Here is a 243,857-nt window from a genome sequence, read left to right as displayed (position 1 = left end):
CCTGTCATACGAGTGGAGTTTAAGTAACATCAAGAAGGAGGAACTTGAGTGTAATTCAGAACTACAAGTACTTCAGATTAGCGCTAGAAAGGAGACGTTCAGAAAAGGCACATTTGGAAGGGAGTGCTGGAAGGGTTAATCCATCTGCCCGGGAGTTGGCTGAGCCCCTGACTTGGAGGCTGCAGCATTGAAGCGGGCACCTCTCTGTGCCAGAAACGTGAGTAAAAGACTTGGAACTGCTCTCTGCTGTGTCATTGCCTTTCTCGTGCACCAACCTACTCAGCACTGCTACATCTCTGTGCCTAACACTACACCATCTACCTCAACACCTATTCCTACTACTGCCCTGGGACTACAGCTCTACCTGTGGAGAGCTATCACATCTTTGCTGCGCCCCACCATCTGTCCCAGAGGATCTGCACCGCAGCGTCGGCTTAACACCTTCAATGCCGAGCACCACAGTTGGCGTCACGAACTACTACCTATAAACTTTACTCTATTCCCATTTCACCCATTTTACATTGGAAGCCCAGGGCCACAGAGTGGGTCACCTCATGGTGGAAGGGGTTGGAGGGTGGTGTACCCCGTGGTGAATTGCGGGGGTGTGAGTGTGGTGACACAGGGGGACGCCTCTGTTGTCAATCCCAGAAAGAGTTCACTGAATTGTGTCAAACGAAGAGACAGACACAAATATTCTAGGGGGTAGCTAGAGGCCGACACAAACATTCTAGGGAGAAGCTAGAGACAGATACAGACATTCTAGGGAGAAGCTAGAGACAGATACAGACATTCTAAGGAGGAGCTAGAGGCCGACACAAACATTCTAGGGAGGATCTAGAGGCCGACACAAACATTCTAGGGAGAAGCTAGAGACAGATACAGACATTCTAAGGAGGAGCTAGAGGCAGACACATACATTCTAGGGAGGAGCAAGAGACAGATACAGACATTCTAGGGAGGAGCTAGAGACAGATACAGACCTTCTAGGGAGGAGCTAGAGTCAGACACAGACATTCTAGGGAGGAGCTAGAGACAGACACAAACATTCTAGGGAGGAGCTAGAGGCAGTTACAGACATTCTAGGGAGAAGCTAGAGACAGGCACAAACATTCTAGGGAGGAGCTAGAGGCAGACACAGACATTCTAGGGAGGAGCTAGAGACAGACACAGGCATTCTAGGGGGTAGCTAGAGGCAGACACAGACATACTAGGGAGGAGCTAGAGGCGGACACAAACATTCTAGGGAGGAGTTAGAGGCAGTTACAGACATTCTAGGGAGAAGCTAGAGACAGGCACAAAACATTCTAGGGAGGAGCTAGAGGCAGACACAGACATTCTAGGGAGGAGCTAGAGACAGACACAGACATTCTAGGGAGGAGCTAGAGGCCGACACAGACATACTAGGGAGGAGCTAGAGGCAGACACAAACATTCTAGGGAGGAGCTAGAGGCAGACACAGACATTCTAGGGGGTAGCTAGAGGCAGACACAGACATTCTAGGGAGGAGCTAGTGGCAGACACAGACATTCTAGGGAGGAGCTAGAGGCAGACACAGACATTCTAGGGAGGAGCTAGAGGCAGACACAGACATTCTAGGGAGGAGCTAGAGGCAGATACAGACATTCTAGGGAGGAGCTAGAGGCAGACACAGACATTCTAGGGAGGAGCTAGAGGCAGACAGAGACATTCTAGGGAGGAGCTAGAGGCAGACACAGACATTCTAGGGAGGAGCTAGAGGCAGACACAGACATTCTAGGGAGGAGCTAGAGGCAGACACAGACATTCTAGGGAGGAGCTAGAGGCAGATACAGACATTCTGCTGCAAGTTCTTTTTAAATGTCAGCTGTTGACATCTTTCACCATTACACCTGTGTGATTGAGGCAGCAGACACGACAAAGTTACTACATCATGTCTGCTGTGTGGAGCCTCAGCGCAAACAGCAAAGACCAAAGCAGAGCCCTGGGGGAACGGGAACATGGTGAGTATTTTTTTTATATGTGTGGGATGTGTATCTGTATTTAGGAGGGCTATATGGGGGGCTCATACTGTATATAGGGGGACTTTTTGGGGTCTCATACTGTATATACAGTAGAAGCGTGTTGTGTGTGGGCTCATACTGTATATAAGAGGGCTCTGTGCGGGCTTATGCTGTATATAGGAAGGCTGTGTGGGGGCACACGCTGTATATAGGGGGCTACATGTGGGCTCACACAGTATATAGGAGGGTGTTGTGTGTGGGATGATACTGTATGTAGGGGCTGAGTGTGGGGGCTCGTATTGTACATAGGGGCAGTGTACTGGCTCATGCAGTGTAGGGGTTATGTGAGCTTACACTGTACAGTGGGGAAAAAAAGTATTTAGTCAGTCAGCAATAGTGCGAGTTCCACCACTTAAAAAGATGAGAGGCGTCTGTAATTTACATCATAGGTAGACCTCAACTATGGGAGACAAACTGAGAAAAAAAAATCCAGAAAATCACATTGTCTGTTTTTTTTTCATTTTATTTGCATATTATGGTGGAAAATAAGTATTTGGTCAGAAACAAAATTTCATCTCAATACTTTGTGATATATCCTTTGTTGGCAATGACAGAGGTCAAACGTTTTCTGTAAGTCTTCACAAGGTTGCCACACACTGTTGTTGGTATGTTGGCCCATTCCTCCATGCAGATCTCCTCTAGAGCAGTGATGTTTTTGGCTTTTCGCTTGGCAACACGGACTTTCAACTCCCTCCAAAGGTTTTCTATAGGGTTGAGATCTGGAGACTGGCTAGGCCACTCCAGGACCTTGAAATGCTTCTTACGAAGCCACTCCTTCGTTGCCCTGGCGGTGTGCTTTGGATCATTGTCATGTTGAAAGACCCAGCCACGTTTCATCTTCAATGCCCTTGCTGATGGAAGGAGGTTTGCACTCAAAATCTCACGATACATGGCCCCATTCATTCTTTCATGTACCCGGATCAGTCGTCCTGGCCCCTTTGCAGAGAAACAGCCCCAAAGCATGATGTTTCCACCACCATGCTTTACAGTAGGTATGGTGTTTGATGGATGCAACTCAGTATTCTTTTTCCTCCAAACACGACAAGTTGTGTTTCTACCAAACAGTTCCAGTTTGGTTTCATCAGACCATAGGACATTCTCCCAAAACTCCTCTGGATCATCCAAATGCTCTCTAGCAAACTTCAGACGGGCCCGGACATGTACAGGCTTAAGCTGTGGGACACGTCTGGCACTGCAGGATCTGAGTCCATGGTGGCGTAGTGTGTTACTTATGGTAGGCCTTGTTACATTGGTCCCAGCTCTCTGCAGTTCATTCACTAGGTCCCCCCGCGTGGTTCTGGGATTTTTGCTCACCGTTCTTGTGATCATTCTGACCCCACGGGGTGGGATTTTGCGTGGAGCACCAGATCGAGGGAGATTATCAGTGGTCTTGTATGTCTTCCATTTTCTAATTATTGCTCCCACAGTTGATTTCTTCACTCCAAGCTGGTTGGCTATTGCAGATTCAGTCTTCCCAGCCTGGTGCAGGGCTACAATTGTGTTTCTGGTGTCCTTTGACAGCTCTTTGGTCTTCACCATAGTGGAGTTTGGAGTCAGACTGTTTGAGGGTGTGCACAGGTGTCTTTTTATACTGATAACAAGTTTAAACAGGTGCCATTACTACAGGTAATGAGTGGAGGAAAGAGGAGACTCTTAAAGAAGAAGTTACAGGTCTGTGAGAGCCAGAAATCTTGATTGCTTGTTTCTGACCAAATACTTATTTTCCACCATAATATGCAAATAAAATGAAAAAAAAAACAGACAATGTGATTTTCTGGATTTTTTTTTCTCAGTTTGTCTCCCATAGTTGAGGTCTACCTATGATGTAAATTACAGACGCCTCTCATCTTTTTAAGTGGTGGAACTTGCACTATTGCTGACTGACTAAATACTTTTTTTCCCCACTGTATATAGGGGGCTGTGTGGAGACTCGTGCGGTATATAAGGGTGTCAGCTTAATTCTGCTCAATATTAAGTGATATCATAAATATTAATGGAACAAAAATAATTATTATGATTAATGTGTATTTTGAGCAGAATTAATTTCAGCCTATTAGTTCGTCCCTCCACAACAGTCACGGTTTCTCGTGTGGCCCCTCTGAAAAATAAATTATCAACCCCTTGTATAGATGGAAGGTACGCCTTGGATGTTTACACGTTCTGTATATACAGTGTAGAGGATGGAACCCTAAAAATATTTTGTTCCATGGGTATACACCTGATGAAGGGGACGGACCGTGCATGAAACGCGTAGCGCCATTGAAAGTCTCATCTTGTGAATAGGCTGGTGTCATCGCCCGGAACATATCCACCAGTGGGAACAGTAAGGAGTCCTCTTTGCCTGGTTCCTCGATATACCATTATGCAAATCCATCCGGTTACGCGCATCGAACAGAAGTAGAACATTTTGCTTCCAGCAATTGCGGAATGGTTGAATGAGTTTTTTCTGCGAGGCAGACGGCATTCCCCGGAATTTGATTTATTGCACTTTGATGAAGTTTCTTTGCTGTCAGCGGCTCAGTGGCGAAATTATTTTCTACAGTTTATAAAGGATCAAACATAGGTAAACAATGGGAGATGAGAGTGGCAGGGCCCCTCAGGGGGTATGGCGCTACGGCATTGCATTTTGGGATATATAATACTATTACTAGCTATGATCCAGACTACATTTCCCACAGTGCAATATGGCCCAGTGATAAGATACAGGACACAAGTATAAAAGTTGCAGTGGTTGCGGTAGCTGCAGTGGCACCTACCTACACCCCGCATGTCTCCTCGTCTTTCGTCCTACACATCACACTTAGGGACCCTGTTGCACAATTTTGCAATGGGGGCCCGTACCTTCAAGTCACCGCTTTGAGCCAAACTGCTATTACTGCTGAGCCAAGAAAATTTTGAATGCAGCTCTGAATGTGAATGGAATTTGAGATATCGTGTAACTCAGAATGAGCATAAGTCTTATTTCACTCATTTATGATATTTTTTTTGCCAAAAAGTTCTTTTTTTTTTTTTTTTTTTTTAATATTTCAACTTTTTGCTTATGATGTCTGTTGACCTGTATGGATTGTGCATTTAAAAAAAAAATGAAATCCTTTGTGGGTTTCGCCAGTGTGCTTCATCTGATGGTCTTGTGTGATACATAAAAAATACTGTATTTCAATTTTTTGCTTATGGTGACTGTTGACCTGTATGGATTGTGCATTTAAAAGAAATAAAATCCTATGTGGGTTTCGCCAGTGTGCTTCATCTGATGGTCTTGTGTGATACATAAAAAATACTGTATTTCAATTTTTTGCTTATGGTGACTGTTGACCTGTATGGATTGTGCATTTAAAAGAAATAAAATCCTATGTGGGTTTCGCCAGTGTGCTTCATCTGATGGTCTTGTGTGATACATAAAAAATACTGTATTTCAATTTTTTGCTTATGGTGTCTGTTGACCTGTATGGATTGTGCATTTAAAAGAAATAAAATCCTTTGTGGGTTTCGCCAGTGTGCTTCATCTGATGGTCTTGTGTGATACATAAAAAATACTGTATTTTGAAAATGACTTTTTTCAAAAGCCCCCAATACACATTAGTCAATACTGGACTGATAGCGTAAACGGTCATTTATTTATCAACAGGTAGAAAAAACATCTAAGGCCTTTTTAAGGACCGCAAATACGGACACATGCACACCCATTGTATTCAATGGTGGTGCGTACATGTCAAGTTTTTCACATGGACTGTGTGTCTGTGTGAAAAATCTGCAGACATGTCAGTTTTTTATCAGCAGCATGGACAAAATGCGTGCCGCACACGTACACACTGATGACGCACGGATAACATCCACGTGTCATCAGCGTTACACGTACCGGCACCTGGGAAGGTGCCTGCTTGTGACTCTTTATTTGTAATTCCATACCTCTGCTCAATCTCCATAAAATGTTTTACCTGGGTTTATCAGTTCTGGGATGGAGGATTTTAACCAATATTTAAGAATTATTTTTTTAGTTAATAATGTGAAGAAGATTTGATCGGCCTTTACAGTGGGGAAAAAAAGTATTTCGTCCGCCACCAATTGTGTAAGTTCTCCCACTTATAAAGGTGAGAGAGGCCTGTAATTGACATCATAGGTAGACCACAACTATGAGAGTCAAAATGAGAAAACAAATCCAGAAAATCATCTTGTCTGATTTATTTTGCAAATTATGGTGGAAAATAAGTATTTGGTCATCAACAAAAGTTCATCTCAGTATTTTGTTATATATCCTTTGTTGGCAATGACAGAGGTCAAACGTTTTCTGTCTTCACAAGGTTGGCACACACTGTTGGTGGTATGTTGGCCCATTCCTCCATGCAGATCTCCTCTAGAGCAGTGAGGTTTTGGGCCTGTCACTGGACAACACAGATTTTCAAATCCCTCCAAAGATTTTCTATGGGATTGAGATCTGGAGACTGGTTAGGTTGCTCCAGGACCTTCATATGCTTCTTACAAAGCCACTCCTTCGTTGCCCTGGTGGTGTGCTTGGAATCATTATCATGCTGAAAGACCCAACCATGTTTCATCTTCAATGACCTTGCTGATGGAAGAAGGTTTGCACTCAAAATCTCACGATACATGACCCCATTCATTCTTTCATGTACACGGATCAGTCATCCTGGTCCCTTTGCAGAGAAACAGCCCCAAAGCATGATGTTGCCACCCCCATGCTTCACAGTACGTATGGTGTTCTTTGGATGCAACTCAGCATTCTGTCTCCTCAAACACGACGAGTTTTGTTTCTACCAAACAGTTCTACTTTGGTTTCATCAAACCATATGACATTCTCCCAATACTCTTCTGGATAATCCAAATGCTCTCTAGCAAACTTCAGACAGGCCTGGACATGTACTGGCTTAAGCAAGGAGACACATCTGGCACTGCAGAATCTGAGTCCCTGGCGGCGTAGTGTGTTACTGATGGTAGTCTTTGTTATGGTGGTTTCAGCTCCATGCAGGTCATTCACTAGGTTCCCCCGTGTGGTTCTGGGATTTTTGCTCACCGTTCTGGTGATCATTTTGACCCCACGGGGTGAGATCTTGCGTGGAGCCCCAGATCGAGGGAGATTATCAGTGGTCTTGTATGTCTTCCATTTTCTTATTATTGCTCCCACAGTTGATTTCATCTTGTGGCGCCCCTGAGGGTTCAGTCGCCACAGAGGTACTGCACCTCCTCCTGAGGTGTGGTGCCCCACCATCCAGGTAAGGTGGAGACACCTGACCACACTCCAACACCTGCATCCCACACAACATAGTAGTGTAGCAAAGCACCCTTTGGTGGCTCCCTGCTTGGAACACGAAGCACGCTGGGAAGCGGGTGGAGTTAGTTGGCACCAAAAGAGCGGGAAGAGTTTAGGATTGAGTCAGTCTGACTCAGGGAGTCAGTGAGTGAAGATCCCCTGAGTGGGATGGATGAAGGAAGTGCTGCAGCTGACCTCAGTGACCTGGGTCTGCTGGCACAGGAAAGAGACATTGATGGAAATCCTGACTTTTTATAAGAAAGATAGATTTGAACAGAACGTAAGGAGAAAAGGAGGACTGAGGATTAGGGTTAGAGCAGAACCCTTCCCAAGTTCACAGCGCATGGCCGGGGTCCGGTCCCCGAGGTTGTATGGATACTAATGGTCCTGCAGCAGACACCGGAGGAATAGAAGTTGTCACCACTTTATTCCCACACAAGACTTGTGGCACAACAGCAACGTGAGTCAGCCGGGACTTAGTAGCAAGGAGTCCCCGAAGCAGGCTACAGCTGTCTGCCGTACAAGTAGAGATCATAGGAACATCTGACCGGAGGAACTCTAGTGTAACTCAGTACTGAGAGTACTTCACTATAGGCGCAAAAGGGAGACGTTCAGAAAAAGCACATATGTTGGCGGAGTGTTGGAACGGAGTACTTCATCTTGCCTGGAAGTTGGCTGAGCCCCTGACCCGGAGGACACGGCACGGATGCGGGCACCTGTATGCACAACAGACTGTGAGTAAAGCTTTGGAACTACATGCATTGGTGTCCTCCACTTATTCCTGCACCAACACCCTCAGCACTGCTACATCTCTGTGCCTGACACGGCACCATCTCGGTCTCTCTCCTATCTCTACACTTACACTGCCCTGGGACTGCTGCCCTACCTGTGGAGGGCCACAACATCATTGCTGCACCACACCATCTGGCGTCACGAATTATTCAATGAACATTTCCGCCATTCACAATGGGCGCCCAGGGCCACGGGCCGGGTCATAGCTGCCGTGACAACAGCAACTCCACTCGTGGAGATCTGCGGGCCCGGTACCGAGTACCCCACCAGTCCTGGGTGGGCGACCCAACTACACCAAGCTGCTTGCCTATTGCAGATTCAGTCTTCCCAGCCGAGTGCAGGGCTACAATTTTGTTCTGGTGTCCTTAGACAGCTCTTTGGTCTTCATCATAGTGGAGTTTGGAGTGTGACTGTTTGAGGTTGTGGACAGGTGTCTTTTATACTGATAACAAGTTCAAACAGGAGCCATTACTACAGGTAATGCGTGGAGGACAGAGGAGCCTCTTAAAGAAGAAGTAACAGGTCTGTGAGAGACAGAAATCTTGCATGTTTTAGGTGACCAAATACTTATTTTCCACCATAACTTTAAAATAAATCTTGCCGAATCAGACAAGGTGATTTTCTGGATTTGTTTTCTCATTTTGTCTCTCATAGTTGTGGTTTATCTATGATGTCAATTACAGGCCTCATCTTTTTAAGTGGGAGAACTTGCACAATTGGTGGCTGACTAAATACTTTTTTTCCCCACTATATATAGGTTGGTGTCTACAAGACAGTCACCCAAGTAGTGTAGGAGGGCTGCTCGAGGAGTCGAGGGACATATAGGGCCTCATAGGATGTCCAGTAGATCTCCCAACGCTTTCCCAAAGGAGGCAGTATCGGGACAGCACCATATAGCATGGATTTGGTCAGAATCGGAAAGATGACGTTTAGGACCTGCAGTTAACCTGTCAGACTATGGATCCAATTTAGGAATATTAAAGCCCAGTGCATAATTTTAAACTGTGTCTCTCTCTAAGATTCATTACTATTTTTTTTCCGAAATGTAGACCACCCCATTCTGATTTTCATCAACATCCTCTCCAGTTCCATCAGGTTGCATGGTGAATGTTGGTGGACAGCCATTTTCAGGTCTCTCCAGAGATGCTCAATTGTGTTTAGGTCAGGGCTCTGTCTGGGCCAGTCAAGAATGGTCACAGAGTTGTTCGCAGCCACTCCTTTGTTATTTTAGCTGTGTGCTTAGGGTCATTGTCTTGTTGGAAGGTGAACCTTTGGCCAAGTCTGAGGTTTTCATCCAGGATATCTCTGTACTTGGCCGCATTCATGCTTCCTTCAATGGCAGCCAGTCGTCCTGTCCCTGCAGCTGAAAAACGCCCCCTTAGCATGATGCTGCCACCATCATGTTTCACTGTTGGGATTGTATTGGGCAGGTGATGAGCAGTGCCTGGTTTTCTCCACACATACCACTTAGAATTATCACCAAAAAGGTCTATCTTCGTCTCATCAGACCAGAGAATCTTATTTCTTAGTCTTGGAGTCCTTCATGTGTTTTTTAGCAAACTCTATGCAAGCTTTCATATGTCTTGCACTGAGGAAAGGCTTCCGTCGGGCCACTCTGCCATAAAGGCCAGACTGGTGGAGGGCTACAGTGATAGTTGACTTTGTGGAACTATCTCCCATCTCCCTACTGCATCTCTGGAGCTCAGGCACAGTGATCTTGGGGTTCTTTACCTCTCTCACCAAGGCTCTTCTCCCACAATTGCTCAGTTTGGCTGGACGGCCAGGTCTAGGAAGACTTCTGATGGTCACAAGCTTCTTCCATTTAAGGATAATGGAGGCCACTGTGCTCTTGAGTACTGCAGAAATTCTTTTGTAACCTTGGCCAGATCTGTGCTTTGCCACAATTCTATCTCTGAGCTTCTTGGCCAGTTCCTTTGACCTCATGATTCCCATTTGGTCTGACATGCACTGTGAGCTGTGAGGTCTTATATAGACAGGTGTGCGTCTTTACAAATCAAGTCCTATCAGTTTAACTAAACACATCTGGACTCCAATGGAGGAGTAGAACCATCTCAAGGAGGATCACAAGAAAATGGACAGCATGAGACTTAAATATGAGTGTCTGAGCAAAGGGTCTGAATACTTATGACCATGTGATATTTCGTTTTTTCTTTTTTAATAAATTTGCAAAAATTTCTACATTTCTGTCTTTTTCCAGTCAAGATGGGGTGCAGAGTGTACATTAATGAGAAAAAAATGAACTTTTTTGAACTTACCAAATGGCTGCAATGACACAAAGATTGAAAAATTTAAAGGGGTCTGAATACTTTCCGTACCCACTGTATATACCAGGAAGGGGCACAAGATAAGGGACAGATATATCAAGATGGGCCCAGGATGGGGGACATATATACCTGGAAGGGGCCCAGGAAGGGGGACACTATTACATAATGAGGGAAGAGTGCAACACCACATATGTCCTTATAGGATTTAGACTGCTACAAGGGCTCATACATCTGACCATTATGTAGGTAGGTAGGTAGGTTTCTTGCTCTGGAGGATCCAAATGTGTTATATTTTATATCTCCTGTGGAGGAGCTGTAGAGAAACTGAAAGGGCTACCAGAAGCAGATGTCCTGTGATCAGCATATTGCCAAGCAAAATGCGTGTTTCCAGTTGATATAGATAATGACAGTTCCCCTCTAAGAGACTAAACAACATAAACACCATCAAGACCTCAAGTTCAAAGTAAAAAAAAGCTATATAAGTCCAACAATGTTAAATGAACTTTGAAATGAAATATTTTAACAGGAAGCTCTCGCATCATCTCGACTTAATCAAAAACTGGTTGAAGCATCTACAGAAAAAAGAATCACAGTATCTATCCCTATGTCCCCGAGGCAAAATGGACTCTTCATCCACCTCAAGCTGCCGGTGTCAGAGGCATTAAATATTAAATATAGACACTAAGTGAGATACAGGAGCATGAGCCGTGATACTTTCTTCTCTCGTGAGCCACTTAGATGATATCAACCTCTATAAAAATAGACTTGTGAAGCATCTGTCCGAGTGATGAACTGACCATATCGTCCGTAACCGAGTTGAGTCATTCCAGATAACGCTCCTGTGGTTTGTCACTTGCACCCTCAAAACATCTTGTAATGTCACCCTTGATGTTTTCTGTGACAGTAGTCATACTTTTAAGCAAATGGAAACAACCTTAAAGGGGTTGTCAACTTTATCTTTATTTTAACATATGTGTTGGAGGACATGATTTTGTGGAACTTACTAGTTTATAAGTATTACAGATTCTCCTCCCATAATTTTTCCTCGCAGACTAAACAGCTCTCGTGTTCTCAAAAATGGCCTCCCATGGAAGAGCATGTGATCAGAACTGCCCATCAACCTCCCCCAATTGAAAAACACTGCCCAAAGCAAAGCTGTTTTTCAATTGGAGGAGGCTAAGGGGCAGGTCAGGTCCCATGCTCCGGCATCACCTGCCATTTTTGGACAGGAGAGCTGTAGAGTCTTCGAGGAAGGCTGAGGACGGGTGGCGCAACACATAGAAGATGAATCTGTGATACTAATATATTAGTAAGCGTTGCAAAATCATATCTCCAACACATATGTTAAAATTAACGATAAAGTGAACAACCATTTTAAGGGGGTTTTCTGGAGTGAACGAAAAAGTCAGCAGTCTATGTGACTTCAGACTACCGAATTGTGATGCTGCCAGAATTTCCCTTTGTTCCCAGTGCAAAAGCGTGGTAATGTCACAGTGTGACTGGCCCTGCGTGATGACCCGCCGATTGGTCAGTCACAAGACCAACAAAGACAAACAAGGGGACACAATTACAACAGTGGGTCCTATGATAGGGAACGGGGAAGTGGACACCTCCTGCACTCCCCTAAGGAAGAGCCCTGACTCTCCTGATGTTCCCTATACAGGTTCTTTCAACCTGTCGCTGACCAGGATACCTCAGTCCCTCCCTTGCCCTGCACCTATCCCTTACTAGGGAACTGGCAAGTGCAGACACTGTTCCTCACCGCTGTACTATTAAACACCAGGGAAAACAACAGACAGGGAAAAATCAACAAATTTAGCTTGCTCTGCAGTCATACACCAGACCACAGAGAAAGGCACCCGAAGACAGCTTCCAGCAGGAAAACCACTTCTCCAGAAAAGCTGCAATCACCACTGCTCAAGATAGCTTCTCTCCTCTGAACGGTTGGCTTCCAAATGACCAGTATTACCAACAGGGAGCAGCAGCAACTGATGACCTTTTATAGGAAAGAGGGGGGAGGTCACCACCTGCTGACTAACTAAACATGTAGTAACACCAGCGGCCACCGGGGGCAAAAACCCAGCAGCCGACCAACTACAGTTGCAGTAACATCAGCGGCCACCGGGGACAAAACTCCATATTAACCCCCGAGGCCAGAAGGAAAAAGGTTCATATGAGAGAGTCCAGACTCTGCCACAGATCCGAAAATGGATCGTGACAGGTAACATGCAGACTAGATTCTTGTCTAAGTTCTATCAAGAGAAGCAAATGAGAGTCTAGTTGGCAGGTGACCACGTAATATGAACATGCTTGCGCTGGAGATAGAGATGAATCCTGACAGTATGCATAATGCCCGCACGCTATCTCGCTTTGACAATCTGCAGCCGTATAGCGTGACTGCAAACTTTTCACTTCATCCCTTTAAGTATAAATTACATTGTTTTCAAGCTAACGTTTTGTGACTTATTCCCTAGTAGGAGACAAAAAACCTCCTTAGAGGTGAATACCGTGCCTCCTCCTCATCAGCCATCACAGCTTTGCCTTCAAGAAATAAGGCTGACAAGGAGATTTTAGAAAAAAAATAGATTATTCCCTGAGTGTGAGCACCCAGTGTCAGGAAGCTGCTACAAAAGCAGATTACATTTTTGTCACATATTCAAGGCAAGTGAATTTTTATCCATTTTGTAAAAATATGAAAAAAAAAGGCTTATCAGAAATAATGGAGCCTTTTCTGGGGCATAGGAGTAACGTATTCTTTCTAAGTGCTCACATTATCATCTCAGTATTCCATGCACTTCCTGGCATTTACCTTCCTGTCTCTATTCATTTTCTTCTTTAATTGCTCCACTACCTCTTAGGACAATCCTTGTAAATCCTTCCTTTACAGGGAGAGCTTCTTTAAGACCGTAATGCTTTTCAATCGCCTATTTCTTAAACATATGCATCATTTCTTCCCGATTCTCGCTTTATGAGGCCACGGGAGGTCATTTACAGGGCAATCTGGAGATCTTCACTGTTGATGACATCATAGTAGTAAGATAATAATAGTGCTCTTATATGAGCCTAACATTACAAGGTTTGGTTTGGGAGGCAGAAGTTAAAGGGGACATGACACCAGTTAAAAAAGTGGTCAGATTTGTGCTTATTTTATTCACGTTGTTCCACTGAGAAATCCGCTGTTTGTTTTTTTAAAATCCGTCATACGGTTCCAGAGATATTGGCCTTTTTTAAAATTGTCATGGTCAGAGGGGCGTGTCTCACAGGATACTCTGGGGGCGTGTCGTTAGACTACTCTAGATAATAATCTGTGAGCATCGCCCCCTTTGGTAAATTTTTTTTAAAATTACCATTATTAAAATGTCCTGCATCTCTGGAACCGTACGGCGGATTTAAAAAAAAAAAAAAGCGGAAGACTCGGGGGAGCAGAGGGAATAAAATAAGAGCAAAAACTGCCTACTTTGACATTCGTGACAGATCCCCTTTAAGGGCTAAATATTCTCTGGAGGATCCAAATAATAAAGCCATACAGTGCAAAAAAATAGATTAATGTTACCCCAGTGTCCAAATAACAGCTTATGTTGTTCCTAAATATTAACGACATATTGTACCTTAATATTACCTCCATATACTGCTTATACAAAACACTGATAACAGTAGTCAGGTCTCAGATTTCCCAGCAGTTTTGTAGGTGTAAAAATCTCTACATTAATGAGCTTTACCCATACTGTAGTTGCCAACAGTCCCACATTTTCTGGAACTGTTCTGACTTTGCAGATACAAATCAGGCAACTTCAGGGCTTTCATGCTTTGGTAAACTCCATCTAAAGGTGGACAGTTTCGCACAGTTTTGGGACTTTCCTGGACAGCAATGTTAGAATATTTGGTTTACCAGTGTAGAAAACGAGAATAACGAGAGTGAAAAGGTGGCAGGAACATTTTAGGAGCCTGTTTAGGTTTCAGGAGCATGTTGCTTGCAATTTTGATGGCTTTTATAAAGTAGAAGTACAATCGTCAATGCTCCTTCACTAGTGCTGAATTCTCAGGTGTAACATTCATGGACAGGAGGGTTGGCATTTCGAGGATACTTCTTTTGTAGGCTTACTAAATTTCTACTTTGAATAATAATTTCGTAAATATCTTTTTCCACTTTGTGTCTATATCTCCTATGCAGACCCTTGTGTTTCCATGGTCACAGATTACAAACAAACCCTGTGTAGTCTGATCCTGCAGTCGTGTTATTCTACTCCATATGCCTCCGCTTCTTGCAAATTTAAAGATAATGGGGCAAGAAAGCGGAGAGTGAAAATATATACATAGGGTTTGTTTATAGTCTGGATCCATTGGTTACACCCTTGGGAGTGTAATAGACAATAGTCATATTTTGCCACTCTAAGGATGCACTTAGGGATGAATCAGGAGATCAAAACTGCACTTCCACTGCTTCCATTCCATCTAAACGACAACTTATCTCCTAAACTGCTTGCAAAATACTCCCAACACATGAAAGTACAGCTTATACGCGTAACTCTCTTCCTGCACCCTCTTCTACAAACTCATAGGATAGAATCTCTTCCCTGGATTCCTAATGAAAGCGCTGCTCACTTTCTTGTGCTCCAATGATAAAGCACCTTGATCATGATGGTTACGGAACATAACACAATGTGTTGCTGATGATCTGACAATGTGGTCCCTGAAGAAGCTGGGCGAAACCTATATAGAGGTGTTGAAAGCTGTGACCTTTACCACTAAGTAAACTAAATACCTGCTATGCTCCATGTGACAATCTTTTCATTTTGTCAGCTATATAATACTGCACTGGGCTCCATCTCAGCATATATACTGACAAAATGGCCCCTGAAGAAGCTGGGCGAAACCTATATAGAGGTGTTAAAAGCTGTGACTTTACCACTAAGTGAACTACATACCTATTATGCTCTATGTAATAATCTTTTCACTTATCGTGAGGTTTGTCAGCTATTTAATACTGCTCTGGGCTACATCGCAGCATACAGTTAGGTCCACATATATTTGGACAGAGACAACATTTTTCTAATTTTGGTTCTATACTTTACCACAATGAATTTTAAACAAAACAATTCAGATGCAGTTGAAGTTCAGACTTTCAGCTTTCATTTGAGGGTATCCACATTAAAATTGGATGAAGGGTTTAGGAGTGTCAGCTCCTTAACATGTGCCACCCTGTTTTTAAAGGGACCAAAATTAATTGGACAATTGACTCCAAGGCTATTTCATGGACAGGTGTGGGCAATCCCTTCATTATGTCATTCTCAATTAAGCAGATATAAGGCCTGGAGTTGATTTGAGGTGTGGTGCTTCCATTTGGAAGGTTTTTGTCACGCCGTTCTATCTGTATGCTTGTCGGCGTGACAATTCATGTGTTTGCTTTAACCCCTTACTCCTTTCCCCCTAATTGAGCTGGGATACTGCTGGCTTTTACCTGTGTGGAGCCTGCTCAGTTCCCTGCTCTGCTGCGTAGCTGCACATGTGGTGTTAGGTCTTTGCTCTGCTGCTTGACCATTCGCATGTGCGGTCCCTGGTCGCCGCTGTGGATGCTGTCTGCAGCTTGTGAGGTCATTTGCAGCTGGTGCATGACTTTCCACGTGTGTCTTGGCTTGCAGACGATGCCAGGTGCTCTAAGCTGCAGTTCCTGCACTGATTGTGCTGTAATGGTTTCTGTGTGTGCTTAGGGTGTGCGCGGCCACACCTCCCCTGCTTTTATCAGGGTTAGTGTGTGTACTTGAAATGCTGTCCCCAGCCAATTGCTGAGGGGCAGCTCCTTTATAAACTTGCCCTGCCCTATGGGCGGGGCCAGAGCTACTCACAAAGCACCTGGACTTTGCTATGTGTGTCTCGTGTTTGTGGACCTTGTCTGTCTCGGTTATGATATCAAATTCCCTGCCTTGATTCCTGCTTTGTCCTGTTCCCTCGCCCTGCCTCGGAGGCGGTATATCTGGGCCTGAATCCCTGATCCTATACCTGTCCTGTACCTGACCCCGTCTAAATTCGCCCTGGCCTGGAGGTGGTGTATCCAGGCTTGAATCCTTGATCCTGTACCTATCCCATACCTGACTATGTCTGAACTGTCTGCTGTGTTATGTTCATGGAATCCCTCTGTTTTTGGAGACCCGCACCCAGTGACTGAGACTCTTGTAACCGGTGTTCCTGCTGAGCATCTACTATGCTGTGCTCTGACTACCATGTGGTGCTAGCTCCATGCAGGCCCAGCAATCCTGCGGTGTTAGCACCATCACGCTTGAGTTCCTTCCTAGGTCCGATGCCTGGAGCCTGTCGACCGCAGTCTGGAACCTGATGACCGCAGCCTGGAGCTGGATGACGGCAGCGGTGCCTGTAGGTCGTGCTGGATGTCCGGAACCAAACGACTCCCGTCTGATGTCTGCCGGTGACTCTGATGTCCTGTGGGTGACCCTGATGTCCTGATGACCTCGTGTGTCCTGATGTCCTGATGACCTCATGTGTCCTGATGTCCTGATGACCTCATGTGTCCTGATCTCCTGATGTCCTCGTGTACCTTGATGTCCTGATGACCTCGTGAGTCCTGATGACCTTGTGTGTCCTGATGTCCTGCCTGTGTCCCGATGTCCCGCTTATGAGTGCCTCGGTGATCCGATGGTGCCTTGGGGTCCACTGGGTGGTACCCTTCTGGGAGGTGTGGAATCGGGAGCCTGGTTTAGCCCTGTTTTGTCTATGTACTGTGACTTTACTTTAAGTAAATTTTACTTTATTTAAACCTGAAGTTGTGCGGTGTTATCTAGTCCTACGTGTCTTCTTTGTCCACATGCTCAGCTGCCACAGAATCTCGGTCACTGCCCTTCCCTAGTTCGGGTAGGCCCTGGTCCCCCTCTGTAGTATAGAGGGTCCATATTGCGTCCCCGGGGGACACCTGCCCCTCGCCATCGGTGTGGAGGCGCCTGCTGGGCCGCGTCTGCGGCTGCATTTGTGATAGTTTTGCTGTGAAGGAAACATGCGGTCAAAGGAGCTCTCCATGCAGGTGAAACAAGCCATCCGTAAGCTGCAAAAACAGAAAAAACCCATCCAAGAAATTGCTACAACATTAGGAGTGGCAAAATCTACAGTTTGGTCCATCCTGAGAAAGAAAGAAAGCACTGGTGAACTCATCAATGCAAAAAGACCTGGGCGCCCACGGAAGACAACAGTGGTGGATGATCGCAGAATAATCTCCATGGTGAAGAGAAACCCCTTCACAACAGCCAACCAAGTGACCAACACTCTCCAGGAGGTAGGCGTATCAATATCCAAATCTACCATAAAGAGGAGACTGCATGAAAGTAAATACAGAGGGTTCACTGCACGGTGCAAGCCACTCATAAGCATCAAGAATCAAAAGGCTAGACTGGACTTTGCTAAAAAACATCTAAAAAAGCCAGCACAGTTCTGGAAGAACATTCTTTGGACAGATGAAACCAAGATCAACCTCTACCAGAATGATGGAAAGAGAAAAGTATGGTGAAGGCGTGGTACAGCTCATGATCCAAAGCATACCACATCATCTGTAAAACACGGCGGAGGCAGTGTGATGGCTTGGGCATGCATGGCTGCCAGTGGCACTGGGTCACTAGTGTTTATTGATGATGTGACACAGGACAGAAGCAGCCAAATGAATTCTGAGGTATTCAGAGCCATACTGTGTGCTCAGATCCAGCCAAATGCAGCCAAACTGATTGGTCGTCGTTTCATACTACAGATGGACAATGACCCAAAACATAAAGCCAAAGCAACCCAGGAGTTTATTAAAGCAAAGAAGTGGAATATTCTTGAATGGCCAAGTCAGTCACCTGATCCCAACCCAATTGCGCATGCATTTCACTTTTTAAAGACTAAACTTCAGACAGAAAGGCCCACAAACAAACCGCAACTGAAAACCACCGCAGTGAAGGCCTGGCAGAGCATCAAAAGGGAGGAAACACAGCGTCTGGTGACGTCCATGAGTTCAAGACTTCAGGCAGTCATTGCCAACAAAGTGTTTTCAACCAAGTACTAGAAATGAACATTTTATTTACAATTATTTAATCTGTCCAATTACTTTTGGTCCCTTTATAAACAGGGTGGCACATGTTAAGGAGCTGAAACTCCTAAACCCTTCATCCAATGTTAATGTTGATACCCTCAAATGAAAGCTGAAAGTCTGAACTTCAACTGCCTCTGAATTGTTTTGTTTAAAATTCATTGTGGTAATGTCTAGAACCAAAATTAGAAAAATGTTGTCTCTGCCCAAATATATATGGACCTAACTGTATATACTACTTTATATATGTTTTTTTAGGGCTAGCTTTTTCCTTGCAGTGGCTTTTCCTTTTTTTTAAATGTGACCTATTTTTTTCTTTTTATATTTGGCTTGTATGTGGGAAACAAATAAAGTGGGAATGAATTAAATACTACTTATCTATGACTCCTTTGTCTTTGGATTTGGAATATTGATCTGACCATATATTTAGGAATAAAAATATCAGTACTAGAAATTTTCAGAACCACTATTGATTCTATTATTAAATTTTTGCAAGCTAGTACAACTAATATAAGCAATTTAGTGAGAATAGCTATGGGCAAATCAACAATGAAGTCACTGGTCAAGGTCTTCAAATCGAGAAACGTTTCACTGGCGATGACGACAAGGTCCGTACATAGTCTGATCTTTTCTGTGGTAACATAAGGATGCGAAACGTCGACAATAAAAAAACAGGACAGAAGAAGAATCAACGCCTTTGAAATGTGGTGGTGAAGAAGGATGTTATCAATACCATGGATGGCAAGAAGAACAAACAAATCAATTTTTGAACAATTCAAGCCAGACATGTCACTCGAAGCAAAGATCACAGAGCTTTGACTTGTCTACTTTGGTCACATCATACAAAAGAGCAATCACTGGAGAAGGACATCATGGTAGGAAGAATAGAAGGAACAAGACGTAGCTGAAGACCAGCAACCTAATGGTTTCATGCCATCAAGATAACAGTGGAGAAGATCCTGGTGGACCAATCTAGAATTGCCCCTGATCAATCTTCCTTCAGAACGTTCATCCATCAACTTGCCATGGCTCCAGATTGAGGCCGCTAAATAATAATAATAACATCTATAGTCATCATCCTTGAGGCACGGTCTTCCTTCCGGGCAAAAGTTAAACAAAAGAAAGTAGGACAAAATGTGTCTATACCTCCAAATGGACCGTCTAGGTAACTATAATATCCAATTATCAGCAAGCGGGAACGGAAAAGTGATGACCTGGCTCTCACTACCCAACCTTCGTAATTGAGTTGATATAGGTAACGATGCTTTGTGGGAGACATCACACCTTTTCCGAGAAGTCATTTTCTCGACGCAAGTGACGTTCCGCCTGCTGTCAGCCTGTGGAGATCCTGCACCAGCTGCCTAGCAAGATTTAATAGAACAGAGACTACATTGAGATGAAACTGTGAATGTCCTCGATGTATTTTTAGTTCTCGACGAGGTAATTCTTCTGGCAGAAGCCTCCTGCTGCCCCCAGCACCGGTTCCTAATAACACCATGCATTACTCTTTCTCCGACTCGGCTGGTACAATGAATTCTCATTTCCAATTCCAAGGCTGGATGGAGGTGGTGATGGTGGGGGGGGGGGCTCGTTAGTAAAGTAGAACAATAGCAGTTAGGTGAGGTGTTCAGAGATCTTGGCTTCTTGGCTCAGTATATTTGCGACTCTATGAGGGAAATTCAGTGGCTATTTTTCATCACCAAAACATTTTAGTTTTTCAGTTTCTAACGACATCCAGTAGAGTTGAGCATAAAAGATTTGCAGACCCTTGTCTGGTTTTCACATCGGTCCGTCGCAAGAGGTGCTATAGATTTCGGCATTCCAAATCCGGGAGAAGAAGTTGGCACTGCCCTGGTCAAGTTGTTATGGAATTGGGTAGCGCAAATTTTTTTTTTTGCTCAACTCCGGTGTCCACATACCTTGGGGCAGGATTGATAAAAGAAGGTTTTTCATCTTTAAGTAAATTACCTTTCTAGAGTCGAGCTGCTCAGGAGAAGCGTCAAGGATGGCCATCCCCAGGGGCGGACGGACATGTCATCGGTAGAACCCGTGCAGCCACAGAAGGGTCCAAGAGAGGTAAGGGGGTCCATTTTCACCTTCAAAGCAGGTGGAATTGAGCTATATACTTCAAAGGTCCCATATTGGACTGCGACCCTCTTTAGTTTATATCTGCCAGTGGACATTCCCCCAAAACATCCCAGTCAATGTCTTGATTGACACCACCGAGGAACATCTGAAGCTCTTGGGACAACTTTGTGGAGTTGTCTTCCATGCCCCAACTTCATCGCTTCAGTGCGCATACCCTGGTACTAGATGAAAATGGCGCATGAGATGAGCTTGAGATGACATACCCCATCCTCCGAGACATCAATCAAGCCAGAATGGGCAAGTTTTAACAATAAGGGTAAATAAAAACAAATTTATTTATGCAGATCACAGCTTAGAAATCTCGAAACGTTAGTTCGCATCAGTTTATGAGTAGGGTGCGCGGACCACTTGTCGTACAGTGGTTCTAAGCGGAACCCAAATGGTAGAAGAAATCCCAGCTCCTGAACGCTAGAAGCATATTTTTATTTAGGTATTCCATTAAAACAGGGATGATATAAGCCACCGACACATTCGACCGGATGTGACTTTTACTCATAGCCCATAGCTCATAGGGACTATGACTAAGCCACATGGTCTCGAAACACTTAAAAGGAACCTGTCATATTGTACATACAGTTCAATGAATGGAAGAGAAGGAGAAGCTGAGCAGTATGATATGTAGGTTTGCTGGAAATGCTTCAGTATAACTAGTATTTTATGAATTGAAATCCCTGCTGTTTGAGTTCATGAGTCCAGTGGGCGGTCCTACGAGTGATTGACAGCTATACATTGCACAGCCATACAGAGAAGAATAAATAGGATCATATGCATAAAATACCAAATATTTAAATGATTAAAATGCAAGTTGTTCTAAATCTTTTCTTACTAAAAGTGTAGATCAATCTGATAAGCTCCTCCTGCTCCATAACATCCCACCCGCAGGTCATTTTCAACATGACAGTTTCCCTTTAAGTCTGGCAATGCTATTCCTGTTTTTAATGAAGTGACTAAATGAGATAATGTTTTAACTGCAGGAACTGGACCTCCCCTTAAAGTTGGTCATAGTCACCTTTGACTCTTGTCCTGAGTGTCCCCGCCTCCTTGACTTTCATAAATAATTGAAACAGACATACAGAATGTAAAAGTTTGTTTTGTTAATCTATCCTACTCCTGGTCATATGAGGACACTTTTAGTAAGCAAGTGGTCTTAATTACTGATTGACAGCCTTTCTCATACCAATGTGAATGCAGAGATTGATTAGGACCGCCTACTGGACTCTTTGGGTAACAGAAGATATTTAGATCAATTAACTTTAAGTTATTCTAACTCTTTTGATACCGTCCCTGCTTTTAATGGAGTAGCAAAATAAGATAAGCTTTTTACTCCAAAAGCTTGCATTAGGTTTTGGGCCTTGGCCATCCTTGACTCTTATCCTGAGTATCTTCACCTCCTCGATTCTCAAAAAGTTATTTCAATATGTAGGGTATGAGAATAATTTTTTTAAAATTAATTTTGCTTTTGCCGAAATAAAGAAACCTTTAGAATGATCAACTTTTGATTGACAGCCTTCTTAATATCACTGTAGATGCAGAAATTGCTGCCAATCACGGATTAGGACCACCTACTGGACTCTTTAGCCCACCCCAGGTTTCTAGATCATTAAACTCTAAGCTATACTAAATTTTTTTGATACGTTCCCTGTTATAAATGAAGTGACTAAATATGATAAGCTTTCATCGGCAGAAGCTGGATATTCTCTGAAGGTTTTGGACGTGGCATCTTTGACTCTTGCCCTGAGCATCTCCACCTCCTTGACTCTCAAAAAGCAACTTAAATATGTAGAGTACTAGGATAAGAACTGGGGATGAGCGAACCCAAACTGTAAAGTTCGGGATCTGTACTGGACACCTAGTGTCCAGATGCCTAATAAAGTTTGTTTAAAGGCTGCTGTGCAGCCAATCAAGAAGCTTAAAGTCTGCGGGAACTTCCGGAGCCATCACAGTTGTGCCAAGTATCACAGCCATGCCAAACCTCCACGGGTCCGCTTATCCCAATCTGGGACTCATTCTTACTCGCTTGAGAACACCTTTAGAACAAAACTATTAATTGACAGCAATTCCAGGATCAGTGTGCATGTGAGATGGCTGCCGATCTCTGACTAGTATCACCTACTGGACTCTTTACCAGCGTTTAGATAAGTGCACGTTTTAAGCAGATAGTCAACATTTCTTAACCCTTTTCCGACATGTGCCGTAATAATACTCACGTCGGATTCCCCTTGTTTGGTGCGGGCTCTGGCACTGAGCCCGCACCTTTCCGGACACGTAACAGCTGATCTATACAGTTGACATGTGCCTGCAACAGCCGTGGGTGGAATCGGGATCCACCCGCGGCTGTTAACTAGATAAATTCCACTGTGAATCTTGACCCTGGCATTTAACTCACTCTTACAGGAAGCGCGTCATTGGCTCCGCCCATCGGTGACTCATCACATGATCGTGGGTCATGGATGGGTCGACACGACAACCAAATTTCTGCAGCCGATCTCTGAGGTCTCTGTGGTCGGCGCTCATAGCAAGAGAGCAGTTCTGCTACACACAGGTGATCTGATCATCGCCGGTATGTAGCAGAGCCAATCAGAGAACTGCAGCTTCTAGTTTCCCATGGAGACTATTGAAGCATGCCAAAAGTATAAAAAAAAGTTTCAAAAAATATAAAATAAAACAATAAAAAAATCAAACATACACATATTTGGTATCGCCGCATTCAGAATCTATCAATATAAAAAAAGAATCAATCCGATCTCTAAACGGCGAGACAAGAAAAAAAAAACAAAATGCCAGAATTACGCTTTTTTTGGTCACTGCTACATTGCAATAAAATGTGATCAAAAGATCGAATCTGCACCAAAATGGTATCATTAAAAACGTCAGCCCTGCACGCAAAAACTAAGCCCTCACCCAACCCGAGATCACGAAAAATGAGAACTTTTTCAAGGTGCTGTGTACATACACATTAATATTACATAATAATGCAATACTCCTGAAAGAGAGAATACATTCCACTCTTTTTAATTGTCCAGTGGACATGTGCATTGTTGCGCACAGAAGATGGCGCCATTTTTTTTAACACATTTTGGATTCTTTTTTTCACCACTTAAATAAAAAAGAACCTAGACATGTTTGGTGTCTATGAACTCGTAATGACCTGGAGAATCATAATGGCAGGTCAGTTTTGGCATTTAGTGAACATGGTAGAAAAAAAAAAAGAGAAAAGAGAAAACAACTGTGGAATTGCACTTTTTTTTGCTATTTCACCCCACTTGAATTTTTTTTTTCCTGTACACAATATGATAAAACCAATGGTGTCTTTCAAAAGTACAACTTTTCCTGCAAAAAACAAGCCCTCACATGGCCATATTGACGGAAATCTCAAAAAAAAAAGTTATGGCTCTGGGAAGAAGGGGAGTGAAAAACGAAAATGCCAAAACGAGAAATGGCCCGGGGGTTAAAGTTTTCTAAAAATTCCTGCCAAATGTTTTTTTTTTTAAAGATAAACTTCAATATTGAATGCTCACAACCCTAAACAGTTATTCAACACCTTCAATTCTCTCCTCCGCCCCCCAGCACCTCCTCCCTCCCCACTCATCTCAGCTGAAGACTTTGCCTCATTTTTCAAGCAGAAAATTGATAACATCAGGGACAGTTTTGGTCAACAACCCCCAGAGCCCTTCCTCCTGACTTCCCAGCCCTCCACCTTCAAAACCAACTTCTCCACCATTACAGAAGATCGACTCTCCACTCTACTCTCAAGATCACATCTCACCACCTGTGCACTCGACCCAATCCCATCCCACTTCATACCAAACCTCACCACAGTCTTCATCTCAACCCTAACCCATCTCTTCAACCTATCACTAACAACTGGTGTTTTCCCCTCAAGCTTTAAACATGCCTCCATCACACCTATCCTCAAAAAGCCCTCTCTTGACCCATCCTCTGTATCTAGCTATCGCCCTATATCACTTCTCCCCTACGCCTCCAAGCTACTGGAACAACACGTCTACCTTGAACTGTCCTCCCATCTCTCTTCTTGCTCCCTCTTCGACCGCTTACAATCTGGCTTCCGGTCACACCACTCCACTGAAACTGCCCTTACTAAGGTCACCAATGACCTCTTAACCGCCAAGAGCAAGCGACACTACTCTGTCCTCCTCCTCCTGGACCAGTCGGCTGCCTTTGACACAGTGGACCATTCCCTATTATTACAGACCCTCTCATCCCTCGGCATCACAGACTTGGCCCTATCCTGGATCTTATCATACCTAACAGACCGGACATTCAGCGTCTCCCACTCACACACCACCTCCTCACCTCGCCCCCTATCTGTCGGAGTCCCACAAGGTTCAGTCCTTGGGCCCCTGCTGTTCTCTATTTACACCTTTGGCCTGGGACAGCTCATAGAATCTCATGGCTTTCAGTATCATCTTTACGCTGATGACACACAGATCTACATCTCTGGACCAGATATCACCTCCCTACTAAACAGAATCCCTCAATGTCTGTCCACTATTTCATCCTTCTTCTCCGCTAGACTTCTGAAACTCAACATGGACAAAACAGAATTCATCATCTTTCCCCCATCTCACGTGACCCCCCCTACGAACCTATCAATTACAGTAAATGACTGCCCACTCTCCCCAGTCCCACAAGCTCGCTGCCTCGGAGTAATCCTTGACGCTGATCTCTCCTTCAAACCACATATCCAAGCCCTTTCCACTTCCTGCCGACTTCAACTCAAAAATATTTCACGAATCCGTTCATCCCTCACCCAAGAATCTGCAAAAACCCTAGTCCATGCCCTCATCATCTCTCGCTTTGACTACTGCAACCTCATGCTCTGTGGCCTCCCCTCAAACACTCTCGCACCCCTCCAATCTATTCTAAACTCTGCTGCCCGACTAATCCACCTGTCCCCCCGCTATTCCCCAGCTTCTCCCCTCTGTCAATCCCTTCACTGGCTCCCAATTGCCCAGAGACTCCATTACAAAACCCTAACCATGACATACAAAGCCATCCACAACCTGTCTCCTCCATACATGTGTGACCTCGTCTCCCGGTACTTTCCCGCACGCAACCTCCGATCCTCAGAAGATCTCCTTCTCTACTCCCCTCTTATCTCCTCTTCCCACAATCGCATACAAGATTTCTCTCGCGCATCACCCCTACTCTGGAACTCTCTACCACAACATATCAGACTCTCACCTACCATCGAAACCTTCAAAAAGAGCCTGAAGACCCACCTCTTCCAACAAGCCTACAACCTGCAGTAACCACCGATCGACCAAACCGCTGCACGACCAGCTCTACCCTCGCCTACTGTATTATCACCCATCCCTTGAAGATTGTGAGCCCTCGCGGGCAGGGTCCTCTCTCCTCCTGTACTAGTTATGACTTGTATTGTTTAAGATTATTGTACTTGTTTTTATGTATACTCCTCCTTACATGTAAAGCGCCATGGAATAAATGGCGCTATAACAATAAATAATAATAATAATAATAATTATAATCCCTTTTATTGCCATCTAGCAGAACGCCGGTTCCCAGAGGAATGAATTAATGTTGAGAGTGTCGTCATTTCGTTCATTATGAGGCGGTCTTCTGACCGATGCTGCACGGTAATGGGCAAGCTGATTGCAACCTTAATCCACGGTAAACGGCATAGCGAGAGGCTTAGAACCGTTCATCTATCCATTTAATCCTGTGTGTAATCATGTCTACTCGGTAAGATTTAGGATGAAAGCTTATTATTTTGGGACCGCTCCAGGATCGGCTTTAAAGCATGCTTTTGAGGTAAAATAATAGTATACGATTAGTATGAATGGAGTTAAGCAATATTCAAAAATTGTAAATATTTTAGCCCTGTTATCAAGAAAGGAAATCACCCCAAATATCCACTTTCTGTCCAAAATTCTATGCCGAATTATTTTTTTAATATGTACAGAATTTTTGTAAAAAAAATCAATAAAAAATTCAATTAAAAAAACAGAAAAATCAATAAAATCAAAGAGACTTTATAAAAAAAATAAAATAATATATCCATATTTGGCATTGACATGAGCATAACAAAGTATAATAAATTGATAATGTTAAAAAATAAAATAAAATTGCTTTTATTTTACATGAATTCGAAAATAAAAAAAGATTACAAATTAAATGTTAATAAAAAAAAATGTACCCCCCAAAAATGGCAGCCACCTAAAGTGCAACACATCTCTTAGAACTCCCACACTGGGGGGGCATGTGTTTCCGGTTGAGGGCGTGTCCTCCTAATCTGACACTATCCAATCAGCGTTGATAGTTTCAGACTTGTGTCAGGACACACCCCTTTTACAAAAAGGATGAGAGCACCCAGTTTTATTCATCTACTTTCAAAAGGAATAACAGAGGAAAAGTATAACACAGACTTAGAAGAAAAGATGTTCCGGAATCGATATTTCATTGGAAATGCAGATATTAAGTAAAATTGACATTGCCTAAGTGGTGACAGGTCTCCCTCGAAACCTGTCATTTTTTTTTGGAGGGGGGAAACTGTTTGTGAGTTATGTCAAAGGACAAAATAATATGTACTACGTCATATCTGCTATGTCTGTGACTCTGTGCTACTCACACTGTACCAAGGAAACTTGGAAATGCTAAATGATTTCTTAGAATTCACCAGTCTCTCGAAAATCTCCCAGAGTCGTTTCGGCACATTGACTTATTACCATCTTTTTTGCCTGTTTAAAACCTTCAGCCGCCATATATCACGTTCTCCCTCGAGACAGGCAAGAGTCTTGTGAATCAATCACTTGAAAGGTTTCACAACAGGGTACAATATATCTACGAGCAAATGCTGGAAGATGACTCCTAACTTAGGGGATGATAAAAGATGGTACCCAAACGCTAAAGTTCAAAATTCCTGAAATCTATTTTTTCCTGGTTCTCATCCATAGGGAAATAACCCATAAAAGTTGGAAATACCTCAATGTGGGGTAAAGAAAATCAGCTCGTAGTATTGATTGTCCACTGCATCCATGACTTAAGATTTGTAGCCAAACAAGAGTCTTCTCCAAAAGGAAATGTCTTCAGGCTTATTAAAGGGTCGATCAGTCAGTTATGGGGACTAAAGAGACAGCTTTCTTCCACTTGGGTCAAAGCTAATTTGAATATCTTTGTACCAACGATGTTTGTACTAACATCGAAATAACCCTGGAGGGTTCAACCATAACTCCCAAGCAGCATGCCCACTGTCTTGGGGTCATATTCGACACTGAACTTTCCTTTACTCCGTACATCCGATCACTCAGTCGCTCTTGTCACCTGCATCTTAAAAACATCTCCAGAATCCGACCTTTTCTCACCTTTGAAACTGCTAAGACTCTTACTGTCGCTCTTATTCATTCTCGTCTGGACTACTGCAACTCTCTTCTGATCGGTCTCCCTCTTACCAAACTTTCTCCTCTCCAATCCATCTTGAATGCGGCAGCCAGGGTCATATTTCTGTCCAGCCGCTTCACCGATGCCTCCATCTTGTGCCAGTCATTACACTGGCTACCTATTCGCTACAGGGTCCAGTATAAACTCATCTCTCTCACCCACAAAGCTCTCCACTGTTCTGCACCGCCTTATATCTCCTCTCTCATCTCTGTCTATCGCCCTACACGTGCCCTCCGTTCTACAAATGACCTAAGACTGACATCCCCCGTAATCCGAACCTCGCACCTCCGTCTCCAAGACTTCTCTCGTGCTGCTCCAGCTCTCTGGAATGCACTTCCCCAGACGATCAGACTGATACCTAGCCCTGACCTATTCAAGCGTGCTTTGAAAACCCATCTCTTCAAACAAGCCTACCACATCAACTACCCAGCAAGCTAACTTTGCCCTGTTCCCTCCTTCCAAATATTATTCTGAATCTGCACCCTACTATTCATCTGTCTCCACACCCTTCATGCACATGATAACTGCACTTGATACTTGTCTGTTGCACTTAAACACACGGGCTGATGACCGGATCATGCAGCTTTATATGAAAATCCCTATTATAATTGCCAGACCTGAATTAACAAGCATTTCTCACCTACTGTGTCCCCCCATTTCCTTGTAGATTGTAAGCTTGCGAGCAGGGACCTCACTCCTAATGTCACTGTTTGAATTGTCTTAACTTGTATTGAATTTATTGTCTGTACATGTCCCCGCTTAATTGTAAAGTGCTGCGGAATATGTTGGCGCTATATAAATAAAAATTATTATTATTATTATTATTACCAGGGAGCCGAAAAATCTCCGACTCCCATCAACCACAGGTGATTTTAAGCAGTTAGCTGGCCCATTCCTGCCCTATAAATTGTAGGCTTTTTGCCCAGGAGAGTTGACATATCAGGACATGGACCCAACTTTGAAGGATGCCTTGACATGGCAATGGGGCTCACATATATTGGTCAATCTATGCGCTATGTACTTCCTTTTTTACTGTATTTTTCATAGCAATTTTTCAGATTAATATTTCATATATACACTATATACTGTAGCGTTTTTTGTCCTTTTTTCCCATTTTCAATGACAGTAATAGAGTTTCAATGTTTTAGAGTAATCATTCTTGGTAATTCATGGTGCAACCCCATAGTTTTTCAACGCATACGATTTTGGTTGGCACCTGTTCACACTAGCTTGGATGTGCTGGTACTTTTTCTCTATTTGCTTTTCATTAGTGTCATAATGGCTACCTGCACCCACCATTGGCTTAATTCGGTAGCCAAGTCAGCCATCTTCTCTATCTTGGTATATACAGTAGATAGAGAAGGGGGCTGGCTTGGTTATTAACAAGACCACTCAACCAGTCTCCTTCACATATGTGCCGACACATGAAACTCTACTATGTTGAACCCAAGCTGGAAGTTGAGCTAGTGAGGCCTGATATCTGGAGATCAAGGAACCTTTCTTAATTTAAATATACATTACCCAATTGTTTGTGAAAAGTCTAATTACTGATGTATCTATGGTGGGTGACATAAACACAATGCTAGATGTTCTCCACCCATATCAAACATCTCTGTAGGCTTCTGTGGTGGCTCTTTCTGCTAACAGTTCTTCTTCTCGTGGTTGATTAAGATGTGGAATGGTCAAAATATTTATTTGAATCTATAAATTATGAAATTCTACAATAATAAAATCCTTTTTTTCCTTGGAAATATGATGTACATGTTGCCAGGTTGAGACTATTGTCTTTGTGATACTGGAGTGCTGTGACAAGATGCACATGGGAGGATTGAATAGAACAAATATAAAGGTGGGTGATCCTTGACTGGATCTGGTGACCGGTAGACTTGGGTCCTGCCCATGGAGAAGAGTAAGTCAATTTGAGGGCAGAGAGGGTTGTCCATTGCAGAAGATGCCGTGGCTTGTGGCCACGCTTTTAGCTGTGGATTTTCACAGCTTACGGGACTTTGTCCAGACTGCTTTTGGGTGGTCAGTCATGGGAAATATGCTGGGTGTCACACACGTAGGTGGCACACGTGACTCGTGGACCAACTGTGCCACGGGGCTGGACTTAACTAGAATGGGAGTAGCTAAGCGTCTTACTGGTGTTTGCTAGAGCTCCTGATGGTGGAGTTAGACTTGAGCTGCAGGTAGCCGCCAGGTTCTACTCATGCAGTCCACAGTACTGTAGTTGATGACCCCAAGGGTCACACACACGAACTTGGACTCTGCTATGTTCAGACTACGCAGGTTCTGGGTCCTCAGGCAGAACAATACTGAAATGGAGTAACAGACAGGACTTGATTCGGAGACTGCTATTAGCAGTCCGGACATAGGGAGTACACGTTCAGGCACTAGCCACACATGGAGCAATAGAGCGGATTAATTCGTAACCACACACGGACCAAGGGAGCAGGCTCAGGCCCTGGCCACACATGAACCAGGGATTCGATTTCGGACACTGGCCACACATGGGACCAGGGATTTGGTTTCAGACACTGGCCCCACATGGACCAGGGATTCGAGTTTAGACACTGGTCACACAAGGACCAGGGGACCTAGCAACTTACTAGTAGCACACTTCACTTGCTAATGACTGAATGTTTCTTAGGCTTCTCCCTATTGAGTTGGGTGCCTTTTATACAGGATGACTCCCAGCTAATGGCTGGGGACATTTTTGAGTGTGCACATGCCCATTAAGAACAGGACAACGTGCGCGTACTAGGCACGCCGCCGGGACACAGATATAGGAAGCAGGGAGCATGCTGCACTCCCGGGATGGTGAGTATGTTGGTGTCCCTACAAGGAGGGTGAAGGGAAACCATGTAGGGGCACCGGCATATGTGTTACACTGGGGCTGTGGGAAATGTGAGCTTGTGAGGGAACCAGGATAGATTGAGTGGTGCTAGTGGGTCGCCCTCCCAGGGCCGTGGGGTACTCGGTACCGGGCCGGTGTCAGGGGGATGTGTCACAGCAGCGATGACCCGGTCCGTGGCCCTGGGCGCCCAAGTAATGGGGAGATGTAGTTATTGGTAGAATAGTTCGTGACGCCACCCGTGGTGTTTGGCAAATGTGGTGTTAGGCCAACGCTGCATACAGATCCGCTGGGACTGATGGTATGTGCAGCTTAGATGGTAAAGCTCTCCACAGGTGGAGCTGTAGTCCCAGGGCAGTGTAGATGTAGCTGGCAAGGGAATGTAGCAGTGCCGAAAGCATAGGGAACAGACAAGACACAGCGGTTGCAGTTTCTGTACCTTTACTGAGTATATGCAGTCCAGGGTCCTGATTACAGATGGTATTGGGGCAGGTTAGCCTGGAAGCAGATCAGGATTCTCTCTCAGCAGAAGGGCTGTGCAGTCTCCTTCCAAGCGCTTGTAGTGTGAAGCACTCCAGTACTTAGTTACTCTGAAATGCCTCACTTCAGATGTTCCTAGAACTATACTTGTATGACAGACAGCTGTAGCCTCTCTCGGGGACTCGTCTCCTGAGTCCTGGCTCTCTATCCAATTGCTGTTGTGTCCCAAGTCTTTGCTGGGAGCAGGGCATTTACAGCCTCCTACTCCTCTGGTATCTGTGGCAGGACCATTAGTATCCGTACCACCATGGAGACCAGGCTCCAGTCTTTGCGCTCTAGCGGTGAGGGAGCTCTCCTCCCGGAGCTCAACCTCCACCCCGCTCCACACGTCTGCACACGTGGACCTCCTCACACAATCTCCCTACTCCTTCCTCCTGACCCTCAGAGAGCACTCTGCTCCTCAATCCTGGTTCAGAGCTCCCCCTGCTGGCCCGGAGTGGAACTGTGTTGCATGCATTAGGTTAACTGCTGGAGAGACCCATCACTACTTCCAAGCCTGGTATTACCCTCCACTGGAGGAAGGCAAAGCCAGTGTGGCGACCATACCCCTTGGGGTGCCACACTAGAATCTCAGGGAGGGCTACAGCTGAAGTAGCATATACAGTGGTCTGGAAGGTACTAAGGATATCCGGTAGTGGTGGGTCGCCCTCCCTGGGCTGTGGGGTACTCGGTACCGGGCCGGTGTCAGGGGGAAAGGTGTCACAGCGGCGGTTACCCGGTCCGTGGCTCTTGGCGCCCAAATCAATGGTGTTTTGTGATATAGTTTATGTGATAGTTCGTGACGCCACCTGTGGTGTTTGGCAAGCAAGATGTTAAGCCAACGCAGCGTGCAGATCCTCTGGGGCTGATGGTGTGTTGCAGCATAGATGGTGTAGCTCCCCACAGGTGAAGCTGTAACCCCAGGGCAATGTAATGGCAATAGATGAGAATAGACGCAGGCGGTGTGAGGAATGCTGGTACCCAGATGTAGCGGTGCTGACGGTGTTAGCGCAAAAATGAATGGAAGATACCAGGGCTTGCGGTTCCCAAAGCTTTACTCACAGTCCATGGTACACACTGTTCCCTACCTCCGTGCCATGTCCTCCGGGGCAGAGACTCAATCAACCTCCCGGGCAAGTCAGGATTCTCCTCTCCAACACTCCGCCAACATGTACCTCTCCTGAACGACTCCTCTATTGTGCCTTAAGGTGTGAAGAGCTCCAGTACCGTGGTACTATGGAGTTCCTCCTGTCAGATGTTCCTAACAACTCTACTTGTATGGCAGACAGCTGTAGCCTCTCTCGGGGACTCCCTTCTCCAGAGTCCTGGCTCTCTATTCAGTTGCTGTTGTGTCCTAAGTCTTAGTTGGGAGTAGTGCATTTACAGCCAACTACTCCACCGGTGTCTGCTGCAGAACCACAAGTGTCCATACAACCTCGGGGACCGGGCCCCGGCCTTGCGCTGAGAACCTATAGGCAGGGTTCCTCTTCCAACCCACGTCTCCTCTCTGTTCTCCTACTCCTTCGTTCTGCACTGTTCTTTCTCTCTCTTATGGAAGCTTAGGTTGCAGTTCTACGTCTTTCTCCTTCTGTTCCTCTCCCGTGCCAGCTGGCTCAGATCACTGAGGCAGCTGCAGCACTCCTTCTCCTCGGACCCGTCCTCAGACTCTCCTGACTGAGTGTCCAGAGTCCCCTCAGACTGACCTCTCAGACTGATCTGTCTGACTGACCTGTAATTCTAAACCTTCCCCATCTTTTATATGGATCTCAACTCCACCCACCTCCCAGCACATCCAGTGTTCCATGCAGGGAACCACCAGAAGTGCTCTGCTACTCTCTAAGCACTGAGCCACAATGTGGTTTGTGCAGAACTACCCTGTTGTGTGGGATGCAGGTGTTGGACTGTGGAAAAGAGTTACCAACTTACCTAGTTGGTGGGGCACTACACCTTAGGAGAAGGTGCAGTACCTCTGTGGCAACTGAGCTTCAGGGGCGCCACAGTGGTAATTTGACTGTGTTGAAGTGCTTGGTTGTTTCAATCTGGAAGAATATTGGACTGAATGAAGGTGTTATTGTTAGAGTCTTTCATGGGAAGACATTTAGAAGTAAGAGTCATAATAACCCTTTAAATCTGTAATTCTGTAAATCGTGTTGCGGAGTTAAAGTTGAGTTACTGGTTTGCAAAAATGGCACTGTCCGTGGGTTGGTGTGAAAAAAATCTTATCCTCAGTGCTGCTACATCTGTTTTATTGAGTACTGGAACGTTCAAGCAGTTTCGCCACTGAGAGTGACTACAACCACCAAGTGTCCTCGCCTCAAGTGGTAAAAGTAACTATCTATTGTGAAGAATGAAAAAAAAAGTACATAAATTGCTCTAACCTCTTTCTATAGAGGGGAACCAGCTGACCTACATGACCCTGCTGTTGTGAACTCTCTTGATTTGACTTCTGAGTCGGGGCTCCCTCTGGTGGTTACTGTGGGTAGTGGAGCTGGCCGCGTTGACAGAAGTCTGCCACCTGACGACGATGATTGGAAGTCAGGGGTTACTGACTGGAAGCATTTAAGTGAGCAGGCTTCCCTCAGTTGCTGCTGGTGATTTGTTTCTTCCTGTGCATTTTGAGGTCTGCTGTCTCCTGCCTGATCCTGCATTTTTCAGTTAAGTTGTTCATTTGCTAATCCTTTGCATCTGATCTGGTTTTGCCTTTTTCTGCTTTCTGCTTTGCCGTGAGGGTTCAGCGTGCTCCCTGCTGGGGCTGTGCTGGACCCCACTCCATATGTTACAGCTTGTGTCAGTTTGTTCAGTCCCCTGTTATATTAGTCTCTTTTGCTTTGCTGCCAGTTCACACCAGAATGCTGATATAGTGGGGGAGAAGTCGTGAGAACTCAGTGTTTTTTGTACATCAGACTTGTTGGATTTTTTAGGGTTTTTGCGTGATTGCAGACAGTGTCTTTCCTGTCCTGTCCTGTCTAGACAGTTTGGGCCCCATCATTTGCTCAGTCTATTTTCTGCCTGTGTTTGTGCCTCATCTTGTCTCACCAACAATATATGTTTGGGGGCTATCTATTCCTTTGGGGTTCTACTCCGGGGCAGTTTAGATTTCACCTATCTTGCTTTAGGCTTAGTTAGCTCTCCGGCTGTGCCGAGGCGTCTAGGGCATTGTAGGTACGCCCCACGGCTACTGCTAGTTGCGTTGTTAGGATTAGGGGTCTGCAATCTGCTAAGTTACCAACTTTTCTGGTTTCCTGGTGGCCTAGCCTATTCCTGCCATCCTCCTCGGTGACCAGTTCATAACACCCTGCCCAAGTGCCATCGTAGTGCCTCCGTGCCATATGCATGAGGCCTTAATCTTAATAATCCCGTTTTGACTTTACTTTGCCTTTCCTATTCCATCAAGATCAGATACTGACCCCTGAGCTCAGCAAACTGCGGGTAGATGTGGTATTAACCTTGCCTCTGCCAACACCGCACTCTCCAGTGGAACATTCCCTCTCCCACCCTCCATTAACATCCTAACACTGGGAAAAATCTGCTCTGTTTTGTCTTCCAATAACCCAATCATTTGAGAAAACTGTAATCCTGCAATACTGGAAGGAAGAAATATTACTTTCCAAAAATGATGAAAAAAAAAAAAGTATGATTTTTACATGTGAACCAGATTCAGAATAAATAGCCAGACGCTCCCAAACGAATCAGTCATTTCGTGTTTATTTAAAAGGAACACGAAGAAGCCAGACGGGGCCCTTTGATCAGGCTTATGGCTCATCTACTTTTTTGGGCTGACATTTTCAATAGAATACCTCCATTGCCCTATCACGCGATCCATCTGAGGTACAGACCGGAGGAGTGAGGTCATTTAAAGAACAAGGAAGCGGTATGGTCCTTAACGAGAAAATGATTACAAAAAGGAAACCACAAACTGTGTATCATAAACTCAAAAAAGAAAATTTTTTTTTTTGTAAATTTCACATTTCACATTTTGTTTTGTTGCGAGAAAACATTTTATGATTCCGAAATGGATTTTGTTGAGATGAAACGTTTACGGAAATCAACATATATTGGAGAGTACAAAAATGTCTAAGACCGGCGCTGTATATATCTGCTCTTAGGCATAATTGACAACTCTCCCGGAACATTACGCAAGCTGCTGAAAAATGGGGAGATCTGAAGGACTCCGGGAACGGTTGGCAAATCTCAAAAATCTGTTCCAGATGTCATGTCAGGTTAGCAATGTCACACGATGTCCTCTCATTTATGGCATTGAAACCTTCTATCTGTAACTCAGCACAGAGAGAAGGAAGCAAAGCCCGGCACCTGAGCCGGGACAGATGAATTACAAAAATGCAAGCAAATTTTTGTAAAATTTAATTTTTTTTGCACCAAAAAATAAAAATTCATAAAAACCTTAACGTCTTCTAGAACATGTAATGAAACCCGAAGCCCAATTCTGTTTTTGGCTATTTGTCCTCCAAGGCATTGAAATAAGACGCTTTTTTCCTATCCTATCCTATCTATTTTTCTCTCTCGCTCTTTTTGTAACTATTGTGTTGGTTTTTAAAGTTAATTAATCTTGAGACAAACTTTTTTTTTTAATCTGAAGACATCTCTTAAATATGGAGATGATTTTGAGTTCCTCCTAATTTTAGACCAAACCTTTGAGTTGAAGAAGACTTTAGATAAATAGGGGGAGCACCTTATTTTGTTGTTGGTTCATCTGACCAGATACCGTCAGATACTGGCAATGAGAGAGCACTTTCCTGACCTTGTATTACTTACCCTTCCTGCCTCCAGCTCCAGTCTCTGCTTCTTTCTTTCTTCCCAGGCAGTTGGCTCCTCTAGTCTTGCGCGCAACAATGTGCCATTGCTAACCCAGTGTGCACCTCAATTTAATAAGCCTTTTTAGGATAGCTCAGGCAGTTCATCATTGCCTGAGTATTCAGGTCGGTTGGTTATCTATGCCCCTACCACACTGTTGGACTTCTGTACTCCTTGTACCATTTGATATACTCGGCCCTGCTATGCCAAGGTACTGTCTGCACACTCAAATCTGCTGTGTTATAGTGTCTTTCTGCATACTCAGCTCTGCTGTTCCAAGGTGCTGTCCGTATATTTGGCTCAGTTGTATCAAGGGATTTATCTGCATACTGGACTTTGCTGTTCCAATATTCTATCTGCACCCTTGCCTCCGATGTTTCAATGTGCCTGTCCGCATTCTCAGTTCTGCTGTTCCAAGGTGCTATTGCCACCCTTGTTTCTAATGTATCAAGCTGCCTGTCTGCATACTCAGCTTGGTTGTTTCAATGTGCTGTTTGCACATTTGCCTTTCCTGCATTAAAGTGCCTGTCTGCTTTCACTGCTCTGCTGTGTTAAGGTTCTATCTACACACTCGGCTATGCTGTATTAAGGTGCTTTTATGCATACTTCACACACTTGGTTCTTCTGTTAGAAAGTGGCTGTCTCCCTAATCAGTTTTTATGCATCCATGCCGCTCAAGGTGAACACCTGCCATCCAATTCTGATGTCAATCCTGCTCCACTATATGTCATGGCACCAACGTCTCTGCTCCGTACTGTTCATTCAGTCCTAAGGCTGAGTGAATCTGCTTCATAAGCGAGCCATTAATCATACCGATGGCAGAAATGTCTTTGGGCTCAATCAAGGACAAGGACCGGTTGCGACTACTAACTCTTCACCCCCAGACAGCTTTAACACGACTGTTTTTGGGATGTTTTATCTACAAGACAGACAAGGACCCCTGAAGGACCTTATTTTTATTTTTTTTTTGCTTAGGATGGAGATCATGCGACATATAAAATTACACGATGGCGATCCGACTAAGCTGCCATCATGGTGAGCGCCGGTATAATCAGATGATTGAGAACGTTGATTTATTTCCAGCTTTGCGTTAATGCCTATTGATGTGTTCGGCCTTTGGTTTCGTCAATTCCATTAAGACCTGACTGAGGGCCCAGAGGAGAATTGATAGGGCAGGACGGCGGAGTGATTAACTAGATTTAAGTGAAGTTTGGAAGTAAAACAGCTTTCTCTCCGCAGTACCAGATGAACTTGGCGCCTGCTTATTGATCTGACTGAGCCTTTCCAATCCCTCGTAGCGGCGCTGCCAGATGTACTGATCCTTGTCAGACTTCTCTGCAAAATTCAGTCTAGTGGAAAAGTTTTATCTAGAAACCAACGGAGGCAGCTGAAAATCAGTGTCTGGAGGCCAAAATTCATATCTAGAGAGGAACGTATCATGATTAAAATATTGGGGGCGTTGGACTTTGACATAAAATAGAGCAAGCGTCCTTTCAGATTAGAACCGCGGGGTCGGATTTACGCACCATTTCTTTTCTCTACCAGACCTGTCAATGTCAAATTTAATGAGGTTTTCCAGTACTTAATTATTGATAATGACTTATCCTAAGGATAGGTCATGAAAATCAGATCAGTGGGGCGATTTGTCTATGCACACTATAGGTAAATGAACAAATATTTAAATGTCTGAATTCATACGTGCTTAGCCAATATGGAATCAATAATAAATGGCAATGCACCAAATATTTAGTGAATCATATACAAAAAGGTGCAATTAAGACTAAAATAACAATAAATATAAAAGAAAAAATCCACTCTCCCCAGAAGAAGGCATTAGCGCAGAAACACCCACCGGGGACTGGGCAGTCACCTTCTATATCGGTAATAACTATTTAACATGTGTTTGTGGTGCCCCTGAGGCTTCAGCCGCCACAGAGGTACTGTACCTTCTCCTAAGGTGTAGTGCCCCACCATCCAGGTAAGGTGGGAACTCCTGACCACGCTCCACACCTGCATCCAACACACAGGATAGTTCAGTGGGGCCACCTAACAGCTTCAGGCTGGGGGTTAGCAGAGCACCCCTCGTGGAACCCTGCTTCGTAACACGAGATGTGCTGGGAGGCGGGTGGAGTGAGATGATATAAAAGAGTGGGGAGAGTGAGAGTTAGGGGTTGGTTAGTTGGACAGAGAAGAGAGAAGATGGGTGTCTGAAGGACGTGCTGCAGCAGGTCCCAATGATCTTGGCTGCTTGCACGAGAAAGACCAGAGAAAGAGACTGATAAGATTGATAACCTAACCTTCTGTTGTGAGTTCATTTTTCCCTTCACCAGTGAGGTCTGATGAACTCCCTCTTCTGGCGAAGGAAGGTAGTGAGGCTGATTACCAAACAGCTGAGCAGGTAGATGATGACTGGGTCACGGGAACTGATGACTGGATATAAGGCAGCCGACGCCCTGCTGCCTTGCCGGTGATTTTCCTGCTGGATTCTTGGAGACCAGTCTGATTTCTGCTTCTCAAAGCTAAGTTTTGCTCTGCCTTTTGTACACTTTAGTTCTGGTTTTGTTTGCCTTGTTTTTTGGAGTTCAGCCATCCCCGGCCGGGGGTGAGCTGAATTCCAGTTTTGTCTCTGATCTGCTGATCTCTGGCTCTGTCTTCAGAATATACCTGAGTGCTGATATAATCTTTTTGAAGCCTAGTGACTTCAGGGCCTGTTTTTCCTATCAGTCTGTTGGTTCATTTTTGGATAGGGTTTTTGCGGATTGCAGACAGCAGCTTTTCTATCCTGTCCTATTTAGTTAGCTTGGGCCCCATCATTTGCTCAACCTATCTTTCTATCTGTGTCAGTGTTTTTTCATCTTGCTTCACAGTCATTATATGTTGGGGGCTGCCTATTGCTTTGGGGTCTGCTCTGGGGCAGTTTAGATTTCCCCTTTCTGTCTTTAGGCTAATTTAGTTCTCTGGCTGTGATCGAGGGGTCTAGGGCACCGTAGGAACCCCCCACGGCTACTGCTAGTTGTTGTGGATAGGTTCAGGGGTCTGCAATCCGATAGCTTCCAACTTCTCTGGTTTTCTGGACTTAGCTATTATTTTTGTTTTTTCCTCCATCGGTGACTCATCCATAACAGAATCACCGGCCATACCGCAGATCCTAGGGTACTCAAAAGCAGGAAAGAATTGTAAAAAAAAAAGGTGTCAGAACTCCTTTGTGTATTTTTTTTCTCTATATCTCTGAAGCCGTAGGGGGAATTTTTTTTTTCTCTCAATGGAGATGAAGCAATTGTCTGATCGTGTGGAGCAGCTCGCTGCGGAAGTGCAGGGAATTTCCGCCTATCTTACTCATTCACATGCTGCGGAACCAAAGATCCCCACTCCTGATGTGTTTTTTGGGGATCGGTCTAAATTTTTGAATTTCAAGAATAATTGTAAATTATTTTTTGCCTTGAAGCCTAACTCGTCGGGGAGCTCCGCGCAGCGGGTTAAAATTGTCATCTCTTTGCTGCGCGGCGATCCCCAGGATTGGGCGTTTTCTTTGAAACCTGATGATCCTATTCTAAATAATGTGGATGCATTTTTTCAAACCTTGGGGTTGTTGTATGATGAACCTAATGCTATTGATCAGGCTGAAAAGGCCCTGTTGGCATTGAGCCAGGGTCGGGATTCTGCAGAGTTGCACTGTCAAAAATTCCGAAAGTGGGCGGTCCTTACTACCTGGAATGATGATGCCTTGGCAGCTCTCTTTCGGAAAGGTTTGTCAGAAACCGTAACAGATACTATGGTGGGATTTCCTGTTCCCTCTGGTCTGGACGATTCTATGTCATTAGCCATTCAGGTTGATCGGCGTTTGCGTGAACGCAAGACCGCACGAGAGGTGTTGCCACCTGTTGAACAAATGTCTGAATCTGTGCAATGTGATAGAGTTTTGTCCAGGGCGCAACGTCAGGAGTTCAGAAGGCGTAATAAGCTGTGTTTTTTTTGTGGAGATGCCTCGCATATTATTTCTGTCTGCCCTAAATGAGAGAAACGTTGTGCTCACACGTTTTCTGTGGGTGGTGTTCAACCTAAGTTTCTTCTGGCAATTACTCTGATCTGCTCCCTGTCCACATTTTCCGCCAAGGCTTTTGTGGATTCGGGAGCGGCTCTGAACCTGATGGACTTGGATTTTGCTAAACGTTGTGGATTTCCTATGACGCCTTTGCGGACGCCTATCCCTTTGAGGGGGATTGATGCGACTCCTTTGGCTAAAAATAAACCTCAGTTTTGGACCCAGGTGGTAATGCGGGTCGCCCCAGACCATCAAGAAAATTGCAGATTTTTGGTGTTGCATAATTTGCATGATACCATTGTTCTGGGGTTTCCCTGGTTGCAAATCCATAATCCAGTTTTGGATTGGAAATCTGTGTCTGTGGTAAGTTGGGGTTGTCGGTGTGCCCTTAGTGATGCTCCTGTTTTCTCCACCTCTCCCCAGTCGCATGATGTTCCTGACTATTTGGCTGACTTTTATGATGTATTTAGTGAGAATGAGTCTGCGTCTTTGCCTCCTCATAGGAGTTATGACTGTGCAATTGAGCTGAGCCCGGGGTGTAAATTTCCCAAGGGTCGACTTTTCAATTTATCTGTACCCGAGCACGAGGCTATGCGATCCTATATTAAGGAGTCGTTGGAGAAGGGTCATATTAGACCATCCTCTTCACCCTTAGGTGCCGGGTTTTTTTCGTGGCTAAAAAAGATGGTTCATTAAGGCCTTGTATTGATTATCGTGCCCTCAACAAAATTACTGTTAAATATCAGTATCCGTTACCCCTGATTTCGGATCTATTCTCCAGAGTTAAAGGTGCTTGCTGGTTTACCAAGCTTGACCTCAGAGGGCGTATAATCTTATTCGCATTAAGCATGGGGATGAATGGAAGACGGCGTTTAATACTCCGGAGGGACATTTTGAGTACCTGGTGATGCCTTTTGGGCTCACTAATGCCCCTTCTGTCTTCCAATCCTTCATGAATGATATTTTCCGAGACTTTGTGGATAAATTTTGATTATCTATCTGGATGATATTTTGATCTTTTCCAAGGATTGGGACTCTCATGTGGAACATGTTCGGACTGTGTTCTGGATTTTGAGGGAGAATTCCCTGTATGTCAAGGGATCGAAATGCCTTTTTGGGGTACAGAGGATTTCATTTTTGGGATTCATTTTGTCTCCGTCAACTATTGAAATAGACCCGGCCAAGGTACAGGCCATTTATGATTGGGTTCAGCCCACTTCTTTGAAGGCCCTCCAGAAGTTTTTGGGTTTTGCTAATTTTTATCGGAAATTTATAGCTAATTTTTCTAGTATTGCCAAGCCATTGACTGATTTGACTAAGAAGGGTGCTGATGTGCTGAATTGGTCTCCGGAGGCTGTTTCTTCCTTTCAGGAGCTGAAGCGAAGATTCACTTCTGCTCCGGTTCTGCGGCAACCTGATGTCTCACTCCCGTTTCAGGTAGAGGTGGACGCCTCTGAGATTGGTGCAGGAGCTGTTTTGTCCCAAAAAGATCCTGTGACATCTAAAATGAATCCCTGTGCTTTCTTTTCCCGAAAGTTCTCCCCATACGAACGTAACTATGATGTGGGGAATCGGGAACTGTTGGCCATGAAATGGGCATTTGAGGAATGGAGACATTGGTTGGAGGGAGCTAAACACCAGGTCGTGGTCCTTACTGACCACAAGAATTTGATTTAACTGGAGTCGGCCAAACGCTTGAATCCTAGACAGGCTAGGTGGGCCTTGTTTTTCACACGTTTTGATTTTGTGGTCTCTTTTCTTCCTGGCACTAAGAATGACAAGGCAGACTCCCTCTCTAGGAGTTTTTTTGCTGATTCTCCTGTTGTGACCAAGCCTGCTACCATCTTAGGCGAGGGGGTAGTTCTTTCTGCCATCTCGCCCGATTTGAGACGTGCTCTGGAAGAGTTTCAGGAGGACAAACCTGAGCGTTGTCCCAGTGGAAAGTTGTATGTTCCTGACCAGTGGAGGAAGAGAGTGATGTCTGAAGTTCATTGCTCTGCATTGGCTGGTCATCCAGGTATTTTTGGTACTAGAGATCTGGTGAGTCGGTCTTTTTGGTGGCCCGCCTTGTCTCGTGATGTCAGGAATTTTGTGCAGTCCTGTGGGCAGGGTCGGACTGGGACTAAAATTCAGCCCTGGCATTTGAAGTTACACAGGCCCACTAGTCACATGGTGACTATATAATATCTTTGTACACTTGTAGTTTACAAGAAGTGAGAGGAGATTAACACGACTATATAACATGTAGTCACAGCTGTGCCCAGTATTTCAGCTCAGTCCTATTTATTGCTTTTAGGTACAGTACTCCTCCCAAATCTCTATCCCTTTTGTATGCATGATTACAGAATTCCTGGCAGAACTGCTATCCATTGGGCAACCAGACCCCCTGGTCATAGCTGCCCCTATCATACCTCCCAACTTTTGAAGAAGGGAAAGATGGACAAAGACTGCGGCTCGCGCAGCGCGCCGCTGCAAATTTTGGCCACGCCCAGCCACACCCATTTCACAACTAGTCACACCCATGTCCACACCTAATCGCACCCATTTAGCACTGCTGATCACACTGACTGGTACTGAGGGCACAGTGGCTGGCATTATGGGCACTAAGGAAGAAAGAAAACAGAGAGAGAGAGAAAAAAGAAAACAGAGAGAACGAGAAAGAAAGGGGAAAGAAAGAAAGAACAGTGAGAGACAAAGAAAGAACAGAGAGAGACAGAGAAAGAACAGAGAGAAAGAAAGAAGTAAAGAAAAGAAAGAAAGAACAGAGAGAAAGAGAGGAAAGAAAAAGAAAGAAAGAGGGGAAGAAAGAACAGAGAGAGAAAAAAGAAAGAACAGAGAGAAAAAGAAAGAACAGAGAGAGAAAGAAAGAACAGAGAGAGAAAGAAAATGAGGGAAAGACAGAACAGAAAATGAAAGAACAGAGAAAGAAAGAAAAAGAGAGAAAGAAATAAAGAAAGATTCTACAAAGATACTATAGCAGCCCGGCTCCCATTGTAGTGCCCACCTGAGCCTCCCGATGCAGGACCTATCATGATCCGCTCACATGGCCGGCATCCCCGATTCCAACGCGATCCTGCTGTCTGCGCTGTCGGAGGAGGACACGGTGATGGATCTGAAGCATTCCTAGTTCCGTCACAATCTCCTCAAGAAATTATCTAATTTCCGGTCAGCTTCCAGCACATCACTCCTCGGGGCTCCGCCGTGTACTCCTGTGTCCGTGGGAAAAGCCCGCTTTGTAAGCTTTGTACACACTTGGCTCCGCTCCGTACATCCCGTACACATATGGCTCCACTCCGTACACACACGGCTCCGCTCCGTATACCCCATACACACGCGGCTCCGCTCCGTACACCTCGTACACACGGCTCCGCTCCGTACACCTCGTACACGCGCGGCTCCTCTCCGTACACCTCGTACACGCGTGGCTCCTTTACATACACCTCGTACACGCGCGGCTCCGCTCCGTACACCTCGTACACGCGCGGCTCCGCTCCGTACACCTCGTACACGCGCGGCTCCGCTCCGTACACCTCGTACACGCGCGGCTCCGCTCCGTACACCTCGTACACGCGCGGCTCCTCTCCGTACACCTCGTACACGCGCGGCTCCTCTCCGTACACCTCGTACACGCGCGGCTCCGCTCCGTACACCTCGTACACGCGCGGCTCCGCTCCGTACACCTCGTACACACTCGGCTCCGTTCCGTACACCTCGTACACACACGGCTCCGTTCCGTACACCTCGTACACACACGGCTCCGCTCCGTACACCTCGTACACACGGCTCCGCTCCGTACACCTCGTACACACTGCTCCGCTCCGTACACCTCGTACACACACGGCTCTGCTTTGTACACCTCGTACACACACAGCTCTGCTACATCCACACTGTAAATCCTGACCCCACACATACTTACCTCAACCAGCACCATGACAACAGCAAAGCAGAGTCTTGCAGACGGTAGAGGCAAGGCTGAGCGCACAGGACCTGTGATGAGGTCACAGGAGGGGCGGAGTCAGGGGTGACATGATCAGGGGTCTGGACAAAGGCTCCTGATCATGTGACCCCCCTGACTCCTCCCCTCCTGTGACCTCATCACAGGTCCTGCGAACAGAGCGAGCAGGCAAGCGAGTGCGACGCTGTGAGTGGCTGCGGGGGGGAGGGGGTCTCATCTCATGCTAAGGCGAGGATGGGGTGCGTGGGGGAGGGGATGGGATGCGTGGGGGAGGGGGGGCGTGGCGGCTTATCTCCCTGCAGTGCGGGAGGGACTTGAAACTATCACCGCCGTGCCGCAGAGGGCCGGCGGCAGGAGCAACAGTGGCCGCAGCAGCCCACGTGACAGCGGCCCAGCGGGAAATGCCCGGTTGGTTATATTGCCAATCCGGGCCTGCCTGTGGGACTTGCTCCCGGTCTAAACCTTGTTCTCGCTCTAGTGGGTTGTTGATGCCTTTGCCGGTGCCCAAGAGGCCATAGACCCATATTTCAATGGATTTTATCTCTGATATGCCTGTCTCTCAGAGAATGACCGTTATTTGGGTGATTTGTGATAGATTCTCTAAGATGGTCCATCTTGTACCACTCCCTAAGTTGCCATCTTCCTCTGAGTTGGTGCCCTTGTTTTTACAACAGGTAGTTCGCTTGCACGGAATTCCTGAGAACATTGTGTCTGACAGGAGTTCAGTTTGTGTCTAGATTTTGGAGGACTTTCTCTTCCAAGCTGGGAATTCAGTTGTCCTTCTCCTCTGCGTTTCACCCTCAGACCAACGGGCAGACGGAGAGAACAAACCAGACTTTGGAGTCGTATTTGAGATGTTTTATTTCGACTGATCAGCATGATTGGGTTTCATTTTTGCCCTTGGCCGAATTTGCTTTAAATAATAGAGCTAGTTCTGCCACTTTGATGTCACCTTTTTTTTGTAACTTTGGGTTTCATCCTCGATTTTCTTCAGGGCAGATGGAGCCTTCTGCCTGCCCAGGTGTTGACACTGTGGTGGAGAGAATGCACCAGATCTGGGACCAAGTGGTGGATATGTTGTCTCTCTCCCAGGAAAAGGCCCAGCGGTTTTCCAACTGGCATAGAACCATTGGTCCCCAGTTTAAGGTGGGTGATATGGTTTGGTTGTCATCAAAAAATATCGCTATGAAGGTGGCTTCTCCTAAGTTTAAGCCTAGATTTATTGGACCTTACAAGATTTTGGAGATTATTAATCCGGTCTCTTTTTGGTTGGCTCTTCCTGTCACGTTTAAGATTCATAATGTGTTCCATAAGTCCTTGTTGAAGAGGTTTGCTGAACCAGTAGTTCCTGGGGTGGCACCTCCTGACCCTGTATTGGTTGAAGGTAACATGGAGTATGAGGTAGAGAAGATACTGGATTCCCGTCTGGCTAGACGGAGACTCCAGTATTTGGTTAAGTGGAAGGGTTATGGTCAGGAGGATAATTCCTGGGTTTCTGCCTCTGATATTCATGCCGAAAGATTGGTGTGTGCCTTTCATTGGGCTCACCCTGATCGCCCTGGTGGCATGGATGAGGGTTCGGTGACCCCTCCTCAAGGGGGAGGTACTGTTGTGAGTTCATTTTTCCCTTCACCAGTGAGGTCTGATGAACTCCCTCTTCTGGCGAAGGAAGGTAGTGAGGCTGATTACCAAACAGCTGAGCAGGTAGATGATGACTGGGTCACAGGAACTGATGACTGGATATAAGGCAGCCGACGCCCTGCTGCCTTGCCGGTGATTTTCCTGCTGGATTCTTGGAGACCAGTCTGATTTCTGCTTCTCAAAGCTAAGTTTTGCTCTGCCTTTTGTACACTTTAGTTCTGGTTTTGTTTGCCTTGTTTTTTGGAGTTCAGCCATCCCCGGCCGGGGGTGAGCTGAATTCCATTTTTGTCTCTGATCTGCTGATCTCTGGCTCTGTCTTCAGAATATACCTGAGTGCTGATATAGTCTTTTTGAAGCCTAGCGACTTGAGGGCCTGTTTTTCCTATCAGTCTGTTGGTTCATTTTTGGATAGGGTTTTTGCGGATTGCAGACAGCAGCTTTTTCTATCCTGTCCTATTTAGTTAGCTTGGGCCCCATCATTTGCTCAACCTATCTTTCTATCTGTGTTAGTGTTTTTTCATCTTGCTTCACAGTCATTATATGTTGGGGGCTGCCTATTGCTTTGGGGTCAGCTCTGGGGCAGTTTAGATTTCCCCTTTCTGTCTTTAGGCTAATTTAGTTCTCTGGCTGTGATCGAGGGGTCTAGGGCACCGGAGGAACCCCCCACGGCTACTGCTAGATGTTGTGGATAGGTTCAGGGGTCTGCAATCCGATAGCTTCCAACTTCTCTGGTTTTCTGGACTTAGCTATTGTTCTTGTTTTTTCCTCCTTCGGTGACTCATCCATAACAACCTTCCATAGGAGAGATAGAACAGATCGGAATGAAGGAGAATAGAAGGACGGTGGGAAGCTGGTTGAAGAAAGATAGAGAACCCTTCCTGTCCAGAGAGCGCAAAGGCCGGGGCCCGGTCCCCGAGGTTGATTGGATCTTTATGTCCGGCATCAGACACCGGAGGAGTAGTGAGCCGCTAACGCCTTGCTCCCATCATAGTCTTGGGACACAACAGCAACTGAATAGAGAGCCGGGACGCAGTGAGGAGTCCCCGAAGCAGGCTACAGCTGTCTGTCATACAAGTAAAGACTAGGAACACCTAGAGAGAGGCATTCCAGGGTAACTAAGTACTGGAGTGCATCGCACCTAAAGGCGCATTGGAGGAGTCGTTCAGTAAGGTACATGTTGGCGGAGTATGGAAGGGAGATTCCTATCCTGCCTGGAGGTTGGCTGGAGCCCTGACCTGGAGAACACGGTACGGAGGCAGGCAGTTGAGTGAACTGCAAACAGCGAGTAAAGCTTTGGAACCACATACTCGGGTGTCCTCCAGTTATTCCCGCACCACCACACCTGGGTACCAGCCTCCATACCATTCTGCGCCTCTCCTCATCCATTGCACCTACACTGCCCTGGGACTACAGCTCCACCTGTGGGGAGCTACACCATCTTTGCTGCACCACACCATCAGTCACAGCGGATCTGCATGCAGCGTTGGCTCAACATCTTACTTGCCAAACACCACGGGTGGCGTCACAAACTATTCTAATAAACTTTAACACCATTAACATCACCGCCATTGATATTGGGCGCCCAGGGCCACGGACCGGGTCACCGCTGCTGTTACACATTCCCACCTTGACACCAGCCCGGTACTGAGTACCCCGCTGCCCTGGGTGTGCGAGGGCGTCCCATGTTACTCTATCTTATTAATATTACTTGTACTTCCTTATTTCCCTCTTTCAATTGTGCCCTCCGGAATCCACGGTCTGTGTGTAACAAGCTTCCTTTCCTGCGCAATTATTTTCCGAACAATTCTCTAAATCTGTTGGCTCTCACTGAAACCTGGATCCAGGACTCTGACACTGTCTCTCCTGCTGCTATTTCCCATGGTGGCTTACAATTCTCCCATTCCCCGAGACCCACAAACAGACTTGGTGGTGGAGTTGGCATACCCCTGTCCCCACAATGCACTTTCCAGGTCATCCCCCAAGTTCCATCACTCTCATTCCCTTCTTTTGAGGTCCACACCATTAGGTTCTTCCGTCCCCTCTCCCTCAGAGTAGCGGTCATATACCGCCCCCAGACTCACCCGCCCACTTCCTTGACCACTTATCAGCCTGGCTGCTGCACTTCATGTCCTCAGAACTCCCAACCCTTATCCTGGGAGACTTCAACATTCCCATTAACAGGCCCACTTTCACATCTGCATCCCAGCTTCTTTCACTAACCACTTCACTCGGCCTCTCACAGCTCTCAACCTCTGAGACACACAAAGGCGGTAACACCCTTGACCTGGTCTTTGTCCGGCTTTGTTCAATCACCTACCTAAATAACTCACCGCTTCCCCTCTCTGACCACAACATTCTCTCCTTCAAGCTCACAAACGCTCGCCCACCCCAGCATACTCCTACCTACCACACATTCAGAAATTTACAAGCCATTAACCATCATATACTTGCAGACTCCCTACACTCATCACTGTCCCCAATCTCCTCTTTTTCCTGTCCTGATCTGGCTGTACATCACTACAATGACACTCTCAGAAGCACCCTTGACCAAGAAGCGCTCCTCACCCTCAGAACCTCCAAACACAGAGTAAAACAGCCCTGGCTCACATCGCAAACTCAACTTCTCCAGCGATGCTCTTGGAGTGCTGGACGCCTATGGAGGAAAACCTGCACAGCAGGAGACTTCATCCACTTCAAATTTATGTTAAGAAACTATAACTCTGCCCTTCACCTCGCCAAACAGACCTACTTCACCACCCTGATCTCCTCACTATCCAACAACCCCAAGAAACTTTTTGACACCTTTCACTCCCTCCTCAGGCCAAAAGCACAAGCCCCTATCACAGACATTTTTGCTGATGACCTGGCCTCCCACTTTATAGAGAAAATAGATAACATCCGTCAGGAACTCCGCTCCCAACCACTAACTGTTGTAACTCCCATCCCTCCCTGCATTTCCCCTGTCTCACTCTCCACATTTGATTCCATCATAGAAGAAGACGTCTCCAGACTCCTCTCTTCTTCTCGTCCGACTACATGCACTACTGACCCCATTCCCTCACATCTCCTCCAGTCTCTCTCTCCAGTCATCACAACTCGCCTAACTACAATATTTAATCTCTCCCTCTAATCGGGCATTTTCCCATCCTACTTCAAGCACTCTATCGTTACTCCATTATTAAAGAAACCCACTCACGACCCATCCTGCACAAACAACTACAGACCAGTCATCAATCTCCCCTTCATCTCTAAACTCTTGGAGCGCCTAGTTTACTCGTGCCTTACCCATTAGCTCTTCACTCACTCCCTCCTAGACCCTTCACAGTCCGGCTTCCGCCCCCTACATTCGACTGAAACTGCACTCATCAAAGTAACCAATGACCTTCTGACAGCAAAACATAATGGTGACCACTCATTCTTCTTGACCTATCTGCAGCTTTCAACACTGTTGACCACCATCTCCTACTCTCTAGGCTCCAGTCACTAGGCATTAAGGACACTCTCTCTACACGGCCCCAAATAGACAGACCATCAGATTTGGCTTTCAGTACCATCTTTATGCTGATGACACACAACTATATACATCATCCCCTGACCTCTCCCCTGCTGTACTACAGAATGCCAGTGACTGTCTGTCCACAGTCTCCAACATCATGTCTGTCCTCTATCTGAAACTCAACCTCCCCAAAACTGAACTTCTTTTGCTCCCGCCATCCACCAACCTCCCAAAATCTGACATTTCTCTCTCCGTAGGTGGCACCATATTAACACCCCGGCAGCAGGCGCGCTGTCTAGGTATTATGTTTAACACCAATCTCTCCTTCACATCCCATATGCAATCTCTTGCTTGCTCTTGCCACTTACACCTAAAGAACATCTCTAGAATCTGCCCTTTTCTCACCATGGAAACAACAAAAACCCTTACTGTCGCCTTGATACACTCCCGCCTGGTTTACTGCAACGCTCTATTAACCCTCCGTCAGGAACAATGGATCTGACAGGCGCAGCTCTTCTACTTTCATTTCTCCCTTCTCACCAGATTTTCAGGAAACCCTCTCCCTCTAGATAGTCTCCTGGCTCTAGCTGCTGTGTGAAACCTGATACCACAGTTGGTCTGCAGAGTTTCAGGAAGGAAGATATAGCTGTGCTGGCTTCTCAGGCTCATTGGTCCCGAACACATCACACTTTATAAGGCTGGTATGTAATGTTTTTAATCATTACTATTGTTTATTTAGCTTGTTTTATGAATGGATAGAGAAAGGTTTGTGGATATTTCATATAAATAAGGCAGATTTTCTTACAAATGAAAGTGTACTTCTCAGGAGTTTTGAAATTTGTGTATATCAAAGTTATTACTTTTATGTTGATTAAATGGGTTTGTTTTGCACCTGATAATGTGTAGTCTCTTTTATTACATCCCTATGAAGGTCTCTGATCACTTTTAGATCACTGAAATTGAGAAAATTAGATATGCTAGGCATTTTTCTAGCCTGCACTTGACAGGCACATTGTTCCATTACGAGTTAGTGCGAATATTGTTCCTGACGGAGGGTTAATTGGCCTCCCCGTCACTTGACTTCCCCTCTCCAGTCCATACTTAATGCAGAAGCCAGGATCATCCATCTGGCTAATCGGTACTCGGAAAGGTCCGCTGTTCGCCAATCGTTAGATTGGCTGCCCATTCATTATAGGATCCAATCCAAAGTACTTGTTCTCACCCACAAAGCTCTCCACAGTGCGGCACCCCCCTACATCTCCTCCCTCATTTCTGTCTATCGGCCCAGCCGATCGCTGCGCTCTGCAAACGACGTTCGACTAACCTCCGCACTAATCTGTACCTCCCGACTCCAAGACTTCTCCCGCGCTGCACCAATCCTCTGGAATGCTCTACCCCAAGAAATTAGGACTATCAACAATTTGCATAGTTTTAGGCGCTCCCTCAAAACACATTTGTCCAGAGCGGCCTATCACATTCACTAATCAAAGTCATTTTATGTGTAAGTGTGTGTGTGTAGCTCATTCACTATCTCCATCCATCCTTCACTCCCTCAAGATGGCTGGACCTTCATTGCAAATACACACCTGTACTCTGTATCTCCCCCACCTCATTGTAGATTGTAAGCTCTCACGAGCAGGGGCGTCTTATTTCGTCTTATTTTGCTTTAATTATTATATTGTTAACGTTGTTACTTATGACTTGTGTTTTGAAACTGTTAAACTGTAAAGTGCTGCGGAATATGTTGGCGCTATATAAATAAAGATTCTTATTATCTATTTATGTGTACTCTTCTGTATCATGTTATTCAGGATTGTCAGACTCACTTTGTCTACAGTTTCGTTTTGATAATTACACTGTCTTTCTAATCTCTTATATTGTTATTCATCAAGGTTACTTTGTATATACGCATGTAATGTACTGTAAATTATCTACTCATTGGAGTGTTTTCATATGTTTAATATGGCTTAACTATATGTTTTATATCCATTTTACTATATCCCCAATGAAACCACAGAACTGAGTATGTCAGGATACAGGGTTAAGGAAGACCTAGTACTTTCCCTAAGAAATGACTTACCTGTCCACGGAGATTGACACCCTAAATAGAGCACGCAAGATGTGGCACCCCCCCTCAACATCGTCTGTTCCTAGAGGACCCAATGGAGATCATACGTAATTAAATGTAGATGCAACTCATGAACCACACATGTGCATAAACATACACACCAAAAGGGCCACAAGGAGATACCACATAATAAAGTGCCAGTGCAAACACTATATACATCACAGATCAACTGAATATAGCTATACGGGGTCCTTTATTTATAAGTGACTTATATTTCTATTCGGTCGTACGATTTGGGGTTTATTGCCTGTTGGAAATGCACCAGGTACTTTCACAATCTCAGCCCTGTTGGCACTTTATCTGTGATGTACATATTTGCACTAGCACTTTATTATGTGGTATCTCCTCATGGCTTTTTTGCTGTGTATGTATCAGAGTTTCATAAGTGACCATGGACTTGGGACGCTGTGAGTGACAGCTCAGCCGCCCGTTTGAATCTGGAGTGTGCTGGACTGTTGGTTGTGTGAGTGACAGTCAAGTCATCCAATCTGTTCCTGGGGCGTTTTGGGCTGTGTTTATTTATTTTATTACCGAGCCCTTCACCCTTATTTTATTATTACCCTTCACAGTTTTACTTACTCTACCAAATATTAATGATTGCAGAAGGTATCACTTTGCCCAACGTGTCTGCTATCACTATGCAATTAATCCTGTTTTTCAGCCTCTCACATCTGGAATATTTTAAATTGACTGCTCGTACATTTCCCTTGCCTTGAAATTTCTCCTTTGCAGTCCGTCCAGAAGCGATGGAGCCAAAAAATGTTCAATTTCTCAGACAGATGCCTGCTCTGCTGATCCGTCCCCTGGCTCCTCGTCAACTTATTGAACACCTACAGTGTTTTCCTCTTTCCTGGAAAGTTATACAAATGAGTGTACCACTGTGGAACATCATGGACTAAGATCCAAAATATTCCGCAACGTTGTGTATGGAGTTTGCCCATATCGGACTTTGACTTATTTTCCAGATACATGGAGAAAAATATCAGGGGCAACTCTAGATGCAAAGATTAAACTTTTTTTTGGTGCTAGTACAGTTCCCCCATTTACATATACTATTTAGTACATTGGTGCCTTCGAATGTGGTAGAGAAGCTTTTTAGACCTTCTAAGGTACCAGAACAAGAACCAGAGTATGACTGCTACCTCTGCACCCCTTAAGTTCCTGGTTAGTTCCATAAGAAACCATGAAACAAGAGAGTTTTTGTAGCACGTGGCCAAGCTCAAGTGAGTATGAGAAGAACATCAAAATGTCATAAATGGTTTTACTCAAGTTCTAGAAGACTCTTTTTGTCTGGAGAAACAGAGTTTGGCCAAATATTTGCCGTAGTTGCTTTACCGGCAATGGACTAAATGTTTCGTGGTAGCCCAACTTTTGCTCTTTGATATATGGGTCATCATTACAGGAGTTGATTCTTCTGCCATGTCCGTAATCAAAGCTACAGAGTCATGGTGGCAAATCAAGGTTCTAGACTGAATAAATGTAGGCATATTATTGATTTTCCATGTACAAATTTAGAGAGTCAAAATACTTGTCTGATAGGAAATTAAACCTTAAAAAATACCTGATTCTTGGTCTACACACATCATTTTCCATTGGCTCCAACTTTTTGTTCCTTTGAACATACAACATAGTGGTGGACATCCCATGGACCATCAGAAAGCCTATAAGTGGCAAGCCCTCATGGACAATACTGCTGACGTTTGTTTGTCTTCTTAACTTTTGGAATAAAAGTAAGGTAAGGAACAGAAGATGATGAAGAGGTGAGGACTGAGGACAAATGGCCTTCTCCTCAAGGTCAAGGTGTGTGTCCAACTCAAACGTGAAGGTCCTTTTCAGTAGACAATTCCTAGAGCAGGGCATGTTATTCTAATTTTGCTCAAAAATTCATACATTTTGAAGAATTTGGGGCGAAAATGTAAACGAAATGAATTCATACGTTAATGCATTTTTGGAACACTGTTTTTTATCAAATTTCGGAAAAGAGTCAACAGTTTTTACGACTCCTTCTTCGGGAACATCGCTAGATTAGCTATGTTGTGTTTTTAATGTCTGCACGCGTTGTGACTGGTATAAATAGCTATGAACATTGTATTAATGCGTCTTCTGAGGGAAACAAGCAGGCTTTCTGAACTTATATCTAAAGTGACAAACTATGAATATGGAACAGCAAATGCAAGAGACGTTATCAACTTGTCAGAGATAAAATAACCGTCTGCTCGTTAGTTCTGAAAAGAGACGAAAAAGAAGATTTGGATGAAACTAATTGAAGCTGAGGAGGATTGACAGATGGGGGAAGAAAGTTGATATTTAAGTGTTGCACTTTCCACAGAGAAAGAGCATTGGACTGGTACTCTTTCTTGCTATGACACTGCATTCGTCACTAGGGGGAGCTCACTGAAGACAACTTTCTGCCTCCACTGTTGATACCATGCCATAAATCCATATACAGTGAGCTCCCCCTAGTGGTGATTTCTTAAAACTGAAATCCATATACAGTAATCTCCCCCTAGTGGAGAGTACATGTAGCCAGAATCCATATACAGTGAGCTCCCCCTAGTGATGACTTCATGTAGCCAGAATCCATATACAGTGAGCTCCCCCTTGTGGTGGCTTCATGTAGCCAGAATCCATATACAGTGAGCTCCACCTAGTGCTGGCTTCATGCAGCTTTAATTCATGTACAGAGGGCTCTCCCTAGTGGTGGCTTCATGTAGCCACAACCCATTTACAGTGAGAATTCCCTGGTGTTAGCTTCATGTAGCCAGAATCCATATACAGTGAGCGCCCCCTAGTGGTGGCTTCATGTAGCCAGAATTCATATGCAGGGAGCGCTACCAAGTCATGGCATCATTTAGCCACAATCCATATATATTTGGCTCCCCCTTATGGTTACTTGCATTCAGAATCTGTATACTGTGATCATCCCCTAGTGGTGGCTTCATGTAGCCATAATCCATATACAGAGAGCACCCCTCAGTGGTGGCTTTGTTCAGCCTTTATTCATTTACAGTGAGGGTCCCCTAGCGGAGACTTCTTGTAGCCAGAATCCATATACAGAGGCCGCCCCCTAGTGGTGGCTTCATGTAGCCTTTATTCATATACAGAGGGCTCCCCTAGTGGTGGCTCCAGGTAGCATGGCGCTGTACTGAGTTGTGTGACCTGTGGCTCTTTCTTTCCAGGTTGAAATGCCTCTGTTCTCGTGAATCTGATGTTTTTATTTTCTTCCTGCACGGTGCACCTCACCATTCGTGGCCCCTGAGACCATCTATGTAAGTCTAGTCTTGTTAGCCAAGTGGGTGTGGTCAGACTCATCACCTTTTCTTCGAGGGAGTCTTCTTGAAGATGGCAGTCGTTTGGCTAAAAAGACTAGATTTCTATACAGGGAAGAGGAGGCCATATCTCAGGAATGGAGAGGCGCAGGAAGAAAAGAAAAGCATCGCCAGATTCAGGAGAACAGCGGCAAATACACCTAATATGCTGTATGTGATAGATGATATAGATAAGGGATAGATAATAGGTAGATATGTAGATATAGGAAAGATAAATAATATATTGATAATAGATAGATAACTTGCGTTTATTTGTGAAAAAAATGGAAATTTGGCAAAAATGTTGAAAATTTTGCAATTTTCAAACTTTTAATTTTTATGCCCTTAAATCAGAGAGAGTCATATCGCACAACATAGCTAATAAATAACATTTCCCACATGTCTGCTTTACATCAGCACAATTTTGGAACCCAAATTTTTTTTTGTTAGGATTTTTCCATAAAATTTACAAAACCATTTTTTTTTAGGGGACCACATCACATTTGAAGTCACTTTGAGGGGTCTATATGACAGAAAATACCCAAAAGTGACACCATTCTAAAAACTGCACCCCTCAAGGTGCTTAAAACCACATTCAGGAAGTTTATTAACCCTTCACGTGCTTCACAGGAATTTTTGGAATGTGGAAGGAAAAAATAAACATTTACTTTTTTTTCACAAAAATTTTCCTTTAGACTTTTTTTTTTTTTTTTACTTTCGCAAGGGTAACAGGAGAAAATGGACCATACATTTTCTCCTGAGCATGCCGATACCCCGTATCTGGGGGAAATCTACTGTCTGGGCTCAGGGCTCAGAAGGGAAGGAGCGCCGTTTGACTTTTTGAATGTAAAGTATGCTGGAATATTTAGTTGATACCATGACGCATTTGGAGAGCCCCTGATGTGCCTTAACAGTGGAATCCCCCACAAGTGATCCCATTTTGGAAACTAGACCCCTCAGGGAACTTATCTAGATTTGTATTGAGCACCTTGAACCCCCAAGTGCTTCACAGAAGTTTATAGCATATACTCCATATGTGGCTGTACAGTACTACTTTGCCATACGGTGTGACTCAGGAGGGACGAAGCACTATTTGCCTTGTGGAACGCAGATTTTCCAACACCAGTTTGTGGATTCCATATAAAGAGCCCCTAAGTTCTAGAAAAGCAGTCAAATGAACCCATTTAGGAAATTATAACCCTTTGGGAGTTTATCTACAGGTGTAGTGACAATTTTGACTCCATGGGTGTTTTCCAGAAACAGGCAGCAGTGGATGTTGTTGAGTGAAAATTGCAAACTGCCGTTATAGTGACCAGTATGTTGTAGTGACCAGTACATTGTATTGACCAGTACGTTATGCCCAGCTCATTCTTCTGGAGACACGCACCTGTTAATTATTGGGGCTCTCATCACTACAGAAATGCCAAACATGTGGGCGCTATATGTTGTTTAGGCACACAGGGGCTCAGAAGGGAGGGGGGCATTTGGATTTGGGAGTGGAGAATTTGCTGAATTTCTTATGGAGGGTGAGAAGCCATTTAACTTTTCCAGAGCCTTTGTGCTACCAGTAACGTGGAAGCAACCTATATTTCCGTTAACAGATGACAGATCTGAGTGAAGACTTGCTTTTTTGTGGATTGAGTGGAAGCTTTTACTGGGAACATTTTACATAACGTTTGGGATCACAGTTATCCAGCGCTCTACGCTGAGCACTTACTTTGGGTTTTCCATCTAAATCTCTGAATGACGTGATTTCGATGAAACCCCAGATAGATCCATTCACTATAGTGAGGCAGCAGAGTTACTCTTGACTCCCTCTGGCCTCTGTTCCACTGTGTCCTTCCTTTCAGAAGTGCACAAAACTATGGCCGATGGCACTTTTATGCAATCCTAAACAGACGGATGCCGCCGGATCGCAGGTGAGACGGCATCCACAGTGCCTCCATCTGCCTCATTATGGGGAATCTTAAGCCAGAGGTTCTGTCTGAATCACGTATTCCAGAGATTTACACAGAAACCCCAGTGTAAGCGCTCAGCGCAGAGCGCAGGATAAATGTGCGCCGATCCTTACTGCGATCTTTGGGAGGCAGAATGGAAAAAATCAACAGCATGTGAAGAAGTGGTTTTATTTATTTTTTTACGCCATTCCTCGTGCGGTATAAGTGATTAGGTGACTTTATTCTTCGGGTCGGGGCGATTACAGCGATATCAGATTTATATCGGGTTTTTATGTTTTTCTGCTGTCACACAATAAAAGACACTTTTTATTGCGAAAACTAGTTATTGCATCGCAATATTTTGAGAGCTATAATTTTTTCATATTTCGGCTGACAGAGTCATGTGAGGGCTTGTTTTTTGCAGGACGAGCTGACGTTTTTATTGGTACCATTTTCGGGCACATGACATTTTTTGATTGCTTTCAATTGCGATTTTTGGGAGACAGAATGAACAAAAACCAGTAATTCAGGAATTGCTTTCTGTTTTTGTTTTTTTATACCGTTCCGCGTGTGGTAAAATTGATAAGGCAGCTTTATTCTTCTGGTCAGTACGATGACAGCGATACCTCATTTATATCTGCACTGGTGTACCACACGGCCAATCCCTGATTGTAGGCTGGCTGTTTCATTTGGTATTTATGCACCTGTGCAGCTGCCATTTTACTTGGGTCCGCTGCACCCTGGATTAGTGCAGATGCATTTAGGTCTGTCTGGTTTGTATCTGAATTTTTTGGAGGATTTTTTCCTCTTTTTGAGGTTTTCATGTTAGAGTAGGACTGGCAAGTGTAAGGAACTTTGACGCAGTTTGTCAGCTTCCGTATTAAGGCCTTAATATCAACCAACACCTTACATATATTGATATGTTTTTTGTGCACTTTTTATATTTCTTTCAGGGTGCAGTTGGGCCCAAATGGTTCTGCAAACCTGTGGCCTCTGTTCACACGGGATTCATTCTAGTTGGCACTGGGCAGCCCCCCTATATGGTGTTACTAAGAGGCTGTGAAGCAGAAGCTCTGCATTCCCTGTGTGAACACTGCCACATGCGGATTATTTCTTCTGCACTGGTGTACCACACGGCCAATCCTTGATTGTAGGCTGGCTGTCTCATTTGGTATTATCGCACCTGTGCAGCTGCCATTTTACTTGGGTCCGCTGCACCCTGGATTAGTGCAGATGCATTTAGGCCTGTCTGGTTGGTATCTGAATTTTTTGGAGGATTTTTTCCTCTTTTTGAGGTTTTCATTCACCATATTTTTCGGACCATAAGATGCACTTTTTTCCCCCAAAATTTTTGGGGAAAGTGGGGGGTGTGTCTTATGGTCGCAATGTTCCTACCTCCGAGGCTGGTGCAGGTGCCGTGGGGCTCTGTAGTGCGGTGGTGGCAGCGGGCTGTGCTCCGGTGCAAGGGTAAGATAAGAGATAATCCTTTAATCGTCCCACCATGGGGAAATTCAGAGCATTACAGCAGCAAGGCAGGAACAAGTAGAGGGTAGCGGCTCTCTGTGCTCCGGTGCAGGGGCGGCGGCTCCGCCGGCATTTCCTCCAAGCCCGGAGGCCCCCGCACATCCCTTGCTGGCCGCCGTCATGTTGCGGTGGCCTCCGAGAGCATGGACGCCGGGAAGATGGCCGCCGGTCCGGGGACTGCACATGTGCAGGTTCAGATCTCGTCCCGAGAACTCGGGGGACGAGATTGAAATCTCGGCAACGAGATATCGGTATATCTTTTTTTATGTTTTGGAGCTTTTACACGATAAAAACTATTTTATAGAAAAAATAATTATTTTTGCATCACTGTATTCTGAGAGCTATAACTTTTTTATTTTTCCACTGATGGAGCTGTATGACAGCTCTTTTTTTAGCGGGACAAAATGACGTTTTCATTGATAGCATTTTTATTTACATCCGTCTTTTGATCGCGTTTTATTGCACTTTTTGTTCAGCGGTATGATGGTAAAGCATTGTTTTTTGCCTCTTTTTTTAATCTTTTTTACGGTGTTCACTGAAGGGGTTAACCGGTGGGACAGTTCTATAGAGCGGGTTGTTACGGATGCGGCAATACCAAATTGTACTTTTACTGTTTTTTTATTTACATAAATTAATGTATTTATTGGAAAAATATTTATTTCTTTTTTTTTCTTTATTTAGGGATTTAAAAAAATTTTTTTTTTTACACTTTATAATATACTAGCTGAAGAGCCCGGCGCTGCCCAGGCATAGTAACGAACTACGGTTAGTTATAACAAATTATAATGATTATATCTATATATATAAAGCTAAGTGTAGAGCCCCACCCACTCTGCATAGCCACATTCACTATAATATCCCACATCATCCCATCAGCCAGCGCCACCGTACTACTACCCCTAATATCCCACATCATCCCGTCACCCAGAGTCACCGGACTACTACCCCTAATATCCCACATCATCCCATCAGCCAGAGCCACCGGACTACTACCCCTAATATCCCACATCATCCCATCAGCCAGCGCCACCGGACTACTACCCCTAATATCCCACATCATCCCGTCAGCCAGAGCCACCGGACTACTACCCCTAATATCCCACATCCCACATCACCCCATCAGCCAGAGCCACCGGACTACTACCCCTAATATCCCACATCATCCCATCAGCCAGAGCCACCGGACTACTACCCCTAATATCCCACATCATCCCATCAGCCAGCGCCACCGGACTACTACCCCTAATATCCCACATCATCCCGTCAGCCAGAGCCACTGGACTACTACCCCTAATATCCCACATCATCCCATCAGCCAGAGCCACCGGACTACTACCTCTAATATCCCACATCATCCCATCAGCCAGAGCCACCAGACTACTACCACTAATATCCCACATCATCCCATCAGCCAGAGCTAACGGACTACTACCCCTAATATCCCACATCATCCCATCAGCCAGAGCCACCGGACTACTACCCCTAATATCCCACATCATCCCGTCAGCCAGAGCTAACGGACTACTACCCCTAATATCCCACATCATCCCATCAGCCAGAGCTAACGGACTACTACCCCCTATATCCCACATCATCCCATCAGCCAGAGCCACCGGACTACTACCCCTAATATTCCACATCATCCCATCAGCCAGAGCTAACGGACTACTACCCCTAATATCCCACATCATCCCATCAGCCAGAGCTAACGGACTACTACCCCCTATATCCCACATCATCCCGTCAGCCAGAGCCACCGGACTACTACCCCTAATATCCCACATCATCCCGTCAGCCAGAGCCACCGGACTACTACCCCTAATATCCCACATCATCCCGTCAGCCAGAGCCACCGGACTACTACCCCTAATATCCCACATCATCCCGTCAGCCAGAGCCACCGGACTACTACCCCTAATATCCCACATCATCCCGTCAGCCAGAGCCGCCGGACTACTACCCCTAATATCCCACATCATCCCGTCAGCCAGAGCCGCCGGACTACTACCCCTAATATCCCACATCATCCCGTCAGCCAGAGCCGCCGGACTACTACCCCTAATATCCCACATCATCCCGTCAGCCAGAGCCGCCGGACTACTACCCCTAATATCCCACATCATCCCGTCAGCCAGAGCCACCGGACTACTACCCCTAATATCCCACATCATCCCGTCAGCCAGAGCCACCGGACTACTACCCCTAATATCCCACATCATCCCGTCAGCCAGAGCCACCGGACTACTACCCCTAATATCCCACATCATCCCGTCAGCCAGAGCCACCGGACTACTACCCCTAATATCCCACATCATCCCATCAGCCAGAGCCACCGGACTACTACCCCTAATATCCCACATCATCCCGTCAGCTAGAGCCACCGGACTACTACCCCTAATATCCCACATCATCCCGTCAGCCAGAGCCACCGGACTACTACCCCTAATATCCCACATCATCCCATCAGCCAGAGCCACTGGACTACTACCCCTAATATCCCACATCATCCCGTCAGCCAGAGCTACCAGACTACTCCCCCTAATATCCCACATCATCCCGTCAGCCAGAGCCACCGGACTACTACCCCTAATATCCCACATCATCCCGTCAGCCAGAGCCACCGGACTACTACCCCTAATATCCCACATCATCCCGTCAGCCAGAGCCACCGGACTACTACCCCTAATATCCCACATCATCCCGTCAGCCAGAGCCACCGGACTACTACCCCTAATATCCCACATCATCCCGTCAGCCAGAGCCACCGGACTACTACCCCTAATATTCCACATCACCCCATCAGCCAGAGCCACCGGACTACTACCCCTAATATCCCACATCATCCCGTCAGCCAGAGCCACCGGACTACTACCCCTAATATCCCACATCATCCCGTCAGCCAGAACCACCGGACTACTACCCCTAATATCCCACATCATCCCGTCAGCCAGAGCCACCGGACTACTCCCCCCAGCCTGGGGTCAGAACCAGAGCTCTGAGTGGAACGGTCCTAACTTCCATACTGGGATCCCTTTAAGAGAGGCCTGGGGTCAGAACCAGAGCACTGACTGGATTTGTCCTGACTTCCTTACCAGTGATCCCTTTAATAGAAGCCTGGGGTGAGAATCAGAGCACTGAGGGATTTGCCCTAACTTCCATACCGGAGATCCCTTTAAGAGAAGCCTGGGGTCAGTACCAAAGCGTACAGTGATTTTTCCCTCACTTCCATACCGAGGTTCCCTTTAAGAGGGGACTTGGGTCAGAACCAGAGCACTTGGTCTTTCCCTTGTCATATCTGTAAACTCGTAAAGAGCTGGATATTGACTTAAAGGGCCACTTAATATGGTGGTAATGGTGGTTTCCGAAAGGAGCCACTCCTTGGCTGGTCCTTCCCTGGAGGAAGATCTGGCTAGTTCCATGTTTGAGACTCTAAAATGAGGCTCCACGGACTTTATTTGCATGACCATAGACATCGTAATATTCACTCCTATGATTATGAGGGTGGATATATATGGCTCCAAAGGTTTGCTGATTTGTGAAAGCATACTTTAAAAGGGACGATTGTATATTTGATAGACGCTCTCATATCATAAATGATACATGAGTAATAGTTCCTTTGGGTCCATATTTGACTATCTGGAAAGTGAATTTTGATAGTCTGTATACGTTTGTTTGTCTTTTATGTTATGTGCACTTTTACTAGGTTATCTCCTTTTTAATATTTGAAATAAAGTAGATTAGTTTTATCTTTATTTGCTATTTGATACTAGCCCGCTGCTTATCTATTGATACACACATACATACATTCATTTTTATATATAGAGATATATATTTTGTTTACTTTTTTACATTGTCCCAATATGGTACGTCACTACACAATGTCAGATCTATAACACACACAGATGTAGTGTGAAATGCGAAATAAAAACACGGACCAATTGTTTCCACTTTCTAAGATTCATTTGCTGATAGATAGTAATAATAATAATAATCCAAAAAAAAACATACATTTTGTTACAATACACATTTACAATAAAAAGCATAAAACTGCTCATATATAGCTCACTATTCCCAGCGGGAAAGATCCCTGACACACAGAGTACAGAACACAGCTCAGTACTGATTAACTTGTCTTCATAAGAATCACATTAGTTTAGAGTTACAGAGGACATAAGTTTAGGGTCGGCTTCAGGATGTAAAATTTTTCTCATTTTTTTTTTTTTTTTTACAATCTCAGTTCAATGGAAGACACAGAGTTATATGATAAAATTCTACTTTCCTGCGTTCACCACTAGAGGGAGTCCACCGCATACAGTTTTACTACTGAGTTCAATGTATTATCAGTATGCAGTGAGCTCCCTCTAGTGGTGGCTGAAATTGTATTATTTAACTCTATATCTATACAGGAGATTTGGAGCTCTGACCGCTATAAGGATAGATCAAGAAATGTATTAGCACAGAATGTTCGATTGTAAAACGACATGGCAGTAGAAGGTGAACATTGGCTGTAAATGGCTACTTTGTGAATTGGACTGAACTTCCACCTATGAACTCAAAGGGGGCATTTATTAAGCACATTAACAGAAAGAACATGATGGCCTAGCTATCCTCACTTGGATGAGGTACAGATACAGTCATATGCATTTTTCTTAGCGAGCCATGCTGCTTATAGAAGGGGGTCCTCGGGGTTAAACCCAAATAATTCATACATTGATGGCCTTGAAAATCCTTTTAAAGACTAGAAGCCCCTTAAAAATATGCAAATTATTTCCATTTTAGAAGTAAAAAAAGTCTCTAGTTCCATCTACTTTCCAATAGGTAGCACTAGAGAGACAGTTTTCTTCCTAGTAGAGAACTAATTTGCATACCTTTCCCATGGCACACTGCTTCACCTGGATCTCCTTAATCAGAACCAGCACCCACAGAGCTGCTTTAAAAAAAATATCCATAAATTCTTCATATAAAATTTAAGGAAATTACTTATCTAGCTATTCCCTGCCATAAATATGATTATCAGTATAGCTCCCTTAAAGGGTCTGTTCAATTTGGACAAACTCTTTTTTTTTATTAGAATCGATCCAAACAAATAGCTGATCATAGGATCTTCAATGATCAGGAAGATTGTCTGAGGAAGAACCAACAATAAGTGCTCAATTTGTCTGCAGTGCCCCCACAGGGGATCTTAGGTATTACAGGTCTTATTGAAATCAATGGGTCTGAAGGAAAACTGTAAATTCTGTCAATCGGACCAAGAGGAACCCTATTCCTAATCTCTCCGTATCCCACCATGAAGGAAACAACACATCTGAGCCGTCTGAAGCGGAATATACATAAATGTAATTGTTGAAATATTTATGCAAATCTGTAAAATCCTGATAGATAATCCCACAACCTGGCAGGAAGGATTGGACGAGTTTGCCGGTTTAATGAGACATTTATTGTATGATCGCTCTGTAAATAAGAAGATTTACTCCACAGAACAAGAAGATGGCACCCAGGAGCTTCCTTTCTCAATGTTATAAATTGAAACTTGTAGGCCCCGATAATTACGTTTTTTTTTATAATAATGGTCTAATATAGGGAAAAAGGACCTTTGGGGCTCCCTTAGGCTCCAGGTTCTCGGTGTCATTACAACCCTTGCAGCCAGTATAGTTACTTCACGGACCTTACCCATATGTCATTTTAACCCAAAATTTGGACCCCAAATGACAGTCCTACCAGAAAACGTCCCTTTAGATATTTTTAATGGTTTACTCCTTTTGTAAAAATGGGATTGTTTGAAAGAGATGGCACCATAACATTACGCTGCTGGATATTCCCTGATATGTCCCCCATCTTTCCATGCACTGGGGTCAACTTGGCAGAAGAGGAAAAAAGACGAACCTCTATTTGACTACCTTTCCTAACTATTTTTATTTTTTTTGCTGATTCAGTGGAATCTTCAGAGAGGGACATTCCTAGCCTCATATTACATACAGAGCAGTTGGGGAAGTACTTCTGCTTCAGTAAGTTGCTTTACAGCCAGTGGGGGGGGGACTCTGCTGCGACAAGTTGCCTTACAGCCAGTGCAGTGGGGGGGGAGCCTCTGCTGCACTTACAGCCTGTGCAGTGGGGGGAAGCCTCTGCTGCACTTACAGCCAGTGCAGTGGGGGGGGGGAACCTCTGCTGCGACAAGTTGCCTTACAGCCAGTGCAGTGGGGGGGGAAGCCTCTGCTGCACTTACAGCCAGTGCAGTGGGGGGGGGAACCTCTGCTGCGACAAGTTGTCTTACAGCCAGTGCAGTGGGGGGGGGAGCCTCTGCTGCACTTACAGCCTGTGCAGTGGAAGGGAAGCCTCTGCTGCACTTACAGCCAGTGCAGTGGGGGGGAACCTCTGCTGCGACAAGTTGCCTTACAGCCAGTGCAGTGGGGGGGGGAGCCTCTGCTGCGACAAGTTGCCTTACAGCCAGTGCAGTGGGGGGGGGGAAGCCTCTGCTGCACTTACAGCCTGTGCAGTGGGAGGGAAGCCTCTGCTGCACTTACAGCCAGTGCAGTGGGGGGGGGGGAAGCCTCTGCTGCACTTACAGCCTGTGCAGTGGGAGGGAAGCCTCTGCTGCACTTACAGCCAGTGCAGTGGGGGGGGGGAACCTCTGCTGCGACAAGTTGCCTTACAGCCAGTGCAGTGGGGGGGGGAGCCTCTGCTGCAACAAGTTGCCTTACAGCCAGTGCAGTGGGGGGGGGAGCCTCTGCTGCAACAAGTTGCCTTACAGCCAGTGCAGTGGGGGAGAGCTTCTGCTGCAGCAAGTTGTCTTACAGCCAGAGCACTAGGGGAGAGCTGCTGCAGCAAGTTGCCTTACATCCAGACCAGTGTGAGAGAGCTTCTGCTGCAGAAAGTTGTCTTACAGCCAGAGTCAGCATTGTTAGAAGTAAGAGGGATGAAATAGCTGATTTCTCTGGATACATATCAAGGAATTCTTTATACATTTTTTACAGTTTTGATTTCAATATAAAAAGGAGTATGCTGAAAGGAGAAGAAATAAAGGGAGGAGATTTCTGGTAATTATATTTCTTTTTTTACAATCTATGTGGGTTTTTTTTTGCATAAATGCTCTTAGAGGGCTATTCTCATCTTCAAGCAAATACAAGCAACATTTATTATCCGTAAGTTAGGTAATTAATGTGCAATTAATGGGGGGTCCGATTGAAACCCCGACCATCGCAATGTCCAATGTGAATGGAGTGGCAGTGCGCATGTGTGACCTGACCAGGATTTCATTCACTTCTAGGGGTCTACGGGAATGATTTGGGGCATGCTTGACCACCGCTCCTTTAGATGGATCATTGGTAACGTATAAGCACTACTGCTCCATTCACATAGGGACAGGGGACAGGAACGTAGACCCCATGCTTTATCTTTGGGGGGGCTGCTGTTTGTTTTTTCCCCTTCTAAGACCCTTGTCCTGTAGGATCAGGCACCATGTTCTGTATGCCCATACTGACAGCTACGTGTATCCTATTTCCTAACGAGCCATCTCCCCCGCTATGTGGCATTGACCTATTACTCACAGATCAACTTCTAACCAATAAAAATGTATAAATATTGCTAAAATCCCAAGTTTCTGGAAATTCATTTTCCTGGCTCTGGGTTCTGTCGTTGCTGAACACATGCTGTAATGCTGGATGTAGAATAAAAGAAATTCTCTCTCCTTTAAAGTGGCGCCTGTTAATCACACGTAGCAGGCAATGGTCGTGTTTCTTAAATCGTAGGTAAGCTGTTTTGAACTCCAATTTTTAGCCGAAAGGGGAAAAAAATGACATTGATAAATTCCTTCTTCTTAATTGTGTTCTTTCTTCATCAGTCATTTTTGGATGGAAGGACGTTTGCTATTCGGGTTTCAAGGACAACGAATGTCAACAGGGGAAACTTTAAAAACATAGGACTATGAATGGCTTAGAGGAAAAAGGGTCCTCATAGTAGAGAATGGCTAACCAAGGCAGAAGAACTAGATATTTTTACCCTTCCTTGACCCAGTTCCGAGAGAAGAGAGACTTGTAGAGGTTCTCATTACCCAACAACAAAACCAAGTTGGTTCCCTATCTGCTGCCTCCAAGGGCCCCATAGCAGCCGCATGGTCTGCCTCTAATATATGTACACCCATGCCAAGGAAGATGCTGCTATGTTATCATATTGGTCCAGTGCCAACTTTCCCGGAACCTCTAACCGGCTCCGAGACAAGGAGGAGACATCCCGGTCCTCCCATACTTCAAGAAGAATTGGCATAGCTCCACCAAAACTATGAATTTTCTAAAGAATGACACTCGGAGGGGCCCCGGCATCCTATTGAACTTTTAGGGGGTAGTGAAATGAGGCGTGAATAGGTTTAAACCACCACACTCTATTCCTGGAGGTGTGAGTTGGGCCCTCTATTTTTAAACAGATGTGGGTCCTATAGGTGACATTTATGGTTAATTCTAATTTATAGAAAAAAATACTCTTGTTATTCATTAATAATATATATATTCCAATTATTTTTTATTGCACACGTAGAGATTTTATTAAAATGTGTATAAAGATATTAATTTAATTAACTTGTAATGCTTCATTTCTCCTGCGGAGGCAGTGCAGGAAAACGGAATAGCTGTGGTTGACTTTCCCTGCAGATCACAGCTGTTCACTAGAGGTCTCAAAGCCAGAGACTTTTCGAAAAAAAACTCAAATTCTCCAAAATGGACAAACCCTTTAAAAAAAAACAAACAATAAAATAATATAACTATTACTGCTAATTGGAAGAATGTGCAACGGTTTTAACGTGTCATAAATATTCATTTGATCCTATTTTATGTCCATTCTCTGATATTTCACTTTTTGTCATCCACTTGTCAGCCCAATGTACTTCTCTGTTTATGAGAAATTTTGCTGAAGCCGATGGAGACTTGTTAAAATTATCCGGTATTTTCCGGCACCGAAACATAATAAAACATAAGGGTTATTTTCCAAGCATGTTTCGTGTTTGTAAGTGGTTACAAGAAGACTTGGAATAATGTCTTCACGGTTGTTTCCGAATTAAAATAACATCTGGAGATATTTTCAAAAAAAACTTGTGAAAACGGATAAAAGAGTGGGGATCCCGCTTTAACCAATTAGATCCTAAATCTCAATTTTAATACGATTTTTGAAACTTTTTTTTTAAAAATATTTTGCAGTATTTTGAGTTCTTATGATGAATGGTTTCCCCCTCTTCCCAATAATTGAACAGAAAGAAATGGCAAATTGGACAATCGTGAAAAATTTTCGTGAACAATTAAAACCAAATACATGTATTGACCAATGGCCACAGCCCTAGACGATTTGACCCTCAACCAAAGTGTCATCAACAGGGTCCCTATCTCCTATAGTTAACTAGTGGGAAGTTCCCACCAAATACCTCCCAGATGTTTTCGAGATCATCAATATACGTTTTTTCTCCTTTGAGGGGACTGTGTATTTCCTACCAATATCATCTGCATCTAATGACCCTGTCTAATTCATGAAAAACAGATGCACCTATAACTCTATCTAATAAAACATAAAAACTACCATGGGTTCCTCATTCCACTAACAGCTGTTGTTATAGCGCAGCTCAGCGATTCTATGCTAAGCCCCATAAACTACCTATGAAAAGCGAAGATTGTAAATGACAATGAATATTGGTCAAATAGTGGGTCACTGTCACTACATTCATTGCTCATGCTTCAGGAATCACAAAGGAGAGCTGAAGAAGGGGCCTGCAGCACTAAACTGAGGCAGGGTGCTGCTGGGAAATTTAGATTTTGCACATAAAAATAAGACCGCCTATTCAGAGGGGCAGAAGGAGATGAAAAAAAGTTACAAAGGCACTAGAAAGATACTTGTACTGTAGTTTGACAATAGTCATATGGATACTGTGCTTTGAAAAAACTATTGGCATTGTTGGACTAAACCCGAAATATCAACTTTAAAGGAAACATCTCTGGTGGCCTCAAAAACCTTCAAACTGCACCAATCACATGCAGCATTGGTATTTTTTCTAACAACTATTCAGATAGGACCGCTGTCATATTTAAAGCCCGAAAATGGCACGGTGCCGAAACACGCGTAGGGGTGGGTGGCACCACAAAGTATCAGGTAACATTTCAGGTCTTTAATATATTACTCTGGATTATCTCACGCTCCGCATTTTATATCCCTGTTTTGGTACACAGCCTTCTTGGACTCTTGCTGCATGTATTTACTTATATGGACCACATTGTTGGTTTTATGCATATTTGCACTAACATTTGCACTTTAGAGCGGTATATATTGTCTTCATTACTAGCCTGTATGTTTGCCTCACTGAAGGAGCCTGGGGTCAACCGGAAGCTCCTGGGTCCTAAAGCAAAGTGTGTAAAAGGGGAGGTTTCCTACTTCTAGGTACAATTTATAATAATGGTGGCTTCTTACGTGGTAGAGGAATCTATTGGCCCTTTCAAGCCCTGATTGTAGGTAAACAGCCCCAGAAGAACACAACAACCTGTTCACTCATTGTGCTCTAAACCATGTCCAGTAATTAGAAGTCAGACAGTCCATTAATATTCAGTCCTGATAGTATTTATTGTCATATGTAACGAAAGTGGAAAAAGAATTCCTCCTGCAGGAGTTCATCTAGAGTTAACGAGTCAAAATACACAACTGAGGTCAATCTACAAAGAACCACCCATAAATATTATTGGGTCTTCGCGGCTTGACGTGATGACTTTATGGGTGACCTGTGGTTTGGAACAGTAGATTATAAGGTTACGATAAGTGGTCTTATGTGCTTCGTAAAACCCTTATAATTTACTCCTGGTGGTTCTTCATGTTGCCTTACTCTTTTTGGTAGTGAACTGTGGCCAGCTCATACTTTTTAGCCTGACACTTAGACTAAGTACTTGACAACATATGAACACGTAAGGCAGACTAATCACCCGCCTGCCATTGCTTTATTGAATGGCGCCCCATCATTTGACCTTGAGGGCAAAGCTACATAGTCCATCTACTTCTCGTTGACAGTCCATTTAAAAAATAATTTTCTCACGCTAGAGATAAAAATATTGCTTACAAACAGTTAGAAAGAACATCCCGATGACTGTGAGAGTCTTTTCTGCCAACCCCTTTTTTTTTGTTGTAAAAATTCCGTAAGTGTCGTTCTCCTCCATTCCTCCTTCCATTTCGATTGGCATTTTAGACTCAGGCTTTCACCTGGGTGATAATCTTCTCCCATCTTTAGGCACTAGAGTTATTCTGGAAGAGAAATCAAAAAGTCATTAGAGGCTCGAAGATTACCGATTACGGTCTACCAACGTACAGTGTTAGGAGGAACAATTGACCGGTTAACCGACCAATTATGGAGAAAGAAAGCATGGAATTCCAAGAATGTCCAATACATTAAGACATGGATTTACAGATCATAAATGAACACACTTCCCAAAACTTAGTGACAAGAGACTCATTACACATCACAACCAGTTCAGGTCTACTGACGAACGAAACCAAAAAAATGTTGATGGACATTCTCATAATTCCAATATCCCCCATTACCAGCGAAAGCCTAGGAAGCTGAGATATATACGTGGTAGCTTGTTGTAGTCCAACTGTGGTAAAGTCTTTGGTCACCAGTAGTGTTTTCACAATAATGTAGGTCCATACAAAAAGATTTTGTGACCGCTTTATCCTGTATGCAGAACACGTATACTGCATGGAGGGCTGTGTATGGATCCATTATGCTGTTTGGAGGGCTATATGGGGACCATTATACTGTTTGGAGGGCTATCTCAAGTACATTATATTGTTTGGAGGGCTATGTGGGGGTCATTGTACTGTTTGAAGGGCTATCTGTGGGCCATTATACTGTTTGGAGGGCTATGTGGGGGGCATTATACTGTTTGGAGAGCTATGTGGGTGATCATTATACTGTTTGGAGGGCTATGTGGGGGTCATTGTACTGTTTTTACCGCCATTATGCTGTTTGGAGGGCTATGTGGGGGCCATTATACTGTTTGGAGGGCTATGTGGGTGGTCATTATACTATTTCGAGGGCTATGTGTGGGACATTTTACTGTTTGGAGGGCTATGTGGGGGGCATAATACTTTTTGGAGGGTTATATGGAGACCGTTATACTGGTTGGAGGGCTATCTGGAGTATATTATACTGTTTGGAGGGCTATGTGTGGGGCAATCTACTGTTTGGAGGGCTAGGTGGGGGGCCATTATACTGTTTGGATGGCCATTAAACTGTATGGAGGGCAATTATACTGTGTGGAGGGCCGTGTGTGGGCAATCATATTTTATGGGGTCCTCATATTGTGTGGGAGGACTGTGTTGGTGCCATGCTTCTGTGCAGGGGGGACTCTATTGGCCATCATACTTTGTCAGGGTCACTGTGGGGGCATGATACAGTGTTGGTGGCACGGTGGGGTATTATATTTTGTTGGGGGTTACTGTAGGGTCATCATACTGTGCTGGTGGAGAGGACTATTTAGAAATTCACTGTTTTGGGGGCAATTTTGTTGGCATCATACTTTATGGGTGCCATGAAAGGGGTGTCTTAGTGTGTGGGAACACTAAGGTGCACCAATAGGATCAAAATCACGTTATAAGGACTGATGAGTTGCGCTATATGCTGCTCTGTGACCCCGACAAATATTTTTTTCGTTGGGTGTTCAGAGCCCCATTAGGACTTGCGCTATAGGTCCCCATCATTTCTAGTATGCCCTTGCTACACCGTGTTGTATATAAAAAAAAGTTGAATATTTTTAATACTTCGTTATGTTTAGACGGTGAAGATATGTTTTTGTATTGCTTTTCAGGATGCATTGCCTTTGTTTGGTAATAAAACAATATCCAACAACCATGAAAACCTCTCGATCCCCCGGTCTCTTCTACATTAGCTTCCATTAGTTCTGTCGTGACCTAACTGAGCTACAAGTGAAGAGGATTTCTGTAAATGTTCTGTCCTCCGATGGTGAAATATTTTTCTATTGTTCTTTTTTTTTTATTATTTACATTTATGTGAGTTAAAAGCCGTTGCCTCTTCTCTCCGAAGGCATTTAGTATTCTGTTTTATGCCAAGCGGGTTCAGAATGTGGAACACATAAATATCAGAATTCCTACTAGTACTAAAAAAAAAAATATTCATAAATTCTTATATAATACCAAAAGGCATTAATGTTAATATTTATTTGTGGCCTCTTATCCCTATCAGATGTCACTGTTTTTACTTTGTGTAATGACTGAAACAGCGACTGATGTCGTTTATTTGGTTTAGTGGGGTGTTGTTACACATCTGTACCAGGAATCCTGGGTTCCGCTTCCTTCCCCTGGGTCCGTAACCCTCTGTTGTGCTCCACATCGGGTTTTGTATATTGCAATGACCGGATCAGTGCCATCATCTATTTATAGCCCATTTAGACACATACCTGTGTCTTGGGACTGAGACTCTAGTCCTATGTTTGTAGGCTTTTGTGTTTCGTGCTTGTATTCATCCCTGTTGGGTTCCACTTCATCCGTCCTGCTGCTGAGATTTCTGTGTTGCCAAGTCCTCGCTGCCCTCGTGCCTTCCTGCTTGCTGCATCAACGCCCGAGGTCTGTGTGCCCACCCAGACCTAAGCCGTAGACGATTCACCTCACCTGGTGAGCCTTAACAGGTGCTTTTACTTTTGGATGCCTTCTCCATTGGGGCTTGTACCGCTTTTTTTAAAAGAAAATTCTCTAAAATGTATATTAATGACTTACACTCAATAAGTTTGATCTGGGCCAGTCTATCTGAGATCGTAAACTCCTTAACTAATTGGTCCCAGGAACCCTCAATAATTGACAAAGATTATTCACTTGCAGTACCACTCCTAGCCACATGGAGTGCTGTTGGAAATATATAACAGTAGTTGGTTAACTTCTGACAGCACAAGCAAAAAAAAAGAAAAAGATAATATAAAAATGGATCAATTGCAAAGTCTCACATATTTTTGCACATGCCAAGCCTGTATGATACGGTACATTTTTTCACATTCTGGAGTCTGTTTTTTTTTGGTTTCCTCTTTTCTCCATATCTAGCACCCCAACTCAATAGATTGCAATACTATAGATATCCACAAGAGTGGCGCTGTGTCAGGGGGAAGGAGGGTCATTTTTAGTCGTATAGTCACATACAATCCGTACAAAATTGAAGCTAACCCTTTCTTCGGCATTTCTATAGTCTATATAAAAAAAAAAAATAAAAAAAAATTTGCTTAAAAAAAAAATAGAATAAAACATGCCCTAGATAATTCCTCCCTCGACTTCTGTGCCAGCTTAATTATTGCAGATCAAATAGGTTTCCTCCCTTGAAGATTTCTTTAGGCAGGTCCGTGCATATAATCCATTATTCACCAAAATCTATTAGCTCGCTCTTCATCTCCCAAGAACTTGCAAATGGCAGAGAGCCAGGGAATTTTACATACCCTCGGCAGCCACCCGCCAACCCAAAACATGCCCGTCCTATTATAAGCATTGTTGTGATATAGCCTATTAAGGATGTAGCTGAGGGCAGATAGGTGATTAATGGAGCTATTATTATTATTATTTTTTTTTTTTTGCTAAATACATGTATTTGGGGCTAAGAATTATTTTTGTAATTAGGTTTCCAAAAAATGTTTGCACTTTTTGACTTCTACAGACTCTTTCTTTCTGCGAAGTTAACTTGGATACAGTCAGCTAAGAGGAGCTAAAAAAAGACATTTTTTGTTATGTAAGTTAGGAGCAGCATGATATAGGGGCAGAGGCACTGATTCCAGCAATATGTCACTTACTAGGCTGTGTTTTGCTGTTTCAATAAAATCAGTGTTTTCACAGCAGGAAATTATCATTAGAGGACTAGGTGTCTTGTGCCTCCTAGTCCAACCACTCCCCCAAAACTGATTATCAGCTTTCTGTCAGTATGCAGTGTGCAAAGAAAAGTAAAAATCAGTGGTGTGGGCGGGGCTCAACATTCAGACTCAGTATTCTGAGGGCTCAACATTCTGAGTCAGCATTCTGAGGGTTCAACATGCCGAATAATATTCCGAGTCAGTCAGTATTCTGAGGGCTCAACATTCCAAGTCAGTATTCTGAGGGCTCAACATTCTGAGTCAGTATTCTGAGGGCTCAAGATTCCAAGTCAGTATTCTGAGGGCTCAACATTCCGAGTCAGTATTCTGAAGGCTCAACATTCTGAGTCAGCATTCTGAGGGCTCAAAATTCCAAACAATTTTCGGAGTCAGTCAGTATTCGGAGGGCTCAACATCCCGAGTCAGTATTCTGAGGGCTCAACATTTCGAGTCAGTATTCTGAGGGCTCAACATTCCGAGTCAGTATTCCGAGGGCTCAACATTCCGAGTCAGTATTCTGAGGGCTCAACATTCTGAGTCAGTATTCTGAGGGCTCAACATTCCGAGTCTGTATTCTGGGTGCTCAACATTCTGAGTCAGTATTCTGGGTGCTCAACATTCTGAGTCAGTATTCCGAGGGTTCAACATTCTGAATCAGCATTCTGAAAGCTCAATGTTCCGAGTCAGTATTCTGAGGGCTCGACATTCTGAGTCAGCATCCCGAGGGCTCAACATTCCAAAAATAAGATTAGAAAAATCTGTGATTCTGTCATAACTGTGGCACACAGTAAACTAAGTGATGTATCTCTGGAATCAAGATCTTTGTCCCTATATCATACAAAAAAAAGTCTGATCGGTGGGTATCTGACTGCAGGACTTGTTTTAAGTTGGTAAATCTTAAGTGGATTTAAAGGGATATCTGTCTGTTTCTTTACAAGCTACCATAATACTGCAGACTAATTTATTTCATTAGTCAAAAGCAACAAAAACCAGAAGGGAGTGAGCCTAACACAGACTGGTTACTAGTCACACATGGTACCTAACAACTCTGTTGTTTCTATTGCTGTAAGTGAATGTATTCTTAGCAACCAATCTGTCTCATATGACAGCAGAAGAATTCAATGGAACAAATACCCCATTTGGCCTTGGCCTTGGACACTTAGGGCTACGTTAAAAGGAACAGCACCGATGTTGGATATGGTTTCCATCTCTCCATGTAAAAAAAATATTTGACCATTCATTGACAGCAAGCAGAGTTCTGCTTGTGAAAAATGTAAGCACAAAGTATATTTAAAAACTGATGAAAATTATTCAAGTGAATTGCAAACCCAAGAAAACTATTTAAAGGAAACCTGTTGGGACAATTCTGTTACTAAAATTAGTGATACAGCTGTATAGGTCCTAGTGTAACAATAAAAATGATACCTGTCTTATAGTAATCGGATGTGCCAGTGCTGAGAAATCGAGCTTTGATGCCACATGAAAATTTGCCTTGAAGTACCTTGGGGGCGTGTCACTGACTCACTGGGGGCGTGTCACAGACTCACTGGGGGCGTGTCACTGACTCAGAGCACTCAAATGCACTCTCAGTCTAATTTGCATGTGGATTCAAAAGCTTGATTTCTCAGCGCTGGCACATACGATTACTACAAGACAGGTATCTTTTTTATTGTTGTGCTAAGACCTATACAGCTGTAACACTTGTTATAGTAGTAAAATGGTCCTTAAAGGCATCTTCTAGTCTGTGAACGGCTTCAGAATATAGCATGTAGCAGGGGTGTTCCCTTTTGAATGGTTCCTTTTTAAGAAGACCAATGAAATGTTAATGGTGCAACAGTTTTATCTCAGGATCCTGCTCACAGGTTCACACCTGGGACTGTGTTACCTCACATAGACCTCAACAGACAATTTCCTTTTCCTCAGGTTTCCAGGTAGTCACTTCTCCTAACCCTAGTTTTTTGAGCACTGTTCCTAATAAAACCATCCTCACTTTAAAGATCCTCATTTGTCGCTATCCACATCTTGATCTTAAAGGAGCTGTCTGATGAAAACAAGCTATCACCTATCCACAGGACCTGTTGATCTGTGAGGGTCCAACTACTGGGATCCGCATCAATCAACAGAACAGGGAACTTTGATCTCTGTTAGTATGCATGCTCAATCACCGCATCATTCATTCCCTATGGGGCTGTCAAGTGCTGTGCTCGGCTCTTTCTGGCAACCACAGACAGAATTAATGGGGCGGTGGTCGTGAATTTAGCCTACCACTCCATTTTGTAATGGCTGACCATTTGATGTGTATGTGGGCCTGCCAACTTTCCCCAAAAGATGAAGTGCCGGAAAGAAAGATCGGGACGTTGGAAGTTCAACATCTGATCCTTTTGTTTTCTGGGAGATAAGATGCTTTCTCCCCTCTCCCCATCATAAACACATGAGTGCTCTACTGAGCTGAGTGCTCCAGAGCATGGTGGTTTTGGGAGAGAAAGTCATCTGTCGACCAATGCTCTCATGGATATGGCCAACCGAAGGGTTTGTAATTTTGGATAGTTGATGCTTTTGGGTCGCCCTCCCAGGGCCGTGGGGTACTCGGTACCGGGCCGGTGTCAGTGGGATGTGTCACAGTGGCAGTGGCCCGGACCGTGACCCTGGGTGCCCAAATCAATGGGGGGGTTGGTAATGTAGTTTAGATGAATAGTTCGCGACGCCACCTGTGGTGTTCGGCAAGTAGGATGTTAGGCCGACGCTGCATACAGATCCTCTGGGGCTGGTGGTGTGGTGCAGCCAAGATGGTGAAGCTCCCCACAGGTGGAGCTGTAGCCCCAGAGCAGTGTAGGTGTAATGGATGAGGAGAGGCGCAGGCGGTGTGGAAGCTGGTACCCAGATGTAGCGGTGCTGAGTGTGTTGGCGCAATAATGAATGGAGGACACCGGGGCTTGTAGTTCCAAAGCTTTACTCACAGTCTGTAGTATACACAGGTGCCTGCCTCCGGGCCGTGTCCTCCGGGTCAGAGACTCAGTCAACCTCCAGGCAAGATGGAAGGCTCCCGTCCAACACTCCGCCATCATGTACCTTTCTGAACGTCTCCTCTATAGCGCCTTTAAGTGTGAAGTACCCCTAGTACTGAGTTACACTGGAGTTCCTCCTGACAGATGTTCGCAAGAACTCTACTTGTACGGCAGACAGCTGTAGCCTGCTTCGGGGACTCCCTTCTCATGAGTCCCAGCTCACTATCCAAGTTGCTGTTGTGCCCCCAAGTCTTAGATGGGAGTAGTGCATTTACAGCCCACTACTCCACCGGTGTCTGCTGCAGAACCATAAGTGTCCATACAACCTCGGGGACCGGGCCTCGGCCTTGCGCTTAGAACCCTTTAGGCTGGGTTCTTCCTCTAACCCACGTCCTCTCTGTTCTCTTTTACTCCTTCGTTCCGAACTAATCTCTCTTTCCTATGGATGCTTAGGTTACAGTTCAATGTCCTTCTTCCTCCTTTCCTTTCCTGTGCCAGCTGGCTCAGATCACTGAGGCAGCTGCAGCACTCCTTCCTCCATCCCTTCTTCCAGGGATCCCCATTCCTCTCCGAGTGGCTTCCTTCTCTCCAACCTCCTGTCAGACTCTCCTGACGGACTGACCTCTCGGACTGCCCTATCGGACTGCCCTGTTGGACTGACCTCTAATTCTAAACCTCCCTGCTCTTTTATGTATTCTAACTCCACCCACCTCCCAGCACGTTTAGTGTTCCAAGCAGGGAATCACCAAAGGTGCTCTGCTACACTCTATGCAAGAGCCGCAATGTGGCTTTGCTGAACTACTGTGTTGTGTGGGATGCGAGTGTTGGAGCGTGGAAAGGAGTTCCCACCTTACCCGGATGGTGGGGCAGTACACCTTAGGAGAAGGTGCAGTACCTCTGTGGCAACTGAGCCTCAGGGGCGCCACACTTTCCTATATGTTGCACATTATGGGGCCGATTCATCAATTTTGCCAGAATTCTGGTGTAAAAATTGCTTTGAAAAAGTCACACATTTGAGGCGCAACGTGGAGTAAAGCAAAATTTTTTCGCATTTTAAAGTCATTTTCTCCCAGTTCTGCCAAAATGGGTAAGGATATGGCGCGAGAGGCGTGACGAGATGTGGCATTCTCTATGCCAGAAATCTCACTCCAGATAGGGACTGGAATAAGATTTCTGGAGTGGTGCACGGAGGTGCACGCCAATCGTCAGATGCTCCTCTTAATGAATCATTAGCATCTGACTCCAACACATCCCCTCTTCAAGGCCGGAGTAAAAATCGCCGATCTTGATGAATCGGGGGCATTTCTGTCTAGGCTGTGAATTATGCTTTGTACATTAATATCAATATATTAATACTTTATTTTTATATAGCGCTAACATATTCCGCAGCGCTTTACAGTTTGCACATATTTTCATCACTGTCCCTGATGGGGCTCACAATCTAAATTCCCTATCAGTATGTTTTTTGGAGTGTGGGAGGAAACCGGAGTGCCCGGAGGAAACCCACGCAAACACAGGGAGAACATACAAACTCCTTGCAGATGTTGTCCTTGGTGGGACTCGAACCCAGGACTCAGCTAACCACTGAGCCACCGTGCTGCCCTTGTGCTCCATCATCTACTGAATAAACCTGAATATAGAACACTGTAAAAAACATTCTCAATTTAATTGACCATTCATTAATTTTTGATTGACAGCTGACCTAATTATTCATTTGGTTCATAAATAAGATGGATTTAGCAATTAACCACATTGATGAGATTGACACATGAAAACCTTTCGCTGTGGAGGATGGGGAGAGATAAGATAAATTTTACAGCACTTGGATTTCTCTCTCTGTTGCTAAGTTGTGACGTTATCTCACTATCCAGATTCACCCTAAAACATCTGCTGCATTCCCTGCCTCTGCTTTTATACTGGCTATGATAGTTCATCCTGACTGAATGTATTACACTAATGTGAAGAGATAACTCAGCCTCCCCCTGATGTCATGTGAGCAAAGGGCATTGGGGGGGTGCCACAGGTAAGAGGAGATCCATTGGAGATTCGTAAGACTCTGGTCCGTGCCTCTGGACAAGGATCCTGCAATTCTGTTTGCTCAGATTTCCTTTTTTTCTAATACAGAGTTCCAAATTCCCTTTATTAACCTAGAGCAAAAATGTTCAACTTCAGCACTCTGAGCCACCACTAGGGGAGCCAAGCGTATACTATTTTACCATACATTTCAATGTATCTTCAGTATGCATTAAGCTCATGAGCTCCCCCTAGTGTTGACTACTGGGTTCTTTAACATTATAATTTACCTCTATGTCAAAATATACATACACGATCCTTTAAGCTTCAGATTCCCTTTAAGCTCATCCAGCATCTCACATTAGTTATTTCCATTCCTTTCCTCCGATAATTTTTTTTAAAGGTCCATTAAAAGATTATTTTAGTGAAGGATTTAAATTATTGAATGCAAATATTGTAAACAGACGGATAAACAAGAGCAGATCTTGGCCCGCAATGGCAGCAATCTCATCATATTCCCCGAGTTGTACTTTGAGTGCCGCTATTATCCCTGCAAAATGCAGAATACAAGAAACACAAAAGCCCGTCATTGGTTTCCTCCGCACGCGGCCGCTCCGTATTCAAAATGTTCTTTTCAATTCAACTCAAGTTCAAAAGGCTTCATTATGTATAATCCGAATGTAGACATGAACAATCCCGCTTTCTTTTCTCCCTTGTCCTGGTGGTAGCCTGTTTGGCTCTTTCATGCCGAACTGAGCGCTGCGAAAATTGCTTGATGGGAAAGTCAATTTAGTGCGTCCAATTAATGTCTCTACGAATGTACTAAATTTACCAAAAGTCAGAAGCTTCACGAAAACTTGTCTGCTGGGTTCACGGGATGTCAAACCCACTCACCTACAGAAATCTGAGCGGAGCCGTCATTGCAACGCTTGGCCATGGAATTAGCATTGCTTAAAGGAAAACCTCTGTCCCCCGGCTGTAGCTTCTTCTAAAACTCTCCGAGTCCAGCACTGAGTCTCTGCTCATGCTCCTTTTATAAGGTATTGGCTGCAGCGGTGACTTCACGCCTACAGCGCTGCAGCCCATAACTGAGTTCAGTGGCTCTGAGCGACTCGTGCCGTCAACTTGGGAAGAACCGCTGAGCTAAAACGGCAGCTGCAAGACAAGGATTTTCTGAAACCGGACAACCCTTTTAACGGTCATGGGCCAATAAGGCATGAAGGTGTGGGGAAGGCTGGGTATAAGCATCGGACCCAAAGCCATTCACATATTGGGTCCCCTTCATAGTAAATCATAGTAGACAGATGAAAGCTTAACAGGATGGCTTCACTCTCTTAAAACAAGGCACCTCTTCATACGCCCAACCAAAGTAGACATATAAGTAGGCAGTGACCTTCAGCCACTTGCAACATCAATGCAGCTGCCAATATAAGCACCTGTCCAGAGCAGGTCCACGTAGTAGACAGAGGTCCGAAACCTCCTACTGGATCTCAGATCATGGTTGGAAGCCCAGTGGGAGAAGAAGTCAGGATACTCTTGGAGGAGAGGAGCAATGAGGATAGCCCTGGAGGTTGTAGAGGGACACTTTCAACTTAAGGTATTGCTTGGGCTTTATAGGGAGAAGATCTGACATTGGTGGGTGGAGAGGGAGATGTGAGGCTCACCACTTGACATGGATCCTCTAAGCCTCAGGTCCGGTCATTGATGCAGCAACCTGTAAGGCACGTGGACAGCGAAGACTTGGCACACTCAGAGACCTCAGGTACAGCAGTATGGATGAAGTGGGACCCAGCATGGATGGAAGCACATCAAAATACAGCTGGATGGAGCACACAAAGCATAGAGGTCTAGAGACTCAATCCCAAGACACAGGTGTATGTTCCAATGGGATTTAAATAGGTCTAGGGAGATGAGTTCACTGATCCATGCCACACTGGATGTGGAGCACAACAGAGGGCAGCGGACCCAGAAGAAGGAAGCGAAGCCTGGAATACCTGGGACAAATGTGTAACAGGAGACTTCCATCCACAGGTGAGCAGCTATGGAAGTAGCTTGTTTCCAGATACTTGATGTAAAGAGACTCTAAGCAGAAACTGTACAGGGAACTTTCCCCTGAATATAGTTGTGGGACTATATCCCACCTTTACCTTGTGACCATATGGCCAAGACAGATTTAACACTTTACAAAAGTGCCCTCATATTGAGAGACTTGGTTCAAGCTGCCATATATGTTAATGTCATGTGATATGTCTGATATATATACTGTATATATGCTGTTATGTATAATACAATGTACTTGTGACTATATGTAGGGAAAGTGTAGTGATGAAGCTAGCCCACTAGAGGGAGATACATTAGTACATTAGTACACATAGAATAGGATAGGAAATAGTTAACATAGGAAGGGGCAACTGTGGGTAAGTCAGTGAGTTTCCCGCACTTTTAGTTAGTAGGGCCTGGGAGCCCGGATAGGGAAGTTGGCAACGCAATGTTGAAGTGAGAAGCACAGCTGTCCAGGGCCTAAGAGTAACGGTTCACCAGGAAGGTGAAGGAATACAGGGCGGCGCCAGGATGGTGCCAGTCAGCTACATTGGAAGACGCCTGAATGTCTGGGGTGAAACGGACCAAGAACTCCTAAAGTTAGTCAGACGGGTCAGACAGAACGCTGCGGTACCGGAAAGGACGGTACGACCTTGCGATATTCGTAAAGAAGTGAGGGACAGCACAGGGACAGAAAATGCTATGCTTTGCAAAGAACTGTGTGCTGTACTTAAGTGTGGACTGGACGAGCTGAGAAAACTAAGTAAAGTCGTTTGTTTTGAGTTGAAAATTAACTCTGTCTCTCTTTATGTGGAACCTCAAGAAGAAAATCCTCAGCATACTAGAGAGGACCCTGATGGACAAGACAGCGAACAAAAAGGTATGCCACAGAAGGGACATTGTGTGCTTGTGGCAGGAGATCAAGGTGTGATGAATCAGCCATTGTCAGCCATGACTACGGCCCTGTCTCCCCTCAGAGACACAAAGCTTGGCGGTTGCACATCACAGCTGAGGCACAGAGCTTGGTGATTACAGGTCATAGATTGTGGTTACACATCATAATTGAGGCATAAAGCTTGTGTGTGGGTTACAGATCACTGCTTAGACTGAGATGGCTACACATCAGAGATAAGACACAGATATTGGTGGTTATACATCATAGTTCAGGCACAAAGCTTGGGGGTTATATATCTGAGATGAGGAACAGTTTTGTGGTTAAACATCAGCAATAAGGCACAGAGCTTGATGGTTATACATCACAGTTGAAACAGAACTTTGTGACTACAGATCAGCGATGAGACAGAAAGCTTGGTGCTTACACTTTACAGTTCGGATGAAGAACTTAGTGGCTATATATCAAAGATGAGGCACAGAGCTTTGTAGTTACACATCAGAGATGAGGCACAGAGCTTTGTAGTTACACATCAGAGATGAGGCACACAGCTTTGTAGTTACACATCATAGTTGAGGCAAAAATAGTTGAGGTTACACACTATTGTTGAGACACAGAGCTTAGGAGTCACACAACACAGCTGAGGCACAGAGCTTGGGTGTTAAGCATAGCTGAGACACTCAGCTTTGTGGTTACACATAATTGTTAAAACAGAGCTTGATGGTTATACATTAAGGTTGAGACACAAAGCTTGCTGACTGCACATAATAGCTAATCTTCAGAGCTTGTTAGTTATGCATCATAGTTGAGACACAACGCTTGGTGGTTACTTTTTGTAGATGAGGCACAGAGCTTGGTGGTTACATATCAAGACTAGAGACACAGAGCTTGGTGGTTGCACATTCTGACTGAGGCACAGAGCTTAATGATTACACATCAGAGATGAGGCTCGGAACATGGTGACTACACATCACAGTTGAGGCATAGAGTTTGAGGGTAACTTATCACATCTGAGATGCAGAACTTTATGGTTACACATTAATGATGAGACAAAGAACTTGGCGGTTACACATCATAACTGAGCCACAGAGCTTGATGGTTATACCTAAGAGATAAGGAATGGAGCTTTGCGGTTATATATCAGAGATAAGGCACAGAGTTTGGTGGTTACACATCATACATAAAGCACAGAGCTTGGTGGTTACACATCATACATAAAGCACAGAGCTTGGTGGTTACATATCAGTGATGAGACACAACACCAAAAATAACAGTCTCTTAGCATACTTTACCAAGTAAGTCACAGTAAGCGATGGCAGGTGCAGCAGGTTGGCTTGGTCAATGTCTAAGGTTACTATCTTACAACAGGCTGTGGTCTTCTTATGCCCACCCAAAGTAGACACTTTAGACTAGAAGTGATCTAAGCCACATGAAACATCCCAATAATAAGAGTTGTGTATGAAAAAGTTTGGAAAGTCCTAGCAAATTCAGGACTGGGAGCAGCTATGAACTATGTGCTGCAGTTTCATTGAAGTGAATGGTGCTGAGTTGCAATACCATAGACAACCTGAGGACAAATGTGGCGCTGTTTTTTTGAAGAAAGCATCCATTTTATTTTCCCTAAAAAAAAAAAAACATTTGGCAATAGGAAGGAATATCCGTCGTCTTACCAGGCAGTTGAAGTCTGAAAGGACATCAGTGTTGGACTAACAGTATCCCCTTTTAAAGTGTGTACGGCATGTGACATCTGATACTGAGTCTGTACTTGGGAAGGCTCCGGTGCTGCTTTATTACATTGCCGCTGTCCTTGCCTCATCCATTTCGCTTGGATCCCCCACCTTGCAAGGTACATTTTACAAATATCATAGTTCATTGCTGAGTAATATACCAGATCTAGAATAAGCAGGATGACCACGAAAAATCCGTAGACCCAAACTCCGACCAGTGCACTGTAGTTACTGTGAAAAAATAGATAAAAAAAAGTAAAAATTCATTACGTGACTAAGACTTTGAAAATGCTAAAAGAGAGATTATTATACTCCAATCACGGCCAGAATTCTTCCTGTTTGCACACTTTTACTAAAAATGGTCTTCTTCTAAAATGCTGCCCCTTAGTGTGTTTCTACAGGCATCTTCTGCTATAATGCATGGTGCTAGATGCAGAATTAAAGGGGTTGTCCTCATGAGAAAATCCCTTTAAGGAATTATAGCGAGCGGTCCCCTATACAATCAATTCCAATTATGGCATAGTTAAATTGCCCATTTATTCATTTATTACAAAGATAGGATGAATGAGAATTGTGTAATTCTTCATTTCTCCTCTGGGGGCGCTGCAGGATATTTGCTGGATTTCTTGTTAGACTAGAATTGATCGCCATCAGAAACACTGTAATCAGTTTATAAAAGAGGGAGGTGGTGTGGGGGGGAATTTACCAAAAAAGTGATTGATCAAACTGGACAACACCTTTAGCCCAATAACAATCCTATGATAGAAATAGGCACTACTACTATTATGATGATTGAGGGATTTTTATTATGACCCTACTACCCCCATCTACTCAACAATGTTAGGTTTTCCTTTGATGCAATTTTTTTTTTAGACATGTCAACTAAAAGTTAGTTGGCCAAAGGCCTTTCTGGAAGACCCATAGATATATCTGTCTATGATTGTAGTAAGTGCTAGAACCCATTTGTTCTATACATTAGTCCCCTGCACCCCAGAACCCAACCCCATACCAACAAGACCACCCCCCCAAAAAAAATAAAGAAACACCTCCAAATTGCCACTTTTGGCTAATTTTTTTTTATAAGTCCCACCCCTTTTGAGGTTCGGTTTGTGGAACCGTCCTGGCAAAATCAGAATTGCTGGCAAGTACTCAATCAGCTTTTGCTCCGTTGAGTATTCTGATTTATTTATTTTTTAAATCCCCCATACGGTTCCAGAGATATGAGGCTTTTTAGTTTTTATGATCTTTATGTGATTCCTCAGGGGCGTGTCTTTCTGTATTATTACCCTATAAGATTCTCCCACTTCGTAAAGACCATACAAATTAGAACTGAATAAAAATGTCCATATCTCTGGAACCGTAAGACGGATTTTAAAAAAATAAAAACTGAGTATTCCAGGGGAGCAGCAAAAATAAAATAGGAGTGAAAACTGGCCACTTCTGACCTGAACATAGGTCCTCTTTATGTAACCATGTCTTTAAGCAGACTCAGTTCTATTGTAATGGTCAACGTGTGACTGGACACAGCGCCTCCAGCAGGGCGAATTTATGACACACGTGACCCTGGATACAGCGCCTCCAGCGGGGCGAATTTAAATAATACCGGGACGTGCAGCCGGACACACCGCCTCCAGCTGGCGAATTTAAAAAGTACATGTAAAACTGGATACCCCGCCTCCAGCTGGCAAATTTAAATAATAAGGGGAAACACAGGAACAATTACAGTGGTGGGCCCTGTAATAGGAAATAGGGACGTGGAGACCTCCTGAGCTCCCCTGAGGCAGCGTCCCTACACTCCTTACGTTCCCTATACAGGCTCCTCACCTGTCGCCGCACGCGAACCTTATGCCCTGACTCGCCCTGAACCTAGTCCCTCGCTAGGGCATTGGCCGGTGCGGAAACTAATCCCACCACTGCACTAGATCACACATAAGGAAAGTCACAAACAGGGGAAATAGAAAACTTAGCTCTCTCTGTGCAAATGCTCCAGCACAGAGTCCAGCAACCGACTGCAGCCTTCCTCCTGAATAGCTGCCACCAAGTTCAGTCAGCGCTGCAAAGAACTCCCTTCTGTGACTCCTTCCACACCAGGACTCAGACTGAGCTGAGCAATCTCTCCAGCTCCTTCCACCACCAAGGTTGGTTGCAAATGAACAACTATCACCAACAGTGATTGCACCCCCCTAGCACACCTTTATAGGGTGTCACACCAGATACATGATTAAGTGCACAAAAACCTAAAGTGCAATATCAAAACCACCACCGGGGACAGTCAAGACACCTTGGAACTTTCCAAAGTAAAAAAAAGTTCACCAAGTGATTTTAATACCGCCAGATCCAACACTGGATCATGACAGTACCCCCTCCTTAATGAGGGGCCTCTGGACCCTCAAGACCAACCCTCATTAGGGAAACACCTACAGCAGGGACGCCCAGACCCTGAGTTCACCCCACCACTACCTGACACTTCAGGTTTATGACAAACGCACCGCTGGTATTGGCAATAACGTTCATTTTGGAGGCACCACTCATCTCCACAGCGCCGACCTGGGGAACGAGTTTATGTATGTGTATGTTTGTTTGTTATGAGCTGATCAGGCTCCACAACACACTTCCACAAGATGTTTTTTGGTGGCACACATACACGCTCGTTCACACACAGGTCCGGACCTGAACGTTTATTGCACACATTCGTTTGTCATAAAATAGGTGAACTAATTCTGGACCTGATAACAGAGGCGTCCCCCTGTGTCACCACACTCACACCCCCGCACTACACCATAGGGTACACCACCCTCCAACCCTTTCCACCACGAGGTCTGCCTCTCACAGGGTTTGTTAGCGGCGAGGGCTGAAACTTGCCCCTACTCTCCCGCCGCACAATCGCTGCTCTCACAGGAGAGGAAGGGGTCCCCTGAAGAGAGACGGCAGAGACAGTAGTCCCAAGGCAGCAGCCCTCACACGACTGCCCCCAGCTAACTACTTCCCTTGCTCGCCAATCTATCCCCGGGTTGTGTTTTTTTAGCCAAGGGAAGCCTAAAACGATAGGTACTGGCATTCCCTCCAAGACGTAGCATGACAAGGACTCCTCATGACGTCCTATACGCAGATGGATGTTTTCTACGACTTGGGTAAGGCTCCCCTGGCTCAGTGGAACAGAGTTAATGGCCTGGATGCTTATAGGTTGGGCCAGCGTCCTACACTTCAGGCCATGAGTCTGGACAAAACGAGCATCCACCAGACTGACTCCTGCTCCGCTGTCCACAAGCACCGGTATCACCTCCGGTACCCCGCCAGCCAACACTTCCGCTGACATAATACCTTGGGAGGGCAAAATGGAGGAAATGTACATTCCCTGGTTGTCTTCCTCCAAACGACCAGGGGTCTGCGGCTTCCGAGATGACACAGATATTTTGGCACGTAATGGGCACGCCTTAAGGAAATGACCAATCTGCCCACAGGAAAAACATGCCAACCCCACTCCCTGAACCGTAGGCAGGCCTGAACACAACCCAACACCTCCTACTTGCATAGGTTCGTCCGGAGACTTGGCACGCCCTGGGCAGGCTCCCATGAAATGGCTCGGCTTCCCACAGGAAAAGCATACCCCCCCACCACGGCGAACCCCAGGCAACCCCCTATTTGTACCAACAACCCCGGGCTGCCTGGGTTCCACAAACCGTACCGGGGGGTCCTCCCCCCCGGAGGGGACTACAGGGGGCACATTTTGTGTATGTCTTTCCCTAAGGCGTCTATCCACCCGGATGGCGAGGGACATGGCGGCCTCCAGCGACCTGGGGGCGGCGTACTGCACCAGAGTGTCCTGCAACTTTGGAGACAGACCCTGCACAAATTGACTCCTAAGTGCAGGGTCATTCCACTGAGTGTTAGTGGCCCATCTCCTAAACTCAGAGCAGTACTCCTCAGCAACCCGGGCTCCCTGTTTACACCTACGGAGTCGGAATTCCGCCAGAGAGACGCCATCAGGATCCCCATACACAAGCGCCAAAGCCGCAAAAAACTCGTCCACGGACTCTAAAGATGGTGAATCGTCCGGCAGGGAGAAGGCCCAGGATTGGGGATCCCCCTTCAAAAGGGACATAATGATTCCCACCCGTTGCTCTTCGCTCCCTGAAGAACGAGGGCGCAGCCTGAAATATAATTTACAGGCTTGCTGAAATACCAAGAATTGATCTCTCCCTCCAGAAAACCGGTCTGGGAGAGATATCTTGGGTTCTGGCTGAGCCTGTGCCTGAATCAAACCTCCAAAGCCCACCAACTGCTGCAGTTGCTGCACCAACTCACCGCGCAGCCCCCTAATCTCTTCAGTAAAGGTCTGCAGTAGGTCCATGGCTCAGCAGAAGAAAAAAAAAAACTTTATGGGTTGGTGATAATGTAATGGTCAACGTGTGACTGGACACAGCGCCTCCAGCAGGGCAAATTTATGACACACGTGACCATGGATACAGCGCCTCCAGCAGGGCGAATTTAAATAATACCGGGACGTGCAGCCGGACACACCGCCTCCAGCTGGCGAATTTAAAAAGTACACGTAAAACTGGATACCCCGCCTCCAGCTGGCGAATTTAAATAATAAGGGGAAACACAGGAACAATTACAGTGGTGGGCCCTGTAATAGGAAATAGGGACGTGGAGACCTCCTGAGCTCCCCTGAGGCAGCGTCCCTACACTCCTTACGTTCCCTATACAGGCTCCTCACCTGTCGCCGCACGCGAACCTTATGCCCTGACTCGCCCTGAACCTAGTCCCTCGCTAGGGCATTGGCCGGTGCGGAAACTAATCCCACCACTGCACTAGATCACACATAAGGAAAGTCACAAACAGGGGAAATAGAAAACTTAGCTCTCTCTGTGCAAATGCTCCAGCACAGAGTCCAGCAACCGACTGCAGCCTTCCTCCTGAATAGCTGCCACCAAGTTCAGCCAGCGCTGCAAAGAACTCCCTTCTGTGACTCCTTCCACACCAGGACTCAGACTGAGCTGAGCAATCTCTCCAGCTCCTTCCACCACCAAGGTTGGTTGCAAATGAACAACTATCACCAACAGTGATTGCACCCCCCTAGAACACCTTTATAGGGTGTCACACCAGATACATGATTAAGTGCACAAAAACCTAAAGTGCAATATCAAAACCACCACCGGGGACAGTCAAGACACCTTGGAACTTTCCAAAGTAAAAAAAAGTTCACCCAGTGATTTTAATACCGCCAGATCCAACACTGGATCATGACATCTATATTTGTCTCGTGAGTTTTCTGTGCCTTTAAGTCTTTGGCTCACAGATGTGGAAGGCATTCATAAACCATCTTAACTTCAGAAGACAGAAAATATTCCTTCTTAACAAACGTGACTGACGGAAAACTCCAAAGGGGTCATAACTGATGATCGCAGCTCAGGAACCGAAGATTTCACAAAGAGAGGAGAAATATTCAGAAGACCCCCCTGAGAAAATAATTTCACAGCAGAGCATGATGGAATTATCTGACTATGAGGAATGCCGCCTCTGACCGCACGCGAGGAGTTATACTGGGGATGGGGCAAGCAGCTATGGAGGGTGTAAAAATCTATGCAAATCTTTTTGCATGATATACTATACTATCTGTCGTGCAAACATTTGTTTTTCATGATTGCAACAGTTTTACGCCATTTTTCTTAATTAATTGGGGCCCAAGTTTATAGGGCCCGGTACACATTAGGTTGCCCATTTTGACAAGCATGGCCCACTATCTAATATTTACGATGGTCTCCTAATTCTTCTCCAACTGATGTTGAGAGGAAGGGAAAGATCAGGCATGTTGATTTACGGCTCCCCATTCCTTTGTTCCACAGGGCAATAAACAGAGTTGCCTGGCAAATGCATAGTAACCTTGTCCCATTTAACACATGCACACTCAGCCAAGCTGGGCTGGGCTTTACTCACCCTCTGTCACGGCTGTGTCAGGGCAGGGGGACTAACAGCCATCCTGGATCTGGCTGCAGAAGATCATTACGATTACCCAAACACCTTCTTGATTTTTGTTTTTCTGTTGTGGAGTGGTATCCCTCTCCCTTTAGGACCCAACGATTACCTCCACCTTCTGTTGCTAATTAGGCACCTTGCTGAAGGTTTAAAGTCATTCAGTGTCTGCAGCATGTTGCTGGTGTTAGCTCTTACTTGTCTCTGTCTAGTTAAAAGTACTAAGAGTCGGTTAGTGCCTTCTCAGAAGACTCTTTGAGTATTGCTGGTGTGATATCTCGGTTGTCTTCTCAAGCTAAATGTTCCCCTCGTTCATCTACCCTTTCTGTCTTTAGTTGTAGTGGGGACTGGCAAGTGCTGACCCCGTCCTCTCCCTAACCAGGACCTATCGTTAGGGTCAGTCAGGGATTGGGTTCCTGCTTGATGATAGGTTCAGAACCTATATAGGGACGTTTAGGACAGACAGGGTGATTTTAGATCTGCCTAGAGGTCTCCAATACCCACTTCCCTAGTGTTTGGGCTCCACTCTCCCTCTCCCCTTTGTTGTGCACTTACTCCTCCCTCACCCAGCGTGACTCCCTCCCTGGGTCCTGCACTGAGTCTTCTCCACGGTTCCTGATCTATTATTGTCATTACTACTAACGTTATATCGACAGCGCTGCAGCCAATCAGTGAACTCATCCGCTGTGAGTGCCGTCTACTCAGACTGAGCTCATTGGTTAAGCATAGACACAAGAAAAAACAGGCGATCAAAAAAAGTCCAAAAGACTAAATAAATTCAAAAGATAAAACATTGAATCTTTATTGTAATATGACCAAGGTATAAGGAAGATGAAAACAAGTCAAACATGACCATGGTAGCACGAGGGCGACCAAGTGGGGCATACACAGGGCTTATGGACAATGTAGGGGAGAGCAGGTTGCTTAAACATAATTATGCTAGTAACATTGGAAGTATAGCTCCCATCCCCAAATTATACATATTAAATACATAACCCAACAGGATATACAAGTATAAAGATAACACTATATCATGATGAAAACATCTTTACCTGTTGGAATGGTAAATGGAGGTCCTCCCAGGTATGACCCCCCCCAACGCACGTTTCGGCAAATGGCCTTTCTCAAGGGGTGATGGGAAAAGGGAAGTGAGGGATATTTAAGATAGAGTCCACCAATGAGAAGGTAGATCACACACATGTGACAGGTCAGGCCAATCATACATATAATAGGAATCACTCACAAAGATGGCGCTTGTAACCATGGTTACAGTACATAAGCCAAGCAGCTCCATATGACAACATCTCATATATCAGTGCCCAGCAGGGGAAAGCGGACAAGTACCTCATCCGAGATTTAATTATAATAAAAGCGCCATCACTAACCTATAGAAGATATCACAATGGATATCTAATATTGGGGCATAGAAAACCTAGGCCCCGTCCCATATTGATGACATCAACAGGCGCGATAGCGATACGCAGTAGTAACGTCAGAGCGGCCACTCCCCCTAGGTTGGACGCGCCGTCACATATGACTCATCAAGGGGAGGAGTTTGTGACGTGGTGTTTGGTCCTGTGATCGCGTCACTATGATTGGACGCGCTTGTGTCTGTGACTGAGTAGGGGGAGTGGCCGCTCTGACGTTACTACTGCGTATCGCTATCGCGCCTGTTGATGTCATCAATATGGGACGGGGCCTAGGTTTTCTATGCCTCAATTTTAGATATCTATTGTGATATCTTCTATAGGTTAGTGATGGCGCTTTTATTATAATTAAATCTCGGATGAGGTACTTGTCCGCTTTCCCCTGCTGGGCACTGATATATGAGATGTTGTCATATGGAGCTGCTTGGCTTATGTACTGTAACCATGGTTACAAGCGCCATCTTTGTGAGTGATTCCTATTATATGTATGATTGGCCTGACCTGTCACATGTGTGTGATCTACCTTCTCATTGGTGGACTCTATCTTAAATATCCCTCACTTCCCTTTTCCCATCACCCCTTGAGAAAGGCCATTTGCCGAAACGTGCGTTGGGGGGGTCATACCTGGGAGGACCTCCATTTACCATTCCAACAGGTAAAGATGTTTTCATCATGATATAGTGTTATCTTTATACTTGTATATCCTGTTGGGTTATGTATTTAATATGTATAATTTGGGGATGGGAGCTATACTTCCAATGTTATTAGCATAATTATGTTTAAGCAACCTGCTCTCCCCTACATTGTCCATAAGCCCTGTGTATGCCCCACTTGGTCGCCCTCGTGCTACCATGGTCATGTTTGACTTGTTTTCATCTTCCTTATACCTTGGTCATATTACAATAAAGATTCAATGTTTTATCTTTTGAATTTATTTAGTCTTTTGGTCTTTTTTTGATCGCCTGTTTTTTCTTGTGTCTATGCTTATGCTGTTTGCGATTGTCCATATTTTCCTTTTGCATATCAACCCTCTACTTAATAGTACATATTAGTGTACATGGGTTTCTTATCCTTAATTTTGTTATGCTGAGCTCACTGGTTGCAGAAGTATTAACGCGACTTCAGAAAATAACAGACACTGGGAGCAGTGGCGGAGACTCAGCACTGGACCCGGGAAGGATGAGTAAAGAACATAGCTGGGGAAAAGGTGTTCCGAAACTGTGTAACCCCTTTAAGGTTCCAGGGCAACTGAGGCACTCCTTTAAGCACTGATCGCTCATGTATCCCTTGTGATCACCAGCGTTGGCCATGTCAGGCCATTGTCTTGTGCAACACAATAAGAAGATCCAGGTCAACATACGTAAGCAAGTGACCATATAATAAATAATAATGCATATTACGCACTCAGTAATGACATGCTGACATTTTTCAGAAACCTTCTAGATATTCTATCCCTGGTCTGCGGCTTCAACGTGCAAGAAAAAAAATAACTAAAATTATTTTGTAATTTTATAACGCGCTGTTCAAATCCCCAGTCAGCTGCCTTATAAAATGTAAAAATGACTGGAGGGGATTGTGTATCCTCATATAATAAGATTTATGGAGCCAGTGAGAAGAATACATTGGTGCTCACAAAATTCATCTTCGCAAACACAGAGGAAAGTGATTTATTCAGAATAGTAATAAATACCAGACCTCATAAAGTAAGTACCCCTATCAAAATCGGGACAGGAGAATCCGGTGTTGTCCAAGGAAAAAGGAGAGGTTGACCAAACCTTAGAGGACATCCATGAAATTACACATTGTGCCTTCATCTACGGAAGTGTTCCCCAACTCCTGACCTCAAGAGCCACCAACAGGTCATGTTTTCAGGATTTCCTTAGTATTGCACAGGTGATAACTGCATCACCTGGACAGACAAGAATTCAAACACCTGAGGAACACTAAGGAAATCGTGAAAACATGACCTGTTGGTGGCTCTTGAGGACTAGAGTTGGGGAAAACTGATCTACGGTCTACACATCATGACACTACTCTCTCTGAGGAACACAGATACCCTAATTTTATGGGATTTTATGGGGTTTGGAGTAGAAACAGGAATTATTTATGATTAATAGATGACGTGACTTAAAGTCCTCATCTCCGTATTCTAGAAGGATCTAGTATGGTGGACCTCCATCGTTTTCTCACCTTAGTTAAAGTTCTTGATCTGATAACCAAACCCACTTACAGAATTACTCTTATGTCAGTGTGTACATTAGATGACTGTTGGTCGAACGATGCTTTGGCCAATCATTTGGCCATCTTTGCTTCTGGCTCAGTTGAGTACTACTGTGTTCTCTATGAGAAAGTTGCCGACTTACAAGTTGGCCAGTGGCTTATCTCAATGAGAACGGCAGTACGAAATTGGACATGTGCACTCGATGTCTCTCCTGGCCATCACCAGGTCAGCTCTCCCATACACATTGAACTGTTGGCTGAGCCCTATGATATCAGCGGGTTCAGCCGACATTAGCCTAATATGTATGGGGGCCTTTAGTCTTTGAAGAGGATATGCTTGAAAATCCCGCTCAAGAACCCCATCAAAAATGCTTGGAAATCTCTTCCTATGCACTGTTCATATGAGCAGTTATTTGCGTGTTATTTTTCTTGAAGAAGCTTTAGAAAAATTTCTGGCTGAAAAATTATCGTTCACGTCGCTTCTTTGAAGAAAATTGGGATGAAGTCTGTTCTAATCGAATGGCTGAAAAAAAAAAGGTTTTAGGAATATAAACCTTTTCGAAAAAAGAAAAACTCCTCCTGAAGAGGTTTCCGTTTGAAAAACCTCATCGTTTTTGAATGTCTAGAAATACTCCATGTGAACACTGCCTTAGACCCAATGAAAACTAAATTGGTTATAGTCAAAATTGTCTTTGATTATTTTTTGGAACGTGTATGATTGACATTTTGACCATCCAAACTCCAAAAACGACCTTTGTTTTAAAGTTCATGGTAATTCTAACATCTGGCCAGTTTTTCATGGCAACACTTATCACAATCGTGGTACAAATAGTCCAGTTCCTGAAAACCATATGAATGGCCGTTAGAAGGTCTTTTCTGTCTATCACAGTCTTCAGTCTCGCTCCTGATGTGCTCATGATTTTTTGGGGTTGTTTTCATTCATCTTGGTGTGCATAATTCTTGTTTTCTTGACTTCAGTATGTAATTGTATTTTCTGAAAATCTGGGTCCATTCCCTACATCCAGACAAAGGTTCAACACATTGGCATTCGTAGAGGAGATAAAAATTAAGCTCTTTTCACGAGATTCTTTATACCACCACACTCCTTCTTATTCACTCATTACAAGAGATCCTGGTGGTCCCACCACATTTTCACTACGTGAATGCATTTTACACTTTTAGGACTAACATTACAGTCCTGATGGGACTTCTTAGTTATCACCAAGTACCAAAAGGACAATGATCCTTTCTCTCTAGGAGCCCCGTACTAATAATTTTAGCTGCTTCCATGATATGTAGTTCTTTAATCAACCTTATTCTTTGTCCTCCAAGTGTAAGACATGGCTTTAAGTGGTCAAGGAGCCAACAGTCCTCCGTCATCGTCAATGCTGAAGTTTAATGTTGTCACCGGCACTCATCTTCCTACCAAATGGATTGTAATGTTGCTCTTCTGTCTATCCCTGCTCTGAAAGTTTGTCAGGAAAGCCAATCTACTGCATTATAGCTGGCAAACTTTAACCTCATATTGGTTCCTTAAGATGATCCCCAGATCATGTATAATCCAACAACGAGGCACAAATTTGTAATACTTGTAGGTGTTCTCTCTTCCTTTCCCCACACAGCCACGGAGTAATGAAGATCTCATAATTCTGAAAATTAATCTACTCTTTTCCAATTCTTAACTAAAAAAAAATCAAAATTGTTTTAATGTGATTGCTACAAATAAAACTAATTTCCTAAACTGCTTTTTAGGTGGTACACTATTACCCCATGGTGGATCCATAAGATGATCACCGATCTCCATGATACAATACAACAACGAGGCACAAATTTGTAATCCTTTTAGGTGCTCTCTCTTTCTTTCCCCACACAAACATGAAGGAGTAATGAAGGTCTCTTAATTTTGGGAGTGGATGTGTTCGTTTAGTATTCTTGACTCTCGGAAAATTTAGATTTTTTTGTTTTTTTATGTGATTGCTACAAATGAAGCTTATTTCCTAAACTACTTTGTAGGTGGTACACTTTAACCACATGGTAGTCCTTTAAGATCATCTCTGTAACTCCGTGATACAATCCAACGAGGCACAAATTTGTAATACGTTTGGGTGTTTTCTCTTCCTTTCCATGAACAGACATGAAGTAATAATAAAGATCTCTTAATCTTGGAGGTGGATCTGCTCTTTTAGAATTCTTGACTCATGGAATTGTTGTTTTCTTGACTCATGGAATTGTTGTTTTCTTTATGTGATTGCTACAAATGAAGCCTATTTTGTAAACTGCTTTGTAGGGGGTAAATGTTTACCCCATGGTGGTCCCTTAAGGTCATCTCCGGATCTCCATGAAACAATCCAACAACGAGGCACAAATTTGTAATACTTTTGGGTGTTCTCTCTTCCTTTCCCCACGCACTCATGAAGGAGTAATGAATATCTCTTAATTCTGGAGGTGGATCTGCTCTTTTCGATTTCCTGACGTTCACAGAATTTTTGTTTTTTTTTATGTGATTGCTACTAATTTCCTATACCGCATTGCTGCCAGTTGTGTTAATCATAACTGTAATATTGTCGCTTTACATCCAGCATTGATATTTCGATGGGAGTCATTTATTTTGTCGGTTACGGTCACATTGAATTTGAAAACCGCCAATTACATCTAGAGCTTAAACAAGCAGCCATTCTCAATGAATACAATCTTCAGCAATTTATTAATCTCCCAGCCTGTGGCCTCCCATCTGCTCCTTGTAAATAACATCTGTCTATGATACAAGAGGCTTTCTCAGCTGACGGCGGCACAGAAGCCCCATCGCTTCAAAACAAGAGAAAAGGAGGGGACACTTATCTCCCTTCCATTCACTTTTATGATTCCATGTTCATCCACTTCTATCCATTTTTTAAATTGTCGAGGGAACTATGTTGTGATTTTTTGCAAAGTGAATTTTTGATCTAGGACAACTTTGGGTTCATCTTTTTACTTAAATGCATGCATTTTGTGCTAAATATCATTTTTGCAGTTTGGTTTCATAAAATTTTTTTGCATCATTTGCCTTCTATAATGTTGCCTGTCGCTGGATGCAGAAAGAGTTAACTGAGAATCTTTTAGTGAGCTGTAACGCTTTTATCCAGTCTCTTTCAGTTGATTTATGACCATGTGAAAGTTGAGTAGAACTTGTTAAGTCATAAATCAGCAGATAAAAGAGTTACAAGCTCTCCATCAGAACAAGATCACTGATAGATTTCCTGTTAACTCATTCTGTAGCCAGCAAATATGCAAGGAAGCAAAAGAAACTGTAAAGTCCAAATGGTGCAAAATTTTTAATGAGACCCAATTGCAAAAATTACTTTTAGACGAAAATACATTCATATAAGTAAAAAAAAAGCCCCCAAACAGGTTTGATATCTTTTTAAGGGGTTCAGAAAACCCATTTTAAAGGATTCTGATTAGGAAATTCTGATGTACCAAGGTCAGGATCCTTAAAGAGCAAAACAGCTACCAATAGTGTCTCTGGAGGACCCAACATACTCATTTTTGGGTAATTCTTCATTTCCCCTGTGGGAGTGCTGCAGGGAAATTGATCAGGCTCCAGAAAAAAAAGTGGAGACAGTTCTCTCTCCCTGATGCTGTTGCAAAAAACCTCCTTCTTAGGTAGGATGTCAGTGATGTCGGTCAAAAGTGTGGGCAGCTGGCACAAGCATACGGAATTAAAGTGTTGTTTTCATCCCTTTTTCAGAAGTAATCAGAAGAAAGAGATCATTGTAAAATTTAAAAAGAAGTGTTATTTAGCACTCAAAACTCCCTTTGGTGGTCTCTGTTGGGACCAGAAGTGATGATGTCTCATTCATACTGTCATCTGAGGTCACTAATTGCAAGGTCAGGTGATTAATGGATGGAACCAGAAGTGATGACATCATGTCCATCAGTCCTGATCCTGTAGCCAATCAGTGGCCTCAGAGGTCAGGTGACTGTATGGAATGAAACTGAAACTGTCCATTGACATGGCTGTGTTTTGAAGAGGGGTAAGTAACATATATATATATATATATATATATATATACATGTATATTTTTAACAATGATCCCTTTCCTATGGCCTTCTTTGAAAGTAGGTAATCTGGTCAGGGGATCGTAGTCGAGTAAGGGGTCTAGTCAAAGATCTCGATTTGTTTAGAGAGTCTGGACTGGGGGGTTGGGGATATGATTTTTTTTCATGGGGTATGGTAGATTTTTTTTCACGTGTTCAGTTCTAGGGTTACATTTTTTACTTTTGGGGTCTGACCCGGGGTGGGTGGGGGAAGCTTTATAAATTAATGGCCCATATGCTAAAAATGGTACTTGGTCAGAAAAATAAAAAAAAACTAAAACTTTTTTTTATAAAATAAAATATAAAATGAAACTTTTTATCCGCAAAGTTTCCTTATAAAACTTTCTAGCGCTCGGTAGAAGCCGAGACAAGACTGGATGTGAGCAGTAAAGGGTTATTTTCTGCAGGCGGGGAGATGAAAGTGGAATCATAGCAGACAGCGAGCTCCGATCCCCATCTTGTGATTCCGCCTTTTTTTAATTTTTTTTTTATTTAGGATTCACATAGTTACCATGGCGATGGCCTAATGGATGGATTATGGATTTATTTATAAATATTATTAATTGGATTCCAGAATTGAAATGGAAATAAGCCTGTGCACGTTCAGGCGGTATGATTTTTTTATTTTTTTTAGTTCATCTGCATATGAAGAAGCCGGCGAAACTGTCTGTGAGAAGGATTGTCATGCAGAACAATGGACGAAAGGAGCCGTTTGATCCGTAACCTTTTCATCTTACTTTCATTCCCCTTTTATACAGTCTGTTGCCGTATTTCTAGAGCCTAAGAGCCGAGGAAAACCCTGTTTTTTGGAAGACTAGAACGTCTACATTATGCAATTTTCTGTGACTGATATCTGATTATCCAGCATCTCATTAATTCAACCTCTGAACCCACCACCTAAAAGCACTCTATTGAACGGGCTGGCTAGAATCAGAAAAAAAAAAAAACATGGCTGATTTCTTACCACCTACAGGTTGTAAGTGGTATTGCACTTTATCCTCATTCACGAGCTGCAGTACCAGACACAACCTGCACATAAGTGTGGCGCTGTTTTAGAAAGAATGCGTGTTATTCTAATTCTAGATAACCCCTTTCAGCCAAAGTCAGTTGCACACATAGACATGACTTTATCAGGTACCATAGTTAAAAGGCCATAAATATATATATTTTTTTGCCAGATATAAACGCCGCTGTTCTCCCGAATCCGGCGATGTTTTTTATTTGTTCCCTCCCCACTCCGTTCCTGAGATATGGCCCCTTTTTCATTGTATATGTTTTTTTCTTTTTTTAGCCAACTGGGTGGGGTCATAAGGAAAATTCATACACAGAAGACATGAGGACCACGCCTACTTGCTAAAAAATACTAGATTTGTATGCAGGGAAGAGGAGGCCATATCTCAGGAACGCAGAGGCGCAGGAACAAAAGAAAAACATTGCCGGATTCAGGAGTACAGCGGCATTTACACCAGGTAAAAAAAGGCACATATTTATGGAAAATGGCAAGTCCTTTTTAAGGCCTCGTTTTGCTAATCATTGATGGTCCTAGGTTGATGCCTGCACCGATCATATATCCATGGGATAAGTCATCAATCACAGAAAGTCCCTGATAAACAGGAATGTTTTGCTTGCAGTACCATGCCTAACCACATGGAGTGCTGTCCAATTTATTTAGTCCATGAGTAGATGATTAAAAACTTGACAACTAGTGGTGTATTTTTGTACTGCATTCATAGAAAAATTTCAACCTAATGAAACTGATTCCTTTAAAAGTAAAAAGGTAAGAAGGAGAGAGAGAAAAAAAAAGAGATAAATATAAATATATCCTTGAGGGAAATGCCGACAAAACACAGGAAATGAGATAACGGTTGTTTAGTCTGCCTTCGATGGCAGCATTTGCCTAGAAAACGTCAAATGCATAGAAAAAAAATATATTTTCGAGAGTGACGATGTCACTTACTTATGCATATAGCCATCGGAACCCAACGTGAGATTCATCTGCATGACGTTCTGGAATTCTGTCTCATTACAGCAGTACTTGAAGACGGTGTTGTTGTGGTGACAGCACAAGATGTAGGACTTGTTGTCTGAAAGGCGCGGACAGTGGAATCCAAAATGATATCGTCCTTTGTGGTCTGTGTACGGCTCGCAAACTCTGAAGTGTGCAGAAGAGGCTGTGGGGTACGAAAGGATGGTTACATATCCGTATGTAGTATACAGAGCCATCATATTTACGTGAATACCAGGATTTTTAAAAAAAAATTTACACTACATAACATTCAACATAAATTATATATAGAATTTATGGTAAATATTGTATAAATTGAAAACTATATATGTATATTTCAATTGTAATACCATGTCAAACCACACGGTGCGCTGTCAAGAGAAGTAGACGTAGTTTGATGGACCATACAGTGCTATCACTTTAAGGCTCTATTTGTTCACATGGCATTTGGAGATCGGCAGAAGACAACGAGGTGGAGGAAGCACTCTGGAAATTAAGTCAAGGTTTTTCATCTTTAATTCCTCAACATTGGCCCATACACAGTGGAAAATGCCCCTGAGGCCCAATAACACAAAATATATGGAACACTCACTCAGGTGAAGAAAGATCCCTCCATGGCCAATACTTTATGGACCAAATAGTCTATTTTTGCCTCACAAAAAACTGAAACAACCCTCGTCTGCTTGATACTAATTTACGGAAATATAGTGGCCACATCCATGACCATCATGATGCTATTTTATGGAAATAGATGTGCCCCCCATGACCATCATGATACTATTTTATGGAAATAGTTGTGCCCCCATGACCTCCATGATACTAATTTATGGATATACTTGTGCCCCCCCCATGACCTCCATGATACTAATTTATGGATATACTTGTGCCCCCCCCATGACCTCCATGATACTAATTTATGGATATAGTTGTGCCTCCCCATGACCACCATGATACTATTTAATGGAAATAGTTGTGCCCCCCCATGACCATCATGATACTATTTTATGGAAATAGTTGTGCCCCCATGACCTCCATGATACTAATTTATGGATATACTTGTGCCCCCCCCATGACCATCATGATACTAATTTATGGATATAGTTGTGCCCCCCATTACCACCATGATACTAATTTATGGATATAGTTGTGCCCCCCATGACCATCATGATACTAATTTATGGATATAGCTGTGCCCCCCATTACCACCATGATACTAATTTATGGATATAGTTGTGCCTCCCCATGACCACCATGATACTATTTTATGGATATAGTTGTGCCCCCCATGACCATCATGATACTAATTTATGGATAAAGTTGTGGCCCCCCATGACCACCATGATACTAATTTATGGACATAGTTGTGTCCCCCATGACCATCATGATACTATTTTATGGAAATAGTTGTGCCCCCCCATGACCATCATGATACTATTTTATGGAAATAGTTGTGCCTTCCCATGACCATCAATTGGTTAAAAATCCTGTTCTATTTAGATTTCTAAAAAAAAAAAAAAGTGGAGGCAGAAGTTCCGGTGGCCTGCACACAGCCGGCCGGCATGTGCTAGAGGACTGGCGTTAATCCAGGTTAGATATCTGGTCGAAAGTCAATCTTTAGTTCCCACATCCTATCTTCTGATGTTTGATGCGGTCACATGAAGGGAACTATTTAGAAACATCTCGGTCACTGACTGTAAAGTGGCAGGAAAGTCTAATCCGACACATATGTGAAAAACTAAAAAATAGTTTGGTAGGAACTCCATATGAACCCAACAGATCAGCTGGAACCAGAAGATCATGATGACCAGTTAAGGGCTCTATGGTCTCTGTGACATACCACCCAAATTTCATCCAGAAATATGGAGACAGGACAGCAGCCAATACATCATGGCTCCATCACGAGGGACAAAGATTTATTATTCTACATGATGCCAACCTAGGGAACTTTGGCCCCGGTTGGAAGAATACAGATCTGCTCCATTGACCATCGCTGAACCATACGTTTGGAGAAAGTCAGGATTGGGACCCGCCGGTCGTCTGTCTCCATGGAGAGGTTCGGAAAAGCCAGGTTGTGACCCTCGGGTCAACTGGCCTTGTACCTCAATGGACTGTCATCTTCCTCAGCTTGTCTTTACATCCTCTATGTGTGCGTACCACAGATGGGACCCTGGAAGATGAAGCCAGGTTGTGACCCTCCGGTCAACTGTTCATTGTATCTGAATGGACTGTCATCTTCCTATGCTTGTCATTACCTCCTCTCTGTGTGTGCCAGAGGTGGGGTAGTTGACCCTGGAAGCTCTGAAGTAACAGCTGCCATTATCCCAGCGAGTCAGTGGAAGGGTGAGACTTTGTAATGTGTACCATATTGGGGTATTTTGCTGGGACTGTTCTATGTGTTACCTGTCTGTTTTGTGGTTCAATAAAGCATTGGCACATTGTTTTATCCTCATCATGTGTTGTCTGAGTAGTGTTATGCACATCTTAAAAGGAGAGCGGGCATTCGGCAGGATGATCCCTGGTCCATGTGGTTTCGGCTAGCGGACTGGGGCGCCCGCCGTCCCCCCATGTCTCCACACCTTCTATTTCATCCACACCCCACTCTGTGTGTGTACTCAGACTTTTGCTGTGTTGTCCTATCGATTATTTCGAGTGATTAGTTGTGGTCACAGGAACAAGACCCCACCGATCTGCTTGAAATCAAAACAGCACTCAAGAATAGATAAAAGTTACTTAGTTTAATTACTCTTTAAATGAAAGGATCTTTGGCTAAAAAGCATTTTTTCATAAAGGTTTTACGAAACAATGTTGGACTGTTTAGCTTCTACAGCCTCTATGTATCAGAGTACATAGCAGACTGTTGAATGTGCTAACACTGACATGGAGCTGAATGGGCTGCTGAATTGGAACTCTTATGTCTGTTCTCCCCTGAACTCTTGTATGCTTTTATGAACACGTCCAAGCGATAAGAGTTACAAATAGCTATGTATCATGATAAATAGAGGCTGTAGAATCCAAATGGTTCAAAATTTATAATGAAAGCCAATTGTAAAAACATATAATGCAGTATAACTAAAATAATTCTTCCAAAGGAGCTCGTATCCTTTAAAAGCTGAAATGATCAGCCCGCCTACATCTGGTATTTACTCTTCCTATCAGCGCGCGCTCGGCTCCACGGCACTAATCGAATTTGAAGCGTACATTACCATCGTCTATTGTGTAACCTTTAGGTTGTCTTTCCACATAGCTGGGGCATCCATGACAATATAATGATAGGATGTCATTTTCTAAAGTAAACCTAGTCGAGTACCTCCCGTGAAAAAACGGTCCTTTTTGCCTTAGAGGATTAACCTTTACATTGAAAAAGCTTTTCACAGCCATTAAACTTGACATTAATGTCTTAAGTATGCAGCCTGGGAGAATTGTGGGTAAATAGTTATCTTAAAATCTAACAGAAAGAGAAATAAGAAAAAGTAATCTAAAACAAATTGTAAAAATAAAGGATTATATGAATGGAAGTGAAAGTTTGTAGAAAAATATGGATCAACTCTGGATGGATAAATATGGTAAGAACGGTTAACATGCCCCCATTACTAAAGACCCCAATATGCAAGTAAAACTCAACTTTGGGTAGGAATGGCTGCCAAACTAGGTGTATTGTTGGGAAATTTTAACTCTCCCCCAACAGATGATTAGGGAAGAAGGATAGGGCATGTTGAATTTCAACATGCCTGATCCTTTTCTTCTCCCAGAAGATAAACTGCCACCATAGGTGTCTGGTAGTGACTTGCTACCCTTTTGTCATTCAGGACACATAGTGTGTTAGAGCAAGCGAGTGTGTATGCATATTGGGGCGGTCAGGAGAAATACTGTAACTGTCAGAAAAATGTTCTTGTACTTTAGACCACTTACAGTTAAGGTTGGCCTTAAGGTGTCCATACACCTTAGATAACAGTTACGTTATTTCTCCTGACCTCCCTCATAACTGTCAGCCAGATGCTCTTGTATTTTAGACCAGTTACAGTCAAGGTTGGCCATAAGGTCTCCATACACCTTAGATAACAGTTACATTATTTCTACTGACCTCCCCCATAACTTTCAGCCAAATGCTATTGTATTTTAGACCAGTTACAGTCAAGGTTGGCCATAAGGTCTCCATACACCTTAGATAACAGTTAAATTATTTCTCCTGACCTCCCTCATAACTGTCAGCCAGATGCTCTTGTATTTTAGACCAGTTACAGTCAAGGTCGGCCATAAGGTCTCCATACACCTTAGATAACAGTTACATTATTTCTACTGACCTCCCCCATAACTTTCAGCCAAATGCTATTGTATTTTAGACCAGTTACAGTCAAGGTTGGCCATAAGGTCTCCATACACCTTAGATAACAGTTAAATTATTTCTCCTGACCTCCCTCATAACTGTCAGCCAGATGCTCTTGTATTTTAGACCAGATACAGTCAAGGTTGGCCATAATGTCTCCATACACCTTAGATAACAGTTAAATTATTTCTACTGACCTCCCCCCATAACTTTCAGCCAAATGCTATTGTATTTTAGACCTGTTACAGTCAAGGTTGGCCATAAGGTGTCCATACACCTTTAGATAACAGCTATACTATTTATCCTGACCTCCCCCATAGCTGTTAGTCAAATGCTATTGTATGTTGGAACAATTACTTACAAGGTTGGCCTTAAGGTGGCCTTATTACACCTTACATAACTAAGATGTATGGCCACTCTATGGACAACCTTAACTATAAATTGCTGAAAATACAAGAAAAATACACAGTATACTATAGAAATGGCAGCACACAACAGGTGTGAAAATAATCTTTGAGACATGGAAACCACCAGGGTGTAAGCCAAAGAAGCGTGACACTGTTAGAAGCAGTGCAGGCCCATTCTTTCTAATCAGTGGGGAGTCCGAGCTAAAAGATAACTCCTAATGCTATCATCTTCTTTGAGAAAGCTGTGATTGGGTTATGCTTTAAGGAAGATCAGTATTTTGGCTATAAATCCAGCACATATGTGTGTAATGTGCATATGTTTGTAAAGTGTATAAGTGTGTCATGTGCATATGTGTGTAATGTGTATGTATGTTCAATGTGTATATGTGTGCAAAGAACATGTGTGCAATGTTCATATGTGTGTGATGTACATACAGTATGCGTATATGTGTGCAATGTGTAAGTGTGTGTAATGTGCATATGTGGGTGATGTACAGTACATATGTGTGTAATGTGTATATGTGTGTAATGTGCATGTGTGCAATGTGTATACAGTGGGGCAAAAAAGTATTTAGTCAGTCAGCAATAGTGCAAGTTCCACCACTTTAAAAGATGAGAGGCGTCTGTAATTTACATCATAGGTAGACCTCAACTATGGGAGACAAACTGAGAAAAAAAAATCCAGAAAATCACATTGTCTGTTTTTTTTTCATTTTATTTGCATATTACGGTGGAAAATAAGTATTTGGTCAGAAACAAAATTTCATCTCAATACTTTGTGATATATCCTTTGTTGGCAATGACAGAGGTCAAACGTTTTCTGTAAGTCTTCACAAGGTTGCCACACACTGTTGTTGGTATGTTGGCCCATTCCTCCATGCAGATCTCCTCTAGAGCAGTGATGTTTTTGGCTTTTCGCTTGGCAACACAGACTTTCAACTCCCTCCAAAGGTTTTCTATAGGGTTGAGATCTGGAGACTGGCTAGGCCACTCCAGGACCTTGAAATGCTTCTTACGAAGCCACTCCTTCATTGCCCTGGCGGTGTGCTTTGGATCATTGCCATGTTGAAAGACCCAGCCACATTTCATCTTCAATGCCCTTGCTGATGGAAGGAGGTTTGCACTCAAAATCTCACGATACATGGCCCCATTCATTCTTTCATGTACCCTGATCAGTCGTCCTGGCCCCTTTGCGGAGAAACAGCCCCAAAGCATGATGTTTCCACCACCATGCTTTACAGTAGGTATGGTGTTTGATGGATGCAACTCAGTATTCTTTTTCCTCCAAACACGACAAGTTGTGTTTCTACCAAACAGTTCCAGTTTGGTTTCATCAGACCATAGGACATTCTCCCAAAACTCCTCTGGATCATCCAAATGCTCTCTAGCAAACTTCAGACGGGCCCGGACATGTACAGGCTTAAGCAGTGGGACACGTCTGGCACTGCAGGATCTGAGTCCATGGTGGTGTAGTGTGTTACTTATGGTAGGCCTTGTTACATTGGTCCCAGCTCTCTGCAGTTCATTCACTAGGTCCCCCTGCGTGGTTCTGGGATTCTTGCTCACCGTTCTTGTGATCATTCTGACCCCACGGGGTGGGATTTTGCGTGGAGCACCAGATCGAGGGAGATTATCAGTGGTCTTGTATGTCTTCCATTTTCTAATTATTGCTCCCACAGTTGATTTCTTCACTCCAAGCTGGTTGGCTATTGCAGATTCAGTCTTCCCAGCCTGGTGCAGGGCTACAATTTTGTTTCTGGTGTCCTTTGACAGCTCTTTGGTCTTCACCATAGTGGAGTTTGGAGTCAGACTGTTTGAGGGTGTGCACAGGTGTCTTTTTATACTGATAACAAGTTTAAACAGGTGCCATTACTACAGGTAATGAGTGGAGGAAAGAGGAGACTCTTAAAGAAGAAGTTACAGGTCTGTGAGAGCCAGAAATCTTGTTTGCTTGTTTCTGACCAAATACTTATTTTCCACCATAATATGCAAATAAAATGAAAAAAAAACAGACAATGTGATTTTCTGGATTTTTTTTTCTCAGTTTGTCTCCCATAGTTGAGGTCTACCTATGATGTAAATTACAGACGCCTCTCATCTTTTTAAGTGGTGGAACTTGCACTATTGCTGACTGACTAAATACTTTTTTGCCCCACTGTATATGTGTAGTGTGTATATATGTTTAATGTGTTTGTGTAGTATGTATTTGTGTGTAATGTGTATATGTATAATGTGCACACTACCATGTAAAAGTTTAGGGTCACTTAGAAATTTCCAATTTTTGAAAGAAAAACACAGTTTTTTCTAATGAAGCTAATATTAATTGATTCAGAAATGCACTCTATACATTGTTAATGTGGTAAATGTCTATTCTAGCTACAAACATCTGGTTTGTAATGCAATGTGTTCATAGGTGTATAGAGGCCCATTTCCAACAACCATCACTCCAGTGTTCCTATGGTACTTTGTGTTTGCTGCTGTGTAAGAAGGCTAATGGATGGTTAGAATACCCTTGAAAACCCTTGTGCAAGTATGTCAGCACAGCTGAAAACAGTTTGGCTGATTGGAGAAGCTATGAACCTGACCTTCCTTTGAGCTAGTTGAGAATCTGGAGCATTACATCTGTTGGTTCCATTAAACTCTCAAAATGGCCAGAAAAAAAGAACTTTGATGTGAAACTCGACAGTCTATTCTTGTTCTTATAGAAATGAAGACTATTACATGCGAGAAATTGCCAAGAAACTGAAGATTTCCTACAACGGTGTGTGGTAGGGGCCGGGGATGGGGGGTAGACCGCTGTTTACCACAACCAGATGACACGGACACCAGGCGATGGATGGACGAGGCGGAGACAGATCTCAGTTGTAACATTTCCAGCTTTATTCGTCATCCTCCTGACGACCACTGCCACGCACGGCAGCCACCTGCACAATTCTCTGTTTCTAGGCCCGGGTACCTTTTCACCTTTCCTTTAGTCGTGTTGGAGTCCCTCGCGGATCTTTCACTGGGGCTGTCCTAGACCCATCTAATGCCAGCGCTTCACCTGCCTGAGGTCGCCGTCCAGTTGGTACTCCCGGGGCCTCACCTGTCCTGCGGTACTTCACCTCGCCTGTCCTGCGGTAGGTCACCTCGCCTGTCCTGCGGTACGTCGTGTCAGGGCCACCCCCCTGACTGTCCTTTCCGGTTAGTCCCCTGGTCGAGCTTTCTCTGTTCCCCGTCTTCTGTCTTCCTCTGCTAAGCTCCTCCCGAGACTGAACACTCTGGAACCCCAACCACTCTTACTTATCCCCTCTCTCACCGGGAATTCCCCTCCTGGGTTCCTATCTCCCTGCCCCCATGACTGTGCGTTTCTCGAGCCATAAGCTGTTGTTGAGTCCAAAGCTACTCTCCCCTGCCATCTTGTGGCCATTTCTCGGTACTACACCCTCCTATCCTGCCTTTCCTAGCTGTCACCCTTCTATCCTGTCAATCTCCGTCTCTGGTGTACAAATCGTCCCTTCCTACTGCCAGTCACGTCTGTCCGTCAAGACACCTTCCCCATACTCCCCCTCCCTTTGTCCATTGTCGTCCCGACAATCATCCTACCTACGTCATTCTAAAGCTTATCCACAGTCTGTTGTCGGACTAGTCGTTGGCCGCACCCACCACCCGAGGGGGCTGAACTAAACCGGAAGCACCATGCTCCGGGCAGCCTACCGCTACTCGCCAGCGCGCACGCCACGTGACAACTTCTTTCGGGTTGGCGAGGTCCACCCAGACTACTCTACGGCGTGAACCTCCCACTACTCTCCCCTTACACTACCTTCAGTTGTCCGAAACGCCATGACTGAGGCCTTTCGCCTACCAGGTCATAGACACCCGCTTGTCCGTTTGGGGTGTCTGTGGTGTTGGGGACCTGACTGGCAGACCACTGTCTGGCTCAATGTTCCTCGTTTCTTCGTCTTCCAAGAGTCATGGTCGGCGTATTCGTCACCTCTACCTCGTACCCGGAACCTGTTACATATACATTTTTGCCAAACACATTACTCACTAAATCAACCCTTAACAGACTATTACTCTTACTTTAATAACATAAGGAGGTACTCAACTGGAGTAACCCCTTTTCCTCTTTTTTTTTTCCAAAACACGTTAACATATTTTTCCAAAAAATTTCCCGTACAGCATTCTTAAAATAAAGACTCCCTCTCCCTTTAACGTTAGTACTCCCTTTTACGCATCCCCGCTATGTCAGGAAAAACAAACTTAGCCATATAAAAAAAACATTTTCTTTCAACCTGGACGAACACTGTCCTCGTGGTCTGCACAACGGTGCAGCGAAATCCCGACAGTCCAAGCCATCTCCTGGTGGCCGGTAGCAAGGGGCCCCACAGCCGTGGAGCTCCCAGGATGCAGGGAGTGTCTTTAGGGGTCCTTTCAACGGGGGCTCGTGAGCTTCGGGTTCAGCGATTATGGACACCGCGTAGTAGCCGCGGGGAAAGTATTCCTTGTAGTATGACACCATGTCCCCCTCTCGCAACGCCCGGCCATGATGAATAGAGGTCACATTGATGTACACCTTCTGGCCGGTTCCGAGGTCTCAGATGAACCCGTAACCTTTCTGCAAGTTAGTATACACGAGCCGTCCCATAGATCGTGCGGCTGCCATGCCAGCCTCCCCTCTCTCGTGGAGCAGGTTCCAGACCTCCTGCTCCCTGGCCTTTTTCTTCCGGATGACCCCCGTGACCCAAATGGAGGGTCCGGTGTAGGCCCCGGAGTCCGATGGGTGGGACACCGCTGGGGTTGAGAGTGGGGCAGCGGTGGCCATAGATATCGGCGGCCCTGCAGCCGCTGGGGCCGGACGGCGGGTAGGGGCAGCCGTAGTTCCTGATAAATAGGCCGCAGAGCCCGACAAGCAGGCCGCGGCGGACTCTGGTGATGACACAGATGCGGCCGCGGGGCGGGCCGCAACCGGTGTTGCAGACGGGGCCAGAGTAGTGGCCGGCTTCAGGGATGGGGCCGCTGCTGCCAGGTGGAGCGCAGCAGCGTTGGCCGCGGGCTGGCTCCGCACCGGCGACACCGGACATGGCGTCGCCGGGCGAGGCGGCTCGGGGATGGGAGCAGGGGCTTCGCTCAGCCCGGCGGAGGTCACAGAGCCCTCCGCAGCCAGGCTTCCAGGAGCACAGGAGGCCGCACGCTGTGGCCGAGTGGCGGAGGCCGCTTGCGGAGCTGCTGGCGGAGCTGGGGGAACTCTCACCTTCCCCGGCACCGCGACCTCCAACACGTCATCCCGCGGCTCCTCCCATGGCCTACGTTCTTCACCCCGCCGTCCGGCAGGGCTAGCCTCCAGGCTCAGGGATCCCGCGGGGAGGCTCTCCGGTGGTGTCTTCGGCGGCCGCTCCCGTGGGGCCCGCCGTCGCTCCTCTTCTCCGCCCGAAGTCTGGAGGCCTGTCCGTGACTCCAAGAAGCTGGTCTCCCAGCGAGACTCGATCTCCCGACGCCATTGCCACTCCAGGCGTCCGAGGCCACGGCAGCTGCAGAGTCACATCCCGTCCGGTGGGCAACAATTGAATGGCGCCAAGCAGCCGCAGCTGGCCTTCTCTCCAGGGCCACTCCCTGGGTGGGGCGATGGCCGACTTCTCCACCCAGCTGCCCGGGTCCAGTATGAGGGGTTGGCGGTCTCCAGACACACACCGCTCCCCCAGGGGTGTGTTGGAGGGGGCCCCAGTCCATCCAGAACAATGGCAAACGCCCAGGCCTCTCCCTGGCGTGGGAGTACCACCGCCATCTTGGATGGAATCTGGTGCCACCCTGGATTCTCTGTTGGCAACACAGATCCGAAATAGCGTCCCCAATTTGTAATCCACAGGTCAGCGATTTGTAATCCACAGGTGTTTGTAATCCACAGGCACTTGTAATCCACAGAGGAACAGTCCACGTCCTTCTAGGTTCTTCAAACGCAGGCCTGCCGTGGAAGGTGTCGTATTAGCGGCGGCGATCCTGCCGACTACGCCAAATGTGGTAGGGGCCAGGGATGGGGGGTGGACCGCTGTTTACCACGACCAGATGACACGGACACCAGGCGATGGATGGACGAGGCGGAGACAGATCTCAGTTGTAACAGCTCCAGCTTTATTCGTCATCCTCCTGACGACCACTGCCACGCACCGCAGCCGCCTGCACAATTCTCTGTTTCTAGGCCCGGGTACCTTTTCACCTTTCCTTTAGTCGTGTTGGCGTCCCTCGCAGATCTTTCACTGGGGCTGTCCTAGACCCATCTACCGCCAGCGCTTCACCTGCCCGAGGTCGCCATCCAGTCGGAACTCCCGGGGCCTCACTTGTCCTGCGGTACGTCACCTCGCCTGTCCTGCGGTAGGTCACCTCGCCTGTCCTGCGGTACATCGTGTCAGGGCCACCCCCCTGACTGTCCTCTCCGGTTAGTCCCCTGGTCGAGCTTTCTCTGTTCCCCGTCTTTTGTCTTCCTCTGCTAAGCTCCTCCCGGGACTGAACACTCTGGAACCCCAACCACTCTTACTTATCCCCTCTCTCACCGGGAATTCCCCTCCTGGGTTCCTATCTCCCCGCCCCCCATGACTGTGCATTTCTCTAGCCATAAGCTGTTGTTGAGTCCAAAGCTACTCTCCCCTTCCATCTTGTGGTCATTTCTTGGTGCTACACCCACCTATCCTGCCTTTCCTAGCTGTCACCCTTCTATCCTGTTAATCTCCGTCTCTGGTGTACAAATCGTCCCCTCCTACTGCCAGTCACGTCTGTCCGTTAAGTCACATTCCCCACAGGTGTGTACTACTCCCTTCAGAGGAGAGCACAAACAGGCTCTAACCAGGGTAGAAAGAGAAGTGGGAGGCCCCGATGCACAACTGAGCAACAAGACAAGTACAATAGAGTCTGTAGTTTGAGAAATCGACACCTCACAGGTCCTCAACTGGCAGCTTCATTAAATAGTACACGCAAAACGTCAATGTCTACAGTGAAGAGGCGACTCCGGGATGCTGGCCTTCAGGGCAGAGTGGAAAAGAAAAAGTCATATCTGAGACTGGCTAATAAAAGGAAAAGATTAATATGGGCAAAAGAACACAGACATTGGACAGAGGAAGATTGGAAAAAAGTGTTATGACAGATGAATCCAAGTTTGAGGTGTTTGGATCACACAGAAGAACATTTGTGAGATGCAGAACAACTGAAAAGATGCCGGAAGAGTGCCTGACGCCATCTGTCAAGCATGGTGGAGGTAATGTGATGGTCTGGGGTTGCTTTGGTGCTGGTAAAGTGGGAGATTGGTGTAATGTGCATATGTGTGTAATGTGCATATGTGTGTAGTGTGTATATATGTGTGTTTTTATATGCATATGTTATATTCATGTCCGACTACCAGTAGAAAAGAATAGAAGTTGAGAACATGGAGCCTTTGGACTCTTTTTTAGAAAGAAAGGGCCACCATGTCAGGAAGTGTCAAAATACGGCAATCGGTTTGTGTTAGAACTGTTACAGATGCTCTTTTTAAAGAGAGAGGAACATCAACTCCAACGCTCCATGAGAACAAACTTGCTATGTTTCTAGCAATTTTCTTGACACGGCTCCTTTTTTCATCTATTTTACGCCAGCATTATCCTAATGGGAAATACATGAAATCTAGCAGACGGCGTTGCCTGAATTAATTCTTGCATTGAGAAAAAGGAAATGATATTTTATTGTAATTATGATCCAGACAATTAAATGGCTCACACAAGAGAATGGAGAAAGATGTGACTCGATGAGACAGTAACCTACACACGTCCCGCATCGGCTTGGTTTTCTTGGAAAGGCTAAGACAGTACGATGCTATTTCGGTTGTGAGGTCACCTCTCTCGTCTCACTTTCTCCTCGAAATCTCTTATGATGGATGGGATACAATACAACATGACTTCATCCTGCATTAACTTCCAATGTTTTATTCAGCAAATCCAGACGTCGCAATTTAGACATTTTGATGAGTTGGGACTCGTGAAAATAGTTTATGGCATCAGAGTTTTCCAAGTGACTGGGCAGCTCATCAAAAACTTCTCCGAACTTTAAAAGTACAATACAAAAAGTTCTCTTCATTTTCTGAAGGAGAAGCAACGACCTTTTAGGTAAGAGACTAACATGACGATGCAAGGGTAGCTTCATTTTTTATTTCCTAAAAAAGCAAATTACCCCCTATCTACAGAGAATGTGAGATCAAGGCCTTGGAACCCGAGAACTTGGATCTTCAGCTCCATCATGAATTAATCGGAGGTGCACATGCTTAGCACACCGCTTTTTTGGATGTCCCATAGACAATGAACAGAGTAAAGGACAAGCATCGGCATCTCCGGTTCATTCAAGACAGGAACAAAAAACCTCGAACATGGGATCAGAGAGGGTCCCAGTGGTTGGTCTCTTATGACCAACAAGTTATAGGGAAAACCCTTCCATCTGTAGGGATGTAAAATAAAAGACATTTGCCCACTTAGGCAACAAGGTCCAAGCAGCGGCGAAACATGGCACTTAAGCCCACTTAGGCCACAGAGCCTAGGGTGGGCCAAAAGGATCCTTTGGCCCACATGCAAAGACCATTGCTATTAGAAATCTATGATACTTGGAGGCCTTGTAAGTGATTTTGCACTTGGGCCCACGAGCTTCAAGCTACGCCACAGGCTACCACTTGGTACCAGATGACACCATGATAGTCGTAGCCAGTTAGGACAGTGGGATTTGTTTTTGTACAGGGCATATGTTTAAAAAGTGTATTAGCAAATAATTTTAATTGTGTCTTTATTATTTATAAAAATTTTATTATTGTTTCTTGTTATTTTTTTTATTAAATGTATAGGAACAAAATAATCTCTGACTTTAGTGGTACATAGTGATGTATCTTTATGTACCAATACAATAAGCATGTAAAGATGAAGAATACCATTTGAATCTTTAGGCAGAGAAAATTCTTATAACCTTAGCAGTTAAGCCTAGGGTTTACTGCTAAAGTTTCTGCCTGCCATGCTACAGGTTGTGAGTTTGAATCCTGGGAAAGAAGATTTCACAAAAAAACAAAAATTTAACTAACTATATTTAAGGGTATCTACTGAGCAGAGAGAGTTGTCGAGGACTTGATTGAGATACATGCTGTATGTGACCAGGCACCTGTGGAGCAGAATCGGCTGTACTTGTGGTATGTTTGCCTCATCTCCTTTTCATGATTGGTCATTTTCCCAATCCATAATCTTCAAGAACCAGTGGTGTATCTCCTTTATTCTTAGGATTGGTAGAGACCAAAAGGTTGGACCTCCACCAATCATAGATTGATGACTATCCTACACATATATCCAATATCACTTTAAAAGACGGGAATTGTCATCCAAAAGAGATGCCGAGAATGCTGGAAAGTAGGAGGAGGTTCAAAGGGCTCTGGTTTGGAGGCCATGGACTACCGACGTGGCTGCTAGACCAGGCTGATGCAAATTTTTGTATAACTCTTTGTTGAAATGACTGTAAAAGTGTTGTCTCGACTTTAGCATGTGACTGCTGAAGTCAATTACTTGTGACTGCTGAAGCCAATTACTAATTACTGGTCATGCCACACCGCTAAGCTCATTGATTCATTGACGTTGTGATATCAACTCTGCAGCCATGGTCAACAAAAGCCATCTGGGAGCAGCAAAGTAGGGCTGTGGAGGAGCAGCAGGAGGTAAGCAACAACGATTTGGTAATTTTTATAGCGGGCAAACCTTTGGACCATAAAAGTTTAAAAACTGAACATCCTATTTCAAGTTCCACTTGTATGACTTACCTTTTGAAGACATTACTAAGAGAAATAAGATGAGACCATTGAGAAAGCGGTGAGCCCAGCTAGTCATCCTTTTGATCTCATCTGTCCACTAGAGAATCACCTAGAGCGAAATAAGAGACATAATCAGTCAATATGGAGGAAGCTCCTCGTCTTGGCCACAGGAATTTACATTAATAGCGTTGACTGCATTCCACCACGGGACACAATGACTTTTTGGGTAGACCTTAGGTCAAATGGCAACATTTTACGATGGATAGTCAATATACAACCTAAGACAAGGATCTACTTACTATAGAGGCAGAAAACTGTTGACTCTATTGGGACCAAGGACAGAAAGGTTGTCTTGGTGGTCCAAGCTCAAACCCATGCAGGACTCCCATGTTTGCAAATAAGGGTCTACGGCTCATGAAAAGTGGAGCAAACCTTTGACCATGCACTACAGCCCTGGTTTTTCTGAGCCCCGATAGCTGTGACCCTGCATTCGACCAGTACCAAAGATTGGTAGTCGATGAGAATTCCGATAACTGGAGAAGCTCACATTATACCCTCAGATACGCTGCTGGGCAACGAGCCCGAGATTTGTCTTTTATTTCCAAAATCCGTGAGTTATACAACAGAATGAGTCACTGTTTAGTAACACTGGTTATATCCAGAAAATTCCCTTTGATTGCACATTGCAAAACAATCTGACGGCACCGTCGTGCTGTGTTTATTACCAAGAGAGGTTAGTGTATGCAGATTTAGATGCAAAAAACCCAGACGATGACCGCGTCTACCATTGGAGAAAACAAGGATCAGACCACCTGGATTTTAACCTGGAAAGATATGCAGTACTGGAAGTGTCTTATCAGACTTGGTATTTTTCATTTTTTTCCCCCAGTTTGGAAATAAATTGATTATATTTTTTGTCTGAATGCTATCCTAGTTGTATGGGTAATCTAAAGTGGCTTTGTCTATTCAAACTGAGGTCAACGAAAAGTAGAGGAGGACATATTGGACTATGGGACATATTGTTTTCGAAGAGTTGACCATTTTAATCTAAAGAGCTGTTTCATTGCTGCCAGATTATACAGAAAGCCTGTGAGTCCTTATTCCCATGGCCACTTATAGAAAAAAACCTGTTTTTACTGTCCAGTCGAGAAAGGTTTTAAATCGTGCTTCTCTTACTTACTCAGAATGAAAGCATGTGAGTCCTTATATGAATCCAGCTTCCTTCCACCCATACAAAGAGAAAGCATGAGTCATATTTCCTTCCCTCTAATCATAAAAAACCCTGTGAGTCCTACTTCCTTCCACTCAATCATAGAGACAGCCTGTGAGTCCTACTAAAGTCCACCCAATCATAAGAAAGATTGTGAGTCTTACTTTCTTCTACCCAATAATAGAGAGAGCCTGTGAGTCCTATTTCCTTCAGTCATTAATAAAGAAAGCCTGTGAGGCCTACTACCTTCCACTAGTCATAGATAGAGACCGTGAGTCCTATATCCTTCCACATAACCATAGAGAAAGTCTATTAGTCCTGCTTTCTTCCACCCAAACATAGAAAAAGACTGTGACTCATATGTGGCGCCCCTGAGACTCAGTCGCCACAGAGGTACTGCACCTTCTCCTAAGGTGTAGTGTCCCACCATCCAAGTAAGTTGGGGGCTCCTGACCACGCTCCAACACTCTCACCCCACACAATAGAGTAGTTCAGCACAACCACATTGCGGCTCCTTGCTTAGAGAGAAGCAGAGCACCTTTGGTGGTTCCCTGCTTGGAACACTAGACGTGCTGGGAGGTGGGTGGAGTTCAGAATATATATATGAGCGGGATGGTTTAGGATGACAGGTCAGTCTGACAGGAGGTCAGTGAGGAAGGAAGCCACTCGGGAGGAGTGGGGATCCCTGGAGGAAGGGATGGAGGAAAGAGTGCTGCAGCTGCCTCAGTGACCTGAGCCAGCTAGCATGGGAAAGGAAAGGAAAGAAGCAGAAGGACATTGACCTGAAGCCTGAGCTTCCATAGAAGGGAAAAGACAAGTACGGAACGTAGGAGTAAAAGGGAACACAGAGGACGTGGGTTAGAGGAAGAACCCTGCCTAGAAGTTCTAAGCGCAAGGCCGGGGCCCGGTCCCCGAGGTTGTACGAACACTAATGGTTCTGCAGCAGACACCGGTGGAGTAGTGGGCTGTAAATGCACTACTCCCATTTAAGACTTGAGGGCACAACAGCAACACGGATAGAGAGCCGGGACTTAGGAGTAGAGAGTCCCCGAAGCAGGCTACAGCTGTCTGCCGTGCAAGTAGAGTTCTTGGGAACATCTGTCAGGAGGAACTCCAGTGTAACACGGTACTGGAGATCTTCACACTTAAAGGTACTATAGAGGAGACGTTCAGGAAAGGCACATAAGTTGGCGGAGTGTGGAAGGGAGCTTTCCATCTTGCCTGGAGGTTGGCTGAGTCCCTGACCCGGAGGACATGGCACAGAAGCGGGCACTATAGACTGTGAGTAAAGCTTTGGAACTGCATGCCCTGGTGTCCTCCATTTCTTCCTGCGCCCGTCCGCCTGGCACTGCTACATCCCCTGCGCCGGACACTACACCATCTAAGTGTCTCCACATCTACACTGCCCTGGGACAACAGCCCTGCCTGTGGAGGGCTATAACATCATTGCTGCACCACACCATCTGTCCCGGAGGACCTGTCTGCAGCGTCGGCTTAACACCTCCCTTGCCGAACACCACAGGTGGCGTCACAAACTATTCATTTAACTACATTCCACCATTCACAACATCTTCCTATTACTTGGGTGCCCAGGGCCACGGTCCGGGTCACTGCTGCTGTGACACATCCCACTGATACCGGCCCGGTACGGAGTACCCCGCTGCCCTGGGAGGGAGACCCACATACTTCCTTCCACCTAATCATAAAAAAGCCCATGAGTCCTATTTCATTCCACTCAATAATAAAGAAAGCTTGTGAGCCCTATTTCATTCCAACCACTCATAAAGAAAGCCTGTGAGTCCTATTTCCTTCAACACAATAATAGAGAAAGTCTTTGAGTTCTACTTCAGTCCACCCAATTATAAAGAAAACTTGTTAGTCCTACTTCATTCCAATCACTCATAAAGAAAGCTTGTGAGTCCTACTTTATTTCAACCACTCATAAAGAAAGCCTGTGAGTCCTACTTCCTTCCACCTGTGATAAAGAAAGAATATGAGTTCGACTTTCTTCCACCCATCATAGAGAAATCCTGTGAGTCCTATTTCCATTCAACAATTCATAAAGAAAGACTGTGAGTCCTATTCCCTTCCACCCATCATAGGGGAAACCTGTGAGTCCTACTTCCCTCCACCCATCATAGAGAAAGCATGTGATTCCTATTTCCTTCCACCCCTCATAAAGAAAACCAGTGAGTCCTACTATCTTCCACCATTCATAAAAGAAGCATGTGAGTCCTTCTTCCTTTCAAACATTAAAAAAGAAAGCATGCGAGTTCTACTATCTTCCACCCCTCATAAATAAGGCATGAGTTTGACTTTCTTCCACCCATGATAGAGAAAGCCTGTGAGTCCTACTTCCTTCTACTAATCATAGAGAGAACCCATGAGTCCTATATCCTTCCACATAATCATAGAGAAAGACAATTAGACTTGCTTTTTTCCACCTAATCATAGAAAAAGACTGTGACTCATCCTTCCATCCTTCCACCTAATCATAAATAAGCCCATGAGTTCTATTTCCTTCCACTCAATAATAAAGTCTGTGAGTCCTACTTCAGTCCAGCTACTCAAAGAAAGCCTGTGAGTTGTACTTCAGTCCACTCAGTCATAAAGAAAGCTTGTGAGTCCTATTTCATTTCAAACATTCATAAAGAAAGCCTGTGAGTCCTAATTCCTTCCACCCATGATAAAGTAAGAGTATGAGTTTGACTTTCTTCTACCCTTCATAGAGAAAGCCTGTGAGACCTACTTCCTTCCACACATCATAGAGAAAGCCTGTAAGTCCTATTTCCTTCCACCCCTCATAGAGAAAACCTGTGAGTCCTGCTTCCTTCCACCATTCATAATGAAGCATGTGAGTCCTGCTTTCTTACACCCCTCACAAAAAAAGAATATGAGTTTGACTCTCTCCCACCCTTCATAGAGAAAGCCTGTGAGTCCTACTTCGTTCCACTTCTCATAAAGAAGGCATGTGAGTCCTACTTCATTCCACCTCTCATAAAGAAGGCATGTGAGTTCTACTTCATTCCACCTCTCATAAAGAAGGCCTGTGAGCCCTACTGCTTTGGGATAACTCTGGGATAACCACCTATGTTAAGTGTCACCTCTCCATCCATTCAACCAATGGCAACCTTACCGGGAGAAAACGGGCCGGGGACCTCTGTTTTTGACAATTGTGTGGGTCTGGAGTGAGCATGCAGAAAATGTTTTTTATTGAACATAATAACAAAATGAAAAAGAAAAAAAGTGCATTATGTTCCTGTGGTTCTACTTCTTGAGTCTTTTCGATGGGAGAGAAAATCCCGATGTCATCACTTAGTCTTAGTATGAAAAATAGGAACTCTTTTTAAGAGAACTTAAAAAAAAAATCTACCAAACGTTGGAGACATTGCTTTATATTCCCCTCCCTTCATCTGGACCAATCTTGATATTTTAGCTTAAATTTCTTATTTCACGCCTGAGAGTTTTTCTTTGTAAGAAGTCTATCTGGGTCACGGTGTGTAGTCGCAGAACAAATTATCTCCCATAACCATGACTTGTTCTTTTTTTTTTTATAGTAAATCTGACTTTCCGAATAAACCACAGTGATTTCTTCAAAACCCGGAATAAATATGTGAATATTAAGGTGGGTGTTAGGTGAGAACATGGGGAACGTCTGCTGCTCCATGAGGTACTACACAGGTAGTCAGGTCCATGATGGACACAGAAAAGCACAACCTGTTACGGTACAGTGTAGAAGAGTCGTCAGAGCTATGTACAACCCAAAGTATAAATGCTGTGGAGAAAGACTTTTCGGGGACCCATGGGCCCTTTATAATGGAGTCCGAGGCATGGGTGGCCCTTCTTTCTTATAATAGAGGCCCTGGCATGGGTGGTCCATCTTTCTTATAACAGAGGCCCAGGCATGGGTGGTCCATCTTTCTTATAACAGAGGCCCAGGCATGGGTGGTCCATCTTTCTTCAGCACTGGATAACTAGAACCTTCACCAGTCCCCTCCATAAAGTAAATGCGTTGTGAATGAGGAGGTGGGCTATTAGCCATGGAAGGAGACACAAACATCAGGCCCTCCTGACCTGGTGAGAAACCACCTAAACATGGGGGGCTTGGAATTAGGCAATAGGTTTTATTACTTTTCCCTAAAATACTGGCTATTACTTTAAAAAGGATTAAAAAATATTCTGAATAAGTCTCAAAAATCTCAAAAATTCCAAACTGATTTCCTAAGGATTTAGCAGCCACAACCGGGGTCTCACTAAGGAATGTGTTTATTCATCGAGGCGTCCAAAACTGTTGTTCTGAGTTGTTTATACGATACATAAAAATGACATTTTCTGTCAAGATATCAAGAATTTCGCGAAGGAACGGACCTGGGAGAACGAAGCGTGCTGGTCCAAGCTGAATTGAGTTTAGATTATTTTTTAATTAAATTTCTTGGCTTATTTATTCGACTTTTGACCTTATAGCAGACGCCTGGCGCCAAATCCTGAAAGATACAACACTTGCTGTAGGTCATGTACCCAGCCGGGGCATTAATATTACAGAAGGAAGTGAAAAACGATGAGTCAAAAGGTGGAGCTTTTCTCTTTTCCCAAGGTAGTTTTTTTTAAGGAATTTTGAAGAATTTCAGAACAGTTTTTTTTCCCTGCCTTGTTCTTTGCCATCTTTTGATTTGACTGTGCCTAATTTGGAGCGGTTTCCCTCAGGATCTGCTTCAAAGAAGTGATAGGCACTTCCTTTTTTCCCACCATGCGTTCTTCAAAATGCATGATGGAAAAAAATGCTAAAAAAACTTCTCATATGGATATCAAAGTGGATTTCCGATAGAACTGAATAAGGATATGTGTCAATAACATCATTTAGAAGTGGAGCTTTTCCTGATGAAGCCATTTCAGCAGGGGCATAACTGAAGTCTTATTGGACCTCATGACAAATTTGTACTTGGGCTCCCACTTGCATGATAGTCAGATGTATGGGATCTTGTAGCCTTCTAGATCCTCTAAAAGCATATGCGTCTTCCCCCTGTAATAATGTCCTCCATCCTGGCTCCATTCTGTAATAATGTCCTCCATCATGGGCCCCTTTCTATAAAAATGTTGTCATCCTGGGCCCCTTTCTGTAATAATATCCCCATCCTGTCCTGACTCCTTCCTGAAATAATCTTCCCATTCTGGTCTCTTCCTGTAATAATGCTCCCATCCTGGCCCCTTCATGTAATAATGTTCACATTTTGGTCTCATCCTGTTATAATATTACCATCCTAGGCCTTTCCAGTAATAATGTTTCCATCCTGGCCCCTTTCTGCAATAATGTCCCCCAACTGAACTCCTTCCTGAAAAAGTGTCCCCTACCCTGAGCCACTTCCAGTAAAAATGGCCCCATCCAGACTCTTCCTGGTATAATGTCCGCATCCTAGCCCCTTCCAGGTATAATGTCCTTTATCCTTGTCCCTTGGGCTCCTTCCTTAAAAAATGTCCCTCATCCTTGGCCCCTTCCTGGTATAATGTTCCCAACTTGGCACCTTCCTTGTATAATGTCCTCCATTCTGCTGCTCTTCTAGACTCCTAATCATTTAACAGGAAAATAAAAAAAAATCTTCTTATCTTCCTCTGCTTCCAAGACAAGCAGATTCCTCTTCTATAGCCGGAGCAGAGGACAGCAGCTGATGACAGACACAACATAACATTACTGCCATGCATCTCCTGTGACTGGCACGATGGCATCAGCTGCTGGCCTCTGATTGGTTGGCAGCGTGTGTCGCAGTGCAGGGAGCTGGCGGGTCTCTGCACTGCAGTACATTTCAGCTGATTTGTGTTATTGGACACACGTGTAGCTGAAATACGCAGTGGTGTTGGCGAGCCTCCCTCCCGCACGGGCCAGGTTGCGGTTGTACCCTCTGCGACCGCGATCGTTACATCCCTGGACTTCATAAAAATGCTGTCAGTTGTTAACCTGTGGCAGCGCTCTTGCGTTGACTCTTTCAAGAGTTTTTGAAGCAGTTTTTGAGCAGGACTTTGGAGGGCATCAGTTTGAAAGAAAACTCTGTGTGCACATAGTCTTCCAAACGAAGCCTCCCGAAGAATGAATACACTACTTCTTCTAACCGTTTCACAGTTTCCATCCTTTTTCACTTCTTTCAATGGCTTTAGGCTTCGAAAGCCTTGAAGCGGCTAAAAGAAGTGACCAGTCCATTCTTCTGGTGGCTTCCACTTGAAAACCACCAGTATTTTACATATAGAGTGTATAGAAAAGCCATCTCCTCAACACATCCCCACACTCATTTCTAACACCCTGCCACGATCCTCTATACGTTTTCGCAATGATGATAACCTCATACCCATTCATCCAGCCCCTACTCCCCCCGGTCCCCCTACCTGGAGCACTGTGGAACGCACGCTCTGTCTGTAATAAACTGTCTTTTATCCATGACCTCTTTATCACCAACAAACTCTCTTTCCTTGCCATCACTGAAACCTGGCTCACCCCCTCTGACTCAGCCTCTCCAGCTGCACTCTCTTACGGCGGATTCCATCTCTCTCACACCCCTCGCCCCAGCAACAAACGTGGTGGAGGAGTTGGCTTGCTCCTCTAAGATACCTGCTCCTTTACATCAATTCCGCTACCACCCTCTGCTGCTCATCCCTCGTTTGAAGTGCACTCCGTCCGCCTCTACTCCCCCTCCAACCTCCAGCTGGCTGTCATCTACCGCCCCCCAGAACTAGCCATCTCCATCTTTCTTGACCACTTTACCACCTGGCTACTTCATTTCCTCTCTGCTGACATCCCCACCATCATCTTGGGTGACTTCAACATCCCCACTGACACTTCCAACCCGGCTACCTCTAAACTTTTATTGCTTACTGCCTCCTTTGGCCTCACTCAATGGTCCTCTGCGGCCACTCACAAAGATGGCCACACGCTGGGCCTTATCTTCACCTGCCTCTGTTCCCTTACTAATCTCACTAACTCACCCCTCCCTCTGTCTGAACACAACCTACTGACATTCTCTTCCCTCTCCTCTCCTTGTGCGCAACCCCCACTCCACAAACTCACTCACCTTCGCAGAAATCTCAAACACCTCAATTTACAATCACTCTCTGAGTCCCTTCTCTCTCTTACAGACATAGTTTCCTTACAAGACACAGATGCTGCTGCCACTTTTTATAGCACTACAATAACAGCAACACTTGATTCGGCCGCCCCCCTCATGCATAGCAATACTCGTACAATCAACAGGCAGCCCTGGCTGACCAGCCTGACCAAAGAACTGAGACGAGCTTCCAGGGTCGCTGAGCGGAGATGGAAGAGATCCTGCTCTGCCGAGCACTTCATTGCATACAAGCAGTCCCTCACCAGCTTCAAGTCCACGCTCAGCGCAGCAAAACAGACTTACTTCTCATCTCTCATATCCTCCCTGTGTCACAAACCTAAACAGCTTTTCAACACTTTCAATTCTCTACTCCGTCCCCCACCACCACCTCCCTCTCCTCTTATTACTGCTAAAGACTTTGGCTCTTTCTTTAAGCAGAAGATCGATACGATCAGAGAAAGCTTGGGCCCGCAGCCCCCAAAGCCCCTTTAAGTTGCTCAGCCCTGTACCTCCAGAACCAGCTTCTCCACCATGATAGAAGATCAGCTCTCCACCCTCCTGTCAAGATCACATCTCACCACTTGCACGCTTGACCCGCTCCTGTCCCACCTCATCCCTTACCTCGCCACAGTCTTCATCCCAACCCTAACACACTTCTTCAACCTCTCACTTACAAATGGTGTCTTCCCTTCATCCTTCAAACATGCCTCGTTCACAGCCATCCTCAAAAAGTCCTCCTTCGACCCATCCTCTGTGTTTAGCTATCGCCCAATATCTCTTCTCCCTTATGCCTCAAAACTACTGGAACAGCATGTCCATCTTGAACTGTCCACCCACCTCTCCTCCTGCTCCCTCTTTGACCGCTAACAATCTGGCTTCCGACTGCATCACTCAACTGAAACTGCCCTAACTAATGTCACCAAAGACCTACTAACTGCCAAGAGCAAGCAACACTACTCTGTCCTCCATCTCCTGGACCTGTCTTCTGCCTTCGACACTTTGGGCCATTCCCTCCTGCTGCAGATTCTCTCATCTCTTGGCATCACAGACTTGGCCCTATCCTGGATCTCGTCATATCTAACAGACTGAACATTTAGTGTCTCCCTCTCCCACACACCTCCTCACCTCGCCCCCTGTCTCTCGGTGTTCTCCAAGGCTCAGTTCTAGGATCCCTACTGTTCTCCATCTACACCTTCGGCCTGGGACAGCTCATAGAATCCCACGGTTAGCAGTATCATCTCTATGCAGATGACACACAGATCTACCTATCTGGACCCAACCTCGCCTCCTAACTGACCAAAATCCCCCAATGTCTGTCTGCTATTTCAGCTTTTTTTTCTGCTCGCTTTCTAAACCAGACCTATCCATCAATGTGAATGGCTGCTAACTTTCCCCGGTCCCGCATACTCGGTGCCTCGGGGTGATCCTAAACTCTGCCCTCTCTTTCAAGCCACATATCCAAGCCCTTGCCTCCTCCTGCCGTCTCAAACTCAAAACTCAAAAATATTTCCCGTATCCGTACATTCCTTGACCATGAAACCGCAAAAACACTAGTGCACGCCCTTATCATCGCCCACCTCGACTACTGCAACCTCCTACTCTCTGGCCTCCCCTCTAGCACTCTGGCACCACTCCAATCCATCCTACACTCTGCTGCCTGACTAATCCACCTGTCTCCCCGTTATTCCCCAGCCTCTCCCCTATGCCAAGCCCTTCACTGGCTTCCTATCGTCCAGAGGCTCCAGATCAAAACCCTAACTATGACATACAAAGCCATCCACAACCTGTCTCCTCCATACATCTGTGACACGGTCTCTCGGTACCTACCTAAACGCAACTTTCAATCCTCTTAAGATCTCCTTCTCTACTCCCATCTTATCTCCTCTTCCCACAACCACATACAAGACTTCTCCCATGCTTTCCCCATACTCTGGAACTCTCTACCCCAACACATCAAACTCTCGCCTACCACGGAAACCTTCAAAAAGAACCTGAAGACACACATCTTCCGACAAGCCTACAACCTGCAGTCTACTGAACCGCCACAAAACCAGCTCTGCCCTCTCCCACTGTATCCTCACCCATCCCCTGTAGACTGAGAGCCCTCGCGGGCAGGGTCATCTCTTCTTTTTTACTTGTGTGTGTCTTGTTTTGCTCATGTTTATTGTACTTGTCTATATTTGCCCCTTTTTCACATGTAAAGCGCCATGGAATAAATGGCGCTATAAAAATGTACAATAATAATAATAATCTCTGCTTTCTTAAAGGGCTTTCAAGGCAGGCAGTCTATGTGACTGCAGACTTGTGAATCCTCATTGCGTGCGCAGTGCGAAGTCAGGATTTTCCAGCAGCAGGTGAGCGCGTTACTGCACATATGCCATTTGATTACATAGGGTCACATGCTTACTAGACGTACAATACAAGTGAACTGAGTGAGACTGGACATGTCTAGTTGGAATGTGACCAGAAATATTCAGATTGCAATATTTGATACTTAGATAGCATACTGTTTTATATAGGCATTGTTCCACATTTTTGTGATAGGTCAGGTTTTCTCTGCTTTTTTATGGCATATATTTTAATATAGTATCTAAATAAAATAAATGTTTTAATGCATTGATTGCATATGTCTCTTCTTAAAATATGTTAAATCAGACTCACAGGGACTGTGGAGGTATGTATATTTAGAAGTGATATGCACTAACTAGATATCAGGACAAATGTGTTAAATGGACTATGCATTATACTTTACGGGAGACTATGGGGTACAGTATACTATATGGAGGACTATGATGAATGCATTATACTGTAGAGACTATGGAGTGCATTGTACTATATGGACTATGGGTGCATTATACTGTATGGACTATGAGGAGTGCATTATACTATACGAAGGACTATGGGGTACATTATACTATATGGAGGATTATGGAAGTGCATTATGCTGTATGGACTATGTGGTGCATTATACTATATGGACTAAAGGGTACATTATGCTGTATGGACTATGTGGTGCATTATACTATATGGACTAAGGGAGAAACACAGAAAAAACAGTATAACAAACGTGCAAAAATGCTCTGTTGTAAAAAATATATATATAACAGTAAACAGCAAGTGCTAGTAAAAAGATGAGAACAAAATTTTAGTTGATACGTTTTTTGTAAAAAATGTATACTAAGCCACTCCACCAACGTCAAAGTATACCCATCTCAGAGCAGTCCGATCTAATGTATTTAAAACCCGATCATGTGAACAGTACCTATATGAGCAGGATTCAGAAAGGTAATGCTTGATTTGGATACGCTGTGCAAGACAGCTTTTTATGTGGATGGCTCACAAAAGAGGGGCGTGGATTTCCCAAAACTTGCATAAGCAAGAAACTAATAGATTAAAAACACAAGAGCCATGCACAAAAGTGAACGTGCACGTTTGTTATACTGTGTTTTTTCTGTGTTTCAGTCTTTGGGTGGTGTGAACACTGTCCTACCGACTTGTTCACTTCTGTGCATGGCTCATGTGCTTTTAATCTATATGGACTAAGGGGTTCATTATACTGTATGGACTATGGGATGCATTATACTATACGAAGGACTATGGGAGTGCATTATACTGTATGTACTATGTGGTGCATTATACTATATGGACTAAGGGGTACATTATATTGTATGGACTATGGAATGCATTTTAGTGTATGGACTATGAGGTGCATAATTCTGTATGGGCTATGTGGTGCATATACTATACAGAGGACTATGGGATGCAGTATACTGTATGGACTATGGGGTGCATTATACTGTACAGAGGATTATGGGGGTGCATTATACTGTATGGTCTATGGGATGTATTATACTATACTATACAGAGAACTATGGGATGCATTATACTGTCTGGGCTATGGAATGCTTTATACTACATGGACATGTGGAGGGTACTGTGGAGGAATTCACTATGGGGGTATCATACAGTGTTTGTGGCGCACTTTTGTTGACATCATACCTTATGAGTGCAATGAAAGGGTGATCTAGAGCTTCAGTAGGAGGAAAAGTAGGGGGCAGACAGTACCACACAGTAGGTATATGGTCACATGCGGCAGCAGTAGCTCAGTATTGGGGTATCAGCAGGATGAGGAGGTTGTGCAGGTTGGAAGTGTGTCTTTGTTGTATTCTCTGCAGATGAGTCCTGGCTGGAAGAAGTTGTCATGTCGGTCTGGACCAGATGGAAAAGACGGGAAAAGTGAACGACTCCATCAGAGAAAAACGTCCTCTGTAAGTTACTATATAGAACTGTACTGTAATTTCCTATATGTTCTGCAGGACTGTATCTACTAATATATGATCACCATATGGCGGTAATATCAGAGTTGGTCTTTGTATAGAGATTATTTTTAGTAACAGAGCGGTCATCTGCTGAGGTTCTCCTCCGCTATTAGGGCACGTCACCAAGTTGTTATCAGGGTTACCTGGTTAGGGGCCCACTCAGATGTTTTGCCCCCCTGACCCAAACTCCTAGCTACCCCTGAGTCACATCCTATGAGTCACATATACCTTTCCAGGAGGAATAACGGAGGGACAACATAATGCAAGTGCTAGCAACATACAACTCAGCTCATTCTATGGGGAATATAAAGATTTAATAATGTGGAGCGTGGAGCGCTTCTTTCTTGTACACCACGATTTTCATCTTTATTTTCCTGTGACCTTTATAGATTTAGAGCTTATTTTCTGTGACATTTGCTCTTATTTTTGCCTCTGATCCCCTCCAGGGGAATAAAGTTCCAGATGGTAAATGAAGGGACAAGTTCAGCCAGAACCTTCCAGTATGCCATAACAGCAGCAAGTACGATCAGAAGTTCATGCGACTAACAAGATCGGATGTTTTCAAGGCAAAACTTCCAAGGACAGTATAAAGAACAGTATAAAGGGCAATATAATCACAGTATAAAGGGCAGTATAAAGAACCGTATAAAGGGCAGTATAAGGGACAATATAATCACAGTATAAAGGGCAGTATAAAGAACCGTATAAAGGGCAGTATAAGGGACAATATAATCACAGTATAAAGGGCAGTATAAAGAACCGTATAAAGGGCAGTATAAGGGACAATATAATCACAGTATAAAGGGCAGTATAAAGGACAGTATAAAAGGCAATATAATCACAGTATAAAGGGCAGTATAAAGGACAATATAAAGGACAGTATAAAGGGCAGTATAAAGGACAGTATAAAGGGCAATATAATCACAGTATAAGGGACAGTATAAAGGACAATATAAAGGGCAATATAATCACAGTATAAAGGACAGTATAAAGAACCGTATAAAGGGCAGTATAAGGGACAATATAATCACAGTATAAAGGGCAGTATAAAGAACCGTATAAAGGGCAGTATAAGGGACAATATAATCACAGTATAAAGGGCAGTATAAAGAACCGTATAAAGGGCAGTATAAGGGACAATATAATCACAGTATAAAGGGCAGTATAAAGGACAGTATAAAAGGCAATATAATCACAGTATAAAGGGCAGTATAAAGGACAATATAAAGGACAGTATAAAGGGCAGTATAAAGGACAGTATAAAGGGCAATATAATCACAGTATAAGGGACAGTATAAAGGACAGTATAAAGGGCAATATAATCACAGTATAAAGGACAGTATAAAGAACCGTATAAAGGGCAGTATAAGGGACAATATAATCACAGTATAAAGGGCAGTATAAAGAACCGTATAAAGGGCAGTATAAGGGACAATATAATCACAGTATAAAGGGCAGTATAAAGGACAGTATAAAAGGCAATATAATCACAGTATAAAGGGCAGTATAAAGGACAATATAAAGGACAGTATAAAGGGCAGTATAAAGGACAGTATAAAGGGCAATATAATCACAGTATAAGGGACAGTATAAAGGACAATATAAAGGACAGTATAAAGGGCAATATAATCACAGTATAAAGGGCAGTATAAAGGACAATATAAAGGACAGTATAAAGGGCAGTATAAAGGACAGTATAAAGGGCAATATAATCACAGTATAAGGGACAGTATAAAGGACAATATAAAGGACAGTATAAAGGGCAGTATAAAGGACAGTATAAAGGGCAATATAATCACAGTATAAAGGGCAGTATAAAGGACAATATAAAGGACAGTATAAAGGGCAGTATAAAGGACAGTATAAAGGGCAATATAATCACAGTATAAGGGACAGTATAAAGGACAATATAAAGGACAGTATAAAGGGCAGTATAAAGGACAGTATAAAGGACAATATAAAGGACAATATAAAGGACAGTATAAAAGACAGTATAAAGGGCAGTATAAAGGACAATATAAAGGACAGTATAAAGAACAATATAAAGGGCAGTATAAAGGACAAAATAAATGACAATAAAGGACAGTATAAAGGGCAGTATAAAGGACAGTATAAAGGACAGTATAAAGGACAATATAAAGGACAGTATAAAAGACAGTATAAAGGGCAGTATAAAGGACAATATAAAGGACAGTATAAAGAACAATATAAAGGGCAGTATAAAGGACAGAATAAATGACAATAAAGGACAGTATAAAGGGCAGTATAAAGGACAGAATAAATGAAAATATAAAGGGCAGTATAAAGGACAATATAAAGGACAGTGTAAAGGACAGTATAAAAGGCAGTATAAAGGAAAGAATAAATGACAATATAAAAGGACAGTATAAAAGGCAGTATAAAAGGCAGTATAAAGGACAGTATAAGGGACAGTATAAAGGACAGTATACAGAACAGTATAAAGGGCAGCATAAAAGGCAGTATAAAGGACAGTATAAAGGACAGTATAAAAGGCAGTATAAAGGACAGTATAAGGGACAGTATAAAGGACAGTATAAAAGGCAGTATAAAGGACAGTATAAGGGACAGTATAAAGGACAGTATAAAGAACAGTATAAAGGGCAGCATAAAAGGCAGTATAAAGGGCAGTATAAAGGACAGTATAACAGGCAGTATAAAGGACCGTATAAAAGGCAGTATAAAAGGCAGTATAAAGGACAGTATAAAGGACAGTATACAGGACAATATAAAGGACAGTATAAAGGACAGTGTAAAGGACAGTATAAAAGGCAGTATAAAGGACAGTATCAAGAACAGTATGAAGGGCAGTATAAAGGACAGAATAAATGACAATATAAAGGACAGTATAAAGGACAGTATAAAGGGCAGTATAAAGGGCAGTATAAAGGACAGTATAAAGGACATATAAAGGGCAGTATAAAGGACAATATAAAGGACAATATAAAGGACAGTGTAAAGGACAGTGTAAAAGGCAGTATAAAGGACAGAATAAATGACAATATAAAGGACAGTATAAAGGGCAGTATAAAGGACAGTATAAAGGACAATATAAAGGACAATATAAAGGACAGTGTAAAGAACAATATAAAGGGCAGTATAAAGGGCAGTATAAAGGACAGAATAAATGACAATAAAGGACAGTATAAATGACAGTATAAAGGACAGTATAAAGGACAGAATAAATGAAAATATAAAGGGCAGTATAAAGGACAATATAAAGGACAGTATAAAGGACAGTATAAAAGGCAGTATAAAGGAAAGAATAAATGACAATATAAAGGACAGTATAAAAGGCAGTATAAAGGACAGTATAAAGGACAGTATAAAGGACAGTATAAAGAACAGTATAAAGGGCAGTATAAAAGGCAGTATAAAGGACAGTATAAAGGACAGTATAAAAGGCAGTATAAAAGGCAGTATAAAGGGCAGTATAAAGGACAGTATAAAGGGCAGTATAAAGGGCAGTATAACAGGCAGTATAAAGGACCGTATAAAAGGCAGTATAAAAGGCAGTATAAAGGACAGTATAAAGGACAGTAAAAGGGACAGTATACAGGACAATATAAAGGACAGTATAAAGGACAATATAAAGGACAGTGTAAAGGACAGTATAAAAGGCAGTATAAAGGACAGTATAAAGAACAGTATAAAGGGCAATATAAAGGACAGTATTAAGGACAGTATAAAGGACGATATAAAGGACAATATAAAGGACAGTGTAAAGGACAGTATAAAAGGCAGTATAAAGGACAGTATCAAGAACAGTATAAAGGGCAGTATAAAGGACAGAATAAATGACAATATAAAGGACAGTATAAAGGGCAGTATAAAGGACAGTATAAAGGACATATAAAGGGCAGTATAAAGGACAATATAAAGGACAATATAAAGGACAGTGTAAAGGACAGTATAAAAGGCAGTATAAAGGACAGTATCAAGAACAGTATAAAGGGCAGTATAAAGGACAGAATAAATGACAATATAAAGGACAGTATAAAGGGCAGTATAAAGGACAATATAAAGGACAATATAAAGGACAGTGTAAAGGACAGTATAAAAGGCAGTATAAAGGACAGTATAAAGAACAGTATAAAGGGCAATATAAAGGACAGTATTAAGGACAGTATAAAGGACAATATAAAGGACAATATAAAGGACAATATAAAGGACAGTGTAAAGGACAGTGTAAAAGGCAGTATAAAGGACAGTATAAAGAACAGTATAAAGGGCAATATAAAGGACAGAATAAATGACAATATAAAGCACAGTATAAAGGACAGTCTAAAGGACAGTCTAAAGGACAGTCTAAAGGACAGAATAAAAGACAATATAAAGGACAGTCTAAAGGACAGTATAAAGGGCAGTATAAAGGACAGTATAAGGGACAGTATAAAGGACAGTATAAAGGGCAGTATAAAGGGCAGTATAAAGGGCAGCATAATGGACAGACAATTTTGACCTAGCGACAAGTCCATTTTAAAATTAAAAGAAGTTCTGGTAACCTGCAGCCGCCACTAGGGGGAGCTTGCTGCATACACCGAAGTTAATGATAAAGCACAGAAGCCCAGACACCAAGTATAGGAGAGGTGAAATTGAAGAAATCCGGCAAAGATTTTAAAGCTTCACGAATTGGAAGGCACAAATGAATTGGACGGAGAACACATTTGCTGACTTCTGCACAGTTTGGCTTAGAACTGTTTTCCAGGTTTGGTGTCACCTTCTTTGACGTCTCCAGTCATTCAGGGCACAAAAGACGATCCAGGTGATTGATGTTTTGTTATCGGCGCTGACGGCTTTGTACAACTATCCGCTCTGACGCTCCGTCATGTGAATGACACCGAGGTCTAACAGCTGACTGCGCGTCTAATCATGGATTCCTTCTGGTATACGCTGTCAAAAAATGTAATTGCGCGTTAGCTACAGCGCCTTGGCATGCCTCGCCATGGTGATAAAGGATCCGCTGCACATATATGAGCCAGGCAGATAATGGCCGAGAGAAAGGTCAGTATCCCAGAGGATGCAATGCATTGTGATGATGCCTGGAAGGAGCACAATGACCACAGACTTGGAAGAGAAGCATGCTTAGCTACTTGCACGGTGGAAGACGTATTGTGCCCCTTAAAATAAAATTGATACCCTTGCCCTTGTTGGACAGAGTGGTTTGCAGGAATGCAGGCCAACACCAACAGTTTGACTACCATGGTTGCACGGTTATATATGAGCTAACATTGGTGACACATTGCTTATCTTTGAACAGTCTGCTGGCAAATATATCAGCAGCACTTCCTTCTCACAGTCACAATCAAGACCGGGGTCAGACTTGCGAGAAACTCGGACGAGTCTCGCACGTCAATACCAGGTACAGCCGCCGGCACTCGGATCGAAGCGTTCAGCTGCATAGAAATACATGCAGCTGAACGCTCCGATCAGAGTGCCGGCAGCAGTACCGGGTATTGACGTGCGAGACTCGTACGAGTTTCTCGCAAGTCTGACCCCGGCCTAATTGCGTCTCTCACTTAGGATGACTAATCTCTTACTCCTAGAACATGCTGGCGGCTACCATGTATGTCGATTAAGTGTGCCTAAGTTCCTGTGCTCACTGCACTCTCGGTTCTGCTATATCATGGTGCCCGTCTACCAACTCGGCTTCGCAGTTCAAAGGCGCTGTCCACATGATCAGCTTTGCTTTATCAAGGTGCCTATCTTCCAACTCAGAAGATCTATGGTTTGTTCTCCAAGATGTTTGGAACAACCTCTCTGCCGAAATCCTTCAAAAACTATACAGAAGTACAAGTACTGATGAAGACAAGGGGCGGTCACACCTAGTATTGATGGGATTTAGATTTCTCTTATGATCATTCACTTTGTAGTTTGTTAATTGATAAAAAAATAACTATTACCAGTTATATATTTTAGTATTTTTCCACACCTAAAATTTTTGCACAGCGCTAAATGATGTTCATTAAAAGGGTTATTCCACCTTCATAAATACAAGCAATTTTGAAATGTAACGGTCATTGAAATTATTAGTTTTTCTTGAGACATTAACATTTTCTTTGTTTACAGCTTGTTGCCTTGGAGACCGACCACCGCTGCTAGACAGCAAAACATGCCCCGTGCTTACCAGCTCTTTTCCATAGAGCTTGTAAGCACTGTTTCGAAGCTGGGGTTGGATGATACCTCTTAATCCAGGCCAGCTTCATCACAGTGATTTCAAGCTGGACAGCAGCAGTGGTCGGTTTCCTAGGCAACAAGAGAGAGAGAGAATTTTCCAGCTGCGAATTTCGGATCCCTATACATTGGGGTTTGGGTTCATCTTCAAGTTCGGGTAAGTTTCTGGAATGCGAACCGAACTTAGAACCTAAAGTTCGGTCGGGTACCAGAACCCGTAATTCCACGGGTCCACTCATTCCTAATCATGAGAAATTGAATTTAAAGGAATTGTCCAGATTTGGGGCTTAAGTCTGTAGTCACTCTATGTGACTGCAGACTTGTGAGTAGACAGGGACAGACAAGTGCGTGTTGCACACATGCGGTCACATGCTGACTAGACGTCTATGCACAACCTCACTCAATACAAGTGGATAGAGGCTGGGCACATCTAGTTGGAATGTGTCCGGAAGTATGTAAATCAGTCACTCGACCGCCCGCTCAGGCACCAGGGAATACTGACAGCGTGCACTATGTACACTGTGAGGATTCACAGAGCGTTACAGACAGTGACTGTAGACGTGAGCCCCAAGGCTGGACAACCCCTTTAAAAGTAGAGGAGAGGTAAGAATGGACATGTGTAAGTCGTCATCTATCAATATGATATCGGAAATGTGAGGCTTTTTCTATATAGAGAGTGCGATCGATAAATGTATTCTACCCACCCAATGACATCAATGTCCTCCTGGCACTTTCAAGTTAAAATTGGACAATCTGTTTAGCCAGAGGATTCTAAAGAGACATCAAAAGAATACTGAAACTTCACATTTCAAAGGATCAACAAACGAGATACTGGAGGACAGGCGCCTAAGGTCTTGGGAGATAAGTGAGGGATCCACGTACATAATAATACACACTGAATTTCAATTCACTTTTTTCTGTCCTAACATCTGAGTAGAACCTTTAGCGCTGCACATCCTGAGCCTCCTGGTTCATGGATAGTAAAGAATGGGCTACAGACACAGAATTACAGTAAAGATCCAGAAGGTTTGTCAAAATTATAAACTAACGAACAAGTAATTGATCTCAATAATTTCATATTTTAGACTTAAATTAGACATAGAATCAAATTTTAATAGTGTATCTACTTTCATGCACCACTAGGGGGAGCTCAAGAGCTTACTGCATACTGTGTATACATTGAACTCTATGATAAAACAGTATGCAGTGAACTTGTAAGCTCCCTCTAGTGGTGGCTGTGGGTAGAGAACTTGTAAGCTCCCTCTAGTGGTGACTGTGGGTAGTGAACTTGTAAGCTCCCTCTAGTGGTGACTGTGGGTAGTGAACTTGTAAGCTCCCTCTAGTGGTGGCTGCGGGTAGAGAACTTGTAAGCTCCCTCTAGTGGTGGCTGCAGGTAGAGAACTTGTAAGCTCCCTCTAGTGGTGGCTGCAGGTAGAGAACTTGTAAGTTCCCTCTAGTGGTGGCTGTAAGTAGAGAACTTGTGAGCTCCCTCTAGTGGTGGCTGCAAGTAGAGAAATTGTAAGCTCCCTCTAGTGGTAGCTGCAAGTAGAGAACTTGTAAGCTCCCTCTAGTGGTGGCTGCAAGTAGAGAACTTGTAAGGTCCCTCTAGTGGTGGCTGTAAGTAGAGAACTTGTGAGCTCCCTCTAGTGGTGGCTGCAAGTAGAGAAATTGTAAGCTCCCTCTAGTAGTGGCTGCAGGTAGAGAACTTGTAAGGTCCCTCTATTGGTGGCTGCAGGTAGAGAATATTTTACTTAATCCGTATGAAAGGGTTTTGGAGATCTATATAAAAATATGGGAAAATATTACAAAAAATGAATATAGGACATTTCTACATTTCCTTAAGGGCCTGTCACACTAAGGCTGGGTTCACACGTAGCGGAACTCTCGCGGAAATTACCGTGAGAATTCCGGAATTCCATTCCGCGGGAAAATCGCATTTTAAATTCCCGCGATTTTCCCACGGAAAAAGCTAGCATTTTGCAAGTGTAATTAGCTTGCAGAATTGCTAGCGTTTTCCAAGCGATCTGAGGCATCGCTTTGAGAACTGATTGACAGGTTGGTCACACTCGTCAAACATAGTGGTTGACGAGTGTGACCAACTTTTTACTATTGAGGCCGCCTATGCAGCATCAGTAGTAAAAGATAGAATGTAAATAATAATAATAAAAAAAAAAATATTGTTATTCTCACCTTCCGACGTCCCGCGCAGCCTTCCCGCCTCTCCACGCTCCCGGTCCCAGTAATCCTTTGTGACAATTACAGCGATGACGTCCGTTCTCGCGGGATCGCAACGTCTCGTGGTCATTCGCGATGACGTCGCGCGAATGACCGAGAGACTTCGCGATCCCGCGAGAACGGATGTCATCGCTCGCAAAGGCTTACTGGGACCGGGAGCGTGGAGAGAGGCGGGAAGGCTGCGCGGGACGTCGGAAGGTGAGAATAACAATATTTTTTATTTTAAATTCTATTTTTTACAGGGATATGGTACCCAAAGCCTGGAGGACAGTCTCCTCTCCTCCGGACCGTGGGTACCATCCGTGAATGTTCTGCTTACTTTTCACATGGTGTGCACAGCCACATGCGGGAAATAAGCGGAACAATGCATACCTATGGGTGCGGGATCGCCGCGATTCCGCGAAATTAATGAGCATGCTGCGGTTTTTACCGCGAAGCAATTCCGCCGCGGTAAAAACCGCAGCATTAGCACAGCATTGCGGAATCCCATAGGAATGCATGGGATGCTTATTTTTCGCGACAAAATCGCGCGGCAAAAACCGCCGCGGAAACGCGAAAAAACGCCACGTGTGAACTCAGCCTAAGCCATATCGCTAGCAATATCGCTGTAACGTCACTGGTTTTTGTGACGTCATAGCGATATTGCTAGCGATATCGCTATGTCTGATACCTCCGACTGGCTCTCCGCTGGTTATCGCTGATCGCGTGAGAACGTCCTGGGCTATTTCTCGTCATCAGCTTCCTGCTGGGCTTCCTGCTGGCGCCAACGAGCGACGCGTGGAGCCGGGCGGGAGGACGTCAGGATCGCCTCGTCTGACAGGTAAGTAGCGACCCTCGACCCCTGCGATGTCGCTAGTGAGATCTGCCTGTGTGGCAGCTCACTAGCGACCACTTAGCGATGCACCAGCGATCCATATCGTTGTCGGGATCGCTGGTGCATCGCTAAGTGTAACGGTACCCTTATACTGGGTCTAATAGACTTTCATACGTGGAAGATGCAGAGATTATTAAGTCCTTGTTGTCATAGCAACAGATGGGCATCGTGTGTCTGCCTTGTGGGATCGTCAATAGGATGGAACTCCTTCCCTTGATTAACCTTCTAAAATGCTGCGGTCGCTATTGACTGTGGAATCTTAGGGTTTAAGTGACCATAATTGGAACTAGAATTAATTCAGCAGCTGGGTGTCAGCTGTATGTTACCAACATTGATTTTGGAAATTTGGGGATATCTTTCCCTGCACTGATCCTATCTGGGCCTGCCCCAATCCGGAACCTCGCTATTCTGTACCCCTGCCTCTTTTCTACCCAAGACCTTCTGAAAGTATACAATTTGCATACAAGCGGTCACATGTTGACTAGACGTGCACAGCCTCACTTAATACAAGTGAATTAAGCGTCTAGTTGGAATGTGGGATGCCAGCTGTATGTTATCAACATTGATCTTGGCATTTTTGGTACATTTTAGCCCTGCCCTGATCCCTTCTGTGTCTGCTCCAATTTGGGACCTACCTATTCTGTACTCTTTCCCTTTTTCTGCCCAAGGACAAGTACGGAATGTAGGAGTAAAGGGAACACAGAGGACGTGGGTTAGAGGAAGAACCCTGCCTAGAAGTTCTAAGCGCAAGGACGGGGCCTGGTCCCCGAGGTTGTATGGACACTAATGGTTCTGCAGCAGACCCTGGTGGAGTAATGGGCTGTAAATGCACTACTCCCATCTAAGACTTGAGGGCACAACAGCAATACGGATAGAGAGCCGGGACTTAGGAGTAGAGAGTCCCCGAAGCAGGCTACAGCTGTCTGCTGTGCAAGTAGAGTTCTTGGGAACATCTGTCAGGAGGAACTCCGGAGTACCACGGTACTGGAGATCTTCACACTTAAAGGCGCTATAGAGGAGACGTTCAGGAAAGGCACATAAGTTGGCGGAGTGTGGAAGGGAGCTTTCCATCTTGCCTGGAGGTTGGCTGGGTCCCTCACCCGGAGGATACGGCACAGAAGCGAGCACTACAGACTGTGCGTAAAGCTTTGGAACTATATGCCCTGGTGTCCTCCATTCCTTCTTGCGTCCGTCCGCCTGGCACTGCTACATCCCCTGCGCCGGACACTACACCATCTAAGTGTCTCCACATCTACACTGCCCTGGGACAACAGCCCTGCCTGTGGAGGGCTATACCATCATTGCTGCACCACACCATCTGTCCCAGAGGATCTGTCTGCAGCGTCGGCTTAACACCTCCCTTCCGAACACCACAGGTGGTGTCACAAACTATTCGTCCAAACCATTACATTCCCCCATTACTTGGGCGCCCAGGGCCACGGTCCGGGTCACCGCTGCTGTGACTCATCCCACCGATACCGGCCTGGTACCGAGTTCCCCACAGCCCTGGGAGGGTGACCTATATACAATTTGCATATACGTGGTCACATCTAGACTAGACGTGCATGGCCTCACTCAATACAGAACTTTGGAGGGTATTAATGGAAAACTTCCAGGTCAGTGCTGTAACTGATTGATTGCTAAAGTATTTTAACGATCCTGCTTCCAACTCTGTTACAGCCAGAGAGAAGTCATTAACGGGTTTTTATATATAGGGCCAGCCTTGATTTTTATAAACGAGCAAATTTACATCCAAGTATCGTCTATTTTCTGCTTTTTCTGTGTTCCTAAAGAACTGCACACAATATCAATTATGTCAGACAAGTAGGACCCAGGAGTAATTCTAATTATAGTGCTTTACGGTGGGGATATAAATAATGCATTTATGGAGAACGTGACACGGAACACGTGTGTTCTAAATATACCGGGTAGGAATAAAAGAAAACACCTGTTGGTATCTGGTGGTGAAAACAAGGAAATTTTAGCTTTACGTTCATTTAATCATTAACCAGGAGCCTCAAAACAATTTGGCGGGTGTCATCTATTTTTCAATGAGAAGTGGTATAAAAAAGGGAAACGTAAGTGATAAGGTTTCTGCTGTAGCAAGTTGCCCCACAACCAGAGACAAAGCAGCCCAAAATACAGTAATAATATAAGACTATTGCTTCACCTGTACTAGAGCCTGATGGCAGGACTATGTAAGGGCAGGGGGGTACATTTATGAATATAAAGAAGAAGGTTTCTGCTGCAGTGATCAACCCTACAACCAGAAACAAAAAGCTCAAAGTTTCAGCCCTATCACAAACGCATACACTCGCACTGGAGTCTGATAGTGTGGTTACATAAAGGGTGCTCATAAGAGCAGTAGGGAAAAGGTTTCTGCTGTAGTAAGTTGTCCTACAACCAGACACAAGCAGCCCAAAACCCAGTTATTACTGGGTTTTGGGCTGCTTTGTGTCTGGTTGTATATAAGACTATTGCTGCACCTGTACTAGAGCCTGATGGCAGGACTATGTAAGGAGGGAGGGGATTAGTTTATGAACATAAGGGAGAAGGTTTCTGCTGCAGAAATCAACCATACAACCAGAAAAAAAGTTTTGAAAGATTCAGCCCTATTTCAAACATTCCAAACACATCGATTCGCAAACACTCGCACTAGAGTCTAATAGTGCAATTATATCAAGGGTGAGGGGTTTGCTTCATGAGCAGTAATGAAACAGTTTCTGCTTCAGCAATCAACCGTACAACCAGAAACAAAGCGCTCAAAGGATCAGCCTTATTCCAAAAATACTGATTTGCATGCTCCAGCACTGGAATCTGATAGTGTGATTATATAAAGGCTGATGGGTTTGGTTTATGAGCAGTAGGGAGAATCTTTCTGCGGTAGCAAGCTGTCCTACAACCAGAGACAAAGCAGCCCAAAACCCAGGAATAATATAAGACTATTGCTTCACATGCACATTAGAGCCTGATGACAGAACTACAGTATATAAGGAGGTGGGACGCAGTTTATGAACATAAGTGAGAATTTGTCTGCTGCAGCAATCAACCCTACAACCAGAAACAAGGTGCTCAAAAGCTTAGCCCTGTTCAAACCATATTGATTTATATATACTCGCACTAGAGCCTGATAGTGGCATTTACATGCACTAGAAATGGAGCATGATGGAGGGATTATATACGAAGGTAGGGTCTACTAGCAGCGAGGAGCTGATTTCTGCTGCAGCAATCTTCACAACAACCAGAGACCAAATAGCCATATACCCTTCCCAATTCCGTACTTATTGTTTCACATGCACTAGCACTGGAGTCTGGTGGTGGAATTATATAAAGGTGGAAGTGTTTAGTCTATGAGTACGGTAGGGAACAATGTATATAGGGATCACTACACAGAACCCTTGATGCTATGTATACTACAGTTGAAACCAGAAGTTCCCATCCACTATATATATAGACATATCTGCATGTTTTTCTGAATATCTGACATGAAATCAGAATAAACCTTTCCCGTTTTAGGTCAATTAGGATTACCATAATTATTAATACCGTATTTGCCAAATGCCAGAATAATGAGAGAGCGAGAATGTTTTAAGGCATTTTTATTACATACTACAAAGTCAAAAGTATATACACCCTAAGATTACTATGGCTTTAAACGATTCCGAAAAAAGGAGAGATACAGGGCGCATCCACTGTGTGAAATCCGTATAAAACAATTAAAATTGTGGAACAGTAAGGAAGGTGCTCACCTATTGGGGTTGTGAGAAAGTCACAACACCCATGAACGCTTAAGAAGCAGCAGCAAGTCTGCACAGGGTCCTAGGACAGAATTGCAGAAATGACGTGGAAGCGCAATAAGGACTGCGCTTGCTTCTGGTAGAGTAAAGGGTTCTTTATTCAGCCAACGCGTTTCCTGAGCCTGCTGGCTCACTTCATCAGGGCAGATTACATTGGAAGACAGTGAAACATACTTATAGACAAAAAAGGCGCCAATACAGGGTCAAACAGAATCAGCAAAGGTCAAAAAAAAACAAAAAAAAAACCAAACAAACAAACAATGAAACTTTATTACAAGCATAAAAAACACAACAATAAGAGTATATATAGAAAAGAAAAAATAAAAATATGTAAAAGTACAAAAAATTCAAATATAAAACAGAGTGCTATGGATCACGGGGTTAAAACATGGCTATAGTTAAAAAAGGTGAGTCCTCAAGGGGTATTAGAACCTGGCTCATAAAATGCAAATGGAAGGTATTAGTCCACTAGACCATAAAGCTTGACTGTGGTGGTGTGAAGAATAAATTGAGGGGTTGTTTGTCACTTTATTTAGAGAAAAAAAAAAACCACAATATAAGCAAACAACAATAAGAGTCTATATAGAAAAGAAAAAATAAAATTATGTAAAAGTACAAAAAATATGAAACAGAGTGCTAAGGATCACGAGGTTGAAACATGGCTATAGTTAAAAAAAAGGTGAGTCCTCAAGGGGTATTAGAACCTGGCTCATGAAGTGCAAGTGCAGACTATAAAGTGCAAATGTAAGGTGTTAGTCCACTAGACCATAAGCTTGACTGTGATGGTGTGAAGAATAAATTGAGGGGTTGTTTGTCACTTTATTTAGAAAAAAAAAAAAAAACAATATAAGCAAACATAGAAAACACAACAATAAGAGTCTATATAGAAAAGAAAAAATAAAATTATGTAAAAGTACAAAAAATATGAAACAGAGTGCTAAGGATCACGAGGTTGAAACATGGCTATAGTTAAAAAAGGTGAGTCCTCAAGGGGTATTAGAACCTGGCTCATGAAGTGCAAGTGCAAATGTAAGGTATTAGTCCACTAGACCATTAAGCTCGACTGTGGTGGTGTGAAGAATAAATCTTTTCCCCCTCTTCTATCAAATAAAAGCATCATTGATAATATTGAGGCCATAGGGACCAATTGTCTTTAATTTATAAATCCAATAGACCTCTTTTCTATTCAGTGCTTGGGTTCTATTGGAAACGTGTTCAGGGATGTGTTCTATAGGAAAAATGATAGCTTTAGAAAAATCTCTTTGGTGAAATAAATCAAAGTGACGTGACAAGGGTATCAAAAACACGGAGAGGGGGAAAAGATTTATTCTTCACACCACCACAGGCAAGCTTCATGGTCTAGTGGACTAATACCTTACATTTGCACTTTATAGTCTGCACTTGCACTTCATGAGCCAGGTTCTAATACCCCTTGAGGACTCACCTTTTTTAACTATAGCCATGTTTCAACCTCGTGATCCTTAGCACTGTTTCATATTTTTTGTACTTTTACATAATTTTATTTTTTCTTTTCTATATAGACTCTTATTGTTGTGTTTTCTATGTTTGCTGCACTTGCACTTCATGAGCCAGGTTCTAATACCCCTTGAGGACTCACCTTTTTTAACTATAGCCATGTTTCAACCTTGTGATCCTTAGCACTCTGTTTCATATTTTTTGTACTTTTACATAATTTTATTTTTTCTTTTCTATATAGACTCTTATTGTTGTTTGCTTATATTGTGTTTTTTTTTTTTCTCTAAATAAAGTGACAAACAACCCCTCAATTTATTCTTCACACCACCACAGTCAAGCTTTATGGTCTAGTGGACTAATACCTTCCATTTGCATTTTATGAGCCAGGTTCTAATACCCCTTGAGGACTCACCTTTTTTAACTATAGCCATGTTTTAACCCAGTGATCCATAGCACTCTGTTTTATATTTGAATTTTTTGTACTTTTACATATTTTTATTTTTTCTTTTCTATATATACTCTTATTGTTGTGTTTTTTATGCTTGTAATAAAGTTTCATTGTTTGTTTGTTTTTTTGTTTTTTTTGACCTTTGCTGATTCTGTTTGACCCTGTATTGGCGCCTTTTTTGTCTATAAGTATGTTTCACTGTCTTCCAATGTAATCTGCCCTGATGAAGTGAGCCAGCAGGCTCAGGAAACGCGTTGGCTGAATAAAGAACCCTTTACTCTACCAGAAGCAAGCGCAGTCCTTATTGCACTTCCACGTCATTTCTTTAAACGATTCCGGACTGCCCATATGATGATGTCGTATGTTTGGAAGCTTCTGATAGGCTTCTTGGCAACATCAGAGTTAAGTAGAGACATGCCTCTGGATGTATTTTAATGCACACCTGAAACACACTGCTTCTTTGTGTAGCATCATGGGAAAGTGTCAAGAAATTGGCCAAGATATCAGGAAAAGAATTGTGGACTTGCACAAGTCTGGCTCATCCTTGGGTACAATATGAAGATACCTGAAGGTGCCTCGTTCATCTGTACAAACAATTATATGCAAGTACAAACAAGATGGGAATGTCCAGCCATCATACTGCTCAGGAAGGAGATGGGTTCTGTGTCCCAGAGATGAACGCGCTTTAGTCCGACATGTGCATATCAACCCAAGGACAAAAGCAAAAGACCTTGTGAAGAAGAGGGTGGAAACTGGTAAGATTGTGTCGATATCCACAGTGAAATGAGTACTGTATCAACATGAGATGAAAGGCCACTCTGCCAGGAAGAAGCCATTACTCCAAAAGAAACATAAAAAAGCCAGATTAATGTTTGCAGATGCACACAGGAACAAAGACCTTCAGTTTTGGAGACATGTCCTGTGGTCTGATGAAACTAAAATTGAACTTTTTAGGCATAATGAACATCGGTACGTTTGGAAGAAAAAGGGAGAAGCTTGGAAGCCTACGAACACTATCCCTACTGTGAAGCACGTGGGAGGCAGCTTCATGTTGCAGGAGGGACTGGTGCACTTCACAAAATAGATGGCATCATGAAAAAAGAAAGTTATGTGGCAATACTGAAGCAACATCTCAAGACATCAGCCAGAAAGTTAAAGCTTGGGAGGAAATGGGTCTTCCAAATTGTCAAATGACCCAAAGCATACTGCCAAAATGGTAACAAAGTGGCTTAAGGATAACAAGGTCAATGTTTTGGAGTGGCCATCACAAAGCCCTGATCTCAATCCTATTGAAAATTTATGGGTAAAGCTGAAAAGGCCGGTGCGAGCAAGGCGACCCACAAACCTGGATCAGTTACACCAGTTTGGACAGGAGGAATGGGCCCAATTTCTGACCAACTATTGTGAGAAGCTTGCGGAAGGAAATCCCAAACGTCTAACCCAAGTCAATCAGTTTAAGGACAATGGTACCAAATACTAATGAAATTGATGGAAACTTTTGACTTTGCAGTAAGTAATAAAAATGCCTTAAAACATTCTCTCTCTCATTATTCTGGCATTTGGCAAATATTAATAATTATGGTAATCCTAGTTGACCTAAAATGGGAAAGGTTTATTCTGATTTCATATCAGATATTGAGAAGAGCATGCAGATGTGTCTTTTTATATAGTGTATATTTATACCTAGGTCTAGAAATATACGCTCATATGTGGAACTCCATCCGCCTCCAAGGCTTCATTACTATTAATTAATCCACACTGTGCCGGTAACAAGAAGACATGTCTGTCCTAGTTTGCTTACCAGCTTGCAGCATCACGGGGCATTTATACTATTTTGTGACGTCACAAAGAACCAAAGTAGGCTACCAGGCCTCCATTAATAACAGGTTGACAGGTGCAAAACTAGGTCAGCACCCCCGTTACATTGAACTTTTAACCCTTTAATCCATGGACAGTACAGGGCTAGAGGTGGTCGAACCTCCCAAAATTTGTTTCCGGCAGATTTATACAAATTGGTTGTCAGATTCAATCTGAATCGAAAGTGATCCCCCCCCATTGTCATGAAAGGATGTTTATCATGCTCCGCGGTCACTCCAGACCCCAGAGCATAATAAATGGATGGGAGAAAATGGGTGAAAACGTATAAAAATGATCATAATATTCCCTGGTCTTTGTCTCTGTACTCCTTATGTCACCTCTGTTACCGATCATCTGTGTGCATCACTTCGGTCCCTCTAGTGTTGTGCCCTATGTGGCATCAGCGCTGGAAAAACCAAAGAGACCTGTGCGGTGAACCGGCTTAAAGAGTCAAGGTGAAAACCTAGGATCGGTGAGTATATTGTGTTTTTTTTTTTTTAATTAAAATTCATTGTTAAAAAAAAATCTCATAAAATCGAAAAAAAATTAAAAAATCCCAAATTTTTGGTAAATTCGTAACCAAGTCGATTCGTTGCGAAATGATTCGCTCGTCTCTCCATTGACGTATAATCGTTGCCTTGGCAATATTGCAGATGACATCCCACTGTTGTGAATGGGCACTGTGTAATGCTTCATTTCACCTGCGGGGGAGCTGCAGAGAAATAATACACTGCCTGCCAGGTAGGTTTTGACTCAAGTTACAGATGATCGCTGTGGGACTCAGCAGGAGGAGGACACTAAGTGACTCTTATAAGAACCCCCATGTTGAGTCAAAAACAAGTTGGGCCTCCTATCTAGATGGTGCATTGAAATAAGAGGCGTAGGTGACTGACGGGACCTCAAAAGGCGCCAGGATTATAAATGGCGCATGGTATATGACAGCCTTTTTTTAAAATTTGTCCCCAGGAGGTTCACGTTTCGCCTCTGGCCCCATAGCACCTTGGAGGACCTCGCATGTCCCTTTGATTTCACTGGGCCTCATGTAATGCATCTCTTCACCTGCGGTGGTGCTGTACACAAAATGAACACTTGCTGCCAGGTTCTCCATAGATTTCAAGTGATCGCTATGGATACCAACAGTGGGACTCCACGTTATCATCGGGGGTCCCTTCTAACAGACGGGACTTTTCACAGTGGAGACCCCCTTTAAATTCCACAGCTGAATACAAATTTCCGGATTTATGATGTGATGGTAGAAACTCTATGGTGCAAAGACTAGTGAAGGGATGGGGGACGAGGGGAGATGGGGCCGTGGCGTCAGAGCAGTAATTATAATGGCATAGTGGGAGAAAAGTCCAGATCAGAACAAGTTGGATAAGAAAAATACGTGTCCTTCTGAGAAGAGGAATGGGAATAACTGTGACTAGAAATCGACATCTTAAACCTTCACGTCCAACCACTGGAACCAGGAGAACAGGAATCCACATTGTTAGTCAAAAGCTGTACTGAGCATGTGCAACCACTGCCTGTAGAACCGGTGTCTGCACATGCTCAGTACCACTTCATTCCCACGGTGAACTTTAGAGCCCACGTTCTTCTTGGAACTTGTGCTGGTCTCATCCGCGGGACTCTCAGCGATTCTACATGTATCATCTAAACTGGGACAACGCCTTTAACCCGCTCACCCATTTTAATTTCCTTTCGACCCTGCCATTTTTTTCCACCATATTCTGAGACACATAACTTTCTTTTTTAATTTTTTCATCGATGGAGCTGCATGAGGACTTCATTTTAGTGAGCCGCCATTTTTTTTTTTTACACTCTTTTTAGGGTACAAAGTGATGTTTTGATTGCTTTTTATTGCATTTTTTTGGCGACCAAAAAAACCCAGAAATACTGGAGTTTCAATTCTAACAGCGCCACTTTTCCCCATGGCTGTGTCCGGTTCAGCTCCATTCACTTAGATATAACAGAATTGCAGTACCTGACATTGCCTATGGACAGGAGTGGCGCTATTTCAAAAAATAGCAGCTACGTTTTTTGAATCTCATCCAAACCCTCTAAGACTTATAGTCAGTGGTTGAAGGAAACCTCCCTATAACCTTCATGATTGGGAACTGTATATATTAAGACATACAGTATTTAGTTTTGGCCGGGAATTCCTCAATGACAGCATCGGCCAAATATCAAAGACATTTCCAGGCGTAAAATATATGTTCAAGTAGTGGGAAAAAAAAATCCCGCCTGTCTACGTCTACGGGACTATAAATAGAACCTCGCATACATACATCGTTCTCGTGTGCGGAGTAACATCACAGGCGCCTTTAGTAGATGAAAGCGGATTAACCCTTAGACTCCCGCTGCACTATTTTTCTACTTTTCCCACTACATAAAATACCGTTATTGCCAGGCATAACTATAGGAGCCACGCCAGCTCTGGTCACGACTGGCCCTTTGAGGAGGGTGCCCCCCAAAAAATGGCATCTGAAGCATGTGACCAGCACAATTTTTATTTACACATGTGCAGTATGTTAGTAGTGTTTGAGCACCATTTGGCGGCACTTATATGAGGACAGGTGAGGTACTGCTGCTTAAAGGGGTTATCTCACCAACAGCATTTTTTTTTCACCTTTCCACACAGGGGCCCACAGATCACGAAAGTCCTGTGCACCTCGTGTAATTGCATTGTGAGTACTATGGAAATGGTGGTCACGCATGCACATTACCATTCCTATAGACCTATGGAAGAGGTGTGGTCGTCGAGCATGCGCACTACCATTCCCATAGACCTAGAGAAGCAGTGTGGTCGTCGAGCATGCGCACTACCATTCCCATAGACCTATGGAAGAGGTGTGGTCGTCGAGCATGCGCACTACCATTCCCATAGACCTATAGAAGCTGTGTGGTCGTCGAGCATGCGCACAACCATTCCCATGGACCTATGGAAGTGGTGTGGTCATCGAGCATGCGCACTACCATTCCCATAGACCTATGGAAGTGATGTGGTCGTCAAGCATGCGCACTACTATATCCACAGACCTATGGAAGTGGTGTGGTCATTGAGCATGTGCACTACTATTATTATTACTATTACTACTATGTGGATGTCAAGCATATGTAGGAAGATGGACTGGACCGGTGGTGCCTCTCTTGTGCTGGTGTGGTAGGAGCCGGGATTGGGGGGTGGTCCACTGCTTACCACGACCGGATGATGCAAAGACGAGACGGAGGCAGAATTCAGTTGTAACAGATCCGGGCTTATTGGCCGTCCTCCTGACGACCTTAACCATGGACCGCAGTTCCTTTACAGCTCTCCGTTTCCAGGCCCGGGTACCTTTCACCTTTCCTTTAGTCGTGGTGACGTCCCTCACGGATCTTTCGCTGGGGCTGTCCTAGACCAATCTACCGCCAGCGCTTCACCTGCCCAAGGTCGTCGTCCAATCGGTACCCCCAGTGTTATGAATGAGTCACCGTAGGAGGCAAAAACAGAAATACTAGCTAAGTCCAGAAAACCAGAGAAGTTGGCAGCTATCGGATTGCAGACCCCTGAACCTAACAACAACAACTAGCAGTAGCCGTGGGGGGTTCCTACGGTGCCCTAGACCCCTCGATCACAGCCGGAGAACTACATAGCCTAAAGACAGAAAGGGAAATCTAAACTGCCCCAGAGCAGACCCCAAAGCAATAGGCAGCCCCCAACATATAATGACGATGAAGCAAGATGAAAAAACACTCACACAGATAGAAAGATAGGCTGAGCAAATGATGGGGCCCAAGCTAACTAAATAGGACAGGATAGAAAAGCTGCTGTCTGAAATCCGCCAAAACCCTCTCAAAACAAGAGCAAACAGGCTGATAGGGAAAAAAGCCCTGAAGACGCTAGGCTTCAAAAAGACTATATCAGTACTCAGGTATTTTCTGAAGACAGAGCAAAAAGGAATTCAGCTCACCCTGCAGGGAAAGGCAGAAATCCAGAAAAACAAGGCAAAACAAAACCAAAACACAAATGCAAAAAGCAGAGCAGAAAAACTTAGCTTTTGAGGAGCAGGAATCAGACTGGTCTCCAAGAATCCCTCAGAGAAATCACCCGCAAGGCAGAAGGGCGTCGGCTGCCTTATATCCAGTCAGCAATTCCAGTCACCCAGTCATCATCATTCTGCTCAGGTGCTTTGTAATCAGCCTCACTACCTTCCTTCACCAGAAGAGGGAGTTCATCAGACCTCAATGGTGAAGGGGAAAATGAACTCACAACAGTACCTCCCCCTTGAGGAGGGGGTCACCGAACCCTCATCCACGCCACCAGGGCGATCAGGGTGAGCCCGATGAAAGGCACGCACCAATCTTTTGGCATGAATATCAGAGGCAGAGACCCAGGAATTATCCTCCTGACCATAACCCTTCCACTTAACCAAATACTGGAGTCTCCGTCTAGCCAGACGGGAATCCAGTATCTTCTCTACCTCATATTCCATGTTACCTTCAACTAATACAGGGTCCGGAGGTGCCACCCCAGGAACAACTGGTTCAACAAACCTCTTCAACAAGGACTTATGAAACACATTATGAATTTTAAATGTGACAGGAAGAGCCAAACGAAAAGAGACCGGATTAATATTCTCCAAAATCTTGTAAGGTGCAATAAATCTAGGCTTAAACTTGAGGAGCAGGAATCAGACTGGTCTCCAAGAATCCCTCAGAGAAATCACCTGCATGGCAGAAGGGCGTCGGCTGCCTTATATCCAGTCAGCAATTCCAGTCACCCAGTCATCATCACTCTGCTCAGGTGCTTTGTAATCAGCCTCACTACCTTCCTTCACCAGAAGAGGGAGTTCATCAGACCTCAATGGTGAAGGGGAAAATGAACTCACAACACCCCGGGGCCTTGTCTGTCCTGCGGTACGTCGTGTCAGGGCCGCCCCCCTGACTGTCTTCTCCTGTCAGTCCCCTGGTCGAGCTCTTCACCATTCTCCGTCTTGTGTCCTGAGTCTTCCTCTGCTGAGCTCCTCCCGGGACTAGCCTAGCCTCTGGAACCCCAACCAGTCCTATTTATCCCCTCTCACTGGGAATTCCCCTCCTTGGTTCCTATCTCCCCACCCCCCATGACTAAGCAGTTTCTATAGCCGTAAGCTGATGTTAAGTCCTGAACTACACTTCCCCCTGCCATCTTGTGGTCAAATTTCGGTACTGCACTCCCTTTTCTGTCTTTCCCTGCTGTTACCTTTCTGTCATTGCCAACCTCCGTCTGTAGTGCACAAATCGTCCCCTCCTACTTCCAGTCAAGTCTGTCCATCAAGTCACCTTGCCCACACTCTCCCTTCCTTTATCCATTGTTGTCCCGACAATCGTACTCCCTACCTACGTCATCCTAAAGCTTGTCCACAGTCTGTTGTTGGACCGGTCGTTGGGCCAAACCCACTTCCCACGAGGGACAAACCAAACCGGGAGCACCAAGCTCAGAGCAGCCTACTGCTACCCGCCGGCGCGCACGCCATGTGACAACTTCTGTCAGGTTGGCGAGGTCCACACAGACTACTCTACGGCGTGTACCTCCCACTACTCTCCCCTTCTACTACCTTCAGCAGTCCGGAACGCCATGACTGAGGCCTTTCGCCTACCAGGTCATCATTGGTGCCCGCCCGTCCTTTTGGGGTGTCCGTGGTGTCGGGGTCCTGACTGACGGACCACTGTCTGGTTTGATATCTCTTGTCTCTTTGTCCTTCACTTAAAAGAGTCATGGTCAGCGTCTTCGTCACATCTACCTCGTACCCGGCACCTGTTACACACATTTTCTTTTTGTTACACACACTACCCATTAAATCAACTTTTAGCACACCGTTATGTCTACCTTAATAACAATATGAGTTACCCAACAGAGGTAACCCCTTTTCCCTTGTTTGTTTTTTCTTTTTTTTTTTCCTTTTTTTTCAACATATTTTAAAACAGAACATAAATACTCCCCCTCCTTTAACATGAGTACTTCCTCTCCCATATCCCCGCTATGCCAGGAGCAAACAATCAACAATAAAATATGTCCCTTATCTTGGACATCGAACTGTCCTCTTGGGGCCTGCACAATCGTGCAGCGAAATCCCGACAGTCCGGGCCATCTCCTGATTGCCGATGTTGCGCCAGTCCAGCAGGGGAACCCCACAGCCGTGAGGTTCCCGGAATGTCTCGACTGTTCCTGAGCCCCGAGTGTTCTTTTTGCCCAGGGCTCAGGGGTCATCTCCCTCCTGAGAGATGAGTCAAAAGGTGTAGAACGGGCCGAAAGTGGTTCCACAGCGCGCGTTCCGCGCCATTTCTCTACTTGGGGACCAGCAGTCCACCACCAGTGGTGGCGTGGACGCGCTTATCTCTGTCAACGTGGTGGCTTCGCTCCATCCGGCCCCCAGCTCCTGCAGTTCCAACCGCAGGTGAGGGACCTGGGTCGTTGACCGGTGAGAAGCGGAGTGGCGAAGCTGGGGCCAGCTAATGTGGATGGCAGACAGCTCCGCAGAGGCGGCGGAGCCCGATGACCCAGCCGAAGCCGCAATCCGGAGCGGGGCCAGAGCAGCCACGGACCTTGATGGGCAGGCCGCAGCCGCGGTATGGAGTGCGGCAGAGGCGGCCCCGAACATCGGTGAGCAGGCCGCAGCTGGAACCATGAGCGAGGCAGAGGCGGCCGCGGGTGCCGCCGGGTAGGCCGCGGCCGGCGCCACAATCGAACCAGAGGCGGCCGCGAAGCAGGCCGCAACCGGAGTCGCAGATGGGGCCGGAGTGGTAGCCAGCGGCCGGCTTCGGGTGGTAAACCGCTGCTGCCAGGTGGAACGCAGCAGCGTCGGCCACGAGCTGGTTCCGCACCGGCGACGCAGGCCGATGCGCCGCCGGGCGGGGTGGCTCAGGGTGGTGGGTGAGAGCGTCGGTCGGCCCAGTGGAGGTCACAGAGCCCACCGCCTACAGGGCAGCTGGAAAACGGGAGGCCGCGCGGGGAGGCCGAGTGGTGGGGGCCACTTGCGGAGCTGCCGGCAGATCTCTCACCTTCCCCGACACCGCGGCTTTCTGCAGGTTGTTCCTCCGCTCTCCCAGAAGTCGGTCCGGGAAGCAGCTGACCTCCGATGCTCCTCCGCAGCTCCCACTCGCGTCGTCTGGCGCCCACCGCTGCTCTTCATTCCGCCCTTCGGCAGGACCAGCCTCCAGGCCGGATAGTTCCGCAGGGACGGCCGGAGACAGTTTCTCTAGCGGCCGCCCCGGGTAATCCACTTCAGTGCCACCCCCCTCCTGCTCGCAGGTCACCAGCGTTGCAGGGGCACAGAGTCTCATTCGGGTTTTCTTTGGATGGGTCCAGCCACAGTCCCATTTGTTATTCCACTCGGGCACCATCTCGCAAAGTTTTTTTTTTTCCGTTCCGGCTCCTCCGATGACAGCCAATGGTCCGGAACAGAGTCTCAGATTTGTAATCCACAGGCGAGCAAATTTGTAATCCACAGGGGAGCAAACTTGTAATCCACAGGTGGGCAGCTCAAGTCCTTTTGGGTTCTCCAGGCGCAGGCCTGTCGCGGAAGATGTCGTATTAGCGGCGGCGATCCTGCCGTCTACGCCAAATGTGGTAGGGGCCGGGATTGGGGGGTGGTCCACTGCTTACCATGACCGGACGATGCAAAGACGAGACGGAGGCAGAATTCAGTTGTAACAGATCCGGGTCTTATTGGTCGTCCTCCTGACGACCTTAGTCATGCACCGCAGTTCCTTTACAGCTCTCCGTTTCCAGGCCCAAGCACCTTTCACCTTTCCTTTAGTCGTGGTGACGTCCCTCGCGGATCTTTCGCTGGGGCTGTCCTAGACCAATCTACCGCCAGCGCTTCACCTGCCCAAGGTCGTCGTCCAATCGGTACCCCCAGGCCTCGTCTGTCCTGCGGTACGTCGTGTCAGGGCCACTCCCCTGACTGTCTTCTCCTGTCAGTCCCCTGGTCGAGCTCTTCACCGTTCTCCATCTTCTGTCCTGAGTCTTCCTCTGCTGAGCTCCTCCCAGGACTAGCCTAGCCTCTGGAACCCCAACCAGTCCTATTTATCCCCTCTCTCACTGGGAATTCCCCTCCTGGGTTCCTATCTCCTCGCCCCCCATGACTAAGCAGTTTCTATAGCCGTAAGCTGATGTTAAGTCCTGAACTACACTCCCCCCTGCCATCTTGTGGTCAAATTTCGGTACTGCACTCCCTTTTCTGTCTTTCCCTGCTGTTACCTTTCTGTCATTGCCAACCTCCGTCTGTAGTGCACAAATCATCCCCTCCTACTTCCAGTCAAGTCTGTCCATCAAGTCACCTTCCCCACACTGGTCCCGGAACCAAAGGGACTGTCACCATTGCTGCAGGGGGGAAAGCATTCAGACCTGGACCAACCTTTGCATTGGACTGAAGGGGGTGTGACAGAGATAAAAGGGTCTGTGCGCGGGAACAGGAGAGACTCGGTAGCAAGACAGAGTACGCAGCAGGAGACAGTTAACTCTCAATCTGTGAGACGACTCCTCAACACCGTCCCTCACTGTCATACGCTGCCACGCACCTCCCCTGACCGTGAGGGAATTGATTGCATGCCTTCACCTACCTCTGAGATGGAATTGACCACGCGTGCTGTTCCGCAGACTAACATGGGCCCACAGCCCACCCCTGAACCGCACTATCAGCCGGAGCCGGATGGCTTGCATCCCGCCTCCGCCACTGAACTCTGCGTAACCAGACTGCTTCGCGACCCGCATGTTGTTCCGTCTTCGCAGGACCTCGCCTAAGGGAACCTGGACACACCGCTTTCGTCAGGAGACAGTGCCTCGACTATCTTCAGGACCAAGCCAGAGAATTCACATGCTTCCTTCGGCGCCACTGTGGAAGAACAAGCCTGCATTGCCCTGAAAACTTCAGACTGATAAGTTTGCCAGTCACTTAGATAACTGTTTTGTTTCCCCTGTTTTATGCGTTTTGCCTTCATCCCCTTCATCACCAATACTCTCCCTGTGTGGAGTATCCCCTGTAATAAATCCCCTTTAACTCTTGATCTGCCTCCTGCTCATCACTGCATCCCGTGTCCCTGTGCTTTACTACACATGCACACTACTATTCCCATAGAAGTATGGAAGTGGTGTGGATGTCAAGCATGCGCACTACCATTCCCATAGATCTATAGAATTGATGTGGTTGCTGAGAAAGCGTACAAGTGTTCCCAAAACCCTATAAAAAAGAATGATGTAGTGGTAGAGCATGTGCACTATTGTACTTCTCGCCCTTGACCATTGGACTCTAGTTCTCAGGATCGACTGGGGTCCCAAAATATATTTATCTCCCATCCTGTGGATATGTGATGGATGTTATTAATAATATAACTCCTTTTGAACTCCTCTTTAAAAAAAAAAGTATTTTTTGTAGAGACCACCCCCTTATTCAGACCAAATTGTTTATGACAGACTCTCAGTTGCATCATATACTATATATATACTGTATACTGTATATATAGAATCTTGATGGTTGTCAAAGAGTTTTCACTATGCAGTGTTCGGTGATAGTGGCACTGTATGGGATGAATGGCACATGGTAGTTTCAGACTTAGGAAGCCAAACTCAATATATTTATGCCCCACCCCCGAGGAACATCTGAAAACACCACTATAACATTTTGAGCATTTCCTGACTTAATCAGACCCCTTTCAGTTCATGGTATTGTCCCGGCTAATCAGGAATGTTGGAAAATATGTAAGTGGGTACCCACTTACAAGATATGCATTGGGGCCCAATCTACGATTATATACCTGTGTGCAGAATAATTGTGGGTAGTATGGCTGATGGAAGATTTATATCTTCTAGCCAAAGACCCCTAATCTCTGCGGTTCTAGTATTAGCTATTGCATGTGCTGCAGGTTGATAGGGGGCATGAAAAAAGGTCAAAGATAGGCTTTCTCCACCAAATCTTTCCCTTACCCAGGATCCCTGTGGGACTGTTCCAAATTCTACAAGGAAGGTAATTATGGCCATTCAGGTTAATTCTCCTGTCAATATATGTAACGCCAGATTAACAGGAAGATTTAACCTCATCATCCCCTATGATGCTGTCATATCAGGTCAATGGATTTGTGTTTAGGGTCGGAGTTATGTCCATGACACAGATGCTAAAATGGGGTCACATCTTAATGAGCCCGCAGACCGATGTCCAGTAACTTCCCCTTCCAGCCATTTCTGTCATCATCCATTTATCCTTCTCTTTCTTTGGAGATGATAATCCAGCAGTGAGCTTTTTTTTCTCTTCTCTTGGTGAATAAAACAAGAACAGGAACAGCCCATTTGGCATTTGCCAGAATTGCCAGATGACCAGTCCGGCCCTGGCGACCGATGAGGAAACTACAGAGAAGACATAACGGACAGAAGAAGACATCATAGTCGGGATCTCACCTGCTGACGTCATATACAGCGTCTTACGTGAAATCAGCCGCACGTGGGGCTCAAGAGCAGCTCACAGATTATAATCCTTCATAGATTATAGTCCTCCATAGACTAAAGTCATTCATACGCTATGGATCTTCCTAGATCATAGATCATAGTCAATCATATATTATAGTTCTTCAAAAATGGCAGTTAGAGATGGGCAAACCCAAACAGCAAAGTTCGGCGTCCATACCAACCACCTACTGTTCGGGCATGGACACTGAACATGGACTTCACCAGGAAGTCCGTGTTACTGTTCGGGTTCGGCTACATGACATGAGCAGGACAGCGTGGCAAACACCTCTTCTGATCGATGGTGAAATCATCATCGCCGGTTAGAGAGCCTCGGTTCCCACGCTGTCCTCATCCCAGCCGGGCTGAAATGCAGTGATGTCGGTGAGATCCCCACTAGCACTGTGAAAGTCTCATGGTGCCAGCGGGAATCTCACCAAAGTCACTGCAGTTCATTGGCCCGGCAGGGAACGCAGCCTCAATGACCGGAGGTAACCTCGATGACGTCACCACCGGTCACTGAGGCTGTGCATCGCAGCAGTTCAGTCACCAGTGGTTCTCAGACTGGACGGACGCATCTTGGCACCGTCCAGGTTGACAAATGTTTATCCCCCAGACATGGACGGAACGACGGACAGGTATGGTATAGTGCTGGTTTTTTATTTTAGTTTTATTACAGGAGGAGGGCTTCGGTAGAATTAGGCGCTAGGTGAGTATAACTGTTTGTTATTTTTAAATAAAAAAGTAAAAGTGTTTTGTTTTGTTTTGTTTAATTTCTAATTAAGAACTTTATTCTGGCTGTGTCTTTATTTACCATGTAACTGTAGGATTAGTAATGGATAGGTGTCAATAGACTGTAGTCCTTCGTAGATTACTGTCCTCTGTAGATTACTGTCCTCTGTAGATTACAGTCCTCTGTAGATTACTGTCCTCTGTAGATTACTGTCCTCTGTAGATTACTGTCCTCTGTAGATTACTGTCCTCTGTAGATTACTGTCCTCTGTAGATAACTGTCCTCTGTAGATTACTGTCCTCTGTAGATAACTGTCCTCTGTAGATTACTGTCCTCTGTAGATTACTGTCCTCTGTAGATAACTGTCCTCTGTAGATTACAGTCCTCTGTAGATTACTGTCCTCTGTAGATTACTGTCCTCTGTAGATAACTGTCCTCTGTAGATTACTGTCCTCTGTAGATAACTGTCCTCTGTAGATTACAGTCCTCTGTAGATTACAGTCCTCTGTAGATTACTGTCCTCTGTAGATAACTGTCCTCTGTAGATTACTGTCCTTCGTAGATTACTGTCCTCTGTAGATTACTGTCCTCTGTAGATTACTGTCCTCTGTAGATAACTGTCCTCTGTAGATTACTGTCCTCTGTAGATTACTGTCCTCTGTAGATTACTGTCCTCTGTAGATAACTGTCCTCTGTAGATTACTGTCCTCTGTAGATAACTGTCCTCTGTAGATTACTGTCCTCTGTAGATTACTGTCCTCTGTAGATAACTGTCCTCTGTAGATTACTGTCCTCTGTAGATAACTGTCCTCTGTAGATTACTGTCCTCTGTAGATAACTGTCCTCTGTAGATTACTGTCCTCTGTAGATTACTGTCCTCTGTAGATTACTGTCCTCTGTAGATAACTGTCCTCTGTAGATTACAGTCCTCTGTAGATTACTGTCCTCTGTAGATTACTGTCCTCTGTAGATTATAGTCCTCTATAGGGTATAGTCTTTCACAAATGACTGTCCTGTGTAGATTATAGTCCTCCATAGATTATAACCTTCAGTAGATTGTAGTCCTCCATAGAGTGTAGTGCTCTGTAGATTACTGTCCTCTGTATAGTCATCTATATGTTGCAGTTCTTCATAGATTATAGTGCTCCACAGATTATAGTCCTCCATAGAATGCAGACCTCAATAAATTGTAGTCCTTTGTAGATTACTGTCCTCTGTATAATTCTCCATATATTACAGTTCTTCATAGATTATAGTCCTCCATAGATTATAGTCCTCCATTGATTCTAGACCTCCATAGATTAAAGTCCTCCAAAGATTATAGTCCTCCATAGATTACAGTCTCCATAGAGTACAGTCCTCCATAGATTAGTCTCCATACATTGCAGTTCGCCATATATTGCAGTCCTCCATAGATTATAGTCCTACATTGATTATAGTCCTCCATTGATTACAGTCCTCCATTGATTACAGTCCTCCACAGATTACAGTCCTCCACAGATTACAGTCCTCTATAGATTACAGTCTCTATAGATTACAGTCCTCCAAAGACTATAGTCCTCCATAGATTAGTCTCCATAGATTGCAGTTTGCTATATATTGCAGTCCTCCATTGATTATAGTCCTCCATAGATTACAGTCCTCCATTGATTATAGTCCTCCATAGATTACAGTCCTCCATTGATTAATGTCCTGCATAGATTTTTCCTGCATCTTCCCAGAATCCCATCCTCCACATGGTGGTATTAATAATGTGAGGAGGTGGACCGGACCCTGGATACCTGCATGCCTGGGGCTGCATCCTCTGTTTCTGGGGGGAAGCCTAAGGGAGGCAGACCTTCCCCTGCTGCAGGAGGGAAGTAGAGGAGAGATGGAGTTTCCTACTGACAGAAGGGGGTGGGGAGAGCCCAGAGAGAGCCCGCTGACACAAGGAGATAAGAAGAAAAAGCGCGAGCTGCAGCGGGAGTTGGCGCCAACTAAGTGCAGAGCGCAGAGGAGAGGAGAGCGCGCTCTGCTTCCCCCTCCAGAGAGTGCTGGCCCTGTGACAGGCCCTGCTGCTGCCCGGAATAGGAGCTGGGGTGCTGGGGGAATTAGCCGTGTCAACAGAGCGAAGTGTGCGGAGCTAAGCCAGGTGCCGTACACTAGGAGACAGTGAGTACTGCACCCGCTCTGCCCAAGAGTGACCATATACTCAAAAGAGACCTCCTGCTGAGGACTGAGACAGAGCGACAGTACGCAGTGAGCGCCTTCTGTGTAAACGTGGACCCTCCAGCCTCTGTGACCGGAGGAGACTCCCTTGACAAGTCTGAGACGTCATGATCCAGGTTGGATTATGACAGAGTTTGCACAAGTAACCTTTTTTCTTTAAGCTGTTTGCTTAAAGTTAGTTTTGCCCCCGGTGGCAGTTAGGGTCATTACACTCTTGTTACTTTGGTTCAGTTGACCCCGGTGGCCGCTAGTGTTATTGCACGTGATAATGAATTCAGGTGTCGAACTTCAGGGGTGAAGCTGAGCTTTGGTGTCGTACTCTGTTGATGGGAGCAATAGCAACAGAGCAAAGCTAAGTGGTGTTTTTCCCTGTTTGTTACTTTCCTTGTGTGTGTATTAGTGCAGTGGTGGGATTAGTTTCTGCACCGTCCAATTCACTAGAAAGGGATAGGTGCAGGGCGAGCTAGGGATTTGAGGTATCCAGCTCATCGCCAGGTGCGGAACCTGACTAGGGATCATCAGGAGTGTAGGGACACTGACTCAGGGGAGTGCAGGAGGTCTCCCCGTCCCCGTTCCCTATTGCAGGTCCCTCCATTGTAACGGTTTCCCCGGTGTTCCCCTTAACTCTGTTTAAATTTGCCCTGCTGGAGGCGGTGTATCCAGTCACACGTGACATTACTTGAGACAGTCGCTAGTGCGTGCAGGCCTGGCGTGCGCAGTGACAGATCTGAGCCCCTGAGAGTAGTAGCTGGACTGATCAAGGAGCGCGGCACTGTCCCTGCCGTGACACATTCTGAGTGTGACTAAGAGTGGTGAGAGCAGCATCCCCGCTCACCGCCCAGCATCCTGTTGTTTTCCCGGGAGGCTGTTTCTTTATCGTGGACAGAGACTGGAGAGACTGCATGTGCCGCTGTTGTCGGTGCAACCTTTGGTTCCCGCCTGTCAGAGACTGTGACGAGACGACCCACGCCTCTGTTGCCGGTGCCACTGTTGGAATCCTGTACTCCCTCACAACAGAAGACTACAGTCCGATAGATTTAACCTCTATTACCGAACTTTCATTCGTCCCTCACCTGCCCTGCCAACTTTCCAGTTCTGCCCCATTCCTCGCCGTCACCCTACAATCTCTCACTCCCTGCATGGAGCACATCCCCCTGTAGATAAACCTGTTTAACCCTTGCTCTGCCTCCACGTGCGTGACTGCATCCCGCATTTCCTGCAGGTTATTACAATAACACAAGGATTACACAAACCCACCAGTAGTCAGTAGAGTGATCAATGAGTGGAACAGGCTGCCACGAGAAGTGGTGAGTTCTCCTTCAATGGAAGTCTTCAAACAGAGGCTGGACAGACATCTGACTGGGATGATTTAGCGAATCCTGCTTTGAGCAGGGGGTTGGACCAGATGGCCCAGGAGGTCCCTTCCAACTCTACGATTCTATGATTCTATGATTCTATGATTCCCTTCCTTTCCATCCCCGTAAATCATTTAACCTTACAAGTGATTTTTCTCACCGTTTGATAATCCAAAATATCAGACTTTTTGAAAATCAGTGATCCATCTCCGTCTCCAACGCTGTGAATGTGGATTCTTCATTTGTATGTTCCCATCAGCTCCTGACGTCTCTAAATTGATTGATTGATTTTTTTTTTTTTTTAAAGCCATTTTATTTCTCGGCGTGCCGTCTTATATCTTTAGGCTGCACAGGAAAGTAATTTATACCTTAATATACAGGTCCTAGAAAATATAGAATTTTTTTCCCCTTTCGATCAATCATGGTGCCCCACGTTACGCAGGCGGTTCTTAGCTATATATAGGAGCGGGGACTTGTTTGTGTATTAGTGCAGCAAATCTAGAGTATCCAAGCACCAGACGCAGAACTCATCGCACTAAATAAGTGGGTCATCTGTACAGCCGGAGGGATCGCCGCACAAATCAGTCCATGGGAAGCGCATTAATGGTGTTCTCATTATATCTGCTGTGTCCATACATGAAAGCAAGGGCTGAAGAAAATGAATCATTTATCACATCCTTAGCAGGAAATGAAATATTATACAGGCCTGAAATATCTCCTAGGGACCTCCAGTGAACAGATTCAATCAGCAGCAGAGACTAGATGCATGGCTCAGTTTTTCTGCAGCGCCCACACAGGGGAAATTAAGTATTACACAGTTGAGTCCTCCACTAAGATACTTGGGTTCTACTTATTGAAAATACAAGTCTTTTCAGGGGACGATATCCAACTCCAAGAACTTCCATCAAAAATTTACCAGTAAATCCAAGAACCCCCACATCCAATTTAACACCAGCTCCATGATCTCCTGACCAATATACTACTAACTCCAAGAACACCCATCAACAAATTCCCACCAACTCCAAGAATCACATCACCAATTTCCAACCAACTCCAAGAACTCCTACCACCACCACCAATTTATTACTAACTCCAAGAATTCCCCCATCAATGTACCGCTAACTACAAGAACCCCAACAACCAATTTAATACCAGCTCCAAGAACTGCCACCACCAATTTGTCACCAACTCCAAGAATCTCCATCACCAATTTACTACTAATTACAAGAACCCAAAGCAACCATTTTACCATCAACTCCAAGAACCCACCACCAACTCCAAGACGCACCCCAATAATTTACCACCAATTCCAAGAACCTCCATCATCAATTTACCACCAACTCCAAGAACCTCCATCATCAATTTGCCACCAAGAACCTCCATCATAAATTTACCACTAAAGGGCCTGTCACACTAAGCGATATCGCTAGCAATATCACTATAACGTCACTGGTTTTTGTGACGTAGCAACGATATTGCTAGCTATATCGCTATGTGTGATACTTACCTCCGACCGGCTCCCCCGCTGATTATCGGTGATGCGCGAGAACGTCCTGGACCGTTTCTCGTCGTCAGCTTCCTGCTGGGCTTCCTGTGGCGCTGATGAGCGACGCGTGGATGCGGGCGGGAAGACATCAGGATCGCCTCGTCTGACAGGTAAGTAACGACCCCCGACCGCTGCTATGTCGCTGGTGAGATCTTCCTGTGTGGCACCTCACTAGCGACCACTTAGCGATGCACCAGCGATCCTGACCGCGAGATATCGCTGGTCGGGATAGCTGGTGCATCGCTAAGTGTGACAGTACCTTAACTCCAAGAGCTCCAACAACCAATTTACCACCAACTCCAAGAACCTCCATCACCAATTTACCACCAACTCCAATAACCTCCATCATAAATTTACCACCAACTCCAAGAACCTCCATCATCAATTTACCACAAACTCCAAGAAATTCAACAACCAATTTACCAACAACTCCAAGAACCCCAAGACCCACCCCACCAATTTACCACTAATTCCAAGAACCTCAATCACCAATTTACCAAGTCTAAGAACCTCCATCACCAACTTACCACCAACTCCAAGAACCTCCATCAATTTACCACCAACTCCAAGAACCTCCATCAATTTACCACCAACTCCAAGAACCTCCATCACCAATTTACAACTAACTACAAGAACCCAAAACAACAAATTTACCAACAACTCCAAGAACCCCCCACTACCAACTGACCACCAACTTCAAGACCCACCCCAACAATTAACCACCACCAATTCCAAGAACTCCATCACCAATTTACCACCAACTTCAAGAACCTCCATAATCAATTTACCACCAATTCCAAAAAACTACATCACCAATTTACCACCAACTCCAACAACCCCAACAACCAGTTTACCACCAACTCCAAGAACTTCCATCACCAACTTACCACCAACTCCAAGAACCTCCATCACCAATTTACCACCAACTCCAAGAACCTCCATCATCAATTTACCACCAACTCCAAGAACCCCACACCACCAAATCCAAGACCCATCCCACCAATTTACCACTAATTCCAAAAACCTTAATCACCAATTTACCAACTCCAAGAACCTCCATCACCAATTTACCACCCACTCCAAGAACTCCCTCAAACAATTTACCACTAACTCAAGGAACCCCCACCTGCAACAAGCCTATCATGAATACGTATACCTATCATGAATCCACATATACGCAAGACTTGGCCACTATGTGACTAAGTATGCCGCCCTCATACATGCCCGGAGCTGGTTTTCAGGGCCTCCTTTGGCAGCTTTTATTCGAGCAGACCTTTGCTTCCACCCAGCTGCTTGACTATTGCGGTTCCTATGATGCGTCACCGCGGACAAAACACGATATCGCGAAATGAAAACCACTTGTGTTATCCTCTGTCTGACAACCAAAAATCCAATCAAAATCTAAATATGACTCATCGAGTCCCAACCACAGAAAGTCCGGACGCAGGAGGGGAGAGGGGCAGCGGTAAGGCTCACGCAGGGCCGGGTTAGGAAGTTCGGCTTTCTGCAGTTTCTAAAAAAGTTTGGACGATAAATTACATTTGACACCTTGATTCGCTTTCAGCGCTTGGAAAGGAAAGTAAAAGGTCGGCTGCTGGGAAACGGAATATTTGGAATTTATGGAAACAGAATGTGAAAAAAAATATTATTTCTGCATTTGAAGAAATATTCTAGGTTATAATGATACACGGTGTTATGTCTACGGCGTGGTCTGATGAGGCGGAGAACAAAACAGAGGAAGAAAATATCCGTGACAGAATATCGGGTCCCACTCCACCTCTTCAGTGGATAAATCTATCTATTATCTATCTATCTATCTATATATCTATTATCTTGTCTTGTTATATCTCAGTTAGTGGGTGGTGTGAGCATTGTCTGATCGACGTGTTCACATGTGTACATGTCACATGTGTGTTTTTAATCCGTTTTTTTCCTTGCTTAGCGTGGTTTGGGAGACCCCACCCCTCTCTTGTGTGACGTGCACATAAGATCTGTGTCAGACCACAAGCCCATACTAGGGAGCGGCCTGTCTGAATCCTGTTCATATTAGACACTGTTCACATGTTCAGGTTTTTAATACATTAGATAGGGACTGCTTTGATACGGGTTACCTTGACGTGGTGGAGCAGCTTGGTGTACATTTTTTTGCGCAAAAAAACGTATCGACTAAATGCCCTGTATTTGTTATCCAGCACTTGCTGATTACTGCCATTTTTTATTGCAGAGTATTTCTGCAAATCTGTCATTCTGTGTTGTCTTGTTATATCTCAGTTAGTGGGTGGTGTGAGCATTGTCTGATTGACGTGTTCACGTGTGTGCATGTCACATGTGTGTTTTTAATAGGTTATAATGATACACGGTGTTATGTCTACGGCGCGGTCTGATGAGGCGGAGAACAAAACAGAGGAAGAAAATATCCGTGACAGAATATCGGGTCCCACTCCACCTCTTCAGTGGATAAATCTATCTATTTATCTATCTATCTATCTATCTATCTATCTATCTATCTATCTATCTATCTATCTATCTACCTATCTATCTTTTATCTATTTATTATCTTTCTATCTATTAGCTATCTATCTATTATCTATCCATCTATCTATCTATTATCTATCTATCTATTATCTATTAGCTATCTATCTATTAGCTATCTATCTATTATCTATCCATCTATCTATCTATTATCTATCTATCTATTATCTATTAGCTATCTATCTATTAGCTATCTATCTATCTAATACCTGTATTTTTTATTTACAGCATAATGGGGTTAATATATGACATATTGACCACTTTTTATTTCATTTTGTGAATTCTGTAATTTTTCTTCTTTTTTTCATCTTTTAGGTCTGGTTTAATTAATTTTCGGTCTTAATCGGAATTCTTACAGATGTGTTGAAGCCAAATATGTTTTTAATTTATCTATGTTCATTTCTTAATTTTCAGATTGAGGAAAGAAGGTGAGATATACCGTATATATATCCATAGCACCTTTATATAGTGGGTGAAATAAGTATTCAACAGGTCACCAATGTTCTAAGAAAATATCTGTATGGGATATGAACGGCCGCTTTCAAACCATTTAAATTCCGCTGTCAAAGACTCATTAAAATGGTGAAACAGAAGCGATCAGAGCTGGCTCCGATCTCCGCTGGCTGTACGACACAGCCGCCACCTGCTGTGTACGTTGCGGGCTCAGCTCCTGAGCCTGCTCCATGCATCAGCACCTAAATTGCGATGGATTCACAGATCGTAAAGGGGTTAAATCTATATCTAGGCAGTAGATTTGGAGCAATGTATCTGAAAACCTGAGACGTAAAGATTTATGAAGAAATGAACCGGTTGATGGTAATATGCAGAGATTCCATCGATCCGTTCTCGTAAGGATCCAGCGTTTCCTGGATGTCTTTATAGCGCCATACAGAATAATGATCAGATCGGTGTGAAGCGATGCGATGGACCTTCTGCCCCCATTCCATAAAATTATGCCTTCATCGGTGAAAAAACAAACGGCGCTCATCGCAAATCACTCCTGGCTGTAGGACGCCAACATACATTTAATGGTATATAAAAAAAATGCTGGCGGAATCCATTACCCGGAACATTATATGTTCTCCTAAAAGCAAAACATTAATTCTCGGCCTTGTTCCATTAAGAGGATGAACGACTGCGGGGATCATCTGCTCCTCGTAGTCAGTGACTAATGCAACCGCCCAAAAATCAATAATGCCAAAATGTAACGTCATCTTCCTACAAGATCTCCCGGAACGGGCAAAGAACTTCCTGAGTATCGACCCAAGGGGCATTAAGATGGGATGTAATGGGGCTTCTGGCCTCTCATCAAAAATGTATAGGAACCTTCCTGTTACTTACATACACCAGGGAGGCCGAAGAAGATGAAGGTGGAGGAAAATCTCCATGGAGTGTGAGTGGTGGACAGAGACGGATTTTAAGCCACTTTTTAGAAAGATGTAAACATTCACAATAGAAGAATAAGTGATGTCACAGCTCACCTCCTCCTCTTGTACATTGACTGATAACACCTCTATATACAGTAGATAACACAGGATCCACCATTCACAATAGGTGATGTCACAGGTCACCTCCCCCTCCTGTACAATGACTGATAACACCTCTATATACAGTAGATAACACAGGATCCACCATTCACAATAGGTGATGTCACAGCTCACCTCCCCCTCCTGTACAATGACTGATAAAACCTCTATATACAGTAGATAACACAAGATCCACCATTCACAATAGGTGATGTCACAGCTCACCTCCCCCTCCTGTACAATGACTGATAAAACCTCTATATACAGTAGATAACACAGGATCCACCATTCACAATAGGTGACGTCACAGCTCACTTCCCCCTCCTGTACAATGACTGATAAAACCTCTATATACAGTAGATAACACAGGATCCACCATTCACAATAGGTGATGTCACAGCTCACTTCCCCCTCCTGTACAATGACTGATAACACCTCTATATACAGTAGATAACACAGGATCCACCATTCACAATAGGTGATATCACAGCTCACCTCCTCCTCCTGTACAATGACTGATAACACCTCTATATACAGTAGATAACACAGGATCCACCATTCACAATAGGTGATGTCACAGCTCACCTCCTCCTCCTGTACAATGACTGATAACACCTCTATATACAGTAGATAACACAGGATCCACCATTCACAATAGGTGACGTCACAGCTCACTTCCCCCTCCTGTACAATGACTGATAACACCTCTATATACAGTAGATAACACAGGATCCACCATTCACAATAGGTGATGTCACAGCTCACCTCCTCTTCTCATTTCACAATAGGCTTTGACCAGATTAGAGCATGCTCAGATAATGCTTGTATAGAAACAAATAGGGTCTGAGGTGGTCTGTTGATGGTGTCCACAATTTTATCTATCTATCTATCTATCTAGCTATCATCTATCTCTATTATCTATCTATCTATCTATTATATATCTATCTATCTATCATCTATCTATCTATCTATTATCTATCTCTCATCTATCGGCGCAGTCTCTGATGTTACCAGCTCTCGTCTTTTCCACCGTAGACCCCTGATTTTGGGGTAACATCGGCGGCGCTCCTCCCGATGACTGCGCACACGTCGTGTCACATTCCTCCCGGCGAGGTATAACACTGAGACGTGTCATTCAGCTTCCGTCCCACTTGTGTCATTTTTCGCTGACTGGTACTGAACATGTGAAATGTTTCCTTGAGGCACAATTATTTTTTGTTGCTTGTCACGAGCCGCCGTTCTTCGGAGCTCTATTGTTCTGATATTACGCTCAGCTGCCACTCGCAATATTCCCAGCGTCTTATTAACAAGCACATCTGTGATCTCGGACCCCGTTTCTGCTCTAACACCTTTCTTTTAGATTCACAAACTTTAATAAATCATCAAAGTTTAGATTCCTTTTGGTCTTTTACATTTGCTTGTTTCATTCCTTACTCAGTGCTAAGTTGTGGTGCAGGAAAAACTTGTCCAAAATCGGAAAATGTTTTAATGTCCAATCCCGTCTCAAAGCATCATGGTGCTGAATAATAATACATCTATGCAGTGCACAAAGAACCACACACTGCCTAAAAATACCGCCATACAGTGAGCATTCGCTAACACTATGCAGTGTGCATAAAAGCCACCATATAGTGCTTTTATAATATCGCCATGGAATGTTCCAAATAAATCTACCATACAGTGCATGTACTGTATAACGCCGTACAGCGTCCAAATAAACCGTCATACAGCTCAAATATAATAATACAAGTGACTATTTAATACAACCATACAATTGAAAAACATAATCAGTTTCAATGAACTACCCAAATATTATTAAAAATGATAACTGTGGACAATGTCCACATAATACCGCCATACAGTATCGAAATAATATCGCTATACTATAGAGTTCAAATGTAATAACACCAGATTGCATCCACGTAGTGCCACCATATACTACACAAATATCAGCTTACAGTTCTAAAAATTACACCATATAAAATACCGCCATACAGTACCATTATAAAATAATACCTCCAGTCTCCACATAATACCACCATACAGTGCGCAAATAGTAACAATTTACAGCTGTAAAATAATAGGAGTGTCCATATAATATTGCCATGGAGTGTAGAAATAATACCACCCAATAGTGTGCAAACAACACCATACACAGACACTGTCATACACTGAGCGCATCGAACAATCTTTTGGATCGGGATGTCTCAGTTCCTTAATGGAGTAGAAAAGTTTAAGCTTCAGTGTGGTTTGGTGGTGGGGGATGGGCTAGGTAAGTGAGGCCGTGGGGCAATTGCCCCTTTTGTCCATGTTTTATATTGCTGTTGGTCACCAAATAGGTGACAATGTGGCGGCATTATTGATTCCTAATAGTGATGCTCGGATAAGGCATTAACCGAGCATGCTCGGGTGGTACCCGAGTGTCTTCGACGTGCTCAAAAACTATGTTCGCTGTCGAACATGTGTTGCGCTGTCGAACAGCGTCGAGACATGCTGCAGCAAGGACTCAAATATAGTATTCGAGCGCTGAAGACACTCGTATAACACATATCCGAGCACGTTCGCTCATCACTAATTCCTAACACTTGCCAATTTCCCCGGAAGGTCCAAGAACCTCATAGAAAAATGGGAAGATCCTTAAGATTTTGCCAAAAACTCCAAGTAGAAGAGGCTTGGAAGGGGTGCTAAGTAGGTGAGAATGGGGTGTGGAGGGGTCTGGCTTGGAAAAGTTGCAAAACATTGATGTCAAGTGCATCCGGCCAACAGTTGACCACTTTTGTTAGAATTTTTGAGTTGATCAAAAATTTTCCGAAACCTCCAAGTAGAAGAGGCATGGAAAGGGTACTAAGAAGGTGAGAATGGGGCGTGGAGGGGGTCTGAATTGGAAAAGTTGCAAAACCTTGATGTCAAGTCCATCTGGTCAACAGATGACCACTTTTGTTGGAAATTTTGAGTTGATCAAAAATTTTCCGAAACCTCCAAGTAGAAGAGGCATGGAAAGGGTACTAAGAAGGTGAGAATGGGGCGTGGAGGGGGTCTGAATTGGAAAAGTTGCAAAACCTTGATGTCAAGTCCATCTGGTCAACAGATGACCACTTTTGTTGGAAATTTTGAGTTGATCAAAAATTTTCCGAAACCTCCATGTAGAAGAGGAATGGGAAGGGTGCTAAGAAGGTAAGAATAGGGCGTGGAGGGGTCTGGCATAGAAAAGTTGCAAAACCTTGATGTCAAGTTCATTTGGTCAACCACGTTGATGACCACTTTTGTTGGAATTTTTGAGTTGATCGTCACAATTTTCAGACTTGAAGAATGTCTACATTCCGGGTTCTGAGAGAATATTCCCGAGTGTTCCAACGATTCCGCGAGACAGATGGACTTCATCCTCCACCTGCATCAGGTTTCAAATTCCATTTTGCTGATTGTGGTCTTCAGAGGCTCCTGAACATAAACACTTTCTAATTATTTCTCCGGTTTCTCCTCGATTCCTGATGTCAGAAAACTCATGAAAAGCCAGCAGGGTTGAGGAGCATTATCTACAGAGCTTCAACGTAACGTCTTCTTCATTGCTCCCTTTCACATCTGTTTTCTTGGCTTCCACTCTCATACTCTGATTATTTTCCTGCTCGGGTTAGCAGAAAAAAAAACGTTTTCGTGATAGAAAAACATCATATTCAAAACATTGACCTGTTGCCCAAACATCTGCTACTCCATAAATGGAAGAGATAATGGGAAAATTGACAACAGGTTAACAAAAAAAAAATAAAAATCCTTGGACGGAGTTGGATAAGAAGCTGAAACAGCCAAAAAATTCTTTGTTTTTCTTTCTAAGATCCGCTGGGCAAGATCCTTCAAGAATTTACACCTCCGAGTAGAGTCATCCATTAGTTCTACACTTACGGGTCACATTAACATCTACTTATTCACTTTTCGGAACAGAAGAGTAGATTATACAAGAAAAAACTAGAATATATGGCTTTGTGGATCTCAAGAACCTGGGAAAAAATAAAAAATAAGCATAAGGGGATTAAAAAAAAGAAAGGAAAATTGTATTCCGGGTGGAGTTAATATTTAAAGGGGAATTCCATTAAACCACGTTAGGACCAATTATGTTAAATAGAGGCAGGACTCTGTATTCAGACTCTAGATTATTCATTTAAAGTACTTATTGGGCATTATTAAAAAAAAATAATTTGGTATTCACCTTACCAATCGTGTGATTGGCTGGAGTTGTCACATGTCCACTTGGACCGAAAAGTAGGTAAAGAGACTGGCGGGAGACCAGGAGGTGTGGCAGATCAGTAAGATGATTGGCTGGAGTGGTCACACGCCCATCTGGAACAAACAGGAAGTAAAGAGACTGGTGGAGGACCTAAGCGCCAATGGTGTAGGAGTGAAGGGGGATCAGTAAGGTGATTGACTGGAGAGTATACCTGGCCGTCCATGCTAAACATGAAATATAGAGACTTGGCGTGACCCATGCAGCCTCGGATCTGGAATGGTGGGGTGGGGGATCAGTAGGGTAATTGACTGGAGTGGCCACTGGTCAGGTCAAACCATAAAGGAAGTGAAGAGACTAGTGGGGGACCGAGGCAGCATTGGGGCCAGATGTTATACACCGGGGGCAATGGAGCCAGATGTTATACACCGGGGGTAATGGAGCCGGATGTTATACACCGGGGTAATGGGGCCGGATGTTATACACCGGGGGTAATGGGGCCAGATGTTATACACCGGGGGTAATGGGGCCAGATGTTATGCACCGGGGGGGGCAATGGGGCCAGATGTTTTGCACCGGTGAGTAATGGGGCTGGATGTTATACACCAGGGCAATGGGGCCGGATGTTATACACTGGGGGTAATGGGGCCAGATGTTATACACCGGGGGCAATGGGGCCGGATGTTATACACTGGAGGTAATGGGGCCAGATGTTATACACCGGGGGCAATGGGGCCGGATGTTATACACCAGGGGCAATGGGGCCGGATGTTATACACTGGGGTTAATGGGGCCAGATGTTATACACCAGGGGCAATGGGGCCGGATGTTATACACTGGGGGTAATGGGGCCAGATGTTATACACCGGGGGCAATGGGGCCGGATGTTATACACCAGGGGCAATGGGGCCGGATGTTATACACCGGGGGTAATGGGGCCAGATGTTATGCACCGGGGGGTAATGGGGCCAGATGTTATGCACCGGGGGGTAATGGGGCTGGATGTTATACACCAGGGCAAAGGGGCCGGATGTTATACACCAGGGGCAATGGGGCCGGATGTTATACACTGGGGGTAATGGGGCCAGATGTTATACACCAGGGCAATGGAGCCAGATGTTATACACCGGGGGCAATGGAGCCAGATGTTATACACCGGGGCAATGGGGCCAGATGTTATACACCGGGGCAATGGGGCCAGATGTTATACACCGGGGGCAATGGGGCCAGATGTTATACACTGGGGGCAATGGGGCCAGATGTTATACAATGGGGGCAATGGGGCCAGATGTTATACACCGGGGGCAATGGGGCCAGATGTTATACACCGGGGGCAATGGGGCCAGATGTTATACACCAGGGGCATTGTGGCGGAATGTTATGCATCGGGGCAATGGGACCGAAAGAGAACCCCAAATTCAATGATTAAGACGTGGGGCCCAATACATTTTTCCATATAGTGTAATGGCATTTAAATCTCATTAATTGGAAATATAACATTGACATAAAGTCTGGATCCCTTTTATAAGAAAAGACTTGTGGAGGCCGAATCGGTAGAAGCAGAACTGAGACACCAGTGTATCATTAGCGGCCAAAACAGGAAGGTTGCCTTGAAAGAGGAGAATCTCTGATCTGAGATCACAGCCGGCTCCTCGCTAGGTCTGCGCTGCTCCTGCAGAAAAACTACAAAGAAAGCAGCAACAATAAAAACTGAATTTTTTTCCCGGATAATTGGATATAATATGATTTCATATTGTAAGCATAACATGCAGGGGAAAGGTCTACATTCATGGATGGGGATTTATGTATGTCAGGCAAGTCTCGCAGATGGCTAAACCTGTCACCTGTCAGATACAAATGATCTACAATGATGAAAAAAGTGACTGCTTTCTTCTCAGAACAGCGCCACTCTTCATGATGGCCATATGTGGTATTGCAGCATCTGGATTCACACTAATGAGCCTAAACGACTAGGACCTCACTCATCTATACATTACATGAATGACACAATAATTTATTTGAAGACAGTGTAATTCTTATTTTCCCCTGTGGTGGCGCTGCAGGGAAATTGAACACTTACTGCTGGTTTCTCTACATATTGACCTCCTGCTCAAAAATAAGTAATACGATCACACGGCACATAAAATATAAAACCATGCAATTCCTAAATAATTCCACCATACAATACACAAATAGTAGCGCTATACAGTGGATAAATAATACCGCCATACAGTGTCAGACTGAAGAACATTGGACCCACCCGAGGATATGATTCTGAGGGCCCAACTTTCTCCCCCACTTAAGAGCCCCATAGAAGCTGCAAGGTTTGCACTATGAACTCTCCCGAAGGAGAATCCAGGGCCCACCGGAGGAATCTCGGGTTCACTGGTGGGCCAGTCCAAACCCGCCACCACACAGTAAACACATAAGAGCATCACACAGTATTGCAATTCCCAAATAGTAACCCCATACAGGCACAGATAGGCGGACCACCACACAGGGCAAAAATAATACCATGCAGTGTACAAATTATATCACACAATTCCTAAATAAAACCACTGTGCAGCACACAAATAACAGCACGATGCAATGCAAAAATAATACCACCATACAGTGCACAAATAAGAGCACCACGTACTGTACATAATAAAACTCCCATATAATACCACCATACAATGCACAAATAGCAAAACAATAAAACTCCCATATAATACCACCATACAATGCACAAATAGCAAAACAATAAAACTCCCATATAATACCACCATACAATGCACAAATAGGAAAACAATAAAACTCCCATATAATACCACCATACAATGCACAAATAGGAAAACAATAAAACTCACATATAATACCACCATACAATGCACAAATAGCAAAACAATAAAACTCCCATATAATACCACCATACAATGCACAAATAGGAAAACAATAAAACTCCCATATAATACCACCATACAATGCACAAATAGCAAAACAATAAAACTCCCATATAATACCACCATACAATGCACAAATAGCAAAACAATAAAACTCCCATATAATACCACCATACAATGCACAAATAGGAAAACAATAAAACTCCCATATAATACCACCATACAATGCACAAATAGCAAAACAATAAAACTCCCATATAATACCACCATACAATGCACAAATAGGAAAACAATAAAACTCCCATATAATACCACCATACAATGCACAAATAGAAAAACAATAAAACTCCCATATAATACCACCATACAATGCACAAATAGAAAAACAATAAAACTCCCATATAATACCACCATACAAGGCACACATAGCAAAACAATAAAACTCCCATATAATACCACCATACAATGCACAAATAGCAAAACAATAAAACTCCCATATAATACCACCATACAAGGCACAAATAGCAAAACAATAAGACTCCCATATAATACCACCATACAATGCACAAATAGAAAAACAATAATACTCCCATATAATACCACCATACAATGCACAAATAGCAAAACAATAAAACTCCCATATAATACCACCATACAATGCACGAATAGAAAAACAATAAAACTCCCATACAATACCACCGTGCAGTGCACAAATAATGTGATCATAAAGGGCACAAATACCAAGATCCTGCAGTGCCCCAATAAAAGTAAAATAAAGTGGACAAATAGCAACGCAGAATGCCCAAATAACACATCACCGTGCACAAATTGCAATACCGCACAATTCGCAACATCATACAGTGCATAAATAATACACAGCAAACATAACATAACTGCAATCATACAGTGCACAAGTAAAACAAAAAAAAAACTATTCCCAAATTAAAACCTCATGCAATAAATAGTTATGAAAATTATATGCATAAATAATACCATCATATAGTGCACAAATAACACGTGAATAACACATCGCACCATCCACAGATTACAATATCATGCAATTTCCAGAGAATTCAGCAAACAAACATTAGCACCGTGCAATGTACAAATAATACCGCCATATCGTGCATGAATACTATAGTCAAGCTTTTCCCAAATAATACCGCCATATCGTGCATGAATACTATAGTCAAGCTTTTCCCAAATAATACCGCCATATCGTGCATGAATACTATAGTCAAGCTTTTCCCAAATAATACCGCCATATCGTGCATGAATACTATAGTTGAGTTTTTCCTAAATAATACTGCCATACACTGCTTAGATAAGGCTACAAATGGTGGTATCCGAAATTATGGTATCGCAATGTCATACAATGGGCAAATAAAACAGCCATATAGTTCCAAAAATACAAAAAAATGATATTATACCGCCATACACTGCCTAAGTTACAGCTGTTGGGCACTGGGTCCTACAGACTAACCTCTGCTGTGTGATGTGAGGGCATTGAGGCTCCTCTGAGGGTGCAGATTTTGGGGTGTCTTTCCCCCGTCCATCCCTTGCTCCTCTGGGGGTAGGAGGCGCCTTTATTTACCAGCACGATAATCCTATAGATACGGCTATATCTGTATTTCGCGCTGTCGCTCAGGAGCACAGTCAGGTGTGACGATACGGCGAGCTTTAATTAGACAGGAGGGCTTACTGGTGTCACAGACGTGTGGATCTGTACGAGCGCGAAGAGGCGATGAAATCCGTGATACGACCACTGCTGGCGTCGTCATGGAAACAACACTAATCACCTAATCAAGACATCAGCCGAATTAATTGTGTAAATATTGGTTCAAAATCAGCATTTTGTTCCCCATAGGATTCAGGATCTTAAACGTGGGGACGACTGTCAAAAGTAATCACTACCGGCATATCGCAAAACTAAAACATTTGTGACGGTATAAGGGGTTAAAAATTTTAGTCCGAGGCTGACAACCCTTGTATCACCATTTCTGCTCCTGACGGAGTTGTCACCCAGTTTTACTACACTTTTGCCTAGACGAGGCAACCCCCTACCCGCAGGATAGATGAGGAAAGGCTGATTACTGTGAGTCTGGCTGCTGAGAACCCCACTGATCTCGAAAATAAGGCTGAAAGTCCCTTGTATGAGTGAAAAGTTACTGACCACCATAGCAGTGGTCGCACATGCTCAGTACCGCTTCACTCATACATGACCATTGGATGTCTCAGCAAGACTCTCAACTCTTCACTTATTCTCAGGACCATTGGTGGTTTCAGAAGCCAAATTCTCAACTCTTCATGTCATGATCCCAGTGCAGGCTTTGACCTGCACACCTGGGGTTAATTATTGTGGCCTCTCTTTGATTCAGGCAAAGCTTTTTATTGCCCTGAGATACTCCCATCCCCCGTCAGTTATATTTTCGCCCCTGGCATTGTGTGGTGACCTCTGAGTGTGTTTGTGCTGTGTTCTGGTTGCTTGATTCTCTGTGTACGACTCGGTCTGTTCTCTGGATATTGCTTTGGATTCTGCTTGGTACCTTCTATGTCTGTTTGGTTTTGACTTCTGCTTGGCCCTGACTATCCGTTCTGTCTCATCCCTGGTACTTTACTGATATCTCTGTGTATGACCTCCGTTTTGCCTGACTCTGAGTATTTCTGTATAGTGTCCTGCCATCTCTGAAAGCAGGATGCTAAGCCCCGCCCCCTTGCAGTCACATGACCGTAGGTCCTGTGACTGCTTGCTAAACTTCAGCGTCCACAGGTCCTGTGTATCTGTACTTTCCGGCTGTACCTGACCCCAGGCCCCCCTCCAGTGCGGGTGTGTCCCTGCTCAGCGGAGAATGCACGCTGGCGCTGACAGGATCCTGACACTTCACTTATTCTCAGGACCATTGGGGGGTCTCAGAACACAAATTCTCAGCTCTTCACTTATTCTCAAGAACATTGGTGGTCTCAGAAGCCAAATTCTCAGCTCTTCACTTATTCTCAGAACCATCTCGGGCTCTGTAATATTTAATCTGCATGGCGGGATCCATGCTCTTGTGATCAGTGGGGGTCCCAATGGTCAGACCCCTAACGATCATAAGTGTAGAGAGGGGATACATGTGTTTAGAGGACCATCCCTTCTAGATAGAGTTGAGAAAAAAGATAATGTTCAAGCGGTAAACAGTTGAGAACCCTGGAAACTCTTTCCTACCTCCACTCGTCTTCGGCACCACTTTTATCTAGTAGGACTGGAGCGACGTCATCGTTGTGACATGTCACCCCATCTAACATGCATCATTGTGGTGAAACTCACAAAATTCATCCTCACCCACAATTACTTTGAATTTGACAACAAGATCTATCTACAGGAGACTGGCACAGCTATGGGAAGTAAAATGGCTCCACAGTATGCAAATCTTTTCATGGCCAAGCTTGAAAGTGACTTTTTGTCCTCATGTCCCATCAGGCCTCTGGCCTACTACCACTTCATTGATGATATTTTAATCATCTGGACGGAGTCTGAGCAACAGCTAAAGACGTTCCACGAACAGTTTAATCAATTTCATCCCACCATCAACTTAACACTCAACTACTCCAGCACTGAAATTAACATTTTAGACACCATCATTAAGCTAAAGAACAATGAAATAGAGACATCCCTGTATCAGAAGCCAATCGACCGTCCAACATACCTTAAATGGGACAGTTTCCATCCAAAACACATAAAAAAAACTCTATTGTCTACAGCCAAGCCATCAGATACAATCGTATATGTTCCAACCCCATGGATAGAGATGAACACCTTGGTCACCTCAAAAACACCTTTTTCAATCAGGGCTACCATCCAAGAAAAATTGAAAACCAAATTACAAGAGCCACCAGAATATCAAGGAATCACCTGCTACACTACAAAGCTAAAGATGAAAATAACCGGGTGCCTCTAGTAGTCACCTACAACCCAAATCTGGAGGTGCTAAGGGGAGCTGCACGGGAATTACAACCTTTACTACAAAAAGATGCCCGATTACAATCCATATTTCCAGACCTCCCACTGCTGTGCTTTAGGCAGCCCCCAAATTTAAGAAGCATCATTGTCAGAAGCTCCCTGTCCTCTCCAACAGCTGCAGGAACCTTTCCTTGCAACCAGAAAAAATGTAAAACCTGCCCATTTATAATGACCACGGACAAGATAAAGATCCCCAACTCACATCAGGACTACAAGATCCCAGGTACTTTCACCTGCATTACATCTAATGTGGTGTACTTAATTATTTGTACTAAATGTCCAACTGGGGGTCTGTATGTGGGTGAGACAGGGTAAAAGCTTAGAACAAGGATGAATGCTCATCGTCACACAATAAGAGAAAAAAGAATGGATCCACCTGTGGCAAAACATTTTTGTATCCCCGGTCATAGCATGATGGACATTAAATTACTTGTATTAAAAGGTAACTTCAAGTCTCAGAGAGACAGAAGAGTCTGGGAGTATAAACTCATGACGACCTTTGACACACTCAATGCTGGAATGAACGTGTCACATGGATTTATGTCTTTTTACATCTATTAAGGAATTTTCTCTTCAGACCTTCGGGGGTCATCACACAACACAGAACCAGACCCCAATCAGAGGACAATAAAACCTTCACACTCCTTATCTATGAACTGTTCCAATATTTATGTTTATCCCTCTACCATAATGACAATTCTGCTTCACGTCACTTGTTTTATCTATTGCTTTATTTCTGTGCTGTGTTGTGTATAAATATGTGATTCTTCAGATGTTGTATTAGTCTATGCCTGATGAAGAGACCTGAGTAATCTCGAAAGCTTGTGTCAGGTTTGGGTGGGCCTCTACGCAAGCAAGCGTGTGATATTTTGCTCTCGACACAATGTGGCTTTTCTTTTCGAATGCGCAGATGTTTAGAATCTTTCTTCGAAATTTCCGTCCGCGTCTACTACTCCTCATTATTTCCAGATACTCTCTCTCTCCGTAGTCATTCTAATCGCCCTAATGATGAGTTATGTAACTGTAACGAAAGGTAGTACGAAAAAAGAAAAATCTAGAACATTTTTCTTCTAAGAGAAGATTCAATTTGTATGACAAATTTGGCTCGGGGCGCGCGTTATTAGTGTGCGCAGCGCTTGTCAGGGGCTGTTTGTGTTTACCGAGCTGTTGTAGGCTGAATCCTGGGGAAAATATTTGTGTAGGTTCGCAGTGTTAGGCCATTAGCTGTTTATTTTATTGTCTTACGGTGCCAAATCCTACCCGATCAGCTTGTTAATACCGCGGCAGCATCTGCCGGATCTAGCGCCAAGGCTGGCGGTGGCAATAAATTCCGCACACATGGTCAGCGGCACATGGGTCACCACCAGTAAGACCAGGCTGCCCCAGCCAACTGGACCAGAGCACTGTCATATGGGAATGTGCAGGAAAGGATTTGCAGAAAATGTGCTCGCAGGCTCAAAATTTGCCCAAAAAATTATTGAATTTTTTTTTTCTGACTTACTCATTCATTTTATTAAAATAAAATCATGAAAACAGTTGTGTCAATAGAAAGGGTGACTCCAATAGAGAGCCAGGCAGGGAAGTTTAGTGCAATATGGGAGTCATGTGACTTCTTAGGCTCTGCGGGGGAGGGGCTCTCTAAGGGGAGGAGCATGTTAAAGTCCCTGACTCGCACTCTGAAAAGCCGGTTATTTGGAGTTATTGTACTTGTATTCAGAGTCATACTGCAGCAAGAATCCAACTCACAACTATAGGCCTGTATCTATTTCCCTCGCAAAGGCAGCACATTCTAGCTAAGACAGTGATGTATAGGCAGAACATTTTTTGCACAAGATTTTTTGGTTTAAGGGCAACAATGTCATGCTAAACCAATCCGAGGGAGTGCAAAAAAAATGTAAAGAGGTACTTACATTACCAGAACCATTGTCAGTGCAGCAATACATCATCAGAACCAAATGTTGAGTATTTGAGAAACATTTGTAATGTTTCTGCTCCCAAAAGTCAGTGTGAACACACCCAAACTTTCACTGAGTTTTTGGAGCAGAAACTCAACCAAATGCACCTCATACTCTCAAGACTTTGATTTGAGGACTTTTAATTTTTAATATGAAGCGCGTTATGGATTACTGCATGATCAGAACTACCGTCAGTACATGAATAACATGAATACAGCACCAGAACAACTGTTAGTACATGACTGCAGCACCAGAACTACCATCAGTACCACCGTCAGTGCAGGAATGCAGTGCCAAAACCACGGATAAGACATGAGTACAGGACCAGAAACACTATCACTACTTGAATAGAGTACCTGAACTACCGGTAGTAGCCATAACCACTGTCAGTACATGAATACAGCTTCAGAACCACTGTCAGTACATGAATACAGCTTCAGAACCACCGTCAGTACATGAATACAGCTTCAGAACCACCGTCAGTACATGAATACAGCACCAGAACCACCGTCAGTACATGAATACAGCACCAGAACCACCGTCAGTACATGAATACAGCTTCAGAACCACCGTAGGTACATGAATACGGCGCCAGAACCACCGTCAGTACATGAATACAGCTTCAGAACCACTGTCAGTACATGAATACAGCTTCAGAACCACTGTCAGTACATGAATACAGCTTCAGAACCACTGTCAGTACATGAATACAGCTTGAGAACCACCGTCAGTACATGAATACAGCTTCAGAACCACTGTCAGTACATGAATACAGCTTCAGAACCACTGTCAGTACATGAATACAGCGCCAGAACCACCGTCAGTACATGAATACAGCTTCAGAACCACAGTCAGTACATGAATACAGCTTCAGAACCACCGTCAGTACATGAATACAGCTTCAGAACCACCGTCAGTACATGAATACAGCTTCAAAACCACCGTCAGTACATGAATACAGCTTCAGAACCACTGTCAGTACATGAATACAGCTTCAAAACCACCGTCAGTACATGAATACAGCTTCAGAACCACTGTCAGTACATGAATACAGCGCCAGAACCACCGTCAGTACATGAATACAGCTTCAGAACCACCGTCAGTACATGAATACAGCGCCAGAACCACCGTCAGTACATGAAAACAGCAGCAGAACCACTGTCAGTACATGAATACAGCGCCAGAACCACCGTCAGTACATGAAAACAGCAGCAGAACCACCGTCAGTACATGAATACAGCAGCAGAACCACCGTCAGTACATGAATACAGCAGCAGAACCACCGTCAGTACATGAATACAGCTTCAGAACCACCGTCAGTACATGAATATATCACCAAGCTTAGTACAGTGATCAATTGCATTTTTAGGTCAGCCCCATATACACTGGCATCACGAGAACCTGCAAATCCCAGGAGATCTGTACGGAGATACAGGAAGCTGTTGTCACTAGTGATCATCAGACTTCGGACCATACAGGAACCACAGTACTGATGAGACATTGTCAGTATCACAAATAAACATTTACATCCAAGTACATTATAGGTATCTTTTGTCATAGTACAGATGCCATGATGAAATTCCTCACCCAGAACTCAAGTCTCCAGACTTCCCTCTTCTTAGCCTTTAACTGCACTTCCTGACAAGGTGCCCATAAAAATAAAAGTATCACTATTATGCCCCATGAATAAAAATATCTCCCATGCTGTGCCCCTGAATCAACAATTGCCCCTCACTGTGCTACCTGCAGAAAATATCCCTCTCACACTACCCCTCTCCATAATATTTCCCCATATTGCCCCTCTCCACAATGTTCCCACACTGCCCATTTCTGTAATGTCCCCCACACACTTCTCCTCTCCGTAATGTCCACCTATACTGCCCCCTTCATAATGTCGCAACACACTGCTCCTATCCATATTGTACTCTGCCCCCACTGCGCCTATTCTTAATGTGCCCCTACACTCAACCAACAGAATAGTGAGCGCAGCTCTGGGGTATAATACAGAATGTAACTCAGGATCAGTAATGTAATGTACAGTCATATGTAAAAGTTTGGGCACCCCTATTAATGTTAACCTTTTTTCTTCATAACAATTTTGGTTTTTGCAACAGCTATTTCAGTTTCATATATCTGATAAGTGATGGACTCAGTTATATTTCTGGATTCAAATGAGGTTTATTGTACTAACAGAAAATGTGCAATCTGCATTTAAACAAAATTTGACCGGTGCAAAAGTATGGGCACCCTTATCATTTTCTTGATTTGAACACTCCTAACTACTTTTTATTGACTTCCTGAAGCACTAAATTGGTTTTGTAACCTCATTGAGCTTTGAACTTCATAGCCAGGTGTATCAAATCATGAGAAAAGGTATTTAAGGTGGCCACGTGCAAGTAGTTCTCCTATTTGATTCTCCTATGAAGAGTGGCATCATGGGCTCCTCAAAACAACTCTCAAATGATCTGAAAACAAAGATTATTCAACATAGCTTTTCAGGGGAAGGATACAAAAAGTTGTCTCAGAGATTTAACCTGTCAGTTTCCACTGTGAGGAACATAGTAAGGAAATGGAAGAACACAGGTACAGTTCTTGTTAAGCCCAGAAGTGGCAGGCCAAGAAAAATATCAGAAAGGCAGAGAAGAAGAATGGTGAGAACAGTCAAGGACAATCCACAGACCACCTCCAAAGACCGGCAGCCTCATCTTGCTGCAGATGGTGTCACTGTACAATAAACCTCATTTGAATCCAGAAATATAACTGAGTCCATCAGTTATTAGATATATGAAACTGAAATAGCTGTTGCAAAAACCAAAATTGTTATAAAGAAAAAAGGTTAACATTAATAGGGGTGCCCAAACTTTTTCATATGACTGTATGTACACAGTGACTGCACCAGCAGAATAGTGAGTGCAGCTCTGGCATATTATACAGGATGTAACTCAGGATCAGTAATGTAATGTATGTACACAGTGACTGCACCAGCAGAATAGTGAGTGCAGCTCTGGGATATAATACAGGATATAACTCAGGATCAGTAATGTAATGTATGTACACAGTGACAGCACCAGCAGAATAGTGAGTGCAGCTCTGGAGTATAATACAGGATGTAACTCAGGATCAGTAATGTAATGTATGTACACAGTGACAGCACCAGCAGAATAGTGAGTGCAGCTCTGGAGTATAATACAGGATGTAACTCAGGATCAGTAATGTATGTACACAGTGACTGCACCAGCAGAATAGTGAGTGCAGCTCTGGAGTATAATACAGGATGTAACTCAGGATCAGTAATGTACTGTATGTACGCAGTGACTGCACCAGCAGAATAGTGAGTGCAGCTCTGGAGTATAATACAGGATGTAACTCAGGATCAGTAATGTAATGTATGTGCACAGTGACTGCACCAGCAGAATAGTGAGTGCAGCTCTGGGGTATAATACAGGATGTAACTCAGGATCAGTAATGTAATGTATGTACACAGTGACTGCACCAGCAGAATAGTGAGTGCAGCTCTGGAGTATAATACAGGATGTAACTCAGGATCAGTAATGTAATGTATGTACACAGTGACTGCACCAGCAGAATAGTGAGTGCAGCTCTGGAGTATAATACAGGATGTAACTCAGGATCAGTAATGTAATATATGTATACAGTGACTGCACCAGCAGAATAGTGAGTGCAGCTCTGGAGTATAATACAGGATGTAACTCAGGATCAGTAATGTAATGTATATATACAGTGACTGCACCAGCAGAATAGTGAGTACAGCTCTGGGGTATAATACAGGATGTAAATCAGGATCAGTAATGTAATGTATGTACACAGTGACTGCACCAGCAGAATAGTGAGTGCAGCTCTGGAGTATAATACAGGATGTAACTCAGGATCAGTAATGTAATGTATGTACACAGTGACTGCACCAGCAGAATAGTGAGTGTAGCTCTGGGGTATAATACAGGAGGTAACTCAGGATCAGTAATGTAATGTATGTACACAGTGACTGCACCAGCAGAATAGTGAATGCAGCTCTGGAGTATAATACAGGAGGTAACTCAGGATCAGTAATGTAATGTATGTACACAGTGACTGCACCAGCAGAATAGTGAGTGCAGCTCTGGGGTATAATACAGGATATAACTCAGGATCAGTAATGTAATGTATGTACACAGTGACAGCACCAGCAGAATAGTGAGTGCAGCTCTGGAGTATAATACAGGAGGTAACTCAGGATCAGTAATGTAATGTATGTACACAGTGACTGCACCAGCAGAATAGTGAGTGCAGCTCTGGGATATAATACAGGATATAACTCAGGATCAGTAATGTAATGTATGTATACAGTGACTGCACCAGCAGAATAGTGAGTGCAGCTCTGGGATATAATACAGGATATAACTCAGGATCAGTAATGTAATGTATGTACACAGTGACTGCACCAGCAGAATAGTGAGTGCAGCTCTGGAGTATAATACAGGATGTAACTCAGGATCAGTAATGTAATGTATGTACACAGTGACTGCACCAGCAGAATAGTGAGTGCAGCTCTGGAGTATAATACAGGATGTAACTCAGGATCAGTAATTTAATGTATGTACACAGTGACTGCACCAGCAGAATAGTGAGTGCAGCTCTGGAAAATAATACATGTAACTCAACATTTTATGTAGATTGATAATCTATATTAACATACCTGTATATCATTTATTCCGGTTATTAGCTGTTTTGTTGATTTCTGGCTGTTATGTAACAAGTGTCAGCACGACATGGCTGTCTAAAGTATTCACTGTATAAAAGTATATTTCTTTTGATATAATTTCTGCTGAAATGTGTTTTTTTTTTTTTTTACTAGAAAGAACAATTTTTCTTCCCTAAAAGCAGTATTCTCTAATATGAAACATATGCTTTAAAAACAATAAATGGGAATGGCCAGCAGGGTGCGCCCTTCAGCATATTAACTATGATACACTGAACATACTGGGTTAAAAGTTGTGACAATTTGCAGAAAATAAGAACAAGGGTCCACAAGCACACAGGCTTCCCCCCCCCCCCCCCTCCGTTACATGGTCCCGGGCAGGTACACCACCTGCCAAAAAGCTGAAAACTTGCTGAGGTTATTACAGACGGTAGCGGCTCCTTGTAAAATGAGAGATAATAGGGGCAATTTGTCATCACATCTGAAACAGATCCGACTGTCCTCATCCGAAGAAACAAAAAAAAAATGGAGGGAGCGCTCCAAAAATAGTGCAAATTATAGGACGTTATTGGCCCATGTGATGTTTACTGGGGTCCTGGGGGGTCTCTACATTGAGCGCTCTTACCCAAGAGCCTATACCTGGCCAGAACCTAGTTGTCCACCATCAAGACCTTCAGAATTACTGCACCTGTCTGCAGAGTTAGATCTTGGGGTCTGCTGCCCTAGATGTCCCGGCCGAGCCAAAGTGGCACGTTGGCGCCTCCTTGGCATAAAGCACATTGGGCACATGCCCCCTCAGCCCTCAGCTATACCCCCTCCTAGAGACACGTGGAGCTTCCATTACAGCCATACAGCTTGGTCATACAAGAGCTTCTTATGTTTATATCAACAGTATCATTCCGTCCCTTGTTTAGATGGGAACAATGTATCAGAAACTCACAAAGCGATCCACTTCCTAAAGTAAATACAGAGTGCAACATCTGCTAACAATGAAACAGTAGGAGGGAGAGGATCCTGGAGGAACAAAGCGAGTATAGGAAGCAGGAAACTCCATGATCAAGTGTGCTCCAAGGTACCAAGGAGATGTACGAAAGGGTACAGGGAACCATGACGGACTTACAGGAGGTTTAGGTACCCGTGGAAGATGCACAGCAGGTATATGTGATAGTGGAAGATATGCAGGAGGTATATGTGATAGTGGAAGATATGCAGGAGGTATATGTGATAGTGGGAGATATGCAGGAGGTATATGTGATCGTGGAAGATATGCAGGAGGTATATGTGATCGTGGAAGATATGCAGGAGGTATATGTGATCGTGGAAGATATGCAGGAGGTATATGTGATCGTGGAAGATATGCAGGAGGTATATGTGATCGTGGAAGATATGCAGGAGGTATATGTGATCGTGGAAGATATGCAGGAGGTATATGTGATAGTGGAAGATATGCAGGAGGTATATGTGATCGTGGAAGATATGCAGGAGGTATATGTGATCGTGGAAAATATGCAGGAGGTATATGTGATAGTGGGAGATATGCAGGAGGTATATGTGATAGTGGGAGATATGCAGGAGGTATATGTGATAGTGGGAGATATGCAGGAGGTATATGTGATAGTGGAAGATAAGCAGGAGGTATATGTGATAGCGGAAGATGCACAGCAGGTATATGTGATAGTGGAAGATATGCAGGAGGTATATGTGATAGTGGAAGATATGCAGGAGGTATATGTGATCGTGGAAGATATGCAGGAGGTATATGTGATAGTGGAAGATAAGCAGGAGGTATATGTGATAGTGGAAGATATGCAGGAGGTATATGTGATAGTGGAAGATATGCAGGAGGTATATGTGATAGTGGAAGATATGCGGGAGGTATATGTGATAGTGGAAGATATGCAGGAGGTATATGTGATAGTGGAAGATATGCGGGAGGTATATGTGATAGTGGAAGATATGCAGAGCAGGTGTAGGTGACACTAAGGTTGCAACAAAGGTATATTTGATCACAAAGATGCATAGCAGGAATATGTGAATATAAAAATGCAGAAAAGCTATAAGTGACCTCAAAACTAATCAACAACTGAAGGTTATCATTAGATGCACAGCAGGTGTAGGCTGCACATGATGCACCGGTAATGTAGATGCACAGCAGGTATATTACGCATAGGATGCACAGTTTATATAGGTAACTATGGGAGATTTGCAGCAGGTTTATATGGTTAAAAGGTGCACAGCAGGTACATGTGATCACAATGATGTGCATAGCAGGTGTACGCTGCACATGAGAAACAATGAAAATGGATAACTGCTCTGGAAGCCGCCCAGCAGGTACATGGGATTGTAAAGATGCACAGAACATGGAAGTGATCACAGAAACTAATCAACAGGTGCAGAGGGTCAGATCGATGCACAGAAGGTATATGGGGTCGTCACGATGTGTCGCAGGTATAAGTGTCCAGAAAGAAGCCCATCAGGATGAGAATGAAGGATGGACCTCAGGTGGTAACACTTCACAGCAGGGTGTAGGGGACAGGGTTAATAGATCTGTGTGTGGTGAGCATGGAAGATGCAGGGCACAGAGAAGGATATATAGGGGATCCCAGCAGGGTAAAGAGGGGGCGCCCCAGTGTGGGGTCAGCACAGAGGCCAGAAAGTGGCCCCTCACAGCCCAGGGCTCCATGATCTGCAGCCAGAACTTACCTTTGAGCTGAGGGGATTTCTCTTCCAAGCCCTGACTCGATGTTCAGATGCATCCTCCTCACCCCAAGCCTGCACTCCACGGGGGAAAGTGGGAACTCAGCACAGACGAGACCTGGGGGCTTACACCCTCACGATGAGGGTCTTGTCCAGAGCTGGAGGCGCAATCATTCCACAAAGCCGCATCCAAAGAGCGCAGGAGTGAGAACAAGGCGCAGGGTCCGCTCCGAGGCGCAGGGTCAGCTCCGAGGCGCAGGGTCAGCTCCGAGGCGCAGGGTCCGCTCCGAGGCGCAGGGTCAGCTCCGAGGCGCAGGGTCCGCTCCGAGGCGCAGGGTCCGCTCCGAGGCGCAGGGTCCGCTCCGAGGCGCAGGGTCCGCTCCGAGGCGCAGGGACAGCTCCGAGGCGCAGGGTCCGCTCCGAGGCGCAGGGTCCGCTCCGAGGCGCAGGGACAGCTCCGAGGCGCAGGGTCCGCTCCGAGGCGCAGGGACAGCTCCGAGGCGCAGGGTCCGCTCCGAGGCGCAGGGTCCGCTCCGAGGCGCAGGGTCCGCTCCGAGGCGCAGGGTCCGCTCCGAGGCGCAGGGTCAGCTCCGAGGCGCAGGGACAGCTCCGAGGCGCAGGGTCCGCTCCGAGGCGCAGGGTCCGCTCCGAGGCGCAGGGTCAGCTCCGAGGCGCAGGGACAGCTCCGAGGCGCAGGGTCAGCTCCGAGGCGCAGGGTCAGCTCCGAGGCGCAGGGTCCGCTCCGAGGCGCAGGGTCCGCTCCGAGGCGCAGGGTCCGCTCCGAGGCGCAGGGTCCGCTCCGAGGCGCAGGGTCCGCTCCGAGGCGCAGGGTCCGCTCCGAGGCGCAGGGTTTCTCCCTTGTACTTTTCCGGGCAGCGCTGTCTCTCAGGATGACTGTCCCCTCCGTGCGCTCACGGTCTCCCTCTCTCTCCCCTCCCGGCTTCTCTGGCTTCCATCCAGGAGCTGAGAGGTCAGATGGTGGCGGAGCTCCTCTGCCAGGGACAGCTCTGATGTGAGGGATCTGGGCAATTACTGAGTCTCTTCAGCTGCCAGATCCACTCCCCCCACCCGTGTCACCCACCCGGATCCACGCACGGGGGGTGGAGAGGGGCGCGCGGGGCACTGCTCACATTGGTTTCATCATTTCAGGTGTCACAATGTTCCTGTGTCACATTCTCAGGTGTCTAATTGGAGGCAATGTGCTGCCCCTGTGCCTGCGAGGCAGGAGAGTGCCCACCTACAGCTAGAGGGTGTATGGAGGAGTGCTGGAAGATGAGAGTGGTGAGGGTGGGTGGATGGAAGGACAGATAACCGATCGATAACAGATAGATGATAGATAGATACATCGATAACAAATAATAGAATATAATAGCTAGATAGTAAATAGATAGAAAAAACATAGATAATAAATATATGATAGATAGATAATAGATAATAGAAGATGATAGATGATAATAGATAATAGAACAATGATAGATAATCGATAATAGATAGATAATACATAATAGATAGATAGATAGATAGAATGATAATAGATAGATAGAAAAAAGATAGAAGATAGCTAGATAATAGATAGATAATACATAGATAGAAAGATAGATAACAGATAGATAACAGATAGATAGATAATACATAGATAGATAATAGATAGATAGATAGTTAATAGATAGATAGATAATAGATAGATAGTTAATAGATAGATAGATAATAGATAGATAATATATAGATAATAGACATGTTTCTTGTTTTAATTACACAGTGCCGAATCTTCTATTTACACTGATTTAGATAACACATTTCACACTGTCCACAGCCACCACTAGGGGGAGCTCACTGCAGATGGACGAATACAGCTTCTATTAGCACCAATAGTAAATCTGCACAGATCTCCTAAACTCCCCCTGGTGGTGGCTGCAGGTATCAAAAGTTATGTAATTTAACTCTGAGAGGCAAGAAATCAGAGGATTTAGAGCTCTGTAGCAGAAAACAGCCCTGACCCCTAAAAAATAAATCGTGAAATGAATCAACATGAGATTCTGGACCTATAAAGAAAACCGCAAGATGATAGATCCACTTCATGTGGGTTCCAGCCCTTTGAAAAACACATAGCGGCGCCCTGCTCGGGACCGAAACATTGTTTTGAAATGTGATACAAGCCACATGTATGGAGGCTGGTTCCTTCCTAGCAGTGAATCACGACCAGGCAGTCAGCGCGCAGCCCTTCATTCCCATACGTTTCTTCTGGCCTGATAAATAAGATCTGTCAGATGTTCGCCAAGTTTAACATCCCGGCCTAATACGCAGTGATAGCAATGTGTCACCACGGGTAATAGTGAGCGAATAACTAGTCCCACGCTCCGTGACTTCCTGCAGTGGGATTCCCAGCTCTCGGCGCGGTGGTGACACTCGCTGGAGAATTCCACAAGGGATTTAGTTGAACGCAGAGCACTGTGATTTCCTGGAATAGTAGATGAGCACAGGAAATCTTAGGATTAAGGAAATAATAGGTTAAAGATCTGATGGAGACAAGAGATCTTCAGGTCAAGAATGGTCGAGGTCCACCAAACACTTGGGAGTATTTCCAAAAAGTAGTGTAAAGGCAATGTATATCATAAAGGTAGATCATAGTACTGGTGGTGTTATGAAAAAGGGGGTCATTTGTGATTGGGTTTGCCACATTTTAAAAGGGTAGTGTGTTGGGATGTCGACACCTTTAGACGTCACATTTAGCTTCACGGCAGATCAAACCTAGAACTGGTTTTATGGGCTCACGTGTTGAAATGAATTCTCAAATCCATAGGTTGGGGTGAGCAGCATGAACCGAAGACAATATTGAAACGGAGCAGGACTTGCTAGATGGCATGTGCATCAACGATGACGAGGACAGCAGGATGGCAGACAGGCAAGAAGATGATGATGCGAAACCTGGCGTGAGGATACACATGGGAACAGAAGAAGTATCAGCAATCTGGTAACTTGCTTGCAGTGATATGGTTACACACATGAAAAATAGATGTATAGGGAATGTGGTAACTTGCTTGCAGTGATTTGGTTACACGTAGGAAAAATAGATGTAAAGGCAACCTGATAGCTTGCTCCCAGAAATGCAGATACATACGGAAACGGAAGACCTGTGAGAATAAACATCATAAAAAATAGCAGCAACAAATAATAATCAAATACCTTGCTTGCAGATACGGGGCTGAGAACAGCAACAGTATTGATTGACTAAATGAGATTGTTATCAGGAACCTGTAGCAGCAGAGTTGAGCGTGCAATAGTGCCAGGACAGGGGACAGAAAAAGTATAGGCAAAATGGTAACTTGCTTGCAGTGATGCGGTTACACACAGGAATAATTGATGTACAGGTAATATCAGGATTCACAGGGCTGAGCTGGGAAGTAGATTGCTTTATAACACACATGAGTTTGCTGAAGAGATGATGAAACACCTGGCTGGAGCTGGGAGAAGTGGATGATGAAGCACACTCCTGTAAAACACGTGGTAGTTAGCAACAATGCTTCCTAAATACTCAGGCATACAAGCTTCCTGGAGACGACCTGAAAAGGCCTTGGATGATGACATCAATGGTACTTTGATATTACAGTAACCTGGTGCAGGCTAGCAAAGGTGGAGACAACTATTGGGAAGAAGCAAGATCAATGTTGGGTTGGAGCTGGGACTGGTGAGTATCGACCTCTCCTTTTATGGCCCCTACTAGAAGAGTTCGAAATGGAAGGAAGTGGCTGCTTGGCATGACATTTCTTGAGTAACATTAAAGCATTAATGCATTTTCTAGAAATTCAGCATTTATCTACAGGACCATATCCCTCTTAATCAATCAATTAGAAAAAGTTCCCACAAATCTTCTTATAGTCCAGAGTTTGGTTGATCTTGGGCCTCTTTCACACATCAGTTTTTCGCCTTCAGGCGCGATCCGTCGAAATGCAATGTCTGATCCGGTTTTTCCCCATTGACTTACATTAGCGCCGGATCGCGCCGGATTGTCATGCGTTTCGTCCGGTTTTCGCCGGATCTGGCAATGTGTCGCAATCCGGTGTCTGGAAAAAACAGCAACTGTAACGTTTTTTGTCTCCGGCGAAAAAGCCGGACCCCCGGATCCGGCGCTTCCGGCTTTTTCACACAATGAAAGTCTATGAGCGCCACAATGCGCCGGATCCGGCTCAGTAGCCCTTCCCACAACAAACATATATAAACCCATGACAGTGGGACCCTGAGCCACAGTCAAAATGCCACCTAAAAAGAGAGGAGACCGATGCAGAAGATGGCAGGAGACGACAACTGCACCACCCCAAATGGAGCATGGTGACCAGGCGGAGGGGAGTCCACCAGCAGATGACAGACAGTAATTATGACATCCCCCATTCCTCAAAACTAGGGCCATGGAATATCAAGATATTCATTGGCCCTTTGTTTCTCTTTATTCACCAGCAGAATACGCCCTAGAGATGATGCAGCAGCAGCACCGGCAGCAACGGCAGCACCATCAGCAGCACCACAAACCGGAGTGGAGTCTGGCCAGCAGGAGGACACCACATCTTCTTCTGGGAGCCCTCCCTCGCATCGTCAGTGTTTGACAGTACGTTTTTATTTCCAATATCCATCATCTCTGTAATATATGTCTATTCATTGGCTTTTATTTCAAAACAGGAATCATAAGCTGAAGAGGAGCTCCCAGAAGAAGAAGGAAGGGGTGGACAGACACCTGGAGTGGGCTCACAATTGGTAAGTTTCCTGCATCAAACGCAGAAACACAACATCACACTACACACACAACACATAGAAAACAATGTAGCGCAGATATCACACAGCAAACACATATGCCTATATCCAACCACATAATTTTTTTTCTTTTCTTCTCTAGTCTTCCCAATCTGGTGCTCGGCCAAGAGGTCCTCGCAGTGCCTCCCAGGGTCGTCGGCGACAGCAATGCGGCGGTCACCAGCGTGTAAGTATAATATTTTAGTTTAATTTTTTTACACTTTTTATTTCATGTCTTAAAGTGTGGTGACTAATTTTACTATTTTTCTCTTTTTCTTTAACAGCCTTCACAGCGTGCTCCCGACTCTGACGGTGAGGATGGAGGGATTGATGTCGACCACCTCATTGATCTCGTCAGAGAAAGGGAGCCGCTCTGGAATATGGCTGACCGCCGCCACGCTGACCTGATCGTTACCCGACGACTCTGGGAGGAAATCTGTTCGCTCCTTGTGGACCGCTGGGAGGACCTCGAAGCTCGGGCCCAGATTAAAGAGCGTAAGTATATACAGTACCGGTTGCTTGATGTAAACCAGTGTTTCCCGAACTCCAGTCCTCGTGGTCCCCACGGATCATGTGTTCAGGATTTCCTTTAGAGGAACACTGTGGGAATCCTGAAAACATGACCCCTGGGGACCATGAGGACTGGAGTTTGGGAAACACTGATGTTGTATACTAACCACTCCTTTCTCGTTTCAGGGGAGAGAATTGTGAAGCGGTGGCGGTCTGTGAGGGATCGTTTCAAGAAGGAGTTCAATAAAGAGATGTGGGCCCCGAGTGGATCTGGAGGACGCAGGAGCAAGTACAAGTACGCACGAGCCCTGTCGTTCCTCCGGGAAACAATGGTCACCAGAAGGTAAATATTACACACCACATGTCAAAAAAAATCTTTACATGTCTAATTTTTTTTCCAGCCAGGGCCATACCATGTCACTATATTAATTGTATTTTTTTCTCTTAGTTCCACAGCACGGTGAGCAGCACTCGGGAGCCTGCACGGTTGGATCCTTCTGAAGCGATCCCTGAGGAGACCGGCACCGAGGGACACTTCGACCGCCCCGGTACATCTGCACCTTCCCAGCCTTCCCTCACATTCGACCCATCTGTCCCATCCACCAGCACAGGAGCATCGTGGCCGCCTACATTACATGAAGCTGCTGTTGAGGAGATCGCTTTCCCTTTACCCCACCCTTCTGCCCCTGCCACCTCTAGTACACCTGCGGGTACTGGGCGGCAGCGGCAGAGGGGTCAGGAAAAGACTTATGCGCCACAGTTCTTGCATCTGAATGCATCTTTCCAGAACTGTCTAAAAGTCATGTCAGAGCAAATCTCCGCAGACTTTCAGCAGATCAACTCCGGCATTCTGGAGGTGAAGACACTTCTGCAAACCATGCATTCAGAAGCAAGATCTTCGCCAAACCACACCTTTTTCAGGTCTGTTGTGGAGCGCATGGCAACACTATCTCCTACCCAGCAGATGCATGTAATGCATTCATGCCACGCTGCTCTCCAGCAAGTTACCTCCCAACCTCCACCTCCCACCACTGTAGTTCCTCCACCTGCACCCCCTCCAGCCACTTTCCATCCTCCCCCTCCTATTACATACCATCCACCTCCCCAGTACCAGCAACCTCCCCAGGACCAGCAACCTCCCCACTTCCAGCAACCTGCCCCGTACCAAACTACTTCCCCATCCACATCATCTGCTCCTACAGTCCCTGCCCAACCCTCCACTCCACCGCCCACCACCTCTTCTGCCTCCCACATCTCCACCCATTCTCTATTTTTTTCCACCCCTTCACCTCTAACTGTTCCTTCCCCACCACGATCCCAGTCCTCTCTCCACACTCCCAATGTCGAAGTGTCCCGCAGCCCCTCCAGCAGTATTTCCACCCCACACTACACAAACTTATAATTGTGTTCAATAAAAATGACCAATGTTGTTTCAAAGATTTATTCTTAAAGTTTTATAAAATTTCCAAACATTTTATTGAAAAAAAATTTTTTACAAAATAACTTTATCAATAAAAGTTAAATTATTGTTTTAAAATGGTTGTCTGTGATTTATTTCTGTGGCGAAATATGGTATACCAAAAGGTTAAATACAGGGTATTTAAAAGGTAAAAAGGTATTCAAAACCAGGTATATAACTGTGGGAAAACGGTAACAACATTTTAGCTTTTTGCCACAGTTGTGTTCCTGGTTGTGTTTTAAGCAAAGTATTTCACCTTTTATAAAAAGTTGTGTTTATTGTTGGTGATTTCCTAACAATGTACACAACTTTTGTTAAAAGGTGAAATACTTTGCATAAAACACAACCAGGTACACACCTGTGGCCTAAAGCTAAAAATAGTTCAACCACAACAACATAGCCAACTTTGGTTGGCAAAGGTATATACTGTTGGTACAGAAGGTACACAAGTTTGGTTAGGGCACAAATCTTTCACACTCTGTCATCCTGCCAGTGTACTCTGCCTTGAGGTGACATAAAGTATAGTGCAAAATTGTCCCTCATTACTGAAACCGTCACAGAACTTCTATTGGTAAGGTTCTGGTAATCTTGCAAGGTGGTTTCTTCAGAGGTGTCCTCAATGGAAATGGGTTCCTTGCATATAACAAAATTGTAGAGTACCACGCACGCTTTGATCACCTCGTCCACAGTTTCTGTCTTGAGGTTGATCGCAGTCAATAGGACCCGCCATTTGGCTGTCAGAATACCAAAGGTACATTCAACCATTCTTCTTGCTCTTGTGAGGCGGTAATTAAAAATGCGTTTTGGTCAATCCTCTGCTAGAGTACGGTTTCAAAAGGTGTTCTGACAGCTGGAAGGCTTCATCCCCTACACAGACAAATGGCATAGGTGGGCCAGATGTTTGCGGCAGCGGTCTAGGTGGTGGGAACTGGAAGGTGTTTCCATACAGTTTACGCCCCATGGCAGACAGTTTGAAAACTTGAAAGTCATTGGAGCGGCCATAGGCCCCAATATCCACAGCAATAAATTTGTATTCCGCGTCAGCGATGGCCATGAGGACAATGGAAAAATATTTCTTGTAATTGAAATATTCCGATCCCGATCCTGCTGGCTTTACAATGCGGATATGTTTCCCGTCCACAGCGCCCAAGCAGTTCGGAAACTGACATATCTGTTGAAACTTGTCAGCAATTTCAATCCACCTCTCTGTTGTGGGCTCTGGTAAAAACTCTTCAGCTAAGGAGTCCCACAGTGCACTGCATGTGTACTTCACTATTCCAGATATGGTGGAAATCCCGAGTCTGTACTGGAAATGCAGTGACGAAAGGGATTCTCCAGTTGCAAGAAATCTGTGGGGAAATAAAAAAAAATATATTAGTTCCTAATCACAGCATTACATACCAAAACTGAGCTATAACACTTGGAGATACAAACTACCACCAACAAGATTGCAGTGAAAGTGTGCTCTGATGCGATCACATCCAATAAATGTGGCTTACCTTAAAGTCACCATCAGACGCTCTGCGGGTGAAACGGAGAAGCGGCAATAGGTGTCCGCTTTTCTTATGAGATGTGCAATGCGCTCCACCAAGTAATCAAAATTCTCCATTTTCATCCGAACATATGCGAAAAATTTATCCGGGTTTCGTCTAAGGTCCATGCAGAGTGTAGAATAGACCCCACGCGTCATTCTCTTGGCTGTGATGGGGTGGATCCACAAACGTCGTCTACGATGCCTGATGCGCTGCTGTCTCGCTCTCTCCTTCTCCAGAACAATCACCCTCAAACGATTCGCCTCCGCTGTAAAATCCGCCAAATTCTTCAAAATATTTCCAATCACAACATCCATCTTCGCCAGTCACTTGCTCTTCTCTCCAACCTGCACTTTCTCCTCTACAACCTGTCAAAGAAGGGCTGTAGGAACACGCTATATATAGTTTTTCAGTAGCCAATCCCGTTCGGAAGCCCACCAAGGGGCTGGCTTTTTAAAAACCGGATCCGGCGTATCCGTCGAAAAACGGTTGAAACGGATGAGACGGATCCGGTTTTTGGTCGGATGCACATGACGGATCCGGCAGAAAACCGGATCCGTCACATCCGGTTTTACATAACATTTGCCGGATCCGGCGACGCCGGATTGCGCCTGACGACGTAAAGCTGATGTGTGAAAGTAGCCTTATACTCCAGGACAGGAATTGTCTTGGCAAAAGGGGAGAATTAATTTCAGTTGGAGAATAACCAGAACCAGCTTCTTGCAATGAGTCTTTAAATGGACGTGTTTGGTGGAAATCCAAATCTTGTTCCCATGAGAGGTGTTGATCACTGGTCTACAGTGGGTATCAGCACTCTTTTCCACCTTTGGTTGTTTCTGATACCAAATAGAATTTCGCCTTAGTCCAAATGTCAGGAAGTTCATTTTTTACGCAATTGAAAGAGAAAGACGAGGCTCTCAACCATACGCTGGGACAAAAGGAGATTTCCCAGAAGACTCAGAAACTGAATTATTATGGAGAAATTCGGTCTATGGAATTAAATCCAAGCAGTTATCTTGTTAGGAATTAGAGAAAATCCATAGTTATTTTTTTCATACAATTATTGATTTTTTTCTGTTTGCCCAATTACTTTGAGGGAAATAATTAAAGGAGACGTTTCCTCTAGGAAGCAAATTGCACACCAATGTCAGACACTAAATGAGCTGGAAGACCATGGCATTGGGAAATTTATTTAAAGAACATTTGGGCATCATCTGCCAAGGCCTTATCAGAGACACCCAAGTCTGCATATTGATTCTGTAAAATGTTCACTTTGTGAGACTGAAACTATCCTGTTTTTTGTTGTTGCCATCATCTCCTCCATTGTTTGCCTTAAGCAACACAAACTATTATTAGAGCCTGTTCAAATTACTGGCATCTTCTGCTGGTTGACTCATTGTTTGATGCAAGCATCATGCATTCTTAATAGAGACTTTTCTCTCTACATTACAATCTGCTCTGGATTCTGTAACCTGCATCTGCTGTGGTTAACCCATCATTTGCCATAAGCAACACATACTGTTATTAGAGCCTGTTCAAATTACTGGCATCTTCTGCTGGATGACCCATTGTTTGATGCAAGCATCATGCATTGTTATTAGAGACTTTTCTCTCTACATTACAATCTGCTGTGAATTTTATAGCCTGCATCTGCTGTGGTTAACCCATCATTTGCTATAAGCATCACAAACTTAATAAAGTTATTGGGGTTGGTTCAGATTATGTTGCTATCTGCTGTAGACTTTGCCGCCTACATCTCTGTTCTGCCTCAGACTTACCATTTTCCTTTTCTTCTTCCCTGTGGCTTCCAGCATGTCCTGCCTCTCTTGTTTTGTCTGTCATCCATCATAGCCTGTTGTCTAAGTGCTCTGTGTTCGACAAGCCTTTAAGCCTGCTGTGCCAATGTCCTGGGTCTGTATATGCACCTTGATCTGCGGCTTTGTAAATGCACATCTCCAGGTGACCCTAACAAAGTATATGTCACCATTCCTTCAGAGCTAATTTTATGACTAACAGTTCTCGATAGAGGTAATTCTGTTCTGCTGATGAGAATTTTTTAAGGTAGAAATTGCAGGGACAATTTCTAGATTCAGAAAAAATTGTGAAAAAACTGCTCCTATACTAATAGCAGAGGCAATCGCTTCAAGGAAAAATGACCATTTGACACCAGGGTGTTTTAGAACTGGAATATTGGAAAAAGAAGACTGAAATTGATTGAAGGCTTGGAAAAGCGAGAACCAAAACAGCAGGCTATATAGGACAGCAAACAGACAAATGGCATATAAAGCACCAGATGAAGCAGTGTAAGGTGTGTGGATACACACGGGGACAGAAAAAGTATAGGCAATCAGGTAACTTGCTTGCAGTGATGCAGTTACACACAGGAATAATAGATGTATAGGCACTCTGATAACTTGCTTCCATCTCTGATACATATACTTATGTATATCGCAGATACATACAGAAACAGAAGAGCTGTGAGTATAAACATCATGAAAATAGTAGCAACAAATAATAAATCCTCCGAGACCTTGCTTGCAGAAACGAGGCTGTGAACAGCGATTATTATTTATTAGCAAAATGAGTTTGTTATGAGGAACATGTAGCAGCAGAGTTGAGAGTGCAATAGTGCCAGGACAGGGGACAGAAAAAGTATAGGCAATCTGGTAACTTGCTTGCAGTGATGCGTTTACACACAGGAATAACTGATGTACAGGTAATCTGGTAACTTGCTAGCAGAGATGGAGGTAGTCTCGTAACTTTTTAGCAGAGATGTGAGTCCTCACGAGAATAGAAGAACTGCGAGTATAAGCAGTATAGGCATAGAAGCAATGAGTGATACTCAGGTGCCTTGCAACAACACCAGTATTAGCAGAGATGTGTTTGTTAGCAGGAATCTTGTAGCATCAGAGTTGAGAATGCAATAGCACCAGGATTCATGGAACTGATCTACGAAGTAGATGCAATTTGCTGGGTAACAGATAGGATTTTTTTTTTTGGGGGGGAGATGATTAGATTCCTTCTTAAAGGATTAGATTCCTGTAAAACATAAGGTGGCTAGCAACAATGATTCATGAATACACTGGCGCACATGGGTGCCAGAGCCGACTTTAAGGCTATGTGCACACGATGTTGATTCTGCTGCGGATTTTTCCACGCAGATTTTACTAAATCCGCAGGTCAAATGACCTGCATTTTTCCTGCGGATTTACTGCATTTTTTGTGCGGCTTTCCACCTGCGGATTTCTAGAATGGAGTAGGTGGAAAACTGCAGCAGAACTGCGCAAAAGAAGTGAAATGCTGCAGTTTTCAATCCGCGCGGAAAAACCCGCAGCATGTGCACAGCGGTTTTACTGTACATCACCTGCAGTTCTGCTGTGGATCCGCAGGGCCAAATCCGCTGCAGATCCGCAGCAGAATCCGCACCGTGTGCACAGAGCCTAAAAGGCCATGGATGATGGCAATCATGGCGCTTAATGGGACACCACAGACGAGCCAGCCATGTGGGAAGGAAGCAAGACAGGGTGCTGGAGCCGGGACATGTAACAACTTCGCCATAAACGGCGCATGCACACAGTGGGTAACGCACATGCTCCCGCTGCTGATGGATTTATCTCTTTGGCTGTCTGTAGGTCATTTTACATCCAAATGCCGGAATGATTGGTTTTGACACCGGCATGTTTCATACACTAAGGCTGTGTGCACACGCTGCGGATTTTGGCCGCTGCGGACCCGCAGCAGTTTTTGCTGCGGTGTACAGTACCATGATTCCCTATGGGAATCAAAAACCGCAATGCAGACGGTGCGGAATTTTCCGCGCGGATTATCTGCGGTTTTCAATCCGCAGAAAGAATTGACATGTCAATTCTTTCTGCGGATTCTCCTGCGGTTTGCCATCTCCTCCATTGAGGAGATGAAAAACCGCAGGGCAAAACCGCAGAGCAATCCGCAGGTAAAACCGCAGGTCTTTTGACCTGCGGTTTCACCTGCGGATTTTACAAAATCCGCGCGGATGAATCCGCACCTAATCCGCAGCGTGTGCACACAGCCTAAAGCGCAGCGGCATAACTATCTGCTGGTAATTTAGTGCCCCCAAAACCGGGTAGTGACAGGTTCCCCTTAACACCCTAGCCCAACTGGACAGTCAGATTTACCATCTTGCTGACATTTTAAAGGGTAGGTCCCTTGGTATTCACAATGACCCATTGGTCCTGGCATTCGGTCTCATAGCCAAAAATTGGAAAGGCCTTAAGCAAACTGGAAAGACCCCGTAGCAGCATGGTTCTGGATAACGTCCGTCTGTCTTCAGCCCTCGTTCCAAGGTGGCTCCTGCCTTTACTCTGGGTTTTCCATCTGCTTTTAGAAAGGTCAGCTTAATTAGCAAACTAAACAGTCTATTTTTTCCTCGGCCACAATCTGGATGGGAAAACACTCAGCAATAATTGGGATTCTAACTATAGGAAAATGAAAAATTCCGTGAGTAATCCTAATGTAACGCACGGCTGGGGTGGCACTACATGAGGACTCATTGCCCGAGCCTCCAGAGAAGTATGTGGGCTTCATATTGGCAGCGCCATCAGCTCCCATCTATTCTCCTCCACTGATCGTATGGAATGCAGAGAGGTATTAAGAGGTTCTGCAGCAGCTGAGGTGTATTCTCAGGTTCTGCAGCAGCTGAGGTGTATTATGAGGTTCTGCAGCAGCTGAGGTGTATTATGAGGTTCTGCAGGAGCTGAGGTGTATTATGAGGTTCTGCAGCAGCTGAGGTGTATTATCAGGTTCTGCAGCAGATGAGGTGTATTGTGATGTTCTGCAGCAGTTGAGGTGTATTATGAGGTTCTGCCGCAGCTGAGGTGTATTGTGAGGTTCTGTAGCAGCAGAGGTGTATTATGAGGTTCTGTAGCAGCTGAGGTGTATTATGAGGTTCTGTAGCAGCTGAGGTGTATTATGAGGTTCTGCAGCAGCTGAGGTGTATTATGAGGTTCTGCCGCAGCTGAGGTGTATTGTGAGGTTCTGTAGCAGCAGAGGTGTATTATGAGGTTCTGCAGCAGCTGAGGTGTATTATGAGGTTCTGTAGCAGCTGAGGTGTGTTATGAGGTTCTGTAGCAGCTGAGGTGTATTATGAGGTTCTGCAGCAGCTGAGGTGTATTATGAGGTTCTGCAGCAGCTGAGGTGCATTATGATGTTCTGCAGCAGCTGAGGTGTATTGTGATGTTCTGCAGCAGCTGAGGTGTATTATCAGGTTCTGCAGCAGATGAGGTGTATTGTGATGTTCTGCAGCAGTTGAGGTGTATTATGAGGTTCTGCCGCAGCTGAGGTGTATTGTGAGGTTCTGTAGCAGCAGAGGTGTATTATGAGGTTCTGCCGCAGCTGAGGTGTATTGTGATGTTCTGCAGCAGCTGAGGTGTATTATGAGGTTCTGCCGCAGCTGAGGTGTATTGTGATGTTCTGCAGCAGCTGAGGTGTATTATGAGGTTCTGCCGCAGCTGAGGTGTATTGTGAGGTTCTGTAGCAGCAGAGGTGTATTATGAGGTTCTGTAGCAGCTGAGGTGTATTATGAGGTTCTGTAGCAGCTGAGGTGTGTTATGAGGTTCTGTAGCAGCTGAGGTGTATTATGAGGTTCTGCCGCAGCTGAGGTGTATTGTGAGGTTCTGTAGCAGCAGAGGTGTATTATGAGGTTCTGCAGCAGCTGAGGTGTATTATGAGGTTCTGTAGCAGCTGAGGTGTGTTATGAGGTTCTGTAGCAGCTGAGGTGTATTATGAGGTTCTGCAGCAGCTGAGGTGTATTATGAGGTTCTGCAGCAGCTGAGGTGCATTATGATGTTCTGCAGCAGCTGAGGTGTATTGTGATGTTCTGCAGCAGCTGAGGTGTATTATCAGGTTCTGCAGCAGATGAGGTGTATTGTGATGTTCTGCAGCAGTTGAGGTGTATTATGAGGTTCTGCCGCAGCTGAGGTGTATTGTGAGGTTCTGTAGCAGCAGAGGTGTATTATGAGGTTCTGCAGCAGCTGAGGTGTATTATGAGGTTCTGTAGCAGCTGAGGTGTGTTATGAGGTTCTGTAGCAGCTGAGGTGTATTATGAGGTTCTGCAGCAGCTGAGGTGTATTATGAGGTTCTGCAGCAGCTGAGGTGCATTATGATGTTCTGCAGCAGCTGAGGTGTATTGTGATGTTCTGCAGCAGCTGAGGTGTATTATGAGGTTCTGCAGCAGCTGAGGTGTATTATGAGGTTCTGTAGCAGCTGAGGTGTGTTATGAGGTTCTGTAGCAGCTGAGGTGTATTATGAGGTTCTGCAGCTGCTGAGGTGTATTACGAGGTTCTGCAGCAGCTGAGGTGCATTATGATGTTCTGCAGCAGCTGAGGTGTATTGTGATGTTCTGCAGCAGCTGAGGTGTATTATGAGGTTCTGCAGCAGCTGAGGTGTATTATGAGGTTCTGCAGCTGCTGAGGTTTATTACGAGGTTCTGCAGCAGCTGAGGTGCATTATGATGTTCTGCAGCAGTTGAGGTGTATTATGAGGTTCTGCAGCAGCTGAGGTGTATTGTGAGGTTCTGTAGCAGCTGAGGTGTATTATGAGGTTCTGCAGCAGCTGAGGTGTATTGTGATGTTCTGCAGCAGCTGAGGTGTATTATGAGGTTCTACAGCAGCTGAGGTGTATTATGAGGTTCTGCAGCTGCTGAGGTTTATTACGAGGTTCTGCAGCAGCTGAGGTGCATTATGATGTTCTGCAGCAGTTGAGGTGTATTATGAGGTTCTGCAGCAGCAGAGGTGTATTGTGAGGTTCTGCAGCAGCTGAGATGTATTATGAGGTTCTGTAGCAGCTGAGGTGTATTATGAGGTTCTGCAGCAGCTGAGGTGTACTATGAGGTTCTGCAGCAGATGAGGTGTGTATTATGAGGTTCTGCAGCAGCTGAGGTGTATTGTGAGGTTCTGTAGCAGCTGAGGTGTATTATGAGGTCCTGCAGCAGCTGAGGTGTATTTTGAGGTCCTGCAGCAGTTGAGCTGTATTATGAGGTTCTGCAGCAGCTGAGGTGTATTGTGAGGTTCTGCAGCAGCTGAGGTGTATTATGAGGTCCTGCAGCAGCTGAGCTGTATTATGAGGTTCTGCAGCAGCTGAGGTGTATTATGAGGTTCTGCAGCAGCTGAGGTGTATTATGAGGTTCTGCAGCAGCTGAGGTGTATTATGAGGTTCTGCAGCAGCTGAGGTGTATTATGAGGTTCTGCAGCAGCTGAGGTGTATTATGAGGTTCTGCAGCAGCTGAGGTGTATTATGAGGTTCTGCAGCAGCTGAGGTGTATTATGAGGTTCTGCAGCAGCTGAGGTGTATTATGAGGTTCTTCAGCAGCTGAGGTGTATTATGAGGTTCTGCAGCAGCTGAGGTGTATTATGAGGTTCTGCAGCAGCTGAGGTGTATTATGAGGTTCTGCAGCAGCTGAGGTGTATTATAATGTTCTGTAGCAGCTGAGGTATATTATGAGGTTCTGCAGCAGCTGAGGTGTATTATGAGGTCCTGCAGCAGCTGAGCTGTATTATGAGGTTCTGCAGCAGCTGAGGTGTATTATAATGTTCTGTAGCAGCTGAGGTGTATTGTGAGGTTCTGCAGCAGCTGAGGTGTATTATGAGGTCCTGCAGCAGCTGAGCTGTATTATGAGGTTCTGCAGCAGCTGAGGTGTATTATGAGGTTCTGCAGCAGCTGAGCTGTATTATGAGGTTCTGCAGCAGCTGAGGTGTATTATGAGGTTCTGCAGCAGCTGAGGTGTATTATGAGGTTCTGCAGCAGCTGAGGTGTATTATGAGGTTCTGCAGCAGCTGAGGTGTATTATGAGGTTCTGCAGCAGCTGAGGTGTATTATGAGGTTCTGCAGCAGCTGAGGTGTATTATGAGGTTCTTCAGCAGCTGAGGTGTATTATGAGGTTCTGCAGCAGCTGAGGTGTATTATGAGGTTCTGCAGCAGCTGAGGTGTATTATGAGGTTCTGCAGCAGCTGAGGTGTATTATAATGTTCTGTAGCAGCTGAGGTATATTATGAGGTTCTGCAGCAGCTGAGGTGTATTATGAGGTTCTGCAGCAGCTGAGGTGTATTGTGATATCCTGCAGCTGCAAAACAGAGTGTTATGATCTGTAGTTATACTCACCTCAATCACCTGTACTATTCCTATAGTCTAGAGAAAACAAAAAGCAAAAAACACAAATATAACTAAAAAGTAAAAAATATACTGCAAATAATGCATAAAGGTAATAATAGCAGCTTAGGCCAGACTGGACGGCTTTCCCAGCTCAGAAAGAGGGCGGTCACACCCATATATGCACTGAATGCACAATGAAATGAATAAAAAACAAATCTGAACTGAGAAAAGTAAGTTAATATGTATGCACAATGTAAGTGCATATTAACACATGACCATTAACCAGAGAAAACAAAAAGCAAAAAACATGGGTGTGACCGCCCTCTTTCTGAGCTGGGAAAGCCATCCAGTCTGGCCTAAGCTGTTACTAGTGGTTCAGCCGCTCGACCCTTATTCACATTCACGCCACTTGGCAAGTGAAAAGGTTTTAAATACTAGAGTAGGGACAGTCCCTCAAGGGTTGCCGTGACGTGGCGGGATGGCTTGTACATTATTTTGATCAAAATTATGTTTACTAAATACCCTTATTATTATCATTACCTTTATGCATTATTTGCAGTATATTTTTTACTTTTTAGTTATATTTGTGTTTTTTGCTTTTTGTTTTCTCTGGTTAATGGTCATGTGTTAATATGCACTTTACATTGTGCATACACATTAACTTACTTTTCTCAGTTCAGATTTGTTTTTTATTGTTTTTTATTCCTATAGTCTACAGCGGAGGCAGTATTTCTATATTACCGCTATATTTCCTCCACATTATCAGTATATTCTATATATTATCTCATGTAATGTCTGCTATAAGATGGGCTGATATACACATTATATGGCAGATTTTCAGGAATTTCCGCTTTCTATTACTTTTCCCTGTAAATTCCCAGAGAGCGTTCTGGTAACTGAAGCGTTATCTCTTCCGTCAGTGACGGCTCCTTGGAAACAATCGCACGAGGCTGCGGACGCCATCATCTATTCTGGTAGCAATCAGTGCGATTCTCTGATGCCGAGATTGAAATAACGGGTGTTATATTGTTATATCCGCGCCGGCTATTTCTATCCTTGATGAAGGCTGAGATCCGACTGGCGGGAGGTTAAGGATTATTAATAGAGAGCGTCTGGCTGCTGCCACTCGTATTGATAGAACTGTCACACTCGGATTATATGTGATCGGGTATTGATTAACGCTGCCTGACGCGCGTCGCAGAATCGTGCGCACACGTGGAGATACCCTATAAATGACGTAAGACTTTTACCATCACATTTGGCCGGTATGAGATCCGGAATCAATTGTTTCCCCTGACAACCACGGATCCATATTTATAAATCTATAATAGAATGGATAGAATAAGAAAGAATATACACTCACTGGCCACTTTATTAGGTACACCTGTCCAACTGTGTGTTAAGACTTAATTTCTAATCAGCCAATCACATGGCGGCAACTCAGTGCATTTAGGCATGTAGACATGGTCAAGACAATCTCCTGCAATTCAAACCGAGCATCAGTATGGGGAAGAAAGGTGATTTGAGTGCCTTTGAACGTGGCATGATTGTTGGTGCCAGAAGGGCTGGTCTGAGAATTTCAGAAACTGCTGATCTACTGGGATTTTCACGCACAACCATCTCTAGGGTTTACAGAGAATGGTCCGAAAAAGAAAAAAAATCCAGTGAGTGGCAGTTCTGTGGCCGGAAATGCCATGTTGATGCCAGAGGTCAGAGGAGAATGGGCAGACTGGTTCGAGCTGATAGAAAGGCAACAGTGACTCAAATTGCCACCCGTTACAACCAAGGTAGGCAGAAGAGCATCTCTGAACGCACAGTGCGTCGAACTTTGAGGCAGATGGGCTACAGCAGCAGAAGACCACACTGGGTACCACTCCTCTCAGCTAAGAACAGGAAACTGAGGCTACAATTTGCACAAGCTCATCGAAATTGGACAGTAGAAGATTGGAAAAACGTTGCCTGGTCTGATGAGTCTCGATTTCTGCTGCGACATTCGGATGGTAGGGTCAGAATTTGGCGTAAACAACATGAAAGCATGGATCCATCCTGCCTTGTATCAACGGTTCAGGCTGGTGGTGGTGGTGTCATGGTGTGGGGAATTTTTTCTGGGCACTCTTTGGGCCCCTTGGTACCAACTGAGCATCGTTGCAACGCCACAGCCTACCTGAGTATTGTTGCTGACCATGTCCATCCCTTTATGACCACAATGTACCCAACATCTGATGGCTACTTTCAGCAGGATAATGCGCCATGTCATAAAGCTCGAATCATCTCAGATTGGTTTCTTGAACATGACAATGAGTTCACTGTACTCAAATGGCCTCCTCAGTCACCAGATCTCAATCCAATAGAGCATCTTTGGGATGTGGTGGAACGGGAGATTCGCATCAGGGATGTGCAGCCGACAAATCTGCGCCAACTGTGTGATGCCATCATGTCAATATGGTCCAAAATCTCTGAGGAATGCTTCCAGCACCTTGTTGAATCTCTGCCACGAAGAATTGAGGCAGTTCTGAAGGCAAAAGGGGGTCCAACCCCTTACTAGCATGGTGTACCTAATAAAGTGGCCAGTGAGTGTATATAAGCCGATGCCAGAGTTATCTGGCAGAGGCTTATAGTCACCTTTCCCCAGCTGAGAGCAGAATAATGACTGAATAGTGATTGTCTGCAGCGGTCACCATAAATAAGGACTATTCTAAATTTTTCAGAACAGTGCTGACTTTTCGGAAACAATTTTTGCAAATTTACTGCATCCTGGACCAAAAAGGGGTGGGATTTGTGCAAATCACACCCACAAATGGGTGGTTCCCTCGGGAGGTTGGGCAGAGCCAAAGGCTGGATTAGGTACCAACACAGATTTTGATAACTGTCCCAAATTTGCTTGGACTGTTCCAATTTTTTGGAAACAATTTCAGCAAATTTGATGGGCCAGAAACTAAAAAAAAAAAAAAAAGGGCGTGGTTTGTACAAATCCCACCCAAAAATGGGTGGCTCCTGGTGTGGTGGGGCAGAGCCAAAGGCTTGATTACACAAATTTTCATGACTGTCCCAAATTTGCTTGGACTGTCCCAATTTTTTTGGAAACAATCCCAGCAAACTTGATGGGTCCAGAAACTTAAAAAGGGGTGTGGTTTATATAATACCCACCCAGTTTGGGAGGAGCAAAGGGGTGGGACTAGTTCCCTTTACGATTAACTGTGGGAAAAGGGAGCACTATTCACATATGGTGTGTCAAGAGCACAAGGGAGTGGCAGGGATAAATCCACAGGGCAGGGAAGTAGTGTTTTTTTTTAATATATTTTTTAACCACATTCTCCCCATCTACTTTTTTTTTTCCAATTTGGAAAACCCCTTTAAATGTGCAAAAATGTGGTCTAAGCACTAGATGGCGACACTCCTTATCCATGTGAATTGTAACATTCGTCATCAATCTTATATGTGAATTTTTCCAAAGCCCGAGCTTAAAAAACCGTCTTGGAAGCTGAATGTGCAGACAAGGAGCACAATTTCCCTGATGCTCTCTTTGTCCGCGGAGAACAATTGATAGGAAGGCGCGTACGGTGACAGATACAATAGCTGCAATGGAGATACGACGTGATTCAGCGAGCGGCAAAGCTCATAGCACAAAGGAGAGCCCAGGTGGCTGCGTCTGCTCTTCATTTCAGCATTGAACATAGGATGTTTTGTGGAGATTAACATAATCTGTTTTCTTTCTCTCCATGTATCCGGGAAATTTAAAGACTGATTCCACTTCAATCATCCTTTTCTTAGAGATGGATTCCCGGGGAATAGGGAGTACCGCTGTTGGCAACCCCAGCAATCACCTGTAATCCGTGGAAGAACTAGAAATCAAGAGTTCTATTTTTCTGCAGCTCGCCCGCAGGTGAAATGAAGCATTACACAATTAATTTATTTTCCTGAGCTTTCCATCTAATAATGTACAGATGTGACAGGTATAATGAATGGACTATCAATATTCTAAAGAGCTCCTTTAAATTCTTGTACCCTTAACCTAAATATATATTTTTTTGTTTTCAAAGAGGACATCTTATATCTTAGGGGGTAATTTATATGATGTAAATAGGAAATGCTCTTCTTTGAGGAATGGGCTGGAATGGAAACATTATTTTCCAGTACTCTTTTTAGGGGAGGTTTAGCCTATGTGCTAAGGGCTGGGACTAGTGGAAAAAAAGGCAAAAAAAAGGCTGCCCTGCCATAGCCAGGGCAAAGATAATCCTCGCCCTTCCGTATCTTTTGTCTGGCTTGACGTATCCGCACATGAGTGGCGAAAAATAAAAAGCATAAAAAAAAAAAAAAATGAACATATATGATTTTGCTGCTATACTCTGTCGGGAGATGTTTATGCTCTATGTATCTTTCTATTGCCACCTAGTGGTTGTGAGGTGAATTACAGCCTGTTCAATAGTTTTGCATGAATGTCTCAAAAATTTACCGATTTTTTTTTTTTTTTTAATGGTAAATTTAAGTCTTTAGAAATTAATAGTTTTTTTTTACTCATGGATCAATAGTACACGTCAAAACAAAAACTTTGCAATTTATTTTTAGCAGAGAAATCTACTTCTTTTTCAACTCGGACTGAATTTTCAAAATGAAAAGTCTCAGCCTCATGAAAAATAGGCCATTTTGTAATATATCTCTGCTTTTTTTTTCTCCTCCTGGACTGATGTATCCCTCTTAATTAATGGGTAAAAATTTTTAAAATTTGTAATCAGATGTTCTAATTACTGAGATAGGAGATGACAGTTGGTGCTTGTAAAGTTCCATTCAGAACTGTAATTGTTGTTTCAGGAGAACTTCCTGCCTCTAGCTCCTCCCCTTCCCCTCTTCATAGCACTTTATAAGCACCAACTGTCATTTCCTATCTCAGTAATTAGAAAATGTGAATACAAATGTTAAAGTCTTTACCTATGAATTAAGAGTGATACATCAGTCCAGGAGGAGAATAAACGCAGAATTTTCTGAAAAGATATATTATATCGTTTCCTATTTTTGTGATTTATAAACGAAAAATTACAATGATGAAGACTTTTAACTAAATTTATGCCAAAGTAAGTGTGGACACATCTGTATCTCTAGACAAGGCCAGTTTCAGACTGGTATCCGAGTATTATGGACACATATATGAAGCAGCTTATTTGCATCCTTAGACCCATGGATTGGCGGAGACTTGCATCCATAATGCAGGAGCACAAATACATCTGTGTTACCGAAACTGGCCTAAAGTAGAATGTCTACCTGGAGGACTCATCATGATTGTGCATGAGAAACTTGATTTCGATTGGTGCCATGTAATGCCTTACTTCCCCTGCGGGAGTGCTGTTGGGAAATTGAGAGCTTATTGTCAGGTTCTCCTGCAGATTATTACTGATGGCTTTTTAATTTATGCTATTATTTTTTGCACTTCCATCAAATATTACCACATGGGAACAAGGAATTAAGGAAGGTGAGGGATAATTGCTAGTCGGTCAATGATAAAAGGAAAAATGGAACATCTGGTTTATTCTGTCCTCCTGATTCTCGCGATGTTGTTGGAGCAGAACAGTCCGCGTGCAGCCGTAGCATTGTGACAGCTCGTTTTCCGAGCATATTTCGATGTAGTATCTCCCCGGGGATGTCTTTATGTCACCATCCTGCAGTGACAGCACAATTAAGATAAGAACCTTCCTACATTAAAATCCTTAATGAGACTTGTCATCTCCATCCGATGAGGTCTCGAAAATAAATATCTCGGTCCTCCACCGGCACCACAATAGATTGTTCCTGTGATCAGGAGGAGAGTAAACGTGTCATTATCATCTCCGCAATCTGATTATCGTCTTGTACAGAAGCCGGAGTCTCGACGAGTCTCATAGTCCTGACTCTTGTGGAACCGAGGAAGAGACTGACTGTGAAAAACAAAGTGGCCAACGCATTTCATTACCTTCCACCGCCGTGGGGATGGAGAGCGAGCCGTGATTTAGTACCTGAACTGTGGTGGCGGTATGAGCCGTAACCGAATAAACCTTTTCTCTCTGAGTCAATAGTCACAGTTTTATAGCTTGTAATTTTGAGGCTCTTAAAGGAAATCAAAAAGGATTTATTGTCTACGGAGGTCACTTGGCGGAACTTTTAAAGGAACATCACATGAACTGTACACATCGATGCTCGACGTTCTCTACAGAGCATCTCGGTAGTCACTGGGAGATCTATCATCTATTCTATCTATTTATCATATATTATCTATTATCTATCATCTATCCATCTATCTATTTATCATATATTATCTATCTATTATCTATCTATCTATCATTTAGCTATTATCTATTAATTATCTATCATTTATCTATTATCTATCTATCTCTTCATCCATCCATCCATTCATCCATTTATCCATGATTCATCCAATTGTCCATCCATTTCTCCTTCCATGCATCCATCCATTTCTCCAGTCATCCATCCATTTCTCCATCCATCCATCCATTTATCCATTTATCCATCCATCCATCCACTTATCCATCCATTAATCCATCCATCCATCCATCCATTCATGCATCCATCCATCCATTTCTCCATCCATCCATCCATTTATCCATCCATCCATCCATCCATCAATCCATCAAACTGTCAAGCGCTGCAGAATATGTTGGCGCTATATAAATAATGATATTATAAACATTATTATCCATCCATTCATCCATCCATCCACTTCTTGATCCATCCATCCATCCATCCATGCATCCATCCATGACTTCATCCATCCATCCATCCATCCATTTCTCCATCCATTCATCCACTTCTTGATCCATTCATGCATCTATCCATGCATCCATCCATGACTTCATCCATCCATCCATCCATCCATCCGTTTCTCCATCCATCCGTTTCTCCATCCATCCGTTTCTCCATCCATCCATGCATCCATCCATGCATCCATCCATCCATCCATCCTTTCATCCATTTCTCCATTCATCCATCCATCCATCCATCCATCTCTCCATCCATCCATCTCTTCATCCATTTTGACCTCACTTGGTGGAGGAGGGGGCTTGCTTGGATCCCTGGGCATACACTGATTTGAACTATGTCTGCTTCCTCAGGACAAACAGCTATGGCTGGGCAGAGAGCGATGGACTCAGTCACTTATCCTGGAAAGTCACCGGCTGCTTTAGTAGAGAATGCACAGGGGATGTTATACTTGGAGCCACATGCGCCAGGCAGCAAACTCCACAGAGTGGAATACCTCGCTGCTGATCACTGGAGCAAAGTGAGGTTAGTTAGACTTATGGTAATTTTTCTATTGGTTCCACATGGAGCACAGAAAAGACTCAAAGGGGTGGGGAGGGGGGGTGCATTATTACTATATAAAGGCATGAAGAGAGGGGGGGAATATTACTATTATATAATGGCACAAAGGTGATTATTATTATATGGGTGCACAAAGTGGACATTAATACCATATGGGGGCACATAGGGAGAACTATTTCCGTGTGGGGGCATAAAGAGGCATTATCATTGTGTGGAAATACAAAGTGGCATTATTATTGTGTGGGGCTACAAAGCGGCGTTATTATTGCGTAGGGGTACAAAGCGGCATTATTGTTGTGTAGGGGTACAAAGTGGCATTATTATTGTGTGGCGGTACAAAGCGGCATTATTGTTGTGTAGGGGTACAAAGCGGTATTATTATTGTGTAGGGGTACAAAGCGGCATTATTATTGTGTGGCGGTACAAAGCGGCATTATTATTGTGTGGGGCTACAAAGCGGCATTATTATTGTGTGGCAGTACAAAGCGGCATTATTATTGTGTGGGGCTACAAAGCGGCGTTATTATTGCGTAGGGGTACAAAGCGGCATTATTATTGTGTAGGGGTACAAAGCGGCATTATTATTGTGTGGCGGTACAAAGCGGCATTATTGTTGTGTAGGGGTACAAAGCGGCATTATTATTGTGTAGGGGTACAAAGCGGCATTATTATTGTGTGGCGGTACAAAGCGGCATTATTATTGTGTGGGGCTACAAAGCGGCATTATTATTGTGTGGCAGTACAAAGCGGCATTATTGTTGTGTGGGGCTACAAAGCGGCATTATTATTGTGTGGCAGGCAGTACAAAGCGGCATTATTATTGTGTGGGGCTACAAAGCGGCATTATTATTGTGTGGCAGTACAAAGCGGCGTTATCGTTGTGTGGGGCTACAAAGCGGCATTATTACTGTGTGGGGGTACAAAGCGGCATTATTATTGTGTGGGGCTACAAAGCGGCATTATTATTGTGTGGCAGTACAAAGCGGCATTATTGTTGTGTGGGGGGTACAAAGCGGCATTATTGTTGTGTAGGGGTACAAAGCGGCATTATTATTGTGTGGCGGTACAAAGCGGCATTATTATTGTGTGGGGCTACAAAGCGGCATTATTATTGTGTGGCAGTACAAAGCGGCATTATTGTTGTGTGGGGGTACAAAGTGGCATTATTATTGTGTGGGGGTACAAAGCGGCATTATTATTGTGTGGCAGTACAAAGCGGCGTTATCGTTGTGTGGGGCTACAAAGCGGCATTATTACTGTGTGGGGGTACAAAGCGGCATTATTATTGTGTGGGGGTACAAAGCGGCATTATTATTGTGTGGGGCTACAAAGTGGCATTATTACTGTGTGGGGGTACAAAGCGGCATTATTATTGTGTGGGGGTACAAAGCGGCGTTATCGTTGTGTGGGGCTACAATGCGGCATTATTACTGTGTGGGGGTACAAAGCGGCATTATTATTGTGTGGGGCTACAAAGCGGCATTATTATTGTGTGGCAGTACAAAGCGGCATTATTGTTGTGTGGGGGGTACAAAGCGGCATTATTGTTGTGTAGGGGTACAAAGCGGCGTTATTATTGTGTGGCGGTACAAAGCGGCATTATTATTGTGTGGGGCTACAAAGCGGCATTATTATTGTGTGGCAGTACAAAGCGGCATTATTGTTGTGTGGGGGTACAAAGTGGCATTATTATTGTGTGGGGCTACAAAGCGGCATTATTATTGTGTGGCAGTACAAAGCGGCATTATTGTTGTGTGGGGGTACAAAGTGGCATTATTATTGTGTGGGGGTACAAAGCGGCATTATTATTGTGTGGCAGTACAAAGCGGCGTTATCGTTGTGTGGGGCTACAAAGCGGCATTATTACTGTGTGGGGGTACAAAGCGGCATTATTATTGTGTGGGGGTACAAAGCGGCATTATTATTGTGTGGGGCTACAAAGCGGCATTATTATTGTGTGGGGGTACAAAGCGGCATTATTATTGTGTGGGGGTACAAAGCGGCATTATTATTGTCTGGGGGTACAAAGCGGCATTATTATTGTGTGGGGCTACAAAGCGGCATTATTATTGTGTGGCAGTACAAAGCGGCATTATTGTTGTGTGGGGGTACAAAGTGGCATTATTATTGTGTGGGGGTACAAAGCGGCATTATTATTGTGTGGCAGTACAAAGCGGCGTTATCGTTGTGTGGGGCTACAAAGCGGCATTATTACTGTGTGGGGCTACAAAGCGGCATTATTGTTGTGTGGGGGTACAAAGTGGCATTATTACTGTGTGGGGGTACAAAGCGGCATTATCGTTGTGTGGGGCTACAAAGCGGCATTATTACTGTGTGGGGGTACAAAGCGGCATTATTATTGTGTGGGGGTACAAAGCGGCATTATTGTTGTGTGGGGGTATAAAGCGGCATTATTGTTGCGTAGGGGTACAAATCGGCATTATTATTGTGTGGGGGTACAAAGTGGCATTATTATTGTGTGGGGGTACAAAGCAGCACTATTGTTGTGTGTGGGTACAAAGCGGCATTATTATTGTTGTGTGGGGGTACAAAGTGGCATTATTATTGTGTGGGGGTACAAAGTGGCATTATTACTGTGTGGGGCTACAAAGCGGCATTATTGTTGTGTGGGGGTACAAAGTGGCATTATTATTGTGTGGGGCTACAAAGCGGCATTATTATTGTGTGGCAGTACAAAGCGGCGTTATCGTTGTGTGGGGCTACAAAGCGGCATTATTACTGTGTGGGGGTACAAAGCGGCATTATTATTGTGTGGGGGTACAAAGCGGCATTATTGTTGTGTGGGGGTATAAAGCGGCATTATTGTTGTGTAGGGGTACAAATCGGCATTATTATTGTGTGGGGGTTCAAAGTGGCATTATTATTGTGTGGGGGTACAAAGCAGCACTATTGTTGTGTGTGGGTACAAAGCGGCATTATTGTTGTGTGGTGGTAAAAAGCGGCATTATTGTTGTGTAGGGTACAAAGCGGCATTATTGTTGTGTAGGGGTACAAAGCGGCATTATTACTGTGTGGAGGTACAAAGCGGCATTATTGTTGTGTAGGGGTACAAAGCAGCACTATTGTGTGGGGGTATAAAGCGGCATTATTGTTGTGTAGGGGTACAAAGCAGCATTATTACTGTGTGGGGGTACAAAGCGGCATTATTGTTGTGTAGGGGTACAAAGCGGCATTATTGTTGTGTAGGGGTACAAATCGTTATTATTATTGTGTGGGGGTACAAAGCAGCACTATTGTGTAGGGGTACAAAGCAGCACTATTGTTGTGTGGTGTACAAAGCAGCACTATTGTTTTGTGGGGGTATAAAGCGGCATTATTGTTGTGTGGGGGTACAAAGCGGGATTATTGTTGTGTTGGGGTACAAAGCAGCACTATTGTTGTGTGGGGGTACAAAGCGGCATTATTGTTGTGTCGATTGCACGAGGTGGCATTACTATAGTGTGGAGGGACTAAGCGAGGGAACTATTACTATGTGGAGGCACAAAAAAGACTACACTGTTAGTGTTGTAGGGCACTATTACTGTGGAGTAGGCATAAAAGTGGGGTAGTATTACTGTGTATGACAATGTGGGAGAGTATTACTATGTACTGTGGACTATAGTTTGTGTAGTGGAAAAGCGATGAGCCATAGATATCTGGATGGAAGAAGTCGTCATGGTGGTCTGGATTGGAAGAAAACAAAAAAACAATAACAGCAATTAGACAGATCCATTTGGTGTAGCAGTATTATTTATTCCATATACAGCGGTATTTTTGGTGTACTGTGTTTTTTAAGTTATAGTTACTTGATACCGTTTTTTTTGGGGGGTGCATATGTTTTTAATTACAGTAGTAGCTCCACTGGGGACAACGCATCTAAACAACAACCTGATATTGAGGACCCCATGGGGCCCATAGAATTATAGCTACGCCAACTTAAAGTATGGAATGAGTCGATTTAAGAACGAAGTTGATGTATAAAAAAAACAAGAAAAAAAAACAATTTTCTATATTTTCTTCCATTTTTTCATTCCGCCAGTTATGAAATACTTACATTTATTTTTTTTTTAGTATTTTTTTTAGATTTTGTGATGCTGCCAAGAAATAAAGTTTAACGAAAAGGTAACAGCAAAACTAAAATAGTTCTGAAGTGTTTCAGGAAACATTGAGTTTTATGGAAAGTAAAACTTCAAGTGAAGCGTGAGTGCCGGCATCTGTAGAGTGTTATATCTCCTCTGCCAAGGGAAGGGGCACTCGCGGGTAATGTGTGATGGCACTGATGGCAGTTCAGCCGTATGTCCCCCGATCTGTGCCAAGAAGACGTCCAAACAAGTGCTGACTGCGAGCTCGGCCTAAAAAGAGAGCTTTTAAAGGGGCATCAAATTTGTGGTACACCACATCACCGGATGATCGACCGATCTATCTGTCTACAGATCCGCTGCCCATTTTGCAAGTTTTCCCACCTACAAAGAATGGAGAGGTCTGCAATTTTTACCGTAGGTACACTTCACCTGTGAGAGACAGAATCTAAGAATAAAATCCAGAAAATCACATTGTAGGATTTTTACATAATTAATTTGCATTTTATCGTACGAAATAAGTATTTGATCACCGACCAACCAGCGAGATTTCTGGCTCTCACAGACATGTTAATCTTTTCTTTAATAAGCCCCCCCTACTCTGCACTCATTATTTGTATTACTTGCACCTGCTTGAACTCATTACCGGTATAAAATACACCTGTCCACACACTCAATCAATCAGACTCCAACCTCTCCACCATGGCCAAGACCAAAGAGCTTTCTAAGGACACCAGGGACAAAATTATAGACCTGCACAAGGCTGGGATGGGCTACGAGATAATAAGCAAACAGCTTGTGAGTACGCAACAACTGTTGGCACAATTACAGTTGTGCTCAAAAGTTTACATACCCCAGCAGAATTTTTCCTTTCCTGGCCATTTTTCCAAGAATATGAATGATAGCACCAAACTATTTCTCCACTCATGGTTAGTGGTTGGGTGAAGCCATTTATTGTCAAACTACTGTGTTTTCTCTTTTTAAATCATAATTACAACCCAAAACATCCAAATGACCCTGATGAAAAGTTCACATCCCCCATTTCTTAATACCGTGTTTTGCCCCCTCTAACATCAATGACAGCTTGAAGTCTTTTGTGGTAGATGTGGATGAGGTTCTTTATTTTCTCAGATTGTAAAGATTCCCACTCTTCTTGGCAAAAAGCCTCCAGTTCCTGTAAATTCCTGGGCTGTCTAGCATGAACTGAGATCTCCCCAGAGTGGCTCAATGATATTGAGGTCAGGAGACTGAGATGGCCTCTCCAGAACCTTCACTTTGTTCTGCTGTAGCCAATGACAGGTTGACTTGGCCTTGTGTTTTGGATCGATGCCATGTTGGAACGTCCAAGTATTTCCCATGCCCAGTTTCCAGGCTGATAAGTGCAAATTTGCTGCCAGTATTTGCTTATAATGTGCTACATTCATTTTCCTTCAACTTTGACCAAATTTCCTGTGCTTTTGTAGCTCACACATCCCCAAAACATCAGCGATCCACCTCCGTGCTTTACTGTAGGAATGGTGTTCATCATAGGCCTTGCTGACCTCTCTCCAAATGTAACGTTTATGGTTGTGGTCAAAAAGTTCAATTTTGGTCTTATCACTCCAAATTACCTTGTTCCAGAAGTTTTGAGCCTTGTCTCTGTGCTGTTTTGCGTAATAATTCCTAGAAATAAGAGAAAGACTACGAGTATTTGAGAAGACTGTGAAGAAACGCCCAGTTGGTCTACAGTCAGAGATTTCACATGCTGCGCTCCAGAAGAATCAAATGTGAATATCTCTGCAATAGAGCGACGCAGAGTAAAATGGGAAAGAGCGGTTGAATCAGGGGAGCTCCGGGATTCTTTTTTAACTCAATTTTTTTGAGCAAGGGACAGGTCCTCTTTAAAGACTTACAGTTGCTCTATCGTTTTATTGTGAATCTTTTCATCTTTTTCCAGATCTTAGATGCTAGAGTATATTATAAACCTAAGTATAGTGGTAGCGTTGTTTAAATGGGATAAAAACATTCATACTGGATGATTGTATAGCTGTGACCTACTTGGCGGTAAATTATTCAGCAGGTGGTGGTGGTGTTTATTATGTGTGCCGTATAGGAGGCGCTGCTTGGATATTTATAACTGATATTCATGTTTTGTGTTTTATACAGTCATTTTATTCCCCTAGAGGTTTAACATGAAAGACAAAGGGGAAACCAGTTGGGGGTTAGAGCTGCAACCGTACAATGCTGAACAAATGAATCTATACAAATCCTATTTATGCCTCCTCCTAGATATCCCAGAGTCTCTTGAACTGTAAGAAGCGCAAAAAGCAAATCCAAGAAATTGCCTGTAGAGATAAGGATACATTTTTACCCTTGTATGCCTACCTAAGCACCATGTGAGCACTTTTCTGATGTAAGGAGTGACTTGAGCATTTGAGGACTCTAGGCCTATGGATAAAAATTTACGTGAATGGTTGACATGTAATACCACCTCCCACCTGTAGTGGCCACTGCAGGAAAAGTGTACTGCCTCTTACAACAGCTACTGATCACTGGCGATTCAAATGATTGCCAGACGTATTTTTTTTTAATTAGAGAAGGACTTGTCACAGTAACTGATGTGTATTAGGGAATCAGGAGTGAAAACTGTTGCATAACTGAGCAATTTGGCCAATAACTCTCTAACGGGCCTTGGGGACTTTAGACGCGCAACTAATCTCAGTGATGTAAATTGGATATATGGTAGACCTGTGGAGGCTTATTGATGTGTTCAGGTGTTGCATTTTTGCGTTCTAAAAATCACGATAGGGTAAAATAAACGATAGGGTACACAGGTCACATGCAGCATCATGCGCCCATAGGAGGAGCTGACCGGAGGGGGTGCGGCAGGAGGCGGAGCTGCACGGCGGCCGTGTGCTGCGCCTCCTAACGCAAGTGTGAAAGTAGCCTAACTACCATGTCAGGGGACAGTCATAGACTGCTAGGACAAAGGATAAAAGTGACCCTTTGTCCTGGCAGCAGCCGCCGCCTGCAGGGGTCCGGACGCCGACTCTGATCTAATCAGATCAGTGCAGGCACCCGTCACTTCTAAGAGCTCTGCTGCCAGGATGCTCATGGGTGCATGTGCCTGGAGCGGTGACGTGATATTACCGGGACATCACATGAACCCTGCATGCATAATGTGCAGGAGGAGGGCGAGGGTGCATGACCACACAGGAGCGCGGCTCGCTGGATTTACATGTCCGACGACTGCAGCGTTTTCTCTCTCTTCTCGCTCTTCCCCCTGCAGACTTGCAGTCTAAGGCAGGGCAATCCCTTTAAGGAAATGTTCACAATTATAAAGGGCTATGCTGGTTCTTATCTTGGATCTGTTGGAGTATACAACAGCTGCAGGCTTGTACAGTAGAGGGACTATGAATTTCTTATTTCTGTACGGAATGCCCCCTGTTCTGTGTGCATCATCTTCCATGTTGTAATGATGAAGGTAACGGTTGCTGATTGGCACAAGTCCCTGCTGGTGATTCTGCTGAAAGCCGAGATCTGCAACAGGAGCAAGAAACATATAACAAGGAGGCAATAGACAGAATTTGGTGGCCTCGTGTCTTTTTTACTGCATCTATACGACAACTGCAAAAAATGAACAAAACTGTTCTTATTAGTCCATAAAAATTGTTTATTTGCTGGAAAAAAAAAAAGGCCGCAGTATTTTTCACCTTCAGAATTTGTGCAGTCGGCGCTCATTAAACGCGGGCTGTCTGCGCGGCTTAAAAACATGAGCACACGAAGCACAAATGTGTCCTCCGCTCACCGGCGAACACACGGATGTCAGCGGCCCGTGTGCGCAGGACTCTCTGCAAAATGAATTGCACTTATCCGAACCCTTACATTTTACAGACCCTCGAGTGAAGGCGGAAATTCCTAATGACGCTCTCCAGAGCTGTCATCAGTTCAGGTGCCGAGATGAAAGATGATAGCGAAAGTGGCACCAATTTATGTTGGCACGGAATGGGGGGATTTTACATGTCCGACAGAGGAAGCGATTCTAGATGACTGTAGATGGAGTTTACATGGGATCCTTAATAGATTTACAGGGAAGAATGGAAATTAGAAAACGTGTCTGCTGTTATTCAAAGACGCAGCTGTGGTCAGTGTGCAGTATTGCACCCACTAATACCAAGAACAGCCCATGGTTAGGAGAGAAGCTGATAAATCATAAATATCATATATCAGTCCTTATAAAGAGATAATAAGTTTAGAATAGCATTAACTATGTACGTACATTAATGATCCTGAGTTACATCCTCTATTATACTCCAGAGCTGCACTCACTATTCTGCTGGTGCAGTGATTGTGTACATACATTACATTACTGATCCTGAGTTACATCCTGTATTATACTCCAGAGCTGCACTCACTATTCTGCTGGTGCAGTCACTGTGTACATACATTACATTACTTATCCTGAGTTACTTCCTGTATTATACCCCAGAGCTGCACTCACTATTCTGCTGGTGCAGTCACTGTGTACATACATTACATTACTGATCCTGAGTTACATCCTGTATTATACTCCAGAGCTGCACTCACTATTCTGCTGGTGCAGTCACTGTGTACATACATTACATTACTGATCCTGAGTTACATCCTGTATTATACTCCAGAGCTGCACTCACTATTCTGCTGGTGCAGTCACTGTATACATACATTACATTACTGATCCTGAGTTACCTCCTGTATTATACTCCAGAGCTGCACTCACTATTATGCTGGTGCAGTCACTGTGCACATACATTACATTACTGATCCTGAGTTACCTCCTGTATTATACCCCAGAGCTGCACTCACTATTCTGCTGGTGCAGTCACTGTGTACATACATTACATTACTGATCCTGAGTTACATCCTGTATTATACCCCAGAGCTGCACTCACTATTCTGCTGGTGCAGTCACTGTGTACATACATTACATTACTGATCCTGAGTTACATCCTGTATTATACCCCAGAGCTGCACTCACTATTCTGCTGGTGCAGTCACTGTGTACATACATTACTGATCCTGAGTTACATCCTGTATTATACCCTAGAGCTGCACTCACTATTGTGCTGGTGCAGTCACTGTGTACATACATTACATTACTGATCCTGAGTTACATTCTGTATTATACCCCAGAGCTGCACTCACTATTCTGCTGGTGCATTCACTGTGTATATACATTACATTACTGATTCTGAGTTACCTCCTGTATTATACTCCAGAGCTGCACTCACTATTCTGCTGGTGCAGTCACTGTGTACATACATTACATTACTGATCCTGAGTTACATCCTGTATTATACCCCAGAGCTGCACTCACTATTCTGCTTGTGCAGTCACTGTGTACATACATTACATTACTGATCTTGAAATACATTTCTATTATTTCACTTCCTTCACACTTCAGAATTGATTGCACCTTGAAGACGCGAACGCGAAACGCGTGTCGGGGGCTTCGTGGTGCATGTCCTGTCTTAACAAAACATGGGTAAGCACTTTCAGGATAGGGGGGGCCTAGGATCGGTGGTTTGTGTGCGCACCATGAGGTTGACTTTATGAAAATACTGATGTCCATCCCATCTACTCCCATTTGAGACAAGCACTTAGCACTTTATATTTGTCCGTTGTAGCCATGACCCCATCAGCCACTATTTGCCTGATCCTGCTGCTTCTTGTGTCTCTTGTACTGGTTTCTATATACTTTGCTGACTCGTGAAACTATGTTATTGTATTTATTATGTGTTGATTTAAATTTTTACCTTTTTACTAATTTTTCGACCTAGTTCTCCATTTCTTTTTGTTTAGAACGCTTCAGAATAGGTGGTTTAGATTTATTAATAGATATCTCAGTCCGCAGGTGGAGTAGACTCCATGGATCTCGGTGCATGATCTCCTTTAGGGGTGGGTCGGGTTGGGGTTATCCTACACTAAAGGCTTCTCTAATTCTTTTATTATGATGTTTGTATTGCATTTTTCGCTTGCAGACATAATTGCCTACTCCAGTCTCCTCCTCATTAAAATTGGACAGAAATTGCAGAGAACCACGTGCAGGCTGTCAGTATAGGGGGGAAGGATTTAGATCTATAGTGCGGCCATATAAATTGCTGGCAAATTAGCATCATACATGACAAATTCCCTACGTGAGTCAGAAGTTGAATCAGGAATTAGCTAATTACCTGCAAGTGAACACGTAATGGCTGAAACAAGTGAGTGGAATTCTATCCATTCTTGGCCTGGAGCGAATAGAAATTGATCACAGGAACATAAATAAAACCTTAAAATCTTACATACAAATAATACCGCCAAATACCACAACTACATAGTGAGCAAATACCACCTCAGACGCCGAATGGTCTGCATAACTAATGCTACTAGAAAAGAAATAAAAACATCACTTATAAGTATCATTCCGTACAGTTTTATTAATCATACCGCCATACAGTGCACAAGCAATGCTGGCGAAATAATACTGCCAAACACCACCACTATATTGTGAACGGACGACGTCTTAGAAGCCAAATAGAAACGCAAAACTATTACTACCACTAAGGAATAAAACCTTCTGTTATGCTTAACGTGGCTATAGAGTGAGTGAATTATACTGCCATACAGTGCACAAGCAATGCTGCCAAATACCACCTCTATACCACCTAAGACGCCAAATGTTACCACATAACTAATACTGCTAGTAACGAATAAAACCTTTTGTTATTCATACTACAGCCATACAGTGAATTAATTATACCGTCATACAGTACACAAGCTGTGCTGACTATATAATACTTCCAAATACCACATGTATATAATGCACAAATCCCACCTAAGATTCCAAATGTTACCATATAACTAATAAGACTAGTAAAGAATAAAACCTTCTGTTATCCATACTATGGCCATACAGTGAATTTATTATACCGCCATACAGTGCAGAAGTAATATGAATATGTAATATATTACTACCATATAGTGCACAAATAGCGCCACCATAGTGACTCTGAATGGTACAGCATACTAGTAGAAAAGACTATAATGTTTTTTTTTCATTCATACACTGTGGCAAAGCACTGCTATACAGTGGATTAATCTTAGCGCCTAACAGTGCACAAAGAATGTTAAAACGAAATAATACTACCGCCATGTAGTAACATAGTAACATAGTTTTGAAGGCTGAAGGAAGACCTTATGTCCATCTAGTTCAGCCTATTTTTAGTGCAGCTGTTCTGCATTGTTGATACTGGCGAAGGCAAAAAACCCACAGAGTAGAAGCCAATTTTCTCCATAGGGAAAAAAGTTCCTTCCCTCAAAGCTGGGTCAACCATCTACCTATAATATTATGTTATTCGTAACCTTCTATACTGTTACAAGAAAAGCATCCATTCCTTTCTTACATTCATTCAGTGAGTTGGCCATCACCACTTCCTCAGGAAGAGAATTCCAGAGCCTCACTGCTCTTACCGTGAAGAACCCTCTTCTATGCTGGGGCAGAAATTGTCTTTCCTCCAAACGAAGAGAATGCCCCCTTGTTCTTGTCACAGTCCTTGGTACAAACAGTTCATTGGAGAGATCTCTGTATTGCCCTCTGATATACTTGTACATATACAGTTGTGGCCAAAAGTATTGACACCCCTGCAATTCTGTCAGATAATACTCAGTTTCTTCCTGAAAATGATTGCAAACACAAATTCTTTGTTATTATTATCTTCATTTAATTTGTCTTAAATGAAAAAACACAAAAAGAATTGTCCTAAAGCCAAATTGGATATAATTCCACACCAAACATAAAAAAGAGGGTGGACAAAAGTATTGGCACTGTTCGAAAAATCATGTGATGCTTCTCTAATTTGTGTAATTAACAGCACCTGTAACTTACCTGTGGCACCTAACAGGTGTTGGCAATAACTAAATCACACTTGCAGCCAGTTGACATTGATTAAAGTTGACTCAACCTCTGTCCTGTGTCCTTGTGTGTACCACATTGAGCATGGAGAAAAGAAAGAAGACCAAAGAACTGTCTGAGGACTTGAGAAACCAAATTGTGAGGAAGCATGAGCAATCTCAAGGCTACAAGTCCATCTCCAAACACCTGAATGTTCCTGTGTCTACCGTGCGCAGTGTCATCAAGAAGTGTAAAGCCCATGGCACTGTGGCTAACCTCCCTAGATGTGGCCGGAAAAGAAAAATTGACAAGAGATTTCAACGCCAGATTGTGCGGATGTTGGATAAAGAACCTCGACTAACATCCAAACAAGCTCAAGCTGCCCTGCAGTCCGAGGGTACAACAGTGTCAACCCGTACTATCCGTCGGCGTCTGAATGAAAAGGCACTGTATGGTAGGAGACCCAGGAAGACCCCACTTCTTACCCCGAGACATAAAAAAGCCAGGCTGGAGTTTGCCAAAACTTACCTGAAAAAGCCTAAAACGTTTTGGAAGGATGTTCTCTGGACAGATGAGACAAAAGTAGAGCTTTTTGGGCAAAGGCATCAACATAGAGTTTACAGGAGAAAAAAGAGGCATTCAAAGAAAAGGACACGGTCCCTACAGTCAAACATGGCGGAGGTTCCCTGATGTTTTGGGGTTGCTTTGCTGCCTCTGGCACTGGACTGCTTGACCGTGTGCATGGCGTTATGAAGTCTGAAGACTGCCAACAAATTTTGCAGCATAATTTAGGGCCCAGTGTGAGAAAGCTGGGTCTCTCTCAGAGGTCATGGGTCTTCCAGCAGGACAATGACCCAAAACACACTTCAAAAAGCACTAGAGAATGGTTTGAGAGAAAGCACTGGAGACTTCTAAGGTGGCCAGCAATGAGTCCAGACCTGAATCCCATAGAACACCTGTGGAGAGATCTAAAAATGGCAGTTTGGAGAAGGCACCCTTCAAATATCAGGGACCTGGAGCAGTTTGCCAAAGAAGAATGGTCTAAAATTCCAGCAGAGCATTGTAAGAAGCTCATTGATGGTTACCGGAAGCGGTTGGTCGCAGTTATTTTGGCTAAAGGTTGTGCCACCAAGTATTAGGCTGAGGGTGCCAATACTTTTGTCTGGCCCATTTTTGTAGTTTTGTGTGAAATGATCAATGTTTTGCTTTTTGCTTCATTCTCTTTTGTGTTTTTTCATTTAAGACAAATTAAATGAAGATAATAATACCAAAGAATTTGTGTTTGCAATCATTTTCAGGAAGAAACTGAGTATTATCTGACAGAATTGCAGGGGTGTCAATACTTTTGGCCACAACTGTATATTAGGTCTCCCCTAAGTCTTCTCTTTTCTAGAGTAAATAGACCTAATTTTGATAACCTTTCTGGGTATTGTAGTGAACCAACTCCATTTATCATTTTAGTAGCCCGCCTTTGAACCCTTTCAAGTTCAGTAATGTGGAACACATAGTACCATAACACAGGTGCAAAGAGTATCATCACGGCATAACTAATAATAATAGATGCAAACAAATCTTTCTGTCATACTCTGCTACTTAGCAAATCACTGCCTTACAATGAATAAGAAATACCGCTATACGGTGCACAAGTCATATACTGTACTGCCATGCAGAGTCTGCATACTACTCAGCAAAGTCACTCCAGTTTTATTTTTTATGCACTGTATGGCGGTATTAATAATATTGATATTTTTGCCAACTGGTATTGATTCTTACAGTCTCCTTATGTGATGACTAGTGTTACATGGAAGGGAGATACAAGCGTTATCAGATTCCTTAGGGTGAGTATAGATTTACTATAGACTCCAACAACAATTAAAGTCCCGGAGACAGCGAGGCCGATCGCGCTGAGCCTCAGTCTGGTGCTAAACGAGCTATCAATACTCGCTCTCCGCCTGTGATCACACAGGAGCCATCTTCTCTGAAACACACTGTCTTCATTGACTTTCTTCATCGCTTTCCAATACTGGTAGAAATGCCGACCTAAGTAGCAATAGATGGACGGACCTAATAAACGCCGTACACAGCGAAGCCGGAACAAGTGCACAATTACTGGGAGGCAAGGTGACAACAGCTCAGGGGAGAATACACACACATATATATATATATATATATATATATATATATATATACACTGCAGAAAAGACCAGATAAGTATCTATTGTGCCTAGCTTGTTATTTGTAATATCTACTTCTGTGCCAGCTGGAGCCCCCTATAACAGCAGTCTGGGTGTGTAGTCTGGAGCCCCCTATAACAGCAGTCTGGATGTGTAGTCTGGAGCCCCCTATAACAGGAGTCTGGATGTGTAGTCTGGAGCCCTCTATAACAGGAGTCTGGATGTGTAGTCTGGAGCCCCCTATAACAGGAGTCTGGATGTGTAGTCTGGAGCCCTCTATAACAGGAGTCTGGATGTGTAGTCTGGAGCCCCCTATAACAGGAGTCTGGATGTGTAGTCTGGAGCCCCCCTATAACAGCAGTCTGGATGTGTAGTCTGGAGCCCCCTATAACAGGAGTCTGGATGTGTAGTCTGGAGCCCCCTATAACAGGAGTCTGGTTGTGTAGTCTGGAGCCTCCTATAACAGCAGTCTGGATGTGTAGTCTGGAGCCCCCTATAACAGGAGTCTGGTTGTGTAGTCTGGAGCCCCCTATAACAGCAGTCTGGATGTGTAGTCTGGAGCCCCCTATAGCAACTGTCTGGATGTGTAGTCTGGAGCCCCCTATAACAGCAGTCTGGATGTGTAATCTGGAGCCTCTTATAACAGCAGTCTGGATGTATAGTCTGGAGCCCCCTATAACAGCAGTCTGGATGTATAGTCTGGAACCCCCTATAACAGCAGTCTGGATGTGTAGTCTGGCGCCCCCCTATAACAGCAGTCTGGATGTGTAGTCTGGAGCCCCCTATAACAGCAGTCTGGATGTGTAGTCTGGCGCCCCCCTATAACAGCAGTCTGGATGTGTAGTCTGGAGCCCCCTATAACAACAGTCTGGATGTGTAGTCTGGAGCCCCCCTATAACAGTAGTCTGGATGTGTAGTCTGGAGCCCCCTATAACAACAGTCTGGATGTGTAGTCTGGCGCCCCCCTATAACAGCAGTCTGGATGTGTAGTCTGGAGCCCCCTATAACAACAGTCTGGATGTGTAGTCTGGAGCCCCCTATAACAGCAGTCTGGATGTGTAGTCTGGAGCCCCCTATAACAACAGTCTGGATGTGCAGTCTGGAGCCCCCTATAACAACAGTCTGGATGTGTAGTCTGGAGCCCCCTATAACAACAGTCTGGATGTGCAGTCTGGAGCCCCCTATAACAGCAGTCTGGATGTGTAGTCTGGAGCCCCCTATAACAACAGTCTGGATGTGCAGTCTGGAGCCCCCTATAACAGCAGTTGGATGTGTAGTCTGGAGTATCATTGTCACTAAATTCTAAATCCTGAGTCTTTTCCTCCCTTCACCTTCTGCTTCTACATGGTATTTCATGGTTCCAGTTTATTTTCGATATTCTGGACAGACGACACAGAGTAATTACTTTACGCTTTGCTCAGGTTGAGGTATTAGCTTCTTGCTTTGTCCAATAATAGAAGTACGTATAATGACGAGATTAATAATAATCCGCGGCTGTTACATTTCTGGAGCCCTCAGTAATGTCCTCCTAGATTTGAGGACGACTTCACTTAAATAATGACAAAGTCTGATATCATCATCATTATCCCGAAATTATCTCCCAACACAACTCAGAGATATGAAGATTGTAGGACACCGGAGGAGTAAGAGGGTGAGGATAAGGGTAAGGTAGGTGACTCTGCTGCCTGCGGCGTAGGAATGTCCTCATCTTCTGTCAGTCATCTCATAGATATATCTGTGTCTGTGTCTAGAAAACATTGGTGCCAGTATGGCCACCGGATAGTTCCAATCATCATGATATTTAGGAGTCTTGGAAAACTGGTTGACCACCTAATTGTGCTGGTGGCTATATTGGTTGTCACTAGTGTTGAGCATTCCGATACCGCAAGTATCGGGTATCGGCCGATACTTGCTGTATCGGAATTCCGATACCGACTTCCGATATTTTTTCAATATCGGAATTCGGCATCGGAATCGGAAGTTCAAAGTTGATTGACGGCCTGACGTCATCATGATGCGCGGTGTGTGCGCATCATGATGCGCCGTCATTTCGGGCCTTCCGGGGGTCTCTGCCGGCCTGCCGGGGGGCTGTGTGGACTGCCCGGGGTCGGTACCGGCCTGCCGGGGGGCTGTGCCGGCCTGCCGGTGGTCTGTGCACCCTGTGGGGGTCTGTACCGGCCTGCCGGGGGGCTGTGCCGGCCTGCCGGTGGTCTGTGCACCCTGTGGGGGTCTGTACCGGCCTGCCGGGGGGCTGTGCCGGCCTGCCGGTGGTCTGTGCACCCTGTGGGGGTCTGTACCGGCCTGCCGGGGGGCTGTGCCGGCCTGCCGGGGGGCTGTGCTGATGTCCGGGGGTCAGTGCAAGCATCGTCCGATGGGACTACAAGTCCCATCTGGCGATGCCTGCTACCATGACAGTGATTGACACATTAGCCAATGATGGGACAGTAGTAGTCCCATCATCCGGCTAATGTGTTAAATGTTAAAAAAAAAAAAAAAAAAAAAAAAAAAAATACTACATACATACTACGTGCATGCTACATACATACTACATGCTACATACATACTACATATATACTACATGCATGCTACATACATACTACATGCTACATACATACCACATACATACTACATACATGCTACATGCTACATACATACTACATACATACTACATACATACTACATGCATGCTACATACATACTACATACATACTACATGCATGCTACATACATACTACATGCATGCTACATACATACTACATGCATGCTACATGCATGCTACATACATACTACATGCTACATACATACCACATACATACTACATACATACTACATACATGCTACATGCTACATACATACTACATATATACTACATGCATGCTACATACATACTACATATATACTACATGCATGCTACATACATACTGCATGCTACATGCATGCTACATACATACTACATACATACTACATGCTACATACATACCACATATATACTACATACATACAATACATTCATACAATACATACATAGACATACAGTACATATAACATAGAGTAACATACTTACCAATACTTGTCACATTGTTCCCCGAAGCCATTGTCTTTTCCGGAATAAATATTAACATAACAAACCACAAAAATACTCACCCACGATCCGAAGCAGTCCACGAGTGTGTCCCACGACGATCTTGGGTAGAGAACTGCAGCATCAGATGATGCTGCCGTTCTCTACGGGCTGCAGGAATCCAATGACGGAAGGTAGGTATCCTTCCGCACTGTATTCCTCCACCACTTAAAAAAAAAAAAGTCCCTAGTCTCACTTTATGCCATTGCACAGCCCACCGGAGCCTGCACAGACCACCGGCAGGCCGGCACAGCCCCCCGGCAGGCCGGCACAGACCACCGGAGCCTGCACAGACCCCCTGGCAGGCCGGCACAGCCCCCCGAAAGGCCCGTACAGACCCCAGAGAGGCTGTACAAGGCAAAAACAGGGTTTTTCTTATTCCGATACCGGAAGTCCCATAGACTTGAATGGGACTTCCAGTATCGGAATCGGCGATACCGATACTTTTTTTAAAGATCGGCCGATCCATTCCGATCCGATACTTTGAAGTATCGGACGGTATCGCTCAACTCTAGTTGTCACTAAGAGAGAGAGAGATAAGAATATTTAGATAAAGCTACTGTACATCATCCCACCAAAAAGTTTGTCAGAGATAACCCCATAAAAGTGTGTGTACCGCCACAGATGCCCATATTATACCTACTGCAGATGATCTCAAACAAGTTTGTCTATTATTGTTGCCACCATAAAAGTGTGTCAACCTGAGATGCCCTCATTTGAGAATACCACAGATGCCCTCAAAAAAGTATGTCTACTAGAGATGTCCTCAGTGTTGATTTTCAAAGATGCACAAGTGAGATGTCCTCACTTGTGCGTGACACAGGTGCGTGACTCAGATGTCCTCACTTGTGCGTGACTCAGATGTCCTCACTTGTGCGTGACACAAATGTCCTCAATTGTGCGTGACACAGATGACCTCAATTGTGCGTGACACAGATGTCCTCACTTGTGCGTGACTCAGATGTTCTCACTTGTGCGTGACACAGATGACCTCAATTGTGCATGACACAGAGGTCCTCACTTGTGCGTGACTCAGATGTCCTCACTTGTGCGTGACTCAGATGTTCTCACTTGTGCGTGACACAGATGTCCTCAATTGTGCATGACTCAGATGTCCTCACTTGTGCGTGACTCAGATGTCCTCACTTGTGCGTGACTCAGATGTCCTGACTTGTGCATGACTCAGATGTCCTGACTTGTGCGTGACTCAGATGTCCTCACTTGTGCGTGACACAGATGTCCTAAATTGTGCGTGACACAGATGTCCTCACTTGTGCATGACTCAGATGTCCTCACTTGTGCGTGACTCAGATGTCCTCACTTGTGCGTGACTCAGATGTCCTGACTTGTGCGTGACTCAGATGTCCTGACTTGTGCGTGACTCAGATGTCCTCACTTGTGCGTGACACAGATGTCCTCACTTGTGCGTGACACAGATGTCCTAAATTGTGCGTGACACAGATGTCCTCACTTGTGCGTGACACAGATGTCCTCACTTGTGCGTGACTCAGATGTCCTGACTTGTGCGTGACTCAGATGTCCTCACTTGTGCGTGACACAGATGTCCTAAATTGTGCGTGACACAGATGTCCTCACTTGTGCGTGACACAGATGTCCTCACTTGTGCGTGACACAGATGTCCTAAATTGTGCGTGACACAGATGTCCTCACTTGTGCGTGACACAGATGACCTCACTTGTGCGTGACTCAGATGTCCTCACTTGTGCGTGCCACAGATGTCCTAAATTGTGCGTGACACAGATATCCTCACTTGTGCGTGACTCAGATGTCCTCACTTGTGCGTGACACAGAGGTCCTCACTTGTGCGTGACACAGAGGTCCTCACTTGTGCGTGACACAGCTGACCTCAATTGTGCGTGACACAGAGGTCCTCACTTGTGCGTGACACAGAGGTCCTCACTTGTGCGTGACACAGAGGTCCTCACTTGTGTGTGACACAGATGTCCTCACTTGGGCATGACAGATGGTTACATATCAGCATGGACCAGAGAGTTCCCTGCGATGCTCCAGACTCACGCTCAGGCTCCACCGCTGGCACAGTTTGGCACACAATGAAGTGACGTCATTGCGCACCCGCTGAGTCACAAGCAGAGGGGGAGTGATGGGAGAGGGAGCATCATCTTGTGCTCTCTCCTAGCAGAGCCCAGCTGCACCGCAAAGCCGGGTATGCCCGGAGATTCACTTGTAGTGAACATCTGTGGAGTGTAGTCTAAAAGTTCTAGATAGTGGCAAGCTTCTCAACTACCTGAATACTCAGGAGGAAGCGTGATGCCTGAGAACATTACTTGACATGGTTAAAGGAGAAAGCCAGGGTAGATGAGCGGGGAAGCAAGCACGGTAGCTGGGGCAGGTGAGGAACAGGGTCTACCAGAAATGCCCCCCTACATGCCTGCCAGTGATGCCCCAAAAGTATTTACCACACATATGAATAATGATGCCCCCAGAAGTGTCATCCACTGTTGCCACAGATGTTGCCAATAGCAAATGCCACCAGATTACCAAATTGTGCCTCCATCATACATGTCCTTGAAGGTGTCTGAACATTGCCTCCTACAGCTCTCGCCTAAATTGCCTGCCACGGGTGTCCAAGTTGGCGCAAAGTGATCCTCTGAGATATCGTCTACATACCACCCCAGTATTCCTGACCAATGTTGGCGGTTTGGGTGGAGGGGCATTTGCGGCAGTACAGAGCAGATCAGTGGGTATCACGTCTTGGAGGACAAGGTGGGAATCCCATGACTGAAGCGAGCTGTGAGATGCGGCCTACGTAAGATCCGCGTTACCAGACACCTAATGACTCCGATTCAGGCAAAAAGCAACGGCGTTGTCATGGTAACACGCGTGGCGGCGCAGCTCCGACAGAGACAAAACAGACAGAAAACAGGCTCGGTGCTAATAATGTATTGAAACTCTTCACCGGTAATTACTAGCATGTGTTACGGAGACCCAAGAGAAAAAAACAATGGTAATGGAATCGGATTTTTAACCCCACGGTTCGAGAGCAATTATTTATAGGCAGGTTCAGCTGTCAGAGTCACTGTTCCGCGTCTGGGTTATTAAAGGGATTTTCCATTTTATATGTAAATAAAGCTTAATCGATGGATGATGAAAACTTGCTTTTATTTCTCATTTTCTCGTCATTTTCAAGATCTCTACTTGCTGTCAGTGACTTATTTATAGGCAGAGATCTATACGTGAAACCTGTCCAGACCTAATAATCCCCACAACCATGTGTTTATTACAGGTAGTGATGAGCAAATCTGCTATGCTATGACCCGGCCTCATGACTAGTCCTGTAATGGCTGGACTGCAATTATAAAGTAATAGTGTACTGGGAAGCCAGAGGCTCAGCGAAGGTAGAGATGTAGCAGAGCCCAGCGATGTAGCAGACTTGAGAATTGACGCAAAACCTTGTGGTGTAAGAGAGCTGGGCATGGGATGTGAGGTGACTCGCTTGTTGTGATGCTGCAGAGTTCAGCGATGTAGCAGAGTTGAGCATTGACGCAACAGCTAGTAGAATAACAGATCTGGGCATGTAAGGTGACTCGCTTGTTGTGACGTTGCAGAGCCCAGCAATGTAGTAGAGTTGAGTATTTACGAAAAATCTAGTAGAGCAACAGCTGTGAGCATGTGGCAGAGCCCAGCGGTGTAGCAGAGTCGAGTATTTATTCAAAACCTAGTGGTGTAACAAACCTGGGCATATGATGTGACTTGCTTGTTGTGATGTTTGCAGAGCCTAGCGATGTAGCAGAGTTGAGGATTGAAGCAAAACCTAGCAGTGTAACAGAGCTCCGTTTGTGAGGTGACTCCCTTGTATTGATGTTGCAGAGCCCAGCGGTGTAGCAGTTGAGTATTGATGCAAAACCTAGTAAGGTAACAGAGCTGAGCATGTGAGATGACTCACTTGTAGCGATGTTGCAGAGCCCAGCGATGTAGCAGAATTGGATTTTGAAGCAAAGCCCTGTGGTGTAGCAGAAAAAAATCTAGGTATGATTAGCAACTCTCTTGTAGTGCTATAGCAGAGACCAGTGATGTAGCAGAGTTGAATGATGTAGCAGAGCCCAGCAGCACAGCAGAGAGGGGTATGTCAGGAGATTCACTTGTAGTGAACATTAGTGGAGTGTAGTCCAAAAGTCTGAGAAAGTGGCAAACATGTATAAGATCCTATGGGGCCAAGGTAATGGCTCCAAGCAGAGAGAAGGGTTCCAGATGCCCTCTTTCTTTTGGACTTACACCTTAGATATGAGGTAATGGAGGCTGCCAATCCATTTAATATGTATCAGAGTACTGTTGCCCAATAACAGGATATTATGGAAAAGAAGGATTGGGCATGTTGGATTACGACATGCCCAATCCTTTCTTCTCAGGGAAGATAAATCACTGCCAGAGCTATGTGTGTGTATAGAGTTTTGGGAGGAGTAGCCGATGACCGAATAAGTTATATGTGGCCACTTTTAGGGTTTAACCCATAATTGCTCATATTCCCCTTTAAAGGGTCACTCACGACTAAGCATGCTTACGTGCTATACGTCTTCCGGTTTCATTAAAACTCTTTATAACTTGGTCATTAATTACTTTTTCATTGTCCACAGCGCTTCTGCAATCATCACAGAATAACACATGATCTTCACATTAGTAATGAGTTACTTTGAAATGTAAAATATATACATGAAAGGAACATGTGGCAATATCCCCGGGAAATGGAAGCATGTTTACACTGTTCTCTCATTTCCATCTTTGTGGATTTATTTATAGATTGTCAATCCACCGCCATAAATTCACACTTCACGGGAAAATCACAAATCAGGGTTGCTAGTAGTTATACATTTTTAGGTCTCATGGACATTTCTGTAATACGGCTCCATGGCACCCATGTAGAACTGTACAGACATAAAATAGTTAAACACCAACATCTCTATTGACAATTTTGAGACATTTTAGCCCCAACCTTCTTGGGAAAGACCCCCAATCCCACCTGGAACTAATGACTTGTAGGTAGGGATTTTATAACCCCTACCCTAGATGTGCATGCACAGTATAAAGCTCCACCACCTTCCCTCATGTGTAGAAAGATGTGCCCCCAGTAGATGTTTTATTCTAAAATTATTGGAGATTCCAGGGATGCTGAGATAAGAAGAGGTTGCTCACACTGCTGTCCACCCTGTCTGTCTGATATAACTAATGGAGATACCAGGGGTGCTGGAGAAAAAGAGGCTGCTCACATTGCTGTCTATCTGATCTAATACTAGAAATATCAGGCGTGCTGATGTAAGAAGAGACTGCTCACACTGCTATCCACCCTGTCTATCTGATCTAATACTAGAGATACCTGGGATGCTTAGGTAAGAAGATGCTACTCACACTGCAGTCCTCCCTGTCTATCTGATCTACTACTAGAAATATCAGGGGTACTGACGTAAGAAGAGGCTGCTCGCACTGAAGTCCACCCTGTCTATCTGATCTAATACTGAAAATACCAGGGGTGTTGAGGTAAGAAGAGGCTGCTCACCCTGTCTATCTGATCCAATACTGGAGATACCATGGTTGTTGAGGTAAGAAGAGGCTGCTCACACTGCAGTCCACCCTGTCTATCTGATAAAATACTGGAGATACCAGGGGTGCTGACTTAAGAAGAGGCTGCTCACATTGCTCTCCACCCTGTCTATCTGATCTAATACTGGAGATACCAGGGGTGCTGAGGTAAGAAGAGCCTGCTCACACTACTGCTCATCCTGCCTATCTGATATAATACTGGAGATACCAGGGGTGCTGAGGTAAGATGAGGCTGCTCATACTGCTGTCCACCCTGTCTATCTGATCTAATACTGGAGATACTTGTGGTGCTGAGGTTCGAAGAGGCTGCTCACTGCTTTCCTCCTTGCCTATCTGATCTAATACTGCAGGTACCAAGAGTTCTGAGGTAAGAAGAGACTGTTTACACTGCTGTTCGTCCTGCCTATCTGAGCTAAGGTAAGAAAAGGCTGCTCACACTATTCACCACCTTGTATATCTGATATAATACTGGAGGTACCAGGGGTGTTAAGGTAAGAAGGTGCTTCTCACTCTGCTCTCCACCCTGTCTATCTGATCTAATACTGGATATACCAGGGGTGCTGATGTAAGAAGAGGCTGCTTACACTACTGCTCATCCTGCCTATCTGATATAATACTGGAGATGCCAGGGGTGCTGAGGTAAGAAGAGGCTGCTCACACTGCTCTCCACCCTGTCTATCTGATCTATTACTGGAGATACCAGGGGCGCTGAGGTAAAAAGAGGTTGCTCACACTGCTGTCCACCCTGCCTATCTGATCTAATACTGGAAATACTAGTGGTGCTGAGGTAAGAATAATCTGCTCACTGCTTTCCTCCTTGTATATCTGATCTAATACTGCAGGCACCAGGAGTGCAGAGGTAAGAAGAGCCTGCTCACACTGCTGTCCACCCTGCCTATCTGATCAAATACCAGAGATACCAAGGATGCTGAGGTAAGAAGAGGCTGCTCACACTGCTGTCTAACCTGTCTATCTGATCTAATACTGGAGATACCAGGGGAGCGGAGGTAAAAAAAAAGCTGCTCACACTGCTCTCCACCCTGTCTATCTGATCTAATACTGGATATACTAGGGGTGTTAAGAAGAAAAAGATAAGGAGAGACAGCGAAATTTTCTTATATTTTTATAATAATGTTAATAAACAGTAATAAATAATAATATATCGCTGACCAATATTGGACTGTTTATAGGACAGTTGTATTAGAAACAAACAACCTTACAAAAGCACAAACGACCATAGTCCCAAAAAATATTATTTATTATTAAAATAATTATTAAAAACATTCCATTCGAATAAATGTATAATACATATACTGAACCATTATTAAAAAGAAGGACATACTACCCAGATATAAGGCATACAATATGTGCAAAATAATACAAAATCAAAAAAAGGTGATGGTAACAAACCTTAAATGTTATTATTAATACTAGTAATAACAAAATAATAATACAGTGCATATAATACACATACAAAAAAATATAATACAACAACAATATGTGACCATAAGCATAAGTGTGAACCACTACCACAATGGGCCAGTATATAGCACAATATGCCCATATAGTGCATTCATATAATATCAAAAAAAGGGGAAAACGTAATGTGTATCACCATAATAATTATGATGCCTTTCGGCCAGGAAAGGAGAACCAATGTGAAAAAGTGTGAAAAATTATAAGTGGATAAAAATACAACCTCTCCTGGTCTCCCCTTTTTTTGATATTATATGAATGCACTATATGGGCATATTGTGCTATATACTGGCCCATTGTGGTAGTGGTTCACACTTATGCTTATGGTCACATATTGTTGTTGTATTATATTTTTTTGTATGTGTATTATATGCACTGTATTATTATTTTTTTATTACTAGTATTAATAATAACATTTAAGGTTTGTTACCATCACCTTTTTTTGATTTTGTATTATTTTGCACATATTGTATGCCTTATATCTGGCTAGTATGACCTTCTTTTTAATAATGGTTCAGTATATGTATTATACATTTATTCGAATGGAATGTTTTTAATAATTATTTTAATAATAAATAATATTTTTTGGGACTATGGTCGTTTGTGCTTTTGTAAGGTTAGGGGTGTTAAGGTAAGAAGGGGCTTCTAACACTGCTCCCCACCCTGTCTATCTGATCTAATACTAGAGATACCAGGCGTGCTGATATAAGAAGAGGCTGCTCACACTGCTGTCCACCCTGTCTATCTGATCTAATACTAGAGATACCAGGCGTGCTGATATAAGAAGAGGCTGCTCACACTAGTGCTCATCTTGCCTATCTGATATAATGCTGTAGATACCAGGGCCACTGAGGTGAAAAGAGGTTGCTCACACTGCTGTCCACCATGCCTATCTGATCTAATACTGGAGATACCATGACTACTTGGGTAAAAAGAGGCAACTCACATTGTTGTCCACAATCTCTATCTGATCTAATACTGCAGATACCAGGTGTGCTGAGGTAACAAAAGGCTGCTCACACTGCTGTCCATCCTGTCTATCTCATATAATACTGGAGTTACCAAGGGTGCTGAGGTAAGAAGAGGCTGCTCACACTGCTGTCCATCCTGTCTATCTCATATAATACTGGAGTTACCAAGGGTGCTGAGGTAAGAAGAGGCTGCTCGTACTGCTGCTCACCCAGTCTATCTGATCTAACACTAGAAGAGGCAACAACCATCAACCAAAAAGGCTAATCTCCACTCAGTTGTGAGTTTGTGGCCACAATGCCTGAGGAACATGGAAGGACAGAGTTAATTTAAGATAGTAGAAAATTGGATAAGGATCACCAGGAACAAAAGGAAGCTGTTGGTTGATGTGATCCGGAGCAGGTCTCCAATGGTTACCCTTTAAAACTCCTGAACTAAGTGCATAGCTATATGGAAAATACTGAGTTACTAATATATGGAAAGGGTCGTGCGCCATAGAGTCTTAGAGGAGGAAGAGGTTTTGATGTCTTTACCTCTGAATCATCTGTTGCTTGAACTACCAGATGTCTTAACCAGTCTATAAGATTTGCGTCTGATGTAATGAACTCTTACATCCTCCTCAGTGTCGCAGGCTCGGAAAGAAATGGTCTGGTGTGTACAATTAATCTGACCGCATTAGAGAACCTTTGTCTAATGGCGACTTACTTCACCCGAGGGGAATTCACTTATCATCGCTTAATCAGCCTCTGATTGCTACATGGCCGCGCGAGACAGGGGGCTCTGCCGCACTGGCAGGTGCAATGTATTTTACTGTCAATTACACAGGACATTCGGCCCTAATGTAGGCGAAGGGCTCGTACGGTACATGGGTAATTGGCACCAAAAAATAATAGCTGTTTTTACTTTCTATAAAGTTGGAATTTCTCCATGTAAAGAAACAGCAACGAAAATCTATCAACTGCATAGATTTCCAAATGTTCCAAATGACTTACGTCACCCCTCAATTAACCCCTCAAGGACGCGACCAATTTTAGTCATTTGCACCTTCGTTTTTTTTCCTTCTTTGTTTGCAAAAGCCATAACTTTTTAATTCTACATGAAAACAGGAAAAAAATCCAAATAAGTTAGCGTTTTAAAAAAATGCAATTCCGCTATTTTTTTTAAAGTCTGTATTGTGCAGACTACCGGGTAACGTATTTCTACAGGTCAATACGATTACAGTATTATCAAACTTAGTTTTTAATTTATTTTAGTGGCTTAAAAAAAAAATCAGAATTTTATGAAAAATTTGGTTTGTATCACCACTTTCTTTAACATTTTTATTTTTCTGTCTGTGGAATTTATTTTTTCTGTGTCGAGCTTTAGTTTTCATTGGTATCATTTTTTGTCATGCTTTGATCCCTTTGTATTGTATTTTTTGCGGAGGTGCGACGACGGAAAAAACATCAATTCCGGAGTTTCAATTTTTTTTTACAGCATTTACCTTGTTGCAAACATGTAATATATGAAATTGGAATTGCTGTTCTAGAAAATAGGTTAAACTGAAAACAGTTAGTGCATAATTTGGCCGATTCATGTGTGCCCAACAACCATCGACAAGGTGACCTTCTTTGCTGGGAATCTAACCTGATAAGATATCTCTCCTGGCCTGAACAGCCTACAATTATATTGAAAGGTAGAATCAAGCTGTTATTAAAAATTGTAGGCTTTCAGCTCAGGAGAGGTATCATATTAGGATAGGTTCCAAGCAAAGAAGGTCGCCTTGTCGATGGCTGTTGGGCACGCATAAATTGGCCAATTTATATCGGGAGGATACAGCTTGGACCACCTCAAGTAACCAGAGTCATTGCAAAGACCAGTTCCTCCTCTGAAGGTGTTAGGCATCAGGTTCCGGGCGCTGCACAGCGGGAATCCCGAGCCCTGCCGTCAATGGTCTCCCATTCTTCTTCAGCCGCAGTGGAGCCTGCTCAGCAGACTTCTCGATCCCAGCGTTCTGCTCACATCAGCATTGTGGGCTCGGTCGCTGCTGCCACCTCTGGTTCAGTTATGGCAATGCAGCCTGGTCAGCAGGAAAAGACTCCAGAGTCTAAGTCCTTCCTTCGGTCCACTGAGCATGCTCGTGGGACGATCTCCCAATGGGGATCGGGAGTCACATGCTCAGTTCCTTCTCCAGTTCGGATTGGACCATCAGGAGGGTCAGGGTGTTCCTGGAAGGACACGGCTATAAAAGGTTTGCATGGCCGCCCCGCCATGCACTATGATAGACTCTGAGGCTATAGTGTTTAGTGTATGTGTGATGACGGATGTACGAGACTGGTGACTGTCTCATTATTATTGCCCCTCCTTGGATATTACGCATGAGTTAGGGTTTAGGAATCAGAGTCAGCACCGTTGCTCTGACACTGCTTAGCGCCGCAGTGTAATTATTCATCACACTCTAGCGCCCTGTGGCGTTGGCCAGTACAGGCCTCCTGGACCACTGCTACCGCAGCGTCCGCCACAGTAGCGCCATGCGCCGTATGTGCACTTTCCAACTCAGTTGTTAGGCTGGTTAGTGGCGTTCCTCAGGGCGGACATTGCACCCGCTCCAAGCGGTGGTTCACATTGCTGTGACCTGTGAGCTTAACAGGTCTCATTTGTTCACCGGCTGGTGCGAACTACATGTGGTAACGGAGTTTGTGCCTGTAAGCACCGGCTCAGTGGTTACCCACCGGTGTCCGGCTTCCCCCTACTTGCCTCTTTCCTCATTGCTTAACTGCAGATTGTCATCTCTGCGCAATGGGCCCTGGGCTGCGAACGCACCTCATATATTACTCCATCTTTATTATTTGGTGCGTTCCGCCAGCCTGTAACAGAAGGACTCAACCAAGGTCAACCATTCAGCTCCGTAGACGCCATGATATGCCACATAAAGTAAGGATGGTGTCTGCTAATGAAATATTGGTTGGAGAGGTTTAGGCTATTGTGTTTAGTTTCCTTAAAGGAGTTCTCGAAACAGCTGTTTCCAAAGAAAATGGTTGCATCCCTATAAATAGGCACGTTGACTTAATGGTGAGCATGTGCCTTTAGTTTCACTCTCGAAAAATGTACTAAGAGATCATTATGACCACCATTGCTATTGGTAGAATAAGGGTTGTAAACTTCCGCCTGAGAATGCACCCGAATCTAACTGGAGCGCCCACTTCAGGGTTGAGTTTTCATTCATCATGCCACTTTTCAACCTTGGACAGACCCAAATTTGACAGCAGAGATGAGCGCATCGGTCTCTAAGAAATCAAATTATTCATGAATTTCTGAAAATTTTCAAATTTTGGAGGTTTAATTTGAATGTATCTAGCAAAAAGGTGTTCCAATTTTGCTGGATTCTTTTGATGACTGAGAAGGGGGCTAAATTAATAAAATACATCACACTCGCTTGTCCAATGCTCTCACATGTCTTATGCTCGCCACCACAGCTCTGCAGTTGTCCTATAGGGTCCTCATTTCTTATGACATTAAAGTATAAACGTGAGGGTGGTCTAGAGAGACCTCAAAGCATAAAACCAGAAATTTAGTCCTATCTTAAGTAGGACAGAGCTCTCTGAGCTGTAATTCCAGGCATGGCCAACACTAAAGGCATGGCGCTGTGTCTGGTCAGCAAGGTGTCTAGCACTCCCAACCCCGTGTAGCTGAACACCTATAAGAGAAGATTAGAATTTCCTACATCAGATCTCAGACCCCAATGTCTTCTAAATCATTTGGGATTTTTTATACCACCCTGTGATTTCCTGTTTCCTGTTCATTCCAATATCATGAATAATATGTCAATAAAATGGCCGCCTCCTCTGTAGAGAAAATTCGGACATAAAATATAAAACAGTCTCTTCAAACTCATTATTTTTTCTCTTTGAAAACTCTTTTAGTCTCGGGAAGGTAATTAATTCACTTTCCAAAGTCAAACCTAATTAAGGAAAAACTATCAGCCCCCAGCATTGCTGCACAGAAAGATAGCATATTGTTCAGCTAAATAATATGCTAAGTATATGCGCATAATAAAATCACTTTTGTGTCCTTTTCTTTTTCTCAAAATTACAATTAAATTCAAAGTCTGTTTGTCGTTTCTGTCAACCTTGATAAGTATCGTAAGATTTTGCGTATAGATAACATTTTCCCAAATAGTTTTATGTTGGGTCCAGGAAATGTTTTGGGAATAGAAATATGGAGCAAAAAACTTTTAGGAAAATTGTCAGGAAGTGAAAGGTTAGTGTAAATATTTTAGAAGGTTTTCCCAACAGTTAAAGGAGTGTTTCACAGCTTCAAAAGTAAGGCTAAAAATCCTCAGACTAATAGAAGTAATTAAAGAATCGATACTCATCGCCCCTGCCGTGTTTGCGCTCATCAGATCCCTGATGGTGTGAGGCACCCCAGGAGACCTGTTGGCACAATGGAATTGCCTCCCTCACAGGGGGAGATGTCAGGCCTGAAGGAAGGGGGGATCCCCTGGCCAGGTATACACAGCATGCAACACAATTCCTGCTCCGGGCCAGCAGGGGGAGCTCTGAACCCGACTTCAGGGGAGCTGCTCTCTCTGGTCAGGAGGAGGAAGTTAGAGTTTCAGTCAGTCAGTGCTGGAGGACTGGAGGAGTGAGGAGCTTGTCCCCAGAATGGAGTGCATTCTGAGTCAGAGAGGAAGAGAAAAGTATAGGGAAGCTTGGAAAGAGGAGCTGTGACCACACCAGAGACTGTGGCTGCAGAGCACTACGGTCTCAGTAGCTAAATCCAGAGGGCAGAAGATTGCAGGTCTTTTGGCCCCATCACACACCTGAAGCCACAGCAGCAGGTTAGAGCCTGGAGATGCCACGAGGAGCGACACCTGTGAAAGGCTTAAGCTGCTTGCCATGCGGGTAACGTTTTCTGACAGACAGTGAGAGGAACAGAGGACTGAGCAGAGCTTTAGGCAGCAAGGACTTCAAATAGAGCAGCGCAGTAAGGAGGCCTCCAACCTACCTGGCAGAGTGGAACCTGAGTTGCTTTGGGCTGCCCGGACCTCCATTGTCATCTGTAACTAGTGCTCCGGTCTGCACCTATATACAGTCAGTAAAGGTAAAAGAAATTACAACCCCGCTGTGTCCTCAGATTTGTTTGCTATACCATCTGCCCTGCACTACAACCACCATCATCATCATCTCATCACTCACATACCGTTGCCCTGGGGCCCAGCTCTACCTGTGGAGAGCTGTAACAACTCTGCTGCATCACCATCAGCCCCAGCGGACTCTGAAGCAGCGTCGGCTAACACCTTATTTGTGAATACCACAGGTGGTGTCACAAACTAATTCCCTTTAAAATCATCCCCTATAAACTTCATTCAACATTTTCAACATTTTCATTGGACGCCCAGGGCCACGGACCGGGTCCCCGCTGTCATGACACTTCCACTTTAAGAACTGCCTGGTACCGAGTACCCCACGGCCCTGGCGGGCGCTCCATTTGTCTGATTCCTGGTCCCATCTTTGGCACATGAGAGATTAGCCAGAGATTGCCTAGGTGGGTCTATGTGAGTGTCGAGGCTGGAACAAGGAACAAGAACGGAATCTATAGGGAATATTTGTGACCATCACAGCCAATTAAGAGCCCAGTGAGATAGAGAAGAGTCAGGTGATCAAAGGGATTCAACATGATGGGCCATTCATCAGACGTGAATTAGTGACAGTCAAAAGATGAGAAGACACATTTGGTCATATCTTCCTCCAACTGGTTTCTTGAAAGAAATATTTTGGGTTTCCCAATGATTAGCTACTTTAACTACAGTTTGTCCCTTCTGGACACTGAACAATCTGATATAATTTGTAGGAGATCCAAGTTAGAGATCCAATCCCCCACCAAGAAGATTACACATGAAAAATGCATGGACAAGACAAGTCATCCAAAGAGCAAAATGGCATGATGGTCCTAAATGTGACCCTCTAGCCATAAAAATTCCTTTCCTCTAGGAAATAAGGTTGTGGATAATTTTATGAACACAAAAAAATCTTAGAGAGCTGAAAAGGTTTTGACCAGGTCAGACTTTTTTGTGAAGGTTGGTCTCAAGGATGACAACCAAACATTTAGGTGGTATTGCGGAAATCCAAAAGTTACTCTGTAGTTGCAAGTTACACCTATGGTGTCAGTGCACTTGTGGTGATGTGACTGGACAAGGATTGAGAATCTTCTGGGATGTAGTTACAACCAAGAATAGACTAATGGTGTTAGGCTGTGCCATGTCCAGATGGGGTAGAGAAGTGCTCAAAAAGGAGAAGATTTCGCACCAAAGTCAGGAATAAACAGTAGATGAATTGTGTGAGGTGAGGGCCTCGAATGCTGAAGGTGGCACAGTAGAAGGTGGAAAGTCCCTTAGAGTCTCTTAGAAGAGGTGGGAAGACTGGAGGCCATGGATGAGGACCTGGAGGTCAGCTGAGAAGAGAGGTCACCTGAAAGAGAACAATTAGGAAAAGGTACAACAGATTTAAGAATCAAGATCTAAAATGTGTGTCATCTAGCTGACTGGGAACCCCTCGAGAACCTCGCATTACACACCTGCATGAGATCAGGAAATATTTGGCAGCTACGAAGAATATAAGCCATCATGGAACAGCTGTGGGATTAATGTTTTTACATAGAAGAAGCCTTGTGTGGTAAACAGTCTATGGAACGACTTCATCCCGCTCGCTCTGGAAACAGCCAGCCCATTTAAGTTCATAATTAGTATTTATAATCCGATTGTGAAATTATTAAGAAGTGACTCAGCCCCGAATACCCAAGCCGAGAACGTATGTCGCTTGGCTTTCTCGATGCATCTAATTAATGTCAAACTAAAACAACGAGGTGTTTATATACCACCCAGTGGCTGCTCCGAGAAAATTCTCATATTCATGATGGTATTATTTACAGAAATAGGCAAATCACGTTTCAGTCTTATCACCATCTGGTCGTCGCGAAAAAAACCATAGCGGTATGAGATAGGGAAGTAGTGCCATAACTTGTGGAGCCGGGGCGGACACAGACAACAGAGGGAGCCTGTGCAAGGACTGTATATTGGCCCCTTGCAGTCCAATTACTCATCATAATGCACAATTCCACCTGCTTTGGAGGTAGAAGTGGTTCCCCTTAACTCTTAGACTAGTGTGGCTGCACAGTTTGCAACAATGGTATATCCAACCCTGTTGTGGACCTTAAGTTATGGTGAAAGTACAACTCCGGGCATACTCATAGCTAGCTTTATGGCCTAGAAAAAAATAGTTTGCTGTAGAACCAGAGCCATGATTGGCCGCCCATACACTTCTATGGGCCTCCACAGATCCAATAGAAAGTAATCTGTTCTTTGCTTCATTGAAGGTTGCACGATGGAGCTCTCCAGTATGGAGTTCTCCTGCAAGAAGGAGGCATTAAATATGTCATCCTTTCTCATAAACTTTAGGATATGTCATCAGTTTATGCTTGATGGAACACTCATGCGATCTTAATACTAAAGTTGCTGCAGCTCTGACTCGCCATCATGATATTTCCTTAAACAATGGTGCTTGTCGTAGAGAAAAAAAATGTAAAATTCATGAAGACATCTCCAAAGAGAGGACATGTAGACCTTACATTGAACATATGGGATTAATTATAATTGAAGAAGTGAGAAAAAGCTGTCATTTCAACCTCCATTGAAGTAGGACCTCCTGCCACGATCAGGTAATTACAACAAAGGATCTCTGAGAACCAGCCAACAAGTCTTGGATTCATATACTCAGAGGCAGAGAAGGGTTTCCTCTGATCAAAGGAATTATCTTAGACTCTCTGGAACCAGAGATGAATATTTCGGTTTGCATCGCTCAGATATTTATGGGAGATATATTTTCGACGTCGTAGTAAAGGCAAGAGCATAAAGCATTTACTCACACCACAAATGTGATGGATGATGCTATTGTAAAGGGGTGACATAGGATTACCACCTTGATTTGCTCCCCTAATGGTTCTTAATGTGTAACTGTTTACATTTGTTAGTTACAGTAATGTCATTGTTAATACTCGGTGGTACTGCTACATGTAAAATATGTATTACCCCACATAGTCAATGGTACTACCACACTCTTCAGTGTTATCATTTATGTACTATGTTGTATATGCGTTATGTTCCTGTAATGTAATACTGTGTAAGATAGGGAAAGTAAAGTGCACCCTTTGGACATGAGAGGGGGGCACCTTAGTGTTATAGTTCTCATAGCTAAGGGTAAGTGTAGTTCCTTTGGGGGCCACTAGATGGGGCATACTAGTGTGCATGGTTAGAATAGGTTATAACTAGTTTGTAGGGGGTTAAAATAGGAAGGGCTGCCAGGTGGTAAGTCAGGAGTTTTAGGAAGTTAAGTGAGACAGGGCCAGGGAGCCCAAAGTGTCCACATGGGCTATAGGCCCTGGACGGCTCCGCAGTGATGCAACATTAGGTAGCTGCCGCCCACGTTATTAACGGCCACTGGGCATCATCGCAGTGGGCCAGTACAGGAGAAGATGTGGTGACTCATAGCCTGGGTGGACACCTTTAGAGCGGGAGTCGGTTGGAGTGAGGAGCTGAAGGAAGTTGGAGCTTTGAAGGTAACGGTACAGATGGGCTGGATGCTTTTCCAGAGGCAATCAAACCAGGTGGCTGATGATTTTGAGTCTGGGGTGAAACAGGCAGAAGAAATTGTCATCATGGCGAGGTTAGGCCAGGAAGGATCTGGGGAGCAGTCTAAGATGGTCTGGTCCGGACATGTGCCGCATGGAAGCATCAGCGAATTAGGGAAAGATGACAAGTGAATTCCATGATGTGCCAACTGTGGATTTAACGTCTGAAGTTCTAAGTAATAAGAATGTTCAAGTTATCCTGGACTGTGTCTCCATTACTGGGGGTCACCTGGAAGAGGGGTCGTCGCCTCCTGGGAAGTGCCCAGGGGGACCTGAAACTGGAGATGCAGGTACGCTGAGAAGTGGAATACAGTTTTCTGTGAGGGAAGGTCGGGACACAGATGCTTCAGTGTCTCTGGCCATGACTACAGTCCTGGCCTCTCCTTACATTATCCATTATTCATTTCTATAGAAAGGTAAAAAAGTGTTAGGAAAAATGACCACTATATCTCCTGCCTGCAACCTCAAGGGACTAAGCTATCCTGAAATTTAGGGATCTCATAAATTTCTAAAAGACCTAGCACATCCCATGACAAGCCCTCCCACATGAGCTCACTTAGGGGAGGTATATGGGCATAATCTTGATCTAATAAAAGTTAAAGTTTGTGTTTTTATCATTTGTCAGTCCTGGAAGGTACAGCTTTCTGTGGTTCTGTCTGTTTTCCTAAAACAGGTACCACCCTCTGCTAAGCTCTGAACCATTTCCATGACATAGGTTTAGTTCTTTTGTTATCCCTTTTACTTCACATAACTATATATACTGCATTGTTTTGTTCCCTTTTTGTAACATTTTTGTATATTTTTTATAAACACTGCCTACCTTTCCAGGTTACATATAAAAAAATGTAATAGCTCCATTCCTCTTGCTATGTAAACCGCACCCCTGAAGCCATACGTTACCTGTAACGGGTGTACATTTGGCCTGTATAAACGACTGGTGGTGGCAGCTAGTAGTTCCTTTTGTTATTGTGGAGTTGTCAGTGATCATATTGGGATATATTCCATGCGTTGGAATCGGAGGTGTACATACAATACGCTCACTGTGAGTTCCCCAATAACTTAACTAGTAGTGGAAGCAGCCGCGTCGGCGTCCATCAATCATTAGTCAATTGCGTAAGTGTCTTGATTGGAGGCAGCGGACTTGCATCCCCTGACAAATTGGTGGCAGTGGTGGGATCTGTGAGATCTCTCCGGTGTTCTCCTTGACTTCGCTCCTGGCCACCCACTGCAGCCCTGATCCCTTCTTTCTCAGGATCAGTGGGTGCCCAACCATTGAACATAAAGTCATAAAGACCATTCCAAAAGCAGATCCCATGGACCTTCCAAAAAAGGCAGCAAAACACCCAGGAAGAAGAATCCAAATCTCTCATATTTGGGAATGGCTTTAGTAGCCTCCTCCCTTTTTGCTGCCCTTTTTTACCAGATTGTCAAGTCCAAAAATGATTTCATATGCTGGTAGGATGAGAATATTCCTCTAAATGGCTTGTTCTATCATTAGAGACAGTCATGGATGCTCTCGTTGGTGGTGCGGATTAATTATTGAATGATAAAACTCGTTCTTGAGCCCATTCAACATAGACTGGAATAACGCGGTTCCATAAATGTTAATTTGGGCTATGTGCACCAAAACATGTACATTTCTCTGATTGGGGAAGACAGAGGCATATCTAAGGGGGAAGCAGGCAGTGTATCTGCCCCGGCGCAGCCGGCAGGAGGACGCCGGAGGGCAGTCTAAAGTGGGGGTCCAAGTTGTCTCCTCCTTGTATTTTGCCTCCCCCAGACTGGAAATCCTCCGTTTTGTGAGCCAGCTGTCAAATTGACAAGGGGCTCAGAGAAGCTGCAGTGTGCCGGCTCCCAATGATCAATTGTATTTGCGTCTTTTCAGACGCAAGTACAATTGAAGCTCAGAGAGACATCAGCACAGTATGTTGAGCAAAGGGGTAAATGGGGGCAAGTATGAGGAAATAGTATGGGGGATGGGTGAAAACACAGTATGATGAGTTAGGGGATGGGTGTGGACACAGTATGGTGAATGGGGGGATCAGTGTGAACACCGTATGGGGCGCAAGGGGAATGTATGAGGAGGGGATGGGTGCAGACACAGTATGGTGAGTGGAGGGATTAGTGTGAACGCAGTATGGGAAGCGAAGGGGGATGTATTCGGACTGAGTATGGAGAGCAAGTGGGGGAATGGGTGCAGACACAGCATGAGTAGCGAGGAGAAAAATGTATGTAGACACAGTATGGAAAGTGAGGATGATGGGATGAGTGCAGAAACAATATGGGGAGCGAGGGTGATGTGTGAGGAAACAGTATGGAGAGCAAGTGGGTAAATATATAAGGAGACAGTATGGTTAGTAGGGGGTCCATTAAGTGGGGATGTGCTGCAGAAGACCAGAGAAGATGGACGTCTGCAGAGATGGCTGTGGATGAGAAAACTCATCATGGTATCTGGACAAGATGAAGAAAAGGAAGAGAACTACTCCGATCAGAGACAACATCATCTATCAGGTACCTGGATGTAAATATTATTTGTGATACTGACTAATTCTCATATTTTTATTTATGTTAGGAGCATTAGAGGGGTTGTCCAGGTTTGTGCTGAGTCTGCGGTCATTCTACGTAACTGCAGACTTCTGAATTCTCGCAGTGCGCACTGAACGCTGTCAGGATTCTCTGGTGCCGGCGATTTACATACATACAGTTGTAAGCAGGTGCTGAGATGCAGTACACGGGAATTGCAGAGCAGCATGGTGTAACACTAATCTCCTCTCAGGGAGTTAATAAGCAGTGGCAAAGAGTTATTGGAACAACAGGGGTTAAATGAAATAAACAAAATAAGTGCGACTGTCTAAGTTTCAAGCAACACTTATCATAGCTCCTGGTGGGGTCCTTAGTCCACAGTCTGATGGGGGTAGTAGTACCGGCAACGGCC

General features: G+C 44.3%; 1 protein-coding gene across 2 annotated transcripts; it reads right to left on the bottom strand.

Moving 5' to 3' along the window:
• Positions 1-62,423: 62,423 nt before the first annotated feature.
• On the bottom strand, positions 62,424-183,533 carry SHISAL1 (shisa like 1). 2 transcript variants are annotated; one of them, XM_073567686.1, is made up of 5 exons: positions 183,269-183,525; positions 112,977-113,076; positions 98,417-98,630; positions 82,703-82,990; positions 62,424-69,483 (listed from the first exon to the last, which is right to left on the bottom strand). In XM_073567686.1, coding segments are annotated over exons 2-5 (570 nt in total). In that variant the 5' UTR covers positions 113,044-113,076; positions 183,269-183,525; the 3' UTR covers positions 62,424-69,482. The 2 variants fall into 2 exon arrangements, with proteins under 2 accessions (XP_073423787.1, XP_073423786.1); XM_073567685.1 differs by lacking the exon at positions 62,424-69,483 and having other exon boundaries at positions 82,699-82,990; positions 183,269-183,533.
• Positions 183,534-243,857: the final 60,324 nt, after the last annotated feature.

The sequence above is a fragment of the Dendrobates tinctorius genome, unplaced genomic scaffold, assembly GCF_039654945.1.
Source record: "Dendrobates tinctorius isolate UK_male_01 unplaced genomic scaffold, ASM3965494v1 ptg000020l, whole genome shotgun sequence".
NCBI classification, from domain to species: Eukaryota; Metazoa; Chordata; class Amphibia; order Anura; family Dendrobatidae; genus Dendrobates; species Dendrobates tinctorius.
This window is presented reverse-complemented; position numbering and strand designations above follow the sequence as displayed.

Coding starts and splice junctions, on each gene's coding strand:
- SHISAL1 (XM_073567685.1), bottom strand. CDS start 113,043: ATGACTAGCTGGGCTCACCGCTTTCTCAATGGTCTCATCTTATTTCTC. Junction 98,631..112,976: donor CTTAGTAATGTCTTCAAAAG/GTAAGTCATACA, acceptor CGTACCCCACAG/CCTCTTCTGCACACTTCAGA. Junction 82,991..98,416: donor TCCGATGGCTATATGCATAA/GTAAGTGACATC, acceptor ATTTTTTCACAG/TAACTACAGTGCACTGGTCG.